The sequence below is a fragment of the Netta rufina genome, assembly GCF_964035555.1.
Source record: "Netta rufina genome assembly, chromosome: 25".
In the NCBI taxonomy this organism is placed as follows: domain Eukaryota; kingdom Metazoa; phylum Chordata; class Aves; order Anseriformes; family Anatidae; genus Netta; species Netta rufina.
The window spans coordinates 5,422,539-5,710,896 of NC_140149.1; the positions used below are offsets into that span (position 1 = coordinate 5,422,539).

General features: G+C 43.8%; 4 protein-coding genes across 19 annotated transcripts; 2 read left to right on the forward strand and 2 right to left on the reverse strand.

Moving 5' to 3' along the window:
* Positions 1-2,151: 2,151 nt before the first annotated feature.
* Positions 2,152-44,851, reverse strand: CLMP (CXADR like cell adhesion molecule; the record flags this gene model as incomplete). Its single annotated transcript, XM_084301687.1, has 7 exons — positions 2,152-4,562; positions 6,020-6,161; positions 7,812-7,934; positions 8,278-8,445; positions 9,287-9,488; positions 10,241-10,398; positions 44,704-44,851. The coding sequence occupies 7 exons, from the start codon at positions 44,849-44,851 to the stop codon at positions 4,268-4,270; spliced, it is 1,236 nt and encodes a 411-aa protein (XP_084157813.1). The 3' UTR covers positions 2,152-4,267.
* A 67,355-nt stretch (positions 44,852-112,206) lies between these two features.
* GRAMD1B (GRAM domain containing 1B) lies at positions 112,207-203,582 on the forward strand. Of its 16 annotated transcripts, none has more exons than XR_014619119.1 (22): positions 112,208-113,153; positions 115,324-115,401; positions 124,550-124,627; positions 170,032-170,242; positions 177,529-177,549; positions 186,599-186,683; positions 187,558-187,661; positions 187,817-187,912; positions 188,385-188,465; positions 190,811-190,926; positions 191,415-191,571; positions 192,362-192,551; positions 192,934-193,077; positions 193,901-194,019; positions 194,518-194,660; positions 195,202-195,305; positions 195,712-195,915; positions 196,143-196,233; positions 198,001-198,108; positions 199,865-199,961; positions 201,329-201,446; positions 202,126-203,582. XR_014619119.1 is itself a non-coding variant. In XM_084301432.1 (22 exons), the coding sequence occupies exons 1-22, from the start codon at positions 112,792-112,794 to the stop codon at positions 202,213-202,215; spliced, it is 2,823 nt and encodes a 940-aa protein (XP_084157558.1). In that variant the 5' UTR covers positions 112,208-112,791; the 3' UTR covers positions 202,216-203,582. The 16 variants fall into 16 exon arrangements, 10 of the variants coding, with proteins under 10 accessions (XP_084157563.1, XP_084157559.1, XP_084157560.1 ...); XM_084301432.1 differs by having other exon boundaries at positions 199,865-199,987; XM_084301437.1 differs by lacking the exon at positions 187,817-187,912 and having other exon boundaries at positions 112,207-113,153; positions 199,865-199,987.
* A 7,658-nt stretch (positions 203,583-211,240) lies between these two features.
* Positions 211,241-217,317, reverse strand: SCN3B (sodium voltage-gated channel beta subunit 3; the record flags this gene model as incomplete). Its single annotated transcript, XM_084301386.1, has 6 exons — positions 211,241-211,303; positions 211,789-211,885; positions 212,497-212,635; positions 213,688-213,913; positions 215,502-215,665; positions 217,263-217,317. The coding sequence occupies 5 exons, from the start codon at positions 217,315-217,317 to the stop codon at positions 211,822-211,824; spliced, it is 648 nt and encodes a 215-aa protein (XP_084157512.1). The 3' UTR covers positions 211,241-211,303; positions 211,789-211,821.
* Positions 217,318-244,191: 26,874 nt separating this feature from the next.
* Positions 244,192-263,465, forward strand: ATP12A (ATPase H+/K+ transporting non-gastric alpha2 subunit; the record flags this gene model as incomplete). The annotated part of the gene is made up of 23 exons (XM_084301629.1): positions 244,192-244,200; positions 246,162-246,302; positions 247,924-247,983; positions 248,895-249,098; positions 249,677-249,790; positions 249,969-250,103; positions 250,640-250,757; positions 251,209-251,477; positions 252,008-252,206; positions 252,700-252,809; positions 253,109-253,243; positions 253,504-253,696; positions 254,185-254,360; positions 255,424-255,560; positions 256,283-256,433; positions 258,364-258,532; positions 259,234-259,388; positions 260,081-260,204; positions 260,533-260,678; positions 261,310-261,443; positions 262,385-262,486; positions 263,147-263,238; positions 263,437-263,465. 23 exons carry the CDS (start codon positions 244,192-244,194, stop codon positions 263,463-263,465), a joined length of 3,102 nt encoding a protein of 1,033 aa, XP_084157755.1.
* Between the last annotated feature and the right edge of the window lie 24,893 nt (positions 263,466-288,358).

The window sequence follows — 288,358 nt, forward strand, 5'->3', positions numbered from 1 at the left end:
CAGGGTAAAAATAACCCAAGATTCCTGATACTGTAGAAAAACATGCAATTGCACAACTCCTCTTGAAATGCGTATCGCCTAATCAGGATTTTGGATGTTGTCAACTCAGAAGTGAGCCAGTGAGCCTTTCCCCATGAATCAGGGATAAAAGGGCACACCTATGAGACCACTGTTGTCACTGTTTTAAATGCTGTGTAATTTAATTATGTTGCAACTTTTACTCCCAGATTTCTGTAGAGAGGATTGCTGATGTGAGACCTCTGCGCAGAACACCCTGGGGGAAAGAAGGCTGAAAGCATTGCGAGAGGAAATCAACCACCGTCATATTTAGTTAGCCTAAATTCCACCTACATCTCCACGACTGGAGATTCCTGTTAGCTAGTTCAAAATGTTTATCTGCAGACAAGATCTAAGCTGTCTGAAAACAGCCCTTAGTTGTTCAAGGTTTCATTGTCATCTCCTGCACAGTTCAGGAGATGAACTGAAATGCACAGGGTGGCTCAGAAGCAAGCCCTGTGTATGTGGGAGTAGGAGAGCAGTGTTGCTGTGAGATTTTTATCTGTGCTGTGTCTGCACTGGCAGTATTTACCATATTAGCCTGAAGCGGCTATGTCCTCAGCCAGAACATCTCAGGTGAAATAGCTGCATGGAAGTCAAAACTCAATTTACTTCGATCCACCTGAGATTTCACATATTTCATACCATGTCACATAATTCAGACTGAACAAATCCCCAAGAAAAAACTGCAGCTTCCTTGCAATTTCTACACAAATGTGCACAAAAATAGTATTTTTACCCCCATATCTTTTTTCTTAGATTCAACTCGACAGCATACAACATAACATAGCACAGAAGACAGAGAATTAGCACAAATTTAGTTGAGCTGCAGCACTTCAGCTGCAGCATATTTATTTATAAAACAACCAACCAAAAAAAAAAATTATGAAATCATTGATTCAAAGGAATCAATAATAAATATTTGCTTTCCTCTGAGTTGTTCAGACACAGTACAAGTACACCAATTATAGCAGAGAGAAGAGATGTAAGCTCAGTTTAGCTGCTGAGACAAAAGAAAGCTACATAAAACTGTACGCATTTAATCACACTAGTAATAACTGGTATACGACAGTAAATGCTTTAAGTACACTATTTTACAAAAGAGAGTTTGGCTTATGGTTCATTTGTTTCCCTTGTGCAACTCCTGATAGCATCATCTGGAGCCCAGAAAACGTCCCCTTGAAAACAAAATCCCTTAGAAATGATCTCTTTCTCATATTTCCTTTGAGTAATGAACTTTTTTGGGCTTTGTGCTAGCAACTGAAGCGTGGAATTGATTTGGTGCTCACCTGTGAGATCACCGGTGTGCAGGCTGAAAAGCACCACTTCATTGCAGACTTAATGATTTTAAATCACCACGCTTTCTGGCCAGGGCCATACATTTTAATGCCATGGCAGGCGGGAGAGGGCCACAGTGTTTTTCCTGACACGGTTTTGTTCACAGGGCAGTCCACACGTGCATGGATAGCAGGCACAAGACCTCCTGCTTCCTGACCAGGGCTAGGAATCATCACACACCAGGCTTCAGCGATTGCTTCCAACTTTTCCCCAAGGCCCATAAATCTTTCACCCCATGGAGGCAGACGGCTAACAGGGAGTGATTTCCCTGCTCCAGGAAAGATGGATGCCAGGAGAGGGTTGCCATAGCGGCTCCGTCCAGCAGCCTGCTCCCCAAGGCCTCCAGGAAAGCATCTGCCTGGTGCAGGCCAGACAAATCGTAGCTGGCAGCAAGCAGCCCCCAGGCTGTAGGCAGAGCACCCTTCTCTTTGCTAATTGCAAGCCTGGCCTGTGACTCAAAGCTAGCTGACAGTATTTGGTGCTTAAACTGTAACCAGCGGAGCCGCTGGAAGTGTTACCCTCATTTTGTGGTAATCAGCTGCTGGTTGCTCAGGCGTGCGTGCTTTGCTGAGAAATTCACCCCTGGGTTTCTCTGCATGGAACAGGTGTCCCCAGATAACCTGCTGAGGTAAATCAAGCACAATAGGCAACCATAAAACCACGAACTACTTCAGAAGCACTTCTCCTGTCTTTCCTCAGGACTTTCCTAGCTCTGGAGAGCCTCGTAAGCATCTTGCAGTGCCTAGGCCTCCAGGGCCCACAAAAAAAAAAAAAAAAAAAAAAAAAAAAGCAACATCAGGAGAGTCACAGACACAGCTGCTTCTTCCAAACAGCCACAGCCAAACCCACCAGAACAAAGCTGACCCAGGAAGGCACCTCTGGAGTAACCAGGGAAACCGCCTGGGTAAAACTGCAAGGTATCCGATACCAGGAGCCTTCATAAAAGTAAAAACTTAACAAACAGCTAATCCGCTTGTTTAAATCTGTGACTCAAGACCTTCCCTGCCCAACAAGTGAGTATTTTGTCATACTGAGGGTGGTTAGGTGGCTGTGGTACAGAGAACAAGCAGAACCTCAGCATGTGGGATGAAAATGGGTGGTTGCAATTAGGAAGAGAAGTCCTCAGGTAGTATAGGGCAAATTTGAAACCTGTTTCTCATACAGACGTAGCCCAAACAAGGCCTCATTTTAATCAGATTTTCTAAGATCTCAAGCTTGTAAACTAGAATGCTGAGTCTCAGAAAAAGAGATTAATTACAATCCCTAGAGTGAAAGAATCAGAAATCTGTGGGTCTTCTGAGCTGATCCATCTGTAGATGCATTCCACAAATTGGAGAAAACCTTCCCTCCCTCAGATTAAAGATTTTTTTTTTTAATGGAAGATCATCAATTTAGGAATACAGGAATTTAGAACATAAAAACTCAGTGTCTTCTGTGTAGCAGTGGTCAGAACCAAGTCCTTCAGAGGAAAGTATTAACGATTAAAAATTATGGGAATGCCTGCCTCCAGAGGAAGGCCTGCCCCTATCTCTCATCATTTCTTATTGGCCTTTCACTTGAAGCATAAGACTATACCCCTTAAAAATGTCTATTCTGGCTAACAGTCACAGGAAGGGTTTTGTTTGTTTTTATTTTGATTCTTGAAATTTTTGTTTGTTTATTTATTAAGAGTCCTGCTAATGTTTAAGCCTCAAATATAGAATGTGGCCCACAGGTTGATATATAAGTGTGACACTGCATGCAGATATTTTCTTCCTTTTTTCACTGCACCTGTTTACCTGTCCCCAGTGTGTTTCCCTCATTACATGCTCCGTCACTGCATCTTCAGTCTTACCTGGATGCCCAAAGGTCAGTCCAAAAATACTCTTTGTTCAACCTTGGGAAGAGCTCTCCAAGGCTTCTATTGTGTGGCTCACCCCAAAACTGGTGAATTCAAAACCTGGTAATCCTTCAAAAGCTTTCTCCCGGCTTTTTGGTAGATCGGCGGCCCTCAGTTTTTGAGGTATGCCTCCATTTTGGATTAAGCGCACAATTCTCATCTCACTAAGGCTCATTTGACACAGATACAACTCCAGTGGAGTTACTGCAGCTTTACAGTGCTGTCCATAAAAGCAGAGTCCAGCTCCTCGCTGTATCTCTCAGGATGCATCAATAATGTTATTCTAGCAATTAAAGCACCTCCGTTTCCTTGACATATAGGCTCCTTTCTCTTTAGTTGAGGCTAGTTCACACACGCCTTAATTCTGCATCTCTTGACCTTTTTGAATTCTCCTTTCCTTTCTGCTTTTCTTACAGCTTCCAAAAGTATTTCACTAGAAGAATGAATGCAGAAAATGTGAAGTGTTTGTTCCCTTTGAGGTTTGACCACCAGGCTAGCCTCAGCAGAGGCTACCTCAAAATCTTCGGGTGAGACAATGCATCTTTTAGTAAGTTCTCCAAAAACAGTACAGGAGACTTTCCTCTCCCCCTTAAATCTCACTGCAATATTGTGTCTTTTTGTCTTCTATTGATCCCTTTTAAAAAATCCTGAAGTTTGGCTTCATTTCATTTGTACAGCTCTTAGCTGACATTTTTCAACTGTCGTTTTAAAATGCTCAGCGTTCCATTTCCAACAAGGTAATTAAAATAAAAAGCTCCCCTTTCCCCTCAAATTTATCCTTCTTAAAAAAAAAAAAAAATCTGTATCAGAACCCCAAGTGCTGGAAGATACAAGAAAGAGTTGAGTGGGAGGGCTTCTTGTTGTGTCAATAATCACAAGTGATTAAAATTAAGCTGACCAGGGAGATAACTAGCTAATCTAACAATTCCTATGTGGCTGGTGGTGTGTGAAGTGCTTCTGGATGGCAGGAGTCTCCAGGTGGCTGGTGAGCAGTCACACCGTCTGGAACGCCCGGCTTTGGGCAGGCACCATGACCTGCGTGGCTCCCATTTTCACCAGGTTAGCGTAGTCGACTTTCCTTGGCTCGGTTTCCTTCCCTTCCGTCTCCCTCTGGCTGTACTGGGGAGGAGTCAGATGGGGAGTAGCTTCTGTTGACAAAGTCCGTTGGCTGCGAGAGGCACTGTTGGCTGTCGACCTGGTTGAGGAGGAACCCGAGCGTGAGCTCCTGGAACCAGAGGATGAGGAACTGGGCTTGACAAGGTGGGCTTTGGGTGCCTCTGCGTCTTCTCTGCAATCAAACACAGCAGGGTTCAAATGCCATGAGAACAGAAACACTCCTATTTTTGCCAGACTGAATTGCTGCTGCGATGAGCAGTTGCGCACTGAAGTTGCAAGTCACCAATGCACAGTTGTCAAGCAGTTTGAGCAAGGTACAGGGTTTTCTGAGTTCTGTGCAACACAGCTTGGTGGATTGAATTCATTACTGCTCTGCAGAGCTATCAGCCAAACAGATTTATAATACATGTGCACACGACTGGTTCTTTCTGTGTGGCTTTGAGGTCTGTGGACCAAATGCCAAGTGTCAGTGCAAAAGAGTTCAGACAGTACTGCCTGCTCTGCAGTCTTTACTCATAATGACAATTTACCTCAACAGGACAAGCTGAGACCAGTTCATCAGTTTAACATATGTGGGTAGTGAAAGAAGTGCAAGAACTGGGCCCAGAGTGAGAAAAATCATGCATGAAAAGGTGATAGAGGAGGCTCAGACTAAAAATAAAAAGGTATGTGAGATTTGAAAGCAAAAGAGAACAAGGAAAACGGAAGGGAATAAATCAGCAAAGAATACCTTCTTGCTGTCCAAATAGGCAACCTGACTGTCAGCCAGTGTAATCAGCTACTGGATGGATTATAGAGATGCCTGCTTAACAGCACATAGATGTCATATGAGGGCAGGCAGTCCTTGGCAAACAGAAATAAGGATGGAACAAGGCGAGGGGGTTCTTCAAGGGCAGGAGGAGCTAAAACTCCTTCCTGGAAATATCTTTTTCCAGCACTTTCCTTCTCGAGGTTAAGCTCAATTGGCTACAGTCCAACCTCCGCTTAGAGGAGTGAGCAGCAGACCTCACACACATGTAACAGATGAATTTAAAGAACATGCATCAGCATTCTTGGTACGCCCGTACAGGGGTGAGGCTTCTCAACTCTGCACCCAGAAGCTCAGGGGATTTTTCTCCCTGAGCTAAATCCAGAAGCACAGTTGTTCAAAAGACTCGAGGAGGACTGTGAGAACCTGCCTGCCTCGTAGTGTTCCCAACAGGAAAAAGCAATTTAAAAGAAAAATCAAACCTCTCAGAACCATAAGGGCTGAGTTTAATCCTGGAGAGAACTACGTTACTGCTTGAAAATGCTGAAATTGTAAGCAAGAGAATAATTAATACTAAATTGCATTTAATGTAATTTTATTTTGTTTTATGCTAATCTGTCCTGGGAAAAATATCTTTTTTTTCCTCTATTTTGTTTTCTGGAAAGTCTTCACAAGTATTATTCTCACACTAACAAAAAAAATGTCAGTGATATTTCAGGGAGGCTTTACAAGTTTTTTAGAACAACCTTTCACGACAGTTACTTAAAACATCTCAGTTACTTAACTGAGCGAAAAAGAGACATTACTGTGGATCATGCTGGGTGTATGTGAAACTGAAAGAAGGGAGGGTAGGAGGTGAGGGATTAAATGAAAGGCGTTACCTGATTTCATTTGGGGCCTCCTCTTCCTCATATCTCTTCTTTTCTTTCCTCCTTATTGTCAGCCTCACCACCAGGAAAAGGAGGGCAAGTCCCACCACCACGCCACAAACTGCTCCAGCAATCATACCAATATTTTGAGCTTCTGTTGTCCAGAAAATAAATGTGTTAGCTGGTAAACTCCCAGCAGGAGTCATACGGTCAGATTCTAGCCCACACTAGGAATTACACCATTGTGTATAAATCAGAACAGCATGTAATAAATCAGACTACTTCTTTTGGTGTCACCATGCAGAAATTGAACCAATTTATCTTAAAGCGCTTATTTCGGAACCTGAGCCAAGACTGAGAAAAGCATTCACCTCCAGAAGGGTGAGATCACAAGAGCTATGCCTGCAGCTGTGGGTCAGAATTGAAACGGGGAGGAGAAATCCTCACATAAGAGCCCAGAACCACACAAAGCACAGAGGCAGACAGGACAACCCACATCCAAAAAATAAGTACCAAGCAGTTTTGCAGAGGCAGAAGAGTGTTTGAACTACAAATACTTCCCCATGAGGTACAAATATTTCCCCATAAGGATTTTTTCCCCCTTCAACTCACCCTGAAATGATTACAATCTACTTGCAGAATGAATTATTCAATTGGAAAAAAAGTGACCTGAGGATGACAAAGAGGAAGGGAGAAAGGAAGACCGTACTGTGCAAATGCAAGGCATTTTTCATCCATAATAATAAAGTTAATGAGAGAACACTTCCTAACGTCTATGAGCCCTTGGCTGAACCTGTATGAAACTTCATTTCAGTGTTAGGTTGGGTTTGGCTGAAAGTTATTTCCTTCAGGCTTGTCCCTGTGGAGGGTTTAGCGAATCAAAATGAGGTTTCAAACCAATCCAATTGGTATAAGAGCTGCCAGCATGCTTCTACATCAGAGGGGAAGTAAAATGCCTGAGGGGAACAGGTTTTCTCTGCTACATGACCATATTCCAATTATTTCAGGCCTGGTTGGGCAGACGAATTCCAAAGCTAAAGATCTCCACAGAAGAGACCTCTCTATTAGCAGCCTTTTATCACAAGTCCAGCTCTTGCTGATCTCCCCTGAGTACTGCACGTAAAAACCTGCTAACCTGTATTGTTTTATTGTTTGTACTTGCTGTCAGTGTTGATGCCACACTCCACCCTTTTTACTGCATGCATATGCAAAGACACAGGTACCTAGACACATACACACCCTTGATATGGTTCATCAGGTAGAACATTTATTTTAATCTCTGATATTTTGGCCGGAATTTATTAAGTCTGGATTAAAATCAAACTGTGTCAAAAAGTTGCTTTTTAATTTACATTTTACTTCAAGTCAGAGTCAGCCTTTCCAGGCTGTCTTTAGTTTGCTGTCTCAAGTCCAACAAACATTTAATTTGGAATTTGAATGAGGGACTACTCACGGAGATTTTATATCTGACAGTAATCTCACGCAGTCATTACACCCAGAAATAACTAAACGCTGGAGATTCAGCAAACCCACTCACCTTTTTTTCCCCCCCAATATTCTATTAGTCATTCTCAAAACTCAGATTTTTTAACAGACCAAAACAGCTGAGCCCACATAACATATTTACCACTCTAGGTTATAAGGACTGCTGAGCAAAACAGAAATGTAGTAAGTAAGAACTGTTGCATGTGATTCAAGTACAAAAGGGCAAAGGTGTGGCAGAGTTCATCAGCTGAAATAGGACAGCTGAGAAGCTGCACTGCTCATGTGGTAGGGAGAATATTAGTTATGTGCCAATACTCACGCTGCACTGTCACCTGTACAACACAGCTTTCTTGTCCAGCCTCGTTGGTGGCAATACATTGGTATAACCCTGTACTCATCTGGGTAAGATTCTTCAGTAAGACTTGCCCGGGATTAGAAATGTCTGAAACAGGAAAAACAACACCAGGATTAACCATAAAAGACTAAGCGACTATACGGGTGGATGGAACACAGCAGAACTCATTGAACCTCCAGATCAGATGAGCTCAAGAGCAATGACACCTCAAGAAAGCTCCTTGTCAACCTTTTGCAAAACACTACAACTCAGACTTCCTTGTGCAGGGTGGAGCATGCCACAGCATCCAGCTGCAGCAGTGAGGAGCACTGACACACCATTGTTGTCACTGCTGGCAAGGGATCCCCAGTTAAAAGGCATGACTGTGCATGTGGGTGGTTATCTGGCTTTGAGCACACGGAGAGCTCCAAGAGGAAATGACCTGACTTACTGACTCTCGATGTGGGCGGGAGATGTTCAGCTCTCTCGTCCTCTTCATTTATGCGCTGCCATCGGTAGGAGATGGGGGCAGTGCCAGAGGATGAGCGGCACTGCAGGGACAGGTCTTTTCCTTCTGACAGCTCCCCTTCTAGCCAGCATTTGGGCTTGGAAGGCTTCTCTATAAGAAACAAAACACAGGTCATGCACACACAGCAGACTGTTTTCTCAGTGGAACCCCCCCCCCCCTTTTTTTTTTTTTTGGCAAGAGGACGCATTTAAGCAGCTTTCAAAAGCTGCCTTCTCTGGAAAGCATTGGGGAATTACACCACTGATATTTGTTCGTGGACTTCAACTGCAACCTTGTGCAACTTCATAGTCTAAAAAGTAGAGCTGGCTGGCTCAGACATAGAAATTATGGGGAAATTATGGGGAAGTCTGCCTCATGGATACTTGCACCAGTAGAGCTGTAACACTACATTTCTCTCCTAGGTACTATTTAGAGAACTTCCTTCCCTCCCCTTGCTTCGCTATTTCTTCCTTTTCCCCACAGCATCTGGCAGGCCACAGCAGGGCTTCCATGGAATGATAGCATAAACGCCAACTGGTAAACTGAAATCAAGGGAGAGAAGTGCTAACCGCAGCCGTTTATTCATCACCCTCATGACCTGGATCAGTCTAGGGTCCTCGGACATGAACCCCGAGTCCTCAGCAGGAGACTAGACAGAGTGATCACCACTAGGAAGTCATTCTAGTTTGTGCGATGAGATCATAGAGGTAATTCGGAAAGAACAGTTCATGTGATTTTGCAAGTGTGTACACTTACCTCAAAACAGCTCTCTGGGCTCTTCCTGTGTGCTGTCCTTTGCCAAAAAAAATGCAAAGGTTGATATGGAGCTAGACAGTGAAACCTGATCATGAGAAGTCTGTGTGTATTTATACTCCACTGAAATAAATCTCTCTTCAGGAAATGAGCCTAGTGATTTTTTTTCCCCTTTGGAAAAACAATAAGATGATCTTACCTACAACCTTCAGGGTGATGCGAACCCATTCATACTGCCCAGCTTTTTTGACCTTACATATGTAATTCCCTGCATCACTGGACTGCAGGGATATGATCTGTAAGGATGCATCTCCAGCGCGGAAGTTGGAAGTAAATGAAACACGGCCTTTCTGCTCCTCGTTGAGGTCATCATAAACGCGGCCTCCAGAGTAAGTGATCACCTTCGGGGCAGAGACAGTCACTGATCAGCCACTTGGAATTTTACTTTCATATGGAACAACAAAACAAAGCGTTTCCAGAAACTACAGGCTAAGGTTCTGCATGGCTGAGGGACTTACCTAGGGTCACATGGAAAACCTATGGCAAGGCAGAAAATGAAACCTGGATTTCAAGTCTGAGACTGAGACATAAACTGTATTTACACTGAAGGTTCATATTTGAGCATTTATACTAGCATCAAAATAGACACAAGCTTATGCCACAATATGTAAATGTATTCTCTAATCTTAGCTAGATTCAGCTAGCTAATTTAAGTTAACACAAACTTGATTTTTTAAATACTAAACTACTATTTTTTTTTTCCCTGAAACTAAAGTTTTAATACCTGTGCCTATAAAATCGAAAGCCAATTCCGAAAACCTGAAGGGTAATTTTGAGGCTTATCCAGAAATGACTGATTAAATAACAGTGTTGATTTAAGGAAAGCCCAGATAGAAAATCAATACCCACTCCAATATATGATCAATGAATACATTGAATATCAAATAACTTTTATACATTTTAAATCTCTTTAAATAGCTTTTTCTCTCTCTCTCTTTTTTTTTTTTTTTTTTTTTTTTTTTAAAGTGCTGCTTACTTCCTCAGTATAAATTGCAAAGAAAATCACAAGTCTCTTTAAATGAATGTCTGCTGCTGATGTCAACATGGAAACAAGGCAGTTTTCCCACCAGGTGCTGATCATGGATGCACCTACCGCTTTTTGCACCGTTTCAGAAATGTGCAGCAGCCACTCAATATCCAGGCTCCCTTGCTCCAGGAGGCCTAGGCGGTGGTGACAGGGCAAAGTCACGTTTTCTTCAGCCACTCTCTTAAATTCAGTCTGAGCCTCAGCCAGCCAAACAGAACAGGAAGCTGAAAGAGAGATGCTGGTGGTCAGAGGCCAAAAATAAGGGTTCTTCATCATTTGCTTCATAGCATCAAAGCAAGCCCAACAGCTTGGCTTCCTGGATAGATTGCAGCTGATTAAAGGGGACATCTATCCATACATAGGGAGTTAGTTTCACACCGATATTTAAGCACGAAGAACAGATGGCTTTGCACTCCAGAGCTGCAAACACTCAAGTCACAGAAACTTTTGCTAATATATCAACCTACATCCTCAGTGCACTCAAAATTTCAGATTGCCTCCTTGGTTTTGCCCTCTCCTTGTATTCCCTTGTTTTGTAAGTGATGTTTTAGCCCAAAAGACCTTCAGAGCCATAGATTTATTCCTAAATCAGCCTGATGATGCTTAGAATCTCTTTCCTAAAACCGAATGATGTTTCTGCATGCAATTCAGCACTAGAAACAAGAAAACAGCCTGGCAACCTTACAAAAGCATGGTGCGAGTAGAATAGTGAAGTCTCTTTGAACAGCAACATCAAACAACCCAACCAACCACCAGAAGTCATCAAAAACGGTTTGTCAGGAAAAAAGAAGTTGCCAAGACGAACCACTAGATGGAAGCTGCGTCCTTTCAACGTTCGTAAGGAAAAACCCCAAACACAAGCTAACGCCCTGAAACCAAAGCCAGCAGATGGCGCATCCCAGAAAAGAGTAATTTTCAACCCGCACTGCTTAAATCATAGCGAAATTCTTAGTTTCTGTCCCGGTTTCCTTCCGTATTGCTGCCCTGCTAGAACTAAACTGAATCAGAGGGCTGATTCTTTGCTTTACAGATCTCCAGACAACAACGGGCTCTGGTAAGCTCAGTTTCGATTAAAACCAACCCAAAAGATCACAGGTATGAAAAGGAAAACCTGTGTGTTTAGATTTTCAGATTAGACTCTCAGATTTGCTACAAAACCAAATGAAAATGTTTGCAAGCGAGCTTCCACGTGGCTTTGTGGCATGAATGCCATTTGCCTTCTGTGTTGAATCTTCAGAGTGCAGCTGGGTTGTTCTTAAGTTTTGCTGTGCAAGAAGAAAGCCCCCAAACATTTTTATTTTTTTTTTTCCCCCTGTGAAAAGAAGCAAGCTGAAATCTCTCAATTTTTAGACCAATTACCATGAAACAGATTAAAACAGTGAGAGTTGGCAGCGGTAGGAAGATACGTCACACGTGTATTGAACACAACCCCATGATTACATAGCAAGATTACTGGCAGGAGCTTGAGAAGCTGTAGTTACGTAGGCTAAATTTATTCCTGCATTTGCATTCAAACACTGGGACTTCAACCTTAAAAAAAAAAAAAAAAAAAGAAAAAAAAAAAAGGAAAAGTGATATCAGGTGACATTGTCTTAGCTTTCTCTGTTACTCTGTTTATTCTGAACAGAATTACCCACCCTGTTCCCACTCCTATTTTCAGACCATGACCATCCCTCAGCTCCCAATATTCAGTCAATGCTTGTCGAGCACTTGTATAGAAGGTATCTGCTACACGCACACGTGTACAAAAGCACTTTGAAATATCAGACAGGTAGAGTCTTGCAAAGGATCAAACACTCCTCTCTGCACAGATCTCTGCATGAATTGATGAGCATGAAAGCTCCTTTTCAGTCACATTAGCTGCTTTCTTTAAAGGGAAAATTAATCCACTTTATCACTGGATTCACTAGTCCCAAAGCTCCATCTGCCAAATACAATTATACCTTCTGCCTAAGACAAATGCCTGCTCTCTCCTGCAGCCACACTGCTGCGGGCTGCCTTCATTAACACGCTGATATTTGCTAGATGGCTGATCAATAAGTTTAATTAAAGCGCAACAGTAGTGAGCATTCACATCACATTTGCAGCAGCTTCAAAGTGCAATGCCAGCAGAGCACTGAGGTTTTGTATACATATCACGGGGTATTCTAGATTTTAAAATGCAGTTTTACATTAGAAACTCTGATTGAGATTAAAATTTGCTTTTTGATGGAGTATATTTGTATCACTTTCCTTCATCACTGGCTTGGATAGACTGTTTTTAGGAGGGCACCTTGGTCTTCCTAAAGCACCTAAGGCCTTTTCAATGGTACATTCACCATCAGGTACTTGGAAGCTGATTCACCATAGAACTGCAGGCTGTATCCATGTGAACTGAATACCAGAGCATCACACAGGTTTTGTGCTCCCTTTTCCATGACATAGCTGTCTTTCTTATTCAAAAAAAAAAAAAAAAAAAAAAAAAAAAAAAAAAAAAATCCCTTTGGTCCTTATTGGTTCTTTAAGCCTACAAATTCTAAAGGAAGCCTGCAGGTGCTCTAGACAAAACCTTCACTTTCTCTTTCTAGTCACCTATACCTGCACAAAGACAAAAGGAAGCTCAAAATACAGCTTCCTAGAAGTACACAGAGGATGCCGGTTATCAAAATTACCTGTTCAAAATCTGACGAGAGCTTGAAGTGAACAGCCCACATGCTTTCCTCATGTTTTTTTGTCTCACTGTGGCAATAAGTGAGACAATCGAACAGAAACACAAATTTGCCTTTAGACATGAGCTGGAATTTATGTCTTTGAAATGGAAAGGAACTAGAGACCATGTCTGAGCAGCGATCCAGTTACTTTGAGTTATTATTCACAGAATAAATACTATCTGAGGTTCTCTCATTTATCTGCAGATGAGACCCAGAAAGAACAGCTCAAAGAAATGGGAGTTTGCAGATAGCATTCAGTTATATTCCAGCCTAAATTGTTTAAATGAGGAATTCCTTATGGGCAACCCTTCATAGCAGCAAACAGCCCTGCATGCTGGCCAAAGCACACATTAGCGGGTTTGAGCAAGCAGCTTGCTCTGGGCAAGCCTTTTGCTGTGCTGGGTGGGTGCAGAAGGCTCCAGACCTTGCCCCTTACCCAGCTCCAGAAAGGCAGAGCACATTCTGGGTGAGGCCTTTTGTGCTGGCTGCAGCAGATGGCAGTAGATTAAGACAAGATTTTCTCAAATGTCAGACCCCCGGGTCTCACTCAGTAATGCAATATGTATGCAGGCTCCACAGTTCTTACCCAAAAAACCTCTTCCCCTTCCACATCCTGTGTGGGGCTCTTTGCCACAAGTCATTCAGCAATTTACTCAGCCTGCATCCCACGACTCCAAGGGAGGTCGGTTTGTTTCTGTGGAGCAGGAGCCCTAAACCCATTGCAAAGCAGTTGCTCACGGGCCTGAAAAAAGCCTTGGGTGCGGTGCCAGGCTTGCTGACACACTGCAGCATTCTCTCTTTGGGGGAGGAGACCTTTGTAATGCCTTAACACTTGCACAATTGTTCAAGAAGACAATAGCTCTGGCACCCAGTAGACAAGGGAGAAAGATTTGTCTTTTATCCCTCGTTAATGCTTCAAATCCAAGGAATACAGAGCAGCAAGTATTTTATAGGACTTATAGGACTGTTTAGGACTGTTATAGGACGGCTTATAGAACTGTCTGGGCAACTGGAAAATAGTTTGCTAAAGACAAGATTTTTTCAACATTAATAATTTTGGTAGCCTGTCAAGTCCTCTTGGGGATGCTCTCAAATGAATTATTTTCACACCTCAGTGCAATCCTACTGCCTGATGATGGGGAAGGTTTGGTCTCGCAGTGCTCTGAATAACACATTCTTCTCGAAATCCAGGGTTGCTTTTAGAAAACCACCTCGGTGTATCCAACAATCCCACGCTCAGCTAGACCTGCAGGCTGAACTGCTTGTAGAAGTATACTTCATTTAGACCATTTTGACTAAAAGGAATAAAAAATTTCTACTTAAACAGTTTAAATTAGTCCACACTCCAAAGAGTAAGTGTCCACTGTATTATTCAGACAGGTAACGTTTCTCTAGCTGAATAACCCTGTACATTTGACTTGCTTATTGACAGGCTTAATACATGCAATCCACTCAAGCAAGTATTTAAAGAGAGTGTCTGTCTAAACAATATATACACAAGAGTAATGTTTGAGAGTTAAAAAACAGCTCAGCCTGACATGGTGCAACTTCGAACCACTCCTTCATGCCAGGAATTTAAGATTTCACATCTGTTAGATCTTACTGCAGTCTTGTAAGATTTTATTTACTGAGCTTCTTCATGGAAAAGCAGAAGTCTGCCCTCACTCCATCTAGTGCTCTCACGAGTGCTAATGAACAAGATCTGAGCATTTGGTAACAAACAAATTTAGTATTTTACATGCTTCAATAGGAGGCTGACTACAGAATTCTTTGTGGCCAAAAAACTACATCTGAAGTAAAACTTAAGAGATGGTTGAGCGATTTTGAAACTCAGATCAGCCAAGTATCAATGACACTACAGACACTAGTTCTACTTCTTCTCTGCTGAGAAATGAATCATTTTTTCTTCAAGTTATTACTGATCAGTAGCGATAGGACAGACCTGCACCTCATCTTGCATCTCCCCTTTAAGTTTTCTGTAGTTTCTGCTGTGGACAACCAAAATGGTGAATAGCTACTTCAGTTTGTGACAGAGCTTTAAGAACACACAAGGTTGACACCCCACACTCGCCACCAGACCACTCTAGCATTAACAGTTAGTTACCCTGACAGCATTTTAGGCCAAAATAAATACAAAATGGTGTCTTCTTACAGACAGCTATTTTGCATTCTTTGTGCAAGGGAGGAAAAGCTGGGGGCGGCTGGAAGTCTCCTAAGGATAATTAACTCGGCCAGGGCTGTGCTCTGGGACATCTGCTTTCTGTATTCCTTGGCTGGCAGAGACAGAAAGGCCAGGGGTCGCCTTCCCCCTGAGAGCCCAAGTGCTCCAAGTGACCAAGACCTGGCCCCCAGCGCATGCTGCCTGCAGCCTGCTCCCCTCAGCCTCCCTTTGATTTCAGGAATTTGGTTGTGAAGTGAAAGCATCTCAAATGAGAAAAATGTGAGCTAGCAGTCAGTTCCCGCAGGGACAGGCTGGCTGTGTCAAAATGAAGAGGTCGGCCTATCCTCATAGCACTGCAGAGGTCCTCTGTAATTGGAACCACATGCGCTGGGGCTGAGGTTTGAGGAGGCTGTTAAACAGAAAGCAAAGGCAGCTCCAGCACGCTGCCGAGTTTCCATGGGGGTGACGTGAAGTCTTTGGAATTGAAACCGCTGCAGAGCTAGGAAGGCCCAAGGAGAAGAGAAAAAGCCGCATTTCACAAAGCCAGAGCCTCTGATTTTTAGAGGTTCACAAGGACAAAGCAAAAAGCGCAGGAGGGGGCTAGAATCCTCCTGGTGATACAGAGGCTCCTGCCAGAAGAAACACTGCCAGCTGCTGGCCACCCTTCCTCCAAGCTCCTGAGAGGAGCCCCTCACTCCCTGGCCCTTCTGGGATGCGGGAGGCGAGCCGTGGTGAGCTGTTGCACCAGCATAGTGGCAGAGCATACCATGTGTGCACAGAAATGCCCTAAATGCAGTGTCCATGCTGCCCCTAGTGCCAGCCTGAGGCTGACAAATGAGAGACTCATGGCAGTACAAGTGGCCACATTCAGTCTAAAGAACCTACCTACACATTCCTAGGCGCAAGAGGTAAAATTGTCCCCAGAAAAAGCCAGCAGGAAGCTTGCCTTCAACACCAACATGCAACTGAGTCTAAACCCTGCAGAGACTCTGGAATACTGGAAAAATGTCAAAGCATTCGGTTAGCTGAGGATCCTCAGAGACAGCCAGCAGCTATGTATGTACTGTGTCTGTCCTTTTTCTCATTGTATTTTAAAATCAAGTGCAAGTAGGCAGGTCTGGATTTATATCCCTGGAGACCATAGAGAACAGAACAGACTACATCAGAACTGCTTCTTCCTATTTAATAGGTCACAAAATGTTTGTACAGAGGGTTGTGTGAAGTCCCTTAGCCTCTAGTCCAGGCATTTCATCAGGAAAATGATCCAGGTGTCTTCTTTTTACAGGAACACAGCTCATCTAAGCCTTTCAGTAATGCAGCTGGTGATTTCCAGCTGCATGGATGAGATCTGTACAGAGACTGTCAGTACGTATCACATCCTCAGGGGGCTGAAGCACCTAAGGCTGTCGGATATTCCCTTTTCCTCAGAGCATCTCTGGGCTGCTTTGAGTACCCTACAAAGGTTAGTGCTGAGTGTAGTGGAATAGTTCTTTTCCCAAACCCAGCTATGGTTTAAGATTAATGTTAAGACATCCCTCTTGTCAATGGGCAACAGGAGAGCACGAACGGGTTCCCCAGTCACATTTCAAACCCTTGTGTCTTGAGTCACAGCCCAATCTGAGAAGTACCAGGTTCTGGAATACACCAGAACAGCACAGTTGGTGGAAAATACCCGAACTGCCTTATCTGAATCATAGCTAGAATGGAAAAGTACTGACTAATAGTCAATCATCTCATGAGCCTATAAATAATGGTTCTAAGCAAAGAGCCCCTTGAGCTCTCTGGGATCACAGCAGGCTGTGACCGAGGAACTCCCCCAGAGCTAGGACACCTCGCAGGGCCATCTCCGAGGTTTAACACTGCTGACAACTGATGCACAATTACCTCTTAGGGCAGGCTTCAAGATGCAAAGATCATCTGCTGATTAATGCCACGAAAAAAGGGTGAGTAATTCACCAAGGGGAAATCCTTAGGCACACAACTTGAGAAAGCCCCAATACCCTGCAGTAAGTTTCATGTGAACCTTGCAATTATCAAATCTTTAGGTCGCTGTTTTAATCATAACTAATTTTTGTTAAAATGCTATACTATATCAATAAACCTTAAGAACTTATAGTGATATAAATTGGATTTCCAGTATCTATATTAAATTATGTGATTTGAGAGCAATGGGTTGTATCAGCTGAGATAACTCAGAAAGTTTCCTAAAGAGGAGATAAAGATTCCTGATAAAACTACAGCTCTATTAAGGATTCTTTTGTTTGCCCCCTCTTAGCACCAAAATGTAACAGATTAACCAGAAAGTGCTGAACTGATTGTGTTCCGCTGCTGCTTTTTGTCATAGAACTTGAACTTGTTATAAGAATGACAAGAAAGCTACCAAGAAACCTGGAAGGTACTCACAAGCAAACTTTATCCTTTTTTGCATCTCAGACATTTTCAACAAGTTGGATGTGGTTTTAAGGAACAGGCTTCAGCCCCTGTTCAGCACATCCATGTTTTTCAGTGAGATGCTCAGTTCTGCACCCATAATTGCACATAACGTGGTATGACATCTCACTTATCCACTACAAGCACTGCTAATATGATACAGAATGAATGCCTAATGTATTAGCACTCTGTCACTTTTCATATTCTCCTAGTCACTCAATCTCAAACACTCAGCTACAGCCTAGCTGTAGGGCAGAAAATGAACAGCAGCAGCAGCTCCTCCCCATCATCCCCGTAAGTCTTGGGGAAGATGTGAAATTCTGCAGCACTTCTGGGATGAATACAAGGTGCGATCTTTGAGGCTGAGCACAGCAAGACCAACAGCAGGCTGACTCTGGAAGGGTCAGGGTTACAGATACTGCCTACCCAGCTGTTTCTCACCACTGCAGCAGTAGCCAGAATTAAGTTACACTTACTGAACCTGTTGGAGGTTAGAAAATACAAGAAATCTGGTTCTCTTAAGCCTTGTCCTTGCACTGTTTTCAGTATGTAAGTAAATAAAGATCGCATTCTTAATTGTGTTATCAGTATTTATTCAGCTCCTTCCCTACGTCTTTCCCCCAGTTTGGCATAACAGCGTCCCAGCTGCAAGCAGAGCCCTAAGAACAGATTTCTGTTCTATCCAGCCCCCAGTGCCAGGAGCTGCTGCATCTCTACACATGCACTTAAGTCTTGGAAGACTAGATTCACTGTAAATCCTGCTTTCTGAAGCCAAATTGAACAAGTAGGGATTACAGAGCAATGCAAACCCCCCTGTAAATGCTGGAAGAGACACCCACCTACTGCATCTTAGGCAGCTGGCATCAGCCAGACAGTTCACAAGATCTCTACATGCTGAGCGTTAGTTTGTGTTGCACTGAATTAGGTCTGATCTTGCATTTGGTGGGCTATGTATTCTAAATGATTGTGAGGTTCTTCCTAGTAACACTTAAGAACTAAAGGGCAGACTGAATAGTATACTCGTGAGAACTTGCTTTGATTTTAAAAGATGAGCATAATTTGGAAAGCATTCTCCCTTCAGAGGGACGCATCTCCCAAAGTGCAGCACAACAGCTATTTTAACTGCTGACAGCAACGCTGCACAGCTGTTACAACCAATTCAGAACTTAAAAGGACTTAAAGTCAGGAAGTAAGGAAGTGTTGCATAACACTAAATGCAAAGCATGACAATGATAAACCCACGCCTATATGTTTTTCAATGACTGGGCGCAGCTGACCCTAAGACACCAGTGCACTGACAATAGCTGGGGATGCTGAGGTCTGAGAAGGATTCCATTACCCATAAGATCACAGCTTATGAGCTGAGGGCCAAGCTCCACGTTCCCCAGACTTCTGGATCTATTCCACAAGACAACAGCCTACCAGCCTAAAAAGGACACAGCTACACAATAACGTTACATTAATCAAGTCGGTTAAGTGCAGCAACAATGCTGCAACCAAGGAACATAAGAAAATGAATGGCTTTTCTTCTGTGAAAGTTTCAGAACATCTCTGAAATGGAAAAGCCTATTATTGTTTTCAACTACCCATTTATTTACTGTAAACCTACCCCCCCCCCCTTTTTTTTTTTTTTTTAAGCTTAACATAAGGTATCAAAACCCTTGTCTTAAAAGTTCAAAGCATGACTTGAGTTACCATTTACGATGGTAAAGGAATAAGGAGTAAAACTAAGCAGATCCATTTCACTTCCTCAGAAACAGATGCAGCCTGAGAGTAGTGACTTTTTAAATGCCATTTTAAGTGGCTTTTTCTACCATGCAAGTGGAAGGACTAAAGCAAAGCTTCAGCATCTCTTAAGCTAAATACAACCTGTAAATTATTGGGAGGGACAGAGAGGGAGCCTATTCCAGGGTTAAAGAGCTCAGAATCTGTCAGAGCTGAACCACACTGAACTACTTTCTAGTGGTCATATCACCCAACCAATTGCCTCTGCAAGCTTGGTCAGGAAGCAGATTTTCTCTGCTCACCGCAGGGCTCTCATGCCGGCAGCTGAAATGCACGTTACATATATTTTGCATGTTTGCAAATACCAAGGGCTCTGCAGAGCAGGAAAGTCTGTAAAAGCCTAGGGCCATTGCTAGGGGAAACCCTGAATGAGAACATGCAAGCGTCATGCCTGCCAAATATTCCTGTGACCTTTGCACAAAAGAGTAATCTAGTTCCCCTCTGGCACATGTTCCTCCTCGGAAGGGAGGGATGCCCCAAGTGTGACCGGAGAGGCAGAGCTCTCTGTGAGAAGTGGCAGCTGGGTAGCAGTGTCCGAGCACATGGAAGCCGTAGGAGCTGCTACACATCGAGCTCTGGTGAGCAAGCACAATGTTTCCAAGATGCTGAACAGAAAGAGGGGTTTGGAGGGGAGAGGGGGATAAAATGTGATTCAGGCAACAGTTGAACAACTCTGCTAATTGGATATGAAAAGGTCAGGTATCTTATCAAGAAACATACTGTAAAGGTCAGGCAAAGTATACAGAAGCCTAGAAGAAATGGGCATGACCAGCTGCAGTTCTACCACTGGGACTCTGAATCTCCATCTCAGTGTATATAAGAAGTCTGACCCTCGACCTAAAAGCAAATATTTTCCTTTCTTATGCAGACTGAGGTCCCTACCACAACTCGACTAACCCATTTCCTTAAATTCAAAAAGGGTTTCTATCAAGTACAGCTCTGAACATGGTCATAAAGCAGGAGATGTTGAAGCAGTACTGTGCAGATCTGTCTTAAATATCCATGCCTGCTCCTGATAAATTATTTTCCTTAAAACTGCTTGAGAACCACAGGATAGTGGAGGCTGTGAGGGACTGAACTTGATCTAGTCCAAGGCCCTGTTCTAAATAGATGCCAGTCCCTTAATCATCTTTGTGGCCCTTAGGTTGGCTCATTCAAGGATATTTATCTCATACTGGGGAGCCCCAAACCAAACCCAGTATACTTATGGTCTCACCACTGCTGGGTAGAGGTGAGGGATTACCTCCCATGACCTGATACCAACTCCTCCTAATGCGGCCCAGGATGCTGTTGGCCTCTGCCACAAGGGCACACCGCTCACACTCACCAGGACCCCCAGCTCTTTCTCTGGAAAGTAGAAAGGATAAGGTAGAGAATATGAGGACTTCAGTGTTGGCGCAGGAATACAGGCATTTCATAGAAGCAAGAATCTCAGTGGGTCTAAACAGCCTGAAGAAAAACGATGAAAGTTTTCTGCTGAATGATTTGGAAGACTTGGCAGCGGGGATTTCTCCGGGAATTCATTTGAGCTTCCTGGACAGACGAGAAACAAACTCTACAGAATGACCTCAAGCCCTGCTACGGAATTAAGGGTTCCTGGACAAGCTGCAGCTTCTGTGCCTCACTTCTGTCCATGCAAATGTATGTGAGAATACCTGCATGCCTCAGGGATGAATATGTAAAAGCTTACAGAAGGAATAACAAGGTTACAGAGAAATCTGAGTCAGACTCTTCTCAGAGGTACACAAGAAATAGATGAGAGACAATAGACAAGCTGTAAAAAGGGCAATTCCAGTCATATTAGGGAAAAAAATACCGCAAGGATATGCAAGATTATAGTCTGTGGAATCAGCATCCTTGGAGTTTTTCAAAACTGGACTGGCTCAAGTCCTGGGCAGCCTGATGTAAGCCAACCCTGCTTTGAACCAGAGGCTGGATCCAAGGCCTCCAGCCATCCCTCCTGCTTTACACAATCCTGTGCAAAGCTCAAAGTCATATAGCAGGTCAAGGAGGGACCCATGAGATTCAAGCAGCACTCCCTAAACCCTTAAGTCTTCCTGCTTCACCACAACTTCTAGGCTGCCCCAACTTCCAGTTCCTGAGGGCCACACTTTGGCATCAGCTGCCACGACATGCACTGTGTACACAGCTGCTGGAGCAGGGTGGTGGGCTCTCTGCTGATTAAGTCCATTGTAATGTCTGGCAGGCATCTGTCAGCCACATTTACAGTAAACTCCAGCTCTCCTATCATGTGTGGTCTGTGGGGATAGCTGAGCACATAATTTAGTTAATGAATTTAGCTTCTTTTACTGTTGACAGTATCTGTGAGCAGGTCACAGCTGTCACCAGTTTCTTTACTCCAGTACCAGCATATTCAGTCCTCTCCACAGGACAGAAACAACAAGCTGTTCTATCCGATCAGATACATCACCTGATATTGCTTCCCAATTGCCTAAACTTGCAAGTAAATGCATACGTATATTTGACATTGAATTCCCTCCAATATTTACTTGTACAACACCGACATTTATTCGTAAGTGCCAGCAGAATAAGTCATTAACTGACCACAGAAAGTTGCAAAAAAAAGGGCCAAGGCAATTTGCTAAGGTAAAACATTGCTATTTGCAAAGTAGTCTGCCTTATGCTGATTTTGGGAGCTGAAACAAGATCCAGGGAGCTCAAACATTCCAGCTGGTGTGCCTTGCCTCTGTGCTCTATGAGTGATACTGAAAATATAAACCCAGGTTTTCAGGAAGGTAACCTCTCCACAGAAATGACCAAGTGTGTTTTCCTGCAAGCTAGAATCTGCTTTTTATATTGTTGCTCTTCAGTATTCCGGTGGATTAAATTTTGTCCTCCAAAAGCCCCCAATATTGTTGAGCCAGAATTGCTACAAGCAGCAAGCAGAACATGTGGCTGGCCACGGCTATACCTGTGTATTTCTGCTGTTTAGGTTTCTCCAAAAAAGTAAGTTTTCTTTAATAGAAGCTGACACACAGCTCTCCCCCTCTGTTTAAGAGGGCATTTTCAGTCAGAAGGAAGACTAGATAAAAGTGCTGGCTGTCTAAACTGAGCACTCTGGTCTTCCTCTGCCTCCCCAAGGTGCTATTCACCTTCATACCCTTAACCGAGTGTATGCAGAGTTGCAGGTATTCAGCACCTCTGCACATCAGCCATCTAATATCTCAGCTGTAACTTCTGTGCTTTACCTTACACATCAAGAAGCTGTGGTTAACTTAATCCTGTCTACTAGTTCTCAGGGGCTTGGGTATCACCAAGTGAAGAGAAAAAAGCATAAAGGAAAGTGCCTACTGAGTAGTTTTACTTATTTACCTTGATTTTAAGCCTAATAGACTTTGTCCAGTGGCATTCAATTAACTAGCATCATTCTGCATAAGCAAAAACATCCTTAATGTTACCTTTCCCCCACTCATGTCCCAAAGTAACTTGTGCACATCGTACAACTAAAACAGCCAAATCACTTTCCCATCGATCCTCCCGTGCCGAGACCTTGGTGTTCTTTCACAGCCATTAGTTAATGAGCTCTGCAGCCCCACAGTGAAGCTCCTAAGTAACATTATTTAGTGTGCAAAGTAAAGAAAGCAGATCCTGAAGGCTCAATCCATCCATGACTAACTAGGGACGCAGCAGTGCTGACCAAGGTCACAAGAAAACAGCAGCAGAGTTGGGACTGGGTTCTACAATTCACAAGCTCCAAATCAAACAAAACACGGGAAGTATCTCTCGACTGGCTGCCTGCAGAAGGTTCGGTGCCCCTGGCTTGCTTCAGTTCAACCACATTAACCTGTGGCACAGTATTTTTGCTTCTTAGAAGAAAATGCATTGGATCTCATGCAGGTTACCCGTCAGAGATGGGAAGGGTGATAGAGGCTGTATGCCCAGTGTGCTGACTTTCAGAGAGGAGGCTGGCACCATACACAGCCCACAGTCCACAGAGAGAGGAGAAAAAGCAACTTGTGTTGGCTTATTACTTCTGGTTTCCAAACAGGACAGAAAGTGAAGCCAGCACAGCGCTCAGGCTGCAAGGAGGTAGCTGGCTCCTTGCCCAACACATCGGTTCGTTTTTCTGAGGCCCCTTCAGCTCCACACAGCCAAAAAAGGAAGCTGGAAAATGTCATACCGAAAACAAGAAGGGCTGCATCTCCTTCTCTCTCCCTGCCTGGAGGAAGCATCTCCTCTGGCTAAACTTCAGACACCCAAAGGAGAAGCAGGCTGCTGTGCTTTCCACCTGATGCTTGCTTCACAAGAGACTCACAGGCATGATGACCAGTGGCCAGCCATTCCTGCCACTCATCATATTCCTGGCTGATGCAAAATCATTTGGCTGTGAAACACAGGTGTCATGTTATGCCACAGCCCTGCCAGCTCTTCCAAGAACTCCAGGTCCGGAAGAAACACTGCCCATTTCTTCTTGACATACTGCTGGTGCCACATGAGCGGAGCTGGCAACTGTTTCCTACTGACCCTTGTGCAATTCTTATAACTAAATATTTTCCCTTTATTTCTAAATCAGACAAAAAGTCCCTAGTCACATGCAGCAGCCAGGTTTTGCCAGGTTCCAGCCTAGAACTACCCTAAGACAGGGAACAAGGACCCCAAAACAACATCAGCTCTGCTGCAGACCTTCCAGTGGTCCACTTAATCCTCAACCTTTTGGTGCTGATTAGGAAGTCGGTCACCAGCACTGTTTGATGGACAATCCGTCACTCCATCTCACAGGAGGCAGAGTAGGACAGCCATTTTGCCACAAGCTACTGAAAAAGCTGATAGGAGAACCAGAGCCTTAAGGCTCTTCCATCCTAAAAAGGCAGGATCCCCAAACCAGCTGCTATTTGCATCTTCCCAAACATTGAGGAGTCACCACTGTCAGCTGCCTCCCTTTTAACCCCTGTTGGTTAACAGCATCCTCCTAACAGCTGGCAGAGCAGGTCACAGCCTGTGCCTTCAGCACACTCAATTCCCACCACAGCATGGGGGAACTTGTCTTACACCAAGGCAGCTGCTCACTTCGGTGGCATGTTAAAGCCCAGATCCTTAAGGGCTATTTTGATGTGTCGTGCCAAGGTAGAAGTATAGGAAAAGCACTTTAATCAGACTTCAATACACTGCTCATTTCCTGCAGTCTCACAGAAAAGCTGTCATACCTGAACCAACAGCGTGGCAGTCAGCGGCTGTGATGTTCCCAATAGCATAGCAAAGGACTTCTTGCTCCCTGCGCCTTGTTTTATGCTCAGTGCATTCAGTGGAGAGAACCCGGTAATGTGGGTTGATTATTTTTACCTTAAGCCTTTGCTGCAAGTTCCAAGAAAAGCCCTTCTCCCTTACGAACCAGCGACACCTCCCTGCATGAGGTTTCGGGGACAGCGGGGGGAAGGCGGTTATGTAAGAGCTGCAGGAACTGAGGGGGAGAATGAATGTCAAAACTTGCTAAAACACAAACCCTGGAGCCTTGCAGATTCCGTCTCCAACATCCATCAAACATGATTAATTTTAATGTCACAACATTTTAATGTCAATTACTTTTAATGTCACTGCTTCTTATTTACTGGTGCAACCACATTCTAGAGCTGATAAGAGATTTCCCCCAAAGAACTTTTAAGATCAAATAAAGAAAAATAAACGCAATAAGCACAAGCAGTAGCCTGGTGCCTCTCTGCTATTGTAAAGTTCTTGATGTGGTGAATCCAACTGCATTTCAAAGGCCAAGGCATTTGAAGAATAGAGCATATCTGAGGGTTTTCTGTTCAGGGTTAAATTACTACTTAGTAAAAATTTGCTTCTATGCATGTTTTCCAGACTACATCAATTTGGCTAAAGATGCCTATTAGATAAGTGGCTTGATATTTGCATTAGGCTAAGCCCCCAGACAATATTTTTAATGTTGCATAAAGTAGACAATAACAAAGTCCTAATCCTGGTTCTCTCATAATTTGTGTATAAAAGGACAGCACATAAACTTAGACGGTTGAAGAAACGGAAGAGCCTGATATTCAACATCTCCAGATTATCCAGTTGCTGGGGAAAAACAGAAGAGCTGAAGATTTTCGTAAGGCATCACATTAAAAATCTATGTAAATTAAAATCTGTTCAACTACTGCAAATATAAAAGCCTGCTATTTCATTCAAATTCTTTGCTTTCATTTGCTCTTTGGCAGAGACAGAAACAGCAGATAGCAAATAGGGAAAAGGAATACAGAACATGTACAAAAGATGACAACAAAAGAACAAAAACAGTGAAGTATGAACAGGGTGACTCAGCCTGCAGTGTTAGGCAGCTATACCTAAATACGCTATGTGGTACCTATATATAGTACTATGTAAGTGCTATATACGTGTTATTTGCTTGTTGCTTGCTGAAAAGCAATTAAAGCACCCTCCTTTGGATGCAACATGCAAATAGCTGCTGTATACTTAGAACTCAAGTATTTTTAAAGACTTGATTGAGCCTGAAGAAAATTTGTGGGTACAGCTGGCAACACAAGACCGGTACACAGACTTCTGTCTGCGAAGCAATTTTTAAAAACAGTTGGAGATGAAAACCTCAAACCCCACGAGGTTTCTCAAAACAATTAAGGAAGTTTTCCTGTCCTCAGTCTTAAAACTTACTCTAAAGACAAGTCAGGCCTCTAGTCTAATATAAAGCTTATAAGAAAAGGAATTTGCAAAACAAAGGAACTAATTAAAGAAACTGAGGAACAGAAGTCAAACACCTGTGTTTTGAAGCATTGTATTAGCTACTGATGTTTGTAGCAACTAGAGATGATAAACTGATTAATCTGAATAAAAAAGCAACATTTTTATTTGAAAATGAACAGATAAAACAGCACACAACCAGTTATATTTTGTGCTCAGTTAAATGCAAATGTATATGAACAACTGAACTGAGATGAATAAGAGGGCATGAAAATACATCATTGTATAAACAAATTGCTTTGTTTGGAAGCAAACTACAGACTGCAGCTATTGTTAGGCCTTTTGCTATACATGATTTTGATCCTCAGTAATTGTTTCAGTGTGGTTTTCACTTCTCAGCTACAGAAATTTTATTCCTGACACTTTTGCAATAGAAGTGATCTAGTTTAGTTTCTATCCAAAGTCTGTTTGGAAGAACTGTCTCAGACCACAGGCAGTAGCATTAGAGCAGATTAATTGTTGAGGATCTGCTTGAAAGGAAGTTGGGAAAATTTAGCCAAAGCTTGATGCAATGTTCAAAGCGATACTCTGAGCAAAGACTTTGCAATTAGGATCACCCTAAAGGAAGTGAGAGGAAGAACAAATATCTTGTAGTAGTTTCCTAGGACATTTTTAAACAGATGTAGGCCACACTAATAAGACCCGTTGGCTCCACAGCACCTTGACTGGACATAGGCAAGATGAACACATCATTTCTGGGAGAGGATTGCTGGTCCTGCAGGAGAAGTTACTGCCAATAAGAATAAACCCAAGCCAATAAATTGCACGATTTAAGAGCTCAATACAGACAGGGCTTGTGTTTGTAAAACAGATCACAGACTCTAGAAAAGAGGGTAGCTAAGAGAACACTGGATCCAGTCATTGATATACATTTATATATCCACATTTGCACTTGTTATCTCATTTAATGGTAATGAATTATGCAGCTCTAGAGCTACTACCATTTTATTTCAAAAAGCTTCAGCCATGCATATTTTAAGACAGTGGCAGTTCAATGGGACATCTGACATGCTTATTTCCACCAATATGTCACTGAGTTACATCTCAATCCATAATACAACTGTAAGAATGAAATTCGACATTGGTAGGTTTTCAAAGCAGTATAGATGAGGTAGTTCTGGTAGTGATAAAGAACCCTTGAAAACAGGTATTTAACTCTATTATTAAAAAGAAAGGCCCACTACGAAGCTTGGACTTCTCACCCAATGAGAGCAAGGCAAGGACAGGCTTTTGCCCCCATGTGTGCTCCCCCCCAAACTCCTGCTGCTTCCCATGCCTGGAGCAGGGGCTGTCCTGATCTCAGGCCCCATGCAGAAAGGGGGAGGCTTAGCACGAGCCAGCCCTAGCTGTCAGCTGGTGTTAGGATCCAGGACTCATTCAGAACTGGGGGTGGGATTTACGTAACACGATGAGTTGCTTCATTCTTCTCCTCTTTTTAGGGGATCAATCACAGCACCGTCTCCTGATCCGTGCAAAGCACCTATTGCATCACCCTTGTGCTTGCATTGACCCAGACACATTGGTGCATATCAAAAAAAACACATTTACTATAAAAGGTAATCAGGTAAAACATACAGAGGTGCCAAGAGATGCAAGACAGTGCATTCTGACAGAGCTGTGTGTACATCTGACAGCTAGCATAGCCCAGAGTCATCTCCCAGTCTTAAACAATTCACATTCCTTCCTGAAGCTAAATTGCGCTTGGCTGCATTGTTTCAACAAGCAGAAAGTCAGCCTTGTGCCAGGGGTTTGCTGCAGGAACCTTTACCCTGACCCAGACTAAGCTAAACTCTCCAGGCACAAGCCCTGAACAAAGCAGCACATTGCCTTTGTTTACACACATTAGTTGCCCTGAACCAGGCAGAGAAAAACAGCAGGGTCCTGGTGCTGCATGGAGACCTGGCAGGCCATCTTTGCAAAGCCACCTGAAGCTCTGCAAAACCCTGAAGCTCAAAAGATTCCTCAACAGGATCCCCAGCCTGTTTTTGGTTTTAACTCTTTCGGTCTGAGAAATTCTCCTGCCCATCTTCTCTACTGCAGCCAGTTCAAATTCACTCAAGTTCAGCAGTTCAGACCTAGAGGCTCAGCCAGTGCCCACAGCTTTTATATTAGATGTCAGGAAGATTTGTTTCCATGGAAGGATTGGTTAGACGTTGTAACAGGCTGCTCAGAGAAGTGGAGGAGCCACCAATCCTGGAGGTATTTGAGAGGCATGGATGTGGTGTTTAGGGACATTGTTTAGTGGTGACTTGGTAGGGTTAGGTAATGGTTGGATTTGATCTTACGGGTCTTTGCTGACATAAATGATCCTATGATTCTATGAATCAGTGTTTTAGATGAACTTTTAGTCATCTGGTCCAGTAATTCCTAGCTCCTTATTTTCATGTTCTCTTTCGGGCAGAAGGAGTCTGACTCACTGGCTGAATCTATGCAAAAAAAGTCAAATAGTTGTACATTAGAGTTACTGTAGAGTTTCCAAAGCATCTGGCAGACAGGGTCTGATGCAATTGTGACAGCTCACAGAAGTGAATCCAGGGCATGAATAACTATGGCAAACCTATGGGCCAGATGAAAAAGTGTGGCTAAATGAGTATATTAGCCACTTGCTGTTACCGAGCGCAGGGTGTCTAATGAACTTCACAAAGCATTATAGAATCATTTAGCTCAGAAAAGACTTAAATGATGATCAAGTGCCCCATTAACACAAGCGTGCATGGTTACACGGAGACATTTCTCACAGCATGTTTCATCTTCCTCTGACTTCCCAGGGTTTTGAGTTGTATGTTAAGGCCTTTTAAAGGCACATCATTACAACTTGCTCCCTACATGCACTGCCCACAAGTCTATCTGCACGTATCTGTAGCACTGGAGGCATACAAATAATGATAAATAATGCCTAGAAATCCACTGGACCTCTCTGCAGCTAGTACAGACAGTACCACAGAAAATGCTGATGCTAATTTGTATTTTGGATTAGGGCATTAGCCCTGAGTTTCATGGGGAGCCTGGTCTCATGTTCTTACATGAGAATAGGGGTAGTTTGTGGGGAAGGGGTCAAGTAGAGCTGTAAGGAGAACAACATAACAAGGGGCTGGAGCACCTCTCCTACGAGACAGGCTGAGGGAGTTGGGGTTTGTCAGCCAGAAGAGAAGACTCTGAGGAGACCTTACAACAACCTTCCAGTGCCCAAAGGGGGCTGCAGGAAAACTGGGGAGGGACTCCTTGTCAAGGGGTGTGGTGATAGAACAAGGGGTAATGGCTTTAACTGAAAGAGGGTCAATTTAGATTAGAAAATACAAAGAAATTCTTTGCTCTGAGGGTGGTGAGGCCCTGGCCAAGGTTGCCCAGAGAAGCTGTGGCTGCCCCATCCCTGGCAGTGCCCAAGGCCAGGCTGGATGGGGCTTTGGGCAGAGTGGGCTTTGGGGGAGGTGTCCCTGCCCTGAATTATGTCCCAAAGTGTACACTTAAGGGTATCAAACTTAAGTTTCTGGAAGTCCCTACAGTACTGACTAGGAACAATTGGAAACATCTGGCCAGGGAAGAGTCCCTCCTGTTTTTATCCTGTTCCTGTATTCTTCCCCTCAGATCAGCACCTAATAATTACTAGAAACAAGATACCAGGCTAAGTGGGTATCCTAACCATTATTGTACCTCTTGTTCTGTAACACATTATATTAGATGTTGACATTCTGACTGGGACACAGTTATAATGTGTGAATCTTGCACTGATAATTAATGTGCTCTTCACTTGCCTTATCTGGAGTGACAGGAGATACACACCCCTTGTCTCCCTCTTTCAAGCCCGGCTTTATCCCCCCAGCCTCAGCTTCCTGTGTTTCTTCATCTCAAGTGGAAAAGCTTTAACAGCTTCTTGACACTGCAAATACTTTATTTTTGTTTGCCTAGTAGAGGGAGAAGAAACCAAATGGCCCCATATGGGGGACGACAGCGGTTCATTGGCCCCAGACCACACAAATCTCTGCATCTGGCCCTCCTTAACATCTAGAAATGAAACCAGAGCATCTGTGTGCCAGGCAGAGGGTCTCATCTGACAGTCCTGCAGAATAATCACAGCAACATGCACCCACTTGCAGGGTCCTGGCTGATCCTCAAGGCTCATTTGGGATGAGTATAGGTAGCAGCTTGATTGGAGCAGCCACAGCAGGTTATCTCAAGTAGGATTTACGGTCTGGTTTGTCATGAGGCCAATTCCCCTGATCTCATGCAACCCCGTAAGTTAACAGCCAGCTGCTTCTGGCATCCTACAGGATGGAAACTGCTGTTTGGGGGGATGGTATGAGGGGAGGGGACTTGTCATGGTTTGCTCAGAAATGTTTTATTCAGGCTGTTTATCCTCAAAAGAGCATTTTCCTTTTAGATTAAAGTATCTGGATTCTGTTTATTCTAAACACAGGAGACAGGACTCAGGCATTTCCTCTTTTAGGAAGTATGGCTGAGCATATTTCCTACAAAATTTATAAAGAATTGAAGTAAGGACTTCTATGGCTCCTGAAGACTTCAAACTCATCTTCACTAAATGCAATGAAGGAGCCACAGCTCTGTCACAGCACAGTTGCAACACTTAAAATACAAATGAAAACAGACAGCAGCTACAAGCCCTTTGAACAGACAGACCAACTAAAACATAATCAAAGTATTTACCAATACTCTGCACTGTTTTGTCTGAACACCATAAACCGCATCATATAACAGACAAGGCACTTCCCTTTATACAGATGGGGAAACCAAAGCTCCAAAAGGGCTCGTAAAGCCACCTGCTGGGATTATAGCTGAGATGACAGGCAAAGTAATGAACAGATTTCAACATTATCACTGAAAAGTTCTCGTCCCAGTTGATTGCAGAGTTACCACTGCAGCTGGAAGCAGAGCCACAGATTCCTGCCTCCCCATCTCTTCCATTTAGAGACAACTATCTCTCAAAATAAAGATAGCATCCATTTTTTTATGCCATTTTTCATGCATTAGCCACTGCACTTTGTATAGGAAGTCTCTCTCTCCACCTTAAGCACAAGGAAAGTGCCTCGCTCCGTCTTGCAGGAGACAGGAAAGCTGGATAATGAACAGAGCTCCTCTACCCATAAGGCCAACCCATCTCAGCTTCCATAGCATACCTCTGGACTGATGCAAGTCTCATGTTTAATCTCTCAAAACTGCCTACGACATTTTCCCTGGCATCTACCCTCAACATTCATATATTATGCACTACTTTCTTCTGGATTCAAAGTAGAGAATATATGAACGGTGACTGCTATTTAAGATGTCTGCAGAAATAACATCTATCTGCTACATCAAGCCTTCCCCATCTGCACAGCCTGAACATAACCGATGGTGTGTGTTTATAAAGCATGCATAATCATTACCTGCTCAATTACTGTTGTTATAATGCATGGTTTAGCAATAAGTGCTGCCAATTGCAGGGCTCCACCAGCTCCCTGTATTAGGGGGATTCTTCATGTTTTGTTTCTAATTCTGCACCATAATCAAGCCCAAATTTTATGCATGTTGGCTCAGGATATTTTCCTTTCCTTTACATTATCAGTCTGCTTGCTACATCCTTGCTGAAGGGGATTCCTCACTGTAAGTTCTTCTCTTGGTAGGGCAGGATGGCCTCTTTTGGTTGAGGATTATAGGCTCTGACAGTGCCGAGACAGAAAAATACAGCCCTAGACTGATTTAAAGCAATGAGCAGGGCTGTTCCCCTAAGATCAGTTATACGCAGCTACCTACCATTTTCTCCTCCTGTAACTCAGACCCACTCTGTACCTGGCCTTATCCACTGTTAGCATATCGCAGACCCAATGACCATATCCACTCCTTCACGCACTGTATTTAAAAGTGAGTTAGGAATTTTAAATACTAACAATGAGACCACACTGCTGCTTCCCCTCCATGGAAACCAAAGCAAAAGCAAAAGTTTTGGGAGCAAAGAAAACCCAAGTAAGAAAACATTTGAAGAACTGTATTTGTTATTTCCTATATTTGAATGTCTCTAAAATAAAGCACTAATTAAACTAAGTGGAGATGACTCGATGACCTTGAGGTCTCTTCCAACCTAGAAATTCTGTGATTCTGTGTGAAAATGCCCAGGTACTATGTTTTCAGAACAGCTTGCAAAGGGCCTGCATTATGGCCTGGCAAGTTAAGCTTTAAATTAGTTCTGAGCACTTGCCAGGAATGTGTAGTTCCTGGCACCCTTCAGGTGTGACACACGTCTGCTCTCTGCTACAGTAAGTCACTATTGTTAGCTGAGCCAGTGTTAAATAAAAAGCATAAAGAGCTTGGGTACTAAGAAAAAAAAAAAAAAAAAAAACAAACAAAAAAACAAACAAACAAACAACAAAAAAAACACATACAAACTGAAAACAGAAGTGTTCAAGTTAGTAAAATACGTAACTGAGAAACTGATGGGAAATTTTACCTCTTCGGATCTTCAAATCAAGCCTGGCTGTCTTTCTGGAAGAGATTTTACTCAAGTCCTTAAAATGAATGCAAAGATAAAGATGAAGTTCTTCCCCCTCCAATATACTTGAACAATTTTCGATGCTGCCCTCAATTTCCTTCCAACTGTCAGTGTGTGTAAATCAGGATCTCAAAGCTTTCACAGATATGCCTGAGAGACAGATTTCAGATATGTTCTTCTGTAGCTTTACTATGATGAGATACAGAAGTGGTGAGCAGTCCATGCACTCTAATTACACCATGGGGCTGGTCAGTATTTAGGACCTTTAGCAAAAAATAACCTTGCTCACAGAAGCTGCTTTGCGATCTGGTGGAACAAACCCAGTTTACAAAAGCCCCTAGGTGAGCACCCCTGGCACCACATCTAATTGTTCATCAGATGTTATTTGAGTATCTGAGGTTCCCAGCTTTCCTGGCTTCTCATCGCATGAATTTATGCTCCAGAACTACCTTGCCTGGGTTTCACACGAGCAGATGTGAACCTGGTGCCTGGTTTTATACAGCAAGCAGGAAGAAAACTAGGTTTAAGACATTCTGGCTTGCCATGCAAGCTTTGAGTCTGCAGTGTTGTAGCAACAGTGCAAACAGGCAAGGAAATGGTCCCTGCTACAGAGCACTTACATCCAAGAAAATATCCTGAATATTTGCATCTGGTACAATAAAGCCCCGTTTGCTCTGTTCACAGCCTGGTTTTAGCTTTCCTTTCTTCTGGTGCTTTCACAGAAGAGAAGACACAGGGTAAGGAAAGATGTTTGCTGACAACTTGAAAAGAGAAACACCACAGCTTCCACTGCATTCAATGCCTTTTTCTAATGGGTACATACTCATTGCTATCCCACAATGGAAACAACATGCCCAAGGCATTACTAAATAGGAAAAAGATGGGGGCTCAATTAGAGGAAAAAAGTATTGTGCAATGCAGGATCATTAACTCCAGAGCAGTGGAGCTCGGTTTTGAACATCCCTTGTACCAGGTCACACTGGGACTGAATTAACTAACAGCTGCAGAATTATCTCCTCTCCTTACCCCAGGGCAAGCCTTGAGCTAAATGGAAGGAGCTCTGACAAAGCCAGATATGCTGGGATGCATTTGCCACAGAGTGACACTGATGGGAAGGCTCCAGAACTGCAACATCATCTTCACCCGTTAAGCTAGTACCCAGAACATATTAACAGGCTATCACTTTGGCCTTTTATAGCATCATTTTCAGCGAGTTCAAAGCACTTGCAGCTCATCAGGGAAGGTTTGCTTCATTTGTGAGGGCTTTTACATTTATCAGCCACAACAGAAGCTGAGGCACGCAGCAGTTGAAACCAACATTTTCAAATGCACCCCAAAACTTGGAATGATTAAAGGACACCCAACATTGCACATAGCTGGTGTGACCACATCAGGCTCATGGGTCCCTGGGCTTGCATCTTCAGCAGTACTGGCCCTTTATAACAAAGTTCACCACTTGAAACAGAGACACTCAGAACTAACAGGCACTTAAAAATGGAACTTGAAATTACTTAAATCATAGTCACTGGCAAAACCAGCAAGGGAATGTAGACATCCTGAATGCTGTTTTGACCAGACACCACTCAATTACTTAAAGCCCCCCCCTTGGAAAAGAAATAAGAAAATAAGGTATTAGTCAACACAAAAGCTATGCTTTGTCTTGCTAAAATCCCCACTGTCTCCAAGCAGGAGCTTGAAACAATGGAAATGAAGAGGTTTTACCCACAGCACAGACCACATCAAGCAAGACAAAGCTGTGCTGTGGAAACATCGATCCAGATTGGACGAATTCAGTAAAACAGCTCCTTATGTGAAGTGCTGAGACTGAGGATTAGCAGCAAGTGACACCTCTGTCACGTCTGTGATGGGTGCCTATGAGACAGACCTACTCCAGACATGGGAGAAAAATGCCACAAAACCTTCAGAGCTGATGCAAGACTTCAGAGGCCTTGGAACAATAATGCCAAATCCCTCATCTGGAATTGGGTTTCTGAACTTTGCTTAAAAAAAAAAAAATAAATAAATAAATAAATAAATAAATAAATAAAGCTCTGCTTTGTGCTCAGTTGGCTAATAACCTTTTTTCCTCCCCCCCCCCCCCAATAATGCAGAACCGTCAGTTCTAGAAAAAGATATTCAAGTGTCAGCTCACAGGAAAACAGATGAACCCAGCACAAGCACCCAATGGCACCCAAGCCCACAGACTAAACCAAGCCAAGAAAGGCTACCAGTGCTCAAGGAACAGCAGCAGGGGGTTATGGCAGTAACAAGCCAACATCAGAGCTTGGTTTTGCCAGATCACTCATACATATTCCTGCTCCTACTTCAGAAGCAGAGGGTCACAGATCCTCAGTTGCCACAAGGAAGCTGAGCATTCCTCTGCTGTTGTTCTGAAACCTGCTCAGGACCAGGTTCCACTTAGCTCCCCTGTACATTTAGCTCCTCTGTAAATTCAGCCAGGATTCTAAATAACTGTCTAAGACGTCAGACCTGGTCTGCTACTCATCTATCAGAGCAACAAAACAGCCTTCCTTCCCAGTGTTTGCTGAGCCCTGATTTTAGCTGGGGCCTTTAAAAGCTGCTATAAAGTAAATAAAGCAAGCACTTGCTAATAACCCTTCACTCAGCAGCCCCACTTCACTCAGAGCTTAGTGCAATCCGATGAAGGAAATGAAATGCTTCACTATGTGTGATTGAAAGCTGTGACACCATTTTAAGACTGTTTTTAACTTGAGCAGCCTGAAGTAATCTACCAAAGACATCTGTATATGAGGCTGTGCTCTGGCTTCCATTGGCAAATATTGAGGAGGAGCCAGACCTAGATGAGAACTTCCCCTAACACAGTAGATTAACCCTGCTAAAATTAAAGCAACTCCCACACCAGATATCCCTACCCAGTCCAAAACATGGAAGGTAGCAGGGTAAAGATATTCAGGGAATAAACTTACCAAAGCTAAGTGGTTTGGCATTTGAATTCTGGGTTTGATTTGACTTGTTACAGTGCAAATGAGAACTGCATCAGGGGAACTCACACCTTCAGCTCATGGCACACCCCATTTTCTACCAGGCAGCTTTCTGATCAGCACGAATGGATGCCTCCTTTACTGACCACACAGCTAAAAGCCACAAAATATTTAACATTTCTATTTCCCTGTTCCTAAGACAGCTGGGATGTGGCTGGGGTCAGTCAGTCTGACATTGCCAGTAGAAAAAACAGTCAACTTCTGCCTCAAGGCACAAGCCCTAAGGAATTCTGTTTCCTCATCAGTCATTCCGCCACCACCCTCCAGCCTTCCAGTCCCAATAGGCTTTTTGAAGGGCATAATAGCTCTTAGCTCCGGGTAAAGCCCTGCAGCAAATCCTTCAGAATTACCTGAAAGTTAGTTGAACCCCTTCAGCAGACTCCTTACTCATTTTGAGCAAAAAAGTTTGTTTTCCATGAGAAATATTCATAGTTTCTTACAAGATCCACAGAGCATTTAACAGATATTTGCTGAAGCTGCATGTCACCGCACTGAAACGAGCTCAAGTGCCAGTAAATGCCTGAGCAAAATGAAGCAATTTCCTTAATATTACCCAACAAGGCAGGATCCACAGCAGGATTCCCAGCACCCCACCAGACGCTGGTCTTGAGTCTCGCTTCATCAGATTTGCTCTGGAATTACCCTACCAAAACTGATTTCCAAATCTGTCTCTGTACCTTTTTTTTTCTGCAGAGGTTTGATAAATGGTCTTTTGTTCAGAAAGAAGCCCTGGTGGTGGAGAATGTGGCTTTTTCCTCTTGTCCCTGGAATTGTGATTGGAAATAATTGGAAGTGTCACTGGAAGTAATCAGAAGTGACAGTCCCTGGGCTATAAGGCTTTTGCTTCAAGTCTAACGATCCCCCCCGCAAAACAAAACCTAAATTTAAACAATGAAGTCACAAAGTGATTTGCCTTCAAGGTTGAAAACCCTGCATTTTTTTTTTTTTTTTGAAATGGAAAAAGTGCCTGACTGTTTTAGTTCAATATTCAAAGCTTGCTCTGTTGTACGAAAGATTTCCCCTGCACACAAACACCCTACCATTTCCTGGCACTCGGCAGCCCTACCCCACAGATAAAGGCTTACATCTATATTAAACATCTCCATGGCCTTTAAAATTTTATCAAGGCTTAAAAAAGAAAAAAAAAAAAAAGCCTAAACAGTCTAAGCTATGAGACTCAGCCAACACGCATCTCATAAATATTCCGAGTACTGGAAAACCACCTCATTCTGATGTTTTTGCTGAGGCACATAGGGGGAAGGGAACATAGCCATTTGATTTTTCATAAACCAGTTCCGATGAGGCCTCTCACCAGCTCCGTTCATGCTGAACGCCATCCAGGCACATAAGGAAAGACCTACCTGCTCAAAACGCTTAGAGCCTCAATAGCCAAAGGAAGTGAAAGTCAAGGCAGTAGAAAAACAGTGGGATCCAATCCAATCCAATCCACCATGAACTAAAGCTGCATCCAGATTCCCTATCCTTAATTTAACCCCCCCCCCCAATGCTTCCCCAGCCATCGCTGATGCTGGTTTCCCAACTGTGCTTTTCTTTCACCTTCAGACACTCCAGCAAGCAGACTACTCAGAGGCATGTCCGCAGACACTGCACAGTTTTCACAGTTACTATGCCATTGCTCCTATTTACAGTTTTTTAGGGAACATCTATTCTGAATGAGTGCTGTTGGGCATATGCTTTAAGACAGATTTACAACTGTTCCCTTTTCCAAAAGCCACAGTGAAGTACAGAGGGGACTCCCAAATACTTTTAGCATAGATGGCTTCCAGGTTCTGCTCTACAGAGCAGCACAACACACACACAAAAAAATATGAGTCTTGCTATCTAGCATAAACATAATTTTCTACTCTCCCACGCAGAAAACAAAGACATTCAGGGCCTAAGCACCTGCAGCCCACAGCTTTTGTGAGGACTCCTCTGGTAACAGCCATTCACGTCATGAGTGGCGTTTCTCAGCACACTAAAACCCATTATGCCATTTTTCCTAATCAAGAATATTATTACTAAGTAAGAATAAGTCAAACCTTCCCATCCATCCCTCAGAAGTCATCCCTCCAGATGACAGCTCAAGACACTTAGCTTGATGAATCATGGCTGATGGATTCAGCTGTTTGCCACTGATCACTTCCCCTGTGTTTTAGGGCATACTAAAAAGGGAAACAAGTCAGAGCTGCAAGGGTTCAAAACATGCAGCAGTATTGCTATGTTGTCATGAGGCAGAATGCACCCACCTGGGCCTTCGTTTCCTCCTCTGCTAGGTGGGCTTCCTATATTCTCTACCCAACTGGTTGGACTAAATTAGCTACCCAGAGCTTTATGTATTTATGGCACTTGTCACAAAGGATGCTACAGCAGCAGCAATGCCATATTACAGCACACCACACACAGTCTAGTCATTGCCAACAGTTGCCTCTAACTATGCACACTCCATTTCAGAAAGACTGCTCCCAGGAGAGCTGCCTTCCTTCTACAAATGCGTATTTTAAGCACAACAAAAATTTCACTGACCTTTTCCTACCCTAGGCAATTAAACTGCAGGCAGTAAGCTGAGCTTTGGCCTTTCCACCTAGTTAGTTGGGAACAAGTCACACTAAGGCTTCATACTCATTTTGCAGCCTCTAAAACATGGATGTCAGCTACATGGGAGAAGAGCCAGGCTGAAAATACCCTCTGCAATGTATATCGATTCTTGCAGGACAGCAACTCTGACATCATGAATCTGTGTCTGGGCCATTAAGAGAAATGCTGAGTTAGCACAATTGCCTCCCCCCCCCTTTTTTTTTAAGCTGTCAAACACTTCACTAGAGAAGGTGAAGCAACAGGTGAAGGCAAGACTTGTCATGATTTTTTTCATCATTCACCAGCACATTTCACAATTGCTCAGTCCTCATCATAACTTGTTGCAAGAAGAAAAAACTTGTTGCAAAGACAAGTTAGATTTCCCTTACATTAATCCCTTCTCCACTTCACACAGAAAAGCTGAGACACCAGAAAAAGGTGTATGAGAAAACCTAGTAGTGGTGCTGTGCTGAGGCAGGACAGGACCCATCCTTCTTACATATTCTGGTTGCTTTTTCCAGAACCTAGTGAGCTTCTGGGGAAAAGGACCAACTTTACTTTGGGTTGCTAACCCACAGCCAGAGCCCCCAGTCACTCCAGCATATACCTGCTGTATTCTGCCCAGGTGGGAAGCACTTTTCAGGCAAAGTCTGGAGCTCAGGTTGGTAGAGGTAGCTGAGGTAGCAGAGCTCTGCTCCCTAGACTTTCCACTCAGCCATACTGAATTACTACATTGAAGGAAGAGGAGAATAACAAAAAATAGAAATGTTGCATCCTCCTTCCTCCTGTTGACTTCACTTCCCATCACTTGGCACATTTGCCATTGCTGTGCATCCTGCTCTCACTATTTCTGCATCTACTACTACCCTGTCCTTTGAGGATCTATTCATGGACCTCAATGACCTGAGTTCACCCTTGGCTTTTTGCTGGGCTGCTTCTGTAAACTAACCATTTCTAAAAACAGATGAAGAAAGAGCTCGGGGAAAAGAGACCCAGTCATCTTCCAGACTGGGCACCACCAACTTCCCACTGCACCCAAAGTAGCCTCTGTTTTGTAACACACGAGTGCAAGCAAGACGCACACAATATTAAGGGCATAAGAGCCAAACTTGTTCTACAGACAAATAAAGCCCATTGCAGACCTGCACTGCATGCAACATACACGAGCAATGCTACTGCCTTGGCTAACCAAGGGGAGTAATTTAGCTGGAAACCTAAAATACACTTTGACTAAAGCTGTGGGAACCATTTCTGGAGAGAAGAGGCACAGCAAGCAGCTTGCAAACCCCTTCTTTGCTGGTACCAAACACACTCACAATCGTTATGTGCAAGTGTGCTTGCCACACGATGCAGAAAGCAGATTTTTGCCAATACACACTTTGTCAGAGTGACTGTTTACATTGCTTTTCAGGCAGTTCCTACAAACTCAAACAAGTCGCAGACTGTAAACCTGCTCAGTTCCCTATAAAGCCCTGTATTTGCCTTGAGGAAGACAGGGGCATTTGTTGTGATCCAGAGGATAAACATAGGGATATCTCCAAGCCCGTTGTGCAATGACAAGCATTTCTGGGAAGCTCGCTCTGCTGTTACACAAAATGTCCTTCTGAAGTGGGCCAGAGTACCCCACAGAAACAGACCGCTAATTCTGCGGAGAGGAGACAAGGCCCAGTGTGGGCACGGTGGCAAAACACCAGTTGTTTCGCATGGGAAATTCAGAAAAGTTGCCTCCCCACACACACGCTGTTTCTCATGATTAAAAATGAATCCATCTTCAGTATTTCAACTCAACGTTGGCACGCTGCTATTCCCCACTCTGGAAGGTTACCTTTTTTCTCCTTTTCCTTTGTATGGTTAAACTGAAGAAAACAAAGGATAAAAATAACCCCCAAATTAAAACCAACCATTTTAAACGTTACATATCTGAACTATTTCATGTAAAACAAAGCAGCACTAGAGAAAAATAGGGCACTTTTATGAAGTGCCTTGACAGAAAATATTTGATGCAAACCAGCCCTGGCTTTAAAAGAATTTTAGTGTCTCACAAGAAGTGTTAACCCTGATATCCTGCCAGATAGCAACTCACTCAATTATGTCTTGCTTCTTTGAATTCCCCCTGGAGCACCAAATGGGCACACTGCTTCTTTGCTCTTTCCCTATGTTTTCTTAGAGCAGTGTTGTACTAAAGAGCTCTCTGCCCTCTCCTAGAAGTAAATTCACACCACCAACAGTTCTTGCATACATCTGGTGTTTTGTTGACTGCATCTAGAGTTCTCTCCTGAAGAAAAATCAATTACGTTAATTATCAATTACTTGAAGTTGTCTTTGGGTGAACAGCCTCCTTTTGAGCTAAATAAACCAATAATAATTACCTGCATTCCTTCATAATCCAATGAAGGAAAAGATGAAATCCACATGGCAAAATCCTGTACAGAGCCCCTGTTCACAGCTATGCATTTTCTTTTTCTTTTTGTACTTCAGTCCTGAGCCAAGAATTTTTGTTAAGTGCTGAAAAAATATGGGGCAAAATCCTTGCCCCATCAAGCTTCTAACCTAAGGACACCATGAAACAAACAAAGGCAACAGAAAAAGACATTAAAAAAAAGAGGCAATAGTAAGTATATTCTATATTGGCAACCTCAGAAATTTAGGAAATACCCAGAGAAGCAGCAGAAATTAGATGAGTCAAATTTTTGTTTGCTTAAAACAGCCTCCCTTGTTTTTTTCTAGTTCCAGGCAGAAGCATTCTATCACAACGAAAGCTTCCCAGTAACCTCACTGGGAGGAGTGCTGGTTTTTATAACAGCACAGCAGTTCTTGGCTTTGCTGGAGTGTAGTGTTGCAAGGTTTTAGGAAGGGCCTCGAGCAAGTGTGACAAGGCACTGTGCAGGTTACCTGTGCTCTTACAGCAGGAGAAAATACAAGTCTCAGAAGTCAGTCAGTATTCAAGCACAGCCCCCGGCTGACCTGCCACTGCCAAATGCTGCAGAGCAGCTTCCATTTCATCAAGGATTTTCAAGCTGGGATTCTGGTGGATACCTAGGCAAGTGCATGCTGTCAGACCCAATCGCTCATGCCAACAAGCACTACAGGGATTTGCACCATAACCTTTCCCAGCACAGTGAGACAGTCAGGTCTTGGTGTTCAGTGCAGCAACTGTGTTCCCCTGGGACAACACTGTAAGAGAGCCATTGACCTCAGCTTTCAGAGCAGAGCTCGGCTACATCCACATAGAACGTACTTTTGCCATTACAGCTGTATCCACTCCAGCAGAATCACTTCTGCACAATACACCAATTTTTATACACTGAACACATCAGACTACCTAAAGCCAGACTAAATATGCAAGTCAGAGCCACCAGGTACACCTGCATCCATCAGCCTCATACAGTACATCTGTTTTCCTATATCACATATCACTCTACCCTACTCTTGTCTTTTCCCAAGGACACCATATGCAGAGGTAGTTAAGACTAGGCTCTCAAGGCATCTGTGTTTGGTCTTGGAGGTCAGACTTCTTTACATCCTGCTGGCTAGTCAGATTTAAAGAAACCACGAAGACATCTTTGCAGTTATTGAGGTTGAGGCTAACGGCGAAGGTATGAAAGCAGACTTGACCATTCCTCCGTGTAAAAAGAACTCCTGTGGGCAAGCAGCTGCCCGCTTCTCACAAAGCAAGAACTGAGCAATTAGGGCGCTGAGATGAGCAACCCCTAACGCTGTAAGGCAAAGGCTCAGTGTCAGCAGCAGGACACCAGAAAGCTGGATGGCTGCATTGGTTTGGCACATTCTACTCGTTTGGATCTCGAACCCACCGGTTTCTGAAGGGCAAAGCACCTACACTAGCCGACAAGTTAAAAACAAATGTAATACCAAAGTCAAAGCAGACATACAAATATTACACACAAACATATTTGATTACAAGAAAATGAAATTTCCTTTTACTTTAGTAGAAGGTTCATTAGAAATATTCAAGATTGACTTGAATTAGGAGATGGGAAAAGGTAAAGGAGATTTCCAGCACCTGAACATTTAAATCAATTAAACAAAACATATGAAAAAATATTTACTAATTATTTTTAGTCTGAAAAATAAACACTCCATAGTGAAGAATCAGGAATTTCCCTTGGAAACTTCCATTTTCATCTTTAAAATTACAGTTTGTTATATATGAAGCTTGAAACAAGATTTTGACCAGCCATGGACCAAGATAAGAAACAGACATCACAACTGCATGTAGGCAAAATTGGCATGCGTCACCATCCTCTCCACACTCCTTCCTGCTTCATTCACATAGCCTTCGCTACAGAAGCATGGTCTTGCTCTTGGCCACGTTTAGGAAAGTCTTATCACGTTTTAACAGCTTCCTTTAGTAATTGGCTCCTGTTTGCTGCCTCCTCACACAGACGTTCACTTGTCCCAGAGGTAAACAGTGCAAAAGACAAGGACTGTATACACGTACCATTAATAATAATCAAAACCCAGCAGAGGCAACCTTCAAGGTTTACATGGCTTCTCTAAACACTTCTTCCCACATTACTCCTTCACTTTAACAGTGAGCAAAAGCAAGCCACCACTGGCAATTCTGCACCCTTCTACTACAAAGGCGCAATTAGACTTTCACAAGGAAGCAAATCAGACCGCTCAGTCTCATTTTCTCCCCAGCACGAGCCATGAACAGGGACCACAATGATTCCTCTTCCACAGAACATGCTTCTAATGGTGATAGGCGAAGCTCAGCTTGGAGCACAAAGATCAAGCTGTCTGTTGACAACACAGGTACAGCACAAGCAAGTCAAGGGGCAGGTCAATGACAAGGAGAAAAAACATTTTTGGTTGTGCTGTGAGCCCTAGGAAGCCACTTATCCTCTCCATGCCACAGCTGGGACAACTCCCACAGAGGCTGAGGAACGCAGTTCATGGGTAAGTGCATAAGCTCTTCAGGGCAGTGATTGTTGTTTCTTTTGGGCTTATGCATTACAAGCAATTCAGAGATCCCTTGATTCCAAAGAAATGGGAACGGTTAAAGCCCATTACGCTCCACAGATAAAACCAGTGCTAGTCACCCAAAGGATAGTTGTCTTGTCATTACAGCCAAAAGCACTTTTTCTGTAGCAACAGCTTATCCCTTTTGTTCCAAGCCTTCATCATGGGGCCTCTGTGAGAAGATACACCCTGTGAAAAGGGTTGGTGGATACTGCCATTATCCATCCTCTTTAATGAGGTAAACAACCTTGCTTTCTGTTTCCTAATTTTTAGAGCCACTTATTAGCCATTTCTGCACAGCAGACTCTGCCCATGCACCTCTAGCAGAAGCCCAGGCGTACATCCAGTTCTTGGTGCCTCATCTCAGTCTTCTTTAAAGACCACCACATTGTAAAGGTAAATGTGCAAATGTGAGGGGGGGGGGGGGACAAACTGCTGCCTGCAGTCCCCTAAGGATTCTTCAACATGTTCAATTTCCCTCATTCCTACAGATAAAGCCTTTGCTAACAACAATTCCCAGAGCAAAAACGTTTTCCATAATATATTCAGCAGCTCTACAGATGCTGCCTTTCTTTTGGACATCTAGAAAGCTGGCTAGTTCATGTCCCACACCCGTGAGACACAAACAGGTCTGTGTTGTACAGCATTACTTTTTAGGATCCTATCTGAAACCCCTTTTAACTGTGTCCACCCACATCAGTCCCTCACCATGTGGGGCAAAACTCTTCCATGGGAATCAAAGACCTGACCCCTCCCACACCTGTATGCAGGTTTCTAGGGGACAGAAGGACCCAGGAATCACAGCCCTTGTTCAACCACAACAGATCTCAGAGCTGTCTGCTTGTCAGCACTATCTTGTGAGCAGAATGGAGACAGAAGCTCACTCATCACATTACAGTGCCTCTGGAGATACAGATACCCAGGCTGTTTCTGAATCACTCTTGTAGGCAAGCCCCCCGAAAGACTTCAGGGCTGCAAACCCTTTCTCCATAGGCTATGGATTTAACAAACCTCTCTTTTCAGCCCTTCTACCTTCACTCCTTCCTTCTTTTAGTGTTTCCTCTCTAGTTTTCTTCTCTTTCACTCCTATTCAACAGGAAATCTCTACCTATTTTTTTTCAGCAGCCCTTTTCCCTCCCCGTTTCATGCTGTCTCTTTTGTTTTTCCCCCCTTTCTCCCTTCTCCCATCCTTTTCCCCCTGAACTCCTCCCTCTCGCACTTCAACACATCTGTTTTTAATCTGAGGCATCAATTGGAAACAATAACCCCTTTTCATTTTAAAAAACTGAATGTTAAAGGCTCGAGCAAAGCAAAACAGTTTAACAAATTTGACACTATGCTTGGAACAAAGACATTTTGTTCACTTTGTTTTGTTACAGAGGCTCAAGCCCCTTACTAGTACATTGTCTAAAAGTGCTGCCCTTTTTAAACAAAAACACACATTCCTAAAGGAGTCTGTTCGACCACCACTTCTAAAAAACAATTCCAGATATTAAAAGATCTCTGGCCATCAACCTGCTAATAACCAAAGCAGCGAGAAAAGCACCAAACGACACTGAAATTGGAGTTTTCCATAAAAGTTTTTTCTTTGCAAACCCGTTTAGCTCATCAGGAATGAATTTCAGTCGCGCAGAGAGGGCGCATGGAAGTTACATTAAACACCGAACACCAAAAAGCCAACCTACCTAAAAAGAGGATGGAAAGTGCAGACATTCCGTCTCCAGGCAAGAGGGGGACTTTTCCTCCCTTTTTCTTCCTTTCTCCCAGGAACAGCAGGCAGACCTGCACAGGATTCAAAGGAACGCCTCTGGAATGCACCGAGTGTAATTGCATCCATGTGCCAGAAAAATAACCAACTTCACTCTTTCTTCCCTTCTGCTATTCATCTCCTTGTCCATATTCCATCCAAATTCAGCGAGAGCTTTTAGATCTGCGGCTGGTAATTCAGGCCCTTGAGTTTGTGGACGAGGAGAGAGGCAGTGCAGCAAGGAGTTCACATCTCCAGCAGCATAGAACAATTTTGCATGTCTGAAAAGAAAAGGAGAGAAGCAGGGGAAAACACTGTGCTCAATGTTCACCACATGGCTGCCTCCCAGAAGAGCCCCTCCCTACCATCAGCTGGGATTAATAGTGAAGACCAGTCATGTGGGTGAGGTAAAGCTAACTTCTAGCAATAATATATATATTTACCTTTGGGGGAGAAACAAGAGGATTTCTCTAGTGTCAAAACAGTTAAGTTTGGAGGCAGTAAAATCCAGCATGGAAAAAAGAATCCGATTCGTCACTCAAGGGCTGGAGACAGACTCTCTCGGAAAAAGCACACATGCTCTGCGGAGTTATAAACACTCACGTATATACATTTTATACACACTATATCTTTGTAGATAGTAAGCTACAGAATTAAAGCTTTTAGTCTTACTAGAAGGATTTCTCCTGTCTGGTTTATTATTTTCTCTTTGAATAAATCTGAGTTTCTAGGATAGAAAAATCCTAAAAATTCATTTAATCACACATTTTATTGGTTCTTCCCCAGCTAGCAAAAGGGCCAAATCCAGCAAACATTGTATACCTACATTTAGTGACCCCTCTGGATACAATTCATAAGGATACTGTCAAAGGCATTTTAAACCCGAGCAGCCTCCCTTCAGCCTCACACTAGTGCAGTCAGTAAGCAAGCTTAAAAAGCTAGCTTAAATACACCATATTTTCTGCCATTGCTGTGGTTCAGAGAAAACTCTGTTTCCATAAGAAGGATAAAATTTAATAGAGTCGAGTTCACAGATGTCTTTGACCATCTACAGAGCCGAAACAGCCCGAACTGAACTTTTTTAATGCCTTGCTAACATTTCTAAATCGTCCTGCTCACAGCGAGGCCATGGAAGCAGTGTTTGACATGTGCACATATGTACCACTGCTCTGGTCTACAGCACTTCACACATACAGGTCGTGCTTACACCTTTACTTCCACATACCCTGGGATACATCTGCTTTTCCGAAAAGCAAAGCACTTCCAGCTAGTCCACTTGGGTATCAACAGAGTAACACAAACACCACAGGGGCTGTAAAACCAACCAAGTGTCTGAGTAAGCATTCGGGTGGCTGTCTTCTACTGACCTGTGCTGCCACAGCTTTGCAAATCCCAGGACCCTAACTAGATGATTTAAACATGCTGAGGTGCATCTAAACAAGCAGCAACTGTACATTTTCTAAGCACAGGCACACTCACACAGCAGTGTCCAAAATGCACAGCTGCTTGCAAATCAAGTTGACCCACCTTGTGCAACTTGGGACTGAAGGAAAGCTTTGAAGATAAAAATCCTCTGCTTCAGGAGCACTTACGAACATATCTCTAGGAGGACAAGCAGGACATATGCAAGGTTGCTAGCCTGGAGCTTGCAAGCTCTGACTTCAGTCCCAGGCTCTCTTAGTAGCTCCCTGGGCAAGACCATCACCATTTAGTTTCTAAATGGATATCCCTGTAAAATCAGAGTCAGCATGCTGCTCTCCCTCTTCAGGGATGAAAAACACAGCATCATTAAGTCCACAGTGAAGGGTACTATGTTTAGAAGCTCTATGGGCCTTCGTTATCTTGGCTCTTCATTACCATACAAGCTTTTCAAGCATTCACTGGAAGATGGGAAGCATTGCCACCCCAGACAAAGTAAGACTTGAGATTCAGGTAAATACCATTAGAGAGAAATAATATGGATAAAACTTATCTTTCTACATTCTGTTTCATTAAACAGCATCCTTTTACCCTTCCTAATTCACACATAGAAGCAATGATCCAACTCCTCCTCTCCAAAACAGCTGTTCTCTGTAACAGTGAGAAAGTGTTTTAGACAGCATATTTAACTAATACAGGTGAAGGTAACAGCTCCTACAGAGCATCTTTATCTGCATCATCTGCCATAGCATTGGAGCTGGATTCCTTCAGAGCATCTCCCACACCCTTGATCAAACAGGCTGCTTGCTTTCAAACAGTTGACTGGCTCTGAGAGACCATCATTGATTTTCAGTGCAGAACACAAATCAATGGAGAAGAGTGCATTTAATCCTCTCCTCTGCTTTCCAGAAGCCAAGCAACACCGAGCTTGTCTCTCTACATTACAAGTCTGACAGAAGATGTCCCAAGCTATGCTGTGAATACCCAGCATGCTGCTTTGCTTTAATAGAATCAATGCAGCACGAACCAAGACAGAGAGAAGTGGTGACACCCTGCATTTGCTGCCTCGCCTGCACAGAAACGCAGAGCTGGGATGTTTGGAATATGCCCCCAGAAGGGGAGGAGGATGCTGAGGATCAGAGAGGAGACCACACATGCCAGATCTCCTCTATCTTCTCAGAGGAGCCACTCCACAGACTGTTCTCCCACTATATTCAGTCCCTTCTGGAAGAAAATCAGAAAAAAACTATGTTTTGGGGTTCAGTGGGGATTCTCCCTTTGGTGTTCATAGCCCTTACAGCAAGGTATCTTGCTTGTCTGTGTAACAGCAGTGACAAGCTAGCAAGGGCTGATGTAGGTATGTAGAAGGACAACCATACCCCTTACACCAGCACAGCCTCTCTCAAGAAATTGCTGACTGCCTGGAGGTTACATAGGTCTTATCTATAACAGGTTCTTTTATTTTAATCCCCAGAAGGGGATAATTCTTCTAGAAGGCTCATGAATGATTTCACCTGTTCCTATACAGTGCTAGCACAGCATGGAAGATATCTATCATGTGTTTCTCAGCAGGGAGAGAGAACAGGGCAGTAGAGAAACTGCTGTTTGTTGTCATAAGCATTAAGGAAAAACACTCGGTAAACAGAGCTGTTTCCAGGGTTCCTGCACTGCTTTTAACAGGCCACAGCTTTTAAGTCTGGGGTAGGTCCAGATTAAAATAGCTGTATACAAAACACCTGCAGAAACCCTACAAGTCCCACACTAGCCTTTTCATTATCTTCCCTAGTGACTTCTCAGTTTCAGCACCTTTCACATTTGCATCAATCCTACCAGGAAAGTATGTTCCCTCAAACCCTAGATCCTGCCAGGCTCTTCCTAGCTCATTCCTGTACTGGTTGAAGCATGTGGAGGGGACCCTCTCCTGACCTTTTTTCTTTGTAAAGCATAGGGTTATTCTTTTCACCTGGTTACTCCTAACTCCAGGGAAATAGCCCCTTGAGGTGCTTCACTGCAGAGCCACATGCTGTATTCCAGGAGTTAAATGGTGCTGCATGCACCCAGCAGCAGCTCTAACACCAGAAGAAAAAAATATATATATATAATAATAATAATAAAAAGTAAAAAAGAAAAAAGAAGTCCTGCTTGGACATTCGAAAAAGTGAAAAGTAAAGAATCCAGCTCTTCTCACCTTTCTTTTCTACTTCTTCCTCCAGGAGTGTTATTACATAGCAGGAGCAAAGGCTATCCCTACTCAGCCACTCTCTTGTATTGATTCTTTTAGCCTGTTCTCCGAGACTCCCAATATAAGCTTACCGCATACAGCTTAAGTGATTTAAACAATTTATTGAGACAGCCAGTAGAAAGACAGTGCTCATCCATAAGGATGCCCAGAAAGGCACTTTAAAACTCCAGAGCAAAGCTGTGCTGCATTCAGCTTCTGGCTTTGAAATTTTAAAAAGTACAAAAATGCACTTCACCAAAGGAAAGGTAAGCCACACAGGCAAACCAGGCTCCAAGTAGCAGAGCTCAAAACAGATAAGAAAATACTAGGGCAGAAAATAAAATCGTTCATGTAAGCTTCTTTTCACAATAGTCTGCTGTTAAAAAGGCTGCTTCATACCACGTCAGTACTCAGATATTTACTTACAAACTAGTTGTTTAAGAGTCTCCATCTCTCATGCAGGCTTCAATAATTGATCATAAAAGCACCATTAGTCATTTAATATTGGTGAAAAGTGTCACTTCAACAAGCCTCACTGTCAGTAAGCGCATCTCTGACTGATAAACAAGCAAGCAGAAAGCTTCTTCGAACTCTAGCTATTTTTGAAACATCTCAGGCCATGCAATTTATTGCTCCAACATTTACTTATTTATTATTTTTACATGAACACACACTTATTGCTATTTAGATAGTCTTACCTGTGTAAGCCTATAACTAAATTTAATGTTTAGCTGAGCAGAAAAGAAGGGTTTTTGCACCCAAAAAACACTAATTTAAACTTTATTAGCTTTATATTGATAGCAAGGTGGCCAGCAGCTGAGCACAATGTGAACTGCTTACATTACCATCATTGACTTTAAAGTAAAGGATAAAATAGGTCCAAATCAACAAGCTTTCATTATTCACCCCCCCCAAAAAAAAAAAAATAAAAAAAAAATACTCCAATAACAGAGAAATTCTGCTTCTAAGCCATACACTTACCAAACTTTCCTAAGACAAATAACATCACTTAAACTCAAAGATTATAAGAAAACCTAACTGAACAGAAAAACATCATAGCAAGCAATAACCCCTCTTTACCTTCACCGTTCATTCATCACTTCTATCTAAAATATATATTTTATATATATATATATGTGTGTGTGTGTGTAAGAAATGCTGGATTTTATTCAGTTTCCTCTGAAACATTTGCCAGTGAAACACCATGCCTTAATTTCCCATCAGTGGGATTGGATACTTGGCAAGTGAATTGTATCTACTATCCAGAGGTGTGAAGCCTATGAGATGAAAAGGGATGGTCAGAACACAACTTAAAAAAGCAAGAGAGAAGGATATTTGGTTTCTGAAGTGGAAGAATTAAGGTGAATTTTACTTTTAAGTGTGTATCTGTTTATAAGTGCTTTTATATATTTATGTATTTAGTTTTGATGTGTATTTTTAACATAGGTGTATTTATGTTGGTAGAAAGTATAAGCAAGCTATCTAGAAAAAAAGAATGTGAAAGTAATAGATAAGAAAGGAGAAAGAAACAGTTGTTTATAGTGCAAGGTAATTAAAATATTATTTATTTAAATATTTTTAATATAAAATTTAATTTGTTTAGGAAATGCTTTCAATGTAAAGATTGATTTATTTTTTAAAAAATTGTTTTCTTTAAATAAGAAGTTGGAAGGATTTTATTTTCATTATTGGCTTGCCTGAACCAACAAAGATCAAAGATGCAGAGGTATATGATATATCTTACGATAATGCTATAGGTAACGTGTAAGTAGTTCTTCTATAAGGTAGAAAAAGTAAGTAAAAAACAGCAAATAAAATACAACGATGCCTAGGAAACCAGTGAAGTCTTCAGTTAATCACGGCAATATGAGCCTACTACTAAGTAGTAGGATATTCGTTTTAAAATTAGTATCTATAAGAGGACTCTTTTCTTATGTTATACCTCTCGATTAAGTACAATTTCTGTGAGTAGGGGCATGGTTTGAACACACAAAGTCAACTTTGAAATAAATGTAGTATAGGAAAAAATGCTAGGGAAGGATTGAGTGAGATTGATTGTGTTGTGTTCTGCCTAAGCCTTTGCTCAGGGAGGCTTACATAGTTCTGGTTTATTTTTAAAACAACTCTTCTGTGTGTTAATATTTGAGTTTTGACTGGGCTTTTTTGTGTTGGCATGGCTCTTCACAGGAGAAGCTCCTGCATTTGTGAAGCTATTAATGGAGGAAGACAGGTATACAGCTCTTGTTTTTCTCTTCCCAGCAAATAGTTGCTGCCCTGGAGTAGGGATAGCAAGTACGTTGGCACATTGCAGTTGATAGATATCACTAAGCTTTTAAGCTAGCCCTGCTACTGACCTCTGAAGTGATATTCAGCACAGTGCTCCCCCTCCCCCCCCCCCCCTTTTTTTTTCTTGTACCATTTTTACACAGCACAGTAGCTATGCAGCTCCTACCAATCTCAATTTCAGCTGGAGCCTTCAGATGTTGTAGAATGTAAACCAGAGATCTGTTTGCTGAGTACTATCACAGTATGGAACATGGTGCTAATTCTGAGTGCCAATTCTTTCAGGGATAGATAAAACAATGTGAATCCAAAATTTGCTCAGACGCTTAGAAGCAAAACAAAGCAATAATGTTTACTGTAATTGAACAGATAGAAAGTCAATAATGTAAAACAGATTTCTTTTAATTGACTTTAAATCATGGTCCTGTAGCACCCATAAATAGACTTCCAGAGTTTCCTGCATCTATTTTCTACATTCCAGAGTCTCTTATTCCTCAAGTGGATTGGAAATAAGAAGGTTTATTATAAGCACCATTTGGACTCTAGAAATTTTCTTCTTCAAAGGTCTCCATAAAGATTAAGCCTGACTTGCAGAAACATTAAGGAGTTTCTCTTACTCAAGGAACAAATGTTTACAACTTCTTAAAATGGAAATGTTGGAAGTGTGCTTTCTTTTAACACCTTGAATATGAATATCAGTACTGCTTTTTAATAATCGTATGCTCTAGAATAGCAAGATACTCTAATGTACTCTACAGCTTCTGAATTGCTTTCAGGTAACTTTTGTCCATGTACTTCAGCCCTTTTATGCTCTCTTTTGTTAATAAACAACTAGATTGAAGCTTACATTCTTGACTGCTCCCAACGTATGATGTAGCTTGTATGACACAGTATTGCTGTCTGCCTGCATAAAAGCAGGTCTACCGTTTATCTCGGTTAGCAGAATGTTGACAGTTTAGGTTAGAAAAGAAGGTTTTCCTCTCAGTGTTAGAAGAGATTAGTTAGAAGTGCTGACTTGAGAAAGAAAGATCTTTTTTTTAAAAAAAAAAAAAAAAAAGTGTGTGTGGGGGGAATGCTTTGTCAATTTTCCTTTATATGTGTTTATAAATGCTTGACAGTGAACTTCAAGTGGCTGAATACAGTTGACAGGGCAATCTAGGAATAGCTATGCTGAGACAAACTGCTAGTCCCAAACCACAGTCTGCTTCTCTTGTACTTCTCGTTTACTCACCCTTGATGAAGGGGAGAGGGGGAGCAGCAGGTCATTTCAATGTCAAAATGGTCACTGTTTCTGCCTCCATGCTATCTTCTCTTCTGCTCCTTTACAGCTACCACCAGTTTGTTAGCAGCAGAGAGTCCCATGCAAGTGTTTAACAATTGTGACCCAAAGGAAAAGGGAAGATTTGTACCAAACCAGAGAAGGAAATGAAGCAGCTTATCTTAGAAATTGCTCTCAGCTATTAATCTTGTCATTAGGGATCATGACATGTGTAAAATTGGATTTTTTGGCTACTGTTAAATACCTAACCCAGTTGCTAAAAATTTGTGACATCATGCAGTGGCTGTTTTCAGGACCACAGGAAATAAATATGAAAACTTAACCCAACTGCTTAGTGGGTGCACTAACCCCACATATTGTTACAATGACCTGTCACAGCAGGGGTAAAAAGGCTGAAATTAAAATAATCAGTGGAGACTTGTGGGCTTAGTCTTAAAAAACATTTTTTTTAGGTCTGGGTTAAAAAATACTGTGAAGTGAAGATGACATGGGGGTAATGTGGTTTTGAATGGCAGCCAATCGGTTGAAAGCAGGGGTCAGGCAGAAGCTTTCTGTCCCTGGGGCTTTTGGTTGAGTCCTTACTAATACAGAGTTCACTTAGAGTATGTGGAAACTTAAAAGCCTGTTTATTCAAGGATAACCGATATGAAGCAATAAACTGGAATTGCATGACATTGTTATTGACTGCATGGCATTTGAACACCCACAGTACTGGATTCTGTTCCTTTCCTTCTCTGAGAGGCACCGAGCTGTTAACTTGTGCAGTGGTGTACAGCTCCATAAATACATTTGGAAATGGTCTTTTTGAACTTAGAACATATTTTAAGCCATTTGACATCATAAGATAAAGTCTGCTATTTGTAGGTTGTGTATATTTTGGTTGAGCATGATGTTTCTTCCTTTGTTTTTACAATTGTTGCACTTGAGTTGTGTTTTCCTTCTCAATAGTCAAATCTTCTAAACTCAGTGACAGAATAATTTCATTAGGCATCCAGTGTTGCAAGAAATATTTACAAAGCCATTTGGAAAAATCCCTTGTTTGCCAATGCCACACTGAGCATATCATTCCACAGCGTCAAGATTAGGGACTCCCAACAATAATATGAATGCTGAAGCATGCACGCTTCTGTTGAATTTGCTCAATATCCAGTTTTAATGACAGTTTGTTGCTGACTTGATATCTTACTGGCTAGACTGGCATATTTTTCTCTTGGTTGGAGTAGCCTGAACACATTGCTAAAATATTCTGTTTGTTGTTATTCAGCTATTGTATCAATATTGTGCAGTGTGCAAATGTTCTGACAGGCTCAAATGCATGGATTGTGTTTGAAGGAGACCACAGATTTAAGATGGTTTCAAGGCTGCATGCTTTTTAGGGTCATAATAGCTGACATTTGCCTATGGTGTGAGTACAGTATGCGTTCTTAATAGGTTTGGGTTTGTGCCATGTGTGTCCGTATGCTTCAAAAACTGTTGAAGCCTGTGAACTTGCCCTGGCACACCTAGATGTGCAAACGTGTTGTTGTACACTCATGCATATGAGGTGCATAATCGCTCAGGTTTTCTGCTGCAGTTTGCTTGAGGCAAATGTCCTGTGAGGTTATGTTTAAATAATGCCATCTAGGATAATCATTTAATGTATATTACTAATTTAATGTGAGCTGTAAGAAGTGAAGGTTCCAAGACCTGTTCTTTCAGCTCTTATTAAAATGCCAGCTTGGTCACTGATGCTCTGACACTGTCTCTGCATGGCTAAAAGACACCTTGAAAGGTTTACTGCTCACTTGGCAAACCTTTTCTGACAGTCCCAGTTGCACAAATCAAAGCCTTTTAAACCCAAAGGCCCAAAAGACTCTTTTGAGAAGTGATAGGAAATGCTGAACATAGACAAGAGACACACAGGCCACGGGACCCTACAATGACAATGGGGGTGATGCTTTTCTTGGAAGGTCAATGTATTTTGGTGGATGTTGCCTCTTGTTTCCTCTGGATTGCAAGACTTCATGTTCCTTAACCTGTCTGTGCTTAATAATGCTTACATATAGACTGTTGCTGTGTTGCTTGCAGCAAACAGAGCTGATATGTTGTTAATTGAATTTTGCTTGTCCTTTTCCCCCTTCTGTGGCTCGTCTTGGAAGAGGGTATGGCTTTAAATATCTGGAAGAGGTTTAATGCATGCACTGTACTGTGTATTAATCATGTTATTAAATGAGTAAACTATTTTCAAGGTATTCTTGGCTGCTTGAAACAGGATTTTTGTCAATTGCAAGGAGTTTTAGTTTAAGGAAAGTATATAGACAAGCTGGGTTTGTTCAGGCTTCTTGAAAGCTGAATTACAATAGCCTAGCATCTCTGAGGAAACAAATTTTCATGGTCCCAGTAGTAAGGACAGAAGCATAAGAATTTCCTTCCTGTGCACACAGAAATATTCATGAAGATGTTGAAATTGCTAGGCTGGAGTGAGAGCTCTCCATCAATAAATAAAAAGCATCAGTATCTTACGATATTAGTGAGGAAAGAATGACATCTTTTGCTTTTATTTCCTTCTATTTTAGAACATTCAGGTTATAATATTCAGCTCAAAATGACACTTGAGGCAGGTTTCTGAAGATATTACTTAAAAAAAAAACCTCTATTTTGTGCTAAAGGAATCCATTAAGCTCAGCGGGGAAGGTACAGATGTGTAACAGTTCCCTGAGCCTCTCCACTGGGTATCTTGGTGTCAGAGATGGCTGGCTGGCAGATCTGAATGCCTTGACTTCAGGCTGGAGAAGGCCTGGAGGAAAGTCAGGAATGCATGTTCCCTAGTAAGCATATGTAGGGAAATAAGAGTGCACCGATGGATTTCAATATACTGTCAGGAAGAGTAACAGTAGTAGAATTTCAATCCTTTTTCAGAAGGATCAAGATTTTTCTAAAGGTCCAGTAATAATGAAGAGATGAGCCCTATCTAACTGCTTTAGTATCTGTAAACATCTTGTTCTCAGTATGTCACAGCTTTCATCTCTTATGTAGATACAGGGAAAATGTTTTTTGAACTCTACTGTTACTCTGAGCTTTCTTCATGAATTCCTTACCCCTCCCTGATTTCCCTGCCTGAGTGATCTGCTTTTTGGCCTGTCACTTAAGATGTAGGCAGCCTACAGGTTATTATTGGGGTCTTACTCTGAAATATATCACCTGAAAGTCAGTACTTTTATTTGGAATTGTTTGTCTGCCTTGTATGCTGTCCAACTACTGTTACCTCTCTGATTCAGTATTATGTTGTGTTAAGTGTTATAATGATTAATTTCTAACCAAAATGCTTTCAACTCTAAAGCTGACCAACTTCCATACTAATGCTGAATATGCCCATTATTTTTCTGGCTCTTAACTCTTGTAGCCTTAGTGCTTGTTTCTTTCCTATTTGCAGCATAGAAATGCCCTGGAAGTGCTAATAGCATGGGAGGAGGTTGTTCACTTTGTGAAGATGCAGCTCAGAGTGGAAAAAAAATAAAAACTAAAATGTGTAGTTCTGTAGACTTTGGAACAAAATTTTCTCTGGCTGAGATTCTCACCTCTGGAAGACATCTGAGAGCTGTTAAATATCTGGGAAGCTGGAGGTTCCCCCACTGCTAACTTTTGGCTTCTCTTTCAGCCCCTTGAAATAACCTGATTTTTATCATGTAAGAATCACAAAAGGGACACCCTGCTCCATTTCTGCAGACAAAAAGTCTCATTCAGATGTCATTAGATTCCTCGCTTCAGACATACAATGTGAAAGGCAGCGATTCTGCCTGTACACAGACTGCATGTACCTCTCCTATAGAAGGTTGCCACTGAAAAAGCAATACTCAGCCAAAACACACATTGCTGTTCTGGTGCATCAGTGGGGTGATGAAAGAGGAGGAGCTTGGCAGACACAAACTCCTGTTCTGAATGACTTTACCTGGAGGTAATCTCTTCCGCCAGGCTGAGTCTGACATTAAAAATGGAAGAAGCCAGGGACATTTTCCACCCAAAGCTCAATGGAAAGTGGCAGGTGTCAGATTTTTTGCAAATTTCTCTCTAACTCTCAGGCTTCTGCTGACAGGGACTTGAAGGCTCCAACCTGGAAAAGCTCCAAACTAAATTTCTGCAACTAAGTTAAAATACAAAATATTTTTAAAAGTGGAGGGAAGGGAGTTGGGGAGGACAATGAGGTTAAAGATAGAAATGGTAATCAGAAGCAGCGTCAGGGAGAAGTCTCATTTTGAACACTGTTAGCTGAAGATGTTCACTTACATGCAGGTTTAGTCATTTAGAACACGGTGCCTTTGCCAGGAACATAATAGGATTTTCCTTCTGTTGTCATTCGGGTGCACATGGAGAAAACTGTTCAGTGGTTAGCTCCTTCCACTAACCCTTTCTGGGCTACCAGCTGCACCTTCTTCTGTATATTAGATTCAAAAGCACTACGTGTATCCTGTACGCAGGTTAATTCTTGGTATCATGCTGCTTAGTAGCCTACTATCGGATGAGGAATAGATGCTATGGGAAAGCAGATCCCAACTTGAGGTGATTCACCTCCTGCTTAATGGATACACGACGGATCTGTCTTGGGCAACACTTGTGTATTTTGTCATGGCAATACATTTCATGGAATTAATCAACCCTGCAGACTAACTTGGGTAAGATGCAGTCTTAGGACTTGAAGCAAGCAATGAAAATACTGTGTTTTAACCAGTGACTGTTATGTCAGCTGTGTACTGATAGTTAGTCATGCACTTCAGCCACTGTGATTGCAAAGCTATGCAACTCAGTTTAAACTGTGATGGGAGACATTCAGATCTTAGGCTGCACTGCTTGGGAACCTAAACTGATGTTGAAACCAGGTCATGCTTAATGTCAGCTTTCAGACAGCCACTTTGAAGTTGTGTGTAAATTGGCGCCTAGGAAGCAGTATTCTTCCCTCCCCACCTCCTACTAGTGCTTTCTTAGGCAAAGTAAAACAAATTATTAAACTTCTAACCAAAGAGATTTGTTAGCTTAAGACATAAAATTTAGACTCTGTCTTGGCTCCATAGGTAGAAAGGGAATTGTGTATTTATTGCTTGGAGGAAATGGCTTTGCATAATAACGGGTTCAGTTTACAAATGGGGGAATTAATCTGTGTATGGTGCCTTAGAAAGTATCTGCTTGCTCGCATCTGGACAGGAACTAGATGGAGCCAACTTGTTTTTGGATGCTTTCAGTTTTGAATTACTGAAACAGAGGAATGTTCAAAGTGAGTTATTTTGGCTCATAGACCTCCACTACCTGCTACACATTTTGCTTTCAATTTATGTTGGTTCAAAACCAAAGCTTGAAATAGCTTGTGAAATGTCTTTTCTGCCTCAGCTTCTAATTTCATCTGGCTATGCAGGTGGGTTTTCTTAATGGGAGGTATTCTTAGCCTAGGACTGTAATTTCCATTCCATAATCAACAGCCATGTTAGAGGAAAAAATAATTCTACATAGAAATGAGCTGCTAAAAACCTGTGTGAAGTGAAAGACAAATTTAAGGTTTTTGTTTGTTTGTTTGTTTTTGTTTTTTTACAATAACTTTTAGTGATCTCACTCTGAAGTTTTACTATTTAGTCACTGATTGTTTCAAGTAAAAATAATCAGAAAAAGTGAGAAACACTGACTTCTGGATTGACATCTGGAGCTGAGTGCAGAGGGTATTCGCATTTATTGGACTTCCTAGGCAACACAGTTCAGAAAACACGGAAGAGTTGAGGTTTAGGGTCTCGCTCTTTGATCTAGTTTCTCCTCTGATATCACTATTATTGTTCTTTTAACTTCTAATTATTTCCTCTAAGTTTGGTAACCTGAGGATAGGAAGTTAGTCAGAGGGGAGGCAGGAACTATTTCTTTCCTGTTAGAGCTATGGTTTCGGTTGTTTTGTTTTAAATGTTTTACTGAACTTTTAAACAAGTTGTCACAATGTGTTACTCTGAGAATTAATGGGAGACTTGTAAACAGGTTGTAAAGTGATAGCAATGCGAGCCATGCTGTTACTTTGACTGTGTCACAAACACAAATGGTTTTTCATCAACTGTCCAGCCTCCTCCAGAGAGGACAGTTGCTGAGAGCTAAGGCAGGTGAAGGGTGTGTACATGTGTCCTGGTGAGGATGGAAATATTTGCGAAGCATCAGCATTTTCCTTATTTTGTACTTATTCTATTCTGTCTCACTGTTGTAAGGCTGCTTAGGAGTCCTGGATTAGTTGTGGTCATACCCAAGAACACTCTCCCTGCCTTGAGGAAGATAAAATCTGAAGATAGAACTACTGAATGTGGTCAGAGCAGAAATCCAGAAGTTGCAGCGTACTGTGTGATGCTGACTAGTAGTGAAGTTCAATGGCTGAGTGTAGAAGCCAGGCAAGCACAGTATGACCTTCTCCTTTACACCATCCCAACTTTTTGCAAGGAGAGATTTAGAGATCGCTTGAGCCACAGGCTGTATCTGCCTCACAGAGTTTGATGGCTGAAAAAATAAACTCGAGGGAGCTGGGGAAACTGGAAGATAAAAACCTACTCTTTTCAGCTTGTCCATTCATGACTGTTTCTTAGAAGTATATGGCTCAGTGTTTTATCTACCATCCCATGTCATTGTTTCTGTGAAATGTCAGAAATCATAAACAGTCTTAGGCTTTAATGAGTCATTATATGCTTAGTTATGCTTATAACTACAAGTTTAGATAAAGTGGCCTATCAACATCCTGTGTGTTACAGGATGTATTATGCCTGTGCATTACTGAGGCTGAACTCCTTGGAGCACCTCATGTGACTTTGTATTTAGTCCTGCGTTATACCTGTCCTTAAACTGATACAATATCTGTAATAACACAGAGATTACCACATCTATAACTTTCTATTAATGGGAAGTTGGTCCTTTAACTCTAGTGCATGTAATGGTGGGCCTTATACGTTCCTTCAGTAGGAAGCTCTGAATTATTTATGACTGACCTTCAAAAAGAAAAGAAGAAAACTAGCTAATGGAAATGTTTTCAAACTTAAATATTTTTGTAAGTACATTGTGTGTCTGGAACAGAAGACAAAATAACATGTCTGGGAGATAAAGCAAAAAGCTCTTTGGAACATAAATTGTGGAAGCTGTGCCCTGCTGTTTCTGAGCAGGGAGCTGCTGGGTGGTCTGACTGTCACCAGCTGGGGAAGCAAGTTCTGGCACTTACAGAGCAGACAGATTTAGCTTTTTCTTGTTCTGTATCCCATCATTCATACTGAGGAGAAAAACAATGAGATAACTGAGAAGTTCATCCCTGGGGGAGATCAGCTGCTCAATTGCTGATATTGCTATAGTGAAGAGGGGTATTGCTATAGTAAAGAGGGGTATTTCTGATTTAGCAGATGGGTAAAACAAGCCATCCAACCTTTGCCTGGCAGGGGGAATCTGGTCACTTTAATGAGTAACTGTGCAGTTGTGAATCCTTGCTTTATTTTTGCCTTATACAAAAGGGAAGATCTAGAGCAATAATGTTCCTTTGGTGGGTTCCACAGTTGCTCTGCTGGCCAGGGTAGGCAGACCAGGTTGCAGAAAAGCTGATGTGCTTGCTAGGGTCTTCTAGGCAGTGTAGTCTGTGTTGGGGGCCTAGTTTCCTTCTGCTGAAACAACTTTCTCCTGCAGAAGCAATTATGAGATTGCTAGTATCTTCTCAGCTTATCAGGCCACTTTTCCTTTTCCTGTCTTGCACTTTGTTTCCTCATCTCTAAGTGGAGGCTTTGCTGATACTTAATTTTTTGCCGTGAGCTTGCCCGTACCTTGCCTCACTTGAACTGCAGCTTCAAGGAGTTCAGGAAGTAATGCTGAGTAGTTGAAGGCTAGGGAGCAACAGCTGTCAGTGTCAGAAATCAGTGCTATTTTTCAGTGTATGTGAAATAAGGTCGGTGTCAAGGACAGCGGTCGGTATTCTTCCTTTTATCATCTTTACAAGCAGCCCTTATTACTTCCCAGACAGTTCCATTACTGTGATTTGAAAAGTTTTTTACTTTTGGACCATGGGGGACAGGTGGGAGGGAACAATGAGGGGTGTAAAGCTTGATGTAGAGGCAGCAGCAAACATTGCTGATCTTTGAGAACCAGAAACTAGCTTTATAATGCAGAACTCTTCTCTGCACTGTCAGGGTAAGGCTGTCAAGTGTTTTGTTGCTTGTTCTGTTGACTGATGCTCTATTTATCTTGAAAGTAGTTCATCCTTCAAGATCACAGATTGACTGTTCTGTGGCCCTCAATATATCTATTCCTCAGCATAACATGGCAGCAGATTTGACACTACCCTCCCTACAGTTGAATGACAAGATCCTTTCTGAAAGGAAGAAAGGGGATTGAAGCCATTAAGAGAAGCAAGACAGGAGATGGACTTGAATGAGGCTGCTGATAAAAGTGTAATGTCATTGTTATGATGTGAACTAAAGGTAGGATTAGTACCTCAAGCATTGGATTTCATGATGCTTGCTCAGTCCTCTGGGTCAGCATGCTTCTGACATGGCTGCATGGGCTGCAAGCTGTCCCCTAACATCTGAGTGCTGAAGGTCTGCATTCTCTACTGAACATATCCAGAAGCCTGCTGAAGGACAATGTGTTTCAGGCAGACATGTAAGTTGTTATAGATAATGAGACAGATGCTTTCCCTGTATTTTTTTTCTCAAAGCTGAATTGCAAAAAGGAAAGAAAAATGTTGTTTATTGAATAATTCACAGACCATGATCTGTTAGGATTAGTGCCTCTAACTGGGTGTATGCTGTCAGTGTTCCTGTTTCTCCTGCAGCTTCTGTATCTTGGAACCTTGGTGACTGGGTGTTAATTTCTCCCCAGAAGCAGAGTGTTGGTTTTAAGCCCCACAAGAAGGGGGGAAAATGCTATTATATTGTATTTTTTGCTAACGAGAAGTATACATGTATCACTGAGTTAACAAGAATGTAACACTTCTCAGCAATTGCTGGGCTCAGCATTTTCAAGCAAAGTCAGAACATGTTTATCATTCTAAGGTGGAGTAGGAAAAATCTGAGACTTCTACCTTGAAATGAAGATGGAACAAGGGACCTAGAGAGGGAGAACAATATTCTAGTCATTAAATATTGAAGCATATGTCAAAACCAATGAAACTGATGGGAGAGAGTGCTTCTGTTGATGCTATTGTTATGAAAATTAGGACTGGAGAGAAGATGCACAACAAGATTAGAGCTCGAGGGTATGTCAGACAGATTTATTACAAATACAGTCCAGACAGTAGCTCTTCAAACTAAAAAATATTTCCAAACAAACCTCCATGTGTCTATGCCCTGTCCATTAGATGGAAGGGGATAGCTGAATGTTATTTGTGTTACAAAAGCTTTTTGAGATCTTCACTCAGAACTGTACACATTGACATCAGATGCTCTACAAATACCAAACGGACTGCCCCTGACTTTTATTTTTTCCTCTGTGTTGGGCTAGAGGGAAACTTGGCAACGAAAAGCAATTTTTCTGGAAAATGTGCAGTAAAAGCTCAGGTTTCTGTTTTGGGCTATCGGTTATTAGATTGTGAGATGAATTTCCAGGCTCTTATTCTTTTAGTGATGATGCCATCTAGTGGGGTAGGGAGGACAGTGGGCTGTGAAATGGTGGGCCCATCAGACTGGATGGGGCTGGGCTGGAAACCAGGGAGCATGTTTCCACTGCCTTTATGAGGCTGGTATTTGCCTCTGCCAATGTTCCCCTTATTCTGCTTACCATCACACAGCCTTTCCTAGCAACAATTTCCTGGTTAACAAACTTTATACACTTAGATGCCACCTAGCTGCTTCCAACTTCTTGCTGCAGTAAAGGAAGGCATATCTGGATTTAATTTGTTCTTTTAAAAGCAGGGAACAGTAGCTTTGAATTTGTGGATGCCTTTGTCATATATATCAAAGAACTATGGTGACAACAACAGCTGATTTGTTACAAATCTTAGTAACTTACTGCTCCTTTACTCAAGGTTTGAAAGGACCTGGCTGATAGGTTGACTATTGTAATTAAAGCTTGTATCCTTCTGAGACTGAGTGCTGAAGTAGCAGCTTTATGGAAATCTTTGAGATTTCTAACAGCTGGGGCTGTCCTGTAATCATTCCACTTGCCCATGTTGATGAGAGGTGTTTAGAAGAATGAAGTCATTTAATCTTCTGTGCTGTCCGCATGTCCTATAAAAATAAAATAAAATAAAATTCTTTTGCTATACCTTTATTTCTTAGTGAAGATCTGGTGTGTTTTCAAAGGATGGTGGGTGGCAGGGAGAACACTTGGTCTCCTTGGCCTGCAGCGTCAACAAAAATAGTTTTGTGCTGTTATATCTTGTGACAGTGATAGGCACAGAAAAGCAAATCTGTTAATAGAGCACAAGGAAGTTGCTTGGATTTCTGATATTCTGGTGAAAAAGAATCCTCTTCTCCACTGTGACTAGGTGTCCTTAATTTTTGTGAAAATAAAATATTAGCAAAAATGCTTTAATTCCATAAAATGGCTGCTATTTTTTATTAAAGCTAGTCTTTCTTTGGTTTGTTAGGAATCCATCTATGCCTCACTAGGAATGAGCCTTTTGTGTGCTGGGAATGTGGTATATTTACAGATTATTATTTTTTTTTGCAAGCTGAATCTTTGGTTCTCCTGCAGAAAGGCAGTAGAAATCTGTACATTCTTATATGTGCTAACTATGTTCTTGCTGTAAAATACACTAATCAAAAGAGTTCATGGCATGAGAATTTTAATTCTAGACATAATGCCTTTTTGGTATTTTCTTTGTAATTTTGTATTTTTTTTCCCATTGTTTCACTGTAGAGTAGCCTGGCTCTAAAGAAGAAAATATATGCTGAAATGTTACTGCATTTTTTTTAGCTAAATTTTTACAGAAACTTGCAAAGAAACCCCTTAATTTAGAGGGCTGGAAATGCCTGCTTATTAGTTCATGCTGCCACTGAAATACGAGACTTCTGTCACAAGAAACAAGTGTGTGTAAAATGAGCTTGTGGGCTGCCTGCAGACTAGAAACATCCCTTCTGTTTTCATTTCATAAAAAACATTCCTGGGGGAGACTGCCAACAGTTTTTACATGTTAGCAATGATTATCTTTATGTAGAACAAGCACTGCCTGACTGGGATCTGGGCCCATCAGAAAACATACTTAGCATAGAAACTACAAATGCTATGAGGATGTGGAAGTATGAAGTCAAACAAAACCAAGGAGGCTAACTGGCTAGAAGGTGTTTTGCTCTGGTTTAAAGCTGAAGCCTCCATTCACACCTAGCTCTTAGCCAAGACTGGAAGCCACACTTGCCTGCTTTACTTTTGCTCTCAGCTCAATGCCCTGGGAAGCATAGATCACTTGATTCTAGCAGATTAAAAGATGAAAAATGTGTTTGAGTAGACCTCAAAGCCTGCATAAGTACAGAACATCTAGCTTGTCCTATCTGGAGGTCTATTTGCAATCTGCAGCTGTATGAACTTGCTGAATGCGGGCATCAGTCACGTAATTTGCAAAGGAACCTAAACTACCTTCCAGCCTCCTAACCTCTGTTGGGATGTAGTCCCACCAGAGCTGAAAGCCTGTCCCATGTCCCAGCAGATGGAGCTCTTGCTGAGCTTTTCCATTTTGAGTTAATTTTCAGTTATTGCTGCATCTGCTGAGTGCACCCTGGTAAACAAAATGTCTGGAAACAGCTGTGTGTTGTGGGGTAAAGGGAAGAGCAATATTGAAGCTGTTTATTTTGACTAAGTTGATCCAGAAGACAAAGAACTTGCTATACAGGACAAGCAAAGGAAAAAAATGCCCCTGGTATTTTTAAAAATAATTAAAGCTTCATGTTTTTCCCTAGTTCTTTTACTTATTTTGCACTGCAATTATAAGCATGCTCTTTCGCTTTTCACAGAAAATTTCTTTAAGGTCATGATTTTTATGATGTGATAAATTAAGCAAGCTCAGCCCAGGTTAGGATTTGAATAGGGAGTTTGAAATAAAACCTGTGAATCCTGACTTTGTTGTATTTCTTTCATGTTATGTTGGTGGACAGTGTTCCACATGCAATGCGTTTCTAGGGTGATAGTGAGGTCCTGATGGCATATGCTTATTGGTATTAAATAGCATATGACAGTTTTCACTAAAATTGTCATTATTGGCTTTATTTCCAAGTGGATAGTACCCCACCTTGGTTATTTCATACAAGGAAACATTGCCTGATCACTATTGAAGTTCTACAGTGTTTCAGTGACCTGCCCTGGCGGCTGCCTTCTGCTGCTGGTTAAGGCTTCTTGTTAGGACAGATACAGTTGTAAAATGTTTTCTTTGTAGCATGACACACTCTAGGAAATGTGTTATTTTGGTGCAAAAAATTAGGTTTTGTGCTCTGAAGCAAAATGTTGGATTCAGTACACTGGCAAAACCAGGATGGTCTGTGGATATGTCTGCTCATACAGCAATTATTTCTATAAACACAAATTTTGGCAAGTACTAGGAGCAATATCATAGATTGTATAGAAAGCAGATGGTTACTTCATCTGCTCACAGATGTCACAGCAGTGTCCCAGCAGTGTTCCTTGTAAATACCTGTATATGCTCTTATCTATTACCAGTGCTAGCAGAATCTCCTAAAGGTAAAATGAGAAACCAGGACTGGTGCAATTAACATCATCTCGTGCAGTTATTTGATGTTTTCAGGTGAAAGTCCTTTGTGTAAGGCTGTCTGGGAAGCTTAGTATTTAGCATAATGTTAAAGAAGAATTGAAACTGGAAGGTGCTCATTAGGCAATGCCAGTTAAAAGTTAGACTGGATGTGCTGTGTGTGGTTGGTGGGGACAGGACACCTTAGCATGCAAAGGAGCTTCATGCTAACAAATGAATGTATGCAATATATAGTAAGGGTTTCTGGGGCATGATGATGATGATGATGATTATTATTATTATTATTTTTCTGCTGGAGGCTGCATAAGAAAGTGTAGGAGGGTGTGTGGGAACTGTGAGCTGTGGGAAGGGTGGTCAGCCTGATTTAAAACCAAGGTATGTTAGACCCCTTACAATGAAGAGACTGTTCTTAAAATTGTTTTCTTTTTCCCGTATGGATAAAAGCAGTGGTGCAAGAGGCTGTGCTTTGTCATGTTAAGCTAAACTTGAAGTGCTTTGACATCTTTAGTTGAGCAATGGCATTCATTTCTGAAGATGGTCTAAATAGTGTCAGCTAAAACATTCAGCAAATACTTCATGCAGGAATGCGTGCATGCCTGTACAGTGGTGTGAGTTCGTATTTATAGCATCATGCTCCTGTCTTAAGTGGTATGCTGCCTCTGTTCCTTGATACTCCCTTCTCTACTCTGCTAGCTTCTGGTATTTAGTCCTGAATTCTAGCTTGGCAGTTGACAGTTAGCAGTGTCCTGCTGGCATCCCTAGAGAGCAGAGGATTTACAGTAATCAGTGTTCTCAGTAGCAATCAGCCTGCTTTTCAAAGTGCATTTTGAATTGCTAACTGCTTGAAAATGCTGATTGAACATGTAAGGCAGTGTGTGCTCTTGATGGAAATGAAGTCAAAGGCTTGCTCTGAAATTGGGTGGTTCATAGGGTTAGCATGAAAGAGCACACCAATTTCTGCAGCCCAGTATATGAGGAAACAATCACTCTCCAGGCTGGAAAGACATGGACTCAAACAAATGAAATGAACTGGAGTGCCCCTCAGATCTTAAGTAAGATTTGAGTGAACAGATCCTTAATTGCTCTGATAGCAAGCTTTTCGTGGTCAAGAAGATGATGAATGAGGCCCAATGTCAGCAGATCTGGAAACAGAGGAGGGGTTTGGGGGTGAAGTGATGAGCTTAGTTTTTGATCCAGTCACCTAAATGTGCTCCCAAAGCATTTGGTAGAAACAGCTCAAACCTGTTATGCACATTGGCAGCCACCTCTGGGTGGCAGCTTCTGAACACAGTGTGGCTGTGCCACCTGACAGCTGAGGATCAGAAATGCTGCTTGGCTCCCAGGGGAGAAGACACAACCTACTGCCTGTGCGATAAGCCTGTGTTGTGGTATGGGCCTCTAGCTCAATTAGCTTTTACATTAAGATCTTGGTATTGTAAGGACAGTGCTTCCCTCAAGGCCCTTTTTTTTTTTTGCAGTGCCTCTATTGCCTCCAAGTTTTGAATAGTGCAATGCTGTGGCTTATGAAGCAAAACTCTTATGGTCTGTAAACAGGCTTAAATCAGGCATGGATTTACTGAAGGAGGCTAGAAGGGCTGATGCCTTATGACAGAAAACTGTCGGGGTATTGTGTGCTCTCGCTTTATATAATAAGAGTTCTTCCTCCCCTATTCTCAGCTGTGGGGCTACATCTGCTACTGCCTTATATAAAATGAGAAATCTAGCCTCTGGGAATGTGCTGGTTGTGTAATAAACAAAGACTGCAGCAGGAACATGCTACTAGGAAAAAAAAATCCTTCTATATTTGATATAAAGCCTGTAGCTATAAATAGAATGGTTTGGCATGAAGCCTTCATATAAAGGTCTTGCCAGAATACTAGGAGTAAATTTGATTGTTCCTGTTTGGCAGACCTGGAGCATCATAACCCCTCAGTAGTCAAAATAGGTGATGTACTGCTGGCCTTCACTACATCTGACCACTCAAAGCTATTTTTACCTATATCAACTGGAGACTGGCTTGAGGACTTCCTACTTTTTAGGTCTAGGAGGCACATTTTTATTCTTATTCCTATCCATCCTGAGTGTCAGAAAGCTGCTCGGTATCCCACAAAGCACAAAAGCTCCGAAGACATACTGGAAAAACAGTGAACCACAGCAAGAAGTTTGAGTGATCATCTTCACTCTCAGCATCTCTATAGACAGTTCCCACGTGTGATTTTTCAGAGCATTTTACCTTAGAAAATGACCTCTTTTAAACCGTGTGACCTGAAAGTTGTATACAAATATCATTAACATAGCCTAGCAATATAATTAGGTAGAGGGTAAATAAAAAGTTGCTAACATATCCTGTGTTACTTTTAGTTTTGCTTTGCTTCAGCTGAAAGAATTTGTTGTACTGCAGTGGAATATAGACAAATGCCACTGCATCTTTTTCCACCCCCAGAATGTTTGCTGAGAGACCTTGCACAGAATGATTGCTATGAATATTTTACTTTGCTGTTCAACAGGCTAAAATGTCCTACCCCAGGAAACTATGAAATATTCACTTTCTATTCAGCAAACGAGTGAACAATCCAAGTCTTGGAACAGATGTGTTTCAGATGATCTGGATCTAGATTTCTAATGCAGAAGGGTTAGTTTGGCTAGTATGGGAATAAAGAATTTGTGTGCCTTTTTCTTCTGTGGGAGAGCTTAAAAGTCAAACTCTTCATTATCCTGGAGACTGAAGTGAACTGTCTGCCAGATTTCTCCAGTTTACACAGTCAGGCAAGCGAGGGGCTTCCCTCTCAATTCTTCCATAGAAAGAATTCTCTCATCTGATTAGTGGAATCTTCAGATTTTATATTAACTTGGTACTGAAATGATCTTTATCCCTGGAAGAGGTAAATTTGGTATTACACTGGACTGTTTGTTCTTAGTAATATTGTGTTAAGAGCCGAGTAGACCTCTGGCTCTCCTTGGAACAAAGGCTAACATGCCTCTAACTTTCTCCCAGTTACTAAGAGTTTAGAAAGCCAAAGGATGGTGATTTTCCACTGTATGTCTCACAGGGATATTTGTTTGCAACAACATCAACTGCTTCATTTGTTAGGTATAAAACCTCCTGCCAAGGAAGCTAATGTTTTTAAGACAAATTGAAGAAGAGAGAATCAGGAAAGTTTATTGACCAATTTTCATTATGTTATCTTTGTAATCTAAGGACAGTTCTACAAACTGTTCCCTGAGGGATTTATAACAGCTTAAAAACCAGGCTGATTTTTATCTTAAATCCCACCTTAAACTTTGTATATTATCAGAATGCTACAAAAGTTGCTTTAAAACAGGAATTGGGGGTTTCATTCACTCATTCATTCACTCTTCTCTTGAATACCAGGCTTCAGAGTGTTGTTGGGAAGCTGTGCAGTGTCCCCAAGGTAACCAGTGGCAAGTAATTCAATTTTTAAGGGGATCAGTTACTTTAGAGAGCTATGGATTCTCAGGAGGATGTTTGGCTGCTTTCTGGTCTTTGGTCTTATGTATTTTTTGGCATGTTTTAAATATTACATATATAATTGCATTCACTAAAAATTCTACTGCTTTGCTCTGTGATAAATGCTGGAAAGCCTTTCATTTTGCTTTTTGCCTGTTTGAATACTGGAATCCAGCCGTAGAGTTAGACTTGTTTGCTTTCTAAGGCATTTCCAGTTTTGCTGGTTACAGAAGTGAGTTTTGAAACTTCATGCTATTACCCCAGCAAGGATATCTTATCAGAGAAGAATGGAAAAGACAATCCATATGGAAATGATGGTCAGAAAGGAATGTGTCATCCTATCTCGCAGTTTGCCTAAGTTTAAGTAATCCTACTGAGAAACACCAAAGGGACTGGCTGTTGATTCACGTAGCAACATCCTGAATCTGCTTCTAGCCCTGAAAGAAGAAATTGCTCTTGCTTAATGGAAGCAGGTTGAGTTTTTCCGTTGATTTGAGGCATAATTAGAAAGCTCATACTGTCACCACAATGACATGACGTGACAGAAAAGGCATGACTGAGCACTGTCTCTTGCTAAGATAAAATGCATATAAAGCTGCATATTTTCCTAGCTGAGCTAAATTTGCCTGCCAAACACATGAGCCAATTTAGTGTCAGGAGTTGAAAACTCTTGATAATTGGTAAGTGCTTGATGAGGGCTTGGGTTCCATGACCAAATCACCTCTGTTTGTCCAGCCTTCCATTCTTAGGTTTATTATTTTTCTCTCTGCATCAGTGGAAGGCAGTCAGAGAAGAAACTTTCCTTTTCTAATCTGCAAATTTTTATTACCTTTCTTCCAAGGGGGATAAAAGGGAACAGTTGCACTTTAGTTCTGATCTATTCCCTGGCTGGACACAGCTCTATTAGGTGAACTGCAAGAAGTTAAAAGCTCATAGCAACATGATCTAGCAGCTAAAGGATGAGATTAGAAATTCAGTTGAACTCTATTTCTGATTGACAAGGCCCCCCAGGTGGCAGAGCAAGTCATTTACCTTACATCTTGCTTAAAGTAACCTTTCCCTTAAAACGGATGATTTCCTTTCTGGATGCTTTCCAGTGGCAATAGCAGCTCTGACTTCAAGAAGTAACAGGTCTATATGAATGTTTTTGTTTTTTTCCCCACTTATCTTGCACAGCCACCCGTCTCCTCTGCTTGTGCTCTGAAACACTGGGTGCTTTGTGGGGCTTGCTAAGGCACTTGTGGGAGGGCAGGCTTGGAAGGAAATTGGTGTAAGGAAGCCTTTCTCCTCACTCCTACCTTGGGTAAGATAGCTTGGCACTCATTTTAGTATTGAGTGATGTAGCAATGAAGACAGAAAAACAGGGAGGTTCTTCACTTGGTAAACACTGATGCAGTGCAACAGGGAATTTGAGCAAAAGGAAAACATAGGAGTGTGTGTGGCACCATCTGAGGACGGAAATGCTTTTTCTGATTTGTCCTGTGGGGGCTGTCAGAGGGCTGTCTGTCGAGGCTGTGGCTTCAGTATGTTAGGAAAAATGAGGGAATAAAAGAGAATTTAAGATCCTTGCTGTTGGGGGTCAGGCAGCATGGGTTTAAGTCTTGAGTTTTCTGGGTTCTGACAAGTAAATAATGTTTCTGCTATACTTCTTGCCCTCCCTTGGAGCCCTGGTACCTCCTGGCTGTCTCTGCTGCTATAAATCTGCTCCTTATGGCTGGCTTTTTCTTGTCTACTGAAGTGGAGTGTGAAGTATTACCTGTAGGGTTGTGGGAAGAGTGGGCCCTTGAAAATGAGGATGGTTCATGTCTGATATATCAGGTCTTCTGTGCATCTGTTGTGCCAGTTGGCTCGGGTGTGGTGATGTACATAGGGAGGACAAAGGGTGCGAGAAGTCTGCAGGTCAGAGGCTGGGAGAGGGGACTTGCTTGTGACCATGGCTTGCAATTAAAAGTCAGTTTTCTGTAGTAGTGCTTGAGGAGAGCTTTTGTCTCAACCCTGGTACTACATCACAGGTGGGCTCCTTTCTTTGCCTGTTTTTCTGGAAAAAGGCAAGTTACTGATGCAAAACTTACAGGTGTTGTAAATCTGACTCCATAGGTGTATATTAATGCATTTAATAGTAGTAACTGAGCTTCTTTTGCTTACTCTCTGGAACTGGAATTTGTTTTACAGTTATAGGGTTCCTTCTGGTCAAGTAAAGACGAGTAGTTGCAGTTTAAGACGTAAATGGGATCTCATGAAGGAAGAGTGGATTAGTTTTCCAATAAAGCTTTCTCACCACAAGTTCTATACATAGATACCTGTGCAATTAAGTTTTTTAATGGAAAAAATGTTCAAGAAGGTCATGAAAGTGACAAACTGTTCTTATAACACAGCAAGTCTCCAAACTTGTGCTGAAGTAATTGATCTTCTGGTGGCTGTCGGAATCTCAGTTGGTGTTCTTGGATTATAATTTGGGCAATAAAAATAGATGCCAAAGTCGAACCTAAAATGCCCTTGCTCCCTAGCTATTTTAAGGTGCAAATATTTAAATTTTGTGAATCTGTTTGGAGAAAGCAGGTTTATTTAAATCCCAATGTCAGAGGCCACAGGAGCTGAAAGCGTAAGCTGTTTCAGTGACTTCACTGCAGAGGCAGGAGTAGCTCCAGGTTGGTGGCTGCATTCCTCCAGTTTCTTTGTGGGATCCTAAAATGAAAGTTTAGTGCTGCCTTTATAGTGTGTGAGGGCTGACTTTGTTTGCCTAGGTGTAAAAGCCCTGAATTTATAGGAGACATGCTGAAGCTTGGGGCACCTGATGGTTATTGCTGTCTAAACATGTGTTGGAGTTCAAGGCGCAAGGGGTTTATTAAGTGTGGTGGCTTGGGGTTTGGCATCTCCACGTAAACCAGTGACAGTCAGTAGTATTCTGTGCTCCCAAGGTCAGGCTGGGCCACGTTTATTCCAGTTACTTGCATTCCAGAAAGACTAGGAAAGTCTGAGCTTCGAAGGCAGATGCTCTCCCCATATGCTCAATGTGTTTTTTTTTCTTTTTTTTTTTTTTTTTTCTTACAGCATCAAATTAGAAGCTTTCTCATTAATGATTTTAAAGAGGAGCTGTTTAGCAGGACTGTTGCCCTTGTTATGGTGGGGATCTTATACTGTCTTTGTTGTTCTCTTTGCTTGCTGCTTTTAAAATCTTTTTGAAGAATTTGTGTGCATATGGGAAAAAAGAAGGGGGAAATTCAAGAGCTGAATTTGGGTAATGCATCTTTTAGTGGAAGCTTGTTTTTAGTATGGAAGAATTATTGTGATTATGCTAAATAACTAATTAAATGGGTTCAAACCTACTTTTTCCTAAATGTCTGCCCTTGGGATTGAGAGCCATATTACTCTTGCATTCATTATTAAATACCTTGTTCTTGAGAGAAGCCTCTAGGCCACTGTCTTCCTCATGAACTTCTATCTCTGGTATGTTATCACTGTCTTTGTCTTTAATGTAATCAATTGGCTTTGTGTTTGTCTTGGCCTTGATGGCAATGACCATTTTGTTGGGGAGGGGCAGGGAGTGTCCTGAAGATGCTGCAACTCCCTGTATGCAGAAAGACCTGGGCCTGGCCTCTGGCCTTTCAAATGGAAATCTCTAACAATGGCCACTGCTTCCCTAGCAGATAACAAAGATTTTGGCCTAAGAGGGAGCAGCTCCTGACTCTGCCTTAAGGTTAGCAGCAATTATACGCTACCCTCAATGCATATGAGCTTCTATAAATGGAACCAACTTTCTGCTCCAAGCTTGAGCACTGAATTTCTGATCTGTGTCAGGGATTTATTCATACAGAACTTTGTTCTGACTTGTCTTATAAAAAGTTGCAAGGTTGGAATTAGTGCTACACCTGCCAAAGTTCTGACGTGTGTTTGTACACTATTAGGATTGGGTTTTGGTGTCTGCCAGAGACTAACTTCTTGGAGATGTGACCTTTTTCCTTAAGATGTGTCAGTTGCAAGTGCATTTATTGCTGTAGGTGTTGTGAAGCTCTGGCTCTATTGCCCTCAGTGTGTTTAGTCCCCAAGTCTAGCATAGCCTAGTGTGTCAGGAAATGAGAATGGGTGAAGAGGTTCCTGAGTGTATGAGGTAATTCACTGAAGTCAGACAGTAGCATTAATGTAACTAAAAAAACCTTCTAAGGCGCATGTTAAAGTTGAAAGGTACTTAATTTAGCTCTGAGTTTAAACTACTTGTATGTATTACTTACATCTACAGAATCGCCATATCTAAATGAAATTATAAAATGTCATTTCACTTTTTTTTCTTCTTTTTTTGCTATTCACATATGGTATCAAAGGCTGAGGGGCAATAAATAAGCTGTTTTATCATTTCAAATGGCCAGGTCAGCCTGTCAAGGACTTGATTGTCTTAATATCTTTGTTTCTTCTCCTTATCAAACTGTTATGGATTGCAACAGGAACTGATAGCTGGAAAGTTCATTGTTAGCTCTGCCAGAACTGCCAAATGCAGCCTACAGAGTGATTTTACTGCATGCAAGGCTTAGATAATAGGATTCGTTCCTGAGGAAAGGAAGCTCAAAGCTAGCGTGGTTGTTGCTGCCAGGTCTGTTTTGCCCACTCCTGTTGTTAGTGACAACTACAACTTCTCAGACTATAGTGTTTCTTTGCATCACAGTACTTTTGTTCCTTTTGTAAGTGGGTTTTCTGAAGTAAACAGGAGTTAAGAGTAGGATGCAACGGTTTACTGAAAGAAATTTAGCACCTACAGTTGAGCACTTCTGCCAGGAGCATTCAACTGGAAACAGAAGAAAGAAAAATATCTAGCATAAGTATCTAATCTGGCCTGACATCCATGGCTTGAGGAATGCCAAGTGTGTCTGGTGTAGATGGCTTGTAGGCCAAGAACTCTTCATGGAAGTGATACAGAGTAATATAATCCTTCTGTTTTAAAGTTTTCTGTAGTACATGTGTGCTTTCATTTCTTCTCTTCAGCACTCAGAGGTACTGAGATGCCTTTTAGCTTCCGAGTTACCCACCCAATGCCTTGATTCAAGACCAGTTTGGTCATATGGGGAGGGAGGGATGGACCGTGAGGGGAAATGAGGTGAAAAGCTAGGACCTGCTTCTGGAACACTGTATCTCAGAAGGGAAAATAAATAAATAAATAAAATAATAAACTGTTTCCTGAAGACACTTTCACAATTGTGTACTGCTTACTACTGACAATGTATAAATTCACCCTTGTGGTCAGCTTGATCATTCTTTCTTCTGGATAGGGTGTCTTGAGTGCTGTAAGTTCAGGTAATGTGCTCTAGCTGAAGTTGCTCAGATCTGGTACTCCATCTGCCTCACACAACACCAGAAGCTGTTCAACTTCTACTTATTTCCTGCCTTTAAGTAATCTGATTTCCCTTCTCCTTGCTCATACTTACTGGTAAGTGATTCACATTCTAGTTTTGAGGGGGAATAAATTCCACAACTCCATTTTTTTCTTTTCTTGGAATAGAAAGGCTAAACCTCCCTTTCAATTTTCCTCTAAGGACCTGTGAATAAGAACAAGGTCTTTTTGGCTTTTCTTGTTATTGTATTGCCACCTGAAAAGTAAAAGCTTGTACTGGTGCATTTCATAGGTGGATGGAGCCTATTGCGGTTGTGAATAATTCAGGAGTTGTACCTGCAGTCCTGAGTGAGCTGCTTTCTCTATTCTGTTCAGGATAGAAGTGAAGATACATTATTGCAATAAAGATGTATGCAAAAAGCCAAGCTGTATAGTAACAGAATTCTGTATTGTAGGCGTGTTTTTTTATTTTCCCAAGTTCTCATACCACTTCTGCTTTGCTTTCTCTATCTGGGATGGTGATCTGCCTTGGAGGGATGCAACTCCAACATTTTGTAAGCAGAGAATACTACAGAAGTGCTAAGATGTGTCCTGTGGCTTATCTAGGAGCAAAGCTTGGAGCTGCCTGACTGCCCAGAGAAAAAATACTGTAGCAGTCAAGCAGTATTTGACTATTGGTCTTGTATCAGAAATGGGATGCTTGGCAAAACTAAAATGTTGGTTTTGCCCTTGAGTCAAGTCTTAGCAGAAAATAACCATATTTAAAAGGGAATAAATAGGAACCTGTTGTGCAACCACAGACTTAATCCGATGTCTAGGTGGGCTCTTTTTAGTGTTTTATTTTCCCTTTGTAATACTGCATTTCTTTTGCAGCTTATCAATATCCCTGTAAGTCTCTGAGGTCAAATTCCATTCTCTGAAGCACTGGATTAGCTTTGTGCTGACTCTCAGCTTGCAGAAGGGAGATTAGAGCCTGTGGGAGGTAAAATGGTAGAGCTGGCTGTAGGGGCACACATTCTTTCTCTTCGCAAGGAAACAGAATGTGGATTTCTGTCTGAAAATAAGCAGGGGGATGCCTGATGTCCAACTGCATAATTATCCTAAGTGTAGGGAGCATGGTTTTTGGTACTGTTATCTTCTTGTTTACCATCAAAAGTCACCATCTTGGCTTCTGTGGAAAACCCTGTGTAACTTTCTTGTTCTAAGAATATTTTAAGCTGTGCTTTGACAGCTCTGTTTTCAAGGATGCTTTTCTGAGACATCAGGTGATGTGTGGAGTAGCAGGCTTCTGGAAGGGGTGAGCTTTGCTTTTTATAGATGAGCACTCAAAGCAGGAGAGACAAAGATAACACAAGCAACTAGTTTGAGAAGTGGCTGTATTTGAATAGCAGCTGTATCCCTGACATTTTTGGCTTCTGAGAACGGAAGTTTCCAAGTCCAGGTTGGCTAACCTCAGACACTGATTACAGTGTTCAGATTGCAGAATGCCTGGATGGTCTTTTTCAGACAGACTACTGCTCACTTTGCTTGTGGTGTCAGCCTGCAGAACTGCATAGTTAGGGAACAGCGCTTTACTCATGCACAATGTGTATGCTCCAGGAGCTGAAGAGCAGTGCTTTTGGTTCTGTGCCTGCTTGTGCATAGCTAGTAAGAATCATAGGCAAAGTGAACAGTTCACTGAGAGGTCAGGGGATGGCTGTATTCTGTGGGTTATTGGTACTTTATAGAATCACAGAATATCCTGAGATGCAAGATCCACAAGGATCGTAGAGTCCAACTTGGATAAATAATATCCTATTATAATAGTAAGCAGATGTAAAATATTCCCTGCACAGTTAGCCCAAATGTGACAGTAGCAAAGGAGGACTGCAACTTTCTAGAATCTAATATAGGATCAAAAAAGGTGGAACTTTTCCATTGGGATGTAATTCCATTTGATTTACTTTTTTAATATAAATGGTAGAGAAAAAACTTCACATTTGGACACAGTCTGTATGCAGATACAAGCAAACTGGGTAAAACATAATAGGCAGGATCTTGAGACGAAAGAGGTGCAGTGAAGATGCTCTCTGGGCAAACTTTGTGGCTAACCATCTTCTGGAGAAGCAGTTAGCTGAAGTTGTGGGGAGGTGGCTGTGATGCCTGTTAGCGAACTTCAGCTAACTTGTATATAAATGTTTTCACAACCCAGTGGTAACCAGGAATGTTGTGTCCCAGCATGTATAATGCTGCTGTTCTGTAGTAGATCAGATAATTACACAAGCTGTAGCCTCTGTATGAGGGAGGCTTTGATGCTGGGGGTAGGGGAAGACTTTCTTCCACTTGAAGGAACTGGGAGATAACTACTTTTCCTTGCTCTCCATATGCTGCTGTGTACATCAGCCAAGCAGCCCAGCTGTGCAGCGTGGGACATGCTGAGTAGGCTAGTGCACCCTGCTGCTCCCTGCTTACATTGCGTCTGCCAGCCGAGATAACCTGGGTGTCTGTTCTGCAGCATGGACAAACTTTTACTCCCTGACGGCAGTCCTGTCTGGCTGCTGCAGCAGTCTTTCACACTAGGTAAGTTTGTTCCCTTGAATGCTGCTCTTTGGCTACAGCCTGTTCACATCCTTGCAAAATGTGATTGCATCCAGTCACGTGTACACTGAGGTATTACAGAACAAACACAGGGGTTTGCCAATGGCTGAGGTTTGCTTACAGAAGAAATGGTATAGCAGCTCAGAGCCCTGAATTAGATTATCTTGGTGGTGATGGGGAAGGATGTAGGTAGGAGAGATCACCCGGTTTTGTTTGGGGAAGATTTTTCGATAATCTGCCTTCTACCGTGTGCTTGAAGCTACACTTCACTTCCCTGACCACGGTCCATTAGCAGTCTGGTTCTAAGAATAAATGTTCTTAAGGAAATGTGCTACTTTTATTCTAACATTTAATCTTGGCTTATGGTGGGCTGTATTAACCTGCTGAAAACAGCATACCACACCACCTTTCTCTGACATAGATGGTAGAAGTCAGCCTGACCCCAGAGACCTGGCATTTACCACAGGGTGGGATGGATAGTGTTTCTGATGGAACTGGAGCTCTTGTATTAGCTGCTGTACTAGACTGCAGTATAAAGGCACAGGTATCCAAGAGATTTCAACTTCATTACAGTTGATGAGGTGTCCAAATCCCTAGGGTGTGTTGTTAAATAAGGAAAAACTGGTCCCTGGTTATTGAATTAAAATGAAGTGCAGAAGTGAAGTGAATGTGATCCCAAAGAGGATCATGTATCACAGGTCTGAGCTTCTTATGACACATGAGTGGTATGTTCTGCTTGGGTGATTTGATGCTAAAACAAACCTGATTACATGTTAACCTGATCTGGTTCAGTGTCTGTGTTCTCCATATGTCACTTTTGTCAGGTATTTTATAATGTTAGTGCCCTAACCTTTTTGATGCTGGAAACAAATACTTAAACTCCTGAAGAATACTCCTGTATTTTTGCTGAAGGTGGGGGGATATGGGTACACAAAATCTGCCCCTCTCTAAATCCATGCCTAAGTGGAGGAAATATAAATATTCAGAGCCCTCTTCAGAGCCCTCCATAGTACAATGCAAACCACTTTGTTTCCAGCCCCAGTGCTCTGCTAGGTAGCAATGTGGGGTTCAGCTCTTCTACACACCTTCATTCCATGGCAGACCCTTGTTGTGATGATATGAGGTCTTATTTGTAGTTTCCACATCTGCAGCTGTTTAGCTGTTATGTGTGGGGGAGTTGTTGGCTTTGCAGCCTCATTATCATTCCTTTAAATCTCTTTTAGATTGCCTTGCAAAATTCCACCTGATCTGGGTGACGAGTTTCTACAGGAGCAGCACTGAGGATGGATTGGAAAGGAAGATCCCCTAAGAGGGGAGCTCCTGCTTCATGCCCTACAGCCAGAAGAGGGTTAACAAGGCACAGAGCTCCTGTGCAGGCAGCGTGTGTACTTGGCAGTGAGAGATGTGCTACAGAGTGAGAGGAGGAGTGGAGCAGCTCTCGGCTCTGTTTGCTGCCTGTCACTGACCTCACATCTCTGGAGCTGCTGTCCTGTTCACAGCAAAGGGTCCCCTCCTCCTGAGCCCGTATCCTGCCTCTCTGGATGGGGATCTTCCCTTCGCATGGTGGCGTCTGACTCTGGCTGCTGCTGTGAGATGCTGGTGCTGGCTGGCTGATGAATGAGTGCCCCTCCGAGCAGAGCCAGGTAAGACAGCCTTACATTTGTTGCCTTACTCTTGTCCCCTTTCTGGCCAGCATCTGGCTCAGGTAACCCTGGGAGTCAGTGGCAGTACTGTAGGCATGGGATTTGGATGGTCTGTGGGAAAAAATCACTGTGCTGATCTCTTAGCATGGAATAAGAAGTGTAGGTCTCTGGGGACATCTCCCCTCTGGATGTTTCCTGAGGGGAGACTTGTATCATTTTATCTATGTTTCTTGGGGCATTGAGGTTACTGCAAGTCAAAGTAAAGCTATTAACATGGACTGTTGAAAAGGCTGTGATGGGAAAGATTGCCTTATGTATTTGAAGGGATAAGAAATTTGGTTACTTTTCACTTCAATTCATAATATTTAACTGTCTGAGACATGTCTTTCGGAGTCACAATACTTACATACTACACACCATGGAAGCATGGAAGTCATGTTCCTTCACACAGGAAGGATGATACTTCCCAGTAGTATATTTAGCAACACAGTGTTTTGTGGACCTCCTGGATATTGCAAAACATTATGCAGATACTGCTTCAGTTTTACAATCAAGCTCTACACTCCCTGTGCACATTTCTTATTTCTATAGGTCTTTTCCCCTAATATTATCTGGTTTACTTTTTAAAAAAAAAAAAAAAAAAAAAAAAAAGATTTAGCTGTTAATGTGTATTCTTGGTTTGCACGTTTGCCTTGGACATAGGCAAATGTGAGTTAGCAGGGTACTGAATGCAGCAGGTTAGTCTAGCCCTCTCATGTGGGTCATGTCAGAAAAGCTGTGACAACAAATTCAGTCTGACCATGCTTCATAGCTAGCTGTGTGCTCTTAGAATGAACTTGAACAAGGTTGTGAATATCTTGCATAATTCATGAACTCACTGTCATATATGTATGAGAGGAGGCATTACTTTGCAGAGTAAATAAGCAGTTGCCAAAATCCCTTGCCGGAGTATGGGCAGAGCAAGGCAAGGATATTGGCCGCATTGATTACTCACTGAGTATACTTGGCTCATAAAAGCAACACCTTTCTCAGAAGTGGGCTTTAGGCCTCAAATGGTGACAGTATTAGTCTTTGTTGCTAGCTGGTTGTGATTCTCTTAATGGTTTTCAAATTTTTGAAGTGGAAGGGAAAGACAGGATTTGTTAGCCCTGTATGGTTATAAGTATTGAGTGAATGCAGAAGTAACAAACTTCATAAACCATTGGGATTCTGATTGAAACTTCAATCTCAAAGAAAAACAGATGAAGCATTGGCTTAAGATCTAGGAGGCATTCCCCTCATTTTTGGTTTAGTATCTTCTGCAGCTACTTAATGTCCTGTTGCTTATGGCAATTGCAAGCATGTAAACAGCGGTGAAAGAGCACTGCAGTTTGAGGGGAGCTGATCTGTTTCTCTTTCATCTATCTAATAAAAACTTAGATCACGTGATGTATAATCCTTTGTGCCTGTGTGCACGTTTCACGAAGATGTTCAGAAGCAAATGAGAGAAACTTAAAATCAATAAAAAGATCAGAGATGTTTTGTTAATGCTTTCTGCTTTTGATCTTTCCCAAATAAGCCTAAAACTATTAGGAAGATGATAAGAAGTTTATTATAGAACTATATTAATTCTCATAAATTAAAGAATACTCTTTTGTCTGGGTTAGAATAGTTCCTTTTTTTTTTTTTTTTTTTTTTTTTTTTTTCTCTTTGCAATCTGTGTTTGGTGGGTACCAGTGACAAGGCTAGCTCAGGTCTTGCAAATCTGGAAGTTCAAGGCTTGAAGCTCCTGTTGACTTTCCCTCACTGAGTATGGAAATAGGGGAATAAATATTCCCATTTTGCTGCCTGTGCTGGAAAGAAAACAGTCACTTATTCTTTTTATCATTAGTTCTCTTTTGACAATATAAATGTTTAGCAGTAACATTCATGTGGTTTAGCTATTTTTCACTAGCAAATCCGTAATCAAGAACCCTTAGTAGACAGGACTTAGGGGGGAACCCAGAGGACTATTAGGAGGGAACACCTGATGAGGCTCTTGTGCCAAGGAGGCATGCTGGTTAGGTTAATGATAGGCTGTGCAAAAATCTAATACCTCAGGTAAGAACAAGGGCCTGAGCTATCTATTACAATAGTATGGGAGTTCCTGGCTTTCACTTACTAAACACCAGCTAAGAATGCATGTTACTTCAGTACAAAATACTGCTGTAGTTACCACCCGTTGTCTGCCTTAAAAATCCACTATGAGAAGAGAAATGCTTGGAGTTTCCATTTTTGAGAGGTGGCCCTTGATATGGAAAATGGAGAATCCCCTCATTAGCTATTAGCACTGATGCCCTGGAGCAACAACAGTTGGTTGTAGTTAGCACTGGAGCTGCTCCGTGTCCTTCCTATGAAACAGAGTGCTTGCTGAGACCTGGAGAGGTGTTACAGAGCATTAGGCTAAGAGGAGACAGCAGGTCTGCACCATGAAAATAGCATACAAATGTGTATGGTGGGGTGGGGAGATCAACAGTTTTGTCTTCTCTTTAAGGTTGATCTTTGGGGAATGTACAGGCTTTGAATGTCATGCTGCCATGTGCCCCATGCCTTATAGTTGGCTTTAAGTTTTAAGTGTCTTTTTTCTTAAATCTCACTAAGGAAAAAGGATTCTGCTAATTCACTTGAGCAGGAATGTGGTTTGTGACCTGGATGATCTGTACAGTCTGTAATACCTACCACAGGATGCTAACTAGCAAGGGAGTTCTAGAGCTAGGAACTATTTATAGAAAGGCTGTGCTTGCTGCCAAAGGGCAGAAAATGTATAATTCTGATTACCTTGCATCTTGAAGAAATTCTGAATCCTGGAGGCAAAGATGTCATTCCCAGGAAGTGGTCTTGGCTGCATTTAAAGTGCAAGACCCAATAGGCAATAATCATATTTGGTTGCGCTTCCTATAAAGGTTTCATTTATAAAAGACAATTTATAGTTGACTTTTTTTTTTTTTCTTTTTTTTTTTTTCCCCAGGAAATACTATTCTTGTAGCTGGACTGTAATATTAGAGGTGAATAAGCAGTGAGTTCAAGAACTTGTTCAATATAGCTACTTAATATTTTTGAAGTATCTGCTCATTTTTTAATTGTGTGATTAAGAAATATCTAAATCATGGCTATATTCCCACTCTGCTGATTATTATTATTATTTTTAATAAATAGGCTTTGAAAGCCAAGCTTCACTCATTTCCATTCTTCAGCCACATCTGATAGAGAGGTGCTGGAGTTCTGGGCTCTTGGTTAAGGAAGAACTTGAAACTCATTTGGATTGAACTGTAAGGTAAAACAGCAGCAGGAGGAGGAGCCATAGAGGAAAACATGAGTGAGAAAGTTCAGGTCTACTTGACCTGAGGAATGCAATCATACTCATGAGTTTTCATGGCATGTGTTATTTTTGGATCAAAACCAAGTCTGATTTTAATACTCTAATTGTCAATAAATATATATGTTCAGCATGTCTGTGCATTATGCTTAAACGCTTCTACGCCCACTGCTTGTGTGTGTTGCAGAGCAAGATGCTTCCCCTTTTTCATACTGTCATGTCATGTATGCTGCCTTCCTATGAACTTGACTTGTGTGTATCCATCTCCTAATACAGATGAATGCCCATTGCACCATTCGTTTCATGTCTTTCCCGAGCTGTTTCATGCACAGCACTGTGGTAAACAAGTTTACTAATAAATTGCTGCAAGTTTCAGCAAAAAACAAAATCGTATACTGCAAAAAAACTGAAATTGTATACTGCAAAAAGTTTCTACAGAAATTAAATGCCATTTTGAACTCTTCCGTGTTTCTGTGCTCTGATGAGGAAGCGTGTTCAGAAGAGGTTAAAGGCATTGGTTTAATACTGGATCTCTAAGTTTCTTTATAGGATATAAAGTCAGTATAGCAACTGAACTGGGTCCAGTGTGCAGTCAGTAACTGGGTATATATATGCTGAATTTCATTGCATTTTAGATGTTGAAGCTAACAAGTGTGAAAATTAAGTTTGTTCTTGATCTTGTAATCCTGGAGACTGCTGTCTATCTTTTTTGTTCATGAAAGGCGGCTGTTCTTATAGGGGAGATGGACAGCATGATCTGTATTTTAAGCTTTCTTTAAATTAAATGACCAGCTGGTTAGAGAGTGAGCAATAGGACACTTAGAGGCTTGTTTTGTCCCTGATCCATTGTTGACCACTGGAGTGCCTGTAAGCAAGTCATTTCAGGTCAGCCATTTGATGATATGCTGCTAGCTGTTGAATGTTAGTCGTGCTCATCCTCAGCTGCTGGCAGGCAAAATGGGGATAACAGCAGCCTCCTAGAGGATGTTGTAATGATAAATACCAGTTGGAGCTTATCTGGCTCTCATTACAACTCCACAGAATAACACCTTAAGTAGTTAGTCTGGAAGCAATAACTAGTCTAGCACTATAGTTTCTTTTTGCTCTAGAGTGCTTAGATAGACTTCTCAGAGACAGTATCTTTCTTGTGGTAGCTTTACCACTGCCTACCCATAAGACTTCACATTCTGCACCCCTTTAATTAGCTTTGAATACTGTCAGACTATTTCTAATGGCTTTCTCATGTACGATTATAGGATTTGACTTAAAAGCTGGATACAAAACAAAATGGTAGCCTGGTTGCCTGTGGCAGCACAGTGCCTGCTGATGTGCTGTTCTACTTCAGAGAACGCTTCATTGTTTTTGTTGGAGTTAGTCAGCCTTGCACAGCAGTGCTGTGGGTTTAAAAGTCCCTAATTCTACAGAGTGCTACACTAGTGTTGCTCTGGAGTCTCTTGAGCACTGAAAATGGTGCTGTACAATCAAAATCTGGTATTCCACCACTACAGGATACCCAAAATGTGGGTGGTGACCTATGTGGACTTCAGTGTCTCCTATCTGTAAACAAACAGGCGTCATGCTTTTCAACTGTATCGCCAGTCTAGTTCCTGCTGATCCACAGCTTTGTTTCTGTTATCAGCTTGATGCTATTTCCAACACTTTTCACACATGCCCATATCTTTCTGCCTCCTCTCCCACTTAACTTTTTCTACTCTTAGATCTTGGATGTTGGGCAAGATGGACACCAAGCAATTGTTTTTTTATAAGGGTGATGATACTCACACTTAAAACAGAGTGAGTCTTGTAAGGGATGGAAAATGTCATGCTTGTGGGCATGAGTTTTTATCTGCTAGAGACAAGGGAAAACTTGGTGTGTTCTAGCCTTGTAGCTGCCATGTTTTGTGTCGTGGGTTGCTATGCTTTCCAATGATGTACACAGCCAAACTGCGTTTTTCTTTTTCCTACCTATTTCCTGTGAGATAAATAGATCACGTAGTGCTCATTGCTTCCTATCTATACTGGATTGGCAGGAAGACAGATTGGAAATGCTGTTCAGAGATAACTATGACCATATTCGGTCCTGGTGTGATCCAAGAGAAGCTAATGTAAAAGAACAAGCTGTCGTCTCTCCCTGTGGTGTGACAGTCATTGTTGTGACACATGACACAGTAGAAAGGGCAAAGACCCCTGAGCTGTGGAACCTTGCTGCCCTTTGCCCTTCAGCAAAGAGGGAACACATCCTTAAAGGAACAGTTTACATGATGTGACAGGCTTAGTTTTCAGGCTAACTGTATAAAATATGGAACAGAGCATGCACAGGGAAGGGAGATGTCTTCCCACAAGCCTTACTCATCTGATGCTAAACCAACCAGGTAGCTCAGAAACTACTGCTCAGAGTGATCTTAGCTTTTGGCAGGACTGAGCACAGCTGGGCAGGGCAGTGAAGCCAAAGGCTCCCTGTGCTGGTGTAGGATGTAGCGCTGATTGAGTGTGAGGTTCTGCGGCTTTCTTGCACACATTTCCATTTCTAACTAGGTCAGTTACAGTAACTCTGCCTAGCTATCAGACCTAGTGACTGCAGTATAGCCACATGCTTTCTCCACTTCAGTTCCTCTTCTGTGAATGTGGGATATCTTTCTTTCATTGAAAGCACCTTTCATGTGGAAAATATGCAATGGGAGGTCAGGAAGAACAGTATTCATATGCTTGCATGTCCTAGTGTATGTATTAGGTTATTTGATGATACCATAGAAAAATTCACTCCTGGAACTCTGTTATTCTTTCTTTACGATTTTCATTAGCTCTGTGGCAGGGAAAGAGGACAAATAGACTTAAATATCATCAGATAATCAGCATTGAAATACAAGATTAATCAAGGAACAGCTCTGCACTGCTGTGATCGAGATAAAACTGCAGTGAGTCCAGCTAATGACTTTCTAGTTGGCTGAGACGGGCCCTAGGAGAGAGCACTGCTGGGTTAATATGCTTTTTGTCCCCAAATGATTCGTGATCTTTTCAGCTTGCACTATTTGCAGGCAGAATATTTGAGTGCTAGAAAGGCAAGGGGATTGAACTATAGACAGAAAATTGAGGGAGGTAGATGAGGTATACCTGTTCCATCATAAGTTCCTTGAAAAAATTTCTTAAATACCTGAGATTATCTATGTGCAAGGCTCCTGACTGGGACTTTAGACTGCAGTTTTTAGAAACAACTTGAGTACAACTATTGCAAGGCAGAGGGCAAGTTCAAATAAAGGACCTTATGCAAAGGTGGCATCTTTTAGACTGCACAGAACAGCCCACGTGGCAACATCTGGCATAACAAAGGGCTAAGAATACGGCCTTTGAATGTATCTGTGTTATCTACAAATATGCATGTATTTCTTAAAATGGAGGGAGTTGTACTGTCCTGAAAACTGTTGCTTTTCTAGACATCTGCTAACTATTATTTTTTGTAGTATAATGGGTTATTTTAAAATGTGCTGCTGCCTTCAAGAAAAAAGAATTGCCTTTGCCTAAGGGACTACTCACACACGGAACAATGCATACTTTTATCCTGAATTAAAGAAAAGTTCCTGTGGAGAGTGAGAGACATGGTGATCCTTTTTTAAATTCATTAGGGTCTAATCCTTAATCTTAACATTTAAGTCTTAAGGCTGCTGGCCAGGATACTGGTATTACTGTGCTATAAACCAGAGGTAGATTTCTTTGAGTGTTTTAAGGTTCCAAGAGAGAATTTCTCCATTTGGGGTTCACAAACTGAGCACGCTGCTGGTGGCACCTATGGATGTACCTCTGCATAAATGTTGTCTAGCTATCAAAACTGCTTGGTAAAGATCAATATTCTCATGTATACATATCGGAGCAAAGTCTCCTTTTTTAACTTTCATGATAGTATTGATACACTTGGATGCTTTCTTTGAACACCAATGCCTTGCACCCCCAAGCTGGCATGATGCTTTGTACAGTATGAGTCTGGGACATTTGCATTCAGGTAACAAACATTTTGTGAAAAGCTGCAGTGTTTGATGAAGACATCAAACACATGATGAAGACATGCTTCAGGGACTGTGGCCTTAGAGCGGTGACTGGGAGTTTTAAAAAGTCACTAGTGTGTTTTGGTAGTGCTTAGGCAGGGCAGATCTGCCTTGTTTTGTGAGCTGATAAGCACCTAAGCTAGACATCAACTGCAGCTTGAGTTTATCTTCACCTGCTAAGCCCAGGTACTGTGGAGACAGTGGTGTGATGAGGTGAGCAGGGTATCTGTGATACTAAAAATAGGAGCTCTGTGCCTAGTAAATAGTTACTGCAAGCAGAGCAACAAATAGGCTTGAGCCCTAGGTTGCTCAGAAGTCTGAAAACTTCTGATGCTGTTCTAAGGAAATATGAAATACGCACATGCATTGAAGTGAGGCAAGCCTCCTGCAGATTCCTTCTTCCTCCTGTGCTGAGACTTCAATAAGAAGTATTTAGAGGTAAACAGAATGAGACACTAACCAGATTTACATTTATCCCTGTCTGTTTCCTTCCCTTGCTCAATTTTAAAACCATAGAATCGTTTGGGTTGGAAAAGACACAAGTCTACAAGTCCACTCATCATCTAATGCTACCAAGTCATGGCTAAGCCTTGTCCTGAAGCACCATGTCCATATATTTCTTAAATACATCCAGGGAAATCTCACCTGATGCAACTTCAGTTTGACCTTTCCGCTGCCCTTTCTTTGAAGTCAGTACACCTTTCTTCTTGTTTGAAATGTTTGTGTTATGTTTGCCTGTTAAGGTCAAACCCATTTAGTGTTATTAGTTTGTCCTGCAATTGCACATTGTAGGGAGAGGAGTGAGACTTCATCTGTACTAGAAGTTACCTTTCAGTTATGATGTTTTACCCTAGTACTTATAGTTTATGGGCATCGGGGCTTTTTACGCTATCCCTGTACTATGTATAAGGAAAGTGGTGTACAGAGGGCAAGTAATTTGTGTCAAATCAGGCATGCTTTTCGTCTTTTTTTTCGTGGATTCTGAGACTTTACTGAAGTGGAAATAGAGTTTGGAGTTGCTGTAACCTCATCCTGAGTATTCAGAGCATAAATACTGAAAGGCTCTAACTAAAGAGCAAATTTACCTGGATTAGGAGAGATTATATTTAGTAGCTTGCAAGTAATAATGTCAGCTTTTGTGCTGAAAAACCCAAACTACCCCAGGCAGGATTAGCAACAGACTCTGTAGAGGAAAAAGTTTAAACACTTTGTCTTCTGACAATGCCAAGTCAGCAATCATTTCTTTACTTAAGACTTAGAGACCCTGTACTAGAAAATGCTGTTGAAATGGGGCTATTGGAAAAGTGGGCAGTAGGATGGAGAAAATCAGCAACTCTTCGTTGTGTCTGGTGTGTGATTTGCATGGTTATGTTCAGTCTTAATGAAAGGCATGGGAAAGACTGTTTCTTTCAGATAAATTTCCACCCTTTGTGCTGGGAAATGGTTACAGAAGAATCTGTTTCTGATCACCAGGCTGGAAACTGCAACCTGGATCTGGACACGGCTTTTACAAATGGTCCTGATCCTTATTTGTGCCTCAACCCACACCCCTCTCCTACCTTTCCACCCTTAAGTTCAGCTGTGTTATGACTGAAAGAAACCTCCACTTGATTCTCTTAGTTCATTTTTATCCCATTATTCCCTCTTTCACACTCTGGAGACCTCTTTAAACAACTTGAGTTGCATGATGTTTTATCTTATGAGTCACCACAGTTTCTTTTGCTGTCATCTGGCCAAGACGTACATACTTAAACTTCTTATTCTAGTGGAGAAATTGATGAAGTAGGCTATTCTTTCTGAGTGTTCTTTGCTTCTACAATTTTTTTTCCTACTAATATTTAGACTTTCCTGGCTCTGGGGAACCCAGTACTTCAACCAATATTTAACACTCATGGTCCTAAGTTTTGCGTGGTTGGCAAGATAACATCGGTAGACTAGAGACACCAATTCTGCAGGTCAAGGAAATATCTATAGCCAAATGACTTGTTTTTGCGATGTTTTACACTTGGCGATGTCTAGTTTCTTCGGTGATTTTTGGATTGCTTGCATTCCAAAATCAGTCACCAAATCTGTGCTATCTTGTTCATTGGCTTTCATTTTAATTTGTTTGGTACAGGATAGGAAACCCATATGCAGTATTTGTCAATAATCTTATCTAAACTGAACATCTGTTCTTCCTCACCTTTGCCAAAGAAAACACTGGGGATCTAGACTAGATAAAAATAAATAAATCCTGCTTAGTATTACAGCAGCCTGTCAAAAGACTTTCTCCTTTGTACCACAGGGGAAGGAGAATGAAATGTGGCCAGTGTTACCTTGGTAGTCCAATGAGAGAGAAGGACCTGATTTTATTTTAATGAGACTTTGGGGTTCCAAGTCAGCTGTACTCTTCGATCTGTTGCTTGGCCAAGCTGGATGGGAGCAAAACAGGGCAGTGTCCCTAAAGCTTTATCTTTGAGAAGCTTAAAGGCAGTTTCATCCTCTGGACTGGGAATGTTTCAACCCCTGCCCTGCTTGGAGGTTACTCAGCACTTGCGGTTTTTGGCAGCTTTTTGGAGCTGTGTGTGCAGTGCTTTATGGGCTTATCTGCTCTGGTCTGGAAGTGCTCTGTTTTCAAGGGCTGTCCCTGAGCTAACAAGCCCTTAGAGGTCTGGGATGCCTGTGCTCCATTTCCAAGCAATCTTTCTCTTGCAATCTTGTAGCTGGAGTAAGCAGATACATCAGGTCAGCTGTATGTAGACTATCTGTGTGGGTAAGCCTTTTATCTCTTAATGCATCTTTGAGGAAGGGTGTACAAGTAGTTAACATTCAGAAAGATGGGGCCCTAACTTCTGTATGAGCTCTTGGGCTCTAAAGCTCAAAAAATAATTGTATTGATTTTGTGTAGATATTATCCCAGTATGCGATGGGGGAAATGAGCACAGAATTTTCTAGGCGTCTGAAACTTTAACTGGAACAGGAAATAAAAAATGAACTTTTCAGCTTCAGTAGTGCCTTATATGCCAAACCAACTTCCCTTTTCCCAGTGGAGTGTGCTTAGTGTTAGAGCACAGGTTATATGGATTGCAGCTGGGGGACACAAAGCCAAGCTCCCCCAGCTCAAGTAGCTGATGCAGCTATATTGAAATCATTGGAGCTGTTCCACTTTATGCTGGCTAAGAACTTTTGCCTGAATGATTTGTTTTTTAATGTGGTCCTGCAGGGCTGTCCAAGTCACTGCAAGTCTGTGTTTTTCTGTGGCTACATCTATTCACTCATTGTCTCCTTTGAGTAATTGCAGAAATTGAGACTGAGTGGAGTGGGCCAGGTGGTGTGACTGATGACAGCATTTCTTTAGGTATGAAGAAAATGCATCCAAGGTAAAAAAGAGCCTTCCAGAAAGGAAGGAAGTGCCCTTTTAATCTTCTGGTGGCTGCTGTTACCTTGAAGGCAAATACCATTCTTAACGAGTCTAGTGGTGTTCCCCAGTTGGCTCTCTCCTTCGACTTTGCTGTCAAAACTTTAATTAATGCCAAATAAAGCTGCTTGAATTTGGAAGTGAAAAGGGAGATGGCTGAAGATCTCTGAGCACAAAGCTTCACAGTGGCCGTGCATCTCAGGACTAGGCAGGCAACGAAGGAAACCTTTTGGTTGATTTAAAAAACAAAAAACAAACAAAAAAAACAACAACGCAACTTTCACTAAGGTTCATGTCTTTTAAGTACTTTGGCTCAACATCCAGGCCCTTGAAAACCACCTCCACAGTGACATGGCACAATGGTTCTGTTTATTCCTAAATGCAGCATAGCTTTCACGTGCCTGTTACTGTGAGATCCTGCAGTGGCTGCTTTAACCTGCTAATTTTAAGAGGCAATTGAGGTGAACAAACAGAGGTTGTAGCTTTTTTTTTTTTTTTTTTTTTTTTTTGTAGCTTCCCTACCCTCACTCACAGGCCTCTTATAAAATGTAGGAATCTAAGTAGTTTAACAGTGCTGCCATGTCAGCCTGTCATTCTTCTAGGATGTTTTTTGATTTATGTTTTCCTGTTACTTAGTGAAAGCTTAAATGAAATTATTCTGGGCTATAATTTAAATGTCAAGTGTAATTATTGCTGAAATGATCTGCTTACTGGTGCACTTGACTCCCTGGAGACATCCCTTTATAGAACCCTAGAACCATTTAGGTCAGAAAAGACCTCTAAGATCATCCAGTCCAGCCATTAACTCAGCACTGCCAAGTCTACTGCCAAACCATGTCCCGAGGCACCACACCTACGTGTCTTTTGAATACCTCCAGGGATGGTGACTCAACTACTTCCCTGGCCAGCCAGTTCCAATGCCTCGTGACCCTTTCAGAGAAAAAATGTTTCCCAATGCCCAAACTAAACCTTCTGCTAGCATGACTTGAGGCTGTTTCCTCGTGTCCCATTGCTTGTTTTTCAGAAGAAGAGACTAACCTTGCTGCAGCCTCTTTTTGATGTAGCTGTAGAGAGCAAGGGTGTCTTCCCTGAGCCTCCTTTTCTCCAGGCTAAATAACCCTGGTTCCCTCAGCCATGCATCATACCTTGTCCTACAGCCCTTCATCCTGAAGGTAAAGAGAAATTGAGACAAGGTTGCTTGTGGCTAAGACCTGGAATTCCTGTCCACAAGAGCATTTTGCTTCCCCCTCTTTGCTACATGATCTAACTTAATGTAAGAGTATTTAATTTAATATTAAAGGAACTGTTAGAAATACAGGAATAGTAAGAGTCTGATCTCTGGCATAAGTGTCATATGGCTGAGGTTAGCTCAGGGTGGCCTAGGGTTTACAGCAGCAATATGGGAGTCAGCGTTGCCTGGGGTATATCTAAAGGGGCCGTGGTGACTGTCTCAATGATCTTGCAGTTCTGTTTTTCAGGGTTAGAGCTGATGCTTCTGGTGTCTTTTTAACGTACTTCTTGAAAATTCACAAATTCATACCAGTGTTCTTTCCCTTGCTGCTCTGGCAGCTGCAACACTACCAGCTCTGATTCTTCATTTAAAACAACAAAAAAAACACCACCACCAATAGAAACAAAGTGAAATGGCTTTTATTTAACCTATTTTAGTATCTCATGCCACAGTTCTTATGGATCTTGCGGTCTTCTGTGCAGTGTATTAGTGCCATGGAGAAGGATTCTGCTGAAGTAGTTTATAGCTGACTGCAAAACTGCCCAAGGACACTTAGATCTGTTTTAAAAATGGGAATTGGGCATCTTCATCTGTTGTATGGGTTTGTAAGAATGTGAACAGCAAAGAATGTCTTGTCTTCAACCTCTCTGATGGATAGAGAATGCACCAGACTATTGGATTTTGCTCCATAAAAACTTTGACAAGTTCACAGGGATGTTTAAAGATCACTTAAATTACTGATTTCATACCCAAGGGTATTAAAAGAAGGTGTCTGTTCCTTTAGGTCCCCTTTTCATGGGTTACTTTTTTCCTTTGGCCTCTTCCTGGCTGACTCCAGACTGAAGATGGAGAGGAAAACTAATCACAGCAATATAGCAAATCCATGTTAATAGTTTTACTATGAGCATGCTCAAAGATGTGTGCTGCAGATGTGTTTAAATATGAAAATAAATGGGGTAGATCTTTGTTGATGGCAAGTAAGCTGCTCTGAGTAACAGCTTGGCATATTCAAATCCAAATGTGCTGCTTCCAAAATGTCATAAAAAATGTATGTGTAGTATTTGACTGTCTGTGTGCCATCTGTGTGTGTTCTAGTAAAGCTCTTCAATAACTTGCTAATCGTTACTGTGTTGTTCCTTTCTTTAGCACCCTTGGATCTTTAGCAGGATTCCCAAGATAATCTTTTTCTTAAGGGTTTCATTCAGCTAGATTATTCTCCTTGACTGGAATTCTTATCTGAGGAGGAAATGAAGTCATGAACTCCTACACCTACATGCGTGTTTTGGATTAAGCAGTGATCCTGTTATAAAAATCAGAAAGCTTTTTAAAAGCTTTTTAAAGGCTGAGAACTCAGCTTCTATATACTGCAGACAATATAAACAAAAGATGCACATTAACATATCAGAATGGGATAGAAGTGGAAGTAAAGAAGCAATTTGAAGAGAAAGTGGGGGAGAACATAATGCAAGGAGTCTGGAAAATCATTTAAGAGTAGAAAAAAAAAAGATAAATGTTTCTGCAGCCTGTCAATGTAATTCTGTTCAGTGTTAGTATTAAATCTCAGAAATGCAGCCCTGAAGAATGCCTGTTTTTTTTTTTTTTTCTTCTTTCTTGCATTTAGATCATTACTGCAAACCTCCAGACACTGTCCCTCTGCTTGTAGTGCTAAACCACCATCTTCATGGTGATAACAGCATATAATTCTGCAATCAAGACACTAAACAGGCTGTAAAGTGAACTTCTCACATTATGGGAACATTGAAATTGTTAGGTCATCAAGGAATATGGGTGACAAATATAAATTTTGAAGAAAGTGGGAAGTTCACCATCAGGTGTTTGGTTGGGTCTTGGTTATCCTAGGTGCAGCCTACGCTGGGAGGTGCTGTTAGGGAATACATATTTGGTACTTTCGAGACTGAGAGGAAAAAGAATTTTCTGTATGCATGTCTTCCCAAGGAAAACATTATCATTTAAATAATGTCTTGCCTGAGGCCCTGAAAAGCTCCACTGCTTAGCGCCTGAGTGTTACATTATATATTGAATTTTACATTTCTGATGATCCGTGGTTATGTAGAGAAGAACAGATGCTTGCTAAGCATACCAATATCCTTAATTTTCAGGACTGGGTAGGTATAATACTTGAGAGATTAATATGCTATGCTGATGACTGATGCAGAGTAAACAATGAAGCTTTAGCAGTGGTCTTAAATCTTTTGGTTGTTGAAAGCCATGCAGTGGCTTCAGCTCTGGAAGTTCTGGGAAAAATGAAAAAGGAATTGTAGAGTGAAATTCATACAAAAACCTAAAGCATTAGTTACTAGGGAACTCTGCAATGAAAATTGCCCATATGTTTAGGACTAATGTGTATGTTTGTGGCATGTTAAGAACTTACCCATCCGTGTGAGGAAAACAGAGCATTAGCTTTATGGCTCTGACCATTCACGTCTGAGGTCTTCAATGCAAAGCACACTTAATGACTGCAAAATGAACCATTCTTCTGAGACCCTACTGATACTTTTAGGCATTGCTACTAGGTAGATTTTGATCACAAGTTGTTCGTGTGGGTGGTTTGCCTCTGAACTACAGTAGCACTCGGCACATATCCTGAGCTTATTCATTGTGAGACCCCTGCGCTGCAGTAAATGGGTGCTTCTATATTAACATCTTGGTGTTGATCAGAACTAGATTTCTGAAGCAAAACTACCTGTCTTACTTGCACTGTGTGTGCAGAGCATGCTAATTGCTTGGACTAGATTGCTTTCAGATGAAACTAAACTGGAAGCTGTGTTCCCTACCATTGGAGTGCCTTCAGTCCACAGGACTGGACTGAGAAGACATCTGGAGTGTCAGGTCCTCATTTTAGAGACCTCTCTGCCTGAGCTGCTTGTTGGTGTGGTTGCAGCCAGTGAAATAACCGGGGCTGTGTACTCTGTGAGGCTTTTCCTGCAGATTCATTTTTGTTCCCTACGTTGTATGCCTTTGTTTACTAGAATTTTTCCTCTGGTCAGAGAAGCAGAACTTCCTTCCATAGGATTAAACCAAGCATTTAATTTGTGTGATCTAAAGGAAACACCATCCTGAATTAAGCTAACTTGGAGTCTAGGAAAAGTGATATTCCATGAAACAAGACCCACGTCTTGTTACCGACATGTGGATTAAAACATATTGGTTAAAGTCTTCCTTAAGGTTTATAAGGTCATCTTTACTAATTGAAAAGCTGCAGCAAAGCCATAACTCGGAAGTTCTGGTGGTTATAGGCACTTCAGAGAATTGCGTATGAAGATTTATTGTAGCATTTTTGTTCTATGCTTCCTGACCCTGTGAGTCATGTTCCAAAAGCCTGTGTTAGCTAGAACATCAGCTTCTTACGGATCTGAATGAAAAAATGTGATCCCATTCTTCCTGTTTTGCTGTGTTCCTGTAATATACCCAGCTTCCAGGCAGGCTCCTGATGCCATGCCTACACTTCTAGTTTTTCTGCTGTCACCTTCCTCACTAGAAATGTTTATGTGGCAGAAGCTTTTGTCTTCCACATTTATCAGTTTCTCTCCAGGTCTGTCTCTGCTCTTCTGGACAGCACAGCCCAAGATCTCACCCTTAGAAAACCAAACTATTTAGAAGAGTTTTCAGGTTAGTGTGTTAGCCAGTACAGGTCTCATCAGTCTTCCTTTGGTTGTTACACAGGGCAACTGTCAATATGTGCACATATAAGACCTATGCAGCAAGGTGAGGTGGATGGAAGTGTTAGGACCCTGTCCTTCCTAAACGTATGGCCCAGCCCTCACTAATGATGTTGGGCTAAAATGGTTGCTTCAAATATTAGTCAACCTGCTACTAGTTTTCATGGCTGTAGATGTGTAGTTAGTCTAGGTGTAAATTTCAGTTCTAATCAGGTCGTTTTGATACACCTGGATGTCTCTCACTGGAAAGAAAGTAAGCATGGTATCTGTTTTCCTAGTGCTCCTGACTTCAGACTTGCAGAACAGCCTGGTGCTGCTTGTGCTGGAAAGAAACAACAGCTCTGACAGGAGATGTATTGAAGATGCTCCCAATTTAAGTCATAGAAAATGTTTGTTTAGCTTCTGTTAATTTTGGCAAGGAGGGAAGTGTAATTTTCCCAGTACTGAGTGTGTTTCAGCTTCAGTTCCAACAACACTGGTATCTCTGTGCCTATTTATCCAATCCATGTAGCTGTATGATTGGCAGTCCAAGATAAGCAAAACTTGTTTGTCCTTTTGAGATGTGAAAGGGTGATTATTAGAGGAGTACAGGTGTCCATGGAAGCTGCACGCAGCATAGTTTTATTTGGAAAGTGTTTACTTCTTAAAATTAATCTTCTTGACTTATGTACTTGTTCCTGTTCACCATTTCTTTACTGAAGTTTGTCTGAATGAAACCAAAGGCTTCAGAAAGTTATGACTTCAAATTGGAAATTTATGCTGTCTGCTTCTCCCTGTAGTAAAGCCAGCCTTTTGCCCAGAACTCAGGTTTGATTCTCTTCATAAGCATCTGGTTAAAATAACTGAATTGAGCTCCACAGAGAGAGCCTATTTACATAATACTTGAGCTGTGACCCCATGGCTCTGTTCCAGTGAACTGAAATTTGCCTTCTGTTTGTGATGCTGTTTTTTTCCCCCTCCGTAGATTGGATTTAATATCCTGCAGTAGAGAAAGTTGAATTCTCCAGAGCAGTAAATAGACAAGCTGTAAGTGCAGGAGAGATGATCTAGAGTATGGGATTTGATGAAAGATAGACAAGTAAGGCTCTTCCTGAGCTGAGAAGAAGGATTTTTTTTTATGAGAAAAGTGTTAAGTGAGTTAAGTTTTGGCAGGCACCTGCAGGAATGTGAAAGCAAGCAAGGCAGGAAGAAGTTTGAGAATTGTCTTGCAGGGTTGGAAAAGCATGAAATAGGGCAAGGCATAGTGTGTACTTTTGAACTCTGATCGTATTAGAGAAAAGTCTTGACTCATGTTAACTTAATAAAAAGTAGGACAAGTCTTAGTGAGTGCCTTGTGCGTAGTCTGTCTGGCCATGAGCCGGGGCTGGGGGTTGTTTCACAGCATTTCACAAATTCAGGGCTGTATCTGCATGGATTAAAGTGACCCTCCGAGACTGTGTTTGAAAACAAAGGTCCTTCATGTTGAATATAATCTGAGAGAACGGAAAAGGGAAAAGGAATGGAAAAGAACTGAGAAAAAAGGTTGGAATGTGACTATTTCTTTAACTCTGTACCTTTCCTAACTCTGCACAAAATGTTTCTTCTCAAACCGGTGACAAAGCAGCCAGATGTTGCAAAAGCTCAGATTTTTTTCTGTGAAGAATTTGAGTCAATTTATCATATTTGAATGTTTCTTATGCTTTACTTATCCTCATCAGTGCTCAACGAAGGAATTGAGTCTTGGCTGAGATAATGTTCCTGTTTTTCAGCTAGGGAATGGAAGAGCAGATAGCTGCTTGGATAGTTTCAAATGGAATTAAATTTAACTGAGGTTAGTGGACTAGCGTGTGCTGATTAACGATCAGATTCAGCTCATTTACTCCAGGCTTCTGATCATTTAAATGCTTATTTCAATGTGAGATAGCAGTGTATGTCTACCTCGAGGTGCTGTACAGCGAGAGCAGGGTAACTGCAGCATGCTTAGATGTTTGGGGTAGCTGGGTCTTACTGTCAGTGACTTCAGTGCAACCCAGCAATAATGTGCACTGGTATGGTTTTGTCTTTAACTTTCTGAAGAAAACGGGAATTTTCAGGAAGTTTTCAAAAGAGGCTGTTGCAGTAGTATTTGTAGATGAGCAGATGAAAATTACCATTAAATCTCCCCGTGCTTTTTTCTAGAGCAGTTCTGGAGATTTATTAGGTTGGGGAATAAGATGGTGTATGCATGGGCAGTTGCGTGCCTCTCCTTACCTTTGTTAGCTTAGGCCGTACTTAATCATGCCCAGTTGCACTGGACTGGCTCCTGAGTTTCCCAGTGGTACACAGTGGTCTCAAGCACGCCTAGAGCTCTGTGCCATCAGGTCTCATGGTGCCAGTCTCGAAGCAGCAGATGTTTGAATGACAGCCAAAGGGGTCTGCGTGGCTCCTGCTCCACGTGCCTAGGTGACAATCCCCCCTGTTCCTGCCCACGCAGCCCGCCTCCCTTAGCCCCCTCTGACAGTCAGGGCTCGTTTCCATGGAGCTGTTTCATCCATACCTTAGAAAACCTTTTTTTCTGTTCCCCTATAGACATAATTTCAGGTTTCCATGGAAACCTCTGAGGGAGGACCCAGGGTATCTTAAGAAAGAACTGAATCTTGGTAAGCCCGACTTGTGAATGTATGCTCATAACACACATGATGGCAGTGTTCACTGCCCTATTAGTTGTTCTAACTTATGTTAAATATGGTGAAAAAAGCTTGAGGGACTGTCTGACTTAATAAAGCTCAAACTCTGAAAGTTACAGTTTAAAAAAAAAAAAAAAAGAAAAAGAAAGAATTTCAAGCAGTTAACCGAACTGTCACGCTGTGCATAGCTGTAATGACATTGAGATAAAAAATGAACGGTATCGTGTAATTTCATATCTAGCACCAGTCTTCTAGAAAGATGGAATAAATACTGTAAATCCATAAGCTTTTATTTTTAAACTATTTTAAAAATATTTCATAAAATAATATATAAAATTCTAATGATTTAAAAATGATAAAACTAGATCCAAAGCGGAATATTCTTTTCTTTCAGCTTTCAGTATTTATTTGGGGAGGAGGAATGGGATCAAGTATTCACCATAAATTATGGGAAAGTCGTCAACACCAGCAGTGTTGCGTAATTTCAGGAGAGCCAGGAAGCGGCGATCGCTTGTGTTGGAAGCTGTGTAGAGGTCAGGAAATGACTGGGGCTGAAATAGCTGGCTGTGATTCGAGGTGCTGCCTGTGACGGCTAATGCAAAAGGTCTAGACTGATGGAACTGGTGAGAAAAAATACAAACCTTGTGTGGGGTGGGCACAGGGCAAGTGCCACGGGTGGATGTGGAGGCAGGTTGTGCGCTGACTGCATCAGGTCTGCTGTGTTCTGCTCCTTGTCCCCAACCCAGCCAACTATTTGAATGTCGCGTGTTTAACAGCAACTACTGATTTCATTTGTGTCAGGATGAATGGTCAAGGGTAAGCACGTCCTTCATGTATGTACCTGCTGTCCCACTGTGCTTCTAGGATTTTACTTGGTTTGCTTGAGTTGGAGAGGTTTAGTTGCTTGTAGTGATTTCTGGATCACATTCTGTGACTTTAATCTTGAAAGATCTTTTGAAGAATCCTAGAGAAAGAAAAGTTGCCAAAAACCCTCCCAAGAAAATTAGCCCTGGGTACATCTGTCATTTCCGTGACTAGGAATTGTATTTCAGTGGTATTAACCGAGAGGAAGATCGGAGGGTGCTGCTAGTGACTCATAAATAGAGGGTAGCCTGGAAAGTTCTGCGAGTTTGGCTGAAGTGCTGTGAGTGTCTGGAGGTGGATTATCAATTACTGCATTAAAGAAATGCCTGAAGAAAAATGATGTGATCCTTGCAAAATGTGGGCCTTCAGTCTTCTGTTGCGAAACTATAGCACACCGTGTTCTTGTCATTTGCCTTTTCTTGAGCTGAAAGTGACTAATGTAGATATGGCCTGGTAAGTGATCAGTTTAACTCCTGTGTGCATTTTTGCTACTTGGATTACCGGCAGCTGTTGATTCACATCGTGAGCTTCAAGTTGCTTTTTGTTCCCTCGTATTGTCACCGCACAAGCCTGAGGATTTCTTTGACAAGTTCCCTTTATTTTGTGCTCAGACATTTGTTATACTTAGCTTCTAAACTTAGATCCATGAATAATTTTTAATCTTTTTAATAATCTCAGAATGGTCCTGCATGTACTAAGCAGAGTCCTATGGGAGAAATAACCTCTTTTTTTTTTTTTTTTTTTTTTTTAAAAAAAAAAAAAAAAAAAAGGCTTCCTGCTGGGAGCCATTCACATAAGTATGTATCTGTAGCTGGACATAAGCGCGTGCTCTGTAGTGATCTCTGTGTGCGTACAAATGGAGCCTGTGTGTACACAACCACACATTCGTAGTGGTATAGCTGCAGAAGGTGCTGAGAGTAGGTCCTTCTGCACAGCTGGGCTTAGCTGTCAGTGTCTTCTTGGATACTGAGCATGCAAACATCGCTCTGCCTGGTCCTGCCTTCTTTCACAAAGACCAGAGCTATGGGAAAGATCTAATGATCTGGATTAGTGACCATCCTGATGCTGAATTTGTATGGAGAAGAAAAAAAAAAAGTGTGAAATTAATGAAGCCCCTTTGGAGCCCATACATCCATGCAGCTACAGAACTGTGGGAGAACTCCCAGGAATAGAGGACAGCAGCGTTTTCAAGTCTGTATCTAACCCAGTCTGTATTTAACCTGTGTGTTTATTTTCATAAGCAGCACCCAAGAGTGAGGAAAGCTGCTTATGAGTCAGATTCCTGCTGCGCTCCCCTAGTGACTTGGGGGAGCGTGGGGGGAAGCACGTTGAGGAACATCACAATTCTTACCATCGCCTCTCCTTTCACATCTCTTGCTGGTGCTGCTTCCTGCCCTAGGAAAGATGCACTGCAGGAGAGCTGCCTGCTAGAAGAAGTGACGTGAGGGCGATCTCAGAGTGTGCCTGCGGGCCCAAGAGCCACCTTACAGCCAGCTGCTTGGTTTCCTTCCGGCCCCTGTGGCAGCTGCTGCGGCAGCAGTCGCTGCTTGCAGTTGCTTTCTGTGCTTGCTGAAATGCCGGAGCAAGCTGTTAACTGTCTGTAACTGCCTTAAGTTTAGGGACGGTGTTGTAAATGCGAACTTTATTAGTTGTAGCCTTGTTGTTTGCTCCCTCTGGCTTTGAAACTGCTTTTAAGATAGTGGTGGGAGTGAGGGGGAAGGGAGGGAAAGCCACGGAAGATCCTGCCTGATTCTCTTTCTACATTCAGCAGGATTTCCTATGATCCTTGTGATCCTTCCTGCTCTGTTTCCCCCTCCCTCTCCTCTGTCCACATACAAGTCCGTACACCGGGTGCCTTCACTCCAACACCACTGCAGCTCCCAAAGGTGCTGAAATGAATCCACTGCTGTGTTTTAGAGGTTTCCCTGATGAAGACAGCCACAGAAGACTGCCCATGCTTGCTGCTGTTCATTTAACCCTGTAAGTGCTACACTACCATGTGAGTTTCATGCTGGCTACTTGAAATGTGTACTGTACCAAGTATCTAAGTATTTAAACTTGGGCAATTTTAGATCAAAGACTGTCACCTACCAAAAGGGAGAAAAGCAGAAGTAGAGAGTGTGCGACAGTGCGTATTACACAGGTTTGTTGACTGTAGTTTGTTAAGTATTTATTTATTTTTTTTTTTTTAAGTCAGGCAGTATGGAACAATAAGAGCTTTGTAATTCTGAAGGGAACTACATTAAATGTGGAGTTGTTTGGTAGCGAAATTGGAATGTCAGAGCTATACAGAAAAAGCAGCATGGTGTTACATGCCAAATCTATGAAACAGCGATTCTTAACAAAAATGCTATTCAGCTGAATTTATTTAAATGTTTTGGTGTTTATCAAATGTTTTTAAATATTTGTTTTGGAATTGTATTTATATAAATGTTGATATTTAAGGATTACAGAGTAAGCAATTAGAACTTCTTAAGACAGATGGAATTGCTCAGGAAAATATGAAAAGTGATCTCAAGGATGTCAGTTCATGCATGCACATGATAGCTATTTAAACGATGTTTTAGTTGAACTGTGGCCTGTTTGAGTAAAATGGAACAGTTTCTTTTTTAAATTATATCTAGCTTCTGTCTAGTTTTGTTCTAGATTGCTGAAGTTTTTTTCCTGGGAGGTGTCTTCTCCATTATGTAGAGACTTACGGCAAAGATTTGACCAAGGACATACTGTAGGCAGTCCAGAGCTAGGCATAAATCCTTTGCTATCAGTGTTTCTGTTGCCCTCCTATTTAGTAGACCTCATTGATTTTTAAGAAGTGTAAGTTATCAAGCATCAGAAGTGGTCTTGGTGGCAGTCTTTGGAGAGCTATGATTTTGAGTTATTTTATCCTACTTTAGCTGGTCAGACTTTGTTGGAATATATCACGTAAGCAAAGGATAATAATCTGCCTGCTAAAAGGAGGATTGCTGAAGAGAAGATCGGAATTCACTTACATGATTCTTAACAGCTTATGATGCTGTGCAGACCACAGTTGCACATATTTTTGAGAGGAAATGCTCAAATCTTTTCTGGAGTGCAGCAAGGGAGGTCCATGACATGTTGCAGGTAGTTCTTAGTGCTGATCCCTCTGCTGCAGGCAGTGCTGATGTGCACCGTCTTCCTGCAATTTGTATAGGCAGCCCTGAGTTTTGTACTTGGATAAGACTTAAATGTGTGGCATGTAAATTCTGCCTGGTAAATGAGACAGAAAAGTGTCACATCCACCCCTCACAGCTGAGAATAGCCCTACCTGAAACAGAGCCTGTGCTGATTCCAGGCTTCTTTGCATCACCGAGGTCAACTGTGGTAGTGGGAAGGAGACAAGTCCTGACTCAGCTTGTGTTACTGCATGAGCAGCTGTGATGCTCTCACTGGGCGGACACTGCAACACTGAGCTCTAATTTTACATCTCTGTTTCACTTCTCCGTTGATTCCATTTCTAAAAGTGTTTTTAATAAGTTCTCTGAGATGAGTCAATTGCGGTTTTTCCTTGTTTTGCTGTCCTTAATTTCTTGGTGTAGGTTCATTGGAAAAAACGGCTTGTGTAAGCACCTCCTGAGGAAGTGTTCCTGCTGTGCTCACTTCAGTAGGTATCAAACTCCTGCAGTTGCCTTAAAATACATTTTATGTGGGAAACACCAATGATGTGATGTAGAGTCCTACTCCCAGGGACTTGTGTATGTTCACAAGCTTGGTGCAACTCCTCTGGAGAAGGACTTTTCCTTGAGCTGAGATATAGAACCTCTGTTTTTCACACACGTGAGTTTGCTTATGTGATGTTAGACTGACAGATGTTGGTCATTTGTGTGACAAAACCTTCTGGATGTCTCGAGCAGATGCTGTTGAATCTTTACTTGAAGGAGCGAGACCCAGCCTGTTTGCCCATCTGTCTGGGCTTCTGCCTCATTAAGTGTTCTGTATTTTAAACGAAATGGGTAATCGCCTTGATCTGAGCTGCTGAGTGTTTTTGTATCTCAGGCAGACAACTATTTTTGTAGGCTTTTGTATACCTGATTTGTCTGTTCATCAACGTTTGGAAAAACAGAATATTAGCTGTTGCACAGCACTTATTTCCACTGAACCTGAACACCCTGAAGAAGGTACATTAACAGTTATTCTTGTCACAAAAGCTACTTAGTGCAGGAGAACAAATCCCCCTGAAAATTGGTGAAAGTTAGTTCTGAAACATAAAAGGATTATCTGAAATTCCTGTTGAACCATGACTGTGCAGAAATGAAGTACATGAGTACAGACAAAGCACTCCCCAGTACATGCCATGGTTATGTTACATGGAAGTTGGTAGAGCTATTTATTCATTTCACCTGTGGTGAAAGCTGAATTTATTATTTGCAATTTTTCACTGGGATTCTGATGGTAATTCTATACAGTGATCTAAGTAAAAGCTTAAAGCATGCAAGTTGCTTTCCAACAAGCTTAAAACAAGGCATAACTTAAAACCCCCGTGATGTGACTTAGAAGACAACATAACATCTTTGAGTTATGCTGAAAAATGTAATAGATCCTGTCTCTTAGGTAAGAGAAGGAATTTACAGCCATTGGCTTTGGAGGCAGACTAAGTCTTAATGGAAAAGAACAACGATCACCAGGTCCCCAGCCTCCATCCCAAAAGGTGGAAAGAGATTTGCTTCTTAGCACACTTTTAGTGTTTAAACCAAAAGGTAAACTCTCCCAGTTATTTGGGAATTGTTTGGCACTTGGCAGTCACACTACTGCTATCAATACCTTTTTAACTGTGCCTAATTATAAAGCCTATCGGTTATTTTAGATCCAAATCAACTACTTACATAAGCTCTGTGCCTTAGATTTAATTACTAGATGTTATTCGCATCAGAGACACTGATTCATCCGAAGTAGGTAATTGCCAGATTCCAGTGTATTAAAGAAAGACATTTATCTCATGCCTCGCTGAGCTTCTGCTTACTGGGGCTTTTTTCTTTGCCATTTAATGTGGGCTTTTTTTCTGACACCTTTACAGAGGTGTCATTGTGCAATTTAGCCCTCAGCACACTGATGAGAGGCCCAGAAATATTGTTAAAAAAAATATCTAATAAATGTCATTGTTCACTTGAAACTAATACTGGTTGGCTGAGGAGTGGGAGTAAAATTGCATGCAGGCAAGAATGAATGGCAGGTATATTTATAACTAATGAAAAGATGCTGTGAGGAACTAAGTATTCATTCCTGCAGAGGTTATTGACTCAAATGCTGATTCGTAGCTGAATAATTTTGTAAGTAAGAGTCAGAACTTTGAAAACTAAATTCACAGCTCTAAGATTTTTGTCTATTCCTGCTTTCAGAGTCTTTTCCAAGGGCAGTGACATTTTTTGCTGGAATTGACTTGTTTCCCTTTCAACTCCCACCACAGGCAGAATTTGACCCTGTGAATGAGATGTTGCTTTGCTTGTAAATTAGTCTCTCAAAACTACTGCATAGCCTTCTGTAGAAAAATTAAAGCACCTTTTAAGAAAGGTAAAGAGTCTGGGAAATGTCTGGGAATGATACTGTTCCCACATGCATCCATGCATCTTCCTGGTGTCCTATGTCTCTCCTTCTTCAAAAACCCTTCTAAAATTAGCAGTGGTTTACATTTTAACATTCAAGAACAGTTTGCTCCAAAGAGGAGCCCTGGGTTTGTAGATTCAATTGGCTGGTCAAAATAAAAAAAAAGGGGAGATGCAGGTGTTTTTGAAAGGTCTGATTCAGTCTGTCAGAGATTTAGCTAGCCTGTATGTGCTACAGGCTGAAGTCCTGATTTGTTTTCCTTTGTCTTAGTAATTGCTTTTCGCATTTTATCAAGTCTTTTGATTCTAATTTGTGTAGCAGAACAAGGAAAGAAGGACCAACTTTCCCTGTAGAATTCAATTTGGGGGTGACAAATAGTTTTAACTCTGTAGAAGGTAGTGAGGAAAGAGGGATAAAATCTGGAACTGAATCTTTCCTGGTGTGATTTCCTTGACTGTATTGATTTATACCAGGGATTAATTTGTTTCTCAGCAAATGCTACATACTAAGTCTTGCACACCTTGCTAACAAAGCCTGTCTGCACACATCTAGATCCTTCAGCTTTTCCTATGAATATCTGCCCAGGAACAGGACTTTCTTTTTATGAGAGACTCTCAGAATAACCCTCCAAACCAGAAAACAGTCTCAGCTCTAGCCATGTATGCTTTGCTGTCTGTACCTCCTCTGGCAGTTTGGTCCTTGATCTTTTAGCACCTGCTCATAAGCTTTTCTCCTTTGTAAGTGAACCTGACCTAATTTCAGAACATCTTGCACTGAGGCAGGACCCATGGGAAAAGCCTTAGTTTCTGTATGAGTGTTGAGGCTGCTGATCCTGAAGAACATAAGATGAGCAACTGGAAAGTGTGAGGAGAAGCAAATGTCACAAGGGTGCAAGAAAATCCTCTTGGGTTATGAAGTTTATGAAGAAATGCTTGTGTGGAGGGGCTCAAATGCAGTTCCCAAGGTGAGTGAACAAACTCCACGGGTAATCCAGATTCCCAGTTCTTGGAGAAAGACTTTCTTATGCTGACTTTGACAAGCATATCCAGCTTGCCTTAAGCATCCCTAGTTCAGTCCTGACCTGTGGAGCATTGTGATAAATGTCAGTGCTCGCTGGCAAGGCCCTCCCCTGGCTCTAAAAGGCATGTGCCAGCTGTCTGTGGCGCTCAGCGGAGGAAAATCTCAGCATGGCTTGTAGGGTCTGAAAAGTTTGGTAATCTACAGCTCAGTGCTTCAAGTGATCTCTCAGGGATTTGTGCTGCTGTCCAATGGTGGACAGATATCTTAAGGTTAGAGAGATCTGTTGTGGATGGCTGGAATTACGGGCTCTGTGCAAGACAGTAATATTTAGCTAGGGATTAAAGTGGCTGGAAACATGTAATGGCAGCTAAGGATGTTGAACAGTTTGAATGTTGTATTGACAGTATTCTCTATGTCTGCACAGTATCTTAGAGGCAAGGAACCATTTCAGAAGCAGACCTCAAGGCAGCTGTAGCTGAAGCCAGCCTGTTACATTGCCTGCAGCTATTTAGCCACTAGGGAGCAGCAGGGCCCTGCTGGTGCAGGTTCCCCTAGCAGTGGTGCTGTGCTCCTGCCATACTGGGATTTAAGAAAACCTGTTGTGCTGTGGACATTGAAGGCAGGAGTAGAAACCCAGACCAAGTGTAAAATGCGTGTTGTTTCAGGGATTCGTGACACATCAAGAAACATCAGAGTGAATAAGTGATTTGTTCTGTGTACTCCACTGTTCAGATGGTCAGCAAACAGACCTGTAATGGGAATTCAATATGCTGTCTTTTCAAATTTAGTTAGATGGCACATAAAAGCCTTGTTCTGAGAACAAGGAGAAAATGAGGGAGAAAGGTAGCCCCCTTAGCAAGTAGCTTGTAATTTTGTGTATTAGGTTTGGCTAATACCTCTTATTTTTATTTTTAGGCTGTTTTCTTCTTCATGTAGATAGTATCCCATGCAATAGCATCACCTCAGATTTCTCTTGGCCCTTGGTTTAACAAGGACTTTGAACGTAGATTCATGTCCTTCCATTTTGTAACTCACCCATGACTGAAGATCCCAGTAAGCGTGTGACAGTAGTTATGAAATTTGGTAGGAGCTGTTAACAAAGAGACCAACAGCAAAGAGCATGTAATTAAAGTAGTCATTGTGATGTTTAATTTGAGAATATTTTCCTATTATGCACATCTTCTAAGTCTGGATGTGATAGTAGAAAAATCAGCATAAGGTGTAATAATACAACTGGAGATATTAACTGCAAATTAAAGCTCAGCAAATAGTACAATCCTCTGCCCAAATTTCCCAAGGAATAAAACGAGGACGGTAGTATTTGCAATACTTATTCTTCATTTTCACCAAAACAAATGTCCTCGCTCATGAACAGCCAGATTCTCAAGAAAGAAATCAGTGTCTTGCTTTTCTATTCACCACCTTGAAGAGAATCCTTGCTTTGAACTGCAATTGTTCTTGGTGGTGATGGGCCGTGGAATCTTCAGCTCTGTTGGCTCAGGTGAACTCAGGTTCCCCGGACTGTATGTTTTGATTTGTCCTGAAGGTGGCCAAGTGATTTATATACTTTCTTAAATTAAACTTCCACAGTTTTAACATGTCAGGCAGCTATCTTAATCTCAATTTTATCTGTGAGGAAACTGTGACAAAATGTGAGATGACTTTCTCTGAAGGACAAACGAGAGAAATAGGACTGTGTCCCTGGAACCCTGATACCCAATCTCAGCAACAATCCTAACCCATGTATGCCTCATCTCCCTGGCATTCAGGAAGGGAGGAAAAAAAAGGAAAGCCTTTTCAGATAGTTCAGCTTACCAGAGACTGTCACGCTGGTTGGAATCCCATGAGAACTGCTGAGACAATTTGCAGGGTATAAAATGTGATGTGTGCTGCCAACCCTTTCCTCTGTGTTCTCAGATCGAAGATGCTTGCTGGGTAGGCTCTCATTATAGAAACATAGAAATCATGATTGTTCAATATTACTATAAAAACCCAGACAGCTGAAGAAGTATCACCTGTTTGATCTTGTTGCTGCTTTCATACTGAAAGGCAAATGAAAGAATAAGAAAACTTTGTTCAGTTTGTGACTGCTGGCGTTTGAAGCCCTGGGACAGGTGAAATGGAGCACAGTGTGGGCACTGTTAGTGTAAGCTTCCCCCCAGAGCACTTGGATCTGATCGTGATCGAGTGCCTCTGCTGAGTTGGTGACCTTGCTTTTCCTGAGCGTCTCAAAAGAGTGTAACTGCATGATAATTTGGAGGGAAGATATGAGAAGCAGATTCCTGGCAACTGGGGCATAACCTGGCAGTTACAGGCTGTTTCATTAAAAGATGACCATTGCAGACTAATGATCCTCAGCAGTTGTTAGGAACTAGGTCAGCAAGAGACCCTATGGCACTTGAAATTCTATGTGCGTATACATAAAAATTAGCTTATTTCCAACTTCCAATTAGTGGTATAACTGTCCTGGTTTTGGCTGGGATAATTGCAGTACTTAGCTGCCTGCCCAGTTAAGCCATCACTGTAAACTACTTGGTTGCAGCAAAGGCATCAGATAAAAATGTAGTAACAGACGCTGCTGGGAAGAGTTAACTGTAGAAGGGAAGCATCTGTTGTCTCTGCACCATCTGTAATGACTGTTTGTAAGATGTAAGGAATCTGCTACATTCCTGTAAGTGTGTTCTGCAGGCATTTATCAGCTGTTTCATGCCTGCATATGCATGCTCAGGTAAAACTTATGCCTGAGGGGCGTATTCAGAGCATTCTGCTTATGCATGGTAAATGTGGCATCTACTGTGACATTCACTGCACAGTGGCAGTGCTTTGGATCTCTGTGTAGAGCTCTTCCATACTCATTTACTGTAAATAATCTCTACCTCCTGATGCTGCAGATAGCAGTACATCTACTGTCTTCTGTGCTCTGTTATGCAAGCAAGAAGCACGTATAAATTTTGTAGGCATAGGTGTTCCTTGCATCAAATGCTTATGGCATGAAATACACAAGTAGAAATGGCTGGACCTGCATTATATGCTAGGTGTGATTGCGCTGTATGTTGGGGAAGAGAAATGGCCTTGCTTCTTTCCTGTAAGAGCAAGTGCAGGATTGTAAGGGTGAATGCAAAGTCAGCTGGACATTTTTCAGTTGTGCATGAAGTAGCTCCCAAATAGCTCTGCTCCAATGATCTTGAAGAGAAATGACAGTTCTCCTCAGGCATTTGTGTAATTGAGGAAATGGGCTCTAGCAGCCTTGCTGCTGAAGTTGTGGATAATTGAGATGATGGACAGGAATGGTATTTATAAAGCAATATCTATATAGTTATTTTAAATGAGTGTACCAGCTGTAGAAAGCCTTTTCTCTCCTGCCATTCAGTGGCTATTGGGAGTTCAGGGCAAGTTTTGGAGGCTTCCATTTGGCCTTGTACAGAATAAGACTCAAAATTTTTTTGTCTCTGCAGTCATTCATTTCCTCAGTGTTTTTCTAGGGCAAAGTAATGTTCTGCTACTTACTCTTCCAGGAGGCAAACACAGACTAGACAGTTGTGCTTTAGGATTGTTTTTAGTTGTCACAAGACAGAGCAGAAAGACTTGGGAGAATTCCACTTCCAACCATGCTGCTGGTACAAAGTGAAGAGTTGCAGGTAGCACGTCATTTATTCTCTCTGGAATCAATTTGATTCCTGCATTTCCGATGTCAGAGCCTTGCGAGCCGTCTGTGCTGCAAGCCCTGAGCTTGGGAGCCACTGTTTGTAGCCTCGCAGAAATCTTTGTTGGAGTCAGGCCATGTAAAAAGCACACAGTGATACTTGCTAAAGCACTTGGGGTTTTCCTTTGAGTCAGGACAAATGCCCAGGTGGAAAGCAGAGCCACGTAACCTCTGTAACCTCTCCTTACAGGAAGGGCACGCCGTGTACCTTAGTCTGAGATTCAAGTCTGAGCTCTTCTGATTAGGTAAAGCTGTCCTCTTCTGGACCAATTGCTGTTTAAATAATTGTATAATCCTTGAATCACGAGAAAAATGACTGACCTTGTGAGATGCTCAGTTACTGGACTGTTGGGTATTCTGGAAGGAAGACATCTTTTTCCTTTGTGTTTTGCTCTAAAGCTTTTTTTTAGTTTTGCACAAATACCAAAACCTTGCTGTTTGCATTTGGGGTGAATTTGTTTCTCCTTTTGCCTAGTACCACCTTGGATTTTGAGGTCTGTGCCTATGGTGCTTGTTCCATAAGGGACTGTTTGTGGGGGTTCCTTCGGGGTTTCATCTGGACCCTGTGCTTTTCTCCAGGCTGACTGTTAGTGTCAGAGGGAAGGGGCTATTGTAGGTATTTGTCCAAAACCCACAAGTGGTAAAGATTGCAAGAGCGTTGTGCTTAAACTTAAGCCACGTGTCTAATTTTTGGTGCCTAAAACAGGGGAAAGTTAAGTTCGTACCAAAACTGTTCGATTGAAGCATCGAAAAAATCTTTTTTTTTTTTTTTTAATTTTTTCCTCAGAGGGAGGATGTTCATACTGCAACATCCAGGTGAATATGTAGTGTAAGCTGCGGAGATCATCATCCTGTGGTGCACAATGCAATATGCTGCTTAGCTGTGCATGTTTCTGTTCGCTCTGCTTTCAGCTGACAGATTAACTTCTGTTGCTTGTGTTTGGGTATTGACTGGGTTGCTGATGTGCTGAAAAGCCTGACTGTACTGAGCCCTTGTTAGACAGCGTGGTGTGGAACTAGGATCTCTGGTGCTGCTTGCGTGTGCTTTAGCAGAGGGAGGCAAGGATTTAATCCAATCTGTTCTTGTTCTTTTTGGGTAAAATGAAGTTTAGGTATGTTCATATTCTTAATTTTTATTTTGGTATGAAGAGTTTTTAGTACACCTGAGGTCCTTAAGCGTGTGTGCTGCCTTTTTTTTTTTTTTGGTGCAGGTCTGGGTTAAATACAGCAAACTTAACCGGCCTGAGCTAGTGAAGCAGGTATTTTACCTGAATAGGAAAGAATGCGCTGTTCAGAGACCTTTTGTACTCACAGGCTTGTTCTGTGATTAATGGTGTGTGCTGTGAGCTGTGACCTGTTAGGAAAGTACTGTTACAGGTAGAGGAAATCCAAGGAATTCGGACAGAGTCCCCTTGATTCCTTTGTATACAATGTGTGTAGTGCATAACAAAAATGCCAAGTTCCTGTGGAAATTAATTCGAACAAGTCACCATTTGTTTTGCGAGGGACAGAATTTAATCTATTCTAGATCTGGTCTTCTGGATTTATGAGGAGAAATGGGCTTCCTTTTGTGATGCTCAAGTGGTTTGTCTTGAGCAGTGTAAGTAGATAGTGCAAAATGATGATCCACGTCAGTTTTGGATGGTACAGAAAATTGAGGAAAATGTCCTGAAACCTTTGCCCTGTTGCCATATTCTGATGAAAGATTATTGCAAAGTAATGCTGATTTAATTTGTTTTGCTTGCTGATCTTTGGCTCAACTATCCCCTTTAATTTGGAGGAAATGCATTACCTGAAGAAATCAACTGTGAAAGGGTTGTCCTAATGCTGGAAAAATAGGTGCTGTGCTGTGTGAGTCATGATCGGTGCTTGCTGGATTTTGGATGGCAGCTGAAGAATCTGGGGTTTGCTGCCGTGTATGAGGCCAAAATTTGAATGCCTTAAATTGCGTGATACTGTTAGCAATAATGCACAGACTGGAGTCTTTCAGCATTATCACTGACATGAGAATTACTTCTTTTGGGAGGCAAGATACAAATAGACACAGGCTAACCTTTAAGCAGAAAGCCCTGTTGAGCTGAGTGCTCTTTCAGCCCCTGCAAGTATTAATAAAATGGCCAGCAAGCAATATGTAAAGTAATAAAACACTTGGGCAAGTTCTGTATATTTAATTCTCTTAGGAGAGATTGGATACAACACAACTAAGCCTACTGCAGCCCACTTCTGTCCCACGTTGTGACTTATTTCTGACGCCGGCGGTAGAAGCAGGTGGTTGGTGCCAGATGATGCAGCTCCAGGCATGGAACTTGGGGATCAGGTTAACCTCCTGTAATGCACTTAGGGCATGTGTGCTCGGTGGAAAGCACAGCCTGCAAGTATGTGAGTGCTGCTGCTGTAACTGTGGGGCCATAACTTTGCTGAGTCTAAACAGCCGACAGCCGGATTTCATGCTCGGGTTAGGTATGGTAACAGTGGGTGTAAGTGTAATGAGACTAAGCCCTGTCGCAGGGTAAAGGCTAGTAAAATGTGAAATTCTTGGTGGGGAACAATCCAGGCAGCAGTGAGAGTGAAACTGTCCTGACAGGAGTACTTCTACAGCAAGAATCTGGCAACAGCAGCTCTCATGGAAGCAGCCACCTCATGCTGTCATTGTGGTTCGCACAGAAATAGTCCTTGTTCATGGGTGGAATTTTTCACTCTGTGGGTCAGGTGTTTGAGTGGTCTCTCCTATTACACAGCTTCTGGCTTTTTTTTTTTTTTTTTTTCTCAGAGGACAAGACAGGTGGTCAGCATCCTCTCTCCAAAATAAAAATGTCCTGAGAATGTTTGAGCACAAATAAGTGTTGCTTAGTAATCAGTGAGGTACTTGGAATTAAAGGGCTAGTCCCTGGGTGCGGGTACCCGGTCCTATCCCAGCAGATTCCTGTGGCACAGCCCAAGAGAATCATTTGAGGCTGTGCAAATGGTGTGGGGAAGGAGCCCCTGTCTTGCTCAAGTGAATTCCAGTCGTGTTCAGCGAGGCTGAGGATGAAGAAATTGTCCTGGCACAGCCTTGGCAACAAAAAGCAGACTGGTGAAAGGTGAAAGGGCTGGTTCTGCCTTGCCAAAGAAAGCTCCAAATGCTGCTGTTGCCCACAGCAGTGCAGTACGAGTCTTGTTCAATAATTCATGTTGGTGGGGATTGAGGGTCTGCAGCATACTCTGTGTGATTTCTTACTGAAACAGGCAAAAATGCCAGCTTTTTGCCCCTGCTAATTGCTGAAATAAGTGCAATGAAGCAGCAAAATCTTGCACAGTGGATAAAATATTTCACAGGAAATCAAACTCAATATATGGAACAAAACCTTGATAGCCTCCAAAGGGCTACTGCTCTGGTGGCTGCAATACATTAACAAGGGTGGGAGTTCCTTTTGTGGACGGGGAGGAGATTTAAGGGAAAGAACTTCTGTCCCTACCACCTTTTCCTTCTGCGAAAGTGAAGCAGAAGCAGAAAAGTCCCTTCCCACAGTTGCACGTAGTCTTGGTTAAGATTTAGGAATGATATTGTGTGGTTTTGAATCCCGGTTGCCTGAGGAGGAAGCTGAAAGTGAGTTCTGTGAGTTGACGGGGGCTGTGGGTTGATGGGGGCAGTGAGGGTACAGGTGGCTTCAGCATGTGGTGGCACCAGGTGGCTCAAGGACTCAGGTCCAGGTTTCACATCTTCTTCCTCCTCTGTAATAAGGAATCAGCTCATGAGAGGAAAAGGGGGTGCAGCTCTCATTATGCAGGTCTTCAAAAAGTAAACTGTGGCTGTCTATTCTGTAGATGTTTGTCTTTCAGAATTAATTGTTTTGACTTTTTTTTTTTTTTTTTTTTTTTTGGATTTAAGTGGGTATTTGTGGAAGGTGTTCTGACTGTGTGTGCCAGGTGTATAGACACCAAGGTGACAGGAGCTCCAGAAACTGAAGTTTTGCTCAAGCTGGTAACTTACAGGAGAAGCAGAGCAAAAAGGCAAGAGTAAAATAAGATCTAACATTTGGGGATTAAAAAATAAAATAATAAAATTGAACCACTTCCCCCTTGTTCTTGCTATTACAAGTCTTCCTTTTTCTTGATATGCTCAGTTATATAGGTCCAAGATTCCACAGTTTCTGATGCTCAAAGTTCTTGTGAGGTTTGTTTTCAAACAAAACTTTGAGGCAGCCCATGCAAAACAAAATATTTTGGTTTGGGTCAACAAATATTTTCTAACCTGAAACTAGTATTTTTAAAGGTTCAGACTGTTGAACAATGAAAACCAAAGCATTGCCAGATTGAATTAGATGTTTTTGTCTGACAGCATGCTTAAAATTCACACAGCTGGATTCTAGGCACTCTCTTAAAGAATTCACGTCATTTCTACCTGAAAATATACCTTAATGCAGTTTCATCCAGCAGCTGCTTTAAAACATAGGGGATCTTGATGGAGAATCACTCTCACACTCACATCCTTTCTGTTTTGGTTTTGTTACCACAATTTTGCAAGGCTGGTTGGAAACGGCAATTCCTCCCAGTGCATGACCCTCGGTAGAGCCTCCTTAGCATGCTCAGTGCCTGGGAATCTTCCATGTAGCATGTGTATTCATCCCAGTCTAAAATCTGTCCTGCACGTTTAACTGTCTTTGTGGTGTCTTTGTTGGTTCCTGGACCTGAGGCCATTCATCACCCCCTGTGTCATTTTGGAAGCAGCGCTGCCCTCCAGGAACTCCCTTTTAGTAGCTTTCGCTCCCGTGAGCCTGAGCTCCAGCACCAGCCGGCTCCCAGCTCTGGTGCCACCCGCTGCCACTGCCTTGGGAGCTTTTCCTCAAGCCCTCTCCTTCTCTGCCTGTTCTGTGAGCAGACAGTGGGACAAAAAACCCCTAGCCTTGCCAGAAGGCTGGAAGTCCAAGTTCGCTTGTTCCCTCCCCAGGCAGGGGGGCTGTCCAAGCAGGAAGGTGGGACGAGGGGAAAGCCTGTCCAATTGGCTCCCACAGAAAGTTATTTTCCCTTCTTACCCTTGTCATTCGGTTGATTTGTGGCAGTGGCATATTCGGTAATATAAACCCTGTCCCTCGGGATTAAGAGTGCAGTTACACTTGGAGCAGCTGCCTGCACATGTCTTATCCGCTACAGAAAAAGAACATGCTGCTGCTCCTCCTCTTTCCTGATTTTATCAGTATCGTTTCTTCCCTCCTCCTTTGTCTCTCTCTGACCTCCTCACAGCTCCACGCCGCTCCATACTTGCTTCGTCTCTTGAGAAGACCACAGCTGAGTTTCCCAGCACAGCCCCAGGAGGTTTTTTCCTGAACCAACATTAGGCAAAGAGGACAGAAAGCAAAGGAAAAAACAAAACAAACAAACCTGAAAGTGAGCCAAGCTGTTGCAAGCAACCCTTGTGTTGGTGCTAAACCTACTGCTTTGAGAGCCGGGGCAGGGGAGGGACCTTGATTTGCAGAGAGGGGAAGGACAAAAGAAACTTGAAACTGGCTTCCCTTGTGGCATGTCTGTCCTGAGCACCCCTGCCTGTTAAATGAAAGCACCTGAGCACCAGGAGGCTTCCTGCGTGAGAGGGAGGGCGAGAGCTGGACTGCGGGAGGGAGGGGAAGGGCGAGCTGTGGTTTTTGCGGTGTGGTTTACACGGAGATCAGAGCTAGCGTGCCTGGGGGTGGGAGCAGGAGGAGAAAGGGCATCTGATGCCAGCCGCCAACATGACAGAAACCCTGCAGCTCCCTGCACTGCAAGTCCCAGAGCAGCAGGTGGTGGAGGGCGGCCGTGCCTGGTCCAGTTCGTCCACCCCCACCCTGCGCAGGAAGCGCTTCAAGATGAGGCGGATGAAGAATGTGCAGGAGCAGAGCCTGGAGGCCAGCAGGTATCAGGATTCTCCTTCCTCCAGCAAGGAATACCTGCAGCTCCCCTCCATTGAGATCACCCCGTCCAGTGACGAGGACACCCCTTGGTCCAACTGCTCCACACCCAGTGCCTCCCCGCGGCGCAAGCGCTTCCTCCTCCGGAGGTGGCTGCGTGTGAGAGAGAAGAAGGAGTACAGTGAGAGCAGGTATGTTCTTGGCCACTCTCCCTTCCCTGCTTCCGAAAGAGCCTTTCCACAGTGGTTAGGGCCTGTTGTTCCCCCACAGGTTTTGGTGGGATTCTCCCAGGAGCTTTGCCCTCACCTAGTGGCTGGAATGGGTAAAGTGGTTGTTGGTGATGCCAGACCAAATGGCCTAATCCTTGTGCCCAGACAGCGGGCATGATAGAAACAGCAGCGCTAGGGTCATCCACCTCCCTTTTAAAGGCAGTGCAGATCCGGTGGAAAGGACTTAGGTGTGAGTGAGGGAGACTGTCCCTAAAGAATGGGTGACAAGGCTAACATTGAGGCATCCTGCAGAGACCCTTGGGAGAGAGTGTGGCGACATCTCTCGGGGGATTACCAAGACAGGGAGTGAAGATGCCAAGCCTTGGTCAGTGTTTGTATTTGTGGAGTTCATATTTATCCCCTGAGACGTTCTCTGAAGTCCTACACTCACTTGCTGACATTAGGACAACGAGGAGGAGATGGAGACATGGCAGCCTTGTGGTTGTTATGTGGGTCTGTGTATCAGGATGTCTGGGTTCCATTCTTGGCTGCTTTCCAGACTTGAAAGTCACTCTGTCTTTTGGCTCAAAAGCAGAGGACGAATAATTCTAAGACCTCCAAGAGCCTGTCAACACAGCAAAATTAATGCCCATGAGTTACAGTGTCACCATTTGAAGAAAAAGCTGTGCGTTATCTAACACTGTGCAGGTGCAATTGGTGTCAACATCATAATGTAGTTTACTCCACTTTTAGTGCCAGAGTGGAACAATGTATGCCTTGTGAAGGACCTAAAAACTACAAGACACTTTTTTCATGAGAAATTAGTGTGTTATACATCATTATACTAGCTTAGTGCTGACTAATTTTTCTTTTGTTGCATCTCTGTGTGGGTTTATTCCTGAATGTACGTACCACACGTGCATTAAAAAAAAGACAGACATGAAGTCTCTTACTGGTTCTGCTCCCATCTTACCAGGTTGTCTCACTGACTCTGTTACCCTAGTATTTACAGGACAGAGCTTTCTTCTGTTATGCCCTTTGAGTATGTGGTAACTTGTCACACAAGTTCCCTTTTGCAAGGTCAATCCGTCATTTTATTAAGTTTCGGGGAAGCTTCAGCAATAAATGCATGACACCAAGGACTTTGAGCCCTTTCTCAAAGTTAGCATTGAAAAATATTGCTTGGTTGAGGAATATTACTGGATTTTGCTTAACTGTAGTGATGGGATTCAGGCTATAGCATTGCAAACATGTGAAGGATAATGCATAGGGCATATGCTGAAGTGTCAGAATCACAATTAAGTTCTGAATTTTAACAGAACAGCTTTTACAGCTGAAGAATCTTCATTTGGGTTTATCATTAGTGAAAGTCTGAGAGAGCAAGACAGATTTCTTTGTAAATGTGTAAAACAACAACAACAACGAAAATAAACAAAACCAAACCCACGCCACCACCACTTTGTATCTTTATGTACACATGATATTTCCATGGCTGTGCTGACAGCTGTCTCCTTATTAATCTTTCTAAAGATGTTTCTCTCTTAACCTTGGTTGTGTTTTTGAAGTGGTGACTGGAAAAAAGCTGAAGCAGTTGATGGATTAGGTGGCATTAACATACCAAAGCCAGCATGGCACCTCCTTTCTTCATAAGTAGCAGGCTCCAAATCTGTCCCCTTTGCAACGGAAAACATATGATGTTTTCAAACGGAATTTTTCCCTTCCCAGTCCAGAGGGGAAAAAACCTAGATTGGTGGTCAGTGTGTGCTGAGTGTCTGGGCTCAGAGACAGAGCTCATCACTGCGCTTCCAAAAGCTCAGCAGGCATAGAAACAACACAGAACACGCAGTCTCTGTGGAGAGCTTGTCACGGGAAGAGCGATGAACCCTAAAGGGATTTTGTGGCATTAATTTGAAAGAGATGTAGCAGCTACGGGGTAAAGTTTACTGCACCCTGAGGCTGTTGTATGTGAAATGCTGCTCTAAAATTGCAAGACAGGGGGCTGGCTTTCTGGGAAGCAGACTGATGCTGCCCATCTACCTTCCCCTCCTGAAGACTTGGTCATCTAGAGCACCAGCTCTTTCTTGCTGCTGTTTTATTTGTGATGCTGTTCTTAACAGACGGCACCTGTCACTTACTGTGCTATTCATTTAAGGGAAACAGACCTGTATGGCTCCTGTGCAGCGGAGGCTGAAGCATTTTGTCTAGTGGTTCCTCCACCAAGCCCTGCACGGTAATGATGTTTGAGCTGTCCAGCTGGTTAATTGTGAGTGCCCTAACTGTGATTTCCAGTGTGGTCAGTGTGGTGTGCGTCTTCTGGTAGCAGAGACATGCTGCTAAGTACCTGACTTCCCAGGCTTGTGTTGCTGAGTTTCACCTGGTAAAGTGTGCAGCCATCAGCATGTTTTTCCCATTGGAAAAAATGAATGCTGTTCGCTTCTGATTGCTCCATCTTCCTAATTGAATTGTTGTGAAGCACTTTTTTTTTCTTGAGTCTAATAACCTTAACCCTGTCATGGGGCCAGCTAGCTGCTTGCTTGGCAGGGTTTTCCCAGGAGAGCTGGTAGCTGAGAGCAAGCTGTGCACCAGCTGATTCATTCCAGTGATGCATGTGTTGCTCACGCCCCTGAGCAAGAGCAATAGCTCTGTGACCATTAGCATACAGTAAGCATCCAAGTGAATAAACAAATGTTTTCAGGACTTAGAGGCTGTCTGTAATGCTCCGGGTCTGACGAAAGCTGGCTGTTTTTTTTATCTGGAAACTCTAGCCTATAAAATGTTTTATAACACTGGTTAGTTTTTAATAACCTGGATAATTTTAATGGTTGTTTGCCTACTGGTTCTCTACAAGCTGTTAGGTGGTTGATAGTGAGAGCAAAAGAGTATTTCTTTTAATTAAAAAGGAGAAGGGGCACGTAAGAGCCTAGCTTGCCTATAACACTGAGCTCTCTTCAAGATGAGACAGGAGGAAGAAGCCATCTTTCTAATAGATGGTTTTTCCTGTAACTTGTGCTTGTACAAAAGCATGATGATCCAGACTCCATTTGCTCTGGGGGACTTGCATGGTCACTCAGTAACTTGAATTATTTCAGAAGGGATATAGACAGCTGCTTAGCTATGCTCTTTGTCCGTTGTTTACTACCCAGTTAATAATAGGCATTGCTTACCTGCATACGGCTTTGTAAGGTACAAATCCTGCACACAAGGGCACAGAACTTGATTGAGGCTGTCCTCACAGACTGCATCTGGTAGCTTTTGGCTATGCATGCATTATTATGAATGTGCATTATTGATGTGGGGGATGTGTTCATCTGCTTTAACTGATTTATTTACTTAAAGCCACCCTTTCTAGTAACATCTGGGACTACACGTGATTCTGAATGTGTGTAATGCAAGAACTGTAGAGAGAGAAGATGACTTGGGCTCGAAGCACTGCTCTCCTTTTTGCCTTAAAGCTGGTATTGAAATGAAATCCTGTCTGTCCTTTCCCTGGCAGAAGCTGAGAGTAAATAGGTGCCCCTGCACTGCTGTGGCCCGACTTCAACTCTTGTGTGAGTGCTCCCCACCAGCACACGTGTAATAGTTGAGGTGCAGTAAATCGCTTGCTCTTGAACAGTTTGCCATGAGTTATTCATACTGGGCACAGGTTGTGCTGGTGGTAATCGGAATATACTGCACTCCTGTGGGGAAAAAATAAGCCAAAAAGCAAAAGATGCAAGAGGTTTCAAGTCACGCTTTGCTTGTCATTATTCCTTGCTGGATTTTCTCTCTTGACATGTCCAAGAAGCTGTACCTTGATGCCTGCAGTCCCTTCCCAGAGCTCCGTTTCACCTGAGCTCCCCAAGATAATGGTTTTTTTGTTTGTTTGTTTGTTTTTTTCCTGTTAGCACTTGTCCAAAAAGTCAAATTCTCATCTGTTACAGCATCCAGGATAGCTTATTAAATATAAACTGTTGGTGCTCCGAAGAACTATTTTGTTTTTAAAGTGGATTTTTTTGGATCAATATGGAGTTCATTGTTCTGCAGCTCTTGACACTTCTGAAGATGGATGTATTTGGTTTGGTCTTCTGCTGGAGTTAAGTGCTAAATGACAGGTTCAGCTAAAGGGAAAGGACTTGCCCAAGTCCTAAAATGACTCTAGCATCTTTAACTCAAGCTGTTAAAAATGAGGTATATTATTAAAAGCATTTCATGTGATCTGCTGAAAGGGTGTGTGATGAGGAGATAGAGGTCTCTTGAATTTCCAGACACAAAACCATAGAGGTTTTACAGAAGAAATTTTCACAGCTTATCTGATAGTAGGAACCAGATGCCATGCTGGGTGATTTTTTTCATACTGTTCAGCAATGTGTTTTGTGTGGCTGTTACCATTCACATTCACTGTCAGAAAGAGGTAACATTTCCAATTTTTTTTCCTTAAGGAAAAACATTCCTATGTAAAATCTCTTGGTCAGCCTAGTGAGACACATCCGGTGAGAGGGAACTGCTGATTTGTTGGAATTCACACTAAAAATAGTATTATAAAGATATCTTAAATATTCTGATTTTTAATCAAAAAGTCTTTAATTTCAAGTAGTTCATAATGCTTTTGCTTTGCTTACTGAAGTTGCAGTTTAGTCTGTTTCTGGAAAATAATGATAATCTTTTCCCTTCCACACCCAGGTAAAATACTGTGGTGCTGTCTAGAGGAAAAACCTCTAATGAATGCTTGAGATAGTGCTGTTTCTTCCCCCTCCCCTAAATAACTGCTAAAGGTGAAAGATAAATATCAAAAGCTACAAGAGTAATGGCTGTAGAGCTTCTCGCATCGTGGAAAGGCAAATAGTGCTTGTGTTCTCACCTTTGGGAAGGCAGCTGGAGGGAGGTGGCATCAGTGACAGCATTTACTGACTCGGAAGAAGGACTTGAGGATGGGAAACTGTTCGAGTCCCACGCTGCTTGTGATTGAAAGGAAGACCGAGGTGGCTTGGTGGCCTGAGGTTTTGTTCATTCCATGCCATGTAATAGCTGAGAACTTGCAAAAATGAGTACTTCTGCCAATGGTTTTTCTCAGGTTGTCTGGTTTCTAGAAGTTTCCACGTTTCAGTTTAAGGCTTGAGAGGAAGTGGGACTCCTGTCTGAGACATCAGGCTGAGGCAGGGAGTGCTCTGTGTGCTGCTCGGGGCTGCCAGCCTGAGGCTTTATCGCTTTTTTCGTAAATTCACGATGAATTCGCACTGGTGTGAGGAACTTGCAGTTCCACAGGATGTCTGCAGTAGAAGAGGTCAATGGGTTGCATGTTTCATGGTTGGCTTGTAGGTGGAGTTGATTAATTGAGGTTTTTGGGAGGATGCAGGTCAGACGTGGTATTCTGCAGCGTAGAGTCCTGCTGGCAGAAACTCACAATACTGTGTCTAAATTTTTGGAATACATCTTTCCATGGTTATCTCTTACACTACATTAAAAAAAAAAAAAAAAAAAAAAAAAAGTAATTAATGTAATTAATGTAATTTTAAAAAAAAATGTAATTAATGTATTTTTTCTCCTTTTTGAAGCTGCAAGTTTAAATAAGGCCTCGCTTGTGCTTCCAGTGAACTGACTTTTTGGAACTGCAGCATGCATCTCTTATGTAGAGTACTGAGGTACTGTTTGCAGAGGATATGGTTTTATTTGATAATGTGTGCCAAGTGCCTGTGAATCTTTCCAGCACTGTTTTGTTGGCTGAATTTTGCTGCCTTTGTGCAGCTGCTTGTGTTTTTTAAATATTTATCTTTCAGGATTTGTGTGCTTTAGGGTGACCATTCACATGAGTATCAAAACTGACTCATTTGCAAACAGCCAGGAACCTAAATGCTGTTGATCTTACCTAGTCAGCAAATATTTCTGGGACCATCTGAACTTCATGTATACACAGCCCTGCGCTTGCCAGGATTTACCTGTCCTTTGTGTTCACCACCACAGTTCTTCGCTGGACTGCCAGGAAGGAAGGTTGCCCTGCTCCAGGTTCAGTCCGACTCCAACTGAGTGTGACTTCAAAGAGCGCCAATTAGTACTAATTGTGTTGGTCTGTGTGATAGATGCAACTGTTAGGTAGGGATTTGGCCAAGGCAGCTCGCTTATTCTCTTGCTCACTATTAATGGGTTTAGCCTGTGAACATTGCTCCCCCCTGCTTTATCAAACTGAGTTAACAGAACACAAAGGTCTCAAGGAGGAAGCGCCCCTTTGGTTTTTGGACATGCTGGTAATGTTACACAGGCTCCAGCTTGTGCAGGCTCTGTTTATTTATTTGTGTGTGGTTTTTTTTGTTTGTTTGTTTGTTTGTTTTTTTAAAGCCCTTAAGTTTTCACTTTACAGCTCTGCCATTCATTCATGAGCTTGGGTATGAGTTTTCCTCTCCCCTCTGCATTTCCATTTCAACTTCAGTTCATAATAATCAAGGTGTTTGCCACCTATCTATGTATATATACGAAGAAACTCCTAAGTCCTTAGGTGGAGCTGGGTTGCACAAGCCAAATGGGCACTGGGATCCTTAGAGGTGTTGCGGTGCCATCTGCCACCTGCCTCCCATGGGGCCTGGTATCAGTGCGGTGATTACAGTTCACTGAACACGAGTCTCATCTTTAATAAAGCCTGGTGTTAGCTTGCTGCCTTCAGTAACAAGCATATTTTACCCCTGACAACTTGGCACTCGTGTGCTGAGAGTGGGAGCTTGCAGCACCATCAGTGCTGGTGCTCTGACTTCAATTCACAGGCTGAAAGGTTTAAGGCTATTGAAGGACAGCCCTTCTTGATGAGTTAGGCTGTCCGTTGTCTGATGGAATAACAGATGGTGATTTCCTAGCTTGGCAATTTCCTCTTCATCACCCCTGCTCCCTTCTCTGTCCCCTCCACCTTGCAGTTCCCTGGTGCGTGTAACGGCCCCGTTGCTGCTGCAGCCATAGAAACCCAGGGCTGCTGATGGCAGGGATTTAATTTGCTGAGGGCACTGAGGTGCTGCTGGGCAGCTGGGACTGGGAGGTCTTTCTGCTGCCTCGTGAGAAATAGAAGGGGGCTACATGCTGGGAAGGATGGGCAGAGCAGGAGGGTGAAATGCAAGGTAAAATTGTTCTGTCTTTAATGAGCTTTTCCAGCCCTGTTGGGGGGAAAGTTGGAGGAAACTTTTCTTCTGGCACTCCTGAGGCTTGCAGTTTAGGATTATCTGGTAGTAGTATGTAGTTTGGATAACTAAGCAGCTTTGTGAATTTTAACAGAAGCCTTGATGCAAGTTCACTTTTATTGCTTAGAACCTGCATATCTTTTAGTTCCACAGAAAAATTGAAAACATTCCTATCATGATATATCAGATATTAGCTTTGTGTTCCAGGAACAGTTGCCACAGTTGCAGAAAGCACTTGTAGAGGTTGTATACCTGTCAATTACCTATCCTACTTCTGTGTAATGCTTAGTACTGAACCCAAAGCCTATGAATACAGGGTTTAATTAAGAAAAATGAATAGGGAATATTCATCTGTGTTCAGACTTGAAAAGTTCTATGTGAAATTATTCGCTGAATAGCTGTGACTAACAATAACCTTCTGAAGACCACAGACTCCTGTGAATAACTGATTCTCCAAGCTCGTGAATTGATTCCATCTTCCATGACAGCCGTTTCTTCCCCATTCCCTTGCTCACCCCGATCATCCATCACTGTTGAAAGAATTTCCTTTGAATAAAAGCCTGCCAGACTCACACCTGCAGATACACTAGTACAGTGAGATGTTTTCTATCACCTTTTCAAAGCATTGTCAGAAACGAGAGGCAGAGTTGGAGAGGGAGCACTAGTTTCTAGTGGAGTCATTTATCAGATACAGCTATCCACACGTTTCAAGTTAGGAAACACAAGTTGAGACCCATTTCTCATTGCTTCTGAATGCGTTTGTAGTTGAATTCCTTTAAAGAAATTGCCCTTCCTCTGATTTAAGGACAAGTAATGGCATCTGTTATAAGTGCCAGACTAGATGCTTTTTTCCACCCATCCAATAATGTGTGAGTGCTATGAGAGCATTGTTTAAGTGTGGTTAAAGCAATCTGTGTGTGTTTCTGCCTTGCGTTGGTGGCATGGATCATGCTGTATTGATACCTTCCAAGGTGGAATTGCTGAAGATGCAGGTCTATCAAAGTTTGGCCTGGGTTGGCAAATTTGTTAGGACTGGTAAGTGGAAAGCAGTGGGAGACCACACGGGAAAAAACAATGTCACGTACTCTTGCTTGTGATCATGACTTTTTGTAACGCTTCCAGACGTATCTGGAAGGTACAGAATTCCCAGAAAACCCCTGCTGTGCAAACATTGACACGAGTGTCTGAACTTTGAAATCTGGACAGGCATCTTAGTAGAAGATCTGCTTAGCTTTAAAAGCCTATTCATGCGTAAAATGAGAGATTGGCTCTGCCTTACCATTTAGAGACTGAAATCTGAGTAAAATGAGATATTGCACCCCCTGCCCCCCAACAAAAAAGCAAGAAGATAATAGCACAAAATGTAATTTAAAACTTGCTGAGACCAGGTCTGAGAAATGTTTAAATATTTAACTTTGAGTGGCATAAAGTCGGGGAGATTAATTGTGATGAGCATTTTTAAAGTACATTTTGCACTTTGATCTCTAGTATCAGCAGTCTACTCAAGTTCACTTTTGGCAGGATTTGGAAGAGGTGATTTTTGTGTGTGACTATCTTGTGAGCATTCATCTAAGTGCATGTATATAGGTCACGAAGTTGATGAAAACTGTTTAACACTTATAACGTATGACAGATGCTGGAAAAGAGACAACAGAACAAGCATCCTTAGGAATAGACTGTTTTCTTCTGTGCTTTCTTTTACTGATTTACTAAGACTTTTAAGCAGCTTTTAGCCTTCTCTGTAAATATAAAACCTCAATGTCTGTATGTAAAGCTTTCCCCTGTATTACTTCTCAATACAAATCACACCTTTCTTATCTCCTTATAAATATAGCCAATACAAGAGCAGCAATTTGTTGTTCCACCACCTCAGAGGAACACTGTCATCTTAAAAGCAGATTAACTTGCAGTGGACCGAAAAGTGTAATGAAACAATAGCTCTGCATTTCAAGTGCTCTGTGCTTTTTAGGGGGTTTAACAGCTGCACTGTCTGGTAATCAAAACATTGAAATGGTTTTTCTCTGTGTGAAGAGCTCACAAACTTGTGCAAAGCTTCCATGCAAAACACTGCTGCAGAGAAGTAGGAGGGGGAAGAACTGATCTCCTTCTTCTGGTGTTTCTTTAATTTCTTGTCTTGAGCATTCCCGAGTGATAAGGAAAGGGGACAAGGTGTTGTACTGCGATGTGTTGTGACATCTGTATTCCATTAAATTTTAACCCTTGGGTTGAAGGGCTGTCTGAACAGGGCATTTAATGACAGTTGAGTGAGCATGAAAAGGTCTAAGGTACGTCTTGTATAACTGTCTAAGAGTAAAGTTTCAAGTGAGATTCCCAGCATTGCAGGAGCTGTAGCTGGGCTGTGTTACATTGGGACTTTTTGGTAAGTTTCTTTTATCTGCTTAATCAAAACTGAACTGGCAAAGTTTTGGGAGAGGTTTTTTATTTATGAAGTGACAAGTAGGAATAGTCCCTGGATCTTCAAGGGGAAGAGACAGGCCTTTCCCCCTCACCTTTTTAGAGCAAGAAAGGAAAATGTTCACTACCAAGGGATGTGGTATGCATCTTAAAGCTTATGAACAGTCTCCCAAGAACGCAAACTAATCAAAAGGATGTTTTTGCTCTGTGAATAAAAAGATGGGGCTGGAGGGGGGGTTGGGTGGTTGGATTGCCCCTTTAAAAAAAAAAAAATAATAATAAAAAAAATAAAATAAAAAAGGAAAGAAAAAAAAAGCTACTAACAAGCCACTGTATTCTTATACAGATTTGTTGAAGCAATGCTATTTAGTACCTGAGGATGTAGCTCTCTGTTGCTGACGTAGTTTCTGGTTCTAGTTCCTGTTCTGTCTGCTTAGTGGTTTCTTCATGCCTTGGAAGTACCAAGACAATTGCAGATGAACTTCTAAGCCTCTTCACACTTTGCTCTGTTAATTTCTGTGGTGGCAAAAGTAGTGCTTTTTTTACATAGGGCTTAACAAATGTACTGACTTAAATAAAATTATCATTTCAGGTATCCTTTCTGTACCGTAGTTGAGTTGAAATGCCTAAGTAGATGTAGGTAAGAGGAGCTGTAACCACAGAGTACGTTCAAAGAAGTAAAAGAAATGGGGGTTTGGGGTGAATTGATTTGAAGAGAGACAGAAAAGAAATGAACAAGTAGACTTGAAAGAAAAATCTCACTATGGTGTTTTAGTGCTGTTTTACCCAAAAGTAGATCTTCTGGAGGCTTAGTGCTTTCTAAGAAGAAAAAAAAAAAGCAGTATGGGCCTTTTTGAAACTGCTTCTGTGCCTTTGGTATGTGATGTGCAATCTATTACACAGATTTGTCTACACTGCAGTAGAAGCTGTGATTACAGCATGCATCTGTATACCTGGACTGGTTTTATTCGAGCTGCTTAGGTTCTGCCAGTGGTGAATGCAGAGTGTTTTAGCATGGTGTGTGTTCAGGCAAACGCATCCAGTGTCCCAGGTGGGGCTGGACAGTTTGTGCTGAAGCTGTGTTGCCATGGCTCCATAGCCAGGGTACCCAGGCTGTGCAGATTAAGGATGCCCCAAGAACATCTGTGTTGTGCTGCAGTCGGGTATCTGAAGGCAGAATCAGACCTGTCGAGGGCTCAGAAGGAAAGCTCTTGCAAAGAAACATGAAGCTATAGAAATGAGAAGCAGGAATGCTGATGAGTCCCTGGAGCAGGCTGAGGCTGCTAGGAGGGAATAAAGCCAACATCATACAATGGATTTAAAAAAAAATAAAAATAAAAATAAACACCTCCAAATTATCCATTTAAAGGGGGAGAGTGACATCTTGTGGGCTCAGCACGCAACTCTCCACTAGAAATTTGGTGGTGACCACTTCTGGCTGCTTTATCCTTAAAAAGAGTTCATTTTAACTGCTCTTTTGTCCCGCTGTCCGGAAGCGGGGGCATATGAACAGATAGTGGTTTGGTAGTTGAACGTTAAGCTGTATGAAACCATTGTGGGGTGGTGTGATGAAACACTCTGTAGACAACGTGCAAGGTTACTTCTGTATCTGAAAGTTCTTAGAAAAGCATTACAGACTGGAAGTAAGAGGCTTCAAACCAGTCACTCCTGTTGTATGTCAGATATGAGCTTACTTCCTTATATTTTTCTTTGTATCTCTAAATATATGAAGAATGAAGCTTGTGTTTTTTCTTGTTCTGGCTTTAAAATCAAAACGTTTCATAGAGACTTATCAAAATCTGTCTTAATTGCTTCTGTTTTCTATTGCAGCAGTCAGCAGAGCAGCCAGCAAAGCAGCCACGATGATGACTCGTCTCGATTCCTGAGCCCTCACATGCGTGACGACAGGTACGTCTGTTCATGCTCAACTGGGGGAAATTCCTGGAAACACTCAGTAAAATCAGATGGTCTGGGCTGACTGAGGCCTCATTTTCCCTCTGTTTCTCAGTTATTTAACCAGAAATGTCACATACTTAAAAAAAGCATGACTTAATCGGTCTTATCAATGCCTAAAAAAGACATATTTTTCCATGTACTTAACAGCAGAACTTGGGACAAACACATCCAGCCCATGATGTAGCCTAAATTTTATTCTCAGGCTCATTCTCAGACTAATTCCCTGAAACTTTATCTGGTGTAGAAAGCTTCATCAGATCCCCTATGTATTGATCATTAGCAGCTCTGATCCTTGAGTGTACAAGTGAAATTTTGTATGTAATTCTTGTCCCTACCAAGTACAGTATTGAGACTGGCTATTGTATTTTAGATGTGATGTGTGGGGACAGTCCCCAGGTGTCTACAGCTCATTTCTAGCAGCTCAGTAAAAACTGCTGTGAAGTTTGAGAAGCAACTTAAGTTTCTTGTACTTAGGGTTGATTAATGACTACTTTAAAGTGCAGTGTTGGCACAAAAGCTGTTGAAAAACAAATGCTTATTTTTGTGTGTGATTTATTGTTGCTTTGCCGAGGACTATATGATTATTAAGACTTTTGCTCTATCTTGTAATTCATCTTGTGAGTCTGAAACCACTTTTTCTTCTGCTGTGCATGAATTATGAACCCTGAACTGCTATCACCTTTCTGTTCCGGGCCAGCTCCTGCAGGCCTGTTTCCCTAATAACACCTTTGAGCCCAGTGTTTGGTCTGGTCTTTGGTTTCTGAAATTCGTGTTATTTTGTTACTGCATTGCACAGGGGAGTTGTTGCATTTTCCTTAATGTTGTGATTGTGGATCACAGCTGCTGCGTAGTGGATTATGAGAAGCATCTGAATGTGGCTTCTGCTCTGTGTGCTCTTATTGTGGCATAGTCAGAGAAGAGCTTTGTTTCAGCTCTGTTACTCAGTTATTCCACGCAAGCTGTCTCTGAGGTCGAAGGTTTTTCTGACTGGCTCCAGGAGGGTAAACTCTTACCGAACTCTTACCAATTCCCCACTGTGATATCAGAGGCCAATGGATTGAGTAAGAACTGAATAGCAGCTGAGGAGGCATCTGAGGAATTGACTCACTGGAGAGAACATCCTGACCCTGAAGAGCTAATTAATATCCCAACAGAGTTTGGCTCTGAATTAGCACTTGGTAGTTGCAGCTAACCTTTTCTTCCATATGTTTTGCTCCAATTATCAGTCTCTCTGGTGCTGTGGAGCCTGGCATAATTGACTAGTGGGGAGTGATGTTTGCAACCAGTAAATAAAGAACCTGACAGCAAAGCAGATGGACACTTAGATTATACCTGGGCTTCCTCTGTGTAATGCATGCTGTTATAGCATTTCATTTTGGACTCTGTAGGTTAAATAAGGTTAGGCTTCATTAATACTCTGATGAGGGTTTTCTGGACATAGGAAGATGGGAATAATTTGGAAGTGCTGCAGGTTTCACATGTAGACTTTTTGAGAGCCTTTAGACTGGTGCTGAGAGCATGTTAGTGTCTGGAAGAGATGCTTCAGCTGGAGCACTGTTGGAGCTCAGACCTATTTATGCAGGGCCGGGGTGATGGAGAGCATGCTGACCTCTCTGTTATCAGGGGACCTGCAACATTCTTGCTGCCCGCAATAAATTTCAAGTTGGTTTGGTTTCATGGAAAATACTGATCCTAAAATGACCCATATGAAGGCAAGTAAATTGTCTTTATCTCTTTTTCCTTTGCCAAAGTAATTTCATCGAGCTCTGCTGGTACAGCTGCTTTGGATAGCAATGACTCTTGTCCATGAAATTTGACAAAAATGTCTTTTGGTAGTGAAATGCATTTCGAGTTTCCTGTAAGATGTGAAGTAGGCTAATGAAATCTTTGAGTGCTTGCTGTTCCTACTAGCAAAGTTGAAGGTGGTTTCTGAAGCATCTTGAAGCTGCCAGGCTTTTACAAATGAACGAGGAGGTACTTTCTCACTGTCCTTATGTGGTGGTATTTTGACCAGTAACAATGGGTCCTCCAACCACAGGTTTTGAGTTCTCCTCACAGTCGAAATGGTAAAGACCTGCAGGCAGTTCCCTGTGCTTGTTTCATTGACTTACCATACAGAAGCTGTAAGTAAAAATAACAAGGGTTTCAGCAGTCCTGTGAGTTGTGGTAAAAGCTGAGCAGAAGAGGAGACAGCAAGAAATCATGTGGTGTATACCAAAGGGTGCTCCTTCTCTTGGCATGCTGCCCCTGGTGTTGCAGGCAGGAGTCTGTGCAGCACTGGAAGGATCAGAGCAGTGAGCAAAGATCTGCACCCACTTCAGTACGTCTGGAAAAGTGCTGAAAGCTACTCCAGCCCAAATAAAGGGATGCTGAGTTTTTATGTTGACTCTGAGATTTAAAATATATATATAGAGAGAGAGAGAGGAATACATATATATATATATATATATATATATATATGGAGAGGAATACATAGCTGAGGATGGCTGACATCGAGACTAGGCAGAGCCAAGATCTTAACTGCGTGCTTTTCCTGTAAAAGATGGTACCAGGGAATGCTGCTAGTGGAGTTAACTGCTCAGTGATGGACTTCCAAGGATCGTGCTCCAACCCTCAGGCTCTTTCGGAGAAGACTCAGTTTTTTTCTGCTGGCAGATGCACTCGGTTCTCCCCAGCAGTTGTGTTCCTTGAGGTGTGAGCGCTGCTGTTGGCTGGTGCAGTGCGAAGTACGGCCATGGTCCAGAACCCGTGCCCTGACAAGGTGTCCTGCAGCACCGCGGTGAAGCAGGGCTGCCACTTGCGTGTATCTTCTCTGAGGAAAAAGCTGGCCTTCTGCACAGTCATGTAAGTTGTCATGTGTCTATCATACCTGATTGTGTATGCTGACAGGGAGCCCATACAGCTTTCATTTTGTCTTGGGGTAAATAAACGCTGTGCAGGTATTTTTGGGGCCATGTAAGGGAAAAGAGGCAGGCTAGAAGGAGAGTTGGGTTTTGCCTGGGCTCAGGGCTCAGGTGCCTGCTGTCTGTGTGAGCTTGTGTGAATTGTTTCATGTTCCGTCTGTGAAATGAAGAGGTCAATTCTTTTCTAACCTCAGAAAAACAGATAAAAAAGATGGTGAGTTAAGTCTGTGGGTTGCTCAGATGCTGAAACACCCCAACCACATGAGTGTGAAGATAAGCAGCAGAGCTGAGATCGTGACCAAATAATTGTGCTTGCAGAAGCTGCTTCATTTAAACTAATTCAAAGAGTGGACAAGATTGGGATGCAGACAGACAGAGACTTGGGTGAAATATGTGCACGTACACAGTCACTAGTCTCTGTAACAAGACATGTTTATGTATGAATTGCCTTTAACTTTCATCTGAATGAAGTCTAAGGTCATGAGCCTGCTTCTGCTTGAACCAAGGGCTTGTTCTTTGTCATGACGTTGAAGTACCTATCGGGTATAGGACGCGGGGAATTTTAATTAAGAGTAAATATTAAGCTACTGAACTGGAGGGAAGATCAGTCCTTAGCCTCATACAGTCTGAGGAGGAGAGACACTGATAAGGTCAAAAGAGGAGTGTGGAAAGTACGGGGATAGAAAGCAGTAGGATGTGAAAAGGAGAGGAGAGAAGCAGGTAGCAGTTTACAGTGATCATATCAAAATGGAGGAAATGGGGAACAGCTAGTCTTACAATGTTTTGTTTTAATATGCCCTACATCTTGATTGCAGCTTAATTAGTCCCCCAGTGTGTACAGTATCTTGTTCTGATAATTCCAGGGTTGTGGGACTTGTTTTTCCTTTGCTTTCCTTTGTGTAAGTTACTAAGTGTTTCTCAAACAATGGATCAAAATTTGCGAGAGCTTGCAAAAAGATTAGGGAATGGCTCAAGACATAGACAAGTTTAAGAAATTCTGCCTCCTGTTTGGATTTGCAAGAAGTTGTGTGAAGATCTGAAATGAGATCAAACTTTTAAAATGCTTGTGCCAAAGTTACATCCTTGGGGTGTTTAACAAGTCAGTAGGAGTTCTGTGTTTTAACAATGTACCCATGACTTACCTGCAAGTGAAGGCACAACAAAGTTAGCTACTTCTGTTGGCCATGAGGGTCCTGATATTAGTTAAACACCTGAATAACCATTATTCGTCAGGGGTGGATGCAAGCATGGTCTTTAGGGAGGTTTTCAAAAGTGGTGATCCTGTTGTGAAGAGCTCAGGCTGAGCTTCCAGAGTGTCACAGAGCATAACCCTGATGCTTTTGCAGTAACTTTAGAGCTAGATCAATATCCATACTTCCCTTAAGCGTTCCTTAGTCAGCTGGATTTAACATTCAGTGGACTAACTTGGGAGGAGTTTAACCAGAATGGCACTAATCTCCTTTGTCACATAGGAAAGATGGTTAATAATTAGGGTCAGAGCTAGTGTCTTCCCTCTTCCTAATTGCTGCTGCTTCCTGAGCCCCAGCATTGACTCTTGGCTGTGGAAGACAGAAGAACAATTTAAGAGCAGCTCTCCTCCACTTGGATTGCCAGATTTGCTACTGTCAGCAGAGCTGTTGAATGGAAATAGCACCTGCCCTGTTCCTCATACGCCAGCATTGTTCCTTTTGAAGACGGGCTGTTGTTAATTACAGTCTGCCTGGATCTGGCTCTGTTGGATAAGGCAGGCTGCTAACAAGCAGCTGGAATAAGATGAATTTTGTCTTTGTCTTCAACTGGGAGTCGTCTTTTGCACCTGGCATCCCAGCTCATTGGGTCTGCCCTGTAAGAGGGTTAAGCCACCCGATAGGAAGTCATCTTTTCTCCCTAAAATCCTCAGTCAACCTCTTTCAGTGGAGATAAGGGTGCTCTCTTCACTGAAAGTCTGCGCTGGATTTGATTCATCAAAGTTGTGTTCCACTCACTATCTCTTTTACTCTTGTTCTTTAGTTTTAAGGAGACTGAACTAAAAATGCTTTGTGATTTCAAAGCAAGGGCAGTAGTCCCTGTGCTTCCCTTCTCTGTGACTGAAGGGTGTGGAGGGACTGATACCTCTCCTGCTTGTCTTACTGGGGCCAGAGACAAGCAGGAGACCCTGCAGGATTAATTGGTGTGCTCGTGCTCATGCACTTTGTTGTTGCTGTTGCTCAGCATGTGAGTCTGGAGCTTTGATGAGTTCAAAGCTATTGGCAAGCTTGAGAACAGGGTTATTTTATGCTTTCTGTAGTAATGTAATATCGTGCCTCTGGGCATTAGCTGATAGCCACTGGTGAGAGGGAGTTTTATTGATACCACAAATAGTTTCTGTGCAGATAAGGAGAATAGATTGTGCAAATCCCCTCCATCACCAAAAAGAAACCATTCTTAATTCAGTCCTCTGCTCCAAGCAGTCATGGCAAAATACCTGCCTGTTCCCTTCCAAAAAGTTGGCTTTGACATAGAGCTTTTAGTGTGAGAACCTCCACGCAGGTCAGTAACAGCTGCAGGAGAAGGCATGGTCACAACAGATGCAACAGCAGGGCAAAGCAGGATTCAGATCTCGCTTCTCCATTTCCTGATCAGTTCTGTCTCTGCTGGACTGGTGTTATCATTGATAAACCTCAGCATGCCTTGCAGATCTCACTGAATGCAGAGGAGGTCTGGCAGGCCTCATGTGGCTGCGTTGCTAGCACGTGATGCTCAGGAACATGAGGAAGAGGAGAGGACTCGTTTCACTGTCCCTTTTTTCCCGTATCTGAGGCCCTGGGCAGACCCTACCCAGCCTTCCTTCCTGTTAACCAAGAGCAGAGGGCTCAGCTGTGTAAGTATTTCACTTGCAGACTTTAAGTGGTGGTCACCCCATCAGCGCTGTGTCCTTGGGGAGCATTGGGATTGTCAGTGTCACAGTTGTTAGCTTGAGGCATATGGAGAAGCAGGAGTGAAGCCAACAGGAGGCTGGGGTGCAGGGCTGTAAACCATCTCCTTCCACAGGCCTCTTGCTCTGTGTAAGCCTCCTTGGCCCTTGTCCGCAAGCTTCCATGCAGAGTGCTGTCAGCTGCTGACCCCTTCTGTGGATTCACCTTCCAACAAAGCCTGTGCTGTGCCTCAGAGCCCTTGCGAACTTCTGTTGCTGTACTAAAACTTCAATACTGCTCTAAAATCAGCCATCAGAGGGTCTCAGAGGACTTAATTGATTTTAGCCTCTTACAGCCAGAGGTAGGCTTTTTAAAGTTGCAGAGGAGTGATGCTTTTTGAGGGAGCCTGCTGCTAAATTCAGATAGAGTTTGGCCAGGTTTATGCAGTGACATGACTTCAGATCTACAGACCGGAGGTTCCTAAATTGCAGAACACATTCCTTTTGGTGAGTAGATGCCTTTTTAAACTGGGGCACGGTCTGGGATGAATCTAGGAGCTGTGTTTGTCCTTGAATTCATGTACCCAAACGTGGTATGGGAGCCCTGACTGCACCAGTGATCTCTTCTCTTTAACAGGTAGAAATGAACCAGCGCTGAAAGTTAGGTGCAAAGCTTCCTTCAAAAGAACCATGTGGGCAATACCTCTGTCTTACAGTGGGAGAAAGCCACCTTTCTTTATGCAGGAAACATTTTAACTGAGGTGTCATCAGAAACCACAGCTTATCTGAGAGTCCTGTTGTGAGCATGCCTGGCACCCCAGCTGCATGGAAAAGATCTCAGAGTATGGTGTTGCTTCTATTTTGTGGTGTGTCTGACTGATCGATGCTGTGCAGTAAAACAAAGGCGTTATTTTAAAAAAAGAAAAAGAAAAAAAAAAAGATTGTGTACAGCTCTTCAGGTCCCAGTCTCCTAATTTGTAGTGACTTGCTTGATGTGCAGTAGGCATAGATAAGAAGATAAATACTCAAGTGAGTAGTTGGGGGAAGTGTTGAAGGGATAAGCAGGCTAAAACCCATCTGTTGAGCCAGTAAATTGGCAGACAGGACTGACACATGTCAAAGGGCAGAAGTGGAAGGCATTTAAAAACTATTTTTCTATTTCTCTTCCCAGTTCAATTTTTAGTGAATCTGGGACTACCGTATACATCAAAATCAGAACTGGCATTGCTGTTCACAGCCCTGGCTTTGAGTGGTTGCTCATGGAGGCTGGATGCACGAGGGGAGGCAAACCCTTCTGCCTGGGCTTTGGACTGCAGCTGGAGGAGGAGGTGCTGGTGAACAGGGATGCTGCTGCCTCAGCCTCCCCTGAGACTCCGGCAGACCACGAGCCCTGGAAGGGGATCTGGGATCAGCTCTTTTTCAGCTTGAATGCATATGCTTGTGCCCTTATAGAGACCTTTCTAGGCCCTTGTTTACAGTGCAGTCGTCAGCTGTTTCTGAAACTGCTCGGTGCAGGGTATTTTTCTGTACAGACAGAAGTTCCTCAAAAATCTAAGAGCACTTACCTGAAACGGGAATTAGGGTTCTTTTGGATTTGCTTGGTGAAACACCCTGCTACTCTCCTAAGATAGTGGTATCTCTTGTACAGATTGCAGTGTGTGTGTGTCCCTGAACAAATCAGCTTTTTCGTAACTTTACAGTCAGCACAAACTCTTTATCACGGCCTCTTCCTTGCTTTTAGTGCTATTTGCCTTTGACACATGCAAATATTTGCAATATTTACCTTGGAAAATATGTGCATCTTTATAGTTGACTGCCTAAATGGGGAAACAACCTCTAATTCTTTTAGAGAATCCTTTGTTCTCTCAGATTTTTACACCTTATCCCATAGCAGCTGCAAATTCAGCAGAGCCTTGCAGGCAGCTGTGCCTTTAAAATTGAATCGTCTGTGATAGAAGAAATCTGAGAGCAGAGAAAGGAAACCTGTGCCTCTTGCGCAGAGCAAGCTCTTTGGAGATTTCCCCATCGCTCTGCCTTCTCATCAGCCAAGTCACTGCTCCTTCCCTTTGGGGCCAAACTGCAGAGTAATAGCAGTAGGAGCCATCCCAGAACCGTCTTCATGGTGGCATTACATCTTTCCACGGTGGACTCTGAGGTCACCTCTTGGTGCTGCTTTCTCCCCCAAACTCCTGTGCGTGTGTAAACAAGCTGGGATTCCATCTTTTGACTCAACAGCGTTTTGCTCCCTCGCTGCTGAAGCGGCTTTCTCGGGCTGCTGGGGAGCACGTTGGCACTTGGACAGACTTCCCTCTTTCTGCAGATGACTGTAACCGTGTGAGTGCTCACTGTGACCTCTGCATTTCTTCTTTTCCCTCTCCTCTTCCCTTGTGTATCTTCCCATCCATTTCTTTCTTGGCCTTTGCAGAGCATTTGTTGTGCATTTCGGTGATAAGATGGCAGCATGCGTCTCCCCACCGCGCCATGCATCGTAACAAGGTCAGGTGTTACAATCTGTACTCACCAAGGGCTGTCCTTGAGCCCCCCTGCTACACCTCTGCTTTTCTCCTCTGCTCCTGCAAGTCTGACCTAAATTTTTTCCTTAAGCTGTTCCTTGCCGCTGTTTGTTCTGCCTTCCCTCTGAAGCACCCCACCCCAAATCTTCAGTTGTGGTGTGCTGTTAGCTGCTCCCTCTCCCCCTTAACCTTTTCCTTTAAATGGCAGGTTGCATGGGCCTTGCTTGAGGGGTCTGTTGGAGTTCCAGGCATTGTAAGATGTAGCATTTTTCTGCTGTGGAAAAGGATCTTTGCTTTAGGCATAGCCATGTATATGCTCAGACGTCCTTATGTGAGCCTCATGGGCTGTTGCTTTACCTGTGCAGCACCTGCCATGCATCCATGCCCTCAAACTCCGAATCTTTATTCTGGGTTACCAAATGAGGGGTGTGTGGTACTTGGTGGGATGTGACACAGTGAGATAAGTCATCCTCTGTATTGTTTTCCTAGTTGCAACCCATCATCCTCTGTTCCACCCTGTTGCTGCAGCTACTGGAAGATCTCTCTAATGTGTAGGAGCGTGAGCTGGGGCTGCGGGAGGCTTCTGCTGCAGGGCTGAGGTGCCTCTGTCAGCAAACCAGAGGCTTTTGTCCAGAACCTGAGTCTTGAGCCACTGCTCAAGCTACTTTATCTGATCTTCTCTCTCAGGCTTCAGAAATAAGAGGAGTCTAGGACCTTTCTTTTTTTTTTCTTTTTTCTCTTGACTTCACTCGTTCCTCTAGGTTTTCATTCTTAAGGCCAAGATATTGTGGTGCATGTTCCTGCCACAAGGTTTCTCACTCTTTATCTGAAACATCTGGGGTTAATTTTTTATCCAGGAGCGGATGTTGCATTAGACGTTCCATGGGTGCAGATCAGATAAAGGCTTTGTTTCTCCAGTGTGCTACCTATGTGCTTCAGTGGATTATCCTTTAAGCAGTGCCAGCCCAAAGGCTCAAGTTTATACCATATTTAAAGATTTAGCTCACCGTACTTGAAAGATTATTTTTTGTTATTTAGGATCCAAAGTGTCTTGCCTGGTAGACACCCTGAAGTTCTCTGATTTTGAGAGAGCAGATGGTTAGTCAGAATACCTGGACTTAATGAAAAGGGAGATGATCAGCCCATAGTGTTTCTGTCCAAGATAATGCAGTCTTACTGCCTTCTCCTTGGTGGCTGCACATTAACTCGCAATGGAAAGTAAAATTAGAAGGTGGCTTTTAACTTCCTGACAAATGCAAATGAAGGAGGGGTTTTGTGGCATACGAAATGTGCCGTGAGTCATAAGACTTTCTGTTGTTAGCCTGCCCCTTTCCACAGTGAATGAGCCTCTTTTGGGGGTGGGAAAGGTTATTACACCATCTCACATAAATGGAAGGCTGACCTCAAACACGAGACAATGAGGGGAAAAAGATCCAGAAGGCGTTGTATGAAAGCAGCAGCCCTCGTTTGTTATAGTATTGCTCAAGAAAGAAGCAGTAGCAATACGAATCATCCCAGTTTCTCCATCTTTCTAGGGAATTATCATCTTTTCACCTTTTGATAGAGGAGCTTCTTTCCGTTCTTCTCTTCTGGGATAGCTAAAGCTCTCTCTTCTGTTGTGATGCTCTCCTGCCTTTCTTTCCTTTCTAAGACCCTAAGACATAATTTGCATGCCATGGCAAACTACTCATAGCACAGAAAGAAGTGGCTTACATGCTCTTTCTGTTCTGTACAGTGTGACTACAGCTCCCATGATGCCAGGAGTGTAAAATGCATATTTTATTTTTGGAAATGAAGTCTCACGTGACTTCCCAGCTGCTGCAGCAAAGAAAGAGTCCCTTCTGAGATTTTTCCCTGGGAAATGGAGGTGTGCCCTAGCTTGCGGATGCTGTGATTGCATCTGACAGCAGAGGCTGTAGGGCTGCAGGACACTGCTGACTTCAGGAAGGATTCAAGAATTTATCCATCTGGCACATTTTCCTGGGGATCTGTACCTCTCCTCTAAGGTGCCTAACAGTTAAACTACCTCTTCCTTACATTCTGCCATTCTTCATAGCTGTTCTCTCTCCACTTAACACTGCTGATTTTTCTCTAGTTTGTCATCCCGCTAGTCCTGTCGCTATCAGGTTTTGTCTTGCTTGCACATTCCCCAGAGGCGCAGTTTTTGCCTGCTGCCCCCAGCTCCTGCAGATCTTTTCTTGCCACATGGCAGAATCAAACCGTAGCGCCCCCCGGGGCAGCGTGCTGGTCTCTGTGCCTGCAGGTCACTTAGGTTTTTGAGCCAACTGACGTTGTTTCCATTGTGTGGCTACTTGGCTGAGTAACTTTTCCCGTTATTTGCTGGATCTCTGAGGCGAGTCGCTCTGGTTAGCGTGAAGCTGGAGCTGTGATTCCTGGGCAGCAGCAAAGCCCCGATGATGTCTGTCCGGGGGTGTCCCGGTGGCTGTGTGAGGCTGGGCAGTGACACTTGCAGGCAGTGCAATTAACAGCCAACAGCTTCCAATTTGTAAGATAGCTTTAATGAGGCAATTACAAGCTCATATCCCAAACTAATGTGACGCTATTGCTGTAGCTGTTCACAAAGCTTTGGATTCTTACCCAGCCCTTGAGTGTGTCATACTGAGTCGCTCGCTTCCGAAAAGCAGACTTCCTCAGGAGATGTTTCCTGTTTGCTGTTAAGTTCATGAGCTATTACACCCTGCTGGAATTTTATAGCCGCTGCTGTAAAGAGAGCACAACATGGAAATTCAGCTGCTTCTGAAACGCGAAGCTGGGCTTTTCTGCTTCTCTAGCTTAGGGTTTGCTGAAGGTCCTCTATGAGGCAGGCTGTTCTGTCATGCTGCTGTGAGTACTCCTGGCAGAATGCATGTGAGTGAGTAAACGGCCACCAAGGGACTTGGTGGCTCGATAAAAGAGGGGTTGGAGAGCAGGTTGTTTGCGTTTGCTGTTCGTGTACCTCTGCACTGCATGCGGTACACTTGTAGTACTACTCTTGTTGTGGCGTGGGAATCATTTGGAAATCCATCCAGTGCTCACCAAGCCACAAGGATCATGATCTTTATCCCAGTGAGTGTAACTAATGCAGGTGGCGGTGCTCTTTGTGCATGGTGTTGGGACAGGCTGAAGATGGGTTATGTCCGCAGCAGTGCTTGGGATGGAGGTAGACCTGAATGTGTTAATACTTGAATGAATTTTCAAAACCATGTTACTGCATCCTATGGCTGATGATCTAGGTGTTTTCATGAGATGGTGTTTAAGTCCCTGATAAGAATGGGGTCAGTACATTTGAATAAGCAGAATAAAAACGTGAAGGAAGTGCAGCAGCCTTGATTTTTCGCAAGCAGGTGACTATGCGAATGCACTGCAACAAATACCAGAAATATACCAGTATTTGTGTATATATTTAATATAATATGGAATGTCAGACACTTAATTTAATAAAACCCTGCTTTATGGGGTGTGTGGACAAGGAAATGAATATGGCTTTGCAGAAATCAGGTAGCTGCCCTTGAACACGTGTGCGCTGCTGGGTGCATTGAGGATCATCTGCTGGTGCCCCAGTCTGTGTGTGCTGTGCTGTGTGCCGGCCGTGTGCCTGAGCACGCCGTGCTGCACCGCTGTATGAATAAGCACTTTCAAGCAGAGCTGTTTCTAGCCCTCTGAGGCTCTTAATTTGACTGAGCTCTGCAGTGTTTTTTTTTTTTTCTCTTCCCAACCTTCCTCTCCCTCCCTCCCAGCCAGGGTTGCTCACGTCTGTCTGCTCCACCAGAGCACTCCGGCCAGTTGCGTGCGGCGGCTCCTGGCTGGCGAGCAGGCTCCAGGCTCGGTTTCTGTAGGGAAGCAGCCAGGAGGAGCCTGCAGGAGCAGGGAGGGAGAAGCTGGGTGATGAATGGGGCTGGGTGAAGTCACCCTGCGCTGCCAATCGGGGCCGGCCACAGCCGGGCAGGGCCTCGGCAGCTCCGGGAGCCTTTTGACGCCGGGACAGCTTTACCTTAGAGGATGCTCTGCTGGCTTCAGGCTGAGCTGAGGGTGTGCTCCGGGGAGTTCCTAGTTTAGGCCCAGTAATTTCTGAGGGTTGTTCTGAGGTGAGTGTTCTCAGTAGGGTGCGGATAACTAACCTCCTCCTTGCATTTTGCTCTGCACGTGTTCATCTCTCTTTACGTGGTCTGTCTCAGGCACGCTTATTATTATTATTATTTTTTTTTTTTTGGTGACATCGCTCTTCCACCTGTTCTACTCTCATGCTTTCCTTCCAGAAGCTGCCTCTTCCTTCCCCACTGCCCTCTCCTCCCTTGCTCCCTGCACTGCCCAGACCCACTTGCTGGCTGCCTTTCTCCTGACTTGGAAAGCACCCACATGGGGAGCTCCTTGTGCTCCTCTCCCTTCCCACAGAGGGAGAAGGAGGAAGCAGCAGGGCCTTTTCCCCAGGGGAGGCACAGGTTGCTTGCCTCCTCCCTGCGGGGAGCTCAAACTTGAAGCTGGGAGGACGGGGCTGTCTGTTCCTCAGCATCCTGCTAGAATTTGGGGTGATAGCAGGGGTTTGGGGGGCGCTGGCAAATTACTGGATATTGTGCCAGACTCAAGAATTGAATTTGGGACCATCAGCTTGAGATGCTTTTCCCTCCCCTTTGGGGGCAGCAGGGAAAACTTGGGGCTAGCTCTTATATGACTTGCTTGTTCTCATCCATCTGTCAAATTGTTTGTCTTCTCTTCACCATCCTTTTTTTGACTCTCCCTTTTTCTCCCTCTCCTCCTTCAATGGTCTCATTTACTGGTAGGCCAAGCAGAAAACATGGAGACGTCTGATATGGCGACAGCAAAGGTAGGATGGAAATGCTGCCGGCCTCACTGTGCGTAAGTGGTTTCGCTTGGCACCTTCTTACTTTGTCACCCTTTTTGCTTTCTCCAGACCCTTCCCCCCGATGCTGGGAGTGGTTCTAGTGCTGGGGTTGACGACGGGATTCGAGATCCAGGAAGGAGTTGATATTGTGGCTGCAGACTCTGTGTGTTGCTTTTCTTGTCAGGTGGGAGATAAAATCTTCCTGCCCTGAAATGTTGATGCTCTAGGCCAAGGTGGGGATGGGGGAGAGAGAGAGGAGCCTGCATCATTGTCGGTGGCAGCTTTTCCTTTGTCCGAAGGGAAGCCAAGGGGGAGAGCCGGGATGCTGCAGCCTGCTTTGCTGCTCGATATGAAAATGCCGCTAGAGGGTGCTTTAGGGGCAGGCTCCCACTCTGAGCCTGTCTGGTGGAGCAGAAAGGCCTTTTGGCAGCCTCATTATTTTTTTGGAAAGCATCTCGAGGGGGAGGGCTGGGTGAGAAAGTAACATGAGCTCATAGATGCATCCGCCCTTTGCTGCGAGGCTGCTCGCCTGTACCAGGCTGCAGGTCCTGCTCCCTGTAGCTCTGCGGGTATGGAGATGTGCCCGGCATGGCTTCAGCATGGTTCGGGAGAGCTGGGGAGCACAAAGCTGCCTCACCCCGCTTCATTGGGTCTCATGGTTGGGGTTGACAGCAAACGGTTGTTTTCTAGCATGAGCCTGCTGCCAGCATAGCCGCGTTTGGCATCAGAGCGAGATGAATGCATGGGGAAAGTCTGCGAGCATCTCCTGTCGTGCTGTTACCTCAGCAGCCCGTGAAACTGAGTGTAGTCGAAAAGCTGGAGTTTGGAAAGGGAGGAAAATGGCATTAGGAGTTACAAAATGCTTCTGAGCCTGCCCTGAATGGGAGGCTGTAGCTCAGCAGCGAGGCATTCTGTGCTCCGGGAGGTACCGGTTTCACCTGGGGTAATTCCTTGGTTAGAAAGCACTGTGCTGCTGATCAGATCGTGGGGCTTGTTCCTCTATCTCAGCTAGATTTCACATGGAATAAGTACTTTCAATTTCCCCCCTTGTTTCTATTAAACAGGGCGTACTTTCAGTTCCATTTCCCGTAAGGCTGGGTGCCCCTGAACAGCTGCCCTGCTTGGCCCCAGGACCGGGCTGCATGTCAGGGCAGGGTTTGTGGCTTTGGGCGATCGTTGTGTGAAGTACTTCAGGGTAAATGTGCCTTTACCGAGGTGGAATCCTCACTGCCACGTCTGTGCAAACTTGAGCTGCGTGTTGCTTGGAGCTGCGGTGTTTGGAAAAAGCTGCCACTGCGAAGCCTGAAGGGCCAATGGCACTGAAACCAGATGAAAATGACACTCAAATTCAATTTTTTTTCGGCATTTTGGGGGACTTTTCTTTGTTGAAAAACAGATATTTTCAAACAAAACCAACAAAGTCAGTGTGAAACACGGTTTTGTCTGCACCTGCTTTTTATAGTTTGTTTCAGTTGAAGGAAAACACGATCTAGAGAGATTTTAAGACAACATCTTGGTGTGGAGGTACTGAAAGCCTAGTTATCTGTTCAGGAGAACATCGTCAGAGTGGAAAATATATGTAGTTTGAACCTTCTAAAACAGATACAGCTTCAAAAAAAATGCCACTAATGTTCAAATCATAACTATATAGATTTATTTGGATTTAGACCATGTCAGATGATATTTAGTCCCCTATTCTTTGTTGAAACCAGATATCTTCCTTTTTTTTTTTTTTTTTTTTTTTTTTTGGTATTGATTTAGATCTGTATTACCCCCGTTCTGGCTGGCATGGAGCCTCTGAGGGATGCTGGTTCATCTTGCTGGGGTCACCCTGGACCCTGGGCTAGCAAAGAATTTGTGGAGAAAGCCAAACATTTATTTTTCTCAGCCTGAATGCTGAGAGCAGCCCTGGGACGCAGCAGCAGGATGTTTCTTACTTCCACGGCTGCTCTCCATTGTGTTGTGCTGCTGCTTCCTTTTCTGCTGGGGCACCTTCCAGGGTACTGCAGGGACTGGCATTTCCTGGCACTCCAAAGAATGGTCCCAGCCTTAGCCCTCCAACAGCAGCGAGAGGCACAGCTTTGAGCAACTTCTAGCCTGTGGCTCTGATTGCAGGGCAATCACCCTGGAACTGGTGGTGGAATCGAACTTTTTTCCCCTGCATGTTGTTGGGCATGTTGCAGTGGGATCATGACATGTCCTGGCACCTCCCATCTTGGCTTACCTGGTGCCTGGCTATGAAAACAGGAGCCCTGCTTGCTTTCTCCTTGTTGCCTTACTGAGAGCCAAGGGGAAAAGTAATTAACCTGTTAGCAAAGCACATGAGAGCAAATGATGCTAGAGTGCTTCCTGGGAAAGCATGAATCACTCTCCAGGTAATCAGCTAGTGGAAACGTGGGATGTAAATCAGCGAGATGTCTGTCATTCCCCTGACACCGAAAGGCTTCTGTTTCTGTACTGCGAATGGAAAGTCCTCAGACATTTCGGGGTGGAAGAGGTCATAAAGCACATGATTTACTTGTTCCATGTCAGAGAGGTTGTGCTTCGCTCACGGGCTACAACTAGAAGATGAGTGAAGCCAGAAAAGATGTCCATGGAGCTGCTGATGTTCAGAGCTGCTGTTTTCAGATTTCTGTGGCTTGTGTTGGACAGTAATCCCTGTCTCAGCAAGGACTGGCAGAAGTAATGGCTAAGGGGAAAAGGACAATGGGGTGATGCAGAATAACTAGCTAGTGAGTGAAATTTGGCTGAGTATTAAACACTGTCACATGAATTTCAGTAGTGGCCCCTGCTTCCAGCTCTTACCCAGGCCCTGGCAAGGGAGGTGACACAAGAGGTGACACAAAGCCATGGGGGAATTGCCCCTTCCTTGCAGTCTGACCAGATCGTGGGAGAACACCGAGACCTGGTTCATTACAGCCACCTCATTCAGAAGTGTTGGGGAATGTAGAGCACCATCCCATCTGGACAGTAGCACGTGGTGCTTCTTTCATCCAAGCCAGAGATCAGAAAGAAAACTTGGCTTAATTTTTTGTATTAGTCTTTTTTTTTTTTTTTCTTTTGTATTCATGTGGCCTTGAGAGTTTATAGTTACAGGTCAGGAAAATATCCGGTCTTTTTTTCTAAGTCCTTTTTTCCTGCTACTCAGAATCTCCAAATCTTTCTTCACTTTGAGAAAGTTCTGCGGGGTTTTTACTTTGTTGCTGTTTTTAGTGTTTGTGTGTGCTGTTTGACTTCCTCATCCTGGCTGGTGTGGAAGCAACCAGAAACCCCCTGGGAGGCTGTGTTTGTGGTATCCTTGCTCTGGACCAGAAATATTCAAAAATGTTACTGGCGGTAGGCCAGGATCCAAATTATCTTATTTAGTCCCTATTGAAGTTGATGGGAATTTTTGCTTGTGGGGAGAGATGGGATGAGACAGGGCAAACAGGCACCAAGTCAATTCGTTTTATTGTTATTTGCTGTTTACGTGTAGTAACTGTTTGTAATACTTGCAATCAAAAATGAGGTCCCTTTTGTAATCATAATTCTACTGCAATAAGGAAATAATTTGACTTATATATTTTACAGCTAGAAGGGAAATTATGAACATCTGATCCAACGTCCTGTATGAAGGGCAGTCATTGTGAAAATATACGTATGGCTCCATGTGGATAGGTCAAATAGAAACAAATACAAAGAGGAAAGGAGATAGGTATGAGAAATTAATTAAAAATGGGTTGGGAAAAGGAGGGGAAGTGATCTGATGATGATTGGGGTATGGGAGGGAGATGAGAGCACAACACTGAAAAAGATGTGATGACGAGTCAGCAAAGGTTAGGAAATAACTGAAGGAGGGGTGAAAATGGGATAGAAAAGGAACAGAGAAGAAGAAGGAGGAAGCAGGTGTAGAGAAGTGTTGCTTAGCGAGAGGCAGATTGGCTTTTGGCATGGGCACAGGTGGCAGGCAAAGGGCAACGAGAGCCACAACTGCAGCACCAGGAGAGCGAAGGGGGGAGCACAGTGGCTGAAGAGAGGCAGTTTACAAGGCACTTGTCCTTGGTGTGTGATCCTGCTGCTCCGGTTAAGCTTTGCACTTCAGAGACTGTAGCTCCGAGTGCTTCAGATGGGCTGCTGTTGAACTTGGTGTTGGTTATGTGAGGTAGGAGAGGCCGTGGTAGGTGAGATGTAAAGGAGCCAGTAATAGCGTCGTGTTTTCAGGGGGTTGTGATTGTTAATGCTGGCCAAAAAGACGCCCACTCTCAAATTTGTTTTCAACTACTGTGCCTGTTCTTAAAAAAAACATCAAAACAAAAGTGAAAAGTCATGTTTACACTACTTTTTATACTATTTTTGCCACTTTTACCGTTCATGGGGAAAAATAAAAAATTGCCAAAAGAAGAATGGCTTGGGAAAGTTCTTTTACATGCAAAACCTGGTCATCAAAGACCAGCTGTATTCACTCACAATCTGCAATCCACTGCCATTGAAGATACCACAACAGTGTAGTGGACATCTCCTTAAAACATGTAGTGCCACAGATAAGTGAAAAGGCACAGAGTATATTGCCTAGGTTCAAACCACAGCTCTGTGGCATAGCCAGAAGCTGCTTTTTGTCTCTTCAGGCCCCAGTTCTGCCCATGCTGCTTCTCTGTTTTCCCATTTTCCTGGTGTGCGGGATAGATGCTCAAGATGGAGTAGGTAGATGACTTATCTGGAATTCAACGTGCGTGTGACTAAGTATTCTTAGTACTGCAGAGGTGGACAGGGTGGCTGTGCATAGCCTACCTCTCTTGATATGTACATATGCTCTTTGTTACCCTGTTTAAATTTTAATATCAGTCTTTTCCCTGGAGTAGTTGCACGCACAGGATGGAGCAAAAAGGCAAGGGCCTGCCCGTGCAGTGTTAGTTGGCCCAGTCAGGTGAATGCAGAACCCAGACTGTGCCCAGCAGTGACAGTGGGGTTGTGCCTGGGGCTCTCCGGAGACAGTGGGCAACCCACGGGCCTTTCAGCAAGGCTCCTGCCAGGAGGCTTTCCAAGAGCAGATCCCAGCTGAATTGTGGCAGAGGTGGCAGCATCTGCCAGTCCGCTGCTCGTACAGACACTTTCTCCTTTGAAGTGGTCGATTTCCTTTGATAATTTCCTGACCTTCACATTATTTAAAAAAAAAAATACATGATTGCTTATCTCTTAATACCTTTCTTGCCTGAGCTTTGATTTCCAAACATGTGACTGCAGCATTAGCCTGTCCCAGATTTGCAGGTCTCCTGACCCATTTTACAGCATTGTGATTTGCTTCCCTCCTTGACAACCTGCAGGCCCCAGCTGTGCGGCGTTTCATGGAGGAAAGTGGCTCTGGACCCGAGTTGAGGCCAGGCCAGGCAGCTGACGGAGGCTGTGTCACTCTGTTTGTGACATTTGGAAGTGCATGTGCCCAGCTTTATGGCTAAGTTGGCTGGCAATAAAAAGGCATGCTGCAAAGTTTACATCCAAACCAAACCCTTCAAGCTTTTGTTTCAAGCATTTGCTTCAAATCTTTGTGCCTGCCCCTGCAGGGGCTTGGGGCTGGAGGATGCCCTGCCCTGGCTGATGCACTCATCAGCGTGGTACTGATTGATGGAACAAGTGTTTGGGGAGCTGCTTGCATGGAGTTATTAGCACAGAGATGAGTTTTCCATTTTACAACTCCCCAGAACAACATTTCAGTGTCACCTGCACAATTTCTGAACCAGCAGCCCACTTGCAGTGCTCCTGTTTCCTTTCATCTGTGATTTTGAAATGCCCTGGGGTGTCCAAAGCCCTACAACAGTGATTTCCAGCTCAGTTCAGAACTGGAAGTTGGCTTCTGTTGACTTCTGATCACATGTCAGGAGCTTCATTCAGAAAAAAAAAGGCCTGGTGCTGTTCTTGAGCACCATGCAGAAGCACATTTATTGCTTCGTGGAGGTGATGTTATCCATCATGTTATCACTGTCCTTGGGTGTGGAGGACAATGTTCCCAGAGAGCTTTGTAGGGCAGAAAGGAGCCTTGGGACTCGTACCCACGGTTAGAGGGGAACAAAGGGGAGGTTAGGGGTTTATGGGGACGATTCTCTATCATTCCCTTCTGTCTACAGGAAATGTAGACAGGGATATGGTCTCTCTAGCTGTGGACCATGACTGTGTAAAATAATGACAATCAGTTTCAGGAAAGTTTTAAGCTTCTATTATCTTTTCCCTTTCACCTAGCTGGTATCTTTCCTCTGTCACGGCTGAATTTTGCTGAATTGCTGAGGATGCTCAGGATGCTCGGAGCAGGGGGGGGGGCTGTGGCTTCAGCTTCGCCCCCCTCCCCCCCCCCCATCATTTCAGGGCGCTCCTTTAGAGGGAATTAACTAACCCCATGGCTTGGGGGCGATGCACAGCACCCCTGGGTGCCAGGCCGGGGCGCAGCAGCGCGCATCCCCCTCCCGCACCCCGAATCCGTGTCCCCCCTTGCGGGGCCGGGACCGAGGACCCCGGGGGGGCCGTGGCAACCCCAGGCACCCCTCGGGGGGCTTTTGCCCGGTCCCCCCCAAGCCGGGGGCGGGCCGGCAGCCGCCGCACATGCTCAGCAGCAGCAGCAGCAGCGAGGGGCGGCCGGGGCCGGCCCTGCGTGGCGCTGCGGGTGCGGGGAGCCCTGCACCGCTCGGGGGGGCACCGAGGGGACCCCGGGGGGGCCCCGGGGCCGGGAGACGGCCTCGCCCCGCCGCGGGGGGCTCGGTGCATGGGGCTCGGCGCCGGCCGGGGGGCGCTGGGCGGCCGGGGCTCCCGCACCATGTCCTGGGAGCTGCGGAGCGAGCAGCGGGCAGCCAAGGACGCGGGCAGCGGCGTGCGGCGGCCGTACTGATGAAAGGCTTCAAGCTCGCCTGGTAAGAGGGGAGAAGGGGGCGAGGATGCCCCTTACAGCCCGGGGAGGAGGCGCCCAGCTCGGCTGCGGCATCGCCGGGAGGCGCCCGGGGGGTCCCGGCGCTGCGCCCTGCCCGCAGCCGGCCCCTCTCCTCCCCTCTTCTCCGGGGATGCACGGGGTAAAAAGCAAACGTGGGGGTCTTCCCCCAAAAGAAGGGGGTGTGAGGGCTCCTGTGCTGCCTGCGCCCAGCGGCCTCTGCTCGCTGCTCCTCTCCGGTGCTGCTTTGGGGATGCTCCGTACCCGGCGGCTGCAGGGGCTGGGGGCTCGGGGCTGGGAGGGGAGCTCCGGGCTTCCGGGGGGACAGAGCTGCTCCTGGGGTGCTCCCGGGTGTTTTGGGGGAGAACTCGGGGGGTTTGGACAAGCGGGCAGTGAGGGAGGGTGTGTGGGTGCAGGGTGATCAACAAAGCTGTGTGTATATCAAATGTTTGCATGGTAATGTGTTGGTTTTTTTTTAATAGGGGTACGTATCTGACATGGGTGGGTAAATATTTACATATATAATGTATGTGGATGTTTCCATGCATGTAACGTATCTAATAAACTCGGCCGGCAAAGGTTCGTATAAAATCTAGAGTATGTCAAAACTATTTAGCTGCAGTAAATAGTCTCTGAATTATTAAGATGAAATCAATTTCATTAGAACTTTATCAGATGGGAACGGGTCCACGGTGGAATGTGACTTTGTGATTTGGTTTGAAATTGCAAAGTGGATGACAAGAAGGACATGAAGGCCTGTTTCTTTTTCTTAATCCTTTTTCCCTATAATGAAAAAGGAAGCAATCGAAGGAATACCAGCCTCTCCCTGAAGTCTGCTGTTTCACATCAGTTCAAATTTAGTACTTTGAGATCCTTGCTTGTAAAGTGTGAGAAAACAGTGAAGTTATTTTTCTTGTTTGCTTTTATTTATTGTTGCTGTTTTTTTTCTGTGAAAAAAAAAAAGAAAGCACTACGGCACAGCACTAGGAAGCATCTTGTACTGAGCCCCAGGGGACGGACTAGAGCCAGGGATGACTCAATAGGTCATCTCTTTTTGTAATTTCTGTAATTTTGTCTTTTATTTAATTACAGTTAGAGCCTGTGTGTACACAACCACATGCAATATAGGATATACAAAAACCATCACTATTAGCATTTGAAAATAATACATAATTTTCCCCCCCCCTTTTTTTTTTAAAAAAAAAGTCCAACTCCTGCACTGATTTGCTGCTTCATGTGGTATGCTGTTGGGCTGACGGGTTGCATAATAGCTCAGCGTACTACCGGGAAAGCTGAGCGTGTGTTATAAATGCCGGGATCGCGTGCATCTGCAATAACATGGCACCCTGCTGCATTCAGCTCTCTGCCTACCCACGAGCAGCGCTGGATGTGTTTGTTACTCGTGTAACCGGAGCACTTTGGCGCACCCGGTTCCATCGCAGCGTTTATAGCGCTCGGTGTCGGAGCCGCTCCGTTAATCTGCTCGGACTTCAGAGTTAAGCGAGCGAGGCTGGCAGATGCGGGAGCTGGATGGGGCCCACCGGATTGCTGACGTACCGGGTGAAGCAGCCGCGGCGTTTCGGCAGGTGACGCTCTCCCCTCTGGGCTGCCTCTGCCGCGGGCTCCTTGTGAGGTGCTCAGGGCTCTGCACCACCCTGGCTGCACGGGGTCAGGCAGCAAGCGCAGTAGTGGACCTGAGCAGCTCCTCTGGCTCTCCTGGAAACATGGAAGAGTGCTCATGAACCCTGCTTGTCCTGCATCCTCAGCACCCCCCTTCATCTTCCTCAGAATCCCAGGGAAACAGGTGAACTATTTGGATTGCTTGTCTAATTTAATAACAGCGTACAGCATCTTGAATCTTTGCAGCGGTTGCTCTGTTCCCCCTAAAGGATGTCTGGGATGCTGACACAGAGTTTTATTTACTTTGTTGTGCTGCAGTGTCCGGGCACCAAAGGGTGAGTTAAGGATGTTGTTTAAGCCCTGGGTCACCTATGTGCATGCGTTTGTCACTGCTGGATGCCTTGGTGTGGTTCTAGAGGAGCACGGGTCTGAGCACAGACCCCAGAGTTCTCTGCTGCTTGTCTTAGGATATCTTGGTGTGGGTTGTATGGCCTCAAATACTCGCAATGAATTACTTTATAGGGTTAGTATTTATCTAAGAAAAACAGCACGTCCAACAGATCTGTTGGTCCTTGCTTTGGAAGTGGTGATTGCAGTCCTAGATGGCACTGCTGGGGTTAACGCAGGTTTCCTTACGGAGCAGCTCTCAGACAGACACAGGATTTCTTTCTCTACCAGGAAGGGCAGCAGCACAGGGCCAGAACGCTGCCAGCAGGAGCAGCCCTCCCCGGCCATGAGGACGTGCGCATGCTCTCGCCTGCATTTGGACCCGTTCGGTTCGTGTGCTGAGCTGCACGAGGTGACATTGTGCATTTTGCCGGGGGCCCTCTGGCCACCCCTGAGTCTCGGTGCGAGCCTGCTCTGGCACAAGGCAGCGTTGCTGCGATCTAACACAGTGTCATGCGTTTCTGCAGTCCATCACCTAATTTTGCCCAAAATGATCTCATCACCATCTGGCGCCGGATCCCGGCGTAGCTGCGTGCTACGGAGTCATCGGGCTGCCACGGAGCGCTGCGGTACCGCAGGATCCTGACATGCACCCGTCACAGCATCGTGACATCAGAACTGGGCTGTATCGTGTCATGACACCAGGCCCTGATGTACCAGAGCAGCATCCCACTGTTATGGTGCAACATCCTGGTACCAAAAATGATAGCACAGTTCCTGGGTACGTTCTTATCACGCGATAATGTCCCTTTGTCACATCAGGGCCTAATGTCCTGCTTCCACGAGTCATTTTCATGTCATAACATAGCACTCTAACACAGTCGCATGTTGCGTTACAGTGTTGTGAGAGAGAACTTTGGCTCTCAGCCTTATCGCATCGCTCCTTAGCATGCCTGTAACAAGCCAGGCCCCGAGCTTGAAATCTGGGAAAGGCAAGCACTGTGACAGGGGGACAGGCTCTCCTTCCCTCGCAGCCCTGCTTGCTGATACTCTGCTTCCTCATCAGCAGTTCGGGGAGCTCCTAATCCAGCATAGATGGGTACTACTGTGAATCTTAACCCAAAAATAAGAATCAGTTGACTAAAGATGTCTTTCAGGGACAAAAGCAAGCTGGTAGCTGAACTTGATAGCTCATCTTGACATCCCATCAATAGGATGCTGAGCAAAACTCTGCTCCTGGGAGTTTTCTTCTTTCCTGGTTCCTTCTGCCTTGCCTGTGCTCGTCTGTTGCTTGGAATATTTCTGAGTGCCAGGACCTGCTCTGTGAAGCCCACGGAGAAAATAAAGGCCAAAGGCTCTACCTAAAAATAAATCTGTAATTCATTTTTCTGCTAGTGCCTGTGGGTGAGAATAAAACCTCTCAGTGTTCCAACACCCTACTTATCTGAAGGAAGGATCTATTATATAGTTGTGGGGGTGGGATGGGAACTAGGTAGGGTTACAGAACAGCAGAGCTAAAATTAGCAGTTGTTTGATGTCAGGGAGCAGTGAAGATTAACGTTAGGCGGTCTCAGTTATGCATGCTGTAAGGCAGCCACTTGAGGGCTTCTTTGTATCCAGACCGGGAGGGACACCTGCCTCTTCGAGGGGCTCTGTCAGGGCCTCGGTACCAAGGGGAGGAGAGGAGAGGGTCTTCATCAGCTGTCGTGACAGTCCTGCGTGGCTTCGTCCTTAGTCTAGTCCTGCAACTTCTTCGGAGGCTGAAATAACAGGGTAGGGAAGCAGAGAAAGCAGGAATGCTTCTCTCAGTTCCAGAGAATTTGTTCTTGCTGTTTTACATTAACCTGACAAATGTGGGTTTTGGGTGTCCAGGATTCTCGCCTCCCTAATTACAGAGTGACATGATGCTACATAAACAATTTTGAATTTCATATCTATACTGCAGAGGCTTAAAGAGCTACCCCGTGCAGTGAAAATGAACTTAGTTCTTTTGCAGTGCAAATTAAAGGTGAATTTTAAAATCAGTTCTTCCTCAGATTTTTTGGGGAAGGCTAGGAGAGGAGTTCAGCTGGCATTACATAATTGTGCCGTTGTGCACGTGTGTTTGACCTTCATGTTACAGGTTAAACTGTCATGTTTTGGTGTGCTCTGTGTTCACCAGGTCTTTTGCTTCTACCTCTTCTTTTTTTCTGTGCTTTTTGTTCAAAAGGAAGAAACAGATGTTGATAATTCCCCCCCCAACAACTATCAAAGATGACCCACATACGTGTAAGTTATAAATATGGCTCTAACATTTGGAAGCAAGAAGCGTTCCCTCATTCCCTCTTTATACATTCTGCAAGCGGATCTGAGGAATCAGAACGTTCCCATTTGCTGTCAATGCGGTGGGAAGAGGGAACCATATTAATAGGTCAGCATCTCTCCCTGCCTCCAGAATATTCTGAAAATTTGACTGAACCCGTGACCGTAAGGCACAGCCTTGCTCCTTTCTCTCAGCAGGAACAAAGGTTGTGATGTGTCAGGTGAGTCGAAGAACTTTGAACAGTGTTGGGAGATCAATTTTGTAAATGACTTCATGGCACAATAAAGTGATTAACGGCAGGTTTGGTGCTAATTTATCCGGGCTTTCAAGGAGTGGGAAATGATAGTAAGCAGTAAAGAGCCTAGTCCAAGTGCACTAATGTCAAGGAAAAAGCTTGCATGCAATTCACATGGCCAGACTGTACTCACAGTCAGTAACCGAGCCAGAAATAGAACCAAGATCGGCTCATTTCCAGTTTGTGTCCTGGCCTGCACACTGCCACACTGAATTAATACCTTCAGTGGTAATATGGTATAAAGTACAAGTGAAGTGACTATTTTAGTAAAGAAATAAAATAAATTACAGTGTAAGTAGACTATTTGAAGAAAAACTGACTGAGTCATTGTGAAACCTTTGATCTGAGATTTGGTTTGCTCTCGTTCTGTGTGATGATAGACTTGCAGAACCTATCCTTTAGTGTGTCTTTGTTTGTTATGTGGTGTGCTTTTGGCATCGGATTCTGACTCAAAATTGGATAAACATCCAACATTTTATTCTCTGGTATATATATGCTGACTGAAACCTCTCTGAGGGCAACGTGACGTACACCGTGAAGATGCTGCACCTTGCAGAGCTGTGCTGCCAGCACCCAGAATCTCTCCCTCAGATTTCTCCTTGAGCTCCAGATTATTTTGGCTAATTCCAGTTATTTGTTTCATTCAAAAAATTTGCCTTTTCTGCTTCTCAGATGGTAAAATCAGCTTGCTGTCTGTGTAGTCCTTCAGCAGCCTTGCAAATGTCAAGTGAAGGGCAAACTGCTTAGAACCGTCCTGCAATTCTGCCGCCGCTGCTCGCTCAGGGCCTTAAGTTGAGATGAATGAGGCTGCAGCGTGGCTTCTCCAGAGAGTCTTCTCCTCACGTATGCAGGGGAAAAAAGCACGGAAGGAGGTAAATGCAGTCGCAAAGGGTTTATGGATAACATTTAGCAGGTAATGGCTACTGCTGTTGAGGTTTAAATGTGGAGCTGAGACTCTTGGTGTGCTGTCTGAGTGCTCGGTTCCTTACATGAGAAGCAAGGTCCTGGTTTTTGGAGCTGGAAGTTGGGAGAGGCCAGTTTTATGCTTGGATCTGTCCCTGCTGTGTCATGATCATGCCTCTGCCCCACTTTCCCTGCCTGCAGAATGGGGCACGCCAGCCCGCTCCTCCCACTGAAGCAGTTTGATATTTACGTGTGGCAAGTGCTAGAAGGGGCATGGTGAACGCTGTGCCGCAATTTGTGTGTGATTCATCCTGCCTGACTTAATGGTTCTACTGAAGTAAATGGAAACGCTCATAGATTTACAGTTTCTGCTCAATCAGGGTTATTCTATTCAGGAAATGGGCAAGGTCAGAGCCTTAAATAGCCAAGCATTGCCAGAAGAGCTCTTGTGGCATGGTACCAGCGTCCCGGTCAAGACGTCTTTTGGTTAATCACATTTGCCGACTGAAATCCCCCTTGGGAACAGGAGTCTTCTTCACTCCCTCCTCTGAGCTGGTTGGTGGTGTTCCTGTGGCCTACTAAAGCAGCTGCCCGGTTTATTCTTGAATCTTTCTTTGCCTGCCTCTGATTTCAGCCCTGGGTTTGAAGTGCAATTTAATAGCAGACTACCATTATGTTGGCAATTGATACTTATTACGCACGGTAACTGTTAATTCCAGTATTTTGAGTCTGCTAAAAGTGAATGGTATAAATTGAGGTATAATAGCAATAACAGCATCCAAGTATAAAGACTAAAACAAATGCTCTACATAAATTGGTAGCTTTTCTTTTCCTTATTTATTTCCTTTATATTATTTGTGCTCTTTCAGAGCCACGTGCTGAATGCAAGGTGGTGGAGCCTTCTCTGAGCTTTTGCTTCACTAAAGCTTTCTGTTCGGCCAGCTTTAGGTCTGTGCTGGTGTTATACTTTCCTTTTTGCAGTGGTTTTCTCTTTATAACCATTTTTCCTGACAAAATGCCGTCTGGCTAGCCAAGGGACCTGGGGGTAGGTGTTCTGCCTTTTTTAAGCTAACATCATGTGATGGTGTCACAGCCGCTCTACACATATGGCAAGGGAGCAGAGAAAGAAGGATTTGGAGATTTTTTATTTTATTTTATTTTGGTGGCAAGCGGAGATATGTATTTGGGGTATATATTTTGAATAATTTCAAACCACTTGGAATATCAGGTTTGGAGAAATGTGGTTTGACCACACCTAATTTCAGGCCTTGGAACTGGAAGGAAGAAGATGGAAGAGAAAACAAGCCGAATGAAACTGATTTAGGGGAAAAGGAGGAGGTATATATTCAGGAGTAGCAAATATGTGGTAATGTAAAAAAAAAAAAAAAGTCCACGTATGCACATAATATAAGGCACCAAATTAGCTGTGGGGGGAGGAGGAAAAACGACTTGTTTATCTTTGGTGTAGAGAACAACTCTCTCTTTAACTAGAATCATTCTTTAAATGCAATACCCAGCAAACAAGCCTGGCCTTAAATGACAGTAGGAAGAGATGGTAAAGTCCAAGGATTCCAGAGGAATCGTTTGGAAGGTTTCATTCCTCTCTGGTGTAGTGATGTGAATTAAAAGGCTCACGAAATGCTGTGAATTAAAAGGCTTGCCCTGGAGACAGGCATTTTAGAAAGCTGGTGGAAAGCTAGAGCTGTAATTTTGGTGTATTTCTGACCCTTTATGAATAGAAATGAAGCAGATACATGGGTCTGAAAGAAGTATCCTTTGCTTCTGAGGAAATTGGGTACTGTGGGTTTGCAGACCTCAGAACTGCCATTTATTTTTTTCAGATCTGTCAGCAATTAAGAAACAGTGTGGCGACATGGTGGCCTTCACTCTGACATACATTTTAGGAATGAGGTTTGGGACATGAACTGTTCCTTATCTTAAGGCCTTGAAAGAAGGTTTGTGTCTGAGAGCTGGAGCTCAGAGTCTGACCAGTGCTCAGTGGCTGGGTCAAGGCAGTGAAACTACAGCATTGCTCCAAATGCCTGCAATATTATTTTTCCAAACTTTCCAACAGGGCGAACAAGTTCCCCATGGATTCTTCTGAGTTTCAGGTTGACAACAGGTAATAGCAGAACTGATTCTGGAAGTGGATCTAAGATTGTGGTGTTTTACAATGAGAGAGGGTCTTACAAATAAGTCTTCATTGCGTTAGGAGATTTTCATGTGCACCCTAAGAGACCATCTGTGTCCTCAAGAGTTTCCAGCCTCTAAGGCCAAGACGGACAAAAGGCTGAAAAAAGGAAGTGCTAGTAGTAGCCTTGGTTTGCAGGTGACACACACAGAAGTTAAAGGCTATTGTACAGTTAACATTTATTAGAATATGTGTACTAGAAAACTTCCCTACTGGAAGCTTGGCACGGGTGAGTTAAAAAATGTTATAGCTTAAAACAAACTGTATTGATAAAAGCTTGATAGAGAGCAACCTGTATTGATCAGAGATGCAAACCACCCTACTACATCCCCTGCATTTCTCATCCGTGACTTGCCCAAAGTCACAAGTTGAATCCAGATTGCCCCAAAGCAACCTATGTCTATGTCTTGTTAGTAAGTGTAAATACCATAATTGTAGTAAGGACATTTATTCTTTGAAGGATCACAACCCAGATTCACAGTCCTAAAAACTTCAGACAGTTTTAGGTGGAGCTTTGCAAGACTTCCCTCCTGAATCTCAGAATCATCAGATACGTTTCACTGGAAGGTTTTGCAAGTGACTTGCTAACACAGCAAGGCAAAATAACTCTCTAAATTGTGATGCTCAGACAGCCGTAACACTTATCCAACCGAATGTAGACTTCTAAGGGCTCTTGTATCACTAGGAAACAGCAGTAACCAAAAAGTTACTGGACTGAGTTGCTGCCTATTAGGAAAATGACGGAAAGCAAAATTAAGAGCGAAAAAGACTGCAATTGAGTCATTGATCCGTGCCTCTGCCAATACCACGCAATTCCTTGTTGTGCCTTTATTAATGGTTACCCAATGCTGTTTAGAAACATGACAAGTGGAAAGGGTTATACCGCTTCTCTCATTCTCTTGACTGCAACTCCTTGCCTTCAGCCTAGTTTTTTCCCCTTCATTTGCTTTCATCTCATTGCTCATTGGTATAAAATCTTTTAAGACGGCTTCCCTTTCTCCATGGTATTTACATTCTTCAAATATTTGTTGACTACTTTGCTTTGTTTACTCTTCAAGTGTCTTTTCATAAATGAGCCTCCTGAATAATGTGATGTTTTTGTTGCTTTCCTTTGAGCTTACTCCTGTGCAAGAACATCTTTCTGATTATATGGCACCCCTGCAATGAAGTTCCAGGGAGAGATTAACTGATTGTTCACAGCAAATACTTCATCAGCTTCCCCGAGCTATGATTGATCAGACTGTGCAGCTCTGAATCACATTAGTCTTTGCTGCTCCTCTATCATGTTGCAGGAGCACATCTCATTTGCTTTGTGCTCGTACCCTGCCCACCGTCAAGCTGCGCTGCTTTCCTGCTTTTCAGTTCTGTGGCTCGATGCACACACTCTCCTTTTGCCCCTGTAATGCCAGTTTGGACTAGGTACAAGAACAAGAGCAGTGGCAGGATATTCTGCATGCCTTGCCCGGAAGAGAATCAGTCACAGTCTGTTTATTTTCCTTGTGAGACAGGCTTCTCTATGTGTGTGTATCCAGGTTTTTCTGTGCATGTTGATATACACTTTCAATATGAGTCACGTTGTTACCTTCTGCATTTTCTAACCTTCCTGTAGAAGATGGCCTTTCAAAGAGCTGCTATTTGGAAATACCCATGTGTTGAAGGCAAATATTTTTCCTATTGCTGGCTGCACTGCCTGCTGCTGTGTCGGGGAAGTAGATGGTTTGTGTTGTGCCTGGGAAGGCTTGGAGAGGCTGCCCGGTGCCTCCGCAGGGTGAGGAGTCAGTGTGTCCATAGAAATGACTAAGTGTTCAGAGGAGAGTGCTTTGTGGGAGTAGGGAAGTTGAATTTAGAGGTGGTTAGGATGCTTAGGTCAGTGCTGACTGTTCCTTTGTCATCACAGAAGTTCTCACTGGTGCTTTTTACAGCGGGGAGCACAGGGGTGTTTAAAAAAGCGCTGCTCCAGCATCCCTGCGACAAGGTGTGGGATGCCGGGGCTGGGCAGGGGTACGGCGAGGTTGTGCCAGGGCAGCACATCGAGTGGGTAGGAGCAGGGGAGGACAAAACTGAGGAAGCCTTGGCATTTTGGAGCTGTCATCGGTGCAGAGCAAGGAGCAGCCAGGGTTAACCAGGCGCTGGTGATGTGGGCTGCGGGGCATTCTTAAAGAGACAGTGGGTGCTCGGCGTTCCAGTGGGCAGCAGCCGGCTCGGATGCCAGAGCTGGTGGCAAGTTGCAAAGAAGGCTTTGTTTCAGCCATGCCAAGCCGTTATCAGAGCGGGGAATCTTCTCGTCAACTACTTTCGAGAAGATAAAATGCATCGGAGCAGCGAGATTCGTGTGTGCTTTAACGATCTCTCCCCCAGCAGAACTGCTTCTGTCTGCAGCTTGAATGGTGGTTTCGGAGAGCAGAGGAGCAGAGAAGACACGCAGCTGCGCCCCGGGAGATGCAATGTGCTAACAGGTGGCGATGCGAGCCTCTAGCTCTTCATTTGCCATCTCCCAAGCAGGCAGGAGGACTCTCCCGCGGATGCAGGTTCCTTTGTGTTTGTGTTTGTGTGCTTCGAGAGGTCAGGCGGTTCCTCGGGAACAAGGATGCCCTGACGCAGTGCGGGGCTGGGATGGGGAAACAGAGGGTTTGTCTGAGAGCAGTCGGGATGGAGGGGCTGGGGCTAGGGGGGGAGAAGCTGAGCAAGACTCCTGTGGATGTCCAGGCTTCGTGGCAATACAGGCTGGACTGGGTGGCTGCTTAGGGCTGGTAGTGGGTTTCTGGGTGAGGCCAGCAGAAGACTGCAGGAATCTGAGACCATCCTGGAGGAAAGGGTCAAGCGAGGTTAAGAAAGTCAATTAGTGAGAGTGGGGATGAATGCAGTGTGTCTGAGTGGGTATCAGGAGAGGAGATCAGAGGTGGTTCAGGAGGGATGAAAGCAGGGATTGGGGAAGGCTTTGGGAGGCTGGTTTTGGTTGGGATATAGGGATCGGAGCAGTGCTGACAAATGGGGAAGCTGCTGTAATTGCAGTGGTATTACATGACATAGACGCGCACGCTGCACCAGCTGATGCTGAAGAAAGATTGCACTCTTTTAGTGCCCTTTCCCTTCTTTTAAATAAATCTGCTCACGGGTCTGAGTTGTTCCCCTTCAGTGCAGCGTGCTATAGGGAGCGGAGCGGATTGAACGAGTGGGGCATGTCTGTACCAGGAGACTGGGTGTAGCCCAGCCTCTGGCACAGAACAGCTGATGTGCATTTTGCTCTCTCCAATGGCAGCTATTGAAGCTTTATCCAGATGTCAGGGAATTCTCTCTTTGTGCTGAGCTTGCCTAGGGACAGCACATATAGGGGTTGCTGCCTCGTTGCTGGGAGCAGAGATGGATGTGGCTTTCTGGCGTTCAGAGTGGTGTCCAAAGGATGGGATTTGTGTGCACCGGGTTTGAGGTGAAATTCAGCTGCTGCTCATCCCGTGCTGGCTATAGTCTCGGTGTAACTCAAGGTACAGTGGCATGATATGTAACTCGGTCCTGAAGAGATAAGAGAAGAAAGACACACAGCTAATAGAGGCAGTATTGTAATGATTCCATAGGGAGCTGTAATTAATGTCTGACCCCCCCCCATTTCTATTGTTATTTGTCTTTGTATGATATTGTTACATTGGTTAACCTGCTGTCCTGCTTTTCTCTTCATCCTCTCTTAAACTGGGCATAGTTCTTGCAGCTGGGCTGCACTCAGGCCCTAGCAGCTGAAGGTGACTCCCTCGAGTGTAGCGAGGTTTGAAACGAGTACAGCCTCTTGTCCTCATGCTTTTCACTGCAGAGTTGAAGTCTTGCACTGTAGCTCCTCAGGGTGAGGGCTCTGTCTGTCTGCAAGCTGGCCAGCCCTCAGCACGGTGCTATGGAACAAATAAATGCTGGTGTTACTTTTATTAGTGCTTGAGCTCAGAGGCTGCTGCTGCTGTTATTGATGTGCTTGTTAATCTTCGTTTTCAAGTACCCTGACTGCTGTATGCATTATCTGTCAGTGCAGCCCAAGTGCTTCTGGAGTAAAATATGCAACAGCTTATCATTAGCGCACTAGAACAGAACATGTAATGGCTTCAGAGGCAAAAAAAAGAGATGGATTTAGTATCAAACAGAAGTCGGCAGGGGACTTACGGATCGAAAAACGTAGACGTAGCTTAAGGAAGTGATGTGGGAATTTTTTAAGAAATGCGTTGCTTTTGTGTCTGTCTTCAGTTTGAGAAAGTTCAGCGTTTCAGATGTTTCAGTGCTTCCTTCACTGAAATATTGAAGTCAGTTCTGCAGGTGATCAGCATGTACGGGGATGTTTCAACGGAAATTTTGATCAAAGCATTTCTGAAGTTACAGTTCTGCCCTTAATGACATGTAAACCATCAGAAATTCAAAATTTGGCATATGAGAAGTTGGCGTGACATAATAGCTGCATAATTTGTGTATCTCTCTGTCACATCAGCAATTGGGGCAGTCTTGCAAATACATAATTCACAGATAATATTTTTTTGAGTATTTCATTATAAATTAAAGACAGAAATTGTGGGAGGACAGCTCAGGCAGTCTCTTTCACTGCATCATCCCAAGCCAGTGGTTTCTAGGCTGGGAGCTGTTGCCTCTCTGTGATCAGTCTGTAATTTGCTTTATTCTGGCTGTTTGTCCTGACCAGGATGCAATGCCTGCCTATGCTGGGACATGATTCTTTTGGTCTCAGTGCACAGAGCAGAGCTGGGCCTACAGAGAAAGCTTGACGGGTTCCCCTGTTGCTCCTTCCCTCCACGTTTGCAGGTACCATGCTGAAGCGAAAAGGGCTGTCAGTGCAATAGACATCCTCATGGATAATACTGCTTATGAAAGTGTTCCTGCAGGGATCTTGGGCAATTCCACATTTGATAGCAGTGGCTGAGCAAGAAAGTGTCTAGAAAGGTCCTGGCCATGCTGAAAATGCTTGTCCTGCTTGCCCAGGCTCCAGCTCTCACTCAAACACTTCTCTTCTTGATACTGAACCTCACTCCACACACGCTCTGTCTTGACATCGTTTCACCTCTGCTGCTTTTGGCTCTCCACGTGCTGATTGTCGGAGCGTGGTGCTGAGCACAACAGGTAGGGCTCTGTTTCCTGGGTGAGGTGGGATCTGCTGCTCCCGAATGCCTGAATTCTGTGTGGTTCCTTTTGTGCAATTAAGGAGAGCTAATTAGCTCCTTTTAGTGCAGTCTCCTTGCAGAGGTAGCTGACCTCTTGTTAATCCTGGATTAAGTTCTTAGTAAGAACTGGCTCTTTGTGTGTCCCAGTTAAGATGTTGACACTTTGTTCTCTCTCTCCTTTTTCTCCTCCTCCCCCTCTTCCTCCCCATGCCTTTGAGCACATGATTGCCTGCCTCCTCCCTCCCCCATACTGTAGGAGTCCCTGTGCTCTTCGCAGCCACCGCATCTTGCTTGTGAAAACACTGCTGGCAGCTCAGAGCACTCTACCCAGACACTTGCTTGATCTGGCACCTGCCTGGGAGCCCAATTTTTGCAGAAGGAGAAGAGTTTTGGAAATGCTCCTTATCGCTTAATAGGGTGAGAATAGTGGGGTGTGAAGTGTAGCACCTGCTTTGTGTGCTGAAGGCTGGCAGGATGCTCTGTGGTCGGAGCAAACCAGGACCACGGGGCCCAGCCACAGAACCGAGCCTGCACGGTGCTGTGCATTCAAAAGCAGAGTCCACACCTTTACAGTAACGAGGGTGTCAAGGAGAAAAGCAGCCTCTGTGCTGCAACAATAGTATGAGCAACACATTAAATATGTGCACAACGTTAATTACCATCCAGGTGCGCTGGTTATCCATTACTGTTAATCTTACTTGCAGATCTTGAGGTTGTAGCGCTGCACTGAGTATCCCCCGAGGACAGGCTTTCTTGAGATTTCTGGTACGTCTTTCTGAAGACGAAGCCAGAAGTACTGTGAAAGCGTAAGCGTCCCTGGCTCTGTGCTGAACTCAGCTGAAAATTAGAGGTGTTGGGGAAAAACTGTCTCAATGGCTTCAAGTTTTCAAAACAAGTAAATGGGCAAGGAGTTGTTGGGGAAGGAGAAATGAGACACCTGGCCTGTTTTCAAACCCATGTGCTCACTGTTCAGACGCTGAGCAGCTGGACTGCTGGTTATTTCTCTATCTGTGGAGTGGCTTACACGGAGAGTGAAGCTGCTGCAGCTGGATGCAGTTTGCCTCAGCCACCCGTCTTGCTCTGTAGGCGTTGGATGTGCAGGCCCTGGACGGTCTCCCGTGTATCTGTTGTCAGTCCTGGGCTTTAATTACTTGGACAGTGCGTCGTTTCCGCTCACCTGAGGGATGTAAAATGTATGAGTACGCTTGTGTTACGGCTGGGCACACCAGGAACCGGCCCTGCCACCAAGCCCAGTGGGTGCTACAGGCGCGGCTCGGGCTCTTGCCTGAGCATTGCCTCAGGTGCACGTGCCCGCACTTGGAGTGCTGCTGACGTGGGAGTTTCCATCTTTCTGTAGGGCTTGGTAGTCCTGTGGTATTTGGGCTGTGGTGTGAGACCATGTTGTGCCCTGCATAGCTCAGTAGTCAAGGCCTCCTAAGCTGTCCTACCAGGAAAATGTGCTAGTGCTTGTCCTGCTTCTTTAGCACCAGGGCAAGGGCTGAGAGAGGTGCGTGCAGGCAGAACCAGTCAATGTAAAATGAGTTCTGCAACTCTTGCACCAAGTGGGAACTGGCAGCTTTGCCCTGGTAGCTTAAGGAAGCTCAAAAGCTTCCTTAAAGGCCCCTAGAGATCCTCTTCTTGGTGCAGTGTTATCAAAGCACCAGAAAACAACGTGTCTTCATAGTGATGTGAATGGTGCTGCAAAGAGCCAGAAACATACCCAGAGTGTTTCTCCTTCTGAGAGTTCTTGGTTGAATTTTGCAGATGTAATTAAGTTCCTGAAACATGTGAAGTGTCGTGTGATTTTTCAAATTACCCAGAACTTTGCCTTTTGCATTCCACCCCAGATAAGCTTAAGAAGCTTTTCTCCAAGTAGGTCTTGCATTTTTACTACTGCTCTTACTGTGCTTGTGGAAGCACAACTTTCTTTGGATTCTTCTTTTATCCTGTCTGTCTGAAGATCGGGTAGGTCTTAAACTCATGTGCTGTACCTATCCTACCACTTCATGACCTGCTTTGAGCTTTGATGTGCTCTCTGTGCTTCCAGATCAGAAGTAGCCATTATAATGAATTTCCTACAAGCCTTTGGGTCAGCGGAGCTCTTGTGACCACTGCAAAACTGAATCTCGTTCAAACCTTCATGGTCATTCAGACCAAACATGCCCAAAGGCTTAGAGGCAGAGACTCGCACTTCCAGCTATTTTCATGCAAAATTAATATGAAAAAATCATAGACAAAAATATAAAACGTGACCATTCAGATACCTCCTCTGAAGGGGAATGCAAAGTGTAAGAACTGCCTGAACTGACTGTTGCTTGAGGTACAGAACGGAATTTAGAAAAACACAAAGCCTTGCTTAATATTGTTTTCCACAGACGGATAATCTAGTCTTTAAGAATTAGTTACAGTGGTTAGTGTTGTTTACATCCAACAATGCACCTCTCTCATCCACTCAGTTTGTCTAGCTTCAGCTTTCAGCACTTGGTACTGTTGCGCTTCTGTTAGCCAGTATTTTTAATCTGTCTTCCAGGTGAACATTTAAAGCTTGCCATTCCTTGACCTGCTGTGTGTGTTGAATGGATTCAGTGCCACTATCTCCTCTTTAAATGCTTTGGTGAGGACCCCAAGACTGCTGCATGTTGATTTCTCCAGTTGCAAAGCAGACTCATAGACCTGTTTTACTGATAAACACTGAAACATGGTCCTTTGAACCAAAAATCAGTTGGTTCTCTGCAAAACTGGAGAGGTCTGTGTTGGCAGAAGGTCAGTGTGTGTAGACAAGATGGTGCAGGGTTTGGCACTAATTCTTCATTGCCAGTTGTTATTTAGCAGTACAACTTACCCTGTTAAAGATGGGTTTCCACAGAGGTAGAAAACTCTGGGACTTGCAGAATTATAAAGTCTGAAGTCAGATGGTACTGGGTGAAGTGACAAATGCCATTGTCAGTGCTTGTGATTGTATTAAGGCCTATTTTTGGTTCTCTTGATAGACCTCAAATGCTTGTAAACACATCATTATATGAAAAACTTCACTGTCTCGTTTTAACAAAAGATTTTCCACATGAGCGCAGAAAAATCCTTGGGAACACAACCTGAACAAATGTGTGCTAATGGAATCAGAGGAATAAAACAGGCTTCAGAGGAATAAAAACAGGTTTGCTTTTATGAAGTTAGGTTTTGTAAGCCAACTTTATGTTTGGGATGAGAGTTGATGTGTTTTGGACACTTGTTGATTGGCAGCACTGTAAATGGAGAAGGTGTAGTAACAAGCTTGGTCCCAAGAAGAATATCACAAAATTAACATAAAGCTGATTATTCTCTTAATGATACAGTGCATTTGTTAAAATGGTGGCCTACACACAGGGAGTGCATGCACGTGTGCGTGCATTCTTTCAGTAATATTAAAAAATTGGTGGTATTGGTGCACTGTCCCGATCCAGATAGGTGCCTGATGATGTTTTCAGTTTAAAGTCATGCACAGCATCTGAACTGCACAGTGGCATGTCTGCTGGTGCAGATCATTGATTATTCGGAGCAGAGCACCTCCACTGATTTTGATTATAGTGAAATGCTGGATAATCAGCCTTCTGGAAAGATGGTCTTTGGGGACGTTAGCGCGGAAAGCTGTGACTGATTCTGGAGAGAAGAGAAAATGTTCAGCCCAGTTTCAGTGTCTGGAGTGGGTAAAATGCAACACAAGGAGGCAGCAGGCAGAGCAGCACGTGTTTACATCGCTTAACTTTAGCTTTGGCTCCTTCCGTTGGCAGTGGGGAGCAGAAAGTCCCCATGGGGTCATTCACAGCATCTAAGTGTGGCCATTGACTCCAGATTTAGGTACTCTGAGTCATGCTCTAGACCACAGGGAACTCTCAAACCTTCAAGGTAGGCGATGAGAATACGGTTGCAGAGGCTGCTGAGGAACAGAAGAGTCACAAGGTGTGAACCGCTGGAGCCCAGCTGGTAGAGGAACCTCTCTGGGTACACTGTAAGGCTTGGCCATGCTGGAAAGTGTGTGCACACTGAGAGCCCCAAAGGACACGGTACTTTTACCCGTGGACACTTGTGCTTCAAACCAAGGGTACTGTTGCTACAGGAACCAATTCTGGAACAGCTCTGCACCATTTCCTTGTGCAGACAAGGTCTGATTTCATTTGCTGGAAGGAAAAGTACAACCTTGTGTGTTGTTTTGCTTTCTTTTTCATCCTTCACCCTACAGAATTTACACTGGACTAGAAGAGCCCTTGAGAGGGACTGGGACCCTCCTCGTGTTCTGGCACAAAGATGCCCCTGAGCAGCAGTGGAGGCATACAGCAGTGTGTGTGTCCTCCTCCAAAGCATCATTTACTGATGCTTCAGCAGAGTTGTAAACTTCCCTCAGTGTATTTCTTTAAAAACCCCAGGCCTGTTTTTACAGGGGGAGGCACGAAAAATTAAACCAAATTAGCTTCCTAGGTGAAGTAAGCCAAATTAAGTTGAGGTCACCTTAATTTTGAATGTGCCCTCACAGTGTTTAATTCAGTTTAGATAATCCACTTTGCCAGTTAATTAGGGTTTAATTTTCCTGACCGTTCTTGTATCGACACGCTTACAGGTTTCGAAACTTTCTCCCACACATATGAACAGTCCGGTGTGCGCGCAGGGAAGACGAGCGTATTTTTTTTTATTTTTTTTTGTAACCTGTAGGATCTTAACTTGTAGGCTTTGCCCAACTTTAGGAACAGCGCCTAAAAACGACAGGTATAACGGGGGGGCTCGGGGGGAAAAATCGTGAGCTCTCTCCCTTCCCCGTTTGTTCTCTCGGGGCAGGGATGGCTAACGAAGGCGTGAAGGGGCTCGCGTTATGTAAAGCGGCAGCCCACTGGCTGCGTGCACGCGCGCGCACGCGTGTGTGCGCGTGCAGGAGCGTGTGTGCAAGAGCCAGCAGCGAGGGGAGAGGCTCCCAGCCCTCGCCAGAGCCGCACAAACAATCATAAGCACAAAGAGCGGGGCGGGGGGAGACGAGAGGCCGAGCCATGGCAGGCACCCGAGCAGCGTGCAAGGCGGCCGGGAGAAAGGGCTGTGGGTGCCCATGAGCACCCCACGGCCCTTCTTCCCCCAAGGAAGGGCTCTGCCATGGTGCAAGGGGTGAGCTCCCTCCCACCCCACCCTCGCTCTCCACCCTCGCCACGCACAAGTGCATGAATGAATGAATTCCTAGCTGCTCCGCGCCGCGCTACGGTCCCTAATGGCTACCAGGTTAGTGTTACTCTCCTGTTCCTTCTGCTGCTGCCTCTCTTCCTCTCCGCTCCGTGCTGCCTGCGGTCCCCGGCCGTGCGCCCGTGTACGTGTGTGCATGTCTGCGTGTGAAAGACAGAGCCCGAGGGCTGCATGTGCCGGGCTCAGCGCAGGTTTGCTGAGCAAATCTGTCGCCCGAGACGTGCGCTTTCAAGGCAGATTAAATCTGGAGTCCATGTTGGTTGCTGCTGCTGCTGCTCCTTTCTGTTCGGGGGACTTGAAAGCAGACGGCGTGACATCATGTTGCAGAGATGCTCCGTTTCTTTTCCCTTTCCCAGCCTGATTCCTTTCTCCCTTGTTCTCCCCCATGCATGCGCCCTGCCGCTCCTGCAGCGGAATTGCTTAAAGCAGCCTTTTCGATTGTTTGCAGCAGCCGATGATCAAATCTGATGGCTGCTCGCGGCTCCCCTCACCCCTCCTCCTTCCCCCCTGCGCCTCCTGCCTGCCCCATCCCCCCGGCCCAAGGGGCAGATGTTGCTCTCCAGCATCTGGGCAGATGGAGAGAGGCAGGAGGGGGCTGAAGGGGGTTCAACTGGCGCTGCGTCACCCTCACCGGAGGGTAGCTGGAGCTGCTGCAGAAATATGGTGTATTTGTTTGCCCATGTGCTCCCTCGCTCTATAAAGGTCTCGGAGCATGCACGCTGCTGCCCTGGGTCTGCTTTGCATTCCTCTCTGTGTTGATGTGTTTGCGCTGATGGGGAGAGATGGAATTTGTTTTCTGCCACTTTATCAGGCTGCCCTCCAGAGTCTGTACAGGTGGCTGTTATTTTTTTTTTTTTTTTTGGCAGGGGACAGCAGTAGGAATTGAGGGCTTGTTGCACTCTGCATAGTTATGGGCAGTGAGAATTTGATGAATCCCCATTCTCTAAAAATATTGCTTCTCCTTAGATTACCGGTGACTAGCATCGTGCAGTCCATCATGGAAATCACTGATTCAGAAAAGAGAATGTATCCCTGTTTCTTTGCTCCGTTAGTCACGTGCATCTTCAGGACAATTCCTTTCGAAGCTGGTAGATTTACAATGGAGCTTGTGGTTTTGGCTCAGTAGGATAGAAGGAAATTCTAAATTAAATCTCATCGGTGCAATAGTTCCAGATGCCCAACATTTTGCCAAGGGAAATCCCCAACTGCCCCTGCCACTGAAAGCCAGAAAGCTGGAGATAAAGCAAGAGCATATGCCGTGTGGGGACAAGCCTGAATCAGGGCCTGGGGACAAAGGACTGCATGTGTGTCTCTTGCACTGATGGTTTGTGACGCTTCTCGGTATCAGCTGCTGCCCTTGGCCCTCTCTATTTTTAACTTTCTGCTGGACAGTGCTGCTGCATGGTTAGAGCAAAGGAGAGAGAGACTGCGTGGAGGATATCAGGGTGAGGGGATGTGAAATTGTTGCATTGTTGTGTTCAGAATGGTAAAAAGATGGAGTGCCAAGGGATGAGCAAAAGAAATCAGTTTGGTCCCAGCACTGGAGAGCGCAGCATCTTCCATTAATTCCTGAAAGCTGATGATCAGCAGGAGTGAGTGGGCAGCTGCAGAGCTCTAGCTTTGTCTTCCAGTCCTTAGAGACACAATATCCCTTTATACCCCCACCTGTCACTGATGAGATGTGGTGTGTGGGTACGCCAGACATTTATTTGTGATTTGTGAACCCCCTGCCACAGGACTGGATTGTGTCAAAGAGGATGCTACCTGTGCTGGGGGTCAAGGCCTCTCTGAGGTGGTTGAAGTGATAGCAGGAGATGGGCAGAAAGGAAGAATGTTTGTGCTCTTCATGAGGTAATGCAGGAGCGGTATCACACACGTGCCCTCATCCAAAACCATGTATGGATATTCATCATTAGTGAATGTTAACGATCAATAAAAATGCATGATTATTGCATTTTTCTTACTCTCCCTTGAAGAGACATGCAAGGCACTGAAGACAACATCAGATATTGCAATTCCTGCTGTTAATTACAGGAGCCATTGTCGTGGCTATGGGGAGGAGAGGAAACAAAGCCCCAGCCTGTTCCTCTTTTGGAGGTACAGCTGCAGGCTGAGTGACCTGCAGGTGACCACGCCAGGGCTGGCTCTGGAGCACACATGCTGCCAGCTTCATGGGGATGTGGAATGCTTTTTTTGCATTATTTCCATTTTATTGCTTCCCAGCTTTCGTATTATTATTCATCGTACTTTGTTCTGTGTGGTTTGTCTCCCTGCAGAGTAAATGTAACCGTATTAATTTGTGGGTGATGAAGAGGTTTAGAATATAATTTATAACACATTTTTGGTTCTCTGCAGATTAATGATCCTCTCTAACATATGCCACTTGTATTATTGGACAGCATGATTAAGATCTGTCTTGTTCTATTTAGAAAACATGTTTCATTTTTTTTTTCTTGGAATTTTTGTAACAATTCAAAGTAGGAAGGGAGCGGTGGAGGGATTGTTTCAAACAGCACAGTGGGAGTTTCCGTACGGTATGAGAGCATTTGTCCATCAGAATCGCTAGGCTGTCTCCAGTGGTAACCAGTATCAGATGATTCGGAGAAAGACAATGACATTGTTAATAATACATTTGGCCAACCTTGCGGTGCTGCATATGTGCAGAAGTCAAATTCCTTCCTAACACTTGCAGTGATTTGCTAATCCCCTGAAGCACAACAATTGTGTTAATTTTATCTCATGAATATGTAAATGTGCTATTGAATGTCATAGGAGGAAGAAACCATTCTGTGAAACTTCAAAATAATCAGAGTAATGCTTTGACAAGGATGGACTTCTGGGTTAAAAACTAGTTGCTTAAAAAGCATGCAGAAAGTATACTCCTGCTATTGTTTTCAAAGCAATTGGCACGAAACACTGCTCACTGTCTGTATAGCCCTACCGTTGTCACTGGTTTTTCATTTAATGCTTTAATGCTTTATCTTTTTTTTTATTGGGAGATGTAATATAAGTATAGCCTTTTGCTTCGGTTTGGCAATAGAGCAATGGCAAGCCCAGGGATATATGGGGGTTTTCATTCGTAGATTATCAATTTGAAGCGCCTGTAGGTTGGTGATGACCAAAAGTTGTTACCATCTGCTTGCTGTTTGGTAGACTGCATAATGAGTTTCTGAACCTCATCTTTTTCCAGTGATGTCAGACTGTATCACAGAGAAGTATCTTTGTAGGCGTCTAATTAACCCCCTTACTAGCTCTTTCTGAGGAGAATTAACTCCTTTTGTACTCCAGGCAGGCTTGAGGTGCCTTTTTGACCTTGTGCTTTTCCTGCCCTTTTCCAGGCTCCACCAGTACACTTCTGCTTTATGCGGGAGGATATCCTTCGGTCTTGCTTAGGAAAGTGGGAAAGCACAGGCTTGGCTTTGTTCGCACCCTCGGTTTCAGTGGGTCTATACGCAGAGCTAAATATACGCTTAAGTTCTCTGCTGGTGTGTGGACGCAGTGCTCAGCAGTTTGCAGAATTAAGCCCAGCATTTGCAGTGCTGTTGGTAACAGTCCTGGGCCTCGAAGAGCTTACGGCCAGGTGGGTGCCGTGGTGCAGGAGGTGCAGGCACCTTCGGCAGCTGTGCTCTGCCGAAGCGAGTTCTTTGGAGAGCTGTGGCAATCTTGGAGGCTGCGATTAGCTTTCCAGATCAGGACTTTCTTCAGGAAGTCTGAGGGGGTTACAAATATGCTGCAGGAAATGGTGTCGCGGATCTGTTTCTGCCTTCTGGGAAGCTGGTGATCACAAAGAAACAGGGAGCGCTGCGTGGCTGGAACTGCACTTGTTCAGATGAGCTGCCCTCCTTACAAATCCTTTGGTGCACTTGGTAACACAGCGATTACGACTGGCTAAATTCACGTTCTGCAGCTGTGAGATTGAAATGGATTTGCTCAGTGTCTTAAGCTGAGCTGATTGCTACCTGCGAGGAGAGCCCCGAGCTGCTGCGGCACAGCACGGCCCCGGCTGCGAGCCCTGGTGTGTGGAGGCTGGGGCTGAGCCTTGCTGCATGAGAGGCTTGGGAAAGACCTACTGCAAGGTACGTGTCCTGAGCCCAGGGACGGTGGTGTGGTCATTTCGGAGGGCCTCGTAGGGTGGACAAACTTTGGTCTCAGTTCAGGGCTGCTCATCCTCCATGTGGCTGATGGCCTTGGCCCCTTCCTAGCCACGCTGCTGTTGCACATGTTATTTTTAGCCGTCAGAAGAGGCGTTTCTGTGAAACACCGTGCAGCCCCAAGGCATGAGAGGTGCTGTGCCGAGGTGCTTTGCTTCACATGCTCCATGCGGGGGTTCCCCCTAGGAGCTGGGGCCGCCTCTCGGCTGGGCTTGTTTGTGCTCTGTGCCTGCCTTGGTGCGGTGCATTACTAAAGGCTGCGCTGCAGGGGTGTGGGGGGCCCTGAATGCTCTCTGGTCAATTAGTTCTGTAAAGCATTATTTATTACTATTATTTTTTTTTTTTTTTTCGAAGTGGGTCAAGCCATTTTGGCATTTCAGGCGTTGATTCCTGGTTCAATTGCAGGCCCCGGTCACTATGGCAACTGCAGCAAGCGTTCGTCATGGCTGTTCCTTGGGTCGGGTTCAAGCTTCGGGACGGAGCGGGAGCAGGGCGAGTTTTGAGGGGCTCAGGGCCGGGGGTGAGCGGGACGGAGCCACAGGGGGCTGCTGCTGGGCCCACTCTCGCCACGGCAGCAGCTGCCTGAGTGGCCTCCTCCCGTCCTTCATCTCTCATGGCCTCCTCCTGTCCTTCATCGTGCACGCACCGGCAGAGCCCTTGCTGTGAAAAACACTCCACATTGTCCGGCCATCAGATAGGAGGAGGAGGATTTGGACCTCCTGTGTTTGATCAGCTCTTGGCTACTGACTTAGGAGACAGCCGAAGAAGGCACCCTTAAAACTCTCTTCTGTTCCTGTCACTGCAAAGGTGATGATCCCCGTGTACCTAACACGATTTATACGGATGGAGTTAGTTTTTTTAAGCGGGCAGGAGATGCTAAGTGAGTGGAAAACAAACTCAAAGCCAGAGTCTGCTCTGAGAGATTCCGCTTGGCAGAGCTGGCACCGAAGCGTACGGCTGTGGCAGTGCGAGCTGAGCCTGGGCAAGCATGTACGTGCCAGCTTTAAGCTACTCAGTGCTGATGCTGCTCCTGTGAAGCTGCAGCGCCATGGGTTACTCAGCCAGGCCTGAAAAACCCATTGGAGGAGCTTTGCGAGTCCTTGAGTGATCAGCTTGAGTTGGCCTCCATGGCTGCACAGCGCCTAGCAGGACCTGAGCTGAAGGCGGCTCTGAAGCATGCATCGTGCTCAGAGTGAGAGAACCAAGACTATATTTTCCACATCTGTGTGTGAGTGCATACTGAAGCAAGTATTAACATATTTATTGCAGCCCGCAAAAGGCAAAATCTGTCTCGTTTCTCATGTGATCACAACTTGGGTGAGAGTACCAAACTTTTTAATGGCTTGCATCTTGAGTTTCACATGCACGTGGTGCTTCTGTACCCGGTTTTGAACTAGTTATTTGTGCTTTAGTAACAGGCAAAACTCAGTGCACTTTCATAATTGTAACCTACAGGCAAGCAGGGCTGTGACTGAATTTGACTTGGTCTTTGAAGCTTCAGCTTGGCTGAAGCTGAAACTCAGAGTGAAACTTGTGTGTGTGAACACCCACAAACTGAAAGCAAGAAGGAGGTTGTGCTTGAAAAACTCAAGTTTTGTTGAGCTGTAGTAAGAAACGGGTATGTCTGCTCAAGCAAATCTAGTGCAGTGACATGTGACTCAGGAACGATCGGTTCAGATTCTGTCTTGTAATTCTGGGGACCTCTCAAATCAGTTTATGTTGAGTCAAGCGTGCTGGGGCAAGATTTAGGAAATCTGCTGTAACACCAGATAAGCAATTACACACCACGAACAGGAGCAATGTAGCCTCAGGATCTGGAGTTCTTAATAACCATAGGAATGGCAATTCAAAATCATTTTCATCCATGGAAGTACTTCTAATGAGCTGCAGGATTTAGTGCCATATGCACAGCACCACGTGCACATGGTTGGTGATAGTGCTTGGTATATGTAGATGCCACTATGCTGGGTTGTTAAAAACTGTGCATCTTGAATCTAGCCAGGAAAAGTAGCAGCAGGAGAGCAGAAAGAGCGAAATACACATTTTAACTGGAACAGCTGAAAGTCTGGGAAGAAACCCGATACTTTTGTACGTTTTAATAAGCCAAAAAGACCCTGGTAATTTCACTTCATGATATACCTAAACTGTTGCAGGCACTGTAACATTTCCAGTATAAAATGGATGCAGCATGTGGTATTTTGAGGAGTCTGGCAGGAAAAAAGGTATCAAGGAGAAGGAACAGTTGGGAAATCTGATTTTTCCTGTCTTATTCTGAGATTGCTGCTCTGTTCTATATAAATACGTATGTAACTGGCTTTCTGGTTTAGGTGTTAGGGCATTGGCTGAAGGTAAGGGAAGAGAAACTCCATTCCCCTAAATGTTTTGTGATTACTGTAAATCTCTGAAAGGTCTTGCTTTTGCCCTGATATGAAAGGGGTATTTTTTTTTTCTTTCTTCTTTTAACTTTTTGCTTTTTCAAACCATGAAAGCTTTTAAGTTACGGCAAAACATTTTCATCCCCAGCTCTAACTGGTGTGGGAAAGGATGATTTGGTACAGGAAGTCATGACTGCATTGTCTGTGACTGGTGTCCCATATGCCTCCCCTCCCAATGCCCCAAGGGTTTTGATGACCTTTAATGGAGTGTTTCCTAAAAGATAAGATCCCGTTTCTGCACATGCTGTTAAGAAGGGGCACAGTTGCTGATATAAAAAGTAAAGGAGGGATGGGGTGGGACTATGTCTCAAATACACTGACATCTCCCTTGTTCTTGAGCACAAGTGTAGGTTTTCTAAGCTCAGATCATCATTTTAACATCTCAGAGCCTTACAGGAGAGAATGAGTTCATTTTCTCATTAATTTCTCTGTGGGCAGATCAATTGAAAGGTGGGTGGAAAAAGACACTGACAGGCAGCTGAAGTTCTCTCTGCCACCAGTAAATGATGCCTGTCTACTGCCTGATTTTACTGGGGAGATCAGTAACAAGTGTGGCATGGGGTGCGTTGCTTCAGGAAGCCAGATTTATCTTTTGTGTTACTGGAGAAATCTGTGGGTAATGCTTCACCTCAAGGGAGGGTGCAGTTGCTTTCTCTTTGAGCTGAAGGTTAACACTTGTGTTCTTTCTTTCTTTTTGCAGTACTGCCAGTAACTCAAACCGCAGCACGCCTGCCTGCTCCCCCATCCTGCGCAAACGCTCTCGGTCCCCAACACCGCAGGACTCCCAAGGAGACACCATGGTGGAAAAAGGCTCAGACCACTCATCAGACAAATCCCCTTCCACGCCGGAGCAGGGTGTACAGCGGAGCTGTTCCTCTCAGTCAGGCCGCAGTGGGGCCAAGAACTCCAAGGTGAGGAATGAGCAAATAACTTTGGTCAAGGTGTACATTTGTCCGCTGCTTTAAACTCTAGTGTGGTACACTGGTTTTGTTCAGTGCCTTTTTTACTTCTGGCTAACTCTTCTCCTTCTTCCCCCATCATAATTCTGAAAATTCTCCTAACGGGGAGCTGTTTGGGTAGGTCAGACTTCAGTGCACCTCCATCATCCTTTCAGTGAACTCAGTCCAGGAATTGCTGATGGCTTGTACTGCAGCTCCGTAATGGCTTTGGTAGGCTAATCTTTTTGCAATCAAGGCCCTGTTTCCTTGGAAGTCTCTGTGATTTTAAGCAAGACCTTGAAAATCAGCTGTTGCAATCACTTTTTATCAACTGGATCGTGAAGGGTCATGAAAGAAATAAAGGCTCCTCTGTGCAGACAGCCTGCAAAGGGTCCATGCGTTTCTCCAGTCCTGTCTAAGCCCCGTGTTGAGATGAGGTTTAAATTGCACAAAATCAGTTTGCCAGTCCTCTGCACGTTGACTTTTACGGGTGCAGTATTACAACTGTCTGACAAACTCCATGGAAATCTTGGCTGGGTAGATGCTACTTTCCCTAGGGAAGTATTATGTCTTTCGACAGATGGTCTTAGAACCAGTATCAGCCTTTGTTTGCCATACTCAGAGGAATAGGGCTTCAAGTTTGGGGACCCTTGATTTTCTGTGAGCAGTGCGACCTGGTAAAGCATGCTAGTGCCTTGGGAACCAAGCATAACCTTTGACTATAACCCTGATGTCAGTGGTGTATTATAAGATTGCTGTCAGGAGCACTTGCATTTTTCCAGCTTTATGAAGTATTTCAGCCTGAACGACTTCCCGGTGTCACAGGTGGCAGAACAGCATAACTCTGATGGCTTGTGTGAAATGAGTTGTGGGATCTTTTACCCAATTTATTGCTGGATTGCACAAAAAGTCTTCATTCACTCCTCTTTGTGTTCACTGTCAGCAGAGAAAACGGGACTCCCTAGCCACTAAGGGAGGAGTATGTGTGCTCAAAAGGGGGCAAAGGGTTTTTTTCAAGATGATTCATTTGAGACCAGTCAGTTCCGAGGTTGCCTTGAGGTCAGACTTCTTCCTGTGCACACAGTAAACTACAACCACCGCCCAGGATGGTGGATGGCAGCCTCATGATGGTGCTGTCAGCCTTGTGCGCTTGGGCAGTCTGTCCCCAAAAGAAAGCCATGCGCTTTGAGGAGGCAGGCAGGATGCAGGGCACACTGTGTTTGTAGATGGGGTCCATCAGGAGAATCACGTCCTTGGTAAGGGGTGTTGCAGAGATGAGTTGCATTGCCCTGGCCCATGATGCGCTGTGATTCAAGGCCATGGGAGGGTGATTCTTGCCAACAGAGGAACTGTTAGTAATTCACGGTGCTTTTAACAAGGAAGGGGGGGATACAATGCTTTCTGATGGGTTTGTGGGTTTTTCTTCTCTTGATTTGTGAGGTAATTTTTCTTCTTTCCTTAATTTCTCTCTTTTCATTCCTGCATGCTTTCTCTCCGATTAAGTCACACAAGCGCCTCTCCAAAGTAAGCCTTCTTTTTTCTCTCCTGTGCCCCACTGTAGAATTGTCTCATCACGCAGAAACCCTCCCCGTGGTACTGAGCAGTGACTCCAGTAAGGCATTCTCCTGGTGCGGCTGTGAGAATGTCAGCAAGAGCTCACCCCGATGCCTGTAGCTGAGAAGCTGGTTTCACTTATATCACTGGGATCTCCTTAATATTTGCTCACATGGTGCGAAAAGTGGCCTGTTCCTCACGCTCCTTCAATTACTTCCAAAGAATTTTAGGCTTCATTTTAAGATTTGCTTTCTTTCTCCCTTAAAAATAGCTGCTGTCTTTACAGGGAGAGATCTGCTGGCTCTGGTGGGCTGAACATAATCCCTTCTCTTTCATCTCTTCTTTATGCCTTTTAGAAATGGGAGTCGATCTCTGTAACTTCTTGCCTGCTTTTTTATGATGAAGACTAGAGAGGCCATTGATCTCAGTTTACTGACTTTACATGTTTTTTCTGTGTGATGTAAATATTAAAGATCAGTGATTTCAAATGAACCCAGCTTAAACCTGTTAGAACAGACCTGTCCCAAATGAATTGTGAGAATTCATGGGCTCGCTCTGAAAGGTAATAGTAGAAAATCCCTCTGTGGGTGCTTGGATTGGAGATAAGCTCATTTGAGACGTGATCTCAAATCTCTGTGCTACCCTCAGAAGAGTGTAAAAACCAGAAACGCTGATGGGATGCTTATTGGACAGAGTGCCAGGCTGCTGGCATTTCCACGTGTGTATGCAAGTTGAAACCAGAATGGCTTGGATGGCTTCTCGATCTACTAAATCAATGTCTTGGCTTTTCCCCAGTTGATGCCTTGGATTTAATTCCAGGCAAGTTGCTAGTTAGCAGCGAAGTTGACAGTACTGGCTTACAGTTCCCTTTGTCAGAACGCCCCGTGTAGCCAGCCCTATCTTGCATGATTGCTGGTGTCTGCTGGAAACTTCTCCGTATCTTTCTTTAGACAGCTCGTCTTTTGCATGGTAATTGTAGCTTGGATGCTACAAATGAGGACTGTGGGACTAAAGGTGAGGTGTGAAACAACTTCTATGGAAAATGCAGGGCTGGAGTAGCAGAAAGTCCCAAAAGGATTCTGGTGAGTAGGGAGAAGTGTGTGGGTAGAGCAGGTCATGGCTGGGCTGTGGCAGGCTGGAGGTGCCTTGCCGAGCTGTGGAGAGATTTGTCAGGAGAGGTGGGAAGAGCATTGGCACGGAGCGGTGTGCATGCAAAGCACATTTTTACGGGTACTGGGATGTGCTTGCAGCCAGCCCCTTGCTTTTCTAAGAGGAAAAATACTTCACTGCAGTTAGAGAAACAAAAGGGAGGTGGACCTGAGGTGGGTTCAGTGCAAGGATGGGTGCACAATGCAGAGAGGGGGATCCTGGGCTTGACCTCTGCCAGCCTGCGTCAGAGCCTCCTGCCCCAAACCCCTTCCCCAGCTGAAGGGTGAATCTCATCCTGAGCTCCACAAAGCCACCCTTCCTGGAACAAGAGAGTCTGGCATCCCCTGAATCCTCTGATTCTCCCCAGGCAGATGAAGATACCTGTTCAAGACGGGGAAAGGCTAGGAACAAAGAACTGAAGGGTAAAAACTTAAAATCTCCTTTCTCAGCCTCTTCTCCTCTCCCCACCCCTCTTCTGCAAGAAGAAAAAGTCTGATTTTCCAACCTGTCTCGCTGATGAAATGAAACAGCTTGAGCCCATGAGTTTGATGCTGTGTTTATACAATTGCTGACAGTTCTGCTTGAAGTCCCTTGCCCTCTTTTTGTCTGTTGCGTTAATTGTCATGCTGCAGTGTTGCCATCAGAGGGAGTGCTTCACCAGGAGTTTTTAAGCACTGGATTACATCTGTAGGGAATCTTTGGAGCTTTTCCATGCAATCCACCAGTGTGGCATGGCCCAAACCACCTAAAGGCCTGTGTCAGCCTTAAGCTTTTACTGGCAAGCACTGCTGCTCCTGGAACAGCTTTCTGCACTCAGGGAATAAAAGAGTTTTGTTTGCAGCTCACAGTGAAATACGTGTTTTTTAACCTCTTTTGCTCTTGCCCAAGGATCAAAGTTATTTGCTCTCAGTCGCATGTCTTTCAAGACTCATCCCACTATCTGTACCTAATAATGAGTGCTGAGGAGAAAATGTCAGGTTAGAGGAAAACAGGAATTTTGATGTAGGCCCTGAAGATCGAGCAGTTTAGGTCAGGAGGGATCTCTGAAGCTCTCTAGTCCAACCTCGTGTTCAAAGTGGGGCTGATTTGGTAACATCAGGCTGCTCAGAATCTGCTTTAGTTGCATTTTGAAAACCTCCCCAGGTGGAGACTGCACAACCTTTCTGGGCCCCTGCTCCAGTGCTTAATCACTCTTGTTGTGAACAGGCTTTTTCCTTCTATCCAAATAGAATTTCCCTTACTGCAGCTTATGGCTGTTGCACCTTGTCCTTCCAGTGTGCAATTATGAGAAGAATTTGGCTGTCTTCTCATTTACCCCTCCTGCTGGGTGGTATAATCCCCTTTTAGGTAGTAGGTCATGAAATTCTGGTTGTTTTGGACTAAAGTTCAGAATTTGGGAATAAATTTCATGGATTTCTTTGAGTTACTGGGCTGTGAGGGTTCAGAAGCCAGCTGAATAGCATAGAGCCTAGACATACATAGATCAGGAGAAAGGGCTCTGGAATTTGTTCAGAGCTCTGTGCCCTCACCCAGGTCTGTGCCTCTGTTTCCTTTGTTCCAAAAAGGACTAAGTGATGTCTCTAGAGTCCATGGCAAGTCATTCACTTGGCAAAATGTTTCTGTTCCTCCGGAAGCAGCAGTACGTAGGAGTGAGTTGTGATCCTGCTCCCAGGAATGCTAAAAGGTGGAAACTTCTGTTGGCATCAAGCTAGCAGGCTGAACTTCATATACGTGATCCGCTGCTTCCCATCTGCACTGTAAGGCTGTAATCTTCCAAAGAAATACATGCAAATGTAGGGTCATTAACCTGCAAAGATTCAGAGGCAACACTACATTAATTAGAGGCTCAGAAAAAAGCCCCCATTTTTTTCCTTCCTCAAGTTCTCCTAAGTTCTTCCTGGTTACAGCCACCATGTAGCTATGAACTCTGGTACCTGCTCCTATGGCATCATCTCTGACAGCCAGTGACATCTTTTCCACTTCTGTGTGCAACTCCCTTCCTCTGTTGCTCATTTATTTTATCTTTTCAGTTCTAATGTTTATGGTTTCTTTTTCCAGTATGACAGACTTAACCTGCTCAAAGTAAGAATGTTTTTCCTTTTTCTTTCTTTTTCCCCTCTGTTATACTATCTCTTGATTTTCACAGTTTGCATCCCTCTGTATTCTGATGCTCAGTGATTTAAAAAAAGAAAAAATTGAAGGCAGATTTAAGGAGTCAGATTTACACTGAGGCTTAGTTTTGCCCCTCTTTGGACTCTCTCTAGTATGTTCTACCTGCAAAGCATAGGGATCAGGAGGAGGGAACCTCCTCATGTTTAGAATACTTGGTGGAAGCAAAAGATGAGGGTTGGGTTATCAGTATGACTGTGTGAAAGGGGAAGAAAGCCACAGAGAAGTCACACTTGGGGAAATTCAACTGTGCAGGGCAAAAGGAGTTACTGCAATTAATGTCAGCGAGGGGAATGAACTCCTGTTGCAGTGTGCTGACACCGCATGTGCACCCTGATTTAAAAGGCTCAGTAACTGCGGTGTTTTGTATATGCCAATTTTAGCTTGATTATGGATTTTTTTTTCCCCAGGAATTTTAGAGTTATGCATTTTTCTCATTAAGGCAGGCAGTTGGCAAAACAAATCTGCAGGAAAATCACTCCATCTTAGATCCTGTGCTCCTGAGGACAAGGTGGTTTGTACAAGGACAAAGCTTAATTCCCCTGATTTTTTTAGTGTAGCCTGAATTGCATAAGACCTTTTTCCATGTCCTGCTGGGAGAGAAGGATGAATTCAGCTGAACCATTTATGAATGGCACCTATGGTGAAGTATGGAAACGTGTAGCCAGTAAGAAAATTCATCTGGTTGGTCAATGAGCCAGGTGTGTATTCAGTTCTTCAGTTCATATTCTTTTCCTAGGGACTGGGGAAAGGCCTTGGGGCTGTTGCTCTTTTTAACATCAACCTTTTGTATTCTGTACTGTGGCATATACCATGTTACTCTGGGTTTTTTGTTAGAGACCAGTGCAGTGAACAGGATGCTGTCCCGAGTGGCAGAAACGCCCAAGGTGGCAAGGGGCCCTTTGGAAACGTTGGCTCTGTGAGTGGGATCCAGATGGCAGGGAATTCTGTATGGAACGGGACCTAGGGAGCACAGGAAACTGAAAGCAGGGAGGTTTAGGAAGAGAACAGTGTAGGCAAACCATGCCTTTGTAGGTATCTCTGGTCCAATCTGATCTCATTAACACTTTGTGCTTACTTTCCTATAGTAAGACATCCCAAATGTTGTTGGTCCTCTTGTGGGCTATCCCGGTGCAGCTGATTTCTGTGCTTCTGTGAATATGAACTTAGCTCTCTGCCTGAAACCTTCAAAGACTGCCATAAGTCAGAGAAATAAGTTCGTTTTCCTTCATGTTCTAGACAGGATGGGGTATAAAGCTGTGAGAAATACTCCCTCCAAGGTCAGAAGCAAGATGACTTCAAGGAAAGAAATGCAGTAAAACTTTGCTTCTGTCTTTGTCCATGGAACTGAACTCCCACAGGTGTAACGCAGACATGCTGCTGGTCACAAGAGGGGGACAGGCACAGCTGCGTGGCTGCTGACACACAAAGTGCCTGACCACGAGCTCTGCCACTGACCACCGTTAATGGTGAAAGGCTACAGTGCCTCCAAGCCTCGTTGCTCTGAGGTTAATCCACCCTAAAATGGGGGATGCCTGTAATTTCTGTCAGCTCTGCTCTGTGTCCTGACACTGGAAAGCCAGCCTCTCTGGAGTGGGAGTGTGAAGCCTATTTCTTCCTCCCTCTGTGCTGATAAATCTCACCTCCAGCTGAAAATTGCCAAGTGCGACTTTCCAAGCTGAGCTAGCTTTTTCATATGCTCCAGTGTGACATGTGGCCTGCCCTCAAACCGTCTGAAATGCCATAATAACGGCAAAAAATTACATGTGCAGAGGATGCAAAGCACTGTGCGCTGAAATTATGCAATAGTCTTTTTTTTCCGTTCAGCTTTTCTAGCGATTTTCTTCGGCAATTTTCCTGTCTTTGTACGCGTCTCCCATTTAAAATTTAAAATAAAGTTTTGCCTGGTGGCTGTTGTGAGTAAAATTGTGTCTCTGCCTTCTGATAGTTCTTCGAGGGCTCATTTGCAGAGGGTACGTTCAAATCGGTGATTTTACACCCTAGCCAGCAGCCGTGGAAGAATAAAGCCTCTAAAAGAACCGGCTGGCACTGCTGATGGTTAGCTCCTCTGCTGCTAGCGGGCGCTGCTGCTCTGCAAAATGATTGCAGCGTGAGTTTGTGTGTGTGTGTGCGTGCATGCAGACATGCACACATTAGCCTGAACTGTTTCCTATTATAGACTCATGCTCCTGGATTTGTTCTTTGTTTCTGTGACTGGGAATAACTGTTGGGCTGCACTGTGAAATCCATTGAAATCTTCTGTTTAACCTCACTTTCACTTCGCTAATTATGCAAACCAGATTGGACCTAGTTTCTCTGTCCGTCTTTCTTTTTGATCCTAAGATCTCTGTGCTAACTAATGCTTCTCTTTTATTTTGTCCTTACAGAAAAGCCAGAGTTGGTATAATGTAAGTACTCCAGTTTCTCTTGTCCCTGGGTGAAAATGGGCTGGGTGCCTGGGGGGGGAAGGTGCAAAGGGGCTTTGCAGTGGCAGTGGGGCATACTGGCCATTTCCCAAAAGAGGAGCTGGAAATGGCTCAGAACTGGCAAAGGAGGACTGACATCCTGAGGGAAAGGGTGCCAGCGGTAGGGAGCAAAAGCTTTGTCTGTGCAGTCGCTCTTCTGATGATCTCTACATCCTGTACCTTCCAGTTTCCTGGCAGAGTTGGTCTTGATGTGATGTGAAATAGCTGCCACCATGCAAACCCTTTGCATCTCTCAGGGTGGTGTGGGGCGAGAGAGGAATTATTTTCTGTTGATCTCACAGAAACGCAAACCATCGCCTGCTTCTGCCTTCATCTTATTTTTGTTCCGCAAGCACGAGGGGCAGTGGTTAGGCACAAAGCTGGCAGTTTGCGAGTTTCCACAATCGGTGCCACCTTTGCATGGTCAAACCCCACCCCTGAAGCGCTTTGAAGCAGATACGAGCAGCACGGTGGCTTTGTAGCCAAATGCAGCAGCCTTTCCACGTTCAGCAGTGGTTCCTACCTTCCTGCAGTGAGCACCAGGCATAAGAACCAGTGATTTTAGCAGATACAGTGTGCTCAGATTTGACAGAGGCGTGAGAGGCACACTTATTTGCTGTACATAACCAGCACGGGGATGTTTCACTCTCTCTGCCTTGTCTCAGAAGCCGTGGCTGGCGTAGGTAGCATGCTGTGCAGCCGTGGCAGCCTGCCGGAGCTCTGGCTGGATGTGCTGGCTGGGGAACCCGTATCAGGTGCTGCAGATCCGTGGCTCTCTGCGGTAACACTGCCTCAGGTTTGGCTGGGATCATGGCTCTGAAGGACAGCACAGAGATGTCAGAGAGGGGCTGTGACAGAGCACGCTCTTTCTTTGTTACCGTTGAAGGAGGAGGTGCATTTTTCTCACTTTTCTGCACCTTTCACTGCTTAGTAATTACTAACCCTGGTAAGCTTGCTGTGTCTCTGAGGTGAAATCCCCTTCGATGATTACTTAAGGTGTTAAATGCAGCTGGGTTGATGGATGAATCCTTTGTGCTCTCGGTAGGAAACAGACAGGCCTCCCTCAAAAAGAGAAGGGAATTTAATAAGGCTGGAGAGGAGGGGGAGAGAAGTGGGAACAGAAAACAGCTGTCCTCTTGGCAGGGACATCAGTGCAGAGCTCCCTTTGTTGTGGGGGAAGAGCCAAGCGGGATAATCAGATCGAGAGCTAGCTAGCAGCAAGGACAGGGGAAGATCTCAGACGCAGATGGAGGCGGGGAGGCAGTGGCACAAGGAATGAAGCATAACCCACGGTGGCCCGAGGTGGTGGAGCAGTGGCAGTTTGAGGAACCGTGGGGTGAGGCACTTTGGGCACGTAGGCACCCCAAACCGGCGCGTGAAGCCCGTGGCCATGGCTGAAGGTGACTTCTGCTATCGCACAAGAGCTGATGGAGGCGGTAGCTGCCGAGATCCATTCCCTGCTGCATGGTGCTTCTCTGTGGTCTGCTTCTGTGGGTCTCGTGTGTTTGTATCCTCTCTATCTTATCTTTCTGTTCTCTTGTTTTTCCTCCATATATTTTCAGCATGAGAGACAGTACATCCGGAGAGTAAGCACTGGCTGCATTTTTTGTGGTTTCCCCCCACAATTATTTTCCTTTAGAAAGCAAAACAAAACACGTTCTAGTTAGTAGAGACGGTCTGGCCAGATAAAAGCAGCAATGTAGAAACACGGATGGGCTGCAAACTGCAGGAAGGCATTCAATCCAATTGCTAGTATTAACATCAAAAATTTGCTAATGTGTCTCCTTGATAGAATTTCTCTTTTTTTTGCCAGCTCCTTCAGGCAGGATTTTTCTGGCACTTGGACCATGCTGACTCCTTTATTTCTTACCCCACTGCGAGCAGCTGTAGAAATGAATCTGTGGAGGCTCCCCCTTCATGAGGCCTTGCAGTTCCATTTTACCCATTTCGCTTCACTATCATTTTATGTAAACTTCTCTATGCGTGCAGCAAACGCTCCACAATTGTTCTTTGTGTCTCTTTGGCAGCCCTGGGTGCCAGGCACTGTGCAACACAAAACAAAAATATAGTCGTTGCCTCAAAGAGCACATGGCCCTCAAAGCTCCCAAGAGCATCAGTGGTCAGAATGCCAGTTTTCTAAAATAACTTCAGTTTTTGCTGCTTTTAACTGGTCTTTTTGTCCTTGTAGCCCTATATCCCTCTTTGGCAGTTGGAAGCCTTCCTTCTCTCCCCCTCGATTCCTTATTCTCTACTTTTTCCTTCCGATGTTACTGACTTCTCCGTCCTTGTGTGTTCTCCTCTTGATCCTAGCAGTGCTTTTTAGGATTGGCATCCCTACCAGACTGACAAGTGGGAGAAAGGGAGTGAACCAAGGTCATGGCTTGATTTGGCAAGAGTCCTGCCCTTTCATGGTCTTGGTGCGTTCTCTTCTTGGCTCTCCAGAGGAAGAGTGCAAGATGGTCGGGTGCACAGTGAGCGTTAGAAAACAACACCAGAATAAATATGCTCAACCTTACGGGGTTTGCTTTGTGTTTGTGCCCTTATGGTGGAAAAGCAAACATCACTGGGCTGGCTGGGTTCACTAGCAGTGGAAAGGAAAAGTCTCCTGAGGTGTTTCTCGTGCCTTTGGTGAGGAATAGCAGACAGGGAGCCTCTGGCTTGAAGAACTGCTTTTCTTATGGATTAAACCCCAGTTTGTTGGTCAGCTCTGGTTTCAGCCCCACTCATCTGTGCTCATCCATCAGGACGCAGTTTGAGTGTGTCTGCATTGGAGTTGTGTGTCTGCATGTTGAATTACTGTTAATTGGTTTATTATTTTTAAAGGAATAGAGCTCATAAGCAAGTTTTCTCTTTAATTTTGTTTACTAAATTACTTATTTTGAAGACCTGATGTGCTTAGAGATGGGGAATTTGTGTATCACTCCCCTGGTGACGTGAAGGATGAGGTTGCACTGGCTCTGTGGGATACAAGAGCTCCGCAAATTGGTAGAAGGAATTCCTCACCCTGCAGAAGTCAATAAAATGAGAGACAAATTGGAGACATTTTGGTGCCAAAGAAGAAAAAGCATCTCTTTTGCCCTTCTCTTTCTTGCTGGGCTCTGGGTGAAGGGCCTCATGTTTGAGCATGGAGGAGCTCCTGGGTTTCATGTCCTGAGGTCAGCGCCAGTCGAGGCCCTGAGCCCAGCAAATCTGCCAGGATTTTTTTCTGCCTGCTTCTCTGTCAGCTGGACTGGTGATCCTTCTGCTTCCCTGACTGTTCCTAAATCAGGCTGTGCATCTCTGATTTTCCACGGCATTTCTAGCTGCCGCTCTCTAGCAAGGGTTACTGCTGTGCTGGGAGCTGCCATGCCTCAGGGGAATCTGCAGAGCATGCTCCCAGGAAAGAGAGTAAGAGGCTTGTGAAAAGTTAGAGCAAAAGCAGTTGACGCTGGGGAAGATGTGAGATTTGTGTCTGTCCATGAGGTTTTCAGTTTAATATTTAGGTCCCAAGGTCAGCCCTCCTCTGTACTCCTTTCCTTTGTGTTTATCTGCTTGCAATCCTTTCACCTGCCTTCTCTTTTGGAACTGTGCTTCATTTTTTTTTCTTCTTACAGCTTTCCCCTCTACCTGACCCAAGCCTCCACCTCTTCACCCATGTCCAGTACAGTTCCAGAATGGTTAGTGGAAAAAAATATTACAATGAGAAGACAGTAATTGCCTCTTTCAGGTGTTCTTAAATACTACCAAAGACCTTTACTGTCCTGGTTAGTCCGAAAAGTTCAGCAGCAGGACGGTTCTGTCTGCTTGTCTTTGGGAGAGCAAAGTCTGCACCGAGGATTGCGCTGAGTGGGTCAAAGCCCCAACAGAAGCCCTGCACCTGCAGTTCTGCAAACAAAGGCTGTGCACACAGGGCAGCTTTCCCAGCAGTGGATCCAGGGAAGGCCTCGGCTGAGCCGTGCACAAACCCAAGCAGTCAGCTTCAGGTGTCACTGCTCGGAGTATTTCCCTCTGTCCACAGATCTGCAGGCTCTCCCTGGCTGTAGTGCTGGAGCTGCGTGCTGTATGTCACCGTTTGCAAAGTGAGTGGGAGAACATGCTCAGTGAATACAGAAATACTGCACGGAAGCTTTTTTTCATAGAGGAAAGCAGTAGTATAATTTCCAAGCCATAGGAGAATCAGAGCCAGAGAAGGCAGAAAGGAGGCAGAAAGCCTTTCGGAGCACAAAGGAGGGATGTGGTCTCCTGTGGAAATGCCCTTTCTGGAGCTGAGCACTGTCTGTATCCCCTGTAACTTTCGAACTCTCTAAGCAATTTCAGCTTGCAGAGCTGAACGTCTCAAAAATAAATCTGGTCAGATTTGTGTTTTGGTAGGTAGCTGTGTAGAGGAGAGAGCCCTGGCCCTGGGAGAGCTGCAGCAAAAGTGCATTAGGAGGTGGCTGAAGGCCTTTCTTTGTGAAGCTTTTTAAGCAGCACTTGCAGCTTCTTAACAACATCAAATGATCATGAGACTGAGCACTGTCAGAAACAAGCCTTTGATGTCTTGGTGTGCTGTCTTCTTTCCTTGCAGCACCCTCTTGGAGACCTCATAGATGCCAGCGCGAGGGGGGAATCTCAGCTGTTGGAATGAGTAAAATAACCCGGATTAAGACAAAGAGAGGGAAATGAAGCACTGTTTTAGGGAAAACACCAGAAACGTCTTCCCAAGAGGTGGCAGCCTGAGTCTGACTCAGCACCAGCAATCTTATAATGGGGTTTATTGCAGAAACCCAGGCCTGAGGATGACGTAGTGAGGTGCTGAATGAGCTGCCTTACTCTGAATCAGTGCTCTCAGCTTTCCAGTGCCAGTAACCATTTTGTCAAGCTGTTCCTGGAGCAGTGTAACTCCTTGACTTTCAGGTGTTTTTCACAGGCAGCTCCCCCCGGGGTTTCCATGATGTCAGGCGTATCGATTACTGGCCTGGCACGCCTGCTGTGGTGGAGCGGCACTAAATTAGAGATGAACTTCTGGTGCACCCTCATGGGATGATGAATTCAAATTCACTCTACCACAAACTGCCAGTGATTGCTTTGAAGCTTCTCCCTCTGGTGTTAATTCACTTTTAAAAGAAAGGAAAAAAAGAAAAAAAAAAAGGGAAGGAAGTCCCCAGCGACCCGACCAGATTTGGAAGAGATGCCGTGGGACAGGTGGCCAGTTGCTTTGCTGGCATCAATCAGCACAGCAGTCCTGCTGTCAGTGGGGTCTAAACTCTCCCACACAAGCAAGGCACGTATCCTGCTTTTCCCATTAGTTCTGCTCTGTCCAGAGGCAATGCAAGTCCTCCACAAAGGCTTAGGAGCAAGTCCATCAGTCACACGGATCAGTTAAGGTTTCCCTTCCTGGTTTTCTCCCTGCCTCCTTATATCTACCTGTGTTCTGTGCCGCGTGCTGTGCCAGACTGTGCCTTCCTCAGCTGTTGTGTAGTCAGACTTCCCTGTCCTGTCCCATCCCCCAGCAGCAGCTGCTTCAGATTTCCTCCCAGAGGATTTTTCAGCATATTACCAGTGAGTCGTGGCCCTGGCAAGGTCACACTCTTCTCCCCGTTCCCCCCCGAAAACTCGCCTCCGCCCGTCGCAGTGCCATCCAGTCCCGTCCCTCTCTGTTTGCAGTAGGGTTAATGTTTGCTGTCACCACCTCCGGGTTCGTCTTCCGATCGCTCGTGCCATTCAGATCTGCACCGGGAGAGGTGGGTGGCTGCGGAGACTGAGAAACATCCTGGCGGGATTTTTTTGGAAGCGATCCCATGCGGAGTTTCCAGCGAGAAAGGCCATTCAGTAAAACAACACAGGTGCCTCGCAGCTGTCTGCAGTGCTAATACCTTGTCCCTCCTGGGCTGCAGAAGTTGCTTTGCTCTCCCTTCACCTGGGGATGCTGGGTGAGTGCAGGCAGATGCGAGGAGCGATGCCTTCATGGTGCACCTGAGCAGCTCTTTGGTCCTCCCTGCACCCAGTGGCCGTGCCCTCGCAGGGTTTTGTGTGGTTGGAAACATCTGCGAGCCCGGTTTGTTAGGAAGAGCTCGGATTTTTCACCAGTATGCTTGCGTCTGGTTCTCACAGCTCAGCATCGTGGCTGAGCAGAGCTGCATGGCGTGGGCTTTTCCTCTGCATTTCCACCCTTGAGCAGAGATGGAGAGCGTGGGGATGGAGGGCAGAGGGATTCAGGGAGCTGTGCTCCAGGCAATCTTCCCGAGACCTGCAGGGAGTTTACTGGAGCCTGCAGGAGCCCTTGCTCATCCTTTCCAAAGTGACCTGGCTGAACCTAGAAAGCCACAGGCTTTTTTGGGGGGGCGCAGGAGCAGCTGAGCTCTAACATTTCTTAACTTCGTGGGTCTCGCAGGGGCTGATTCATCACAGCTCTGTTCTTTTGGCTGGTCCCTCCTTAGCCCAGCTCCCCTCGCGCCGCCCCCACTGCAGTGTCCAGCAGCTCTCCACGACAGGAAACATCTGCTGGAGGCTGAGCCTGGGTTACTGCAGGGCATTGGCCGGCAGAGCTCCCCTCTACAGTAACTGGAAGCATGTGCGAGGCACTTTGGTATCCCCTCGCCTGCTCCTTCCACGAGAAACCTCCCCAAAGACCAAAGCTGCCTTTCTGAGCAGAGGGACGAGAGGAGAGAGCCTGAGGCAGGCGCAAGAATAAGAATCGCCGCTTTTTTGCTTTCGAAGCAGGGAGAAAACACCAGCAGCTGAAGGCTCTGAGCTGTTTGGTGTCCTGTTACTGTGGGGTGCTGGCCATCGGACCTGTGCTGGGTGCTAGCTCGCAGTCCTGGCCACCAGAGCTGGCTCAGGAGTCACAGACGCCTTGCACAACCTGCCTGGGACCGCTCGGGCTGTTGGTGCTTTCGCAGCCCTTTTCCAGAGGATACCCGCAGCAAGAATTGGGTGAGACTGGAGCAGAAGAGCGCAAACGCCGCCCGCCAGCACGCTTATCCTCATGAGCCACTTGGAAAAAGTCCTCCCCAGGGCGAGTCCCCTCTCAGAGCTGCAGAGGCCGCTAGGGCAGACGACCTGAACGTGAGCGGGGAAGCAGGGGAAGGCACACGAACTCCTGCCAAGCTGCTGTATCTCTTTCGACTTTGAATCTAAACAAGAAGCAGTGACAGCAGGAAGAGGAAAAGCAGTCTGCCTGGGAACACGGGGAGCTGTGGGAGCACGGAGGGGACGCTATGGATCCCTTGCCGGAGTGCGAGGCTCTCTGGGATCTTGTGCTGCATCAGGAGCTCTCAAGTCTGCTCTCAGACCTGGACGGGCTTGTCGACTTGCCCCAGGAGTATGTCAGCAGTGGATCAGATGAAATTCTAGCTGTGAGTGTTGCTAAACTGAGCTGTTTTTCACTGTAACAGAAGTTCTGGTGCTAAGCAGAAGCGTCTGTTGTAGTGCAAGCTTTGGACGGGTCAGAACATCCCAGGCTGTGGGGAAGGGAGCAGAGCGGGGCTCCCCATGGAGACAGAACTGTTAATTCTGGTCTGTAACGTGTTAAACCCAGAGCTCAGAGCTGATTATAATCTCTATTCCTCCCTCTTTTCCCATCCTCTCCGCTTGTCCCAGAAAATACTGGGCTTAGGCTCTTACTGGAGCCCGTCTCTGGCCAAGGCTTTTTCCAGATATTCAGGCTAGAAGTTTGGTAAGTGGAATGATACTTCTGTCACTTGCTGCTTTGTAGATTTTATTCGTAATCAAGACACCTTCCTGTGGGCCCACAGGACTGAAACAAATATCTGACGTGCTAAGATGTTAAAATTATTGTTTCTAGTTAATTAGTTCATTGAAACAATGTGTGGAAGAGGGAATGCTTCTTCTGGGGGAGTAGGATGAGGGTGTAGGTGCTTCTTTCCTTTCTCTGACAGCATTTGGCAGTTCTGTAAGGCTAATAACCTTCACATTCCTCCTATCCCTTCAGCACCCCCCCCTCAGTTTCTCAACCAGAAACTACCTTCTGCAGTCACGTTCATTTGGGGGCCCCTTGCTGGGAGGCTCCGGTGTGTGCCCACCATTCTGCATTGGGAGAGTTGTGTTGTGCAGCTGCTAGAGGTAGGAAGGGGCTGTTGAGAGGAAAGTGAGATACAGAGGGAAGAGCTTGTCCCCCCAGGTTGCTCTGCCTTCCCTACGTTTGTGGGAGAAAGAGCAGGAGAGATCAGAGGAGAGACATGGGCCTCCTGAAATTGTACCTGCCTCTCTTTCAGTCAGTTCTGAAGTTTTGGCTATTCTGAGCGGCTGTCAGCACGTGCGTGGCATGCAGGAGGTGGCCTTTGGCTAGAACTGTCGGTCCTGGGACAGAGTCACGTTAAAGTTTAGTAAACAGCAGAGAGAAGCCAGCTCCTGATCTCCCTCCAGCCAACAGCACGGTTTTGTTTGATGCCTTCCGTGAGGCCAGGTGTCTGCAGAATAAACACAAAACACGGTCAAGTCCCTGTGCAAGCCTCTTCTGCGCCCCACAGAGGTGTTGCCCCTACACCAGCAGGTAGCTGTGGGTTCCCTGACTGCCAGGTGGAGCACTCGATGGGGAGAGGAGAGGGCATGACTGCGTGATTCCTGAGCTGACAGTGATTGTTCAAGCTCCCCCGGCGGGGCTGCAGCTACACTGAAGCACTTATGGCCCGGGGTTGCGATGCTGTTCCTGGAGAGCTGAGGAGTGGCAGCTAGCTGAGGAATTGCAGACAGGGCGTGCATCATACCTGTGACCGCAGCAAAAGGGATTTTCTCTGCACCCTCAGCTTCCATGCAGTTCTGCACTGCAGACAAAGGCATAGGCCTTCTGCTCTGTGCGTACTCTTCCAAGTCAGGTTCTCCTCTTCCTCTCACTTAATGCACTAAATCCCAGATCCTCGCACCTGTGCCTGCTGTGATGGGAGCTCCTGGCCTCGTGCTTTGTAAGTGCATCTGATCCCCCTTCTCCTTACCTAGGTGTTCCTGCTTTCCCACTCCGTTTCTCTCTACTCATGCCCGCCCCTCTCTTTAACAGGCGCTCTGTTATTTGCAGGTGTTGAGTCCAACCTACAAACAACGGAATGAAGATTTCAGGAAACTCTTCAAGCATCTTCCCGACACGGAGCGTCTCATTGTAGGTAAGGACTGTCCTCTTGTGCCGTGCTCTTCCCATGGTTTTGGGAGGAAATGCAGCACACATACATGCAGCTTTTTCCTCTCCTAAGAGATTGTCACCAAGGAACAAGCCCACTGTCTCTTTCCTGTGCACAGACCATCCCCCTCCTCACTGTTTCTAATGGGTTTCGTTTGTTTTACTTCAGGGAGAGCACAGCTGACCAGTATCAGCTACAGCCTTGTCTCCTCCTGACTCGAGGTGTATGTTTTCCTCTGCAGTGCTCCCCAAATCCATTAGTGTTTGAGCTCTTCCCTCAGTTGGACAGGGTTGCCTGTCTCAACGTGCATGGCCCTGAGCTTTCCTTTTTCAAGCTCCTTTGTACACCCCCGATGCTCCCTACTCATGAGTCTTCCTGTATTCATCTAGACTTTGGCCTTGCAGCTAATTAGCAATTGCCCACTGCATCGCATCTGTTCTTTTATCTAATGTAACTGGTGATCTCATACCATGTCTCACACTGCTGCAATATGCACAGACTAGCAGAGGACTAGAAATTGTTGAGTAGGCTTAAATTGGGAGAGAAATGAGCGATGCAACTAGAAGGCGAGAAGGAAAACCCAGGTTAAAATCTAGAGATAGAATGCTACTGAATGACCAGCTAACAAGGCAAGATGGTTTTGTCTCTGAGAGAGATTGTCTGTGGCATGCCCTTGGGAGAAACCATAACCTAGTGGGCAGGACAGCAGCTATAGCCCAGTTCCTTCTGGCTCACAATCCTTTCTGCAGGATTGTGTCAGGTAATTTCTTCTCTTGGTGCTGCTGCTTATCCTCACATTTAGGCTGCCTTGTCTTCTCACCGTGATGCTCCTTAATTACGATGTGTTGTTCACCCACAGATTACTCATGTGCACTACAAAGAGACATTCTCCTGCAGGGCCGCCTCTACCTCTCTGAAAACTGGATCTGCTTTTACAGCAACATCTTCCGCTGGGAGACATTGGTAAGGCTCTCCAACTGGCACACGGAGCATGTGTTCTACGTCAGTATATTTGCTGACAACTTTAAAAGCACTCTTTCCATCGTCTTTCTCACCAGTGTCTCTCATTACCTGCTTTCTTTTTCTGCCTTCCCCTCTCTGCATGGCTCTGACTGTAGCTGACAGTTCGCTTGAAGGATATCTGCTCGATGACCAAGGAAAAAACAGCACGGCTCATTCCTAATGCCATCCAAGTTTGCACTGACACTGAAAAGGTACATCCTTGAAGCCTGCACTTTGTGGGTGTCAGGGGAAAGGGAGTGTTAACACCACCTCCATGGGAGTTTTCCAAACTGACTGCTTGTGGTATGTGGGGCCTGGGAGGAAGCACTAATGGAAAGGGGTTGGGTGCAGAGCTTCTGCAGACCTTGGGCTTGAGCTGAGTCGGGAACTCATGTAGCTTGTGTGTGGGCATGGAGGAAGTAGAAGATCTGGGTTATGTAGTAGCACACAGCTAACTGAGCTGTTTCTGTGCTCAGACCAGCTTTGTGGGTTGAGAGGTGCTCAGCCTCACCATGAAGTCTTCATGGACTTCAGTCTGTGCCCAGGAGCTGAGCAGCAGTGCTGTGTGCCTTGCTCAGTCTCTCTGTGTGCTGTTTCTGGAAAATGATCCAAGCAGCTGTGCCTCTTCATCCCTTTGATGGGCCTTTTCTGAACTGATTTTTCTCTCCATCTCTTCCCATTCAGCACTTTTTTACTTCCTTTGGGGCTCGAGACAGGACGTACATGATGATGTTCAGACTCTGGCAGAACGCTCTCCTTGACAAGGTACAGAGACCAGCATCTCAGTGTTAGGGGGGGATGAAAGGGAGGTGGTGGATTTATGCAGAACCACAATAGCTGTGACTAATGTATATGCATAAAAAAAGATGTAGGGGTAGTAAGTATGTGTTTAGGTGGAACAGATACATAGCTGCAGGTGCAAATCTCTCTTTTTGCATGGAGTTCTGTCTACCCGCAGACACATCTTGCATGCACACTAGATGTCTCTTTGCCTCTGCTGAGGTGTGGAAGCAATCAGGAAGGAGATTTTTCAGGTCTGTAATGCAAGTGAAACAGCCCAGAGGAAAGAAGTTCAAAATGCAACAGAAATAGCTCACTGCACTGGCAAAGTTCTTAGGAAGTCTGTTCTTCAGCAGTGTAGAGTTCAAGATAGGGCAGGAGAGAAGCATGTGTTCAGCACATCGCAAAACCAAACAAGAGTGATAGTGGGTGTAGGGTGCATTGGGTAAAGGCTCAGTAGGTTGGATTTTAAAATAAAGCAGAGATATGCACTTGCTGTGTCAAAGACCCCGTATATCCTATATTTGGTTCTGAGTATCTGTTCCAATGTCCAGTGAGTATTTCTGGCCTCACTCCAGGAATAAGACTCACGAACTGATCGTACAGGGCTGTCAGCAGATGTTCAGGGCTTGAGTTCATACCATACGGGGATACTGAAGTAGTCAAGTGCCAGAACACCCCGTCCTGAAATTGGGGTAGTATTTAGTAGGCAAAAGGATCAAATTGCATTGGGCAGCTCATGTTGCTATCAGATGCTGTAATTTAACTGGCCCTTTGAAGTTTATCACAAAATTCAGTGCCCTTGGTTTCAAGGTCATGGCAAACAGGAACTAAGATTTGGAGTGCTAAAGGCAGAAAACACTGAGAGAGCTTGTTTGCCAAATGAAGGAACCATGCCTGGCAGGAGGGAGGCAGAAGGAACCTAGTGAGTTTTTTCTGCTGAGATGCGAAGTAAAGAGAGTGTATGGGGGAAGAAGGTAAAACAGCTGGATATGTTTCTGAATTAAAGTTTCTCATCTAAGTGTTTTCCATCCTTTTGACTGCTAGTTTTAGGAGCTAGATGAAAAATTTCCTGCCTTAACACGTACAGTAACCATGGGAAGAAGTTTACGCCAGCAAAAAAAAAACAAAGTTCACTAGGTTTATTTTCCCTCCTTACCAAGAAATCTTCGTCATTGATCATAAGTTTCTCGTGGGTAAAAATCCACCTCCTTTCATCCATGCAGCACACACTTAAATCACGAGTTCACCGACCCATTTCTTGAGGGCTCCAGAATGCAGTCATGTGGGAGTCAACAGACCTGCATTGTGAAAAGCTGGGCTTTCGTGAAAGGTCTTGATAATTCATTTCTTCTTTTTAACTGGAGATACAATGCAGTCTTTTCCTAGTAGTAACCCTTCTTGATTTTAAACTGCAGCAGGAAATATTCCTCTTTGTTGCTGTTTTAGATAATTTTCCCAGCAAGTGTAATCTTTAGGTAGTAATCTTCCACCATTTAAACAAGGGTGGAAGGGAGAAAAACTCAAAATGTGTTGGGGTTTGGTGTGGTAGTAGAGACATTAAATTGAGACAGCAGAAAACACACGTGGAGGAAAACACAGATTTATTGCTTACACTTTTACATGCGCAGCGCTGTAGTGGTGGGAGATCTCATTTCTTGTGCTACTCTGGGTGTAGCCTCCTGTTGGCTTCCTGGCAGTGTCTTCAGTAACCTGAGCTTGTGACCTGGAAAAATAACAAAGTCAGATTTTAGGGCAGGACCTGAGCTGGCAGCGAAGGCTTACTTGGCAAAAGGGCCTCTTACTACTTGATCAGGGCAATCAGTGCCAACTTGGCGTAACTGTATTAAGACATAAGCGTATGCCTGCAGCCCGTGGGGCTGACCAGCCTCTCAGTAACACTCAGTCCACCTTGTGGCATTGCTGGAATTCAGAAGAAGTGAGTCAATCAAAAAGTTCTCGCCTCCCATCAACAAGATGTGTCAGAACCTCTCGCTTCTGCTTTCAGGGCAAGAAATGTAATATCCCTGACAGTCATAATTCCAGATTGAGAAAGAAATAATGGGCTGATGGCAATCAAAATGCCAGTGTTTTGGGGTTTGACTCATACTGAGGAAAAACTGCTACAGGGAGGAGAAAAAAAGTCATCACAATCCTCAGTGCTGTTCACTTCCATTGCCTACTGCAGAAGTCAAACATGAAAATGGTTTAGGCAATACTGAATTAACACTTTCAGGGTGAGATCCAGTGTAAGTGTGAAGTGTGGCGTATTTGTTATCTTTTAGTCTTCTCAGGTGAAAATGTACCCTGTGCTCTGCTCCCTCTTTTAGCCTCTCTGTCCAAAGGAGCTCTGGCACTTTGTCCACCAGTGTTATGGGAACGAGCTAGGTCTGACCAGCGATGATGAAGATTACGTGCCTCCTGATGATGACTTCAACACAATGGGGTGAGTGAGGAGGAGTGAAATCTGCTTGTGATGAAGAAAAGATGGCCTCAGGAGAGCAAGAGTCCTTATATATTGGCATACCTCAAACTGCAATTCGTTCCCGGTGAGAGATTTTGGGTTCTGGGCAAATATTTGGCCTTAGGGATTAAGGGCTAAAAAGCTGAAAGTGTACCATTTCCTCATGGAAATCAGTAAGAACTGAAATGGTTGCCTCTCTACTTGCTGAAGTAGATGAGTGATTCTGTAAATGTCCAAGTGCCCTATTCACTGGGCCAGTCAGCATGTTACGTGGTCAACAAGTGCTGATGCTTGCCAGTCTATGTATAAACACTTGAAAAGTTTGGGCTTGATCTCCCTTGCACTGAGCCGTTTCTGATTCCGGTCAGACTGGAAACCGCATAGAAATATTCTTACTTGCTCTGTGTGTCCAGCTGTAGCTGTACTGAGAGGGGTAAACATAAAAACGTGTGTTCTCTGTGGCGTCTCAGCTACTGTGAAGAAATCCCTGTGGAAGAGAATGAAGTCAATGACAGCTCCTCAAAGAGCAGCATGGAGGCCAAGCCAGAAGCTAGCCCTCAGCTGCCAAAGAAATCTGTCACTGCCAGCACGTTGACATCTACAGGAAGTAGTGAAGCACCAGCCTCGGTAAGTGTCCTTCCTCCACTGCAGTGGCATCTGGAATCCTTTTCACGGGGATTTCGCTGGCAGGGCTTGAATGCAAAAGGTGACTGCCCTACAGCTCCTCTTCCACAGCAGCTGACCACGGTCCTCGTGTTAGTAATGTTTGAGGGCATGGCATTTGTCAAAGGAAAAGTAAGTAAAACATGCCTGACCTAAAAGTCAGTGCATTAGGATTCTCAGCAGCAAGGGTATTTTCCCATGTGCAGTTTTAGATTAAAAGAAATGGAGCACTGAAGATAAAGGGGTAATAATTCCTCCTCTGGCTCCAGTCATTCCCTAGGAAGCAGTGTGCAATTTCATGGTACTGTGGCAGAGCAGACCTTGTTGAAATATAACTTGAACTCAGATTTTCCTAGCTGTTTGGAAAAATCTGTTTGGAATTTTAAAAAGCTGTTTGGAAATTTTAAAAAGCTGTTTGGAAAACCAACCTAGTGTTTGGTTTTGTACAGTGTTTTTGTCTGGGACAAAACCTTTATTGTTTGTGTGCTTGTCTGAACAAACAAAAAGCCTTGCATATGTCCCAAGCTTGAATTCTATATATATACATTTTTGAGAGGAAGTGGTCTAATATGTCCAGATGTTTTCCAAATACTGTATGGTAATCTTCCACCTCTCCATTATTTAATTTCCAGTCATGTTGATGCCAGATGTTCAAAGGTATGAAAACTGGCCCATGGATGGAAATAGTTTTCAGAAATAACCACCAGTTTCTAGGTGCTGGTCTTGCCCTCATTATGTTCTGTCCTTGCTGCAGTTTGATGGGGTGCTACCAGAAGAGGAGGAGGCAGTAGCAGAGAGTCCTGTGGAAAAAGACCTCGGCATTGCAAATATCATGGGAGAGAAGATAGAGATCATTGCTCCCGTGAACTCCCCTTCCCTGGACTTCAATGACAATGAAGACATTCCCACGGAGCTCAGCGACTCGTCTGAGACCCATGATGAAGGTGTGCAGGGAGGAACCCCTTCCATTGGTGTCATGTTTTGCCCTGTCTCTTTCAGTGAGGGCCTGGGGCAGCAAATACTGAATTCTTTTTCTGGACCTTAAGAGTTCAGAAGATGCACAGAATTCTTGGCCTGGGCTGCAGAAAGTGAATTTGTGGGATATTTGGAAGGCTGTCCCTAAAGTAATGTCATGTATTAATTACCCCACCTGATGTTCCAGCTATTGTGCTGGGATCAGTGGTGGGAAAGGGATAGAAGCACTTCCTTTGGGATCCTCTTCACAAAGTAAAATACTGTAAAATACTGTACTGGACTGTAAAAGAACAGTCTGGGAGGTTGGCACAGAGAATCATGCCTGGGGCTTGTGGGCCTGTTTCCCCACAGGTGAAGTCCAGGCCTTTTACGAGGATTTGAATGGCCGTCAGTACGTGAACGAAGTGTTCAACTTCAGCGTGGACAAACTGTACGACTTGCTTTTCACGGACTCTCAGTTCCAGAGAGACTTCATGGAACAGCGTCGGTTCTCTGGTAAGCTGCTGGTGGCAAAGCCCAGTCCCTGACAGAGACTGTGTTCCCTGCGGGGCACAGAGCAGGGCTCAGCTCCTAGTTCTTAGGCACATGCCTTGGAGGTGTGACTTTGGATGACGATAGAGGGATTGGGTAATGTTGTGAGGTCTTGGGACCACACCTACCTGTACTGACAGTAATCAACAGCAGGTAGAACCACCCTTGTTTGGCTATCGGGGTGTATTTTTTAAGAGTCCCATGTAAGTTTGTGGAAGAATCAGATTCTCTATCTTTTTCTTAACATCAGCTAAGGCCTGATCTTGTGTTCGAGGCTTAACATTCTGTGGGAAAAGCGCTTCTAGCGCTACTCCAGACACTGGCAAAGGCTGTGTAGTTGATGATGCAAAGAGTGTTCCTGGGCATCCTGCAGTCCTCCTTTCCCTGTAACTGCAGGTTTGCAAAAGGAGCGATGGCCTCAGCCTCCATCCCTTTCCATATACTGAGAGAGGGGAAAATTCTCCCCACAGTTCTAATTCCTCAGGCACACCTCAGTCTGAAGCCATACTACAATGAGGCTCTCTACAGCTGCTCTGCTGCCACCAGAAAAACAGCCTCAGGCAGAGATACTCCCATCACATCTTGGCAGAGGATGCACCTCATCCCTGCAGTGACCATGTTTAGTACAGGAGACCTTTCCTTCACACTCAGTTGAACTCTAGCACTTGTGCAGCCAAGCTCTCTAGAGGGAAGGAAATACTCTCCTCACCTTGGTTATGCTTTTACTAGGGAACTGACCTGAGGTTGCTTTAAGTTACTTTGATGGAATATTGTTTTCTCCTCTCAGATATTATCTTTCATCCTTGGAAGAAGGAGGAAAATGGCAATCAGACCAGAGTGATCCTCTATACCATTACCCTCACCAACCCCTTGGCCCCCAAAACTGCCACTGTCACTGAGACGCAGGTATGTGAAAGGGCAGCAGGGGTATGCTTTGTAGGAGCAGTTCTGTGCTTTGCTTTCTTGTCCTGAGCTTGCTGCTCTTCATGTTCTTCATGTCTTCATTTTTTTAAAGAAATGACTGACGTAGTCTTATGGTATTTAGAATCAGAGTAATTCAGTCCAGACAGCGCCTCTGCTCAAAGCGGGCTCAGCTCTCATTTTAGATTGGGTTGCTCTCTGGCAAGCCACACTTTAGTTCAGTGAGAAGAGGTCCCGCAGAATTGGTCCTCGTGTGACAGTGTAACTGCGTTATCTGAGACAAAAAACTGGGAACTAACTCCTTGAGTAGGCTTGCCCAGAAGGCCAGTTTTTTAAGGAGAAATTGCAGAGATGGGGCTTGGGCATGGGCACAGTCTCCTGTTTGTGGTAGAGCTGTTTTTGTGAAGTGCTAGTGAAGGTGCCTAACTATCAAAGCCTTGTTCCAACCAGCCTAACAGTTGTCTTGCATGCTTTTTGATACAGACAATGTACAAAGCCAGCCAAGAAAGCGAGTGCTACGTCATAGATGCAGAGGTGCTAACTCACGACGTCCCCTACCACGATTATTTCTACACCATTAACCGCTACACGTTGACTCGTGTTGCCAGAAACAAAAGCCGACTCAGGTATGCTGCTGGTGGGATAAACAGCTTTATTGATGATCTGGAGTCACCTGGGGGTGGGAATGCTCCTTTCTGGAGGGGTAGAAGGGGCTGGGGAGAACTAAGCCCCACTTCTCTGTTGCAGGAGTTACATTTGGGTCAGAGAGAAGAATTTTCTCTTGCCCCCTTCTTCGAAGCAGGGACAGCTGCCATACAAAACAAACTAAATGCACTAAGGCTCTGCCTCTGAGAAGCACTTTGGGGGACAAGCAGAGGAATGTGGTACTAGGGGAAACTGAGGTGTTTGTGTTTCACTCTGATAAGTAATCTAAATGTCTGCCTGCCCCGTGGCTGAAGGTTTTGGGAGTCCTCTTTAGGCCTTACTGCCACTGCCTTTGGAAGGACTTTTCATGCAGTGCTTCTCACCTAGAAACACGAAGGGCTAAAACCCTTCCAGAAATAAGTGTGAGCATAATTATTTTTTATATAAACATTGACAAAGGATTGTGAATTGATGTAACCTCCTGGAAGGAAAATTGAGAGTGACTTTCCCCTTTCCACACAGGGTTTCCACAGAACTACGTTACAGAAAACAGCCGTGGGGGCTGGTGAAATCCTTCATCGAGAAAAATTTCTGGAGCGGTCTAGAAGATTACTTCCGTCATTTGGGTAAGAGTGGCAAGGACTGGAGCTGCAGCCATGACAGGGGCACGCTCTTATGGTTTGCATGTGTCTCCCCACAAGCAGGCAGCATAACGGCGTGAAAGCTGCTGCCAGCCTTCTGGAGATTAGCTTCAGAGGGGCTTTTAAATAGGGTCGGCCAAAGTCATTGCCACTGCAATTGGTAGTACTTGCTGGCCATCAGCTCCTCTCTGAGATGATTGAAGGCAGTCCGGGGCCAGGGTTTGGCTTAAGGTGTAAGGGATCTGTAATGTGTCCCCGGGCACAGCCACCTCAGACCCCACCAGGGTGTCTGGGCCAGCTGAACTCCATCCAGCAGCCGTGCCAGGGTTTGTATCTTTGCAAGGCTGCTGCCATCTCTATTAAATGCTTTCTTTCCTCGCTGCCTCTGCAGAAAGTGAACTGACCAAAACTGAGAGCACATACCTGGCTGAGGTCCACCGACAATCCCCCAAAGAGAAAGTGAGCAAGCAATCAACCGTCCGCCGGCGGAAACGGGCCCATGCCCACCTGCGGGTGCCACACTTGGAGGAGGTGCTGAGTCCCGTCACCACCCCCACGGACGAGGAGGTTGCTCACCGAATCAAGCATGTGGCAGGTGAGGGACTGCAGGGACCTCACACTTGGGGGTGGAGAGCTGGACACCTCCAGAGACAAACCGGAGCTGTGTTCGTGGAAGGTTAACGGGCAGAGGGGCCAGGGATTTGCAGAGCGATGGAAGCATGATGACTTTTTGAGTAAGATGGAGGGGTGGGTAGAAGAAAAATGTTGCCCTTCCCATCAGGCAGCATTTCATAGCCTGAACAAACCCATCTGTCTCGTTAGGTTCCACTCAGACACGGCACATCCCTGAGGAGAGCCCCAGTGGCTTCCACCTGCAGAGTGTCTCCAAGCTGCTCCTCGTCATCAGTTTTGTGTAAGTAAATTTTTTTGCTCTGCCTTTACTTTCGTCCTCTCATGTTTCTGATGTTCTTCGCTCTCCTGTACCGTTTTTTTCTTTTCTCTACTTCCTCTCTGGTCCCAAACTTTGCTCAGCACAAAGTAAAACAATGACAGGCAGAAAAGAATGAATTAAAATTTCCCACAAATGTTCCATCAGCTGTTTGATCCCAGCTTTGGCCAGTGCTTAGCCAGCCACTGACCTGGCTCTGTAGGTTTTTCCAGATCTATTTTTTTTAAAGTCTCTTCTTTCCTCAGTTTTGAGAGGCAAGTCAACGGTTAGATGAAATCTGACAAGCAGTAAGAGTCTTTTTTATTTTAGGGGCTCATTTTATAGATTTTTATTAATTTTTCTATCTAAAGTGACATCTAAAAAGACGCTATCTGCAAAGTAAGGATAGAAACACATGAGACAAGAGAGACTGGCATGGTTCCACTAGTTCGGCAGCAAAAACTGTGCTTTAGTTTGTGTCCTTTCTCTGCCACCACCTTTCCCAGTTGCTAGCCGTGGCCTTGCTGGATGTGTGCTCAGAGTGAGCCGGGCATGGGGCCCTCGTATAAATGCAGACAACCCAGCAGTGTTTTTGGTTTCACTGTGTCTCAGGCTGCCAGTAGCTTTCATGGGTTAGTGCTGCTGCTGACTGCAGAGGTTTACAGCAATGACCCAGAGCAGCTGGAGAAATGTGACAGGCCAAGTGACAGATGCTTTGGGTAGACAGCCTGGTGCTCTCTTCTGTGGCTAGACAGGTGGGTAGCAAGGCACAAAAGCTTTATGATGCTCTCTCCTTACAGGCTACTAGCTTAGCTTACAGTGCTGAAGGAGCTCTCCGCAGTGTTTTCAGAATACTTTTCTGGCCGGTTGCTATCCGCCTGCTTGAGCTGGGCTATAGAGGGGCCATTCTTCCAGCAGAATAGCCGCACTATTCAGAGATGGGCACGAGCATGTTATTTTTGAGCCTGTTCCCTGAGCCGCCACTCGCGCTGGTAAAGAGAGTGGAAATGTGCATGCATGGAGGTGGAGGAGGGAAGAGAGGAGCCTGACAGCATCTGGTGAACTCAGTGGCTGCCCTGCCTGTGGTGGTGTGCCCACCTTGGCATCAGGTGGGAGCGGGTAGGGCTGGATGTGTGCAATGTGCATTTCCATGTTAGTGCCCTGCCATGGGCGCTTTGTACGTGTCCACAGGAGCCACACACAGCTCATCTTTTCCTGGGTGAATTTCACCATTAATTGCAAGCCCGGTTACTTCTTTCCCTCCAGCGTCTTTCCTCCCTGTTCCTTTCTTCCCTCCTCCCTGCCATTTATCTTCTGTACTGTCTATAAACCTCTGCTCAGCCCAGTTTCTCCCGTTCTCTGTCAGTTTGTTTCTAACCTGCAGCTACTCCGTCTTTTCTCTTCCCTGCTCCCATTAGGATCTGTTTCAGGTACTGTCTTTTTTTTTTTTTTTTTCAAACCTCTTTACTCTCCCATTTCTCCCCTTTCTCTGCATTCAGCACATCCACTCAGCCAGCCTGTCTCATCCATCTGTCATCCCTGTCTGTCTGTCCTTGCTCACACATCTCTCCCACATGGTGAAGTTTTGGGTTCTGATCACTTGGCCCTTACACAAATTAAATTCCCACTCCCATTCAGCGTGGACCTGGGCTCCAGAAACCTCGTTAAAGCTCTGGATGTTTCCCCAGGTGTGACAGGCAGGCAATGGGGCAGCAGTGCTCCCAGTAAACTGTTTTTTCTCTTTATTTGCAGTCTGGTGTTGCTGGTCATTCTCAATATGATGCTGTTCTACAAACTCTGGATGTTGGAGTACACTACCCAGACACTCACAGCATGGCAGGGCTTGCGGCTCCAGGAGAGGTACAGTCACACCAGCTTTGTCTTTGCCTCTTCTTGCATGTTCCCTACAGATGTTAGAGGCTTTACCAGGACACCACAGCTCAGGGCTGTCTGGTAGATTGCTTCCCTGTTGTGTGAAACAGATGAAGTGGGTAGATAGCTGAAGACATGGGGCTGCTCAGTATTTCCTGATCCAAAGTGCTGAACAATCACAGCAGAAGAGAGCGAGTTAAGGCAACCTCTGCTTCTTCCCTGGGTCCCACTTATCTGAGGACACAGGCTGTACAAAGAAATGTTTTGTAATCTTGGGCCAAGGTTGTCACCTCCCTTTCTCTGATGGCTCAACTCTAAACACTCAAAGCAGTGTTTAGAAAGAACCTCTTTGTACCCAGATAAGAATTTGGACTTGTGACATGATTAATTGTTGAAAGATTTTGAAAGGTGTGGGTCTAGCTATCAGCAAGTTGTTACAACATAGGAGGAAGAGAGAGCGCACTGGGAGGACAGAGTGCTCCATAACAACCTAAGCATTCCCTGGAGGTGTACTAGATGGAAACGTCATTGCAGATTGACTTAGTTTCTCTAATAACTGATAGTGTGGAGCCTTGCCCAAGGCTTTTTGAACATCTTATTTCATTACAGTGTCCGCTGGGTGGGTGCTGTTTGAGGTGAGGAGAGCTCCAGGCTGTAAGGCTGTATTTCCCATTTCCTTTTGCAGAAGGCACGCTGACTTGCCACAACCAGACTGCATATGTTGGGATCATTTTTTATTAGATAGACTCCCCCATCTGGTCTAGAGTTGAAGTGGACCTGCCAGTCAGCATTTCCCAGGGTGCCCTCCAGAGCACCTTTTGGTAGATGGCATTTTACAGTGGTGACCTGATGGCCCAGAGCTGTTTAATAATGACCAGCAATTTGGCGTTTTGAATTCCTTCTGGCAAGGTTAGGTGAATGCTTTTTCTGTACATAAATGCTAGGTGTCCTGCCTGATCAGCTTCTCTGCGGTCAGCAGTTGAAGTTGGGAACATGACAATCCACTTTGCTATGGTGTTTTGGTCTCTTTATATCCCCTTTCTGGACATCCTTTTGTGTAGCTGCAGTGATTCCCTCTTCTGCTGACTTTGCCTTGACTTTAAACACAGTTAGCAAAAGAGTTTGTGTGTTACTTGTCTTACGTTATGGGCTTTCCACTTCTCATTAGGGAGGGCTTGCTCTTTAACTGGATATAGCTGTGCAACTGTCCCACAGATCTCATCAGTGATTTTTCCTGCTTTATCTCCCTATGGCAGTCTTGGTATTTATTTGGACCACTACTGAATGTGGTATTAAGTATAGCATTGACTTATATGCTGTTTGTAATGTGCATGTACTGTAATTATAGGGGTGGGTAGGGGTAGCCCTATTTCCCCCCCTGCACAGTTAACTTTATTGTGTTGTAACTGCAATTGCTGTGGATTAGACCAAACCCACCTGCTGGGTCCAAGGTGGGGTGTGCTCAGAAGCATTCAATTCGAGGCTCTGAAGATAATGATCTTCAGGTGCTAATGAGATTGAGGAGTGGTACACTTAGTTAGGGGGACTACTCACTGCCCCAACCCACTCTGAATCTAAGTATGTGGCTTCTCCACTTAGACACAGAAAGCAACATTTATTAGTAGCAGAGTTATTTATTACAGTCTAGGATTAGTGACCACTGGGAGTGGGTCCATTTTTTTTTTTTTTTTACTTGTAATGCTTTTTAGTTGTCACACTTACCATGTCCTTGTTTAATCTCCAGGTCAGGAGCTGGCTGGGCAGGGCAGATGCAAGCCCTCAAGCCCTGGACAGGAGGATCCCCAGGCCTGGCTGCCCAGAGCTGCCATGCAGGGCCACAGGCAGGTGACCGCAGTGTGCCTGGCAGGTAGGTAGAGCTTGGCTGCGACAAGGCAGGGATTAAACACTGTGGAGCAAAGCAAAGACACACAAGGAGAAGAGGTGAGGCAGTTAGCATGGCACATGGCAGGAAGGCACAGAGAGGTGCCCCCATTCTGCCCGTCTGCCAAGGTAAGAGAGGAACCAATGAGGCTGTTAACTTACAGTGTCTGGAGAAAGAAGGAACTTGAGGGAGCTCTCCCTTCCCCTAGGAAGACCCCTAGGAAGAGGCTTAGCCTCCAGAGTAGGAGACTTGAAAGTCTCCACTACAGTCTGTAGAGCTTAAGAGGTGTATACAGCAGGCAGTAGCTAAGAGAAGAAGGATCCAGCTATCTTAGGAAAAAGCAGAGCCCAGGAGGTAAGCAGAAGACAAAGCAGTGAAGATCCCTCTCTCTTACAGATAAGCAAAGCCCAAGAAATGAAAGCAGAAGACAAAGATTTAGCTGTCTTAGAAACCAGCAAGGCCCAAGAAAAAGCAGTAAAGAGAGAGGTAGCTGGCTTAAAAGCTGGGCACATACAAAAACAACCCTACCTCTTAGGCGAGAGAGGTGCCTCTGCAACGCATTCCTGCAATCTTCCAAGTGCTGTGCTCTCTGCCTCAACTCTGCTCCTCGCATTGCTTTGCTCCATGGAGCTTTATCCTCGCCTCATCCCAGCCAAGCTCCACCTATGCACCAGGTGCACCGATGTCCTTCCTCTGGCCCTGAGCAGCAAGGCCTGGGGATCCTCCTGTCAGCGGCCTGACAGCTTGTGTCTGCTCTGAGCCTCCTCCACTCAGCAGCCTCCAGCCCTGTTGTGGAGGATTAATTAGGCCTGAGGGGTGGGGGGAGGATTAATTAGGCCTGAAGGTGGCTGCCGCTACAAAGAGAACTGGTGCTGCTGTTATTCAGAATAAGGAAAGCGTGTTATTAAGGTGATGGCCAGCACAGCATGTCTAGGGAAGTTAAAAAAATCCAAACCCACTGCACAAGGCTAGCACCTGCCCAGCAGTGTACACTGAAGTCCCTGTCAGGGGCCCTGGTGCCACCTTTTGCTGTTCTCACCTCCCCAGCAGTGACAGCGCTGCCTTCTGCCCCCTCTGGGACGTGGGCATTCAGCTCCAGCTGCACTAGAGCACTTCTGCAAAAGGCACATCTTTGCTGTTAATTACCACAATTAAGGCAGGCTAATATTAGGAAAATAATAAGTGCATCTAGATGCTACCCCCTTAGGGTGGAAGGGTTAGACAGAGATTGATGCAAGCTGCAGCCCCCCTCCCCTGCCAGCCCACTTTGCTCCCCCTTGACCATGGTTTCCCCAGATTCACTCTTGCTCATGTTCTGCCTGACAGGTTACCCCAATCTCAGACAGAATGGGCCCAGTTACTAGAATCTCAGCAGAAGTATCATGACTCAGAGCTACAAAAATGGCGCGAGATCATCAAATCCTCCGTGATGCTTCTAGACCAGGTGAGACCACACAGCCTGTTGGTGCTGTGCGTGGAGGGTCACCATGTCCTCCCAGCCACACAGCCACCCACTCGCAGTCCTTACCTGGATCCGCTGCAGCCTGTCAGGTGCATCTCCTCCAATTCTGTCTCCCTTTAGCTCCATCTCCTGACGCTGGGGTGGGCAGCAGATCCCAAGGGCTATTCACAGGATACCATGGATTCTCTCTCACCTCGCAGGGGGGTCCAGGCAAGTCAAGGAGAGAATTCTGGAGGTCCAAAACCTTTTATTAGACAACACATCTTGTATCTAGGCTCTGACATTCCAGAGGGGTCTGTAAGACCTTGGAAATCCATTTGGAATACAAAATTTTTCCCCTCAACCCTGGGTTCATATGTGGCTCACATGGGTGAAGGGGACGCACTCTCCATGGGCCCTTCACAGCACAGAGCCAGCAGTTTTAGTATCCATTGCCTGAAGAGCCCTCACCCTGTACCTTCTTCTGCTCACCCCTTGTTGTCTCACTGACTCCCATCTTCTTAGTCCCCACCGGTACCTCCCAGTCCCCCACAGCAGGTATTATGGTGTCAGTACTTTCTGTGAGTGAAGGAGGCACCTGGAGGCACTGATGGGGAAGGAAATCCCGAAGCTCTGTCACCTTCAGGGTAGCAGCACATTGGAGACGTTTCTTGTCTTGCAGATGAAGGATTCACTAATAAATCTCCAGAATGGCATCGGGTCCCGGGACTTCGGGTCAGATCCAGAAGAGAAACGGAAACGTTTCCACTAACAGGCAGGAATGCAGGAGGCCAGAGGACGGTGTGCAATATGTGTAAATAGGATATATAAATATATATATAAATATATATATATATACAGAATATAAATATATATATTATATACAGATTTTAAGAGAAAAAAAAAGCCTACGTATCGCGAGGAAGGACTGACCTCCAAACACTGGTTGAAATGGAGCGTCTCGGTGGTAGTGTGGGGTGTGCGTGTGTGTGCGTGTGGGAGGGCTGTGCTCTCCTGGCACTGAGGTGCGCTTAGGGATGCACCCTGTGTGCTACCCTGGGCTTTTGCACCACTCTTCTGTAATACTCCTGGCTGTCTGTTCGTCTGTCTGTCTGTTTTGTTTTTGTTGTTTCAAAGGGAAGCATCAGAGCGAATGCCCCTCCCCTCCCTGCGCATGAAGGTCCCTGACTGACTCTGTGTATCTACATGTATAAAGGGAACACTGTCAACTTCTTACCTTGCTGGCTTCAGGACAGAGAGGTTTTGGCAATCACCATCAATCCCTCACAAAACTACTCCGTGTTTGGAGAGGAGGCCTCCAGAGGAATTGCTCTAGGTCTGTGGAGAGCAGGTCTCACTGGCAATCATCCTTATGGCTCTTGGAGCAGAAATGCAATTTGCTGTCGTGCTGGCCAGCCGGGTTCAGAGAGCAAAGCACAGAATGTAAATAAGCCTGAAAAGCTTTCTCCAAACACCTAGTTTGACTCCTCCTGCTATTGATACTGCATTAATTGCCAAGGAGATGGTGGGAAGGGGGAGGATCTGCCCCCATGGTGCTCAGATGGAGGAGAGCCACGCTGCAGAAAGCACACTTCCATCTGTTTTGACAGTGTCCCCTTTACGTTTTCTGTGGTTCTCTGCTTTTTGTGTGCTTGGGCCCCTGCCATTAAGCCATCCCTGTGCTGAAGATCTACATCGGTGCTGATAAGGGCTGTCTGTGTGACTTCTCACAACAGGGGGAGTGCCCCAACTTAAAAAACAAAATCAAAACGAGTATTTCTATGCGAGCCCTCCTTTCTGCCAAACCACGTGCTATTGGCACAGTGTGGAGTGGGAAAGCTAAGGGAACTTAGCAGAACCACTCCTGCCATCCTGCTCATCAAATTTACCTCTTGCTCCTAGTCTGAGAGACCACTTTGCTCATACCTCTTAGCCCTGACCTTTACTTCTAATCCATGTGGGAAAGCATTAGGTAGAAAAGAAAAATATCCTTTCCTTTAACAATGACAACAAAAGGACACCTTTGCTTTGGATCCTTACCTGCAAGCTAGAGCAGCAAAGCCTTCATCAGTCCTCATAGAGGTTAGGAAGGGTCACAGGGACCAAAAAAGAAAAGAAAAAAGGGACTAAAAAGGGACTGTTAAGGGGTGCGGGACAGACTGGGGGATGTCCACACTGTAAGGCATCTGACCGGGCTCTCTCCTAAGCTGCACAGCAGTGCATCTGCTCTCTAAGCAAGTTAGGTGGTAGAGCTGCATTAAAGACATTGTGTGTTTTTACTACTTGTGGGGGATAATTCCAGATTCCCTTTAGCAGCCAAATGAGAAAGAAGGGCAGAAACTGATGTGCAGTGTAAAAAAAGCCACTGTGAGTGGGTGGGATGCAGGGTGCTTGAGTGGGTGATTGATAAATGCTTTCTCATCTTACATGGATAGGTAGATTAGGTGGTATGTGAGACCCTCAGTCTTCATCATTACTCAACACCAGGATTTTTCCACCTTCTAAATGGCAGGAAGGAGTCAGCTGCATATTCTCCACATGCAGATGGTGTGGTTCTAGCTCGTCCACTGTCTTTTGCTCTAATTGGCACTGAAAGAGCAGGGGACATAAGGGTGAGTAACTGGTTTATGTGTCTTTGTACCAGAAACACTGATCCACACAGCTGGGGAAGAAAACGAGTCTAAGGAAAACCCTTACAAGCTCTCACAGCCCAACTAGGGAAAGGTACCGTTGGCAGGAGTAACCCACTGGTTTCTCCCAGCCTGCCTAAGATTTTTCATGACCAAATTCTAAACATGTCCCACGGACGAAGACTCACAGTTGAAGGAGTGTGGATGAAGGCAGGTTACTGAATGCACATTTAAGGGTGTGAAAGGTACAATTGGCAAAAACATGCCTCGGAAGCTAGAGAATAACTTGTATTTATGTCTGTCTGTTTGATTTCATGCTGCTGACTACTGTGCTGCTCCCTGGCTTTTTCCAGGGAGGCTGCTGAAATGGCTACTGTACGATGAATCTGAGCTGCTAGTAACCTGAAAGGGTATCCTGCTGCTCTCATCTTGGGACCAAAGGGCCCCAGCTCCGTCCCCACTGTTGACTTGCCACACTGGCTGAGTCCCATTTTCCCATTTGTTACTCCCACAGTTGCTAAGCACAGAAAAAATGCCTTGCTGCCCATCTTCCCCGTTTTCAAAAATTAATTTCAGAGAGAAGGAAAAAAGAGAAAGGAAGCCCTGTGCTTGCCGCGTTTCCTTGCCAGAAAATGGAAAGGCTGTATCTTGAGAGGGAAACCTGGAACGTGGGTCTTTGTAACCTGGCTGGCAAGCTTCTGTCTGTAGAAAGACAACCCAGCAGGAGACAAAACAACTCATGTCCGAGAGGGTAAAACAGTAGTCAAAGCTGGCTTCTTACCCATCTGGTGTTCTCTTGCTAGTTGTGGAGGCACGGAATCCCTTTGCTTATGTGTGTGTCCTTCTTCCTCTGCAGCATTTTTGCAAATGGTGGTCACATTGGGTTCTGGATGTTCCCACTGATGTGGCTTCCTTGGGATTGGCCTTAGAGACAGAATTGCACAAGGTCAGTTAAATTAATGTGAGGCTACACACAGGCCGATATAAAAATATTAAGCACTAATATTCATTCTGCCTGCACATTACTCTAAACTGTTTAACATGGTTGACAGCTCTAACACACAGTTGCATTAAATTCCTCAATAAAGACCATAAGGGTGTCAATACAGAACTTAAGAGTGGTGGTCACCAAACATGCCCTTCAGAATGAGGAACGCTGCTGTTTGGGGTCTTAGGTTTCCTTTTCTCAAAACCCTAGTTACGTTGGATTTTTTTTTTGTCACTTGGCAGCAAGTCTGGCTTGGAGGTGGGTAGTCTGGCAAGTCTGGCTTTGTGAAGCAATCCTTTATTGCCACTTATCAAAGTAGTAGTGAAAGAGAAAACTAAGGTCTTTTCCATAAGGCAAAACCCACAGTGGCACAAAAGCAAGGGCTCACACAAAACCTCAGCATGTTCTCATTTAGATGCCATCTTGTAGAGAACTACGATAGGAATCACCTGCTACTGCAGATGAATTCCAATCAACAGATTAATTCCTTTTACAGCCCCAGGCAATTTTGCTGCAGTTCATTCATGATTACATTTCCTAGGGAAATTAGCAAATGCTTTCTAGGAGCAAGGCTGAGCAACCTAACTGATGTTGCAGGAGGTGGTGCTTCTGCCTTACCTAAGCAGTCACAGCCTGGCTGTCCATAACATATCTCAATCATGCCACTGACACAGAGTACACCTTTCCACACAGCTTACACACTGCCATTCCTGTCTGGACCCCATTTGTCTACTTTAATAAAAAGAAATCTAAAACATATAATATATATTTATTATGATATAACCCTGTACTGAAAGAGGCAAGGCTTCAAAGCCTGATGCTTTGCTGGTTTTAAAGCACCAGCACTAAAACACCTCAAAACCGTCACCTGCATTGCTATAACCCCTCTCAGGAAGCCTGGCGTGCCAGGCTGTGCTCCCTTCACATCAGACAGCCCCATGCTCATTTTGGAAGCTCACCTGGGTGTATGGGGGATAGTCCTTAGCCTACCTGTCCCTAGCAGCACTAAATCATGTAGCCTACTTAGGTATGCTTTTTCCTACTTTTATATGAGAAGGTGAAAAGATTGTTTTTCAACTAGGCATTGGAGACATATGGTCCAGGTAGAGCTTTTGGCTGTGTTGTGCAGTGATTTCTGTGCAGATCTGTAGGCCTGCGATATGCCCAAGCAGAGTGAAAGACACACTTTCATGCCTCACAGTTTCACTTCTACATGTCAAAAATGCTAACCAGAAGGGAGTGCATACATACAGGTTTTGGTGAATACAGTTTCTTTCTCACATGACTTTAATCCTTCTCCCTTTCCTGGTGGCTCTGCCTTCTGAGACTTGTATTTCCATCATCTTTCAGGGATGCAGACGCACTTAAATTGAGGAGACAGAGAGGGGAGCCTGCAGCTTTCATACCAGCCAGCACTAGGACAGAGTGGTAGAGATAATCTCCAACCCTAAAGAGACCAGCACTGCTCACACAGAATGAGCTGCAAACTAGAGGTTAGTGGTGGAAATTCTGGGGGAGTGAATCACTCCTAGCTAGTTAGAGGATTTTCTCCTTACTACTAGGAGTGGAAAAACTTTTGGGCCCCTTCTTCCTCTGGGATTCATTTACAGAAAAACAGCATGAAGTTAGTGAGTTAAGGTGTAGGAAAAAACCATCTGTGAATGCTCATTTCCAGGCATACACAGTCTCTAGCCTATTGCAATGATGTGGGAAGAGGCTCTGTCTCGAATCGGTAAAATTTCATTTGTGGCAAACACATTGAGTCCTACTCTGCCACCTGTGTGACACAACCTTGCTCCCAAAAGTACCTCTCCACAGAATGTCCATGGGAGGTACGTACCCAACCAGCCATTTTCTAGCATATACCCAGGGCAGGACTCTATCTGTGTTTCTTTCTCCCAGTCAGGATACAAGCAAACCACTTTCTAATTTAGAAGTGGCAATTTCTGGTTCCACAGCATGCTAAAGGTGAAGCAAACAAAGCATCAGCACTGGGTGCTTGCAGTACTGCTGGCTAGGGGAAGCAAGGACCTGACTCTGGAGGCACTCAGTCATGTTTCTCAAGGCAGAATTGTGTTGCCAGAACTGTTTTTTCCAAATTACGTGCGCAACTCTGAGGAGCTCATTGCAGCAGGATCTCTGCTAGGCTTGCTGCCATTGAGAATCATAGAATATCCTAAGTTGGAAGGGACCCGCGAGGATCACTGAGTCCAATTCCTGGCTCCACACAGGACCACCCAAACAGTGCAGTCGTGTAGACTCTGGCTCAGTCTTTTCAGTCTCAGCACTAGTTAAAACATCTAGCAGGGGCTTGCTTAAAAACAATACTCAAAACAGAGTCTCTTAAACCAAAGCATCTGAGGTAAGTGGCTCGCAAAACCTTTGTGTCAGTGTAGTTTTCAAGATGTGACCGTGCCGACCTTTAGGCCCGTTCCCTCTGCCTGGCATGCTCTGAGCTCTACGCTTTGCAGTCTCCATAGCACGAGTCTCTTTGTGCCATAATACCTGTCTTTTTCTAGATGTGCACACTGGCCAAATAAGCTCCTCATGTCTTGATCAACTGCCGATTGAGATTATTCCCTGATCTAGCCAGACAGCATGGGCTTAACCCTTAGCATGGATATGTGGTGTGCCATGCCCTCTTCTCCCACACACATTTTGCAGTGCTTGCTATGGCTCTTCCCTCTCCCCACGTCCCTTTGCTGCCAGACAATCATTCCCTTTGTCATAGGTGGACTGACCTGGTGCTGTCCCTGCTTGCCTTTCCTTGATGCAGTCCGTACCGCTCTTCAAGTGAATGTGTTCTTTTTTGTTTTTGTTTTTGTTTCTGTTTTTTTTGTTTTGTTTTGTTTTTTTTTTCAGTAGGGAAAAGGACTTCCTTCTGCAGAAGGAATTATATTTGCACATGGCTCAGGGAGGTACCCTCTCTCGCCGTTTCTGTTACCTCACTCATTTAGGCCAATTCCATTGCTAACGTTAAATGGCCACTTTCCCCAACTGAAACTCCAAGAATAGTTAGGGAATAAAACAAACGTGCAGCTCAGGTTCTACAGCCACTTGGTCGTGTCACAGTCTCGGCTCAGACTGCCCCAGCAGCATTAGGATTTGTGGGAGCAGCTGTTACGAAACAGCAACTTCATCCAGCAAAGAGGTGGAGCCTGTGCCACACGGGTGTAGTTCCGATCTCCGCAAGCCCACCTCCCCTGTAATAGCACTTAGCAGAGCAGATACGGAAGCACTAACCTGGCTCTTGGCCTGCTGAGGTCGGAGTGGAGGGAGGAGCAGCAGAACCGTTGCAGCGTACATCCTTAACCACCCCGGACTGGCATCGTGTGGCTGCGGCACCTCTGGGACGTTATCATTCCCACAGCAGTTCATCTCTCATCGCATGCTCCAGGGCTGGATAAAGCTGCTAAAGACCCTGGAGCGTGTTCTCCTCACCTGAGGCCCTGGATCCTGCAACCCCAGATGCTGTCGTAATTGCAAATTAACGAGGATGGCCTCATGTCAGCAAGGAAAGGGAACGGGTCATACAGTCACCCGCAGGTGCGTGCTTCCCTTTGGGATTTCACCACTGGAGCCCGGGAAGCAGAGGGCTGTTGGCCAAGGCCGGCGCAGCCTGTAGCACCGCTGTGAACTTCAGGGTGGGGTGGGGGACGAACCGTGATTTTGTTTTAGGAGTTGTATAACTGTCAAACTTTGCGCTGTGCGCAAAATGCGATAAAACGATAATGAAACTTACCTGCTAGAACCTAGGAACTGTAAAGGCTATGCAGCCGAAACTTAATGTAAGTAGCTAGTACAATGGAAGTATAAATTAAAAAAAAAAAATCTATCAGACAAACAGCATGACTCATGAGTGCTTTGTTCTTTTTATTGTCCTGCCTATTCTAAAATCTCTTCTGTCATTGCCAAATACACAGGGAGGGTCTTTTCAGATACCAACCAGGACCATCTCTCCCAGGACACAGCCTGCCTTTAACACCGCCCTTGAGAACCCCCCCCCTCCCTTTTTTTTTTTTTTTAATATGGGAATCTTGAGTAGAATTTAGGCACCATTTTCCCCTGCCTAGAACAACACAGGGCAATAGTCCTATCTGTATGCAAGAACTGTAAAAGTGAAAGATTTGTCCAAAAGGCATCTTAAGAAGATGCGTGTATAATACCCGAAGGTGCAGGACTAAAGGACGGCCCTTCTTTACCACCTGAGGTAGCTCTCAAGAAGTTTTCAATTTACTCCTTTTTTGACTTCACATTATAACATCAGAAGGTTATCAGTACTTCACAAGGACTAGGAGAAACAGAGCTGAAGTGAGAGAGAGGTTTATGTAACCTTACCTAAAAATCTCTCTGAGCATTATTGCCATGGTCAGCAATGGAAACTCAGTAGTTATTGTCTAGTCACTCCTCTGTTGCTGTGGATCTAGAGTTAGGATTATGCCAAAAATTGCCTTGAGGCCAGGCATGTTGGCCTAGGGAAAATGAAGATATCCATCAGAACTGGAAGAGGAGCTATTTTTGGACATTATGGTTTAAGGAACCAGTGCCCAGACTACAAGCGTGCTTCATCTGGAAAATGTGCTCACGTTGCCAGACTCAGCTCTGGGCTTGAGAAAGATCCTACGGTGAAGACTGGATCCTAGTAGTTTACTGAAGTTGACACTGCTCTAAGAAAGGCATTTGGAACAACTGCCAGTTAGAAATCTGGCTTGGGATTTGACAAATGGAACAACTTCTGCGATTTTTAGCAACACATAAACTGCAGCAGAACATAAGCAAGGGAAATTCCATATGTAGGAAGCATGCTTTTGATTCACAAGCACTTTGTAATACTTAAAAGCGGTCAGTGTAGCAAAATTTGTCAGCTCTTGCAAGCAGTACAGGCTCCATTGCAGCAGGGGTGTAACACCATCTCCTATATCAAAAGGAAACCTTCTCCCACTTTAAGTACAATTCTACCCCAATGTTTCTACCATTTGTTTCCTCATGGTCCTAGTTATTGAGCTCAAATATCTACGTTTGAGGCCAGAAAACTGATTTTATTCTGTTTAAACCACTAAAATTTAAAAGGTCAGTTTGCATTCACTGAATTTACAGTGTAATTCCTGTGCAGCAGTGGGTCATTTACAATGAATATTGAGACTAATCATCACATAATACATAATTACTACAAAACTAGGAAAAAGTAACCACTTTCTCCATATTCCTCTAGGTGGTGCTGTAGGATAGCGTGAGAAGACCATCACGGTTACAAGTACAATCATTTTACAAAGCTGTCAGTCCTTTTACTGTGAGGACTACGCATCCTATTTACTTGGCATGCTTGTTTGCCTCCAGCTGTCATCCTTTCAGGGTTTTCCCCAGAAACAGGTTAAAGGCATACCTTGTCTGACTGGCTTGCCTGCTGCTGCTGAACACAGCTCCACAGGTTATTCCTACCACTGTGTCTCTGCGTGCTTGAGGAGTAAACCTGCTACACAAGGGAAATGGAAGGAACTAAGAATTTTGATACGTGCGAAGTGGAAGGGAGGGCACAGGGGGTTCTTGTATCATACAGCCTCCCAAATTAGGAGTACTTCGGGATTTCTGTTCTCAGCTCCCTCCTTCAGAAGCAAGTGTGAACATGGCACAGGGACTCATCCTTCACTACATGTTTTTCATCAATTGCAATGCATTTATACTCCTCATACTCTACATCTGCACTGGTAGCCCAAAGTCCAGAGCAACTTACTGAGCTCAAATATAATAAAAATATAAAAAATATCTCAAATAATTGAACTCCTTCTATTTAACACCTCTAATAAATGCTGGGGCTGTAACAAATGGCGGAACATCACCCTAAATGACCTTGTTCCCAGTCCTGCAGGTCAGAACAACATGATACATACAACCTTTACCTCTGCAATGGAGAACTAGCATATTTTGCAAATAAAAGTGGTGGTGACAGCAGCTAAGGAATGACACTAACATTTACAAAGCCATTAACGTGATGAGGGGACTGAAACTTGGGAAGGAGCCGTGCTGCCCACACCCCTGTGCCCTTTGCTCAGCATGCTTCAAAAGGAGAGTCCATTAACAAATGGGCTGGCAGCTCAGAATGGAGTCATGAGGCCAAAGTCAAGGCTGTACAGAGTCCAAGGCAAATGGAAGAGAATTTACACTTCCCCGCATTTCCTCCCGACGGCGTAGAGCTCCCCCTCAAACCTGGCTGGCATGACATGGTCCTTCTGTCTTCAGAGCCCCTGCAAGCGAGAGAATTCCCTTGGAGTGCAAGTCATTTGAAGGTACTGAAGTGAGGATCGTGATACATTTAGCGTGATACCTGACAGGACATGAACAAGTCTTTAGATCTAGGTCACAGACGTTTGCACACAAAGTCCTTCCTAGAAGACGTATCCTTTGGAGACAGTGCCATTTATTCCTCCCGTTCCCCATCTGCAGGGGACAGTGACTGTTCCCAACTCCACAGGGATGCACAAAGGAGGAGTAATGAAATCACAGCCTAAATACGTGCATTGGTTTGGGGTTTAAAATCATTAGTATACCCACCATCCAAAGATACCTGAATTGCTTCTAATGTCACTGGAGAAGCTCCAGAGAAGGGGCAAAGCCAGACTCCAGGAATCTCCCCTCTGCCATTTCTCCAGCCCCACACACCTAACCTACTGTAGTAAGGGTGAGGGGTTGACAGGCACAAGCAGCAATTCACTGCTCCCTCATCACCTACCCTGGTGCCGTTTGTTCCGCTGGTTCCTCTCTGCTATTCCTCCACAGGCACGGCACAGTTTTCCTTGTTTTCTGACGGAATCGCAAGGTAGTCTGTTCTGTAGTTGGAAGGAAAGAGGAAAGCTTAACCTCAAGTGCACATTTCAGGCCCATTCACCCTTTCAGAGATACTGAATGACTGTAAGTATCTCTAAGGTAACAAATTCCACCTGTAGAAGATGCTCACAGTAGGACATTCTCATTGGCATAGTCAGGAGCAGACAGTGAGCCTTCCCGACTGTTAAATCCTATACATACAGCTTTCCTAGAGATGGGAATGGGCCAGCATAAAAACTGGAACATCCCTGGTGTATCAGCTGCCAGAATTCTCCTTGTCTTCCTCTGCTTTTTTGAAGTAGCACAGGCTGCAGGCTTGTGAGTCAGATCTCTGAGGGCAGGCCTTCCACGAGAGCATCTCCACACGGTTCATGCTGGGCCACTTTGGAATACTGCCCACCTTGGCCACCCTCCCTTCCCTGTACATCATCCCTCACCTTGCTACTACACCGTCTCTTTTGGTACTCCGGAACACTGCAATTATTCCAGACATAGCAAACATCAGCTAGAAACGTGCAAGAGCAAGGTTTGGTCTTCTTGCAGTCTGACCTGGACTGAGACATCTGAAGGACCCTTGCAGCACTGCTCACATCTGGAGGGATGTCACACTTACGCATTTTCCTGGGCAGCCTCCTCTGCCTTAGAGACTTTTCTGTAGCAATAGACCATTTCTATCAGTAGCCACAAGGTGAGGAAGACCAGCAGAATATACATCATAATTTCAGAGATGACTGAGGTGAAGTCTTCTCCAGCTGTTGAGAAAATGAAATCATCTCTGATCATTTACGTGCACGTGATCATTTACATGCTGTCAGAGCACAGCATCTCCATTCAAACCCTCGTGTCATCCTTCCTAACCCACCTTGCCACAGACCCAAGTGCCACTACACTGTCATGGGTCAAAAGACAGGGAGCAGGCAAGACTGCCAGCAGAATATGTATGCCAGCAGCAACTCCACTGCGTGTTTCCACAGGCATCAAGCATGCACAGGCTTGCACGTGTCTTGCATTCTCTGCAACCTACACATTCCTACAGATTGCTCACCGTGTGCCTGTCTCATCTTCACATTCTGCTTCCTTTGTACATCTTACTCACTGCTGTTACTTGAGTGTGCTGTGCCGGCAGTGATTTGAGAGAGATCAAAACAGAGATGCTTGTGGGGAAGAAGGAAAGGGTAGACACAACAGGAAAAGATGAGGGGTAAAAATTCTTGTCCCTCTCTGTAGAGGACAGCAGGATTCCTACTGATTCCTAATGAGCCAGGATCCCAGCACAGACAGGAGCAAAACCAAAAGGAGTGGTAAGACAGGAGCAATGCAAAGGGAAGGAGGGGCTGGGAGAGGGAAGAAGCAACAGACTGCTATCAAAATGGAGAATGAGTTGGAAGAGGGAGGGGGCGGAAGCGAGGAAGGAGAAGCTGTGGGTATCCTGGCAAAGGCTGTGCTGTAGCATCCCAGAGCCGCCAGGGGAGAAGGGAGGGTTCTGAGCAGAGAAACTGGAAACCTCTGCTTGCACTTTGTGCCTGCCCAGCTGTTCCCAGACATTGCCTCAGCCTTCCATGCTTATACCATCCCCACACAAGCACTCTGTGCCAAGGCAAGGCTGCAGTCAGGAAAAAAAAAAAAATAATAAAGCTGGGCTTTCCTCTTGAACACTGTATAGTACTTGCTGTTGGCAAAGAAAGACACAGCTACCTGGGAGCTCAGTCCCCCCTCTCCTGCAATGCAATACAAAATTATGTCCCTGTTAGACAACGCCCATGGCACATTAGGACACAAGACACAGTCTGCCAGTCCTCCGTACCCTCCTCCACCACGGTGAGGTGGATCAGTCTGGAGCTTGTGAAGAGAGGCCGGTGAATCTCAAACTCAAACTCCCGGGTGATATTACAGGTGTAGATACCCGAATCGTTCAAGGTGACGTTTAACACAGTGATGGACACATCCTGCATGTCTTTACTCCCATTCCACTGTAACCGACCACTGAAGCGGCTTGGAAATTCTTGATTTGTGTTCCTGTACTTGTAGATCTGTGAGGAAATGTAAAGGGATACTCAGATTAATCACTGGCTCATATCTTGGACAACACCAGAGAATATGCAAGAAACGGTTGAAACTCTGTTCTTCTCTAGCTACACATGTGTACGGTCCGGGATATGGCTTCCTTAGGAGCAACACATATTCAGATTTTGCCATCTTTTACCTCAAAATCTTAAACTACTTTGCAAAAGAGAGAAAATTGAATCATCTCCATTGTGGAAGTAGAAAAACTGAGGCACAGAACAGCAGAGAGACATAGGGACAATGACACAAAAGATCAGCAATGCAACTAAAATTAGGATCCCGTAGTCTTAATGACCAGCCTGTCAGTCACTGGATCATCTTCAGAAGGTACCACAGAAAATAAATACTGCAAAGACAAACGGTCATCTTCAGTAAGCCCTGGGATACTCAGCTGAAATCAGTGTTGCAGAAGAAATAGAGCAGTGTGAAAATAGTCTGTCAGAAGAACAGATCTTAGGTGGCTTTCACAGGCCTAATTTTTGGTAAGTTGCTGGCTGACCACTATACATGATCACAGCATTACACTGCCTGCCCCAGCTCACCTTCATTACCTTTCTCTGGGTTGCCACCAGCAAATCTATCACCTGGGTCACTGAAAGTGAATGCCTGCCTCACTCCCTAGTGTGGCTCCTTTTGTTCTCAGACAGTTGGAGCCTATTTGCTATCTTGTCTGTCTCTGATCAATCACAGTAAAATGCAGGTACTGACGTAATTATTCATACTTAGATAAAATAGCTAGAAAGGAATGTGTGCACTCAAACCTTGTTCTCAGATTCACCATTCTTTCTTGATTTCCAGTTACCTCTTGTGTAAGATTCTCATTTTAATTCACCCTGAAAACTTAATTTTACCCTTTCCTGACAGGGATCCAAAACAACAGAGATCATGCCACAGTCTGCTTTCTCTGTAGCAAAAAAAAAATAATTAAATTCTGTCCTACAGATTTAGCAGAGCCTGATTTAACCTCCAAAGAACAGTTTCAGGGTTAAGAAGTGGCCCAGGAAATAAGACTTGGCCAAGGCAGCCAGGACTCACTCCATACTTCTGTTTCCCTTCTCAATTCCCTCATGTATTAGACAATACATATTAAAGGAAAAGAACTACAATTCTCATTCATGTACATACAGCCCCAAATGTTTGGGCTCACCAACAGATTCCAGCTTTTCCTGACACAGGTACCTGCTGTGTGCAAGCATGGATAACAGCTAAACAAGGAAAAGACACTTTAGACACTGCCCAAAAGTGGTGCTGTGGAATATCTGGGCGAAAATGCTATACAAATGGTGCAGACCTGCAGGTTGGAGCTGAATTTAGCTCCAAGCTTGTCCCTCCTCCATGTCATTAAAGCAGCCTGCTAGGCATTTCTACAGACTTTGAATGAAAACGAGGCATAAACCTTTTGTTCGTATTTGGGTCTCTCTTCTTCATCACGGATCCTGTGGCAAGACAAACTCACTCTCCTAGCACCTTTTGGCTTCTCCTACATGCCTTCACTGGACCATGTTTCACCAGATAACCTAGGAAAGCAAGGGCTCAGCTACCAAACATACATACGGGTTCATCTTTTCCACCCTCCGGCCTGTAGAACCATTCCACCATCGTGCTGGCTGTGACCTCTTCCCTTTTCATGCAGGAGATGCAGAGTAGCTTCATGTGTGTTCCTTGGACAGCCTCTGTCTCTGATGGAACTTCAACACATACTGCAGAACAAAAACCAGCTAGGAGGAGAAGTGAGAAGAAATGTAAGAGAGAAAAAGAGAGGTATCAGTTACCAAGTTCTCAGCACTTACGACCCCATCATCCCCCAGTGAAAAACCTTTTGATTCAATACTAGCACCCTCTGACAACAACTAAGTCTCAAATGTCAAATTTTACGAAGCTTCCTTCTCAGGGGCATAAATAATTCATAATAATTAACAGAGGGTGATCACTTCGTGCAGATTCACCTCTCCAGCATCTGCCTCGCCACAACTTTAATTTTCCCCCTAGTAATTAATGCTGCTTTAGAGGCACTGTTCATTCTCTCTCACACATGCTGAGCATGCTCCTGTTTCAGCAGCAGTTACAGTGTCTGGTATGAGAGAAAGCCCAGAATTCAAGCATGGAGGAACAGCTCGCTCTTCTTTGTGCTAATTTAAAAGGTCTGGATGTTTTAATCTGGCAATGTGTTCAAAACAAAGGGGTAAGATTCTCGTTTCGCTTCCTGTTTCTAGGTTTCATAAGCAGTCCAAGGAACCAAGGGGCTTGGACTCGAGTACATTTGGCAGCTGGGGGAGTTATTGATTTTATATGCATTCTTGTTCAAAACGTTTCCAATCAGATTTCTGCTAACACTGGCAACTATAAAATACTGCTCTCCCAACCAAGACAAAAATCACAATCTGTGAAGCTGAATACTTGTGAAAACGAATGCTTCAGAACAGCATCTCAGACTAAATCCCTGCTGACATTTGTCCCCTGGGCTAAACAATGCTGGGTTATGTCTGTCCAAACCTGTCTCCAAAGCCTAGAGTATAGATGAGTGAAGATGCTGATTTTGCTAGCTGCTCCCTTCCTCCCCAGCCTCTGAGATCCCATTAACCCCCACACTCCTGAGCACTGAATTATCCCGGGACCTATCCTGGGGAACAGCCGGATTCCACTTCTCCCATACTACCAGCTCCGTGGGTAGCAACAGATTTCCGGGAGAAAGGATAAAAAAAAAAAAAAAAAAAAAAAAAACAACAACAACAACAACAAAAAACTGGCTCATGCTTTATTCCATTTCAATTAAATATGTACACCCACATCCACACACACGTACACAGAGCTGTAGGTATACGTGCAGATTACATCTAGCTGTATTTGCAAAACCAGCAAACCTTTGCTGGGTTTCAGAGGAAAAACTGGAACTGCAATAAAAGCTACACGTTTCCTCTAGTTTACACAGACTGCATGGCCAACTAGCACTAACGCACAGCATATTGGTTTGCACAACCTCTCTAAGGAAACTACACGTTAAATTACATTGCAAATTTGAGAACAACAGCAAACGGGAAACAGTAAGGAACTTGCATGCATATTAAAGCACACGTTTTCTGCGGTAAGCCCACTTAGCGAGAACGCATTTTCTTTGTTCACATTAACTCCATTACATCCATAGTAACTCTCTAAACGTTATTTCCTTCTCCTCTTGTAAACAAAACTAAAATCCGCTCTGAAGGCTGGGCTCCGCGGCAGCCTCAGAGAAACCCTGCTGGGAAAAGGAGCATCCTCCGGGAGAGAAGCAGAGGATTCGGAGGTGAACCCGAGGATGACAAGGAAAGGAGCACCTACCCCAGACCACCAGCACGGCCGAGGACACCCACAGCAGCCGAGGCAGCGCAGCCATTGTCGGGAGCGAGGAGCAGCTCCCAGCAGCTCCCAGTAGATCCCAGGATCTGGCAGGAAAACGCTCCGGGCTCCTCTCGCCGCCTCGTCCCCGGTGCAACAGGATGCCTGTGGCGAGCCTGGAGGAGAGAGCGCAGGGTGGGAGGATGCTGCTGAGCGCTCCCGGATCCTCGGGTGGCGCTTTCCCCGCGGGGTGGGACCCACGGCCCGGCGGCAGCACCACGGACAGGGCCGGGGCAGGAGCCAGCAGCAGGTGGCCGCTTCGCCCTCCGGCCACCCCAGCAGCGTCTCCTGGCTCGAAAAAAGGCTTGTGCCGAGCCCTGCCTAGCCCGGGCGGGGGGCCCGGCTCTCGGCAAGCATGCGCGGCTTGGTTAGAGCCGGAGGGAGGATGTTAGCGACCTATAGCATCACTTATCCGGCCTCCGAAATAAATCCGGATCGAGGGAGGGAGGGAGGGAGGGAGGGAGAGGGGGGGGGAGTTACCCGTGCGAGGTCACCCAAAGGCCTCCGCCTCTAATGAGGTTAATATTAACGTTTGTACGGCTCTGAAGGTCGCAGTTGGAAATACTGGGAAATCCTCTCTCCTCATGTTCCAGTCTGGTTCCCTGGGGGTCGATGCCAGCGGCAGGCTGGGCTTTCTCTTCTTGGCCTGGAGCCACCGCGCCCAGAAGGGCTTCTCCAACTTTGAAGGTCACCGTGGACTGAGAGGGAGAAATGAAGTGCTTGTTAAATGTGCTCCCTCTTTTTAAAGCGTCTGCTCCGACGGCAGCTCAATAAACAGCACAGTCTATTGAATTAAACCTAACCCATCCCATCAGACGACATGTGAGCAACTTCCAGTGCCAAAACCCAGAAGCAAGTGTTGGACACGGGCAGCGTGCAGACGGTCAGGCTCACCCGAACAGAAAAAACTGCAGGCAGCAGAGAGCCCCAGCTCCGAGCCCGTCAGCTGGACGTTTACTCTCAGTAGGGCACAACACTGCTGAGGTCCAGACCTGCCTGGTGCTGGGGGCTCGGTGCTGAGGGCACACACGTGCAATCTGGTTCTTGTGCTGTGTAAGTGAAGCAGGCACAGAACAAAGACAGCAAATGCTTTTCCTAGATATCATCTCATCAGCTTCATGTCAGAATGCTGCAGTACTGTCTGCCTGTAGCCATGTGCTGAGCAACTGCCTCCACAGCATCCCTTGCATGCTGTATTTTTGCAATGGCAGAGTGACATGAAGCACACCAGGGTCCAAGAGGCACCCGCATCTCCCAGGCACCGAACCACAAATGCACAGGAAGAGAACATCAGGTGCACGAAGAGCCATGCAACAAGTCCAGGGAATTCCTAGCTAAAGGACATCTTTCCAGCTCCTTGCTCTGCTCCGTTATTACCCCCTGGACACGTTGTGCTCTGCCTGGTTCCAAACCACAGCTGGCTGGGAGCAGTGAAACCTTCGCAGCCCTGAAGTATCACAGCAGCAACTGACCGGTTGTTTTCTCCCGTCACCCCGTGCTGTGTTCACAGCTCAACAAAAGGAAGGGCAGACAAAGCCATGGGATTTGCTCCTAACTTTTCTGGAACAATCCAGCCTGTGCATGGTGGATGAGTGCCGATGGAGGGGTTTTTTTATAGACACAGGAACTACTGAACAATGTCCATGGCTATCTCATTTGACAACCACCTGTTTCATGAAGCGGGGTGGTAATCACATCTGTTCTCAGGAAGCCAGGTGCACTGCCAGCAAGCACAGGGCACGGATCAGCAGAGTTGTACTGCATGTGCTATGGCTGCTCTAATTACTTCTGTCATGGAGAATCCTGCCAGGGACAATAGGGGCTGGAACTGCAGGCTTATGAGGAGGCAGCGGCTCTGTCATTTGGTCAGCAGCCATTAACTGACCCTTCATCATTTTTTCTTTTTTCTTAGCACAGCCCTGCTCTCAGGTGCCTCAGGGCACCAGCAAGAAACAGAAGCTTTTCCTCCTCTAACCCCAGGGACTCCAGAACTCATCTGTCAACCAATTTAAATTACAGTAACAAACGAATATCCTTAATGAGTTTGTCCCTCAGAATCACTCATGTACAGACCTCAAGCACTGCGCACTACCCATCCTGGTGAGACTGGAGCTCTAATTCCTATTTAAAGGAGACAAACTGTACCCAGAGATGAAAATCTGGTGAAACTGGGCTTGGATTTGGGTGGATTGTAACACAAAAAGTCATAGGCTAGAGACGTACATGGAGACCACACCCTCTCTCACCTGGCTCTGAACTTTATTCCTTCACCTAAAGTGTGCTTAGTATACTACAGACAAAATCAAAGGTAATTCAAAATAAATGCTTTTAGTCAGTCCAGTTTATTAAACTGCTAGAACGTGTTCCCTGGACTTCTTTTCAGCCATACTGCATGTTTTGAGAATGAAAGGATAAGATACTTTCACTCTTACTGCGATCTGGGCTTAGCTGGGAACCGCTCCAACATCTCCACGTGCCTGTCTTGAGCAGACAAGAAACACTGCCCAGACCTCACCAGAAAAACCTGAAAATACATGGGATATTGTACTGCAAGCCTCTTTGAATTTTCTGTGCTGTGAAAGGGGTGGAGAGCATGGATCCTCCACAACCCACCCAAGCCAGGGATGCACAGCCCCCTGACGCATCCAGAGGGCAGGTTGGGGACAGGGTGCAGGGTCCTCGGCACTACAAAGCCCTCAGCCATTTTGCTGCTGCAGGGGAAATGCTGAAGGGGACTGAACGGTGAGGGAGAAATCTCTCTGCAAGAGGCAGCCCAACTTACCGTGCAGGAGTTGCTATGGCAACCCACCCAGTTAATGCTTCACAGGCGAAAAAAAAAAAAAAAAAAAAAGGAAAAAAAAAGGCTGGCACTTTTGCACAGGCACAACAAGACGAGGAGATAAAAATAAATTCAGCACCCCTGCCCCCACTAATCCTTCACTCTTATGGTCTCCGAGCCAGGCAACAGGAGTTGGAACACAAAACCTGCATCTCTGGACTCCGTGTGACAGCCATCACGGCAGCTCCCTCTGCCATCGCAGTCACATCAGCTCCCTTCAGTGCACATCTCTTCGCCGTGCAGCTACACATCAGCAAAGCTCGTGCCTTGCACAGCCTCTCCTGTCTGGCAGGAGCCAACACAGACCCACCCCGGCATCACTCGCTCCCAGTCAGCCGTCCCAGCCTCTGTGCAGTAAGCCAACAGCAGCAGTGCAAGCTCCCGATGCACAACAAGTGCTGGGGGAAGGAGCACAAAAAGCAAGGGATCTCCCTTCACACTTGCTCACTGCTGCTCCCCAAGAGCAGCCTCGAGCTAGTACCAAACTAGGAATGGTTTGCAGCAAAGTCACACAGGATAACGCTGATAAGACTGATTTAAAAATGCTGAATTAGATGAAGGCATCCTACCCTAGCGCTTTAAAACACATTCTACAGAAATCCATTGTAAGGGCAGACTTCTCTAGTTGCCTTTACAGGACAACTTTAATTCTCTCTTTATCCCACACAAGATTTTAAATGTATTCTCCACGTACGTACTGACATCTGGCCCCAGTTACTGTAAGCACCAGTGATACTCCTCGTACACCTTATTTCCTAACCTGCATTTCCAGGCGATGCAGAGCTCCCAGTGCAGTTCAGGTGCACCCAGCCCCAGCAGTGTGCTCCTCCCGGACCCTCACCCCACACACCAGGGAGGTCCCTGTCGGTGCTTTCACAGCACAGGTAGCCAGAGGAACTGTGCAGCCTGACCTGCTCTCTGTTATAAACACCTGCCTGCATTTGCTTTCCAGCCCTTTTTTCTGATCTATTTCCCTATGGATGTAGCAGATTGGGGTTCCCAACACACATACCCCTACAATTCCTGACAGCTATGCTCCATACTAAATAACTACTCCATTCTCTGTCCTGTACATGCTGCAAAACATCTTTCCAACATATAGGACTGTGCATGGTCTTGATTTACTACTACTCACAGAGCTTTATGTAGGTCTGTTTGTGCCTGCAGAAGAGACCAGCTGATTTCCAAGGCCTCTGGATGGGCAATATTCTGGCCCTTTAATACCAGCTGCTTTCCCTTTCTCGTTTCAGTTAAGACACACAAGACCCAATCCCTTTGCCACCCTTACCTCCCAGAGAAAACACAGGCTGTTCAACACGCCTCTATTTATTGTTGGCTCTGAGAATTATTTTCTTTTCACGACAAAGAATGAGGAGGACAGGATACAGAGAGTCCTTCTCTCTGTGAACAAGAACCAACTGCTCTAGCAAGCTGGCTGCCTGAGCTGTTTGTGAGCCCAGAGTGGTGCTCCCTGTCAGAGAAATGCTTTCTCAAACGTACAACGGCATTGCATAAGCCAAAGCCTGCGCATGCACAGAGGGCTGGCAGGGTCTGGGGACTTGGATCCCTTTAAGCAGCAGGTGCACTCTGAGGGCTGGGCTGAAAATTGTCCTCTCTGTCTGAGAAATTGGCACTGAGAGACATTCCTGCACATTGCTAACTCCGTGGTCAGCAACTAAATAAACATTTTTTCAGACCTTTAGTGCAAGCCATATTTGGATGTGTGTTACGGTATACATCCTGGAAATTCTAAGCCCTGGTGTTGCTCCAGGTACTTCTGAGATATTGTTTTCTGAGACTCAATGCCAATGAAATCAAGTAGTGCATATGCACATAAGCAAGCCTTTGTGTGCTGTAACTGAACTGCTGTTTTACCGATCTGGAATCTAATGAGGTGGCACTTTCACAAATACGCTTTTAGGCCTCTCCCTCCTCAGCCCATTCACTTCAGCAGCAGCTGAAAATCCATTAGCGTCAGATTGCCACACACATTCATTCACATTTGCTCATTTAATTTCTAAACTTTTACTGCTAGTAAAATACACCAAAGCATCAATTATTGTAGCACCCTGCAATGACTGTATTTCTGTAAAAAATAAATAAATAAATCTTGCTCATCAAGTGTTACCACCTTACCTTTGCTTAATCAAAGGGCTGGCTGCTGCGGTTTTCTTTAAATGGTGAGCAAGGCTGAAGCTTGTCACAGCCATTAATAAATGAGGGGAAGGCAGCTTTAAGTTCATTTTCAATTCCCCTAAAAGACACCTCTGGGCTACCTCTCAGATGTGGTTTGTTTACACAGAAGTCCAGGGAATACAAAGGATTCCAAGAGACTTTTTTTTTTGTACAGCAGATATTTGGTTGGATATACTTATACTTACTATCTTGCAGTCACATCTCCATTGTGAAAGAAACTTTCTTGGTTTTTGGTCATGTTGTGTATATATACCTTCTATCTATAGGTTTCCAACTTCCCCTTCCTAGTAACGCAACTGTCATCATATTTCATCTAAAAGGACAAGTACGCATAATACATTAGACATCATGCACAAAAAAAAAAGGAGAAATAGTTTTTCCGGCTTCCGTATGGCAAATCAGAAAGGTCTTTTGACAAGTTTGAAAGATATTTTGTCTTCAGACAGTAAGAAACATCTTCCAGGTCAAATTCACAGGTGCTGGGTAAAATAACACAAGTTACACAGAGCTTTTAATTTGTAAAAAATTTCTTTTGCTTTCAGAACCGCTATTTTTCAAAGGGAACTTATTGCTCATCCTTCAGCATCCAAGTAAGCACCTTCTCCTGGCTAGATATTGTGCTACAGCTTGCTGAGCTTCAGTAGTTGTTTTATTAACTTAAAAAAATAAATAAAATAAATAAATAAAGCAAAACCAACCAACCAACAACAAAAAACAGATTTAGAATAATCATAGGTTTTCATCCAGAGGCCTAATTCTGTACAGGAAAGCAGAGGCTACATGGAGAAATACCAAGGAAAAAGCGTGTGAGTAGATGTGTGCAGGAGATAAAACATGCCTAGCGCTCTGCTGTGAAGTCCTGGAAAACATCAGCAGTGCCCTGCAGGGCCGGCAGATAGCGCTGCCCTCTCTGTATTCCCGCAGAGAGGCGCTTCCCTCTGGAGCAGGAGGCAAGGGCAGGCGCCTCTGTTCAGGGAGGTTTTTCAGGCAGTACAGATCTGAAGAGTTCGAGACACCGTGTTCCTGTGCTCTCCCATCATTCTGGCTGCATGCACTTGACATCTGATGGTGTTACTGTTCATTATTCATCTCGGAAAGTCCCTGTCACCGAGGAGGCGCTTCTGTCCTGAGATTTCATGACTGGGGGTTCCTCAGGGTCCCAGCTGGAGACTGATGAAAAGTCAATGGAGAACAAATCTCTCATCCAGAGCCATGAGTTGTATGAAAAAAGGAATCCTGTAACCCTGTGATATGCCATTTCTGGCATGGATTCTTCTTAATATTCTACCAACAAACTGGTCCATACCGAACTACTTCATTGCTCTGAAAATTCCCTTTAATTTACCTCCAAATAGTGTGTGTGTCTCCATCGCTTACCCCTTTTCCCTGTTTACTGTGAGACTCTTCAGACATACATCAATTCTGTTAGGAAAACAAACAAACAAACAAAACCAGCAGCACAAAGCTATGTTAAAGTTGCACGGTAGCTGCCAGGTAGAACGCAATACTTAATACTTCGTATGCAGCTGCAAACATTGCACTTTCACCCCAAGGATCTGAAGTCTTGATTTAGCAGAAACATAAAATCCCTGCAGCAGAACAGCTCTCTGGTTGGTGTCTGTTTGGTGCCTGTCAAGTTATGGAAGCATTTGGCCATAAAAGATGTACGTGATGCTTAATAAGGACTTCAGAATTAGATTTCTGTGACATGATAAAAGCAAGAGGGATGCAGAAAGCTCTCTGTGGACTGAACCTTGGGGCACAGTACCAATTCTGACCCACTCCACATGTTTGCCTTGCCTCTCCCTCGCTCCTCCCATTTCACCTCTGCCTCCCCAACAGGTACCCTTATTTCTGTCATCCTGCTGTCTGTACCTTGCTGCCTCGTACACCGTATCTGCAAGCCTCAACAGCCCTTGTCCCCTCTCACTACTTGTTTGATGGGCATTTACTCTTTCCTCCATGGTGCCTCCGAAGATCAGGTGGATCACACTGAACAGAGAGGATACTACACACAAATAGACTATAACACATGTAGTAACCGATTACAGTGAGTCACTACTTTTAACTAGAAGCTACAGACTACATAAAAACACTGGCTTTGGCTGTAATTAAAGCACCCGATGCTCTGAGGAGAATGAATCGGTAACTGCTGATATCACATACAGATATCCATGTGCTCCTGCCACGCATCAGCCACTTCTTTAAAATAAATAAAGTGATGATAATAAAAAACAAACAACTGTGAAATCAGACAGGGTGGAAGGCAGAGTGAATAATGCAATTCCAACAGCAGCCCTTGTACAGAACATAACAAAAGCACCCCTAGTTCTACATCCCGTGAACAGGAGAGCCAGCAACCTGAGTCATGTAATTGCCCGAAGGTCACAGAGGTTGCTTACTTCAAGGTAAGCTGAAACCAGGTCATCAGCTCAAGCCTGTGCTTTGGCAAGGACTAAAAATCAGTGCCACATGGAGGATGAAAGAAGTTCAAGAGTGCTCTTGGTCCTAAAGGTACCGTAATTATCTGCCCACCCTTAATACTAAATGAACCCAAACCCAGCTCTTTGGATGGTACTCACTTCGGAAACAGGAACGGCTTCCTTCCAGCACTGGAGATGGGGATCTCAACTCCAGAACAACAGACACTGCTGAAGGGCTCTGCCTAACCACTCACACGTTCAGAAATACAGGATTTCAGCACAGTGCTTCCAGAAGGCCATTATTATCAGTAACACTTCCTATTAAAATAAAAAGGTATTTGCTGTTACTTGTAATTGAGAGATAAGCTTGCTGGTCTGATGAGAATTAAATTTTGTCTGCAACTTCCGTAACATTTTCCTTGTTATTTTATACAGTTGAATGATCAAAACAGGAAATTACTTGTACTGTAATGTCCTTTGTCTTTTTCTTTCATATTAGTATAGATTCAGCTTCAGAGCATTCTTGTCCAGATACAATCAGCCGATGATAACAGCAGATTGTGGATAAGGAGCCGTGCTGATTGCATCAGAAAGTGAACACTATACACATATATTTCATTTAAAGAGACAAATATATCCCTCTACATAAAAGCGAAGATGTCAGAAGCTATCAATATAGTCATAAAATCCCAGTAAGAATGAGGTGAAAGGCTACATATGTGACCCAGTAAGGAGTGGCGTGATCATTTCCATTCCAATGGCACGACACATGGCCTTCAGCCCCTAACAGTACACAAGTTACTAAATTCTGATCATTCATGTACCCAGGATGCTCACAGTACCTCTACAACAGCTAGTTAGTGCTTCCAGGATAAACAGTCCTTGATTAAAAACAGTTTGGGAAGTACAGTTTTCATTCTAAAACCAAGACATTTTATATCCTCAAGCCTTTCTAGAGGCTTTTCTGTATAGGATCAGCAGAACAATAGCTGGGAGGCTGAGGGAAGCAGAGTTCTCTCAACCCTCATGCGTGGCAAGCAGAGGAAGATGATGGGATGTCCACTTTTTGTCAGAAGACTTCAAACAAAGCCATCTCAGGAGAGAGTTGTGGCTTTTTTTGTTTGTTTGTTTTTTTGATAAAACAAGTTTTATGCCAGCAATTTCATTACATTAAAAACCAAGCCGTGCACTAAGCGGCACAACCCCGACAGATGTTCCCAGTTGGCTGCACGCAACCATACTCCATTTGCCTGGATTATGTTCTCAGCTCCTGCGTGTAACTGTTCTCCCCACGCGGGGAGCTGGGGAGAAAGGTGCTCGGTGGGGCTTGGGCTGCTCGCTGCAGAGCAACTCCCAGCGCTTCGACATCGCTCCTTCCTCCTCCTACACACATCCTGATGTACGCCACACGAGGAATGACATCTCCTAACACAGGAGCTGTTTGTTCTATAAATAGTCTTTTTCTCACCAACCACAGACGTTACCACCCTTTCCCAGCATCTCAGAGCAACAGCACACAACTAGTATCAGACTAGTTGATTCTCTAAGAAATGACACCCAGCAACACAACATACAGAAGGCACAAGCATAAAGCTGCTTCTGAAGCAGAAATAAGAATTTCGCACAACCTCAGAAAAGCAGGAAGCTTATTTCAATTTATGAGGAAATGTGTTTTCTCATATATGTCACAGTAGCCTCATTCACTCTCTGAAAGCAAGAAATAAAGCTGCATTTTTAGAGGAACCAAAACCTAAAATAATTAAACAAAAATCACAGCAAAGTATTAACAAGTATCTCAAACACAGCAGCGTATTTGAGTTGATTCAAAATACCACAATTGCTCCTAATCTGTAGCAGAATATTAAGCAGGGTATTTTTCCTCTCAATTACTGTGGGGGCCATAAAAGCAGAATTTGAAAGATCAGACAGACACATAGGGTCAATTCTGCACACAAGCATATGCAAAATGCATTCAGGTTTTGAATAACCGGTGTCACCTCCTTCTGCTTTCAGTAGGTACTGGGTACGTATCCATCCATAAACTGATGCAGCCCTTTAACACCTGAGCCCATGTGGTACCAGGTCCTCCCACCCAGGAGGCAGAGTGGAGGCAGAGGTAGACCAAGGTGAACAGATTTGCTCAAGGCCACAGATTAAATCTGGCCTTGAGGTGAGGGCCCTTAGCTTCCTGTTTCCTGCTTTAATGACCAGGTGACGCAGCCTCACCCCACCACTGACCCCCATACCTTCATGGCTGGCCCATGATCACACATGGGCTCATTTGGCAATATCTGTCTTTCTCCTGCCCTTATGCAGCTTGCTCAGCAAAAGCTTCTCACCTGATTTCCCTTTCTAGGCAGAGCTTTGCAGTCCCTTCTTTTCCCCACATTGTGTTATGCTGTTGGAACATACGGGTGCCAACGTGCAAGCAGGAAGCACTTCAGGACTTCAAAGTATCAAAAGCTTTTGCTGCTGATGATAGCAGCATCCTCTTACCCTAAATAATTTCACAGGCTGCTGCAGCAGTGCAGCACAAGGTCCTCTTCCTGTACAATTCTGCTATATGGGAAGAACTGAAACACCACACAAGGCAGTCACACAGTAGGACAGTGGACAAAAATCTTCTCTTTTGACAGAAAAGGTCAACAACATCAGCATACCCCATTACCTGTGTCCAGCTGTGCATGTGAAGTATGGTAAGGAGAATGGTAACCTCACAGGACCTCGTTCTAATCCTTTAGGAAGCATCATTCCAACTACAACCCTTTCAGTTACTTTAAGATACTGACACCTTCTAAATCCTGCACAAACCAGAAAAGTTTCTTTATTCTTCTCTGGGGAAAGAGGGCTCCATTGTTGTAGCTGTTGTACAAACAACAGATGCAAAGTCAGGTACTATAGCTCCAGTACAAGGCAAGAGACGACTGCTTACTGCAGAATGGAGGAGCAAAAGGAACAGTCAGGCCAATAAATCAGGACTGAACCAAATCTTATCATTTAAACTTCAGAGTCCTTGACTGACTGCAATAATCCAATAACAAAACCAACCTTCCCCTTGGTGTTATCTCAGAACGAAATGTTTCATTTGTCCCTCTTGTTCCCATACTTTTCTTCCCTGGGGCATTAAGGCATTTGCATTAATGATTTGCATGTCATTACTTTTGCAAATAGCTACAGTCCTCTATAAACGGATTCTATGTTCTACTAATTTTCTGTTTTCCAGTGAAAACACTCATCAGCCAGCCTGATAGACACACCATGCATCACACAAAACAAGCACGAAACTGAGCAAACCTGACACGAGCCTGAGAACCCATGGCACGATTCCAAAGGCAGGCTTAGATTGATAAGGAAGATCTAATGCAGTTAGGAATGCTTCCAGCAGTGTATAGATTTTTCTGCGTGTTATTTTATCGTCAAAGCCAAAATGCTGTCTTGGAAGGTTGAAATCTTCTGGCTACACCTGGAAAATACAACACCAATACCCTGCTGTGAGAAGGTGCTCTCTCTGAGACTTGTTCTAGTTTTGATAATGACATTGTCACCCAAAGGGATGCACTCATGCTAACAGCGGCAGCATTTCCTATTCACATGGAAGCACTATCACAGAAAATATGAAAACCCACAGTGTATTTCACAGAACCCACAAAAACAGCTTCCAGACAGCAACCCTCTCTGGCCCAGTCTACTGGAACAGAACTCAGGCTTAGCAATGGGAAGTTCTACCTGCCCTTTACTGGAGCAGCCAGAACAGCTGATCAGCATGAGTGTGTCAGTTGCTTGTTCTTTTCAGCTGTTTTGAAATATATATATTTTTTAATTGTAAAATTAATTTTAAAAATATGATTCTTATACACACCCCAATAATAAAAATTCACAATTTGAAAAACATCAGTCCATTCCACCAATTACTATTTAATGGGGTGTCTCTACATTCCTGAACACCAAACTCCAAATTCCTTTCAGCTCAAAATGTAATAAAATTATACACTCATCAGTGCTGATGCACTGAGCAGCAGCAGGGTGAGGATGTCAGAGAGGAAAACAAGAAGAGAGAACAGAATATCACTAAAGCAGGTTGTTGGAGAAAAGAGCACAATTACTGGATCATGAAAACTGGCTGGATGCATTAAATAGCAGACCCCAATACTCACTCAAGGAATCTCAGGAAAGGAGATGTTTTGCCACCTGTGTCCTGCTCTAACGAGGCCAACCCAGTCTTGGTTTCGACTGGAATTTCCTTCTGCAACCAGAACAAAAACTTCCCAGCCCTTGCCTGAAGCAGTCTAGAGCACAGTTCACATGTGATAGAGGTTCGTTCTTTTTTTTTTTTTTTTTTTTTTTTTTTTGGCGCAGTTCTCGGAAGCGGGAAGGAAGCAGCAGGCCCACAATCCTTACTCCCATTACCAGCCTGCTGCACCCACCTCTCTCACGTGGCTTTTAACACTTTCCATAAGGAGGCTGGCAGGCTGCAGGAAGGTCTCACAGTCCTGATAAGCACGCAGATAAAGACAGCAGAAAACTATCAGTTAGGACTTCAAGTACATAACCTATATGTGCTCTGGCTCATTGTTTAGCTCTTTATATACCCTCAATTCTGCAGGGTAGTAATTTCCTTTTTCTTCCAGCAAATTCTCAGTGGCATCCTGATACCCCCTGACCCCATCACTTAATTCTTTTTGCCTCCAAAGTTCTTCCAAGCCACTCTTACCATCCTTGCTTTGCCACTTGGTTTTCCCCTTCCTCAAAGCAGTGCTCCCTCCCACTACTTGCAGGCAGGTTTTTTCCATGCCCTAAACTTTCCACATCCTGAGCCTTCGGGGCCCAACAACCTGCTCAAGCCACCATTTGGGGCAGACTGAGGCACGTTCTTTGGGAGCGGCAGGAGACAAATTCAGTCTGTGGGAACTAAATATGTAGACACCACAAAATTGCTGGCACTCTGACAGCGACCAGACCACACAGCACATATCCACAGGTTCACAGGAGATTTCTGTATGGTGGCAGAGTATTTGTAGGGTAATAAATGCCTCAGAACTGGGCTGGGCTTCTGGGAGCAAGGGAAGCACAGACGCTGAGTGGCACAGGTCAAAGAATCAGGCAAGGAGCTAGAAAATTGCAAGGCAGCGTGAAGGTTTGGGACATGCTCCAAGCCAGCGTCCTGACGTGCCCCGTGTTACAGAAATCCCTCCTGGAATCAATGCCCAAATCTCCCAACCTCGCACTCCGCAGGATATAGCCACAGAAAAAATAGGGCACGCAGTTTAAGAGGGAATCAGAGCAACAGAGCACTGAATAAAGACTTGGAAAAAAATAAAACTGACCACAGCCTGGAGCAGTCTGAACTCAGCTCAGCTGCTGGGAGCCCTGACAAGCCTCAGAGAAGGAGTTACGCCATTTGGGCTTTTCAGACATACACAAACCAGGAGGCTGAGCTTTGCTGTTTATCGATGTATAATGCAAGAACAGAAAGTAGGTCAGCACGAATATCTCAAAAATGAAGAAAACTACCTGCCAGTCCCTTCCTCGGGGGCGGGCTTGATGCATCTGGGCACCAGCAGAGAGGAGTTTTAGAGTGAAAAAACAGAGCAACTGCTCGAGCCTGAGGCTGTAATGGACTCCCCCAGACTAGGTCAAGTAGCAGTGCAAGTAAGCGAGCGCTCAGGGAAGAAGAGGAGGATGTTCACGCCTAGGTTCCTGGGGGCGCCAGGCAGAGGCACACTGCCAGCTCTGGGTGCTCTTACTGCCTCAAAAAGTCAACCCAACGTAGAGCAAAGCAGTGATCACACCATCAGATTCAGCACAGGCACACACAGCTTTAAGCTATTCTTCCTGAGCGTCCTACATAACAAACCCAAACAAATTAAGGAATGAGTAATGAAGAGGTAGGAGGTGGCAAGGCTTGTTTTGGTTCAGGAAAGGATTCCCATCCCTTGCTTGGAATCTAAATTAGATTCAATTTAGATTAGAGTGGGGCAAGGCCAAATCCCCTTGATGAATGAGTTGCTGCAGTAGATCACTTGTATTTTGTAGCCATTTTTCAATGCATTTATTTTTTGTCTCTTGCTTCTACTTTTGTTTCTGATATTATCAGCTTCATGCCATGCCCTCCCCTGTTACTCTAGGTTATGGTAACCCTTATGATCTCTCTCAATAAGGGAAGAACTAATTTGTCGTCTAGTGAAGAGAGAATGTGTGCTTGGGCTGATAAGTGGATTATCTCCATAAACATGCTTTATAATGCAACGATACCACACGCTCACAAAGACAAAGGAATTAATCACAGCTAGTGATGTGCCATCCCAAGGTAAAAGCTCCCTCTCCTGCCTAATGTGCTAGTATTGCAGCCAGGTTTTGTTCTGAAGGGAAAAAAAAACAACAGGAGAAATGCACAAAAGAAAATGCATATTCACGCTTACCATGACTCTACAGAAGGCTCTGCTCACCTAATGGACTTTGTAAGGTCACAGCAGGAGGCAGCCGTATGCCCAGGCCAGATGTCCAATTGCAAGCAACACGTTTCACACAGACAGCACTTCTCCAGTTTTGAAAATCAAACCACATGATGGGCAGCTTTGAAGATTCGGAACTTACCTTTAGATTGCAAATAACTGCTGACAGAGTGGTGTACATTGCACTGCATGAACAGAACAATTTACAAAGTGAAAACTTCAGCTAAAAAGTAGGCAAGTAACATAAGTAACAGTAAGCAAGAAACATAAAAAGAGAAACTACATCAGGAAATGCAACACTGAGGACACCACAAGCTAATGCAAAAAAAAATGAACAAAGGAACTTTAATGTGCACATTTGAGGGAACCAGGAGAATGCTTTACACAAACAGCACAGGAACAGTGCTGGCTGCAGAAGCAGAGTCCATCTACCCCCAACAACTCAGGAATGTTGAGGCATTATCTGGTTGGCTTGCTGCAGTAAGGGCTTGTAGTTTTGTTCTGATGCTCTCCATCTCAAAGATTACTGTGTGAGATATCAATGGTATCAGCTGAAACGTTCAGTCCCTACTATCTCCCTCTCAGGAGGAATCAAGAAAGCACAGCTACCTGTACTTAAAATGGGTACTCTGCTCCTCACTAGACTGAAACTCTTTAGTCTCTGACTCATCTCCATAAGGAAACCAAGCATAAGCAAATCAGACACTGATCCAGAACAGCGAACCCGGTAGACATTTATATGTTCAAGAAGGCCACCTTCTTAAACAGGAAAGAGATTCATTTACTTCAGACTTGTCAAGAACTGATTTACAACTTGCTCTTGCTGGGTAATAGGGTTTGTGTAAACCAAAACCAAAGGCCATCGCTGACACTTCCTGCAGGAGGTTGGGAGTGCTGAAAGCCATCTGTGTGCACTGCACATGGCACAGCTCCTGGGAATTGGGCCGATTCACCTAGAAACCCTGGACACATGCCTGGCTTTCCTCTCACATTGAACATTTCAGCAGTGCCACTCCATCAGCCAAATGATTTGGCTTTCGGAATTTTTTACTGGCAAAAAATACGTCCAGATATTTCATAGAATAAATTATTGCCAGCTGCCAAACTAGATGTTTTATACTAAATTAGAGCTCTATCGCAAGAGACACAATCGTACAGGCAGTTACCACAAAAGCATGAGGCAGCTGGTAACAACCAGGGATGTGTCCAAAGGCAAATGGGAAACGGTACTGACCAACAGCATGTAGGAAACAGAACTGGAATGCTGTTCAAAGTCAATGTGCTACTTGAAGCCACCGTGAGGGATAAACATACCTTGATTTCACGGAGTCTGTGGAGCAAGACAAAAACTTAAAGGTAATTCAGAGCAGGAGACTGAATCCAGTTGGTGAAACCTCTGCTTAGAGGGCCAGCCTGTCGTGGCTAGGCTTTAATTGCATAGTTAAGCACCTAAGGTGACTTTGGAGGAAAGAGCATAAGTCAGCATGGGGATGATACAGCCTTGTGATGTGGTCCCAGTTTCCCCTGTTGGATCAAAATTAGACTGCTGTATTTCATTGGTCCAACTCCTTATGCAAGTATCCTCATTTTTGTCTCTTTCTTAGAGAACCCAATTTCACAATGGGCAGCTGCAAAACCACTAAGCTTTCCTTTTTTTGTACTTATCTTTTGCTTAAACATGCTACCTCTTGCAGAAATCAGTCCATTAATCATTCTGGTGAGAAGAAATCACAGAATTGCTTTTCAGAGTACAAAACAGTTCCCACAGGAGTGGTAATTTATTACAACTGGTTTCCTTACGATGCTATTTTCCCTTTCTCAACTTTTGTGGACCTCACAAAACTGTTTCGCTCTTGGATTTTAGTCTTTTCTTTTCCTACTAGTATAACATATAATTTATCCTTTCTGATGTTTAGTTTTATGTGCATTTTGTGACAAAAAGACACTCATTTTGCAGTGTCACTTCAGCAGCTGAATAATACACTCCAGGATGATACTGCAAGACAGTAATATTTGAATGCAATGCTGATTTTCTGCGATAACCCAATAGAGATGATTATTGTCCCAAGCAGCTTTCTTGAATGTATGCTTTAAATCTTCTGAAATTATTAATCCTAAAATACGTTATGTTAAAGAGTAATCTAATTTCAAGTGATGCAGTAGCATAAATTTCTATATGCTCTGATTACAAAACCTTCTTTTTCCAGATAGTGGAAATTTTCAAGGTCCTGAAATAGCTATAAAGGAGGTATTATTATGTGCATGTGAACTATCAAAGTATCAGGCTTCGCTTCCATGGAAGAAAATACTAACTCATGTATTTTAATTTTCCATGATTACGTTTTTCTTCAGAGACACATTTTGGAAGTTTTCTAGTCATTCCTAATGCATTATCTGTCTATAGTGTCCTGGCTGCCCAAATTGCACCACAGTTTAAAACAATTACAAAGATCAAGTTTACTACTGCCAGCTAAAAAGCAGGTGGATAGTGTCCAACAAAACCCCAAGTCAGTAACTAAGTTCTGCACGTTTCCAAATTTAAATTCTCATCAGCATCAAGGATGCAAAGTTCTCAAGTAAAATGATCATTATGGCACCAAGCACCTTAAATCTCATCATAAAACAGCTCTCACATTAAGCAAACCAGAGCATGGCTGTTTCCATGGCTTTTAAGGCACCTCCTGGAATCACGATCCCAAAATGCTGCACGTTCCTCTACTACCAGCTCTCTACACTCAGATGGTTTCACAGCTCATCTACACCCTTGAAAAGGAATAAAACTGTCCAGTCAGAACCAAACTGAATAATAATTAAAAAAGCTGATTGACTCCATCTTTTATTATAATCCATATCAACTGCCTAAGTGCCTGATTAGCTGAGAGGGCAACCTATACAGACGGTCTGGAAACCAACCTATTTATCATTTGCATTTAAGCAATTCTTTCATATTTGCAAAGTGCTACGCAAATACCAATTACCGCTGTGATGCAGCAGAGCTTATTATCACAAGCACAGTGCTGACGTGGCTGTGCTGCTTCCAGCTTTGGAGCTGGCTCATTTGCCAGCAGCCCCAGCCCTGCCTGCCTCCTGTTGCAGGGTATGGTTACGCTTCCACATCCATCTCCATCACGTCGCCCTGGAAAAGCGCCAGGAAGCGGCAGGCACAGTACAGCGAGGTACACGACACATCACAATGCATCAGAACTGACTTCTGAAGCAGGAAGCTGGGTTTGAACACTTCACCTGTGCCCCGTCTGTGAGCTGCAGGTACCTGCAGAGAGGCTGCACAGCAGCGCGGAAGGCGTGATACAGCTCATTTGACAGGATGCTGTAACCATCCCCTGCTTTGCCCGTCTCCTCACAGGCTTACCGAGATCATCAGCAGGTGTTGCAGGGCACAGTCCCTCACTACAGCATCTCCTAGAGCTTTGCTGGCTTTGGAGTCATCCCTCCTATGAGCAGAGAAAGATGAGGAGCCTTTGGTGCTACTCCAAGGACAGACCCGACCTCCCCAGCCCTGGGAGCCACCTGGGGCAGACTCACTACCAAGATGCCCCAGTTTGCATTCCCTCTCATTAAAAGCAGAGATCTTTTTGAGATATTTCATCTTTTTTTGCGTGTTTATATTAGCATTAAGCTTATCTGCATGTAGCTCACAACAGACCTCAGCTCCTACCTGCTTACTTGTCGTAAAACTTTGTGAACTGAGCGTGGTTCGGGTGACCTGGGCAGCTTTTCCTTCCTAGTTAGCTTGTTCACAAATCCTCTCACCCCAGATGCATTCAAAATAATTGACTCTCGAAGCAAAACTTGATAGGACATGCAAGAGCCACTCTTGGTAAAAATCACTATTAGCAGCAAATCTTTCCATGGCAAATTGACGTGACAGGCTGCAGCTCACTTGCTAGCACAATGTGTTAGAAGGAAGCCCAAGGACCACCCGTGCCAACACCTATGACTAATTCATACATGCCCAGACACAAAAGCCAAATCCTAACAGAGTGCACACTTGGAAAATACTTGTTTCATTATTTAAAACATGTCACCTGCCCTCATCGATATGCATTTGTTCCTATGGACAGGATTCATCTCCACTAAAAGCTAGGTATTTCATCTGAATTATTCTTCCAGGCTCCTCCTCTCTGCAGGCAGAGAACAGCACGCCTCTACAGGGTAATCATTATCTCATATATGCTTAACACAAATGAAACGAATTGCTGTCTGGAGGTGCTTCCTTCTTCCCTTTGGCTATACAGACAATCCGAGTGACTACTGTAGCCTCGGCGTTAAATTAGATGAGCTGTATCTCGTCCTAAGCAATTTTATAGTATGAGATCCTATTAAGTTTTGCAGCTGTCAAGCAAATTACATGATGAAGGGGCACAAATCAAGCAAGCAGAAAGCTCGGGTCTCTTTGTTCCCAGGGACCTTACTGCTGCTATTGATTTTCCTAGGAGAGCTCTCGGATTGTGACACAGCCTGATGTCCCTAACAAACCGCTCTGCACCACTCCACAGGGCGCTGCTGCAGGTCTGCCCGGCTCCCTGCGAGCCTGCGGTGGCAGCCAGCAAACAAAACGGGTGAAAACACCAAACGGGGGCTGTGACATCGTGAGCAAGTCACCACAGTGCCAGAAGAGCACTCCAGGTTTCCTGGTTGATTTATTGCAATGCCATGACTCAGTTTCTCCATCTACAAAGTAGAGATGATGCTCCTGGCCGCCTTTGTCAAACATTATTAGATTTATTGATGGAAAAAACAATCCTAGCACAGAGTGGACACAGGTGACTCACTGCTGAGGGGTATTTGTCAACCTTTAAGAAGTCCCTGCAACCTTCAGGGGCCTTCCTCAAGCAGAGCACAGTAAATAATAAAGTACCTCAGACAACTTACCAAAGGAGATCTACAGGGGAAAAAAATCAAACTCAGCTAGCATCTTCTATTGAAGATAACATTTTGAAGCTCTTAAATATAAATGCTTCACCAAAACAAGACTACAGAACACTTCAGTAGATGTTACATCAAACAACACCGTGCAGTCTTTGTGAAGTGCCTTTACAAAATGCTAACCATGCTGTCCTGAGTGACTTCCAAAATCAAAAGGACCACGAGGGGAAGGAAATTCAGAAATGATGTGAACATCGTGTCTATGCTTCCATGCCATCAGGCCTAGAATCCCATCTTCTTTCTCTCCCAACAATGACTAATACTTCACAAACTCCTAAGTGCTGCACAGAATGGAAACAAGTTTTATATAGAAACTACTGGTGACAGAGTACAAAGCCAGAGACTGTATTACTTGAGCAAATATTACCTAGTCATTATTTCTAATCAGAGCATCTATTGTCAGCCTATTTCCTAATTAATTTAGAATCACAGAATGAATGAAAAATGCCTTCAGACAAAGCCCTCTGCCTGTGTTACTAATAAAGATAGCACTATGTCAGGAAGCAGAAAGTAGCAGCCATGGTCCCAATTCCAAAAAACATTCACACGTGAACTTATTTTAAATATCCTGAACGCAGCATTCATTGCATGAGGGCCTTCGTCACTTTATATAAAAAACAGCTAGTCACTGAACGTGGCTGCCTTAATTCCCTGCTGGCTTCCCTGAGCCACACGGCCCCAGGAACACATCCCCAGTCCTGTAACTTTCTGGATTTCCTACTGAACTGACTTTACAGCGATTTGCATCGAATGAGCGGTTGGACTGGTTCTCGGCAGCAGCCAAGCACCATCCAGTGTAAATCACAGTCAAGGGCATTTTCCCAAGAGGGAAGTAGGTGAAAGGTACGGCTCCATTTTCTGACAGCACCAGCTGTCCCAGGACCGAGGGCGCGAGGTGAAACTGCCCACGCACGGGGACGCGCTCGGCGCTGCTGGAAGGGAGGCGATGGCAGTGGCACAGGCAGCGGCAGAGAGCCTCGCTCGTGCTGCTTTCATGGAAAGCTCCAAGGAGAGCACGGCCACCTTCCTCTCTCCATGCCCATTCCTCCCTCTGATGCCACCAGCACACCTATACCAATCTGCAGCACGCAAAGCTCCGTACGGAGCTAGGTGGCAAGGGAGTTTTTTCATCATGACTTTCTGCCTCGTGGCAGAAGCACAAGTAACATAGGAGAGCAGCGTATAACCAAAAGGGGCTTCCAGAAAGCTGGGCTTTCACAAACCGCTGAGAAACTGCTCTGGGAATTTCTTACTCTCACCAAGCTCCTTTGTCATGCTACGACACTGACACTGGCACTTTCTTTAGCTCTGCACTTTACCTTTCAGATTGCTCACTGCCGACCTGACCTGCGGTGTCTCAGAGCACCTGGTGACTGATCCTACACGTGCAGAGCCCGGTGCAGGACCAAGGCAGAGACACTGGTGGCGAAGGCACAGAGACTGGGCCAAGCCCCTTCACATGCCTTTGACAAATATGAAAACAAGTTTTTCTTGATCCTAAGTATTTTCAGTCCGAGGCCAAGTGCAAGGTCTGCAGGGGTTAAGATTTCACACTGCTCTGGGTTGCACATAAGTCCATGTGATTTGCAAATTCCACAGGCAAAATGCTGTTTTCAACTTCGTATCACAGCTCAAACATCTCCGTTGTGTAACACCCTGAACTATTTCAAGACCATTTTCTCTCACCCTGTAAGCCTTCTCTGAATTTTGCTGCAGCACACAAACATAGCCATTATTGCTAAAGAACGGAGTTTTACAAGGAAATACAAATGAAAAATGAAAAGCATACAAATTCTCTGAAATCTTTCTAAAGGTATGAACAATTGAGTAGAGGAAGCTCTTCCTCCTTACCACCTTTTAAAGTGGAAAAGGAAAGAGGGAGACACAACATTCTCTATTAAATGCTTCAGTAGATTCCTACCTTATCTGCTGGTGCAGCTCTCTACAATCTACAGAAATGAAAAAACAGTTTAAAATAGTCATCTTAAAACACAGTTCACTTTTATCTTCCACTAAGCTGCTGAAGCCTCCAATTTTCAATGTCCATTTCAACTATTTGCAATTTCAACTTTGCTTCCTTCCTGCAGATCTGCTAGCACAGTCCCTGATGGGAATACCAAACACCGAGGTCAATCTGCATCAGAGCACTGGTCGCCAGCTGTCAGGTCTTGTAAACCATGAGCCATCACTTCGTCAGTCTCAGCCTTCGGCTTTGCAAGCTGTGACTAAAGATCCTGACTTGCTCTGCTAGCAGCTGTTGCAAGCTGTGAGGCAGCATCTTGGCATTCTCAGCTGAAACACTCACCACTTCTGTGCTCGCAAACTGTCATTTTCTGTTAGCAGAACTCCTGGGTGACGTGACATCAATGTAAGGACATCACAGCGTTAAAAAAAAAAAAAAAGAAAGAAAGAAAAGAAAAGAAGATCATCTGTCTGAGCAACCTGCATTCAACCAACTGACTCATTTTTAATCACTTTCCAATAGAGGTCATCCAGACAGTAAACAGCTGGCTGTGGCACCTTAGCAGCCTTACAGTGAGAATTATCTCGCTAATCAACATCAAAGCCTGCTGTATCGGCTGTCAGTTACTGTACAGTCACTTTAGTCCAATGACCCACTTTTTATCATCAAAAAAGCAAAAGCCCCAAGTTTTCTGTGCAGAAGAGCATCTTGCCATTGCCCTCTAAGAGTGACTTCTGGCAAATAATGGTCAACCCCCTTCCAGAGGCTGTGCTGGACCACTTGCTGACCACACAATGCTGCTTCTAGACTGAATTCTTTAGAAACATGTATGACACCTACGGTTTATTTTACAAGTGAAACTCTACCCCAAAGCTTTCTTTCCTATATTTGCATTGGTGCTTCAGGGTAAACGTGCCTTTGGGTTACTGACTTCTCTTCCCGAGTACCCACCTTTAGCTTCACAAAGGCCCATACTCAGAGCCCTCTTGATGGGGGAATGAGGTTGGATATGTTGTGCTAGAGGACTAGATTTGGACTGCAAACTGCAGGTTGGCTGTGCAGGCTCTAGATATACTGGTTTGGCAGATTAGACCAGCACATTAGAGAGCATTTTAAAAGGAAAAAAAGTTGGCCTGAGAAGGATGAGAGCACCAAGACAGCAACTGTTTGAACAAAAGACTAGAATTTACAAATTCCTGTAAATCATATAAGATTGCAAATGAAGCACTGAAAATATCAGCACATTTAAAAAAGAAGTTGTACTGTGCTTCTACACCAACTTCCAGATCATATTAACAACAATAAGAAGCAGGAAGATAAAACAGCAAGAGGAATAGCCAAGTTCTAGAACCCATCTTTCATTTGTGACTTTTTTATTTTCCTCAGAAGTCCTGCACCCCACCCCATTCACAAGAAACATGCAAATTCGTCTCATCTTTGTGAAATTTCCTTGGGCAGGGAGTTGCTAGTTCAGCAGATGACAGCATGCTGTGATTGTTAGCTAACTATTTCCAATAACCCATGATTTCTCCGGATACATTAGAGGCACTCATGGCTTCTCAGTGACCCATGTGAAAATGTTTTGAATGAGCACATTAGAAAGTGACAGAATACAAATGACTGCATTGTTGTAGAAATCTGAGAAGCAACTCCCTAGCTAGAAATAATACGATCAGACACTTCCCGCAAGCCTAATTCTCTCTTCTTCAGAGGAAGTGAAGAAATAAATGATACATTGAAATGAATGTATGAAATGATGTATTTCATCTGTTGTTGTCTCATGTGCATACAAAAAAGTCACCCCAGGAATACATTCGCTTCAAAACCCGTAAGCTTAGGGCAATTCCTTTTATAAAACTGAGCTAGAACTTTCACTGAAACAGACCACATCAGTGGTGAGTGTACCAGGTCCCTATGGATACGAAGCCAACATGGCACTTTTGAGTAAGGCAGACTACAGCTCACCATTTAAAGTGCCATCTTAGAAGCTGGAACCCGATCCTATTGGTTTTCAGAATTTCCTATTCACCTGTGATGAACAAAAAAGAAGGAAAAAAAAAAAAAAAAAGCACAGAAATATACCTTTCTATAGCCTCCATAAACTACTACATAAAACAGAACATGCAGTTTGCTGATCATGACATGAGTGCTGTAGGCACTCAAAGAGTGGTTTATGGCCATTGTTTACATTATCAATGTCCAAATACTGCCTGTGTTTTTAATTTGGCTTCTTCCATGTCTATGGAAGTGTTTTGCTCATCACTGGTGGCCTGAGTTATCGTTTAGCATCTCTGAATTCAACAAAGAAGGAAAAGGGTAAGATTTAACACTGGCTTTTCCCTCTGCTCAGAGTTTTCCCTCTCCCTGAGTAAGGAATCGAGGACTCCCCAGAACTTCCCATGAGGGAAGTTCCCAACCCAGAACATGTCCTCAGCCTAACAGCTGCCAGCCACTGGAGAGAGCTGGCTGCAAAGCCTCATTTTAAGGCTCTGACAGCACAAGGGAAGCCCACAGCTCGTTTGGGTACCTGCCAGTGCTTGCCTAGCTCATCTGCAGTCCTATCCCACCTTTGGAAGATGATTTTAAAACCACAAAACCATCACCTGGAGTTCAGATTGCTCTATGTTTTTGCTTTATGTTTACATGACAAAACAAAAAGCCACAACACACTTCTCTCTAGGTAAAGAGAGGCCTGTATAGGACATTGAGACACACACACTCTGTTCTCTGAAATCTGTTATTTTTGTTGCTGTGAAAGCAATGAATGAACAAGGAAAGAGCTAAGCACGGAGGCTGCTGCGCTCCCTCTGCTGGCCTTCCCTGGGCAAGCAGCAAGCTCCTACGCCCTGTGAAAGCAAACTCGAGCACAGATCTACCACCCCCACACTCCTGCATCTTTAGGTACTTCTCAAGCTGCATGCTGCTTTTTTGGTAATACACGCCCTAATCCATGCAAATTGTAAGGTGTTTAAATAACATTAAATAGTGTTATGAAAGGTATACACTGTCAAGAATATAAATGAAAGCAAAACCGTTAAATTGTTTCTTTACTCCAGAAGTTTTTTTTACAAACACGTTCACCTTCCCGGCACAACCTGAACAGATATAAGAATCTGAGCACACATACCAACAATGAGCCTGCAGTCTTCAGAGTACGTTAAGAAATACCTCGGTGTGTCAAATAACAGCAAAGTATTCTCCTGTTTGTCCTTCTGCAGCACTTGCAAACAGACATTGCTTTAGAACAGAATCAAAAGATGTCTTAATACTCCTGAAGACACAAGAGACAATATTTCAGAAGGGACACTCACTATTTCTTAGGCCAGCAGTTAGAAATCAGAGCAAAACACGTTTGTTTTACCTTTGAAATAGGGCTCAGCTCGGAGTGTTGAGACACGCTGGGAAGCCACATGATGATTACAGCTCTGGCACAGGCACAAGTATATTCCTCTCTGGGCATGCCACATCTTGCCAAGCCAAGGGACAAGTGCTTCACCGGCAGGATTCAAGGGTGTCTATGCACTTGTCCAGCACTGCAGCCTGGCTTCTCACATGGGCTCCATTTCTGGCACTTTTTCACTGCAGGGCTAAACAACAAAACCCAAGAACATCAGTGCTCCCAACAGTGGGATCCTACCGTGTCCTACCGTGGTTTGTTGGTTCACAGGGAACAAGGAATTTGGCTTTTATAGCACTTCTTGTCTTTACTTTGTAATTCACAGGAAAATCAGCTATCCCTTCAGTGAAAAAAAATGAATAAAATTCTGGCCACAGAACTTTTAAACCATCACTTTTGTACTTTTAACTTGGAATCTCACTACACATTGTTTGTCAGCAGCAAAACCAGCTCAATACTTTCTGAATATTAAGCTATGGCACTGCCTACAGGCCTTTCCAGTTGAATTAACTTGCTATAAGACATACCTATAAGAAGGTGCATCGATGTAAGTATTGCATCCAGACAAAAGCACATGGAGAGCTTTCTTGCCAAGCACTTTCTAATTTGCATTCCTAGCATTTGTCCCCAGGCAAAAACGATTATGACTTAGAGAAATGTGAAACCCACCAAAATGACCCAGAAAACATCCTAAATCATGAATTATTAGTAAGAAGTATGAGGCATTTGTTTTTACAAGTCAGTGAACAGCAGGATATGATACACGCTCCTGTTTTCCATCTACCAGCTATTCCTTACTGCTGGATTGTAAATCCCAGTTCCCAGTTAAAAATTATAAATGAAAAAGGTAAAGTTATGTTAGCCCTCTTCTCTCATTTCCCAGCTCACCATCTTTGCTAATAGATCTGAAGGACAAGACAACTGCACGCCTGGATGGCTTATCACTATTTCCAAGTGGATGTTTGCTTTCACATAGCCCCTCACTTCCAGCATTAGCATTCTGGTTTAGCGTCCAATACCATTCTGGCTTTGGTGCCCCTGTGCCTCTCAATCCTTTTGGTTCTAGTAGCTTGGTAATGGGCAACACACGACACACAGAGACGCTGAATAGTCAACATATGTTCTTGCGTATGGCATATATCATGAAATCTCCGATGTTTATAAGCATATTGAAAGGTTTCTAGTCAAGCTCCAGGACACAATCCAGTTCTCAAAAAATTAACAAGCAGCAGAAACTCAATGTGAAACCTTTCCTGATGCAATTCTGTATCTTACATAACGTTTTAAGATTTAAGAATGCCATGGAAAAAGACAAATAAAAGTAAATTGAGAAATAGATGCAGTTCTGTTTTTAAATATAAACATAGCTAAGGAGGTATGAACTCTAGTCACTGGAAGCCAGTCCCTAGTTTGAATGTGTTTGCTCTTGGTCCTGTTGAAGCAGTAAAGCATGTTTCTGGGTTGTCTTACACGTGTGGCATGAAATGGTCCATGTTAGTTATTTCTATTAACGTGGTATTAACGACAAATGGAGTCATCTGCCAGTGACTGTGGTACCTCACAGCATCTCCAACGATGCAATTTTAAGCTCATGAATTATATAACGTAGAACACTGCTGGAACGTTATATGTGCAGTGAGACCAGTTCTGCCAGACAGATGAAAGACACCCTTTCCCAAAGTAATGGTGAAGTATAGAAAATTTTTCATGTATGTCTTAGTTTTTCTTCAGTGAAATTACGGGTATGCAGAAAAAGTTTACCTCTGACTGATGCGATACACCGGGTATCAAGCATGTCATAAATCTTGTTATCGCTCCCATATGGAAGCTTGTAATTGGCACAAGACAAACAATTTATACAAGCTGTTCAGGTAAGTGCTGTTGCTGAAAATGCATGGGGAAGTGATTTTTTTTTTTTTCCAGATCCACATGAAGGTTAAAAACGCAACAAATGCAATCCAAAATAAAAAATTAAGTCAAAGTTAAGAAACTTGAAGGAGCACTCCTCCACTATATCCCTGGTTACCTAAACATGGCAGGGATCTGACTTTTAGGGACCCAAGGCAGACATACAGAACAACACGTTAACAGCCAGGAGATACAAAATGTGCCCAGGCTTCCTTTACCCCACCACATGCTGCCGTGACAGCTAGAAATCCAAAGGGGAGTCCGGTGCTGGAAAGTCTCTGAAGGAAACTCTTTGCTTCTAGCAAGATGAATAATACACCTGTTCCCTAGTCGTGAGCAAACACTACAAAGGAATAATTAGAAACTATCTGACCTGAAACCCACATGCCCATTACTGTGGTATTTTTCCACCTACCACAGGTGAAACAGAAGATGGGCTGGACCTGGAAGGGAAGGGGTGGAGTGGCAGCACAAGATGCTGATTTATAAAGCACCAGCAAACAGTGCTCTTTCTCCACAGGCTTTGGACAACGAACCCGTCCTGCCTGAAGGATGCCAAAGCACAAACAGGATTCCAGCTAACGTCTGCTTGTCAGCTGAGAGGGAACTACAACCTCTGTGAGCTTTTGCACTGCAGTAGCCTGAAGTGCTCTGAGATACCCTGTGGTTCGGCTGGGCTTTTGCTTTTCATCCACACCCTTTGGCTTGGCTGTTTCATTCCATCAGCAAGGGAATAAAATCACCAAGATGGTAAAGGTGAGTACACTGTTCACCAGAACTACTGCTACTGCACAAGTTTCTTAAGAATAAGCACTGAATTAAGTTTTAATATACATGCATGTGTTATAATTGTGGACTAAGTGAAAATGGAACTGGTACTAGACAATGCTGGGCATCCAGTGTAACTACTAAAATTTTCACTCTAGAGAGGAGTGAATTTCTAATCCTAAAAAGTAAAGACTGGATAGGAAATGCTTCTAGGAATGGCTAGTTTTGTAATCAACAGCTTTATGAATGATAGCTCTTTTGCAAATGCCAAAATCTGAGATTTTATGAAAATGTGCAGGTTAAAGGTTACGTGTATATCATGCACAGTGATCTGCTGATTTTACTGACTTCATGAATTTTCTTTATTCTCTTCCTGTGACACTCTTGCAACAAATAGTTGTTTTCTATCTGTCCTGGTCTCTACTTTCTAGAGATTTGGAAAGCCAAACAGATTCTGGGTTGGATAGTTAAAGGGAGGAGGAGAAGTGTGAAGGAAAAATCCCAACCGATAATCCAGACTAAATCTTTCACAAGATAAAAAATCAGAACATCTTGTAACAGAGATGTTCTTTACCTGGGATATGTATCAAACAAATCCAAGTGCTTTAGGGAGAAGGATTCTAGACTTGTAACTACTTAAACTACCACTAGCTCTTAGCTTTTCCCTTCCCTCCTTCCTCAAGATACTACTTCAAGATTTCAACATTCTTCTAACTAAAGGGCATTGGAGGACAGGGTGCCAGTTTTGAATTCATAATAATAGCAAGATATCTGAAACCTTTCTTTTCCTTGTTGTTTCCATCACCTGAGCTGTCTGGTTTAGTCTGTATGTAGGATGTCTCCTTTCAACTCACCCGAAACATTACCTTTGCAGAACAGCTCTGAACATTGACATCTGTCCTACAAAAATGTGTATGTACTTGTTAGACAGACTGGTAACAGCAGCAGCAGCATACGAGTGCATCCATCTCGCTAGTAGAGCACACCATCAGATAAGATCCAGTATGACTCTCACAAAGCTCTGATGGTTAATCTCTAAGGAAGCCTCTGAAATGGGGTCAACCAATAGTTCTTCCAAGGAATGGCATGTAGCTTACAAGATAATTAATATCTGGAACGTTATGATTATAGAAGCTGGTAAATTGGCAACACAGGAAGTTTGCCCTTCAGACTACGGTGTTAACTTAAACTTGGGAGGCAGCAACATCCCCACCCCCTCAAGTTATCAATAAAAGCAGAACATCAGGGGTTTGGCAGCATCCCTCTGTTATTTAGCAGTCTCCTGTACCTGCCACTAGATCGACAAGTATGAGTAAAGAGAGAAGGCAGAAGTAACAGGCTTGGTTCTCCCTGACAACCATTATGCTGTTTGCCTCAATTTCTATGTAATCCATTGTAAATGTGTAAATATAAATGTTAATTTTATTTCAAAAAAAAAAGAAAAGTTAAAGTCACATATCTAAAAAGCTCCAGGAATAGCCAAAGAAAAAAAGTTCTCATTTAAATTTTTTCCTTCATTTTCCTTTACTCTTCACTTTTCTTTTAAACAACTCTTGCTTTTATATTTATCTCCTTTTTAGAGCCAATACATGACAATGGTTTTCAGTGGTAATCCTGAGATCATAGGCAATATTTATATGCTTTGTGTTAGATCATGAACTACTGGAAGTGTTGCACTCTCTAAAGGAATCACTGTCAGTTACATATGCTGAAGACCAGATCACGAGTGATCTAACACTTGCTCTAGAAATCTCAGGACAAGAACTAGTGCTCTAAGTTGCCAGCAGAAAAACAAAACAAAAACCAACCAAACAAAAACCAGTAGCTGTTTGTAACTTGTCTCAAAAAAAGTGAATTTGTCAGTCTGAAATATTTGCAGTATTTTTTACTGCTTCCTTCTAGTTGCAGCAGGTGCTCACACCAATGCCAAAACTTTATTTCTTCTACAGAAAAAGTCTGATGTTTACTCGATTGAGATCAGTGGAATAAAAGATCTGGAAAAAACAGAGACTGGAGATGAAGAGAAGTACAAAGACCTGAAAGGCAACAAGAAGAAAAAGAATGAAGACCTTAAGAAAGAACTGGACCTGGTGAGTGTTGCTAAGCTCCAGCTTCACCTGGCATTTTAATGGCATATTATATGAAAATCATAATAGGGAAGAACTGCCTTCCTCACTGTCCTGAAGTCTGCCAGAGAAAAAGTTGCGCGGGATTAATACCTATAATGAAAGAATGATTCTGGCTTACTTAAACTACCAATGGTAGAGAACAGTATCTCCCTACAGAGATATTCTCTGTATTCTCCCAGATGGAGTTACTATAATCAGCATTTCCTCTGAACTGCCACCTGTGCATTCAGCCAAGAAACAGAGGGAAGAGAAGCAAAATATCTTGCTCTAGATTTCTAGCAGATCTAAAAGCATGCCTCAGCTTTAAACACAGTTTTCCCCCCCTGAATTAAATGCAATGTACTTCAAGGACAGCACACTAAGCTCAGGAAACCTGTATTTAACTTCTGGGTCGCTCCTGACTTGACAACTGATCTTGGAAACCTTGCTTCCGCTCTGTATGTTTCAGTTTCCCAATCTGAAAAATGAAGGTAATTATACTGACCTCTTTTCTGAATTGCTTTAAGAGCAACTAACAGCAAAGGCTATTTAGGGGTTAAGATAATATTTCAAAGGTAAAGAGAGCCCAAAATGGGCCATCAGTTTATCCAGCATCTTTCCGAGACCTATGCAGTACCAGCTAAATAATTCTCAGTGTATTTTATGCTTGCTATCAGGGGATGTAACATTACTCTCATGTTTCTAAAGTGAAACCAAAGCACAGACAAGTTAATTGACTCATCCAAGTACCAATGAATCATTCTGTGAAAACAATTGTGAGAACTCACAAATTCTTGGCTTCTAAATCTCAGTTGGGCACAAGTTATAATTAGGTCAATGATACCACAGAGCTGTTACTGCAGAGAAAGGAGAAGAGCTTTCAGACTTCCCTCTCCCATACGCCTTTTAAACTGTGTTTAGACCCTGCTGCTTTCTTTCTGCAAGACTGTGGCAAATCATTTCACAAACCTTACCTTGTCAATCAGATGCAAAGATTGTTGTCACGCATATTCCAATACCACACCCTTTCTTCTATCAACAACATCACCCATGGTACTGAATGCATGGTCCTGTAGCATGCATGTAACGAGGAACTACTCAACAGAAAGCAGCACACACATTTGTGGCAAACAGTAAGGTATTAACACGAGAACACCATTCTGTTCTTGCGATAGATTTGCTGGAGGAGGGAGATATTTACAAAAGTACACACAAAATCTAAAGAAAATGCTATCTTCCAATGGTGTGTACACTGCTAGCAGCTCCCCCCAACCTTTCACATTTATCAGTTAAGGTTCTTGATTCCACATAAGACCAACACTTGTGGTGAAACACATCTTACTTCTGTCAAGAGAAGACAAGAAGAAATGCTTTGCAAACAGTTAAAAACGAGCTAACAGCAGAGGTGGAAATAGACAAGAGAAGGCTTGTGCTTTTTATGAAAAACTGCATATTGCTTATTCATGAAAGTGGGATGTAATCCTAGCAACTGGATCTGTGGTCCCAGATCCAGGCAGTTTGAACAGTCTCTAGATCCCAATATAAAATTTCCAACAGTCTGACATTCTGCTTACTATCCTTTTCTCTTTCTTTTGGAATCCAGGATGACCACAGACTCAGTGCCTCAGAACTGGAAGAAAAGTATGGCACAAGCATCAACAAAGTAAGTACTTAGGGCATCACTAAGAACCTGCCCGATTCACATGCCTTCCTAAATCTTTGGCTGATCCAAAGTTTCTTAAAGGCAGTGGAGAGGCATCCAAATTGAGAGATGTAGTCATGGATGCATGCATGCATGCATACGCATGATGCACTAACTCCCAATAAAGCCTAAAATAGATAGCAAGTCAGTGTGCAGCACTGACCTGGATTTAGACTAGAGTTTTTCTCAAGTCTGAAGCAGTCCAATTTACTGCTTTGAAATAAAATTCCCCGTACAAAACCTGACCTCAAAGTTTTCAAGAAGGATCTCTGCTTTCCTAAAGACTGAGAGAATATTTATCAGATTTTGTTCAGATTTCACTACAATTCATTTTTCACTGGCAGTGTCTGTAAAAACCTATGGCAAGTGGGTGCACTGGACATTATTTTATCATGAGGGAAACACTAGATTTGAGAAGCTGTGCCCCTGACTCCCTTTGATACTTTACATTTGAATATCAAAGCATCTAACATAGCCAAATACAGACAATAATTTCAAGGAACACATGAACTACATACTTCATTGTGGAGCTACAGAAACAATAGAAAAAGAACAGATGCCTGTTTTTTCTCATCTTTCCAAACATTTAGTACAGGTGTGCTTGACAGGTAACTGACAGAGAATGAAAACTCCTAATGGACACAGCCACAAATTCACTGTTCCAGAAAAGCAATATCCATATCTTTATGGCAGATAACTAATAATAGCTACCCCGAAATCATGATTTGGAAATCAAAGATGCAGGTTACTGCAGCTGATCCATAACACTAACAATGTTTAATGAACAAGCAGCATGCCAATTTTATTTCTGAGTTCAGATAAAAAATCTGTTTTCTGTGGCATCATTTTAAACATGTCATTTGCTTTTGCAGGGTCTCTCTAGTTCAAGAGCAGCAGAGATTTTGGCTCGTGATGGTCCCAACTCACTCACTCCTCCCAAAGCCACTCCTGAAATCGTTAAGTTCCTCAAGCAGATGGTGGGAGGCTTTTCCATCCTTTTATGGATAGGAGCTGTCTTCTCCTGGATTTCATTTGGCATTCAGTTTGCCCAGGGAGCTGAATCACCCTTTGACAATGTAAGTGTTTGAATAACTACAAAGTGAGTATGTGACCCTTTGACAATCTAAGTAATTTAAATACTACTTCATAGTTACTCAGTAACTACTAGGAGGCCTTTTATTCTTTCAGGACTCTCCCTCCACTACTGAACATTTCTGATAAATACCTGACATACCACTTCTGTCTATGAGTGCCTGTCCAAAGGTTTTATAACCACTTATCCACAATCATAACACTCGAGAACTCATAAGAGCAACACTGAACTCTGAAAAGGACTCTGGAGGCTTTGACTTCGATTCCCTTATAAGTTGCACTCTGCTAGGAATATAATTTGTTCAGGTTCATGCCAGGTTTAGTATAGAGAAGGCTTTTTAGAGAAACCGGACACTTGCAATTAAAAATCCTTATTATACCCCAAAAGATGTACTTGATCACCAGCAGGGCAAAGCTCTTTTCTTAATTTGTCTTTTAGCGTGGTCCAATACATCATTTTAAGAGTCTCTTGAAACAATAGAGAACTATGAGTTATTCTTGCAGAGGAACTGCTGCTGAATGCATACCTTTAATTAACTGGGTTATTTATTTTATTGATCAGCTCTACCTTGGTGTAGTCCTCGCACTGGTTGTCATCCTCACTGGTATCTTCGCTTACTATCAAGAAGCAAAAAGTACAAACATCATGGCCAGCTTCAGTAAAATGATTCCACAGGTGAGAGCAACCAAGGCATTTCATTTGAGATAAAAACTCCTTCTAAGAGCACACCTCAAAATGACACAAGTCGTTTGTGTCAAGACATTAAGCAATAAGCACAACTTGAACCTACCTCTTGGTAGGAGATTTAAAGAACAGTGCAACACTCATTTTTGTCATACTTCCATCCCTTCAGCAAGCTCTTGTCATCAGAGATGCAGAGAAGAAGGAACTCCCAGCAGAGCAGCTGGTGGTTGGAGACATCGTGGAAATAAAGGGTGGAGACAGGATCCCAGCGGACATTCGCCTGATCTCTGCTCAGGGGTGTAAGGTAAAAAATTCTTTGTAGAGCATGGGGAGAGAGGAAAAACATGGTCAAGAGTCTTTTATAACATAAAGAATTTCTATGTACCCAGTACAAGCTATTAGAGCTTTAAGATCAGCCATTAGCTATTAAAATCACAGAATGCAGAAACTCTACTGAGATGCTCAGCTCATGCAGTACTAACGTCCCCACTTGGCAAACACCAAAAGAAGGCATTATGGCCATACCTTGTTCTAGCAATGCCCTTTGTCAGGACAGAGGCAGAAATACCAATGCTGTGTTAAATGTCTTCTGAGACCTGGAGGTAGATCTTCAAACCATGTTTTCTTTCAGGCTGCTACTCGAAAATCCCACCACCAGGCACACAACATGGAAATTCCACAGTAACAGATTCTCTCAGTGACAACGACAATCATCTCAGAGAAACGGCACTGAGAGATTATGGCCCTGTCACCTGTTATTAAACGTGCTGCACTCTTGCCTTCTGGGCTTTAATTGTGTATTACTAACTTTAATATGGACATGTCTCCATTTCATTAAAGGTGGACAATTCTTCACTCACAGGGGAATCAGAACCACAGTCCCGCTCTTGTGACTTCACCCACGAGAACCCACTGGAGACCAAGAACATTGCGTTCTACTCCACCACCTGTGTGGAAGGTGCGTAGTGACAGAGAAAAGGGCTCCTGAAATGACACATGGACAGGGTGCTACATAATATTGCTAACTCATTTTGAACAATTCTGCTTCAAGGAATTAGAATCCTCTAAGAACTTGTGGATGCTTCTGTGAAAGGGCTCTGTACACTTAAAGGTGTTGTCCCTATTATCAGAACTGAAAGGCTGTGTATCTTTGTTAACACACTATCTGTTCAGAAACCATACAGTGCCCAGGATAACGATGCTTTCCTACTGCAACACAATCAAAAAAGACTAATTAATGAAAATATGTCCTTCTTTCCCTTCACTGACAGCTTTAGGATTTCTAAGGGGAAAAAAGTTATTCTGGGATAAAGTCTTAGTCACATTAGGCCAAGAAGGGACTTCGTCAATCAGTACTGTGTACAGAAGACAATCTCTCTGGGAGCCAACAGACTCTTATTTCTTTGCAGGCACTGCTACTGGCATTGTAATCAACACCGGGGATCGCACTGTCATTGGGCGGATTGCCTCACTCGCATCGGGAGTAGGAAATGAGAAAACACCGATTGCTATCGAGATAGAGCACTTTGTCTACCTGGTGGCAGGAGTGGCCATTTCCATTGGTGTCCTCTTCTTCATTATTTCTGTTTCAATGCAATACAAGATTCTGGACTCCATCATCTTCCTCATCGGCATCATTGTGGCAAATGTGCCAGAGGGACTGCTAGCCACAGTAACAGTAAGTCTGTTCACTAATACATAAAAATTATCACTAAAATCTCTGGCCAAGAAGCAACAGAACTGTTAAGCACTGTTAGCCCTAAAGTATACCACCAACTAGCAGTACTGCAATAATGAAGAGGCTCACTTCAGGATTCATTAGGTAGTGATTAGGAATTAGCTGGAAGAAACTACAATGCAGGGAAAAAACAGCCTCTTAACTGACATAACACTCTTATTTCTATCCGCAGGGAAGCAGATTCCTCATACAGCACATATACTTTGCTAGTTACTGCAAAACCTCTGATCTTAATAATGCTATTACAAAGGAAAACAATGCACTGCAACCAACCAGAAGATTTAAAAAAAAAAAAAATCTTTTTTTTTCCTTTCACTGAAAGAAAAAAAATCTTTCTTTCAGAAAGTAAAAAAGCATAAAAAAAAGAAAAAGGAGAAAAAAAAAAAAAAAAACAGAAGTATGTAACTTCATTACACTGTTCTGTAACTGTACCTCACTAACACCAAGCTGAACTTCTTTACTTTTGCCAGGTGAGTCTGTCCCTGACAGCCAAGAGGATGGCAAAGAAGAACTGTTTGGTGAAGAACTTGGAAGCTGTGGAAACACTTGGCTCTACTTCCATCATCTGCTCTGACAAGACAGGGACCCTCACACAAAACAGGATGACTGTTGCTCACCTCTGGTTTGATAATCAGATCTACTCAGCTGACACCAGTGAAGATCAAACAAGTAAATACGGCAATGGGGGATCTGGAAAGGGGCAGCTAGATTGATCAAACCTGTGATGTTTCACACTTACTGTCTGCCAAGCTGATGTCAATGAGGATCTTCCCATAGCTAAATCAGATACGTCTCCCTGCCACACAGAAGCGTGGCGTGCAATAGGAAAGTCCCTTCTTTGCCATGTAGAGATGTGAACAAAAGAATTACTATTTGAACTCCATTCACAGAGAGGAAGTCTTGAGGAGGTTCTAATGCATGTCCATTCACCAACAGTAAATTTAGTAAGAAAACAGACAGAGAAACATCATCTAAGTAACACTGCCTGAAATAAGTAGCTGACTAATGCAAAGGCTTCTGTCAAATTGGTTTTCTGAAACAGAACCTATCAAAGAAATTATGCTTTTCTGCAAATAATTCGGTCCCGTTGTTTCAAACTTAAGTTTCTACTTCTACCATGTAATATGCTAAAGGATGCAATCTTTATTTTGTTTCATTTCAGCTCAGCCTTTTGATCAAAGTTCTCCATCATGGACAGCATTATCAAAAATTGTAACTCTCTGCAACCGGGCAGAATTCAGACCAGGACAGGAAAATCTCCCAATAATGAAGGTACAGCCTACTTCACGTCAACCTGTTCCTCCTCCTTTAAAAGAACAATACACATAAGTTGTTCTGTTTAGCTTCAGTTATCTCTTAAATTTTACTGCTTCAGTCTTCTGAGTTAATACTTGCTATAGGCTTGCAAAAAGTGTATTTTTCAGGACAACTGTTGCTTTATGTAGCTTCATTGCTGTGTAAGCACACAACATCTTATAGAAGCATGCAAGCTCTCTTGACAGAAGTGCAGAAGTGTATGTGCTATAAACTGTTTCAATCTTAATGATTCTATGATTCTTCTGTCCATGCAGAGAGTTGTGGTAGGTGATGCCTCTGAAACAGCTCTGCTGAAATTTGCAGAAGTCATTTTGGGTGACGTCATGAGTATTAGAGCACGAAACAAGAAAGTGGCTGAAATTCCTTTCAACTCCACCAACAAATTCCAGGTGTGTTTCAGTTTGGGAAATTAGGCCAGGCTGTTTCAGCTTTCACTGTTTTTATCACTATGTGTAATGAGTCAGTTTGTGACCTGCAAGGCTTAATGGGGGAATTTAACCTACAATAACTGCAGTTCATTCCGTTTGATGGAAATAATTATATTTTCATGGAGAAAAGCAGGAGAAACATTATTTCCACGCAAAGTGACCAAAACCAGAAACAAATGAGGATCATAAATGTTCTTTCAAATTTTGTTTGTGGCATTTAGCTTTCCATTCACGAGACTGACGATCCCAATGACAAACGCTTCCTGCTGGTGATGAAAGGTGCCCCAGAGAGGATTTTAGAGAGATGTAGCACCATCATGATCAATGGCAAAGAAGAACCACTGGACAGTGAAAAAGCAGAAGCTTTCCAAACAGCGTACATGGAGCTGGGAGGCATGGGAGAGAGAGTACTGGGTGAGTGCAACTAGAGAAACTGTAAGAGAACTGCAATGCAGAATGGGGCTTTAAATCCTGGTATGAGACCAGTTTGCCTGGACACTTGCAGTGAGGGAGAAAAGCAAAGTGTACAGCCTCCTCGGCAGAGTGCTAAATCCTCAATGATGTGCTGTAAGCTCCCTGTGGCAGGGATGCCCTTACTGCTATATCCTGGTGCTGATCTGCCACGCTGTGCAGCCAAAAAAAAAAAGCCAACAGAAGCAATCCACAAAGGAAAACACTCTCGCCCAGCTAGTAGCATCAATACCTTTGCCACGTGAAACACCGACTCTATATGCCCTTTGATTTGAAGGTTAAAATGATAGGTTACATAGTGCTCCATAAAAAGCTTGTGGTTAAATGCATGTGAGTTTTATAGACAAGAGGAAAGTCTGATGCTATGCTACAGCAAACTCCCTCCTTTCTCCCACTATTTCCTGTACATTTCATCAACTGTTTCCTTTCAGGTTTCTGTCATCTGTACCTGCCTGAAAATGAGTTTCCAGACACATACCCATTTGACACAGATTCCATGAACTTCCCCACCTCCAACCTGTGCTTTGTTGGGCTCTTATCTATGATTGACCCACCTCGTTCCACAGTGCCAGATGCTGTCTCAAAATGTCGCAGTGCTGGAATCAAGGTAGGGATCCTACACTGAAGGATACAGTAATGCTACAGAAAGACTCATGATACTGTAACTTTTAAGATCTTCCACTGCACTGACATTAAATACCTTTCTAGAAACACCTACCATGAATTTTAATGTTCATTAATATTGTTCTGAAATTGTAACTTAGAGAAACTACTTGAAGGCCCTGAGAGGGAAAATGGATTAAATTTAAATGGGGATCAGACCACAGCAGGTGTGGGAAGAACTCAGGAACTGAAAATACAAATTTAGAGAAACCGAGATAGTGTCTCATTGGATCCTCTTCTAGAGTATAGAAGCCATGCCAGCTAGAATTACTTGTTTGTAAACAGCATAAGGTAATAGGAGCAATTCTTGAGAAAGCATCAGGACACAGGGCTATACTTGTTAGGAACTTTTACGTATATGAATCACTAATCTCAAAACTATTCAAGTTGAAATTGACGCAATAGTTCTCCTAATTTCAGTCCCAAGAGAACCACAAGTAAACTGCCAGCTTGAGACTGAGAGGCCACCTAGATAAATAAAGGAAAAATTGGTATTTGGAGTTACCAGTTTCTCATTATCCTTGATGAGATGAATCCCAAGTCCTAATTCTGAGGAATTTTTCTGTAGTCTTAAGACAGATCTGGAAACTGGCAACTTTTTTTCAAGAAAGAAAAATAAGAAAAATCTTTGCCTTATCTGTCAGGAGACCTCATTCTCAAGGATCCATTTTACAATGCAACACTCCAAGAACTCTTACTTTTGAGCATACGTCACAAATTCTTATGTAAAAGCTTCTTTATTGTGCATCGTTCCAATCTTGCTGCTCATGACAAGTTTTTCTTTTGCAGCCCTGATAAAATAGAACCAAAAGCAAGAAGTGGAGAACAGAAATCAATACATAGCTAATTAATAGTCATAATCTGTCTTTGTTACGTACATAGCACAGCCTTCCAAGTTCAGATTCCAAACTGCTTCCTGGTATAGAACAATAGATTTTTCAACTTATCTCTTTACATCCATCGCATATACATTTGTCACTTACCCTAAGTGCTTGTCCCTTCCTCAGGTTATCATGGTCACTGGCGATCACCCAATCACTGCTAAGGCCATTGCCAAGAGTGTAGGCATCATTTCAGCCACCAGCGAGACCGTGGAAGATATTGCTAAGCGCCTCAATATTCCTGTGGAGCAAGTCAATAGACGGTAAGAGCAGGCAGAATATAGGAGGTACCCGTGGCTTCATTTTCTGCAAGCTACGACTTCTCCCTCTACAATGCTTTTAGCCAATTTCTGCATCACAGCTGCTTTCTGCTTTTCTGGTTCTTGGTAACATTCCCAGCCACCTTGTCCAGCTAACAAGTCATCTCTACGTAAATAACTGTATGCTTAGGGCAGGGGCTCTCGTCCGCATGGGGCACTTGGAAAAAACTAGTGACTAAACCTTGGCAGATCGTGTTGGTCTTTGCTGTCACTGCACCTCTGACAAAACACACGCATGTGAAAAGCAAAATTCAGAATCCCATGCAGTGCTGGAGGATGACCGAAGGATTAGCAAGTCTACGTTCCTCTTTCACCCATTAAATGTGAAAAAATTAATAGAATAAGAGAGACCTAAAAGCTTTTTACAGAAAAGATCCTCCTCCACTTCCACTGTCCTACCCTCCCACTCAGTTCTCTTTAAAATGCATTTTCTCTTGTTAGGTCTACTCAGGAGGAAGCTTCAATTACTTCCCTCTGTATCTAGGTAACTAATTCTGTCTGGATTTCTACAGCATCTTTCATTCAATACCTGCTGATAAACAACTACTGCTTCTGAAATTAACTCCATTTGCTGCTTTCCTTAAGCTGCATACATTCTACGAGCATGCCATTTACCTAAGCATTTGGGTTTGAAAATTTATCCAGCTTTCCCATGGCTATTACAGGGAAGCCACAGCAGCGGTAGTCAATGGGATGGAGCTGAAGGACATGAGCTTGCAGCAGCTGGATGACATTTTGTGTAACCACTCAGAGATAGTCTTTGCTCGGACATCGCCCCAGCAGAAACTGATCATAGTGGAAGGCTGCCAAAGACAGGTAAGAGGTGTATAAGGTTATACACGATATGGTGCTTGCACCAGGTAGCAGGGCAAAGGGTGGAAACCAATTTGCCAAGCACTCCAAGCTCTGTTTATACTCTGTTCTCTGTGCAAGAATGTTATCTAACAGCTTGCCACAAACACTGTCTTCTCTGGACAGATTCCAAGCCATTTAAATTCCTGTAACAGATGCTGAACTCTGATTGACAAAGTGAGCTTTTCCTACATTTGAATGGGCTGGAGCCGTACTGAGGGAGGGGGGCTGACCAGTTTGCACAAAATTCAGAGAAGCTGCTGCTGGGATGCTCAGAAAGCCTCCTGGGTAAAGATTCCTACGCAGTTTGGGAAGGAGCCTTCCCCCAGGAATTCCTTAAACCCAGATAAAAGCAGAGTGTTGCCACATCCCCTCATCTTATCTCTTGTAGCCATTTAGAACTATGTACTTCCCGCCCACAGGAATGCTCAGAGATGAAATGAGGTATGAATCCCACAAAATGTCACAGCACGATTTATCTATGACCAAGCCTTATCTATATTACTTTAAATGACTGCAAAACAACCCACAAAAAGCATGAATATGAGGCAGGATTTAAAGAGGATTTGTCCTACTCATAGGCAATATTATGTAAAGGAGCAGGGAGTGCAGCCAGCTCGGGAGGCACAGGGAAAGAAACGCCACGTGTAGCGCTCAGGAAAAGGTACAAACTGTCATCAGGAGATTTTGCCCTCTGACATTTTCCAAATAGATGCTGCAAACCGAAAGCTCCACTACCACCACACCTGAACTGTACAGGAAAGGGGACAGCACAAGCTATTATTTTGTTTCTGCTATTTTGCCAGCACTAAGCTTTCCAATCAGCATTATCAGCTCTGTGGGTTTAAGCCTGATTTACCTGCAGGGGAAAAATTGCATTCAATCTTTTTAATTTTTCTGTTTTTGAATGGCCATGGACAGGCACAGGGTAAACATGTTCTGTACTGCTTAGATGCCCAAACTCCTAAGTAGCTTTGGCTAGGTTGAAGAGGAACACCCTATCCTTCCTCTGTGATTCAAGCCAAGCAGCCTACATGCCATGTTTAGCACTTAGAGCTTATAAGCCCTTCTGTACATGGCAATATTTATAATTAGTGTCACAGTGTTAAATCCCCAAAGGGACAGCACACTTAGTATTTGTTTTAATCAGTTTGTCAAGCTTTGTCCCCCTCAGAACACTCTGTGTTGCTACCAAGCTGTGAACTCTTGCATCAACTAGAAAAGGCCCCTTACCTGCAGTAGATGGTTTAACTGGAAGGTAACAAAGAAATTGGCTTAAAAAATCAGTTTTGTCTTTTGGACTACTAGTGCAGTTCTAGCATAGCCTGGCAATGGCCACAAGTTGTTGGGCTAGGATACCAAGCATAAGCATTTCACAAAGCAAGACAAGGACAGATCATATTGAATCCATTTTAATCTCCCACAGATGCCAGAAATGAGCCTGGGTCTGCTCAGACAGGGGTAGACCATGTAAAAATAGAGAGATTCAAAAAATTTAAGCCTCCTTATAGCCCACAAAAATAAATTGTGAGATTAAGTGCATTTAAATGCATCTAATTCAGGTGTTGTCGTTAGGATACGGTAAATCCCATCCCTGAATTTCCCATTTCTCTCTGCTGCCTGTGGAGGCAGTCTCGATGACACAGACATCTTCACACACATCTGTACAGACATCTATTGCACAAAAGCCCAAGGCTGCCATGTTAATCCTACCCACTGTCTTTCTGATCACTGGTTATGTTTTATGTATGAAGAGAGTTCAAAATTTCGTATCAGCATCTTTCTTCTAGGCATTTAAAGACAGGGAGTGTGCTGAGAGCAGATTATCCTTACGGGAAAACACCATAACCTCAAAAAAAAAAAAAACACATCCGCATCCTTTTGTGTGTTCCAGGGAGCAGTTGTTGCCGTGACTGGAGACGGAGTCAATGACTCCCCTGCTCTTAAAAAGGCAGATATTGGAATTGCTATGGGTATTGCTGGTTCTGACGCAGCTAAAAACGCAGCTGATATGGTACTGCTGGATGATAACTTTGCTTCTATTGTCACAGGAGTGGAGGAAGGTAAAAATAATGTTGCTATTCACTTTCTTAGCTGAAAACTGCTGGCAGCCCCACAGCACTGGCCAAGTCCTCCTGCTCCTTCTCTCCTGCATACCCCCACACCCTATTTTCTACCTGAATTGGGAAATGTGATTTTGGTATTCGGAAAAAATGGGAATTACTTCCATTCACGAGACACAACAACGTCACTGACAATGAGGAAGCATTCCTCTCTCAGACATATTTGTTAAGTAGAGCATTGGTCTGCTATCTCTGCTTGTTCAAACTCCAGACAAAGCACTTCCCATCTTGTTCCCATGCAGTTCTAAACATCACAAAGATATAAGGTGTTTTCTTTCTATTTTCTCTCTGTTACTTGCCTGCACCTCATCCTCATCATGCTCAATCCATGACACTAACACACACTCCATTTCTCTAGCCACAAAGAGGTTGTGGTTTCCATTAAAACTACACTGTGTTGTGAATGGGATTTTTCCTCCACCTTTCTCATTGAAAGTGATTTTTTATTTTCATTTGAATTTTCAGAAGAGTTGAAGGGAAGGAAGGTTTGAAAAAATAACTAACAAAAAATGGGGAAACATATGAGGATAGCAGACATAAGACACGATTATTTGCACTTCAATTAATTAAAAAAATTAACGTTTCTTATTGCAAACACTGTTGACAATAAGCTTTTATAGAAGTGTTTCCTTTTCCTCCAGGCCGCCTGATCTTTGACAACCTAAAGAAAACAATTGCCTACACGCTGACTAAGAATATTGCTGAGCTCTGTCCCTTTCTCATCTACATTATTGCCAGCATTCCCATGCCCATTGGCACCATCACCATCCTATTCATTGACCTGGGAACGGACATTGTAAGTTGCTGCCTCAATGCTGGTGTCTTTTAAGTTATTTTTTGCTGAAATATCATGACAAGTGAGAGAGGCTGGGAGCAAAGGGACGTTAGAAGATCTAGTTGCCTTACCCTACAACTGCAGAACAATCTAGTGAAAGGGTAGAGGGCTAAATTAAAAACAGCTGGGTATAGGGAAAGACGAGCTGGGGAAAAAAATGCAGAGGGGGAATGGAAAGAAAAGACTTCTGATCCCTGCTGACAGACAAAATCCAGCAGTGTGCAAAGTATCAGCGTTTCTCAATCAAGAGATCATACGGATTACTTCATTTAGTACAGGGGATGAATACTAGGCACTTGATCAGAGCCTGGTCCAAGGGATCTGAAGGGACACTTTAATGTCTTCAGTATCCTCTCACCCTCTGGGCTGTCAAAAGATCATCAGACCTGTAATAGAGTTTCAGCTTTCTCTCAAATCAAAAATACATGTCAATATAAAGCCTCATGGAGCCTTCCTTCATCTGCTCTGTGTATATCTAAAAGCCAAGTGTTCTGATTTCAGCTGGTTTAGGAGGAAAATTAATTCTATCCTAGCTTAAACCAGGACACCAAGGGAGGTAACAGAACCACTCCAGAACTGAAACTTGTCTGGCGAGCCTCTGAGAAGCAGACAAATGTTGCTACCACGACTCTGATGGTTTATTTCTGTTGTAGATCCCCTCTGTTGCACTGGCCTACGAAAAAGCTGAAAGCGATATTATGAACAGGAGACCTCGAAACAAAAAGAAAGACAGGCTGGTGAACGAGCAGCTCGCTGTATACTCCTACCTGCAGATAGGTAAGTTGGCCTAATCTCTGCGACACTATCTTGCATCAACAGAACAAGACAGAGACAAGTTCATTAACTCCTTAGAAAAGGGAGATCTGAAATTAAAGTCTTTCCTCCGCCTTTCTAGGCAAACTTATTAACTCCCTTCTGTTGCTCATATCTGACAACACAACAGGTTTTATCTATACAGGTCAAGAACGTTAGAGCACCTAGAGCTCTAAAACTAACTTTCTTAGCAAGTTTCATATCTTAGCAGGCATCTCAACACTGATCCTCAGTGCATTCCCCAGTGCCCCTAGATTTCGCATCTTCTCATCTCTCCCTCCTTGATTTGCAGGTATCATACAGTCAGTGGGAGCCTTTGTAACCTACTTCACAGTCTATGCCGAACAAGGTTTCCTTCCTTCCACACTGCTTGGTGTGCGAGTTGACTGGGAAAGCAACGCTATTAATGACTTTGAGGACTCGTATGGCCAGCAATGGGTAAAGATGCACTGAAACATGCTTGCACTGTCTCTTACCCAACAGTTTCTTTAAAATTCTATTCTATCCTTCAAAATAGAAGTTAAGAGAAAGAGAGAGATTTAAATGTAAACATAGTTTTCATCTAATGGTTCCTCAGGATATGTCCTTTAGAGCTTCAGGCCACCTAGTTCATTCAGACTCACTCATTTATTCTTCTACAGTTTCCCTTCTTCTGACTTCAAGCCTCTGGAGATGCACCTTCTTCTCTGGACTTCACATTTAGATCCGTCATAATCTCTCAGCCCTGCTTCTGAAGAGCACTATTCAAAGCAGTCTCTAGACTCTCCCTCCTCCTTTCAACGCTTCACTCCCCCTCACTCCCTTCTGCTTAAATCACAAGACACAAAAGCCATTAATAAATCAATATAAATTCCTCCTCGTACCACACCAGCGCTCCAGCCACATGACTCATCCACTGTAACTAGCGGACTAGAAAAACAGGCCAAAATCTGATCATTACCTATCTAAATCTGCGATAACTCTGCATTTACACCTTTGTAACTGAAATCTTACTATCAAGGTTTGCAGTCACTTGCATGAGATATGAGTGTCTGATGTAACACAACTGTTTTTTTCTTTTGCTTTGCAGACTAAATACCAGAGGATGTACCTGCAGTGGACTGGCTACACTGCCTTCTTTGTCAGCATCACAGTTCAGCAAGTTGCAGATTTGATCATCAGGAAAACACGAAGAAATTCCATTTTCCAGCAGGGTCTTTTCAGGTAAGTTTTGCAGGTTCTTTATCTGACACAAGGAAGGATAAGTTAGCCTACCACTGATTTGAGAAAAAAAAAAAAAGAAACATTAGCTCAATGATCTAGGTGTCTCACATTCAGTTGGTGAACAAAGACTAAACTTGGATTCTAGCAATTGCAAATCTCAGACAAATATTTTATTACGCTTCCCCCACCCCCTTTTCTATGTCATGACAGAGGGCTTCTTTAAAGAAACACTTCGTACTGTTTAATCCGAACACACTTAGCTTAAAAAGCAACTCTCCATTCATTAAAACGGTTACTACAAAGAAGAAGGGAGTTTCCTCTGCAGACTGTTTTCTTAAGTTTTATATAGTTATCAGTAGATAGAACATTCAGACTGCTCCAAGCTAACTTTAGCCTGTCAGATAAGGAGATACCAGCTGGTCAAACTCCCCAAGATAGCACTGGCTACCCTTTGCAAAAGGCTCTGCACCTTTCAATCTCATGAAAGCTAGGGAATTAAAAATATTTACTGGGATGGAGGCCACATGTAAAGTTGGCATTTAGTCAGAGTATTTCTGATAGGAAAGTAAATTTTCCTTTCTTTATCTGCAGATAGAGAGCCTACACCTATGTATTTTTCCTTCTTACATTTACATTTGAGTCACAATGAGCACATTGACAATGCAAGAAAAAGACATGACTAATGCACGCTGCAGGCCTACCTAAAGCTAGCTTTAACCTGGTAGGTCAAGAACAGTAGCAAGGAAGACACAGGAATATGAGACCTACAGCCATGCTACAATCTACCAGCTGTCTTGTGCTACTGTGTCTACATTGGTCATCATCTGAGGCAGGTCATGTTCCAATGATACTGAAAGTGGCCCAGCCTTGATTATGCTGAGGAATTCATTTTTCATGCACAGACAGACACGTGTGACCCTTCCTCTTTGTTTTTCTTGTAGGAACAAAGTCATCTGGGTGGGTATATTCTCCCAGATAGGAATTGCTCTGATTCTCTCCTATGGGCTTGGACACGTTACAGCCCTGAACTTCACTCCTCTGAGGTGAGTTTTGATGGCAACATACATCTCTTGTCCTTCGTGTATAAACAGACATGGACTTACCATTCTGCTAACAACAGATAAACGGGAACAGGTTGCTCATGCATTACAATTCCAGGAAAAATATTTAAGAATATTCATTATGAAGAACAGGGTGGACAATTTCTTGATGAAAAAGGAAGTTATTTTCATAGTTCCTACAAAAAAGAAACACGCTACTTTTTCTACTGGATTTACCATAGAGGATACAGAAATCTACTTGTGTATAACAAACACTTTAAGATTTTTTCCAGGATCCCCAATCTTTTGGTGAGATTAGATAACATTTTAGTTAATTTTACACAAGCAACATTTATTTTAAATATATCACTGTCAGAAATGTTCAATTTTTCTGCCCTCTTCAGAGGCTGTAATGCCACTAGGCAACAATCCCTTCTGAACAGTATCTGGAATAAATTAATTCAGTTAACTACTTAGGCTTAGGAGTCTTTCATGGACCTAATCTTATTTCTAACCATTTAAGTGCTTCACTTCGAGGAAAAAAAAAAAAGGCCATTAAATCCAGATTCTCTTTTAGTGACATCAAATAGCATAGTCAGAGAACCAGAAATTCAGCTGAGTACTTACATGCTTCTGAATGTGAACCTCTTCTCCCACTCCCAGGTTTCAGTACTGGTTTGTGGCTGTACCGTTTGCCATTTTGATATGGGTCTATGATGAAGTCCGCAAGCTGCTTATCAGGAGATACCCAGGAAGTAAGTAGAATTCTCTACGTTTAGGACTTTAAGTTATCCCTTCCTTCCCTTCCACTTATTCACCCATGTTAGCTGCCTCGGACAGGTGCAGCAAAAACCGGACAATTTGTTCCCAAAGATTATTCTTCCTCTTTGAGAAAATTTTTGAGAGAAAAGTAACTGGCTTTATTTTTTTACCCTCTCTTTTTCCTAATGCAGGCTGGTGGGACAAGAACATGTATTATTGAAACAATCCTTGTCACTGGACTTCTTCATCCTTGTGGAGAGCTGCTTCTCCACCTCACACAGCACGTGCTGCTTAAATGTCCTGTCTGTGCAATATCAAGCAAGCACTGGGTTTGGCCCATGAATGGGTGAAGAAATTTCATGTGTTTCATGAAGAAATAAGGACTTCAGTCTGACAAATTACCTCCCACTGTACTGTAAAGATGACGCTTGCCTGAAATTGAAATGCTATCTATTTTTATAACAAGCACAACTTTCCCTCCTCCAAAGATGAACTTTGAGAGCACTCAGAGAGGAAAACACACATAAAGAAAAAAACACCAGAAAATCCTAACAATGTAAGGCATTAACTTGCACTAGAGGTGTTGTTTGCTGATTTTCTTTTTTTTTTCTGAATTCCAAGCAACTGCATACCTAGATCTGTATTACCTTAGCAAGGGTAACAAATACTGTATAGGAAGAATTTGATAATAAAAGTATTTTCCAGAAAACTGCTTTCCACCTTATTTTATTATTTATAAAGACTATGAAATGGAATGAAATGGAAAAGGATCTAAGCTCTGCCTCAAAAAGAAAAACAGGGTGCATCAGCTTTTTTTTTTTTTTAACCTCCATTAACAGATTACCATATTTCAAATGCCTGTTCAATTTTGATAAATACATCTTACAAAACAAAGCATAAATAAATGATTTATTCGCTTTAGGAACCCAATTTAACACTTATTTTCCAAAGACCACACTCTCTGGCAAAATAGGCCTTAGTATGCTTTTAAAGTTCCACTATCATTAAGGTTTTGTTTGAAACCAGGTCTTTAATATGGTCTTTTTTAGCAGAGACCAATAGGTAACACATGTTGTTTAGACAAAGGCTTTAACAAATTTAAAGAGAACAAGATAAATAACCTACATTGCTATTTCACATTTAAATACAAGTCCAGACAACAAGCATTAGCTAAGGAACAGGGACAGAAAGGAACCTCCTGCTGCAGGAAAAGGCAAGACGGATTATGAATGAGGAAGAAACTAGAAGAACTGAGGGAGGGCAAAACGGAGAATGTTTTCCAGCCTAGAGCCTGCCTGTTCCCAAATCTCCAGTCTTACATGTTAGACGTTGCTCTACTTTTAGTGAGCCCCCCTCTCAAAACCCTCTCCCCATGAAGGGTATTACAACAGGTAGGAATTACACCGGCTGTATCCCTGTTTTTCACATGTTGACATGGAGAAGAGGAAATATAAAAGAAGAAGGAAGAGTGACAAAAAATAAGCATGCCAGATATGAATTAGGAAGGCAGGCCTGGATTCCAGATCCATGCCCTCATGTGCTGCTTATCACTTGGTGATGCAACCCTGCAACACACCAACAAGAAATACGTGAGGTGCCAAGCAGACTAATTTCAACACCTTGTCATTTGCCAGCTGTCAGGACTGATTTGTTTTCTCTTCTGCTTAGAAGACAGGAAATATATGAGGAAAAGCTACACGGAGGAGCAACATAACCCTTTTTTTCACCAGCTATAGATTTGCAGTACTTAGTCAAAACACCTTGTCCAAGTTTAGATAGGAAGAGACTGAAAAGAAGAACAAGGGTGAGGGCAGTTTTTGCACAACACAGGGACAGTTCCTACACAGAACCAGGAAAGAATACAAGCTGGAAAAAAAAAATCAATAGCCATGGAACAAAAAATAATAAAGAGAGGTTTGAAAGGAAAACTTAGAAGATGATGCAATATATCCATTTTTAGTATTAGCATATGCTTTTGACAGAAGAGTAGAAGAATTCTGTCATGGTAATATCTGTAGAACTAGCAAACGTGTGTCTCCATGCTTGCTTTGGTGCTAAAGTGAGTGGGGAGGAATTGTGGCATCTCATTTCCCACAAGAATAATCATTTTATGGGGAAAAAAAAAGTCATCTAGAACATCAGAAACAGCAAAAAAGCAGCTTATAGTCTACAGCAAACCCTCAAAACCAGCAAACGATTCTGAAATAGTCTGCTCTCATACCTGTAGGGTCATTTCTACTTTTAACAAGAGGCACCAGTAAATGTTTCTTTGCGTTTCAAACACTGCTTTAGTTCAAAGTCCTCTTCCAGAGGCTAAGAGCAGCATACAACCTAACACGTCTTCCATACTTTGTCTGCCTGTGACTCCAGCAGACCAACATTTTCTTTGAGAGGACAAGACGTTCTTAGCAATCTGTTTTACTATATCGATGCCTGAACAGACAGTGCAAATAGCCAAGCAACCAAAAAGACAAGTTATGAAATCAGAAGATGAATAGCCAAGAAGGGATCCAAGAAAGGCAAAGCCCACGAACACGTGAAGAATGATTCACCGTTTCTAAATCAAAGAGACTCCAGTATTACATAAGACCACCAAAACATTAAGGCAAAATGGACAAACATGCCACAGGTGTAGAAAGAATGAATCCTACATTCACTTACTGGCATGTATAATGCTTGTTAGAACAAGTAAGTCTGGGAATTACCGCGTTGGACAACACCGGCTGTTGCATAACAGCATGTGCAGTAAACAGCAGGTAGGACCTCTCCATCCAGTACAACCATCCTCCACTGACAGTATGGTGTGAGGCTGTGGTGTCTGTTGGAAATGAACATGGAGCTATACAATCATAGAATTGTTGCAAGTGAACATGGAACTATCCTCAAACAAAGGCTTCATTTAACCCAGAAGATGTTACTGTACTTAAAGTTGACTATTCACAAGAAGCGCAGAAAAGGTGGTGCAACGCAGCTGCAAATTGATGTTAATCAAACAGGTACAGAGGAATCCTCCCTTCAATCTCATAATGGGTTTCTAAAAGGCAATAGTTATGCCACCCGTCAATTCTTATCCTTATTGCTGCATTATTTATTGTTTTGCTTATTTTGCATCCAAGTCATGAGCAGGTTAAAGATGTTCGCTATAACATGGCATCTTCAGGTTCTAACTGCTCCCATATCAAAAATGTTACAGATATTCAAGTTAAATTGCAAATCTGGGCAGAATACGCACACTGCAATCCAGAAACTGAAAAACTGAACTGAAAGAGTCTTCATATTAATAACTGGTAAGGAAGATAATTTACTTTCCTTTTCAGATCTACATACTGCTTTTTTGTTTAGTCTCGCACAGCCTTTATCACAAGGATCTTTTAACCTTACATGGGTTTCTTACTACTGCATGCATACTACACCATAATTACCTTCTCAGGGGCTAGAAAACATGCAGAAACCATAGCCATGAGCCATGATAAATAATTCTATGCTAACTACTAAAGCAGAAAGAAAATGCAGTTTCTCCTCTCAGTCCTTACTTATAAATTCCTTTACCAGATCTGCAGCTTCAGCATGAACAGGCATTGTTCTCCCTCAGTCAAGTAAGTAGCAATAACTCAAAGATATGCAAAGCAGAGGAGAAGATTTTGAAATGGAAGTTACACCTTCAAGCAAGCTGTTCCTTTTCTGGCTACACCTATGTTGCAAGCATGCAAAAGTTAAGTTATTAGCTCATAAACCGAGAAATCTTTCTTTAACACAAAACTGTGCTTTCTTGCTCCAGCCTGAGCCAGACTAGACAGGTCAGATGTCCCCACTGATTACATAGAAATTCACAGCTTTCCTTTACCTGCCTGGTAACAACAACAACTTCGCACAGTTTTCTCTAGTTTAAACTAGCTCTCACCATCTCTCCCTCCTCCCACCTCCAAAAACCCTGACACCTTTCCCCTTTTACATGCTATGTCACTAGACAATTCCTGCCTTCTGGTCAAGAGGCAGCCAGATGAAAACGGAGAGTTGCCCTAAGGTAAAGTGTTACTCCTCAGCAAATGAGAGAGAGAATTTAAGGACAGCAAAAACTGCTGTGCAACAAAGTGTGTAAGAGCTATTTAGGCAGGAAAATTGCAATCCTTTCTCTGTCCTCAGGTCTGTATCTTGGCCCTGTGAGTATGTTGCTGAAAATTTTTACTCATAAGAATACTTCATACTATAGTAAAAATCAGTAGGATTTTGTATTGTCCTTCTGAACACAGGACTTTTGAACAGGTCAGTTATAACTTGGGGTTAGGCAAACTTTAAAATGGTAACAAATAATAATACTTAGGCCTTCCATTTTAACTGAGTAAAAGATGAAGTTCTTATGTGTAGCAGGTCCAAATTTTCCTATGTACTCAAACGCAAAACTGATTTTGGCAGTAGTAGCAGAGAGACACATAATATCTGAGTGTAGTATACAGTCTTTCTAGTGAGTACTTTATGTAGAGCACATTCCCTTCCTCGTAAATCCATTCTGCGGACCTCATGCAGGATTACTCATCTTCTTTCAAAATATTACTAACCAGTAATTCTCAGCAATACTTTTTTAACCACATAACACGATTCAAGACCTGATGAATTGTTTGAGAGAGCTTGTGATGTTGAGATTTCACTGAAGACTGGAGGGATATGGTGAAGACTTGCATTGCTACAGTGTAGAGAGTGCCTTCACTGCCATTAACTCATAGGCAGGGTTCACATTTCTAAACGAAAAAAAGAGCAGAGCCAAATTATACATTGGAAATTGTTTTTATTACCTTTCCTGGCAACACCACCTCTAGAGCAAGGAACTTCTTCAGCAGACACTACAACACTGCTGGCCCATGTCAATCTCTGCTAGAAGAGGAAGGAAAACACAAAAATTAATCTTCTTCCTGCAAACATTTGCAGACAGCTGCTGTTCTCACTACAGTGTCAACACTTACTGAAAATAGAAATGATCACAATGATGCTGGATACACACACCCCATTCATTGTCTGTTTAACCAAGTAATTCAATAGATTATTGCCAGAGCACTGCCACACAAAGAACTCAGGATTAGCTTCCCATCAAGGTAACAAATTCTCAGGGGCCTTACTGGAGATCTGTGATGCATTAAAGTAAATTACTGTGAACGCATGTGTAAACCATAAGAAGAGAGTCCACCACACTCTTTGAGTATGATTGTGATGTCACTCTTGTGCCTTGACATAACTCTCAGAAATGTCTTTAGTACTACACAACCCGGGGCCTCTTGATTTACAGAGACCCCGATGTCCTGTTCCAATCCCATGCTCTGCCAAAAACACTCAAGATGACGTTAAGCTGGCTGCATTCATTTCTTCTGATACTAGAGATTTTCAGGGGAAAAATGCCATCTCCAAAGTCATGCCTTATTACATTTGCTTTAACCAGATCACTTCACCAACTCTTTCCAAAACATTATTTTGCAGTGAATGACAAACGAGTCCAGACCCACCAGTGTGAAAGATCCCCTGGGAGCAGATATTTTCTGGCAGCCCTATGCACCCCATAATCACTCAGTCCATCTGACTACCAGGTAACAGCACCAGAAAACACAATGTTATTTGCATTCATAATGACAGTCAATTTCTTGCTCAGACAGTAATTGGATTTCCTACGACTTCACATTGTGAAGTTTATTTTTAAGCTGACAGAAGAGTTTTAATTTGCAGGTGTAAAATTTGAGTCCATAAATGAAAAACAAACACAAAAGTGCTTGTTGCAATGGTATTTACCCCCAACACTGGCTACCTAACAGATTTACTGGATGAACCATAACCACCACAGCAATGTGAGCTACCATTCAGCAACATGAGCTACCATTTGTTCCCTGTAAGATGCTATCTTAAAGGCTCATTTGGCATCATTTACATGCTCACATTACAAACCATGCTATTTGGGAAACAAAGCTCAACTGGAATCAACTTTAGCTGGCTCAATGCTGCAAAATTATTGCAAATTTCAAGCAGAATGCCCACCAGATCTTTCATAGCAGCACACTATGTTGTATTTAAGGATGAACATGAATTTTCTAGCAGATCTGTATAGAAAAACAGCAAGAAACCCAGTTATTCTCTTCAGAACTGTGTCTTTTCTCTAACAACCTACTCTGAAATACCACTGTTTTTTAACTAATGCTCCTTTCATTGGAAAATGATTTGCAACAGGAACTGATGCTTTCTGAACAGACTAAAAGACTACTTTCCTTTGATCTGACAGATTTTTGGAACTGGCTGCACACTTTCAATGAAGTGTTTAATAGAAAAAATATAACCAAAAATTCAAAACAAGTGACAGAATGCATTGCTCTTTTTCTTGAAAAACAATAATAAGACCTGTAGCAGCTGATTATATATCACAAACAAAACAGTAATTCCTAACTGTTTGATACATGCCAATAGGCCGAGTGAAAGCACTCAAGCTAGGGTTAACCAGACCACAGTCTTTTATAAGGAAGTTCTGGGGCTCTGCCGTTGGTTATATATCAACTGTATCTCTTTCTCCACTGCCTGAAGATGTTGGCATGATATTCTGCATAGACAGCTACTTCCCTCTTTTTCTAAAGCATTACCTGCTGCAGTTAAATATCTGATCTATTGCAGGAAAATCTCATTTCCAGCCCTCAGACTCTGTACTTCTGTGATAAAAGATTATCCTAATGCCTTTAAACAGTCTCAACTCGAGGGCCACAGTTCCTGTTTCAGACAAGGATTATTTTCCAAAACCTTAACAAATTTTAATAAAAAAGCAATTGCCAGGTGATCCCCAAGTAAAGAAATCCACTGATACCAAACTCTGCTGATGATATTAATGATGTGGATCTGTAAATCTTGGAATGTTTATTTCATAGAAAAATAGATGGTCTAAGCTTGTAACAGTTCTGCTACAGAGAGGGGTTTCTACATATCAGAAATATGAGTCAGAGTCCCATGCAGATGGGCACTTTGTTTGACCTCAAGCAACTGCAGGTCATGCCTTTGCCAAGGAGGCAAATCCAAAGACTAGACTTCCTAATTCTGCATTACTGCTTCCCTTGAAAGTTCAGCTCTTACCTCTGCTAGCTTAACAATTACATGGTCATAAGGGTCAAAGTCCCCAGGACCTTAGAGAGCCACTTTGGAAAAAAACAGTAGTAATTGCTGCCTTATTTAGGCAGTCAATTTGGTCCAAAGCAATCATTGTTAGCTCCAAAAATGCAGCATTCATTAGAAAGGAACAAATAAAAAGGGTAAAGTAGTGTTTGTTAGCATCCTATGTAGCCAGGGGGCAAGTAGAAGGCACTCAGCTGAGAACCAACTGAAAGAAAAGTCTCATTTTTAGCAAGCAAGGCTGAAAGCATGACCTAGTACAGCGAAGTGTACATCAGGTGAAGTAACTGAAGCCCATCCTGCCTGCTTTAAGGTCTTTATAGTGTAAGAGTGGCATGTGTTGTTTAGAAAGGAAAGCCCCACAGTTCTGGCCTGGTCTGTCATGACTTCCACAAATGCTGGTTACCTGTGGTCCTGCATTCATTTTAAAGGGGACTGAGAGAACTAACCCCTTCTAAAGGCAGGGAAATCTACTAAAATGGATGTAAACCAGTCTGTAAAGTCTTATTTTAGTTAATGCTCAGTGTTATGATCTTATGGGTCTTTTCCAGCCACCCTTGCTGTGAAGAAATTCTTCCTAATATCAGATCTAAACCTGGCACCCTCCTTGTTGCAAACTCCTTTCAGGTATTTGCATAGAGCAAATCCGCAATAATTGGCAGAGGTCTCCCCTAAGCCTCCTTTTGAAGAGTTAAGAACAGTATGGTCCCTCACCTCCAAGTATTTATGAGGGGGAGCCACCAGAGGAGCCTTGCCAAGCCGCAGCTCTTCCAGGGAAACCATCCCGAGCCCGGAATCACCACAGGCAGCTGGCTGATGGCCACACACCTTCTCTAGGCCAGGCAGAGGTGTGGAAGGGCGGACAGTTTGTGTTGGTCATGAGTAAAAGCAACTCACACTTTACTTTTTGGATGTAGAAGAGGTAAAACAGATGAAAAATAGTAAAATCAGTAGCAGATTTCTCTGTTGAATGAAGTAGGTTTTGGCTACTGTAAAATCTCTCCCTTGGAAGCCAACAAAGCCGTGCTATTCAAGGTCTGTTCCAATTTTGCTGGTCCTTTATTAAGCAGAAAGAAAAACTAATTTTATAATAAATATGATACAAATTGCATGGTCTTGAAGTTTCTAATAGAACACAACTATTACTAGAACTCTGTTCCTCCGAATTTCACCCCAAGGAAGTCTGCACTGGCTCTTTTTGTACATTGTAGTGTAACCCCACTAGAGATTCATAAAATTCAGCCCAATCTCAATGTGAAAAGTAAACGGTACTTTGCCAGTCGCCTTCTGCCAGCAGGCAAGAAATGCCCTAACCTGAAACTGTCATGACAATAAAAGTATTGCAAATGACTGCATTATTTATTTTTCCAACCTACAAATTCTTCCGTCATATAGCATATTCTGTTTTGTCCCATCGTTCCAGCCCTACATAGTCTCCATACTTCTCCAGCCACTACTCTTGTAAAACTGGAAAACAGACAACATTTGGGGCTATGCAACTGAGAAACGACAAGAAAAACCACATTGTTCTGTACAGGCCTAGCCTCTGAAGCACAAATTCCTATACTGTCAGTTTGCCAGGTCTGAAGCCCTCTAAGACTGCTTCACTGACCTAGACTGGGCTTCTTCCAGCTGATGCCTACACATGTTGTTTTCTATACTGCTGCATTAATCTCTGTTGCTGGCCCTGTTCAGATCAGTAGCTCAGTTTGCTTTACATACTCAGAAACTTGCAACTTTCTTCATCAGATTGCATTATTGCTTACAGGCCCACATCCCTCTGGAATATCTGCTCTCCCTCACATGACACATCGATATATGCCATTTTTGTTAATTCAAGGAGACAAATACCCCAAAACTATCAAGATCTGTCACAGATCTGCAGTGTGGTAGCAAGAAAATACACAGCACAATTTTGAAAATCTTGAATGAGTACAATACCTACCCATCTGCACTGAGCTAAGGATTTACAGGACCAGGCTACCAGGAGATTCGATACGAAGAAAATACGTGAAAAGATGTCAACACCTAGAATAGACCCTGGCTGACAGGAAAATACACTTCCAAACAAGAACTAATTATCTAGGTGAGCAACTTCTCTCTTTTCCTTGAGAATCTCTCACTTGCCCTTCTCTTTTGCCTAGATATATCTGTTAAGTCTGCATTATATTAGACTGGCTGATCTCAATAGTATACTGGTAAACAGCAAACCCGAGGACTCCCTGTTACTGTCCCTTCTGGCCCTTCTGAAGCAAATGGGACAGGGACAGAATGGAGATAGTTCAAAGAAATATATTTTTAAAAGGCTTTCACTGCCAGGCATCCCTGAGCTGTAAAAGCTGGTGTTTTAACTATGGAGAAAAATATCTCATTCTGTACGAAATGAGAAAAATAAATAAATAAATAAATAAATAAATAAATAAATAAATAAATAAATAATGCTGGTACCAGCCTGAACCTGAGTAAGGAGAATGCGCTGGTACCAGCAGGGAAGGAGAGACTGTCTGCATGCACAGGTAGATTGTACTCTCTCTTTGCTGGTCCCAGCAGATTCTCACCCTTGTGTACTACAGCCGCCCCAGGCTCTGACATCTCTCTGGTCCCTCCATGTCACGCAGGCTGAGTCAGAAGAGGTGAGGTTTGAGCAGCAAAGAATTGTTCACAGCTACAGCTGACAGACACAAAGACCATGTGTGCTGAGCAGGGAAGTAAAGGAAGTAAAATGGCTCAAGTAAGTCTGTGACACTTAACTGTTCAACTCCTACGGTCTTAGGGAGAGAATATGGAGAATCAGTAAATTTATCACAAACTGGTTCTAATGATTCATAGATTTTAAAGGCCAGAAAGGATTACTCGGTAAGATTATTCCAAAAAGAAGCTGAAAAAAGGAAGTGAATTAGAAAAATACAGAACAATGGAGAGAAATATGAAGACATGGAGAGTGAAGGGAATTAAGCGGATGGATGCAAGCGAAAGAACTGACAGGAAGGAAGGAGAGAACTGAATTAGTTTTATATAACTTCTCTGAAGGGTTCACTGCTGATAAAACCCCCACAAATTGTACATCTATCATGCAAATAAACCTACTTATGGTAGACTTCCTGGCATACCTGGCCCCTCTTCAGGCCTGTTTTCCAGGCATTATGTCAACATCTCAATGATCTCTCTGGCAGTTTGAATGGTCTGCAAATCAAGAGTGCACACTTAAGCAGGAACAGTCCTGATCTGTGAATCCTAACCAGGGCATAGAAAAGCATTTCGCAGAGTATCAGTAAGGCCTGGAAGGAAGAGGGATAGAGGGAATAATGCAGAAGTGTGCTGAATGAATGGACTTTGCGAAACAGCTCAGCAGTGCATCAGAATTTCTGCACAAATAAAAAACAAAATAATATATTGAGTAAGAGAGTAGTTAAGATTCACACAACGAAGTGTAGGAAACTCCCCCAATGGAGAAAGCCCAACAGCCTGAAGAAGCTACCTGTATTTCTCCTGGGGGTAAATGTGCTGCCAGAGAGTCGGGAAAGGAGGAAGGTTAAAGTTCAGATACCACTCACAGCAGTGCTTTGCAACTGCTTGTTTTGAGCTTGGTTCTGCTACTTGCCTGCAGGAAGGCTGGAAGGAGGAAGCAGCCATAGAGATACACTGAAATTATGTGACAGAGGAAGAAAAATACATATGCAGCTATTTTTAAAGATGCCCACAGTGCTAATTCTCTGCAGCATTCTACTATCTTATAGGGAAAAAAGAAAAAAGGATAAAACATTAAAAAAAAAAGAATACAAAGAAAAAAAAAAAGGAAAAGGCTGGTTTGTGGGAGGACAATTTAGATCTGTAAGTCCTGCCTTATGAAGACAAGAAATGTAATGGCTAGATCATGCAGACCTGAGCAAGGGCAAGAGCCAAAGCAATGGCAAACTAGCCCAAGAGGTACGTAACAACAGATCACAAAGATCACAAATAAAACCTTTGAAAATCACACCAGCCTGACTCAATCAAAACCAGAATCAGGTGGCCAGACCTACATCATGCCTGAGCAGAGAGCTCCTGAACTGTAGCTTGCAAGGGAACAGGCACTCAACTCTTGACAAGTTTCTTGTTAACACACACCCACTTCAAGAAGGCAAAGGCACGGACTGGGTGGCAAGATTCATATGAAGGGACACACTCGAGTTAGGACAGCACCTTGATGTCAGATTTTCATTTAGATCCCACTCTGAAATAAGGTGAGAGCAGTAGAACATGCTCCATTGGAGAATTTCAGTATTCTGCAATAGGCTTTGTACCCATTTTGCACAAAACAACTTGTAGACAGCAAAAGCTTTTGCCAAGTCTCTTGGCTATAAAGAGTGCTAGCAGAAGAGTCAGGTTATTATTTTAAACGGGAATACTGAGACAACCCAAAACAGATAGTGCTGGGTCATCCTCTTAGATTATTCCAGGCTCGTGGTGCTAGTTCCTAAATAGGAACAATTCAGTAACTTTCCTTGAATATTATTCAAAGCCTTGGAGCTTCAAAAAAGTCTTCATCTTTACTGTTCCTAGTAAACCAAATCTACATTTGTTCTGTATTTGTTCTACTACCAATCTACTACCCACGCAGACCTCCTTCTTCCCCTATGCAGATTTAAAGAAAAAAAAAAAGTCACCCCAAAAGCATGGCCTAATGACAAAGTACCTGTCAAATGTAATTTCCCATGGGAGTGTAACAGGCAATAAATGAAGACTACATAGGGTTTTTATAACAGAAAAATTAAAAAAAAAAAAAAAAAAAAAAAAAAAAAAAAAGTCTGTTTCTTCCTGGTACATAAATAAGGTCAAAAAGGCTCAAGTCCAGCCTTGGTATTAGTTCTGAAAGTCACCCTATTGTCACACAAAGAACTGTTTGGTAGATGTGCAGGTATGGAGGTTTCTAACTTACAGTACGACTCTGTACGAGGCCTTTCACCTGAGGAAGTCCAAGTGTTTTCTAGAATCAGAGCCTCCAAGACTGGAAAAGCAACCTGATGTAATGCTGTCACTAAACACCAGATGCATAGAAATGAGAGCACAGACCTATGCATGCTTTTAAGCTAAACAACCTCTGGTCCAGTTTTCCACTGAGGTTCGTAGGCTCCCAAAGCTCAAACATTAACAGATTTACCCCAAATCATTCATAGTTACCAGCAGACCTGGAGAAAGAAGATATTTGTGGCACTTTCTCCATTTACATATGCAAGTCCTCAGGTCAGAAACTCAATGCTCTTACTTCCTTTGCATTTCAGGCATCCACCTCAGTCTTTCTGAGAAATGTATAGGGCTTTCCCCATTCTAACTATCTCCATTACTTTGCCATGTTGGAAGCAGCACAGCCCCGGCTAGAACCAGTCTCTTCTCCTTTTTGTGGACGAACAGAATTTTGTTTTTAATTCCCAGGGGGTCCAAGTCAGCCGTGCTACATTGGATTTGAATTACTCTCTACTTTTGTCTGGAATAGCCAGGCATGAGCTACTTTGGAGGAAAGTTCATTATCTCCTGAACAGACAGAATGTTCCCAGCACAAATCTCCTCCCAGTTCCCAACTGGCCAGCTGTAACTGAACCTTCTTTATAGGGTACAGACCAGGGCAGGTCAAATGGGGTGCAGGAGAGCTGCCCCCCCCCCCCACCACCATTAGCACCACCCAATGAAGTATGAATAGTAACTCGAAGGGTAAGTAGCCGCTTGGCTGCACAGCCCGCTGTTCAGATTGCAGCTGGATCCGGCTTGCTTGCTGCTGAGATCAGCCTCTTCCACAAGGTGAGTTTCTCCTTGAGTCCAGGAGCTCCACAGCCAAGTCTCAAATCCCCTCCCAGACCAGAAGGTGAATGTAGCAGGAAGAAAAAAATCACACAAGAATAAAACTCAACAGGAGTAATTCTGCTGCATGAATACTTCCTTTCTGAGCTTGGCTATGAATTTTGAAAGTGCAGTTTGCTAACAGAGGGTGGAGAAGCCAAGGTAAGCAAAGGATTTATAACACCACAAAAGTTTTCCTCATTCTTAGTTACTGCTGACCTACAAAACACAGGTAAATACACTACAGGAAAACTGTTTAGAGTAGTAAATCATTAATGGGGGACATTTGCTGATGGACTTACTATGGATCAAATAACTTTTAAGATTTTAATTCAAAATAATTCTCCAGGAGAGTGTTGAAGGACTGTTTACCTAGTGTAGCATACTTTTTCCACTTGAAGAGAAAAAAATAACTGGCTTCTTTGACAAGACAGAGAAAACAAACAAACAAACAAACAACAACAACAACAAAAAACAAACAAACAGGTCCTGGCCTCATTTATAGCAAAACATTTCAAAATTTCATGCAAGTGGAGTAAATTAAACATCACAGGAGCATATATTAAGAGAGGACCCTGTCTTTTTATTGCTCCAGTTTCTAGCTTCTTCAGAAGTGTTATGATGTAAATCCAAACCATGAATATCCACTTTTTCCTCTGATCTCTCCCCTGGTATCATTTGTAGGCATCTACATTATCCGGCACTATTCCAGAAAGCTGCTAGCCCAGCGTCTGCACTGAGGACTGCTGTTTCGCCCTTCCTGCCAGCTAATGTTGCAGGAAAGCTCAGCCTGTGGATCCAAAAGAGCTGGGTGCTTCAGACAAGCTGCTCTTGAAAATGCTATTTCTTACACCTGCCAAAAAGGGACTGACCTCAATATGCAGCGTTACAAGAGGCCTTTGATTCGTACAGCATGTTGACTTCTCTTTTTCATCACAACCAAGGTATCAGCTTATACCTCCCCTGGCACTGTTGAAAAGAGCAACCAGTCAGACCTATGCACAATGGCTTTCCAGTGAAGTTTAGTAAGAGCTGGGCACCTGGAAACCACCAGCTTTTTAAATGCCACATTCTTCACTTTATCTATGTTTGGTTTGGCAAATTTGCTCCAAGAAATAGGCCTACTAGCACCTTTTCTCCCAAGCCCGTGGTATTCTTACAAGAATCCCAGAGGTGTACACTTAGTATAGCTTTGGAACTACAAAACACGGTGCTGTTTGCTTTGTTGCTCAAAGGTGTAGGAGTGATGGGCTGCAGCAGATTTCACACAGAGAACAGTGCATCTCTTCTGCTATTCTGGGCCTTGATTTGTCAGAACTTAACCGGCTGACAGATGGGTGAGGGGGAGACTGGGAATTAATGCCTGTTGCTGTTGGTAGATATGAGTGTATTTTCATGGTTCCACTTCTTCAGGGTCTAATACCGCTGGTCAGGAACAGGCAAAAAGGAACACCCAGTTTCTGCTTTCCCACTTCAAGCTTTGTCCAGTTTTTCTAATGACTGGGCTGGACACCTGGCCTACTTGAAGAAAACATTTTATCCTGCCTTATTAATGAAGTTAGCTAGGTCTACATGCTACTTTTCCAGGGTTATCTCTTTTCTTTCCAAGGAAAAGCTGCCCTGGATAACTATTGCCTTTATCTCATTTTTGTTTTGCCAGGTTTCTTTTAAGACTGAACTCTGTATGTTCAAGAAAAAACAGGGAAACATTCCACTGAAGTAAATGCTACCTCCAATGCTACCTTACAGAAATGCTGTGTCCCAAGAAATTTTTGATCTCCACAACCCCAGAGCACACACTAGTTTTGACTTCCCTAGTATCTGCACAATCTGCCTTTGCAGCTCCATTGCTTCATGTCTTTGGCAATTGCCATCAACAATGCAGCAAGTCAGCAGCATGATCTGTAGTGATTATTCCTGTCTCATCTCAGCACGTCTTAGCATTTCTGCCAATCTAATAGAGAAGAGATGCTACCCACTGGATTCAAAGTATGCATTAACAGAAGTCAGAACAAATAACACATATAGAATAGTGGCTATACTGAAGGCATTTAAATCAGAGGAATATAGTTATGTCCTTGACCACATCCTTCCCCTTTGGATTTAATGGCAGAGAGCTGTTTTACTTACAAAGGCATTCAAACTGCTGTATGACTGGAATCTTTCCTTGAGCATGCGTTCCTTGTGGAAAATATAGATACTACTTTTTCCATGACGCAAATAATTAGTATATCCAAGACTGTCATATAGTGCTCACACAGACACAGGTGAATTCAGTGTACAATCATCAGCATGTAGGGAACCTTACTGGAAAGTCCCAACAGCCCTTTTCTTATTTAGGGGTCACTGTTAAAAATACATTTTGGAGATCTTTTTGTTTAAATCGAAGAATTTTCAGCAACAAAAGATTTGCACACAAGCAAGTGTTGCAATTTTAAAATTGTTTGCAAACTTATCTTTATTCTGAGATCAATGTATCACTGGGTGTTTTATAGAGGGAAGTTATGTTTTGACTGGTTAGATTTTACAGCCTTTTTTTAAGAGGAACCTTGAAGAAGAAAGGTTTATTTATTACTTTTACAAGATTATCTTAAATGTTATATGCAGGTTTAGTACGTTTCTCATTGTGCAGGGTATGAAGAAGTACTCAGCACAGCAAATCAGCAGGATTACAGTACATCACGGATGGGACAGGGTCCATCCCATGGAGATATGAGCCATATGAGCAGTTATAAAGTTATTTACAAAGTTGGTTAGGTAAAAGTTTAGAGGAGACTACTAAGGACACGTTAATTGAATACTTCAACAACTTCAGAAATAAAACTACCAAGTTAAAGATGAATCAATTACAAGACTGACCCTGAAAGCAGACACCTGGGGCTGCAGCTGTCAATTTCTACGATTCACCCTGTGTCTGCAAGAAACGAGGCTTCATTTGACAAAGTCAAAGCATGTTCCTGGCCTCAAACTGATGAGTGGAGTTAAGGATGTTCACAGGCTTAGCCAGGGAATCCAAAATGAAAATTCCCTTTAACTTTCAGCCTTCATTTGTGTGTGGGTATCTCTTCAGCTACAAAGTAAAATAATAGCAACTGCAATACAAAAATTAGCCTGGGTGCCTTTTACTTGAGGACTATGATCCAGGACCACCTCAAAACAAGTTATCTGTCTTTCACTCTAACAGTCAGCCAAGTTAAAACAACCTGTGCTTTTAGTCAAGGCAAAAACTCATTTGTATAGTTCAGCACAAAATTCTTTTGCTGTGGGGTAAGCTGGGTCATAATAACCTGCATCTGCTACAGTCTAAGAGAATTCAATGGATATTCATTATTGTTATGTTTGTAGCTGGCAATTGAATAGGCTTAATTAACTGGCCTGTACTTAAGCACTGAGTGTGAAAATGTGCAGAGACTCTGCCAGCAGATCCGGACCGGTACTGCATTTCATTTGCGTTGACATCCTAATGAAATCCTCACTGGACATTTTCTTCGGATGGACATTCCCATTAGTTGTTTTCACTGGATCTTTTCTTCCAACAGCATTTGAAAGCACTGTATCGAGCTGTATCTGGATGAGAAGCAAGGATTAACTACATAATGAGCACAGCCAAGGTGGGCCTCAGTAACTGCGACACACACCACTGGAACATTGTCTGGCTTTGTTAACACACTAGGAGACTTGATAAGCTTCACACTGGAAGACAAAAGCAGCAGAAACCACCCAGTTTCAGCAGGTGTTGCTTCAGAGCCACACACAGCTGTAAGCTGGAGAGGTTCCTGGTCAGGGAACTCACCATACCTCCCTTTTCACACTCACAGCCATGTTTGGTGCTCTCTGTGAGAAGCTAAACTTTACCCTGAATGTTGAAAAGGGCCTTTCATTTTCTATTAAGAGAGGCATAAGTCAAAACAACTGAAGGAAAACCAACAGCCCTGTGATCCTTCTTCGAATTCCAAATTAAGTCACCCTAGACTTGGTCACTCTTATCAGCAGTCTCAGGGAAACAGCAGCCTTCCAAACGTGAGGGGACTTCAGAGCTACTCCAGACGAGCTTGACTTCCAGAAGGTTTCAGAGAACACTAGAAAAAGAGCTATCAACAGTAAATACTTTAGAAGAAGAAGAAAAATAATGGTTGCACCACTCCTCTTTATATTTGTTCTTTCTTTCAGTAACCATCAACAGAACATGAAAAGAAAACACTGTGTGAAATTCTGGTCTTTTCATTGATCATCTTTTATTTTGTGGAAAAAAAAGAATTTGAAACACAAAATTATTTATCTATAACTGAAGTGTACTTGTTAAGAAAACAACAGTGGGGAAAAAGGAAAAAAAAATCTGCAAAACTCTACATACATATCTTTGTTTTGATCTAAAATAAAAGTAATTATTTTCATTGGAAAACTATTGCAATGAAAAATTGTCAGATTTCACTTGCTACAGCCTTCCGACATGCCTTTTACAAATATTGGCTGGAAGCACAGCACACAGAGATAACTCTGTCACCTGTGTACTGTATTTTCCAGTGGATATTACAGAGACAGCAGTCACTGAAGATACTTATGTCAATGTAGTACTGTTATATCTGCTGATAACCTGAAAATAAAGCAATTAGGAGAGCAATGACAGCCTTTTCATTACTATATATCCCAGAAGAAGGCAGTCACGGTGTTTTGTAATGGTTGCATGTAGGTACATTTTGCTTCCTAAAATCCTCTCATTTTCTGAAAGTCCCTTCAAAGTGTCAGCAAATAACTAAATTCTCCCAAGGTGCAAAGGAACTACAACAAAGCTTGTGCTTCTGGGAGCAAGCTCAGAAAATGTGGAACCACCAAAGTGAGTAGGTGAGGGCAAAAAACAGGCAGTTCCTCTGGATCGAGGAGAGACACCAGTTTATGGAACTAAAGCTGAGAGCTTCTGTATAAGCTCCCAGGCACTTAAGTCTCACCCTCTTAATACCCTCTATGGTTATGCAAAGGCAGAATGAGTAAGCACAGGTTTGTGTTTTGGAACCAGGAAGGAGTGGGTTCACAAACCTCTTCACACATAAGCAATTCAGTAAACACTGAAATGAAAAAAGAGCAGACGTTGCTGTTGGAAACAGTTGGCTGAAGCCTACCAATGCGGTTTGCCAAGGCATTGTGCTAGCTCACAGATGAGCAAGTTTATGTTATGCTGCTTCACCTGGAGCTAAGGAATACTGTGCAGAAAGAGACAGCAGGTGTGCTGAGTCCAATCTCACTCCTCAGAAACAAAGCCGATTCTGCAGTCAGGGTCTCCTGGCATCATAAAGACAGATTAAGAGTAGAAATGGTAGGAAATATATACTTTATTTAAAGATTGAGCTCCCAGAGCACTGGACACCAGCAGATACCCAGCTTACTGCACTCTCTACTACAGGGAATGATTTAAGCATACTCTTTGCCCAAACATCACACCTCTAAAGGCCTTCAAGGTCTCTGCCAGCAGACCTTATTGAGATCAATATGATTCTATTGAAAACATGCATAGGCAGCATAGAAATGCTGGGCAAGGCTTTGAAGTATTGCTCTGAACTGTACCTAAAAGATCCTCACAACTATCCTTGATATCAGAGATCAAAAAGGCAGTACAGAATACACTGGTAAGACGGGGTGACCCACAGCCTCACATCTTTTCTGCTTTACTGATTTAGCAATGAAAACTCTGAAATTAGTAAACAATGTTAAGACCTTCAGCTTTCCTCTCAAGCCCAGAAAATTATTGATGACTGAGGGTAAGCGTGAATGTACTTCAACCAATTAAAGCAAACAGAATATGGATTATTCGTGACATATTTGACCAAGTGCAACTCCAACTACGTATGTATCTGTCAAGATACTTCAGATAAAGCACTCTGTCCACAGATTCAAACATGTTCCCATAATCTGCCTTTAGCTATTGATTTATGAGCCAGGTTCCTCAAGGAAATGGGCTAGTGCCTATTTTACTTTGCTGAAGATAAAATAGTTCTGCTTCCATCTCTTCAATCCTCCGAGCAATGCAGTTCTTCCTTATTTCCAGCAGCAGGGCTTCATCCCTCTTTGTGGCCCAAGAATCCAACAGCTCTGAATATTGCTGAGCTCCCCACACTCGTTTGTTGCTTGCAGTCTGTTACAGAAAATCAAAACGAAAGCAGAGTGTAGAATCAGTGGACAGCATCAAGGGATGGCTAAGGCACCACTGAGGCCACCTGGCCCAGTGGACAGGTCTGGGACAGGATCTACTGCCAGCACTATACGCTGACGCAGTGACTCAAGAGCATGTAGCGAGCTGCATAGGGCACACTCATTGCACATTCTGACCTTTACAGAGCTCACTGTATCTGAATTTCAAAATACAGCAAACAACCCACGCCTTATTACATCAAAGCCACACCAGTAATAATTTCAAGCTCTAGGCATCACACTCTAAAAATTCAGCAACAGCTGGAGGTAAATACTCAGTGCAGAAGACATCCAGCTTATTTTAATTCTTTATTTACTGCTAGAAACAGGTATACATGAAAAGGAAGAGGCTTCTTATTCTCTTGCAGGTAAACTGCTCCCTAAGATCACAGAACTTGGCTGTATTATAATGGTTTCACCTGAATCTTTTGTGATGAACCAAAAAGCTCTAACAAACAAGTTCGTAAGAAACAAAACCCCTGTGGTTTTGAAAGTACCTGCTGGGAGACCAAAAGACACAAGAAAAATAAAAGGACTTGTATCTGAATGGCTGTTCTCCACAGCTTTCTCTTAAAAACCGTAATTTCATTCAATATCATGTTATTCTACACAGTGTTTGAATTCTCAGCACTTCTGCTTTCCACTACATAGCTTAAGGATAGGCTGTGTCACTCTTCGTATGACTCAAGGAATCTGCTTATCACTGTGGCTTACATTGTGGCTTTTGAGAAATAAATGGAAAGACTAACGAACAAGGAATTTACAGGACTTATCCAGTATCACGCATGGAGATGAGAAGAGAACAAAGGAAGCCTGATTCCCAGGTTCTGTTGATGAAGCATAACATTTAATTCAAGCTGTTGCTTCTCACTCGTTAGCTTGAAACCACAGCTGTGGACTGAGCTCATCTTGATATTTACACCGTAAGAACATGGAGTACATGAGTTATACCACTTACCTTGCAAAAAAAACTTTAAGTAAGGGGACAATTACATGAAAAGACAATCTTTATGTTTAAGCAAAAAAAGAATCTCTTCCATTGTCTAATACTCTGAAATAAAGATACTGGAGCTTATGGAGGTTCAGATTGGAATGCAACTGATTGGCACAAGCACGTGTTTGCTGGTGTGCCTTTTTCACCTTCCTTCACCTCTGCAATGCAATGAAGCTGAATCACAAGGGCATGTGCCTATGTAAAGATGAGCTGCTGTGGCCACTGCTCTATGGCTGGTCAAAGACTAAATAGCAAAAGCTGATTCATACCGTAAATGCCTCTTCCTGCATTCTCAGTTCCTCCTCCAACGACTCCCCATCTTCCTGCATGCTCAAGGCCCGTACTGTCAGGTCAAAAAACTCCTCATTTAGCTCATCCAGCCTCTCTTCCAGTTTTGCAACCTTCAGCTAGAGAACACAAAATACCTTCATGGAAAACAACGAACACACATTCTACAATGGCAGCATCTTTTAGCAGGGAGCAGTCAGTCTTGGGGACAGGCATGCCAATTCAGAGGATACAGGTCATGTCATAACTGCGAGTAAAGAAGATGTCTCACTGAACGCAAATTCTTAGCAGGAGTTGTAGCAAGAGAGAAATGCAGGAGCGATGCTGTTGTTTTGCAGGCATTGGCCAATCAATTTAATGTGTCTGTCAGACTGAGGTTGAACAAGATTGTCAAAAAATTACTAAAAAGTTTAGGTGTTCATACTTAATTTCTAGAGCATAAGGACTTCATACTTTTCTGGAATTAAGACTCTCTGAACTGACTCTCTGTATTAAAGACTCTGTATTAAATCAATACACATAATTTGAGATCTTTGATGACTATCATCATTGTGCATAGAGGGAGAGTTAAAAGAGAAAACAGAAATTCTTAACTTCCTAAACACTAAAGAATTTTTCATTTTTTTTCCCCTGCACACTCAAAATATCAGGGGAAGTTCTAGAGGTGTTGATGGATGACTGTCAGAGAAAAACTAGTAAAATGAATGACTGACCTTAACAGGAGAGGAATCTAACATCCAGTTGTAGTCACTTTTCTGGGAATTTTCCATCCTGTCCTGGGTCTCCACTTGCAGCTTAAGGGCCTGGTACTTTTCCAGATTAGACACCCTAATTGGGAAATAAACATGACAGGAATTTCCAGAAGGAATCACAGAAGTACAGCCCATATTTTATCTATTTCTTTTCAGAAGAATGGAAAGAATGAATGAAGGAAGAAAGACAGGCAGGCAAACATACAGGATAGCACTGTGAACAATCTCATTCTATATCTCCAAGTAAGTCTGGTAGATTAGACAGTGAAAGGCTTTTTGCCACATTCTGTAAGGACAGGACAAGGGGTAATGGTTCCAAATTGAAAGAGGCTAGATTCAGATTTGATATTAGAAGACATTTTTTACCACGAGGCTGATTAGGCACTGGAACAGGTTGCCCAAATAAGAAGCATTCAAGATCAGGTTGCACAGGGCTTTGTGAAACCTCATCTAGTATGAGGCATTCCTATTCCTGGCAGGGGAGTTGGACTAGGTCTTTAAAGATCCCTTCCAACCCAAACCATTTAATGATTCTATGATTAGCAAAAGGGATTTCTCTGCTTCAGTTATATGCCTGAAGAATATTTGAAACAAATGACTGCAGGTAACTGACCAGAATTGAATCCATTTGGAAGGAGAAAAGCGTCAGCTGCAGTAATAGTTTTGCAGCAGAATATGAAGCAATTTGTATTAGAACAAATGAAAACATTTCCATCAAATATTTTTCTCTCTCTGGTAGCATATGACTTCTGCTATTAAATGAGAGATTTAAAGCTGACTTTTCATTAGAATAGCTACCTTTTCTATCTGTGATAAAAGACTTTAGTTCCCAAAGTAAGTTGTTACACCATTCTCTTTCTGTCCTGCTCGTATTCACAACAAAGACACCAATTCAGAAATCCTGATGTCTGTTTCACTGTTTAACCCATTCCTTGGTTAAAAAACGTAGGAACAGGTTTGCAAAAAAGGAAACAGAGGCATTGGTCAATGACTTTCCTAGAGCTTAAAAGCCAGATGATGAAATTGATCTTCATAATGGAATCCTGAATCTGTACCAATACAGCAAAGCTGATTCAGGACTCCAGATCATGAACAGAAAAAAAACAGGATGTTGGGAAGCACAAACTTTGATAGAAACAACATGTTGCCACCCAAAACAGAAAAGTAACATATCCACTGTCTAGAAAGACAAAGTAAATCATTCTACATAGTATGAACACTTCTATTTCTCTGGCAACAACCTGTTGATGAGTTTACCTCTCTTCTGGGGCTTTTTTCTTGACACATGGGAGCGGTGATACTCTGATGCTGACAAGTTCTTTGAGCACTTTCTGAGGGTCAAAATGAACAGCTAAGCAACCTCCTGAAGAATGCTGGAGACAAAAAATCAAACACCCAAATATTGCACAGAACATCACAATTCCAGAGATGAGGCTCAGCCAGAAAAAAAAAAAAAAAAAAAAACAGTTCCTAAAAAATCAAATAATTTTATACTGCTTCTGCCTTCTGGCTTTCAGATTTGCAGGTTAGATAGTTGCTGCCATTAGAGGAAATCACCACATTTACCTTCTCTGCTATCCCCCATGAATGCTGGAAAAAAGCATTGGCAAGAGCCATGATAGCTCTGTTGAGCTCCATCAGAAAGCAGGAATGACCGATACCAGTTGAGGGACAACCTAAAGCAAAGGAAAAGGAACAGGCCATATCTGTTGACATCAAGACTGTTTTAAGTCAGAACATCCGAGGCAATTCTTCTTCCTGTTCTTGCACACTTAACATGTACAAGTATACCCTTTATCCATGACACAGACATTTTTTGACACACACAAAAAAAAACAAAAACAAACTGATGCTCCTAGGTTTCATAAAATCCTGCCTGCTTTTGGGAACAGGACCCCCCCCCCTATTTACCTACGTATCTCAACACAAGGTGTCATTTCCCACATGCAGAACCAACGTGAAGACCAGACACTGCCTCTACCACAGGCTACACACTCCTCTTCACACCTATACCTGCTGTGATCCACGCCACAGCGTTCACCAGGAGAGCAGTAAATTCCCCTGCATCTTCCAGCCTTGCTGCACGTACGTAGAGGTACTTCGTGGTGGCATCATAGTAGCAGTCCCCAGGGCTTCGGAGAAGCTCTTGGCCTGGACTTTGGGCAGGAACTGAGTGAGCCAGTGAGAGCACAAAAGCAGGGCATGAGCAGGCCCCGATTAACAGGCGCACCACTGCACAGCCAAAGCGGTACACCACAAACTGGTGAGGTGACAAACTGGCCAGGTCTGTGGGGATGAGGGCACTCCTCGTATCTTCTGGGGAGCTGTCACTTAAACATTTCTCTGAAAAGCAGGAAAACAGCTGTTGAGGTACATATTAAGCCAGCTGAATGCTCCATCTTGTCCTCTTGCACATGGCAGCCGTCTGCCACACCTCTTATTCACGCCTTCGCTGCTGTCTGCTCACTGTGCAGCAGCCCTGTGCCATGACCTGTGCAAGACTCCAAAGCCACAGTTTCTTTTCCATCACAACACTGTCTGAGAGTGCACTGGTAGCCCAGCCCCCTAAACATGCCAGTAACTACGTGGGAGTTCTTTGAAAAGGCTGGCAGAGGAAACCTGGCCTGCTGCTTGGAACTTCCTCTAATTCTGCTTACAGAAGGATTTAGAACTCCCTGATGCCACATGCCAAGCAAGCTGGCTTTTTCAGTCTACACACGTGAATTATTCAAGCACTTTGTTTGGCTTTTCAGTCTTCTGGTGACTTCCTTCTAATGCCCAGCAGCTCAGCAGCAGGTATTTTTTGTGTGCAAATGCTTTACCAAGACAGCAAGGATGAGGGACTTCTTTCCAGCCAGTCTTATAACCTTATATTCTATCCCCTATAGGGAAGCAGACACTGCAATACAGACTAAGCTTTGTTACCTGGATTACAACTGTCTGAAGGTTGTTGCAGCTTCACCAAAGCTTGCTTGATCTCACACAGGGTCTTGGCAAGGGGGGAAGCTGCTATCAGGCCTTCCACCTCCAGTTCAGTCAAGTAAGCCAGCTGGGGATCTAAAAATGGAGGGACACTTTTAACACCTGAAGCTAGAAGAAGCTCTTCATGGCTGGATGCAATAAACATGCTGCCGCAAAGGAGTATTTCATTCAGCAGAGAGAATGCCTGTCTGGAAGCTGTGAGGGTCACAGAACTGATGGTGTAGAATTTTCCTGACCTCCTCATACTTAATTAGTATAGTGACGCTCAATCTCTTCCCTCCAGGTGGTTGCTTAATCTAGAGGTGTAAAGGGCTCCGTGGGGATGAAAGGTTCTTGGATTCCCTCTTTTTAAGGAACAGGGGGCAGAAGTAGCTTTACTAAACTGGAGAATTTTCCAGTTATCCACCTCAATGAAAAGAATTATGTGCAAGTAAAAATAGTATCAATGGGGAAAGGTGATTATACATTTGTTCTGTTAGCAAAATACAGATCCTCTCTTAACCTAGGCTTCACTGAGTCAGCCTTCTATTGTGACCTTTGTTGAGTACCCATGGCTTACTCACCGTGTTCGTCATGTCCAGGGAAGCTGAAAAGAGTACCTTTTCTACAGAAAAACTCATATTGCTGAAGCAGCTCATGATCCTGTGGGATAAAAGAAGGCCCAAGAGTTAAAGAAGTGGGCAGGTGGAAAAAAACTGCAGAAAGGTGAGAGATGGCCCTGCAACAGACACCTGCAACTCACCTGCCCTTCCCCTACTTCTGCTTTACTTTCACTGGCCAGGCTGCCCAGTGAGGGTACAACTGCCGGTGCATCCTGTCCTTGGGCCTGATGCTCCATCTCTTGTTTCACAGAGATATTCTTGTGCTGAGCTCTCCCAAGAAGGATTTCCAGAGCTTTCATTAACTCTGTTACCTCTTTCCACGGTGCTCCTAATGGAACCCAATAAGCAATTAAATTGGACTTCTACAGAACCA

What these genes read in the sequence shown, in the direction of transcription:
- GRAMD1B (XM_084301432.1), top strand. Translation starts at nt 112,792, where the DNA reads ATGCCAGCCGCCAACATGACAGAAACCCTGCAGCTCCCTGCACTGCAA. An exon ending in GTCTGAGACCCATGATGAAG is followed by an intron (nt 192,552 to 192,933) that starts GTGTGCAGGGAG and finishes GTTTCCCCACAG; the next exon opens with GTGAAGTCCAGGCCTTTTAC. An exon ending in GGCTTGCGGCTCCAGGAGAG is followed by an intron (nt 198,109 to 199,864) that starts GTACAGTCACAC and finishes TTTAATCTCCAG; the next exon opens with GTCAGGAGCTGGCTGGGCAG.